The sequence below is a fragment of the Heloderma suspectum genome, chromosome 3, assembly GCF_057233095.1.
Source record: "Heloderma suspectum isolate Gila_16-S chromosome 3, 16-S_ref, whole genome shotgun sequence".
NCBI classification, from domain to species: Eukaryota; Metazoa; Chordata; class Lepidosauria; order Squamata; family Helodermatidae; genus Heloderma; species Heloderma suspectum.
The window spans coordinates 63,151,261-63,419,409 of NC_139460.1; the positions used below are offsets into that span (position 1 = coordinate 63,151,261).

At 42.9% G+C, this 268,149-nt stretch overlaps 2 protein-coding genes across 13 annotated transcripts; one reads left to right on the forward strand and one right to left on the reverse strand.

The window, feature by feature from the left end:
* The first annotated feature begins 2,492 nt into the window (after nucleotides 1-2,492).
* Nucleotides 2,493-80,593, forward strand: CD247 (CD247 molecule). Of its 4 annotated transcripts, none has more exons than XM_084843445.1 (8): nucleotides 2,493-2,674; nucleotides 54,077-54,180; nucleotides 57,714-57,770; nucleotides 59,506-59,592; nucleotides 59,917-59,952; nucleotides 66,777-66,833; nucleotides 67,165-67,200; nucleotides 78,105-80,593. In XM_084843445.1, the coding sequence occupies exons 1-8, from the start codon at nucleotides 2,617-2,619 to the stop codon at nucleotides 78,168-78,170; spliced, it is 501 nt and encodes a 166-aa protein (XP_084699571.1). In that variant the 5' UTR covers nucleotides 2,493-2,616; the 3' UTR covers nucleotides 78,171-80,593. The 4 variants fall into 4 exon arrangements, with proteins under 4 accessions (XP_084699571.1, XP_084699572.1, XP_084699569.1 ...); XM_084843446.1 differs by having other exon boundaries at nucleotides 77,923-80,588; XM_084843443.1 differs by lacking the exon at nucleotides 78,105-80,593 and adding an exon at nucleotides 75,078-75,266.
* Nucleotides 80,594-98,351: 17,758 nt separating this feature from the next.
* On the reverse strand, nucleotides 98,352-236,422 carry POU2F1 (POU class 2 homeobox 1). 9 transcript variants are annotated; one of them, XM_084843437.1, is made up of 18 exons: nucleotides 236,286-236,350; nucleotides 184,924-184,965; nucleotides 160,498-160,566; nucleotides 157,193-157,224; nucleotides 138,846-138,940; nucleotides 134,169-134,222; nucleotides 132,425-132,544; nucleotides 129,822-130,001; nucleotides 124,254-124,380; nucleotides 122,835-122,929; nucleotides 121,436-121,612; nucleotides 114,804-114,945; nucleotides 113,782-113,927; nucleotides 112,828-113,007; nucleotides 111,801-111,906; nucleotides 102,424-102,769; nucleotides 101,868-101,956; nucleotides 98,440-98,893 (listed from the first exon to the last, which is right to left on the reverse strand). In XM_084843437.1, the coding sequence occupies exons 4-18, from the start codon at nucleotides 157,197-157,199 to the stop codon at nucleotides 98,571-98,573; spliced, it is 2,187 nt and encodes a 728-aa protein (XP_084699563.1). In that variant the 5' UTR covers nucleotides 157,200-157,224; nucleotides 160,498-160,566; nucleotides 184,924-184,965; nucleotides 236,286-236,350; the 3' UTR covers nucleotides 98,440-98,570. The 9 variants fall into 9 exon arrangements, with proteins under 9 accessions (XP_084699558.1, XP_084699560.1, XP_084699563.1 ...); XM_084843432.1 differs by lacking the exon at nucleotides 157,193-157,224 and having other exon boundaries at nucleotides 98,352-98,893; nucleotides 121,436-121,609; nucleotides 236,286-236,421; XM_084843430.1 differs by lacking the exon at nucleotides 157,193-157,224 and having other exon boundaries at nucleotides 236,286-236,422.
* Nucleotides 236,423-268,149: the final 31,727 nt, after the last annotated feature.

The following is a 268,149-nucleotide window of genomic DNA, read 5'->3' on the forward strand; positions in this document are numbered from 1 at the left end:
AGCCTCAGCTTCTTATCTGCAATACAAGGATGATCGTACTAGCTTCCCTTGCTTTTGTAAAGACTACTCAAACAAGATAGGTGAGTCGTTTCTGCATTTAAAACAAGTACTGTATAACTGCTGTTAAGTTTGCTATAAGGCTGTGATGTGGCTTAAGATAAGACCTGAATAGGTAGATTCCAATAGTTGAACCTGTTTACAAAACCTCTTTGTTCTTGTGTCCATACATTTAGGCTGCTATCCTAGAAACACTTATTAGTGCTGGGATCTCCAATGTGATGTTCACGGACATCTTTCTTGGTATCCACCAGACTCCCTGCTCCTCCTGGTGTTTATATATACATATAATTAAACAAAAATGTAGTTGGGAGACTGGCATGCTGCAAGCAAAGCACTGATCTTCAGCACCATCTTTATTTCAAATAATACTCTGGGCCCTAGAGGATCTTTAGAAAAGAAAAATGGTGCATGTCTGCAGTCCAGAACTTCATTTTAAAGCATGCCCAGCTGCCCAGAAAAAAAGGTTAGGTGTGGGTTTTGGCGGCAGGGAACATCCTGGGGGGCTAAAGGGAGAGGGGGCAAATATGTGATTTAGGGTTCTCTGAAATGGAAATTGGAGCAGAAAACTGTGAGTTCAAAAGAGTGGCTTTGTGTTTTGGAGCTCAAATCCCACCTATGCATTGTACTTAGGTTCTTGGGCAAGTTACTTTTATTTAGCCTCACCGGTTTGCCTTCTGGGATATGGGTGTTTTGTGACTGGCCATGCCCTCCATGGCAGCCATTTTGTGAATGTGTCAGTCTCACTCCATGACACCCATTTTGTGAGAGTGCTCACAACACTCAACATTCCAAATAAGGACCCCTGTACTAGTAGGTAAGTCCCATTGAACATGTGGGATTTACTTCTGAGTAAGCAGGCATAGAATTGTGCTGCACACAGAGCAATCCCAGGAATGGCAACGAGGATTGGCATGGTCAGGCATCCCCTGAGGCCTATGGCCTGGTAGAGTCCTACTGCTGAGAACCGCTGGGCCTGCTGCTCCTCCTTGTCGTCTCCATTGCTCCACTTGTTCACTTGCCCATCCTCTGGCCCAGAGGCGATGGGTAAGTGAGTGGTGATAGCAGTAGCTGCTGCCTGCTTGCTCACTAGCTTTATCCCTGGCAAGCAAGCAATTGGCAGCAATGGCAGTGAGGAGGATGAAGCCCACTTAGGGTCCACCACAACATGGAGCCAGCACTGGAGAATCCCAAGAAATGTGGTAGGAAGCAACAGCTGGCGCCGCAGACTTTGGGCTGTTGATGTTGGTAGAGGTTGGAATCAGAATGAGGGATAGATGGCAGGTGCTTCCAGATGTAACACAGACAAGGCTTTTATGGCACCATCCCCCTCCCTCATTCATGGAATTTTACTGTGTGTGTGTGTCTGAGGGGGAGGCAATGTCACTTTCTACTTGTAACTCTCACGTTTTCCTGGCCGCTTTTTCCATCATTTTTTCTTACTGCAGAAAATCTGTCAAAGAGAAAAAGATGGAATAGCTGCACGAGGCCTTCTGACTGGTAGCACAAGGCTAGTCTTGAAACACCCCTGGAAACTCGACCTAGTAGAATTCCCTTTTGCACACAATCTGCTGCAGCAGCCAGAAATCATGTCTGGCTTTGATTCTTAATGTAGAGAGAGGGGCATAGAACTTTGAGCCTGGCAGCCACATTTTGCCCTTCTGAGGTCCCAATCCATCCTTCCAGGGTTCCCCTTTCCCGTGCCCACAGATCATGTTGTGGTCTCTCTGTTTTTGTTCAGCTTTTTCCTATTCAAAAAGGTTGACATGCGCCTGCTGTTAAAGTGGGAGCTTTAAGTTAAAATATGCTGTTATTTTTTTATATTTTGGGCCCACCTCTTTTGCCTTCAGCTCTGCCCACCTCTGGAATGCAGCCCCCCCCCCTCGCTCAAGAGGTTCAACATCCCTGGTCTAGAGATATTAAGGCTCTGTAACTAATATTTTAAAGCCACCTATGGGGAACTGCAGGTTTATATCAGGAACATGTTCAACACCTCACTGATTACTTAAAACAGATATGCATACATAGTCTTGTAAAATAAGCAAACAAGTGTTTTTAGCTAAGTGTCTTCACCAGTTGAGCTGCTTGCTATCAGCTGAATTTTTATTTATTTAATTTATTTACTACATTTCTATACTGCCCAATAGCTGGAGCTCTCTGGGCGGTTTACAAAGATTAAAAACCTTAAAAACACAATATACAGAGATTAAATAAATATGCAGAGATTAAACCTCCTTAATTAAAAAGGTAAGGCCCTTCCCCCCATCAGTGCTGGGATGGATGGATGGATGGTTGGAGAGAGAGAGAGAGATAACATACATATATTTTTTAAACCCTGATGCTCTCTAAAGCTTTCTGATTGTGGAGCAAAAGGAGGGAGTGTGTTTCAACCACGTTGCCAGCAGGGGGACTCTGAAAGCTCTTTTGGGCTTTGCACTTCCTGTGGAGGCAGTGAGAAGAACAAAGCCAGCGGAGGTGTCCTTTCTCTTCATTGTTCCAGTATCTGCTAAATTGTAGCCTCCAGCCTCCCCCACTGCCCTTCAACATTGGGGGAGCAAGATGAAGTGGAGAGGAATAGTTATCGTTGCCATTCTGCAGGCAGTACTGCCAATTACAGGTAAAGCTGGATAGCAAACTATTTTAAAACTCTTTTTGAAATGGAGGAAAGAGAATGCCTTTGCTGAATATACTGCACTTTCCTTGTACCAGGAGGGGCGTTTGTGTGTGAGCTTCTACCACGTGTGTCCTTCGAGTTACAGCTAGAAATGCATTTGTTCAAACCCTGCAGTCCTCAAATGAATGTTTTAAATAAAGCCATGCTTTGTAGGCTGGTGAGGAGCAGGGCTGGCAGAGAAGATAGACAACGAGCCCTATGTTTTGAGGCCTCACATCTTTGGCCTGTAAGCCCCGCTTTCAAGCCTACTGGCATTTGCGTTCAAAGTTGGGCCAAAAGGGCATCTCTGCAATTGCTACCCATCTGCCGATGTCCTGCTCTGCCCCTGCAGTCATCTATAGTGGGGTTCTATTCATGACAGCCAGGCTACCAGGGGCCCAAATTGCTCTTCTGATGGGATCTGTTACTGCCTTACTCCAAACTTTATCAGGGAAGAGCTGTTGTGTTCTGAGCCATAACATCTTCTTGTATCCAAGGTGGATACTACCTTCACTTCTCAAAAACGAGCTGGCAATGGTAGCACTCTGTTGAATGTACAACATATTCATTAATTTAGCTCTTGGAAGATAAGGAAACAAAATGGTGTGTCTGTTGCGTTTTAATACGCAGATGGGACAAGCAAGTAACCTTGTAAGTTTAGGCTACAGTTTTATGAACATTTACTTTGGAATGAGGCCCACAGAGCATAGTGGGACTTGCAACCTGATCCTATGCTTACTTACTCAAAAGTAAGTACACGTTCAGCTGCCCCAACAGTTTCTATTTCTGGGACGCAAATATTGGGAAATATCTTGCATACTTAGCATCTCTGCGGTTGCAATCCTATGCACACTTATTTGGGAGTAAGCCCATCAAATACAGCGGGACATGTCTAAGTAAATATGCACAGGATTGTGCTATACATGTTCTAATCGTGTTGAGCCATACAAATCATCATAGACATATTGCCTTTTTTAACAAACACACGAATCAATTAACTTTGGTTTATTTGAATTTCAGTTTACAAAAAGTTACAGTTTTCTTCAGTTATACTTTTATTATTATTTTCTCAATGTTTGGGCTAGAAACTTTAAAAAACACCTCACCAATGGGGTTGGTCTTTATTGCTCTGCTTTCATGATCAAGATAGATTTAAGCACCAGTAAAATATAAAACAAAATGGCCATGTTAAAGGGAATACTCAGTTTAGCATTAAGAGTTTCTCCTGGATTTTGTGCTAAAATTGTGCAGATTGACAACTTTTTAATGGTATTTTGTTGTAATACAACTGATGCCTGATTTGCTTGTGAAATATTGTTTCAACAGCTACATGCTACTGGAGATGTATACAAGGCTACGACGCATTGCCCATGTTATGATTTATTTAATCTTTGTCTTTCCTGACATTGTGTGTCAGGAAAGCCAAAGTGCACATATGTGTGCACATACGTGTGTGTGTGCATGCGCGCACACACACACACACACACACACACTTCAGATGTGAACATGTTAAACCCAGTCAGCTTGGCTTGGCAGTTAACGTTGTGTTACTTATGAAAACTGTACAGTAGAATGCGATGCGATATTGGAAGTGGAAAGCCCTCCAGCCTGCAGGACAAAGTGATATAGAGTTTTATGAAGTGGGCAGCTAATGAGGGACATGGATCGTATTTAGGAGGCTCCAGGGAGGAGGTTGTAATAAGGAAGATCTTAATTTATTTTAATTTGTACATGTATTGGTAATATGATCTTACAACTGTGCAAAATATTTTTAAAGTATCAGAGTTTGATCCTTCCCTCTGCAGCTGTCACAGGATCCCCCATGGGTTTCAGAAAGCCTTGTTTGTACCTTGACCTCAGAAGCACACACACAAGGAGGGTCTGTGCACACCTTTCATATTTGCATTTAGCCCTCCCAATCCATTTGGTCCTATTATGTGGATTTAGATGCTCAAGTGTCTTGACTGAAAGGACTAGGGTGGAATTGGGCTGGATAGTTTATTGGAGGTGCATACAGGCCTCATATTCTCCATAACAGCTTGTCATGCTGCTTATACACACCTGTATACACGTACTGGAATGAGGGGAAAGAGTGCAGGGCTCTGAACTCTATGGGGTTCCCCCTGCATCTGGACTCTGTGGCTGTACATGGAAAGATTATACCCATTGTGTGTAGGTACATTGGATGTAAATATGCATCAAATATGCCCAGTACAAGCTCTTTCTCTTTTATTTTCAGTCTTCCATTCTTTATAGTTTTATTTTTTTAATCATTGTTTAAATAGAAAGCTATTCAATGCAACAGGTAAAATACAAATACTGAAATAAAAAAGAATCATGAATAGAAAATGGTTTCCTGAATCTGTAACATCTATATCATAGTCCAGGATTCATGACAGTTCATAAGAGAAGGAGAAAGCAAGACAAAAACAAAGAACAGTTCCATCAATTAATAATACAGAATAAATTATATTTTGTCAGCCTAATAATTTGGGGATCAGTGCCATGTACTTTAAGTAACAAAAGGGAGCTAGACTTCCATAAGCACTTCTGGATTTCTGAGACCCAAAGCTGCTAGTCTCTCATTAGTTTATTCCTTCATTAAAAACATATCTCCAACTTTTGATACAGATCGGATCTCTGGGAGTAGATCTTTGGTACACCACTTGCTGGCTAATATAGCTTTGGTCACCATCAGTAGATAGGTAATTGAATATATTCAGTTCATTGGTCATCAAAGGCATTTAATAATACTGTCCTTTGGAAGAGAACATAACTTTTTATTTAAAGATGTATTTCTGTGAAAATGTCTCAGTGGTTGGAGAGGAGAGAGAAGAATGTAGTAAAATCTGTACACATTGCTACCTGGTAGGCTTTAAACTGGTCTAATCTTTTGGCTTTGCCAACTCTCGCCCATAGTGCTAATCAGTAAGCAAGTTTAAACTTGCATTTATTAGTAATGAATATACATTTAATATAAGCACATCAATAAGTGCAAATGAACAATATCCATTTTTTATTTTTTGTAAGAAAAAAAGACCATGAAAAGCAGACTATTAAAAACTTCACCTGACAAACAGTCTGCTGGTCAAATTGTAGGTGGTGTCAACCCGAGGGAGAAGTGGCGACCCAACATGAACAATATTAATTTCTCTCTGTGGGGAGAAATGAAAATCACAGGCATTTTTGAGTTCATTTTGAGATGAAAACTATTTAGGAGCAAGATACAACAGGCAACTTTTTCATGCAAACAGCTCCTGATTAAGGTTTGAAAACAATGCAGTGTTGACTTGCATGGCTGTGACAGATATGCTTTTGGGGCATACATTTCACCAGTTCAGTTACAGACTTATGAACTTGGCGGTCTTCGCTAATAGAATAGAAGAAACATTCTTGCAAGGGAGAAGTGTGTTTTTCCCATCCAGTTGTTTAGCAGAGGTGTTCAGTCAATCTTATTGTGTTGATTGACAACACATCCACATAGAGTGATCTTTATGTAAATGTCATATTACACATCTTTTACCGTTAGCAGATGTAACTATAATGATTTTACAATTTTCTTCATTGTAGCAAAGGGCTAGATTTTGCTTCATTTTTTAGGCTTCCCTAAGTCAGGCTATTCAAGAAGGTCCCAGCAAGCTTGCTGGGCTTGTAGATGTGACACATTCATGAGGGAATCGCAGTAAAACAGGGCTGGCCATACCATTAGGCAGAGTGAGGCAGCTACCTCAGGCAGGTGATTTTGAGTGTCATTAAAAGACTGCTATCTAATTTATTATTATTGTATTTTTATTGCCAGGGAGAGAAAGAGGCAGTTGTGGAATTTTCTGCCTTGGTTGCCAATATAACTTGACCACCCTTGGGTACAGTATAGCTTGACATTGGGGCGGGGTGCATTTGCTGCTCCACTTCAGGCAGCAAAACGTCTTCGCCCAGCCCTGGTGGTTAGCAAATTTCAGATACAGTTCGTATGTCTCACAAGACATGTACGAAAGTCTTATATGCCATGAGTGGTTCATGAAGGCAAGTCCAATGCTAGTAAACAACACTGTACCCACAACTACTGCCACCATCCCCATTAGGACATGTTTTCCCACACTGTGTTGTTTGAAGATGTGTCCTTTGATGATAGTTACTCTGTTTGTATGCATAACTGTCTCTGCCACCTGTATGTCATGCCACTGCCCTAGAAAAACTGACTGCAAAAAATAAAATAAAAAAAATCAGCTTTGAAGTTTTGTTGTATTTGTTTCAGGGTAATTCAAACATCAAAGTCCTAAATATTCAGAAATATTCATATTTTGTAAAAGATATCCCAAAGTTGTTCCGAAATGTACTTTTAACTAAGGAATAATAGTCTAAACGTTTCAGTGCTAGTAGTAAAAATAGAAGAAAAAACCTCCTCCTTGCATGTAGGTGAAGTTTGGTCTCATTCCTGTTCCCTGAAAAGTTGTTGGAAAGATTTTACGAAAGTAAGTATGTTCTTGTCCTTGACTGCAGTAGAGCTGGACCAAATCAGGGGCCACGTGTTGTGAATATTTTCATGCTCATCAAAGCTATCCTCTGATTTTGGCTGGAAGGGGAGCTCTAAAGCAAGCAAAAATACTTGTGAAGGATCCCCATTGCTACAGCAACTGGATCAGCACTGCTTATTTTGCCAACACTGTGCAGCTACCTTAACTGGGTATAATTGCTCTCCGGGGGAGAGCAGAGGACAGGAAGGCCTGGCGTGCTATGGTCCATGGGGTCACGAAGAGTCGGACACGACTTAACAACTGAACAACAACAACCCCACATCAATAAGGGCAAAGCAGTGAGCCTGTTAAGAATATGTAGCTGGGATTACCGGGTGAGATAAAGACTGAGACTCAAAACCCAAATGCAATTTCTAGAACACCTTTATTTAGATAGAATGCAATTTAATTCAATCTATTCATACTTCCCACATTCACTCAGATAGTTACCCATGTTGGAGCGACAGAGCCTGGTGGCCAGTCAGGTTGTATACTCCCAAGCAGGAGGTGTGCTGCGAGCATCTGCTTTGTTGGGGTTCCGATCTTCAGAGTTCTGTTGATTTGGGAGTATCTTAAATACTCTTTTCCCCAAGTCTTTGCATGATGTAAAAAAAGATGCCCATTGACTATGTGCCCTGGTTGTAATTGGGCTTTTTTCTGGACACTCTGCTGTTTGATGCTAACTTTCCCTTACAAGCCTCAGCCACCATTTCACAATGCTGGCAACATTCCTGAATTATGCGACTTTTGCCTTAGGTTTTGGGCTTATCTTGGAAGTCTCTTTGTTCAGCGGTTTTCCCAGACTCAGCTAATTGCATGCATCTTGTTCGTTACCAGTTAATATTACAAGTACACACACTCCCCCCCCCCCCGCAGTTCTTTGGCCTTTTCTGCACATTTCCTCTGGTAACTTTTCTTCATTCAGAACTCAGGAACACTTTCACCCAATATGATTTTATGTGACATTACCTCAGAATCTGGAATGTCTCCCCATCCCAATTTAGAATGAAGGCAAAACTGTGCCCTCAGTGACATCATTATGAAGGCAACTCATATTCATTATGTGACACTATGACATCATTACATTTCTTTTGTGATCCCTGATTAGCTAGACCCACTCAGGGAAGATGAAAGTCCTAAAGAAAAACATACTGGTATGGGTTTTTCAGGGAACATCTTGAAACAACCTGTCCCATTAGCCCCCTATCATTTCGAAAAAGTTTGGGGGTGAAAATTCATCACAGTTCTAGAGTAGACAAAAGTAGTTTTTTAAAAAATTACATGCATACCTTCAGCCTGTACTGGCCTGCATTTTGACACACTGGACGAATTCTATGCATTATCCAAGATGAAATAGAATCTAGTGTTATGCATTTTGTGTGTGTGTGTGTGTGTATGGGGGGGGGGAAGAGGTTGATAATGTGTGACTCTTGACCACTCAATAATAAAAGATCCTGCATAATAGTGTATAGATGTAGGGACCTGTGAACATTCATGGGGATATGTTTAGTGTGCCAATGGACAAATTTCTTTTCCCCAAAGAATTCTTCAAATTAACTCAGTTTCCCCTCCCCTTATGATTCTTTGTGTTGTCAAAGGGGCAGCCCAACTTCATCACTGAAGGAATTTGGGGTAGGTGTAGGAATTAGTCTTAGAGGGTCCACACTAGAGGGTGTCCTGTCAGACCAACTCCCTTCCCCCTCCCTTTTCTGCTGTAACAGCAAAAGGCTGGCACCTGCACACTAGCCTCTGCTATGGTGGACTCCAGACAGCTTGAGTGCAGTGGAGGAAGGGAGTGAGGGAGTTCCGAATTGCCACCTCTCTCCCTCCCCTCTCTCTCTCACATATGCATGCGTGTGTATGCATGCGCGCGCGCCCACACACACAGACGTGCGTGCTATATTTCTACCCTCCTTGACTTCAGTCTTGGGTTTCTTCTTAATCCACATGCACATATCCTAAATTGCAAGCAGGCATACAGATATTATGGTACGCTATCCCCGCTCCCGATATCCATTTAATTGTTTCTTTTGCTTGATTTGTTAGGGGACATACTGAAGAGCTTTGTTGATTTTACTAGGTTCTACAGTATCCACACAGCGCTCAGCTGACACAAATCACAAATTTTAAGCAGCCATTACTTCTGTACAATGGAATCCTGTTCTACAATTAAATATGGGATTAAATATGCTAGTGCAGATCTATACCAGAAAGAAAATTATAGCTTACATGTATATTTTGCAAATGCTCACAAGTTCTGCTTTTCAGCGTCAGAGGTTCTGCTTTGATTATTCTCCCTTTCCTATTTGCAAATGTGGGTGCTGACAGAACAATCTGAAGGAGGTTTGCAATGCAATCCTATACACGTCTATTCAGACATAAGCCCCACTGAATTTGGTGGGATTTACTCCCAAGTAAGTGTGTATAGGATTGCAGCCTTATAGTATTTGTGCACTTCTTGCACACAGTGATTTAACTGATAATCCATGACAGACCATAAACCAGGTGTTAACAGATCGAACAAAATGGGGCAAATATAGAACTTTCCATTAAAGTGCCAATCGCCAAGCTTCTATTTGTTTCCCTGTTGGTCAGTGTGACCTAGTAAAAATTTTCTCTTCAGAGATTTGCAACTTCCCAAGGAGTAAAGTAACAGTTTGTTTTCCTTGACTTTATGCAGGCCAGAATATGAGCCAAGTAATGGAAAAAGAGTAACAATATATGCTACATATATAAATGTTAACTGTAGTTTCTATTTGTGTGGCTCTTGCTTGTGTGACCTAAGTTTAGAATTTTAATTTTTTTGCATATATCTATAGTTAAAAGACATACCATTAGGAAAATGAAATTTAAAATTGCCCAACAGTTATGAATTCTGTATGTGGAATTCTAAGAGGCTGAAGTAAAGGGAACGATGTGAGATATTTCTAGCATATACCATATGCTCTTTAGAGTGACATAGCAGAAGAAGATAATATATATATATATACACATATATTTTAAATAGAAAAGGATTGAGCTTAATAAGGCCATTTGGTTTGTGTGTAGACATGCATATGCTGAAGTGCTTTCACTGTTTTATGTATAGGGTTCTCTTAAAAGTTATGTTAGGATGTCACTGTTACTTTCCCACAGTGGTGGTGTTGGCTCTATGTTTCAAAAAGGTCAGTTTTGTTACTTTTTAAATATAGTTTTATTTTAGTTAAATATAGTTCTGTTTTTGTTTGCACACCTTTGCTGCTGTTATCTCAAGAATGGAAATTTACTTGAATTGTGTGTGTCTGTGAGATACAGTTGCGTCGAAGACCAAAGGTTGCTTTATGCCTTGCTTGGTGTCTCGCGGTTGATGTTGCCTCTGAGTTGCGTGTGTGCTCCTTGGATAACACATGAAGCCCACATGATGTGGTTGCACTGATGGTTTACACAACATGCAAGCAGTGCCCACCATGTGGAGGTGTTTCATCTATGACATAATACAGTATGGCTAAGCCACATGAACGAAAGAGGGAGCAGCCTCTCCAAGTGACTGGTAACAGCTTGAAGTGTCAGGGTGGAGAAATACCTCTTACATTTCTGACATACAAAAACAAAGGGATCCCACTATTTCACCAGTGGAGAAAGGAGGTGTAAAAACAAGATGTAAACATTTTAGAAATACATACAAATATTGTGAGAAGTACAGCTATAAAGCCATGTTTTTCATAAGGCATCCCACTCTTTTTTTTCTGCAGGAAGGTATTAATCAGGGATGAGCAAATGAAGAGCCCATAAAGCCGCCACGCCATTGGTCAATGTGTATGTCATGTGGCTGGTGTTTGCAGTTCTAATGTTAGATGTGCTGAAGCTCATGCCTGCCTGGAAGTCCTGCCCATTCTAGTAATCTTAGATATGCAGAACTAGTTATGGTTATGCAATGGAAACTCATCTGGCACATGCTCAAAAGTGCTATATTTAGTACTAAAACACATGGCCAAGGCTGAATCCTGACCTTCAAAAATCTGTTCTAGAATTAAGACAAATTAAGCTATGACTAGTCTGTGACCCATGGCTTCCTCTGGCTTTGTTGTACTGTACATTGATGCTTGCAGTTTCAAGCTTCTGAACTTGAAAACTTGAGGCAACTGGACCAGTACAGCAGAATACCGTAGCGCAGCTTCCCCCAACCTGGTGCCTACCAATGTTTTGGACTACAACTCAAGTCATCCCTGATCATGGGTCATGCTGGCTGGGGCTGATGGGAGGAGTTGTAGTCCAAAACATCTGGAGGGCACCAGGTTGGGGAAAGCTGCCCTGGAACCTACGGAAGCATCAGAATGCTGAAATAAATATTTATTATTTAGTACATATATAGCCCACCTTCCTCCAAGGAGCTCATGGTGGTGTACACAGTTGTTCTCTCCCCCACCTTCCCTTTTATCCCCACAACAACTTTGTAAGGCTAAGAGCTAGCATCAGTATCTGACCCAAGGTCACTCACTGAGCTTCATGGATGACTGGGGGCTTCTTCACATCGAGCTTTTATCCTGCTATTGGGATTGCCCACTCATTGAAGTTTGCGGGTGCTTTAGATGACATCATCAACCTCCAGGGCATCTCCTGCATTAAATGACCTTCATTCCATTTTTAAATAGATTGGAAATAATGGGGTATCAAATTACCCCACTTGTGTTCCTCTTGAGTTCCCTCCATGAAAAAGGAAAAGCCGCAAGAAGTGGAGTGAGATCTATGAAACATATGGAAGACTCAGATGAGAGGGGGAAAGGGGAGTGGGAAAAGGAAGCACGTGTAAAGGGAACCCGTTGTGATCCTGCAATTACAACAGAAGCAGAAAGCCCCCTTTTAAATGCACGATTTTAGGCTGGTGTACAGATGCTCTGGGAATTTGAACTCTGATCTCCCCAGTGCTAGTTTGAAATTATAACTGTGATATCACACTGGGTCTATATAATGCCATAGGATCAAGTTGGTCTCAAACTGGCAAATTTAAGTTTGCATATATTCAATTAAAAGAGTGTCTGCAAATGAGTGACCTCTTCCCTTGGCAGGAGTGGCAACAAACTTACTACCTTATCTCAGTCCCTAAACCCAAAAGAATATAGTGGCTGATAGCATAATACACACTAACTGCGTTATTTACTGTTTAATTTGGGGTGACAAACAGCAAGCACACAGAAATGGTCCTCATAATAGCTCACAAAAGGGATACCATTTCGGTTTTTCTTGTGTGGTCTGTGGCATTATTAGACATATATTTTGCATACTAAAGGTCACTTAATATGAACAAATTACCATTTAGCATACTCCTCATAATCAAGATTGTTAAGGAGCAGAAAAGTATTTACATTTCACAGCTTGTTGTATATGAAGTTGTGATGTTTAAATCTGCACTAGTAACTTTTAATATGTAGGACCAAGTGTTGGTAGCTATTCCAGATGAAGAGCGAAAGCACACATTACAATAATGATCACGCTGACAGTATTTATGGCAGGTGTGCCTCCTCCCCCATCTGGATTGGGACCGCAGTGGAGCCAGGGGAGTGTTAAAGCCCTACCTATGTCCCACACTCGAGTTTCAATCCAGATTGGGCCCCTTGTGCTTACTTTGGAGTCAAAAAGAAAAAAAAGCATACCTGCTAGCTACATCTTTAAAGTAATGTGTGCTTTGGGTCCAGTGTACCTGAAGTATAAGGCTTTGACATTCTGTATGAGTTTACATTGTTCTAGCCTTGTTTTGTTGTGTAAAAGTTAGGCTTAGGCTATAGAGAAAAGCCTTAACTACTCATCGACAGAAACCAGTGATAACCTTTCTTGTTAAGATGCCTATAACTAGCACAGCACTGTTACTTGTCTATTTTTTCCCTAATGTGGTCACTCTTCAAGACTTATGACTTATAGATTTTTGGTAGTGATGAAAATAGTTAAACCAAACATTCCACAGTTCTAGAAAAAATATTTCAACCAGTATCACGGGAGCATTGGGTGATGGGCGATGAAACATTAATTGCAGATGTAGTGGTGCGGAGAGGTAATTTTAGACCCTGGACTAAATTGTCTTATGAGGGACCCCTTTAGGCAGCCCTGAGTATTACTTGTTGTGAAGTATGCAACCAACATCTCTTTTCCTCCTCCCAACTGCCATTTCATGCTATACGACTGCTTCTACATTCCTTCTGTGTTAGAACAACAAAACAGTTTGTCTGATTAAAATACTCTGAACATGTGCAGTTTTGTATTTTAAACTCATTTAAATCATAGCATCATCATGACTACAAGAATAAAATGGAGTTTGCTTCTGCTGCCCTCATCACCTGCCACTCTCTGGATGGTCATTTGGGGGAGCGCTGGACTTTGGTCCCAAGGTCTGGCCCTAGCTGCACAACTGTACAGTGGAATTAACCTGAATGCCCTGTATGGAATTCTTATGGTTTTCAGCTCTTGAATCTGGAACTGTTTTTCAGGCACACTAAACTCTGATGAATTTAGAATACATATTTCTCCAGACCGTCATTGCATTTGTTTGGCACTCCACTTTTCCCACTTTCATCACTGGACAATATACTTTAGGTTGGATCCAGACTAACAGTATAATCCTATGAATGCCTATTCAGAAATAAATTTGATTGAGTTTAGTAGGACTTACTCCATGGTATTTATGCATAGGATTGTAACCCAAATAGCTGAAATCAGTGGGACAAGTTAGGCATGACTTAAGCCTCATTGATTTCAATGGGAATGAACTTATAGTGCAATCCTATGCATCAGAAGTATTTGGTTTCAGTGAGGCTTACTCCCTAGTAAACAAGCTTATGATTGTACCCTTAGTCTGGATCTAACCCTTTGATGTTAATTACAGTTGTATTAGGCTATAGCTTACTATTAACTCTTACATTTCAAAACCATTTTTGCTAATGAATTTTTGTTAAAAGCTTCGATGCAGGTGTTATGGACCATTACTTGCATGAACAGATTAAGATGTAAATTCCTGCAGTTTTTCTTGTTCATCTGCTTTTATTTTCAGCCTTTTCTTTTTTCTTATCTCTTGCTATATCTGGCTGCTTGTTCTTATTGCCTACCACCTGTTAAATGTTTTTTTCCCGCCTATTTCCCTTATTGGGTGAGCTGTGGGTGGGTGGGTTATTGGGCCATCTCTATTGTTGTTTTATTGTTTCTTTTTGTAATAAGACCAAACTTTAATAATCAAAGAAAAGTTGTACATTGAATGTCATACTGTAATAAAGAACAAATGCCCTATAACATAGCTAGCTCTGTGAGGGAGGAGGGCCAGAAAAAATTTATTAAAGTATGTTGTGATGTACAACGGCTGTATGTAGTTCAATTCCTCAAAAATCAAAAAGTCAGTCAAGAAACATGTCAACATCTTTCAGTGTGTGACTATAGTTAAGTGAGCATGCCACAGGGATCAATTCCACAGGAATTATCTGTGGATACCTCAGGGTTGTTGTGATATATATTCCAGAGATGTTCCTTTGATCACTGATGATAGGGATGCAATCCTAAATATATTCACTGGAGTAAACCCCATTGAACATAGTGGGACATACTTCTGAGTAAATATGCATAGGACTGCACTGTACGTTTTTAAAGAAAATGCAGTGTGCAAATAACTAGCCAACCCGGGGTCTACTGCGTTGGAAATTGCTTTTCCTCCTATGTGCTTATATGAAGTTGCCTTAGGGAAGTGTCTTGTGCTCACGAAGAGTCGGACATGACTGAACGACTGAACAACAACAACAATAGGGAAGTGTCATTTTTAGAAAATGCTGAATACGGATGTTTCAAAACCCTTTTAAAGGCACTTCAAGGAACTGAAGAGTTAGGTTTACAATATCAAGTCAGGTTGACCATCAGTTTGACATAGTACGAGGCAGTTCTGTTCTATGAAGCCCCAAGAAAAGGAATGGAGAACCGATGAAAGGCCTTTTAAGAATATAATAATAACCCAATATAATAACTATACTAGAAGATATCAGAGAATAAAATTATTCGTTGTTGAACATCAAAATGTAATTTGCCCTTTGTTTCTCAAGTTCAAAATCTGTGGTTAACGGAGTTGTTATATTCTCCTTGGTCTAATAAGGTCTCTGCTACTGTAACAGAAGAGACATCAGAGCTATTTCTGCATTTATAAAGAAGCTGCCCCTAAGGCTGTATGAAAAATCTTCTCAGTTACTTAATGGGATGTATGCAGATTGGGAGGCTTTATTCTCCAGCTGGTTTCAAGTGGGTCAACCAACTGTTTAATATGGTCACCCTGTTTCAATGTTTATCTGCATTTTTCTGCTACACAATAATCACAGCATAAGCTTTCATGAACTAGACTCCACATCATCAGATGCACCTGCTACAACAGACTGACATGGCTACCCCTCCAGAAGTATTAATACTTGTCAATAATACTTGTAAATCAGTTCATATTGTCTATACTTGGGATTTTAAGTTATTATTTGTAATAGCAATATTTATTTCATTTTTACTGTCCATTTTCATACTATGCCTAGTGGCTTATATTTAGTTATTACTTAAAATCTTTTAAAATAAAATATTGTGAATATGTGTAGGACTTCTGTGAGGGAATTTGTGCAAATTCTCATTAGTGGTAATGCACGTTAATGCAAACTAATGCAAGTAGAACACAATTCTAGTAAAAAAAAATCTGATTCTGTCAATGAGTGGATGATGGAAGGAAAGAGGTCTGACAATCTGCGAAACGCAGACGGGACAGATTTAACAAAATCCATACATCACTAAGCACAGGAGAATCAAAGGGTGACATGGTCATGAAGAGGGAATCCTTAACTACATTAGGGCGCAACCCTGTGCATGTTTAGACAGAAATAAGGCCTACAACTCCCGGCACCCCCCACTGAGCCATGCTAGCTAAGGAACGCTGGGAGTTTTAGGACTTATTTCTGTCTAAACATGCATAGGATTGCATCCTAAAAGACTGAAGGGAAGAAGACGGAGAAGGCTGTGGGTGAGCTGTTTTCAGTTTGGTTTCAAATAACAGCTCGTAGGTGGGCAACTTATGGCCTTCCAGATGTTTTGGCCTAGCCAGGCCCTAAGCCATTTAAGGCTTTAAAAGTTAAAACCAATACCTTGACTTGAGTCTGGTAAGCAACTAGCAACCAGTGCAGGTTTTTGAAATCAGGTGTAACATGGTCCTGATACCATGCATTGGTTAGCAGCCTAGCGGCCATATTTTGCACTAATTGAAGCTTTCAGACACTATTGAAGCTTCCGAACACATATTCTATTAACCCAAAGGATGGGTTCAGTCCTGAGGATCATTCTATGCATCTTGGGATATCCATGGAGTGCAGGGGTATTCGGAGGGGGAAACATAACCATCCCCAATGTGGAGACACAGCACCCTCATCATTTGTACAGACAAAGCTTCTCTCCCACATAGTGAGAGGGGCCATGGCTCAGTGGTATAGCACCTGCTTTGCATGCAGAAGGTCCCAGGTTCAGTTCCTGGCATCTCCAGGTAGGGCTAGGAAAGAATCCTGCCTGAAACCCTAGAGAGCCACTGCCAGTCAATGCCAACAATACTGGGCTAGATGGACCAGTGGTCTGAGTGTAAGGCAGTTGCCTATGTGCCTAACCATTCCATTTGAGGCTAGCCTATTTAGAGAATAAATGCATGTCTATAGAGCAGTCTTCCCCAACTTGGTGCCTGCCAGTTGTTTTGGACCACAGCTCCCCGCATCCCTGACCATTAGCTCACTCACTCCCAGTTACTCAGGTATACAATTGCAGCCTTATTAATATATTTATTATAATATAATTATATATTAATTTTCATGTTTTATATGTTTCCTAGTACAGCTTATATTTATGTATGTATTTAATTTCCTGAGCTGTACTATGTAAACTGAAAATGTGTTTGGAAAAATGACCTAGGGTCACTTGAAACATATGTTGTGCTGTAGGGGAAAATAAGTTTAACCAAGAGACTGATTCATTGTTTTTCACTCAGTACTTTGTTTACAGAGACTTCTTATACCCAGGCCTCTGGCTACTTTCCCCAAGATTCAGCGGAAAATGTTAATGCCAGTAGTCTTCATGACCAAAAATGGATGACAAACTGCACCGTCATTTCAACTGAAGCCACCCACACTTAACTGGTTAATCCAGGGTTAACTCGTTTATTATTGCATGCCAATTTGGTCTGCTCAGGGAAGCTTGTTTTCTTAATCTCATGTAATGACTGCTGCTGAGTGAAGGTGGGACTGACAGCACCTGCTGGTAGAAGTGACAGTTTTATTCTGGCAACCTGGAAATGTGCTGAAAGTGTGTGTGTGGGGGGGTGAAGGTGGGGGAACAACAAGTAGAGACATGAATGCTGGGAATTCTGCTCAGCAGGCTGGAGCGTTCTGTGGAATTAAAGGTTTATTTAGAACAGTTGACATTGCAATGATTGCTCACACTTTGCTTCTCTTCCTATGTGGAATTAGATGTGAGACCAGGTCTTTTGATGCATTTGTTGAAATTATTTAAAATATACATTAAAATGCCAGTGTTATAAATACAGAGAAAAAGAAGCTAGTCCTACCAGATTCATATATACATATTCTAAATTAATTATATATAATTCTGTGCCTGCATAACAAAGTTAGGTGCCAATTATATCTTGTAGCCTGGCACTGTAATTGTGACCATTTGATAGGGCATAAGTTTATCCAAGGTAGTTCTGTCCTGGAACTTTCTTAGCCATTCAGTATTACTTGGTACAATATTTTGGCTGAGACCAAAATCCTCCAATGGATTCCTTCTCATCTCCTTTGTTGGTTTTCTCTGCTTAGGCCTGTCTGTGGCTATAACCATTACAGTTAAGATCTCAGGTTCATTAACAGTGCAAACCTATATATGTCTACTCAGAAGTAAGTCCCACTGAGTTCAATGGGCCTTACTCCCACATAAATGAATATGGGATTGCACTCAAAGGCTGTAATCCTATCCATACTTACTTGGAGGTAAGCCCCACTAAAGTTAATAGGAGTTCTCTTTGAGTAAATACGTATGGGATTGTACTGTAAGTGGCCCTTTGTCAAGCAACTGTATTAATTAATAATTACTGTATTAATTAATGTCCATCCAGTCCAGCTCCTGCTTCCCACAGTGGGAAGCATATTTCTATCTCTGAACCTGAAGCTCTCATAACCAGTAGCCCTTGATATAAGTGCTTACAGGGGGAAAGGCAGGGGTCCCTTGATGAAATCCACAAGGTTAACCTCTGACCCTCCCCCAATTTTAGCCAAATCATATCCTCTCTGTAGCCTTCAGAAAATAGTAGCTAAGGGGGACATCACAGAAGTTGAAGTAGCTGGCTGCCTTCTGTAATCAGAGCACTGCATTATTAGACCTATACTTCATGAAGATTAAAGCCACCTGGGCTGGTAGCTATTACCGCATCTTGTAACAACAAATTCCATAAATTATCTGTTGTGTGAAGAAATGCTATCTTTTATCGGTCCTGATTGCTGCTGATCAATTTTGTCAGATGATCCTGAATTCTAGTATTACAAAAGATGGTGGAAAACCTCTCTCTCTCTCTACATTTCCTTTACACCGTGCATAAATGTATGTTTATAAGCTCAGCCACTGCCCTGTATCTGCATTATGGGGGTAACAATACTGTCCCTACCTTAGAAGGCTATTCTAAGGATTATTGAGATAATGTATATGAAGCACTTGGAACACTCAAAATGTGCTGTATAAATGTTCAGTATTATTATCCCTAGCTTTTGGCCTACAAGTCGCATGAGCCGTAGCCAGTATAGCAAATGCTGAGGGATGATGGGAATTGTAGGCCAAAACATCTGGAGGGCCACAGGTTGCCCAACCCTGCTGTATGGAACTTTGCTTAAAGGTTTTTTAACAATGAAATCCTATGCACGCTGAACTGGGAGCAGGTCCCATTGAACGTATCGGAATATATCTCTGTGTAAACTTGAATAGAATTGTGCTGAAAAGTCCAAAGAAAACTAAAAAAATAACAGCAGAACAAACACCAGTCTCTGCCCATGTCAGTCTAATTCTTCTGCTTCTTGTGTCTTGATGTACCTATCCCTACAATAGCTTTTGTTTCTCAGTATGCCAGCTCTCTATCTCTCAAAGTAATATATTTTCTGTGTGTGTCTTTTTGTCATGGCATGATATTCTGGCTAATTTGTTCCATGGGGCATTTCAAAGAGGCTTATGTTATATGCTGTTAGTTAACTATATATGACTTGAGGATGCTATTATTGTCTCTCAGTATCCCTGGTTACCTGTCAAGTTTGACATACCTTAGCCTTTGTCACACATGTAGAGTTTCTGATAAACTGAGCTCTGGCCATCAGCAGGACAAGTGCTGCTGTGGCTTCCGTGTACTCTTTGGAAGCATAGGTACGTCTCAAATTACTGTGAAATCTAAATGATTTGAATATCCCGAACAACATCAAAAATATCTGGTTACTTTGAAAGAAGTGCTATTTATACAAAAATTTATATTTGCAATTACATAGATGGCAAGAGGACAGTTAGTATGGATAAAAAGGAATTTCAGATAGCCAAGGCTTTGATCATATATTTTTGATCCAATGCTGCATCTGTAAGAACATGTCTGTTTCTGCCCCTGCCTCCATTTATCTAAGAGTCTTGTGAGCACCTTGGTAAATGTCACTGTCAAGTGAATTACTGGCCGATCTGGTATTATGTGAAGATTTTTAATGGCAGGTATTCTCTTTCTCTCCCCCCCCCGCCCCTAAACATGGTTTCATTATGATGTCTGAAAAGAGCCCTGTGCCTATAACTGTATGCATCTTTTCACATATTTGTGGGTTCCAGTTATGGGAAGAGAGTCCTCTGTGTAATTGTTGAATTGCAAATGTAGTCAGGGCTTTCTGCAGCAGTGCTTCATTCCCACATGTGTGTTCATTGAACATGTGAAGAATGACAGTGGGAAGCTAAAAAGAAACTGATCAAGGAAGCCGTTTCTAAAGGAATGAGAAAGAGAGAAGAAATTCTGGATGTCACTTTAAAAGGTTAAACCCTTTACGTCACATATTTTTATAAAGAATTATTGTGGGGCAGTACACACATGTAATGATGGTTACTGAATTATAGGGCTGAATACCAGAATGGAATTAATGATAGACTTACAAGTGTGGTGATGCATTCTTGTTCACTTCTCCTTCTGAGGGAAGGTGCAGGCATAATGTTCCAGTTCTTAACCATGGTTGAGAGGTGAGGAGCAGGCTGGCAGATTGTGCACCTCCTTCCCTCCTGCATTTAGCACCCATTCCCCTGCCTTAACCATGATTATGAATTATATTGGCACCAAGATTTTCCAGGGTTACTGTTAACTAGGATTTGCTTTTAATCAAGATTCGAAATCAGGTTTGGAAGCTCATTAAACCTCAACAGCTTCAGAGATCTGGCCATTAAATAATTGGCTTTGAAAGCACTCATTGTCCCTAACTCTAGAAGTTCAGTAACCTATATTTTAAATTGCCACATCGAACAGGGAATTTTTAGTGTTTGTCTTTTTATTTATTTAATTTATTTTTAATTTTATTATTGCATTTATATCCCGCCTTTTTTCCTCTTGCAAGGAACCCAAGGCAGCTTACATTATCCTCCCCTTCTCTATTTTATCCTCACAACGACAACCCTGTGAGGTAGGTTGGGCTGAGAGTGTGTGATTGGCCCAAAGTCACCCAGTGAGCTTCCATGGCCAAGTGGGGACTAGAACCTGTATCTCCCAGCTCCCAGTCCAACACTCTTGCCACTACACCACACTTTCAGTGTTTGTCATTTTTATATTGCAAGCCTGAAGGCAGGGACTGTCTTATTTCTGATCTTTGTAAACGTCTCTAGGAGCTTATAAATGTAGCTTTGTGACTGAAGAATAGGGTAAATGAATACATAGATAAATATGTAGCTTTTCCCACCCTTGAATGACAAGCTGTACTGGCCACAATTCTCTCTTCTACAGAGCTGTTAAGGTTAAGGAAGCTTTGTCTCCCTTTGCAGCAGGTCACCCTATCGAGAAGCACTATGGCAAGGATGGGGAACGTGCGGCCTTACAGTGTTGTTGGACTGCAGTTCCCATCATTCCTCATTATTGGCCATGCTGGCTAGGGCTGATGGGAGTTTGCAGTCCAACAGTATCTGGTGCAGGGGCGGTCCTAGACTAGCTATCAGCAACTGGTGCCTTAGGTGAACCATGCAATCAGTGCCCACACCCACAAATCCCAAGGGCAGATCTAGGCTGAACTTTTTGGTAAACCGGGAAACATTTTGTCCCTATTTTCCATTTCATGAAGATGCAACCCCCCGCTCCGCTGCATCTTTGGAAGCAGAAATATTATCATTTATAATAAAACACACCCAAAATGTTTTTTTAAAACTAAGCAGTCTATCAGCACAAAGGGTCTGATAAAAAGAAAAAGAGACAAGGGGGCTGTCTTCCCGAGCAGTTTAGTGTGAAGTGAGAACAGTCTGAATTCCTTTGAAACAGATGATGCCGTCACCAATCCGCTGCCAACCAGCCACTTCCGTCTTGAAAAGCTGCATTTTCTCAAACTCCTTTTACTCCGACTTTTTTTAAATAAAAGCAGCTTCCTGGCAGTTTGAGTACTCCCCCACACACACATTAAATCCTTGGTGTGCCTCTGTGACCTGGCAGTGACGTGGTCAAGGGGGTGGGATGCCCCATTCCCTCTTGTTTCCCCAATGGAAGTAGTTTTTCCCATTGAGAAAATCCCCAGGAGCGCAGCAGCGACACCTCACATTACTGTAATAGTGGGGACACTCATTCACCTTAGCTAGCCTGCTTTTAATCTTTAACATATCCTCCCCTTCTGTGAATGTTTACTCAGAAGTAAGAAATAAATCTCGCTCCCCTGCAGTGAAATGGTTAAGGGCTAACTTTAGTAACTCGCCCTAAAGCACTTTTTCGCTTCTCCATGCTCTCTTAAATCGCTATTGCAATGTTGTGCTTCTTTGATGTTCTGTAGTTTCTCTTATGTAAAGTCCTTTCTCCACTTTATCACTTTATTGCAGTAACGATCTTTCACGGTTTTGCAAACAGGTAGACGGAGAAAGGGGGAGTTGGAAGCAAGAGGCAAAAAGTGCACACATGGGGAAAAATGGGGTTGGAGCAATAACTCCGGGGCAGATTGCTGGAATGTGGCAAAATTGGGATCGGGGGCGGGGGGAGCCTTCAGATTCTGCACATCAGAACTGGGGATTTTGGCTTCTTCATGTGTGCAGATTTCCTGCACACATCGGGAAAAATAGTTGCTCTCCATTCATAATAATGTAGCAGTTGGGGGGGGGGGCTGGACAGGGGCAGGAAACAAGCCACTCTCACTGGTTGAGCAGCTCCTTTCAGTTTGATGATGTTCAGTTCTACTCCCCCCACCCCACCGGGAAGTATGTTCCTTTCAAGTGCTGTGCGATCCCTGAAAACTGGATTTTAAAGGTAAGCCACACTCGGCTTGACTTGCTTTGTGTGCCCCTGACGGACCAAAGCCAATTCCATTAAAATTTGGGTAATACTCGAACATGCTTCTCATTCCGTTGTTGTGAAGATCCTGCCAAGCACAGCCACCCGCTCTGCAAAGGAACAGAAGTCCCATCCACAATGCCCAAAGGAGGTCTCTGGAGGAAGGGTCCTGGCTGAATCCTCAGGGCGACATAGCCAACAAGGCGCCACCAGCCCCTAGGCTCAGCCCTCTGAGGGCAAAGGAAGCAGCTACTCTCGGGAGCCTGTCACTCCCTGCCTCCAACTGGGAGCAGCAGCAGAGCAGGAGGATATCCTGCATCGCTTCACTCACCTCCACAGCCTCGGTCATATTCCCTCTGTACACGCATGTATTTTTCCCCCCTCGAATTTGGAGCCCCAGTTAACTTGGCACGCTAGGTGAACACCTAGTTCATCTATATGGATAGGCCGTCTCTGATCTGGTGGGCCACACATTCCCTACCCCTGAGCTATGGAATGGGAAACGAATGCTGTGAGTAATGAGAATAGGGTTACACTTCAGCAAAAAACCCCAAACAAACCCTGTAACGAATACAAGTCTAACTAAAAAGGAGTCCATGGACATCCCAATGTAGTCACTGAGCGTGTGAGGTGGAAACGGGAATATGCTTGCTGGCTACACCTTTAAACCACAATGCACTTGCCTCCCATTTCCCCCAGTGGCTGCACATTCTGTGTTAATGAGAGAGGGCCCTGTGCAAATGTAGGACCCTCTATCATTAACGCTGAACTGATGGCCTCCAGAGATGTGTGAGAAGCAGATGTGTCAGTGTCTGGACTCACTTTAGTAGGTGCTTTCCCACCCACCAGATGTGCCTGTTGCATTTCTCAGCTCTCTAGATGTACACATATGGGTATAATATGTGCACAGAGCCTATGCACATGCAATCCCAATGCATGCAGCTGTGACTCACATTATCATTTTCCCTGCCCACATGACATGGCATGTACGGGGCATGCATGTAAGGGTGGGGAGTGGGATCATGCTCTTTAGCTTTGCTCCTGACCTCCATGCGATCAGTACAATGTCTGAACAGAGCCTCTATGCAGGTATAAAGTGTAGGCATGTAGGCTCTCTCCTTCCAGTTGTGAACCCTGTAAAAGATGATTATGCTTACAAACTCTATCTGTGTACAGTTGTATGCATGTAAGCTCCCAACAGACCTTCCAATGAGTACATGGAAGTTGGGGGATACAATCCTGCTCCCCATCCCTACACACATTCTCTGTATGTGCCATGTTGAAAGAACAGGGCTAATATTCTTCATACCATCTGGGAATTAACCATGTGACTCAGCCCTGAATGCCTTAGATTTTATGCACATAGACTTTATTGCTATGCACAAATTTTACATGCATGTAGATGCCTGGCAGGACAAGAACACCCAGCAGGTGGGGTGGGAAGGTGAGATCTCACTCTCCCACTGTACGCAGAGAGCAGATTGGGTAGAAGATAATTCAAATCAGGAAGACGACAACCCAAACTGGCCCTTTTAACAGATGTTTCTTTCGATCCAGTAAAATTTTATTTCTTTAATCTTTTATAGGTTGTCATATCTGTGTTAAAAAATGAACTCTATCTTTCCCCTTTTCTTTAGTAAAAGGTTAAACTGTGGTTAAACAGTTGGGGTGTGTGTGTGTGTGTGTGTGAGAGAGAGAGAGAGAGAGAGAGAGTTCCTGGCCTTCCTTAGTTCTGGTGCGACTGGGAAAACAGAAGGGAGGGTGGAGAAGAGCAGATCTCCCTTGCATGTTCGTGCATTACAGACTTCATGAACTTATGCTGCCTTTCTCGAACTGCATGAAAATCATGATGGAACATCAGTAGTACAATGTTCTTAAAATAATAATAAAAAATGAACCCCTGCTGTGTGTTGTGGGTGCTGCCATACAGACGGAAGAGAGTTGTGATGCATGTTATTCTCCAGATATTTCCCCCTAAGCACAGGCATGCCCTAGTCTTGTTCCGGGAAGCACCGTGGTTCTTAGCCACTCTTGGAACCAGACATTCTAATGATTTCCCTGCTGGTGTCCCATTTTCAGTTGGAGGCAATTTGTGCTTATCAAAGAGAGAAAATGGGAAAGCCTTTCTGCAGTCTAAAAAAAGATGAAAAGGGTACAGGGAGGAGGAGAAAATGAAAAAAATGTAAGTGAATAAAGGTTGCTTGGAGAAATCAATTAAGCTGTAAAAGGTTGGACTACTTGCAGAGGCAGGCAGAATGGACCCCCACCCCACCCCCCGGAAAAAAGAGGACGAAAAAGGCCCAGTTAGTGGATCAGAAGAAGAGCGAGCAGCAAAGGATTAGATTAAGGGGGAGAATTGTAGAAAGGGTAGCTTGGTAAGGTACCTTCATGTTGTTCCCTTTGTGTTAGATATAATCCTTAGAAGCAAAGCTGTGGATTGCGGGGAAAGTAAAAGTCAGATATGGCTTTAATCATGTCATTTGAGGCAGTGGTAGAATTAGCCTTCCTGGATATTTTCTGCCATGAAAGAAAGAAAAATCCAAAACACTTTAGGATTTATCAGTTATTATCAAGGGTTGCTTTCCTAGGAAATTTTCCTAGACATCTGGGAAGCTCTGTGCTTTTTTCACCTAAGCTACAACTTTAGAAGCGGTGCTAAAATAACACTTGAAACAATCCTCATTTGAAGTGAATGGAATAATTGATAGATTGTCCCTACAAGTTAATAGTTTAGGCAGAAAAAACATGTCTAATGGACAGAAGGCCCAGCACGATAGAGACAAAGTTGTGTGTGTGACAAAGAGACAGAGAGAGATTGATTTATCAAGCCACTATTGTTAAAATAAATCCATGGCTTTCTCATGCTCTTAATGCTTTTCAGCACTATCCAATGCATGCTTACACAAAAGTAAGTTGTCCCACTGAGTTAAATGGGATTTACTCCCAGGTGAGTATACCGTAGTCTTACAGCCTTAGTTGCCTTAAACAAGGTGTAATCAGTTCCAATAATTCTTAAAATTTATTACATTAGGAATCCCTTCTTGAGTTTGTTCTTTGCAGACCATCATAGCCCCTTACCTTATGGCCACCATAGATCTATGGAAGGCTTCTAAATTAAAAGGCAGTTTCTGCACTTGTCCTCTGAGAAAGATATTCAACACAGCCATCTGTATGCATTTAGGGAACCCGCGTACTCCACAAAGGTTTTTTAAAGACCCAGTTCACACAATCAAACAACCCATGATTAGCAAACCATGGGTTGTTTGTGAACATGAGTGCATGGGGGGGAGGGAGCGAGCATTCTGGTTCCCACCTGTTCACCCCCTTCCACTTTCCTAAACAAACCCAGGAAAACCCTGTTCCTGGGTTGTTGTCATGATGTACAAACCCAGCACTCTGGGTTGTTTAGGGTTAACCCGTGGTTTGTTATTGGGTTAAAACTCTGGGTTGTTTAGGAAAGTGGAAGCAACAAGCACATGACAGGCATCGTGCTTGCTTGATGCAGCATGGCCAACACTAATTATGGGTTAAACAACCAAATAGCCATTAAGTGAGAACTGAGTCTATGTTTTATTTTTGAGTATTCTTTTATGATGATGATTTCTGCCTTGTTTTTAGGCCTTCAGACTTATAAAAATACTTTACTAATCTGAAATTGGGTTCAAATACATGCTTTTCAGGCTGCTCTTTAAAATTTAACCTGAATGGTGGGTTATCTCTTCAATATATAGTGGCAAATGGAGAAACCACCAGTTTCCCCCAATTATTTTTACTGTAGCAGCAGGGGGGTGTCTCCATGGGCGATTTGCTGCGAGCTGGCTGCATTTGGAGGTCGTTCGGGGCACGTGCGGGCTGCCATCCTGCAGTCACCCTGGAGTTTTTCATGGAAAAAGTGGATTTCCTGAGACTTCTTGAAGTCCAACTGTTTTCCTTAAGTTGGGTTCTCTGCGCTATAGTTGTTGTGTGCCCCAACCCCCGCATTTACCACAGGTCTGCTAGCCCTGCCCAGGGGTTTGCCTTTCACCATGACCCAGGTCAAGGGGTGTTTCCTGTCCCTGTGTTTCCCATGCCTGTCTTTGCCAGCACAAACATATATGTGTCTACTTAGAAGTAACTCCTATTGTGGTCAGTGAGGCTTGTTCCTGAAATGCTCACTCCCAAAGTTACTGAGATTCCCATGAATTGAAATAACGCATTTAGGAGCCTTAAAGCTATGGCGAAGCTGCATGTCTTTGATGTCTGCTTCGTTGCTTTTCAGAAGTAATTAATTCACAGCTTCACTCTTTTGCAGCATTGGGAGCTTCAGGGGAGGAAGAAGTCTGCAGCTGTGTTTCTTGAATGTTTGCTTAGCTGTAAGGATGGATGGAGAGGCGGGAGGAAGCCTCTCACATTGGAGGGTGGGGGAGGCCTCTTGCATTGATTGATCAGCCCCTGCCAGTCTGATGATGTTCACTCCACCCCCCACCCCTGCCGAAGTATGTTACTGTGAAGTGGCTTAGAACAGTACCATGCACTTGTTTGTGGAGCCCTGTATGGACCAAAGCCGATTCCCGAAAAATCTGGGTAATCCTACATTTGCTTCTCCTCCCATTGCCGTGGAGTTCCTCCCCAGGAGTCCTGGTAGTCCTGGTAAGAACCACTGATCTATTTGATTTGTTGTTTACAACAGATTCCCATCATTTTTTGCATTTTTCATTGTTATCCCTATACCAGGGGTCCCCAACCTTTTTGGACCTGTGGGTACATTTGGGAATTTGAGATACTGCTGTGGGCGCCACCACAAAAGGCCTAATCAGTGGATTGCCACTTTGGCATCTACCTTTCATTGCTATGGATCTTAGGCTGCATCTTATTCAGCAAAGACTTTTGCTTTGTGTCTATTGGACACGGCAACGTCTCTTTAATAAGGGATTGTCTAATTCAGCTAGTTCCTGGCAGTGCAATATAGCAAATGCTTCTTTTTAAACATACAGTTTGGCAATATCCAATAGTTGCTTCTTTTTGCAGGGAGATTATTACACTGAAAAAAATTGTACTGGAACAGTCTTTAATATTCACTGATGTACACTCTCTTTTTAAATTATTTACCTGCTGCATAGAAATTAACAAATGGTCAGCGTAAATGGAGTCTGCGCCCTTTTGACAGCTAAAAGACTAATATTGTAACATTGGAAGGCTAAACACTCATAGGAACATAGGTAGCTGCCTTATACTCAATCAGACCATGGGTCTATCTAGCCCAGTATTGTCGACACTGACTGGCAGGAGCTCTCCAGGGTTTCAGGCATGAGTTTTTCCAACCCTACCTGGAGATGCCAGGGATTGAAATGAAGACCTTTTTGCTGCAAATCAGGTGCTTTGCCACTGAGCTATGGTCCTTTTACTCACCTCCTATAATCCAATGGATTGAGGACCTTACAACACTTTCAACATTTGAATGGGTGGCATATAGATGTCACCTTCAAATGGATACTTATTTGGATATTTGGTCCACTTTTGTTGCAGCCCATGTATAATTGATAGAAAGTTGTATGCATTTCATATGAATCCATGTTATGTATATTAAAAAGCGGGATATATATATATATATACACACACACACACACACATACATATTCAGGTGCCCACAGGCACCACGTTGGGGAGCCCTACCCTATACCATTCATCTCCAAAAAGATCTCTGAAAGCATCTGACAAAATAAAACACATGACAATGATTTAAAACAAATCCTTAATCCTCTTACATGGTGGCGGTAGTGTGGGGTGTCATCAGACTTACATAAAACCTCCCCCCTGATTTGTACCCCTTCACATTCTATGTATTCTCCTACAATAAAGGGGTTAATTGTTATGTGTTACTTTAACCACCTCTCCTGTTTTGTGTGTATTATAAATTTGACAGTTTATAAAAAGGGCAATACAATAAGTTAAACCCTGATTAAGACAAATTGGGGGAAAATGAAAGACCAAATGTTCAAGGTATTTGGTTGGCGGTGTGGTAACTATATGGTAAAACAGCATAAGAGCCAGTGTGGTGTAGTGGTTAGAGTGTTGGACTGGGAATCAGGAAATCTGGATTCTGTTCCCCACTCTGCCATGAATCTCACTCTGTGACTTTGGGCCAGTCACTGACTCAACTCAGCCTAACTTACCTCACAGGGTTGTTGTGAAGATAAAGTGGAGAGAAGGGTCATGTAAGCTGCCTTGGATTACTTGGAGGAAAAAAGGCAGGATATAAATGCAATTTATGTATAGATATAGATAGGCTACTTTGATATTGATGCAGTTAAGATAAGGATGTGTTACCCATTCCATTCCATTTTTGTTGCTAGGAAAACAGTCATGCATAGGATAGCGGATGTCTCTGAGATGCCATAGCAGGGATAGGCAACCTGGTGCCCTCCAGATGTTTTGGACAACTCCCATCAGCCCCAGCCAGCATGGCCAATGGACAGGTATTATGGGAGCTGTAGTCCAAAAGATCTGGAGGGCTCCAGTTTGCCTGTCCCCACCCCACAGGAATTAACTCTGGGGCATTACAGACCAGATATCATTCCCATATAGTTGTATACCTGTACTATAAACAATAATCTTTCATACAATTTAATATTTTTACGTGGACTGGTTTTATTCATAGTTAGTCATACTCTAGAGCAGACCCACTGAAATCAATGGAACTTAAGTTAGTCATGACTAATCCATACCCATTCTTTTTTTCCCCTCCTCAGTGCCATACTTCTTAGCTACTCTGGAATATAGCGAGGTATGTGAAGTAGAACAAAGGAGGGCAATGTCTGCCCCGTCAGCCTAATCTGGCCTGTGCTCAGGTCCAGTCTGGCCTGTGGAAGGTTGAGCACCCTCCGTGGGCCCTGCCCCTTGCCCTGAGAATAAGTCCTGTCTCAATGTAGCTTACTTCTGGGTAGACATGTATCGAATTGCCCTGCATGTCTTATGTCTTAAGAGTGGATAATTGGATTTTATCTGTAAAAATTGTTGGATTTGAATAATGTATATAAAGTATGTTATGTAATATTTATAAACCCTTTAAAAAGTATTAGGTTTTATATTAGAGCTGATTCCAGCAAGACTATAATTGAACTGAATGTGATGGAAAGCATTATAAATTCCGTTTTAACAGACCAGAATTTTATAGCTCAAGAATAAGCCCTCCCTTTCTAAGTAAAGTAGAACATGTATATTTTATTCATCCTGTCACCTGATCAATATTTTGTAGCCCAATATGAGTATTAGAAGAGCCTCGTGTGGTGCAGAGTGGTAGGCGGCAGTATTGCAACTGAAACTCTCCCCACGACCTGAGTTCGATCCCAGAGGAAGCTGGGTCCCAGGTAGCCGGCTCAGGTCGACTCAGCCTTCCATCCTTCCGAGGTCGGTAAAATGAGCACCCAGCTTGCTGGGGGAAAGGTAGTCATGACTGGGGAAGGCAATGGCAAACCACCCCGCTATAGTCTGCCATGAAAATGCCAGCGTAAGCAGGCGTCCCTCTAGGGGTCAGTAATGACTCAGTGCTTGCACAGGAGGAACCTTTCCTTTTCCATGAGTATTAGAAAATGGACTAATGTAAACATGCACAGGATGGCTAAATTAGTAAGTAACTAAACCAAAGAGCAGCATCAATTAAAATTTTTAACATGTAGCTATCTTTTTTGGGAAATTGGTGATGAAAGTTCTTCATTTTTACAAAAGGGGATGAAGAAAGATCTTAGGACAGCTGAAAATACTCAGCCTAGAAAGCCTACAGTTCCAATCCAAAGTATACTTACAGTGCAATCCTATGCATGTCTACTAAGAAATAAATGCCACTGAGTTTGATGGGACTTACATTGGCTATGCTGGTTAGGACTGATGGGTCCTAACCAGCATAGTTAGGATGTTGTTTGACTTGTTTGAGTCAAACTGATGTTGTTTGACTTGTTTGAGTCAAACAACATCTGGAAGGCCACACATTGCCCACCCTTGGTTTATGGGATTGCAGCCTTCATAGAAAGTTTGCAGCCTTCAGTCGGGCTTCAGGCCTGGGCATGGGACAGAAACGGCCTTGGTCGCCTTGGTGGATGATATGAGGAGGGCTCTGGATAGGGGTGAATGCTCCTTCCTTGTTCTCCTCGACCTCTCAGCGGCTTTTGATACCGTTGACCACGGTATCCTCCTGGACCGCCTGGAGGGGTTGGGCATTGGAAACACTGTATTGCGGTGGTTCCAGTCCTTCCTCTCTGGCAGGTACCAGAGGGTAGCACTGGGAGAGGAGGTTTCGGACCCGTGGCCACTTACTTGTGGGGTGCCACAGGGTTCCATCCTCTCCCCGATGCTATTTAACATCTATGTGAAGCCACTGGGGGCTATCATCAGGAGGTTTGGGGTGCAGTGTCATCAATATGCGGATGACACTCAGCTCTACCTCTCATTCAAATCTTCACCAAGGTTGGCCGTAGAATCCCTGTCCAAATGTCTGGAGACGGTGAGTGGCTGGATGGGGAGGAATAAGCTGAAGCTCAACCCTGACAAGACCGAGGTACTTTTGGTGGGAGACAAGAGGAGGCTGGGGGATGTTGACCTGGTGTTGAATGGGGTACAGCTACCCTTGAAAGACCAGGTCCGCAGCCTGGGGGTCATTTTGGACTCCCAGCTGTCCATGGAGGCTCAGGTGTCAGCTGTGAGCCGGACAGCGCTGTATCAACTCCATCTGATACGGCGGCTGCGCCCCTACCTTCCCGACCATCTGCTCCCATCGGTAGTACATGCCTTGGTCTCCTCTCGTTTAGACTACTGTAATGCGCTCTACGTGGGGTTACCCTTGAAGACGGTTCGGAAACTGCAGCTGGTACAGAACGCGGCGGCTCGCCTGATTAAAGGCAGCCGCCGGCGAGATCACGTCACTCCAGTGCTGAAGGAGTTGCACTGGTTACCAGTTGTTTTCCGGGCCAAATTCAAGGTGTTGGTTTTGACCTTTAAAGCCCTATATGGTTCCGGCCCAGCCTATTTTAAGGAGCGCCTCCAGCAACACCAGACAGGCCGCTTAACAAGATCAGCCTCGGATGGCCTTCTCTCTGTCCCATCAGCCAGGACAGCTAGACTGGTGGGGACGAGGGAGAGGGCCTTCTCTGTGGTGGCCCCCACTCTGTGGAACTCCCTCCCTAGGGAACTCCGTCATGCCCCCTCTTTAATGAGCTTCCGTCGTGCATTAAAAACGTGGTTGTTCAGGCAGGCATTTGGGGTGGGTTAGGGTATTATTTTTTAAAAAAATTTATGGTAAAATTTTATTGTTTTAAATTGTTTATGGTGGGTTGTACATCGCCCAGAGTGGCTGGGTGACCAGTCAGATGGGCGATTAATAAATTTAATAAATAAATAAATAAATAATAAAAGTTGGTGCCATGGATCGAAGTGGGAGTTGCTTCTGGGGAAACTTGCTTAAGATGAACAGCACTTCACATAGGACAACATTGCTACACAGAAGGCACCAACCAACATGTATAGAATGACAGATAAACTATGAATAGATTGTCACATTTGGGGACTGCACACACCCCATTCTGAGAATACCTGGCATACATGTGTTGGAAGCCACAGGCAACCGGTTCTTAGTTATAATCGACACAATGTAATATAGTATGTGTTATCATAAAATGTGAGTTTTATGTAAAGTAGCTCTGTGAACCCTCTTTTCTTGCCATACTGCCAATTGCTCCAGAAAGACAGACTGGGTGATAGATGGGAAGCTCGTGCTGTAGTAAATAGTACATGGTTCCAGTCTACTGCCTACTTCAATGTGAGCTTGCCCATAAACTCTCTTCATCTTCAGAGGCTCCCCTCTAAGTGCCCCTGCAACCTGAGGTGACACAGGTGGCAATTGGAGGGAGGGTTTTTTTTCCTTGGGGCGCCCTGTTTATGGAATACACTCCCAGAGAGGCCTGCCTGGTGCCAGCTTTGTTGTTCTTTTGGTGGCAGGTGAAGACCTCTTTGTTATTTTCCTAGGCATAGGATTCTTACATTTAGTTTAATTTGTGATGGAATTGTTTTAACAGCTGTTTTTATTCTGCTGTTTCATTATTGTTATGTTCGTTAGGTCCAGGGATCTTTTGTAAGTGCCCCCCCTGCAGGGAGTTGGCCCTTGGCAGCTGCCCGACTATGCCTAGCCTTGATGTTGGCCCTGCTCATTGTCATTTCTTCATTTCTTCCATTCTGAATTTGTTTAAAATGTTAGCAGTTGTTGTAGAAGTATGCCACGCATGAATAACCACCTCAGATTCCTTCCTATCACCTTTTCCCTGCTAAGCAGATTCCCTCTACTTCAGTGTGTTTCTTCTTCTTCTTCTTCTTCTTCTTCTTCTTCTTCTTCTTCTTCTTCTACATGCTTTACTGTTCTGTCTTAATTGCTCGTTCTGTTTCTCCCCCACCAAGCAGCACTTCAGTCAGCCTAGCTGTGAAACACGCATCAGTCACAAGGTAAGGTTGCGCTGTGTTGAGGAAGTGGCTTTTATGCTACCAACTTTCAATCCAGCAGACAGGGTTGGGGTGGGGGCAGGGAGGGAACCTGGTGAGGATCCTGCAGGAGGAAACCATTTAGGAGGTCTCTCATAACAGCAATTTCAAAGGTGATGTGACCGTGGTTTACCCTGCACTGCAGCTTTAATGTGTTTTCCTGCTGTGGTAGAGGGGGCAGGGTGGGGGTGGCTTCTGCATCAAGAAAGGAGGGTGAAGTGTTGACTTTCGTTTGCTGTTTCAGCCCTGAATGGTTCTTGTATACAAATATGAGATACTGGACTATGTTCAGCTGCTCTTACACAGTGGGGTACCAGAGTCAGGGCTTACAGGGATGCAGCGCCAGCACTTTTTGATTAACAGGGGGGCTGATGTCATCTGCCATCTCCCCCCCCCCCCGCCAAAATTCCTTGTTCCCTCTGAGCTTAGCTGCAATTCTCACACAGCTGGGCAGTGGGGATGGGGTAGGGGTGGGAATGAATTTTCCCAGCGACAATATATTGCTCCCTCTTGTGATGCAAAGTATTCTGGGGTGGCTTGATCCTGAATGGATAATTAAGACCCATTAGCTTTACAAAAGACCTGCTCTGTGGTGGAGATAAAACTGCTAGAACTGGTCTGTTGATATGGATCAACACAGTTGCCTGCATTTTTTTACTCTCCTTGAGGGCTTGTCTCTGGGAATGGTCATGATGAGCGCCTGCACTTCAAAATGTATGAATACACCACTGCTCTTACACCTGTTCAGTGCTGGCTCCATGTTTTTTGAGGGGAGGGAGAGAACATGCTCTCACGGCTGTAGCTCAGTGGGTAGAACACATGCTTTGCATGCAGAAGGTCCCTGGCATGATCCCTGGCATCAGGACAGGCAAAACTCCTGTTTTAAACCCTGGAGAGTCACTGTCAGTCAGTGTCAACAGTATTGGGCTAGATGGACCAAGGGTCGGATTCAGTATAAGGCAGTGTCCTGTGTTCCTGAGATGCCTGCAGTAGGCCCCCTTCTCCTTGCCATTGTCCCTGTTGCCCACTTGCTTGCCCTCTCCCAATCGGAGAGGCCAGGTGGACACTGCAAATTGAGTGGAGGAAGCTGCTCCTTCCCTGCATCCTTGTTGCTGCCTGCATGCTCAGAAGAGTAGACGTGAACAGGCAGCAAAAGGAAAGAGGGGCAGCACTGGACCCATGCCCAGTGCTACTGAACCTTGTGTTTTGCCAAGAGGCAAAGCTTCTTAGGAGGATTCAAAAGCAATGAACACTCAAAGGGGTAGAAGCTAAGGATTTTATTAAATAGCAGGCAAAAGGTGATACAGAGACACGAAAATCCGCTAAGCAAGATACATAGGTTACTGTCCCTTCAGTTGTCAGGAACTTCAAGTGAAATGACAATGGAGAGACCCCAGCCAACGGCCAACAGGTAGCATCTCCGCAGCCCAGGTCTGCATCGAAGTTCAGCTTCAGCAAAACCTCAGGGGACTTGTATGTCTGAGAGCTCTATGTGCTACATGCAGTTTCTGACACCAGCCTCATTAATTACACCGGTGGTGGTTGTGTTCTCAGGTCTTATCAATGTTTATGTATCCTCCATAATACAAGTGATTAATTCTAAAAACAAAGAATTAAGAGCCCAGAAGCCTTAAAGGGACGTAGTTCTTAAGGAGAGTCAGGCATAAAGGAGTAATTGTAACATATCACCCTAACACCTCTGTATACAATGGATCTTCTGGAGAGTTTCCTCTACAGCTTGTTACTGGTGCTGGACCTGTGGATTGAAAATTGTTAGGATTAGCAAAACACATTTTTTACTGAGTAAAAACAATACAGCTATGGAATACTATATACATGTTTCACATACACCTGGATGCTGTCAGGGTAAAGGCATCTCATGTTTTCTTCACTTTGACATCACTAGTGGGAGAATCAGAGAGGTTTGAGCTCGTGGAGTTTCTCTTATTTTCACCCATGAGGTGGGTTCATCTCATTGCCAAACGTGTTTTTTTCTTTTTGAACTGAAAAAGTTAACTTTGGTGCACTTCTTAAAAATTGCACAGCCAAAATGTACACTCCCCGCCCCCATAGTCTAATGTGTGAACATGCACATTTTTTTTTTAAAAAATAGACTTTTAAAAGTTCATATTTTGAAAGTGTGCTTGGGGTTGTGTTTCAGTCCATAATGCCATCTGTTTTATACTATCACTCTTATTAATTCTTGCAAGTCCAGGCATTTTAATGTCTACTGGTGACTTCTCTGTCTCTCTGGTGGTGGGATCCAGTTCCATGCAGTGTAATTCCATGCCACTGGGAAGTGTGTGTGGATTAATGCAACCACATAGGTGGGGCTAATTGCATGGACTCTGTCCATGTGGTTAATTCAAACACAGTACTCAGGGATGTGGGATCACACTTCATGAGTTCCTATCAAGTTCTGTGTGTGAGTGTTTGAAGGGGGTCTGTATGTCTATAAAAATTGCAGTTGGAACATTGAGACCATGGCAGTTGATTGCACATATAATATAAGCCCTGTTCAGGTGTTCTGAACCTGAATAGGGCAAATGCGTGAGGAGAAGGCACTCCAGCCCCACCCTGCCCTCTCCCCTCCCCTCTCCTCTCTTTTCCTTTGTCGCCCTCAACTCACTGAGGGTGACTTGTCTGAAGAGGAGAGCTTCCTGTATATGTGGAGACCCTCCACGCAAGCTAGAACTCTGATTTTCTAGTGTTCTTGCTCATGTGGAGAGCCTCCACAGATACAGAAGGCTTTCCTCTTCAGACAGTCACCCTCCATGAGTTGAGAGCAACAGCAATGTGTGAGGAGGGTGGCAGGGGAAGAGCTCCCCCTCTCTTCACCTGTTGAGTATAACCAGAAATAGAATGCCTGAATAGGGCTAAAGAAGACTCTTATCACATGTACACAGATCAGAGGAATTACTGCACACATGGCCCCATTTATCCTTCCTTATGTACAGGGATCAGATGGGCTGTTGTAAATAGGTTAAGTTTCCGTTGTTGTTGTTGTTGTTCAGTTGTGTCCGACTCTTCGTGACCCCATGGACCATAGCACGCCAGGCCTTCCTGTCCTGCGCTCTCTCCCCGAGTGTGCTCAAGTCCATATTCATTGCATCAGTGATGCTATCTAGCCATCTCACCCTCTGCCGTCCCCTTCTCCTTTTGCCTTCAATCTTTCCCAGCATCAGGGTCTTTTCCAGTGATTTTTCTCTTCTCATTAGGTGGCCAAAATATTTGAGCTTCAGCTTCAGTATCTGTCCTTCCAATGAGCAGTCAGGGTTGATTTCCATTAGGATTGACTGATTTGACCTCCTTGAAGTCCAGGGGACTCATAAGAGTCTTCTCCAGCACCACAGTTCGATAAGTTTCCCTACCACTGCTTAAATCTACCATATTGCTGTCTGACATTTGTTCCTCTAAAATCCATTTCAGATTCATTTGGCTTATGGTTATGTTTATGTAATCCACTATCAACCTGATATCTTCAAGAGGGGTGGACAGGTTCAATCTGTACTGACAGCAGAACTCACACGTGTGGTTGCACTATCCCAACCCTGAATTGTAATAATGAGAAAAGCAAATATAAAAGTTAAATATTATTAAATAAGTGCAATATTTTATATATAAAACCAAAGGATGTAAGTGTTATTAACGCTCAGCACTTTTAACAATTTGATTGCTCTTACTTTGTAGCAACAAATCTGTTCTCTGTATAAGTAAACACAAATATCTTCAGCAAATATCGGATACACAGAACAGCATGAAACAGTCTAAATGAAATATCAGTGGCTCATTTGATGTCCAGATTGCCCTTTGAAGAAGGCAACATTTTTCCTCTTCACAGTTGAGTCCTGCAAATAGTTAAAACACAGCCGCTAAGTCAACAAGCTCTGCAGGCCTTTACAACATTTCTGGAGTGGCTTTTCTCTTACTGGGCCAGGCTCAACTGCAGAATGTTAGTCAGACCACCCTTTGAAATGCTGCTATATACTCATAAAGATACAATTCAAATATATATCTTACTGTATCTAGGTTGGGTGCAGGATCTGCCTTCTGTGAACAGAAGGGATCTGCTCACAGAAGATGCCTCTGCCTGATTTTCAGGGATCTCCCCTCCCGACTGTTGGGAATACTGCAATCTTGTCTGCAAGTTACCGGAAGGGGGCAATGTTGCAGTTCATGGGAATGTAGACCGTAGCTAGCCTTAGGATCTCTATAGCATACAATGTGGTTTCCTGTGGTTACTTCCTTTACTCCTCCCATTCCTCCCCCTCCCCGAACTCCACCATTGCTGGAAGCACATGCATTTGCTCTCTGGCTCCTGCCTGTGTAATGGAACACAAAATAGACTGAACAAACTCTTTTTTTAAACTCTAAGCTGTACCTGCATTTTATATGCAACAACATTTGTAAGTAAAACCATTTTACCTTTTCTTCACCAAAGAAGGGTATGGTCTCCTTTATTGTGCTAAGATAGCCTGTGTGCATGTGGGACTGGTAAACGCTCATTCTGCTTTGCCTTTCATTTTTCTTTGCTAATTGCCTTTCTAACAGGAAGTAACATTACTAAATAATCCCATCACTGAGTCCTCATTGACTCCCATCAATGGGAGGTCCCATCACTGGGACCTCATTCAGCAAGGTCCCGCAGTCCTCTGTATAGCATTTTCAGGGAGCTGAGGGGCTGCCATGGGGAGGAGAGGGTGGGAAAGTCTGCAACCATCAGCTGACTAAATCTGGAACTAACTCCCTATCAGTAACTTTAAATAATTTTAGAGCAATGTGGTTTCACTATTTAGGCCCCTAATAATTCTAACCAAAGCATCTATTCCTAAAAGAAATAATTTTCTTCCATTTTTTAAGAACCCCTAATTAATACTTTGATTACCTGCGTCTATTTAAAAACAGGCCTCCACATTTTTTTTATACTAGACCCATGCATTTTGACGTCCATGTGGTCAAGGCCTTGGCAGGATACTACATGTGTACATCCCAATGCACATAGACTGTACATGGAATCTGTACCTTCCACAATCTTTGCCCAGGGTGACTGAGCTGACTTCAGCAAGGATATTTGTATAAAATTGCTTTAGACAAGGCTTTTCCAACCTGGTGCCCTCCTGATGTTTTGGACTTCAACTCCCATCAGCATCAGCAATCATGGCCAATGGTGAAGAATGCTGGGAGTTGTAGTCCAAAACATCTGGAGGGCTCCAGGTTAGGGAAGGCTGCTTAAGAGTTATGGCACAAAACAATATATTCTCTATTTAGTGCTTAGAGAACACTATATTCTCTTTGGGTATTCTGAAAAATATAGAGCACTGTAGTTCCTTCATCTGTTATGACATAAACGTATATTATGTCGCATTGATATCTGTCTTTAATACTCAGTTTCTTATGTTCTCACAAAGAAGTGTGAAATTTTGAGATAACCCATACCTACATCTCAAAGATTGATTGTTTAACCTTTAGAATGATATATTTAAAAAACCTGGATGCTACAGTTTTTGTGTCTCATATTTTGTGTCTTTCACATATGTTTCTCTAACAAATACACTTGCTGAGAAAGCATGGAGTCTAGATAAATATCTATATTTGAGGAAACCATTGTGACTTACATGAAGCTTCAAAGTGGTTGGTGTGTATGTGTGTATATACATGGGAAGATGAGATAACAAGACTGTTTGGATATAATACCAAGGCTGAATTCATACACAGTGTTCATTGCTCATTAACTGCAACATCAAATGGTTATTTGCATATGTGAAATAGCCATCACAGATTATAAGAATACAAGAAGAGTCCTGCTGGATCACACCATAGGCCTATTTAGTCTAGTATTCTGTTCGCACAGTGGCCAACCAGATGCTCCTTGAGAAGCCCACAAGCAGGACATGAGTGCAACAACCTCTCCTACTCATGTTCCCCAGCAACTGGCATACAGAGGCACATTGCCTCTGATACTGGAAGTAGCATATAGCCATCATGACTAGTAGCCATTGATAATATTATCCTCCATGAATTTGTCCAATCCCCCTTTAAAGCCATCCAAATGGTGGCCATCACTACATCTTGTGATAGGGAATTCCATAGTTTAACTATGTGCTGTGTGAAAAAGTACTTCCTTTTATCTGCCCTGAATCTCCTAACAATCAGCTTCATGGGATGACCCCAGGTTCTAGTATTCTGAGATTGGGAGAAAAATATCTCCCTGCCCACTTTCTCCACACTCTGCCTAATTTTATACACCTCTGTCATGTCCCCCCTTACTCTCCTTCTTTCTAAGCTAAACAGCCTCAAACATTGTCACCTTTCCTCATAGAGGCATTTGTCCAGTCTCTTGGTAATTTTGGTTGCCCTCTTGTGCACCTCATTCAGCTCTACAATATCTATACAAATTGAATACTGTACAGACAGAGCTTTCCTGTCACTTGACATCACCTCAAACTCAATTGTTGTCAGTGAAGGCAGCTTGGTCACCCTTTCACTGCAAGTCACTGAGCAAAAAACCGTTGAGCGATAGGATACTGAGGGATGTATATTTGTATGCAAATAAGCCTTTAAACTCAGTCAACCGCTTTGAGGTTTGGTACTCCATGTGTGAAAAATGCCTCGGTGTTAGTCCTTCCAATAGATTCACCAAATCTTGAGTCTTAGGGCTTCTTCACCAGCTTGGTATTTAATGAAAAATCATGAATAGTGACATTTTATGAGTAAATAGATGTTCATTTTATTCAAACTGTTAAGTTCTCCCCTCCCTTTAGCTGAGGTTTATTGACTTCATATAGGAAAACTAGACTAACAAGAGTGTAATTTCAAAATATATTTAGAACTGAATGTTTTGGCTACATCACAGCTAGTGATGAGGGCAGAAGCGGAAACATTTGGCTGTAAATATATTTTGAAATTAGTCTGTGGTTAGTCTGTCTGTCTTACTTATATATTTTAACTTAAGACTGACAATATGCATGTGTTAATGGAAGTATCTGGTTCAATACTCAGAAAAAATTAAAGATAGGAAGGTCCCCTTTCTCATGCTGTATTGTACTACATTACATCACAGACTTTTAGTTATGTAGGTCATCCCCCCGCCCCCCAGTGTTCCCTAGACATCAGAAAAATATTGGTGGGGGCACAGAAGGGGCAAAATGTATTTGGGGTGTGGGGCAGCTTTGTTCCCATGTAAGATTCCTGAAAGAGAAATCTTTCAGGCTCTCCCACCCTGGAGGCATTCAAGATGAGGCTGGACAGCCATCTGTCAGGGATGCTCTGACTTGGTTTCCTGCATTGAGCAGGGGGTTGGACTCGATTGTCTTATAGACCCCTTCCAACCCTACTATTCTATGATTCTATGAAATAATTATTTCAAGTTAACACTTGCATCCTGAATGTATTGGGCAAGATGCAGACTTGCCCTTCCACAAATGAAAGATCTTCTGTTCACGGAAGGGACTGAGGTTCAACCTCCAACTTCTACTGGAGGGGAGGAGAGGCCATTTTTGCTGATTTCCCCTTGCTCCTGTGGTCCCACCACGATCTCACATGCTGTTCTGGAGGATCCCCTGACCCTCTGGAGAAGCTTTTGAGAGGAGGTGCAGGAGGCTGCAGAGGAAGGAGGAATTGGTGAACATCCCCTACCCCTTCCTCCAATGGGAGGATCCGATGGGCATAACAACACCTGTGAGTACTCTGGACTTCTTTTCTCTGAAATAAGCCCTATTGATTTTGATGAGGTTTAGAGTATTCTTCATATTTCCTATTTTATCACTGACAGATAGGGTGGCCATTTGCACATCACCAAAAAAAGAGGAAATATATCACCAGAAAAGAGGACAAGAGAGGACACCTATTTGCATAAAATTTGCATATGCTAGTTGATATGCATATATGCAAAGATAAGAATAATCACTATAATTTCAGTAGAAATATAATTCATCCCATCCTGTGACCAAGTGACTGGTATGCCTACTCAGTCTGTGGTACAGAGGAAAACTGTTGATTGGCAGCTTCAGGGCCCTCGCTCTCTCTTTCTTATGGTTCTTAAAAATGGAGCAGAAGAGAGCATGAAAACACTAAAAACAGCTCTTGAAATGCCTGGGAGAATAAAAAGGTCTTCACCTGATGCTGGAAGCACCATATAGGCACCAGGTGAGCCTCTCTGGGGAGTTGTTGTCGTTCAGTCGTGTCCGACTCTTTGTGACCCCATGGACCATAGCACGCCAGGCCTTCCTGTCCTGCACTCTCTCCCGGAGTGTGCTCAAGTCCATATTCATTGCATCAGTGACGCTATCTAGCCATCTCATCCTCTGCCGTCCCCTTCTCCTTTTGCCCTCAGTCTTTCCCAGCATCAGGGTCTTTTCCAGAGAGTTTTCTCTTCGCATTAGGTGGCCAAAATATTGGAGCTTCAGCTTCAGCATCTGTCCTTCCAATGAGCACTCAGGGTTGATTTCCTTTAGGATGGATTGATTTGGCCTCCTTGCAGTCCAGGGGACTCGTAAGAGTCTTCTCCAGCACCACAGTTCGAAAGCATTGATTCTTCGGCGCTCAGCCTTCCTTATAGTCCAGCTCTTACAGCCATACGTTACTACTGGGAAAACCATAGCTTTGATTAGATGGACCTTTGTCGGCAAGGTGATGTCTCTGCTTCTTACTATGCTGTCTAGGTTTGCCATAGCTTTCCTCCCAAGGAGCAAGCGTCTTTTAATTTCATGGCTACAGTCACCGTCTGCGGTGATCTTGAAGCCCAAGAAAATACAATCTGTCACTGCTTCCATTTCTTCCCCTTCCATATGCCAGGAAGTGATGGGGCCAGATGCCATGATCTTCGTTTTTTTAATGTTGAGTTTCAGACCAGCTTTTGCACTCTCCACTTTCACCCTCAACAAGAGGCTCTTTAGATCCTCTTCACTTTCTGCCATTAGGGTGGTATCATCTGCGTATCTGAGGTTGTTGATAATTCTCCCGGCAATCTTAATTCCGACCTGTGATTCATCCAGCCCGGCGTTTCTCATGATGTACTCTGCATATAAGTTAAATAAGCAGGGCGAAATATGCAGCCTTGTCATACTCCTTTCCCAATTTTGAACCACTCGGTTGTTCCATGTCTGGTTCTTACTGTTGCTTCTTGACCCTCGTACAGGTTTCTCAGGAGACAGGTAAGGTGGTCTGGTACCCCCATCTCTTTCAGAATTTGCCAGAGTTTGTTGTGATCCACACAATCAAAGGCTTTAGCGTAGTCAATGAAGCAGAAATAGACGTTTGTCTGGAATTCTCTTGCTTTCTCCATGATCCAGCGAAAGTTGGCGATTTGATCTCTAGTTCCTCTGCCTCTTCGAAACCCAGCTTGTACTTCTGTAGTTCTTGGTTCGCATATTGCTGAAGCCTAGCTTGTAGGATTTTGAGCATCACTTTGCTGGCATGTGAAATGAGCGCAATTGTACGGTAGTTTGAACACTCTTTGGCGTTGCCCTTCTTTGGAATTGGAATGTAAACTGACCTTTTCCAGTCTTGTGGCCACTGTTGAGTGTTCCAAATTTGTTGGCATATTGAGTGCAGCACTTTAACAGTATCGTCTTTTAGGATCTTAAATAGCTCAGCTGGAATACTGTCATCTCCGCTAGCTTTGTTGTTAGTAATGCTTCCTAAGGCCCACTTGACTTCACTCTCGAGGATGTCCGGCTCAAGTTGAGTGACCGCGCTATCATGGCTATCAGGGACATTCAGATCTTTCCTGTATAGTTCTTCTGTGTATTCTTTCCACCTCTTCTTAATCTCATCTGCTTCTGTTAGGTCCCTGAGCATTCCACAAATGGGGTGCCACCACTGAAAAAACCCTCTTGTAGCCATTTGCCTTCCCTCATTACCCATTAAAATGCAATTATGTGAAATCATCAGCTGCTGAACCCCTTAAAAACCCCCACCAAAAAGTGACAAAAGGACATCCAGGGTTGCATTACAGAGACGGAAAACACTGCCATTTAGAAATAATGTGAAATCCACACATAGATAGTCCCCTGTGATAATCACTCACATTTCTATTTCATGGCATGAATACAGAGTATATGAGCACTAGGAAGCCACAGTCCAGAACACCTGCCTAGTACATAGATGCATGATGAAATATATCCATTCGCTCTTGTGAAACCTGAAGGTTGCCACTTGTGACATTATTCCTACAGTGAAAAGCCTATGTCAAGCTACTGAAGAGTACTTCTATGTCAGCCATGGAAGCTCACTGGGTGACTTTGGGCCAGTCACAGACTCTCAGCCCAACCCACCTCACAGGGTTGTTGTTGTGAGGATAAAATGGAGAGGAGGAGGAGAATGTAAGCCGCCTTGGGTTCATTCCAAGAGGAAAAAAGGCGGGGTATAAATGCAATAAATAAATAAATAAATAAATAAAACCCAGATGTGATTCTGTTAATTCGTTCATCATAGTGGGTGACATTTAACTGGATAACTGCATAGCATTTTGAAAAGATGGCTAATCGAAAGACTCTGTGAATGAGGTCAGCTGGTGAAGGAATTTGTAGTCTTTTGTTAGCCGCCTTTTGTACAGAATGCCTAAAAATAGTTAAATTTACCATTGTGGAAAGGGATCAAGTTATTGGGTAGGTTTTGAGGCCAGAGTGGGTGCAGCTACTTTTGGTCTATGTTTTATTTATATATATATGTATGTATGTATGTATATATGTATGTATGTTAAAACATAGACCAAAAGTAGCTTCATTCACTCTGGCCTCAACACCTACCCAACAACTTGATCTCCTGCACATATTTTGGGCACATTTTTCACCCTGCATGAGAAGACAGCAGATACAGTACAATTATACAAAACTCTTTTCATTCAGTGGTCAGCAGCCCGTGAGTGAATATAATGGGCCGCTTCACACAACATAACAGCCCACCATGGGTTATTTGACCCAAGGTGAGGCTGCAGCGCATGCAGGGCACATGTAGGGCGCTTGCATCTGCCATTTCGAATATGCAACCTGCGCTTGGGGGTTCTTCTGTTGTGTGAACCTGGCAAGCATGGGTTATGCAAGGGTTAAACAACCCTAAAATAGACCATGGGTTATGCGAGGGTTGTTTAAGCCTCACATAACCCATGCTTTCTGGGTTCGCATGACACGACAACCCCTGAGTGGGGGTTGGACATGTTATGTGGCACTCATGGGCACTGCAACTCATCATGGGCAAAATAGCCCACAACTAGCTGCGGCATGTCATCCAAACCAACTCAGAGTCTGTGTGTGTGAGTCTGTTGGGGGCGGAGGTGGGGAAGGTTTGCTTATAACTTTTTCCCCAGTCTGCTGCCTCAGTCTGCAACAGCTTGTGCCCCTGACAGTGGTGCAGTCAGGGTGGGACTCTGGGCAGAAGTCCAGGCTCTAAGCAGCAGAATGAGCAGGGCTGGCTTAGTGCACTTTGAAGTAAGTGAAGCAGTACAGATTCCCATCTAAAGAGGGGGCCTCCCATAAGACCATTAACTACTCCATAATTTTACAAGTTTGGCTTAGAAAATAATGGCTTATTTTGATGTATGGCACAGATGGCCAGCTTTTAGTTTCTGAAACCTTTGCATTCATTGGAGCTCTTTCATTTAAAAATGAAAAGGAAGAAAAGCAAAAACAAAAATCCTGCTGATTGGTTGTTTTAGAAGGGGAAACACGGGCTGGATTCACTCCCCCATTCTCCCTCCTTTACCAAACATTTGACTGTAGAGGTTTTAGCTTTTATAAACAGAGCTCCATACACACAGCCTCATCTGCTCTGCTTCTGCTTGTGCTGTTTTGCATGAGCCACTTGCTAGGAAGTAAGTTCCATTGAACCAACTGAAATGTATTCCTCAGTAAACACACGTAGGATCAAGGTGTTGAGGACTCTTACACTGTTGCTACCATGATTTGGAACTTGCTCTTCTTCCAAGGAACTTGGGAAAGTTCTGAAAATTTTTAGTCCACAGCCCTGTTTTAAACTCTAATGGAAGGATAGGCAACCTGGCACCCTCCATATGTTTTGGACTAGAACTCCCATGATCCCTGACCATTGGCCATACTGGCTGGGACTAATGGGAATAGTTGTCCAAATCATCTGAAGGGTACCAGGATGCCTGTTCCTTTGTTCAACTGGTACAAACATTTGACATATTCTGTGCTGCTGTCCATATTGGTCCAGGGTTTGTTAGCAGGTTTTATACCAACTGTTTTATCTGTTTGCTTTAAAAAAAAACATTCACAAATACATCTCACCTAGGTTTTCTTTTCAGTGTAGATGTTACAGCTCTATCATAGCTTTGATCACGTTCGGCTCGTCGTTGACTGAACTATAGTAACCTTAGCATGGCAGAGCTGATTTTCAAGTTGTAGAATAGTTTATAATTTAGGGCACAATCCTATACATGTTTAGACAGAAAAAAGTCCTCCAACACCCAGCTATGCTGGCTGGGGAATGCTGGGAGTTGTAGGATTTTTTTCTGTCTAAACATGCATAGGATTGCACCCTTACATGCTTATTCACACTTTTTTCCACACCTGGAAACCTCTGGTTGAAGGGCCTGCTTGGACACTAAGGTCATCACCTGAGGTTCTCCTCCAGGTGCCACCTGCAATTGAGGCAAAGTGGGTGGCTACAAGAGAGAGGGTCTTTTAAGTGGTGGCACCCTGTCTATGGAAATTCCTGTCAAGAGAGACTCATGTGGTGCCTATGTTGTGGTCTTGTCAGTGCCAGGCGACCTCCTTTTTATTCTCCCAGGCATTTTAAGAATCGTTTGGTGCTTTTAGGTCGCTGCACTTTTATTGCAACTGGTTTTACTTAGGTTTTATGTGTTGGAGCACTTTTGCTTTTTGCTGCTGATTTGATCTTGTTTTTAGTACCTGCTGTTGTTATTAATTGTTTTATTGTTCACATTTAATATGTTTTTAAAGTTTGGGCACCACCCAAAGAACTTAGGTTATTGGGTGGTTTAAAAGTATAATAAAAATAAAAAAGGATAGGGAAGAAATATGCAAATAAATAAATAAATAAATAAATGGGGAACAGACCATAATAATATAACCATGTTGAGTCGTGGCCACCTCAGTACAATACTTGCTGCAGCACTAACATCTTCTTTATTTATTCTTTACAATATTTATATATCACTCCACATCAGAAGATTTCGGAGCAGTGAACAACATAGTAAAAGAATAAAACAGCAGGTTAAAAAAGTTAAAACATTTTTAAAAAGACAAACCCCAATAAACTGGAATTTAACAAACCACGGCTGGTCATGCAAGGAAGGCCTCTTGAAATAACAACATCTTCAAGAGGTGCCAGAAAGAACACAATGTTGGCGCCTGCCTGACCTCTAAAGGCAGGGAATTCCACAGGAAGGGGGCCACCGCACTGGCTGTATTCCTGGTGGACTTCAACCGGGCCATAGGTCCATGTGGAATCAGCAGGAACATGCCCTCTGAAGACCTCAGGTACTGGGCAGGTTGGTAAGGAAGGAGGCGCTCTCTCAGGTATTCTGGTACCAAGTTGTTTAGGGCTTTGTACACTAGTCCTAATACCTTAAACCTGGCCTGGTAGCAAATAGGCAGCTAGTGTAGTTCCCTCAGCAGAGGAGTTACATGCTGAAAAGGGGCAGCTCCTGACAGTAGCCGAGCTGCTGCATTCTGCACCAGCTCCTGCTTCTGGACCAGCCTTAAGGGCAGCCCCACATAGAGCGCATTGCAGTAATCCAGTCTTGAGGTTACTAATGCCTGCACCACCATGGTCAAGCTATCCCTGTCCAGGACAGGCTGTAGCTGGCAAACCAGCCGAAGCTGGTAAAAGGCACTCCGAGCCACCGCGACCACTTGGGCCTCCAGCGACAATGATGGATTTAGGAGTACCCCCAGACTATGGACCTGATCTTTTAGAGGGAGTGCAACCCCATCCAGAACCGGCAATGAGCCTGTCTCCTGGACCCGGGAACCACTCACCCTCAGGGCTTCCGTCTTGCCAGGATCCACCTTCAGTTTATTGACCCTCATCCAGCCCATTACTGAGTCTAGGCACTGATTCAGGACTTGCACAGCCTCTCCTGATTCAGATGTCACAGGGAGACAGAGCTGCATGTCATCAGCATACTGATGACATTTAGCTCCAAATCCCCTAATGACCGCTCTCAGCAGCTTCATATAGATGTTAACATTGGGGACAAGATGGTACCCTGCAGCACCCCATAGCTCAATTGCCAAGGGGCCGAGGAATAGTCACCCAATGTTACGCTCTGAAATCAGCCCCGTAGGTAGGACCGGAACCACTGTAACACAGTGCCTCCAATATCCATCCCATGGAATCAGTCCAGGGAGATACCATGGTCGATGGTATCAAAAGCCGATGAGAGATCGAGAAGAATTAACAGGGTTGCACTCCCCCTGTCCCTGTCTCGATAAAGGTCATCCATCAGGGTGACTAAGGCTGATTCAGTCCCATCACCAGGATGAAACCCAGATTGAAATGGGTCTAGATAATCAGTATCCTCCAAGAGTGCCTGCAGTTGCTCCACCACGACCCTCTCAAGTACCTTCCCTAGAAAAGGGATATTTGCGATTGGGCAGTAGTTGTCTAATACCTTTGGGTCCAGAGTGGGCTTCTTCAGAAGTGGTCGCACTACTGCCTCCTTAAGGACAGCAGGGATCACCCATAGGGAGGCATTTATCACTCCCTGGACCCACCCAGTCATATCCCCTCGGCTAGCTTTTATTAGCCAGGAGGGACAGGGATCAAGAGGGCATGGGTTGGTCGCATTATTGCAAGCATCTTGTCCACATGCCCTCATTCACACACACACACACACACACACACACACAGAGATGTGTGTGCGCACAAGTGTAATGACAGATGCAGGACTAAAGGGACCTTTACCAGAGGTGTGGTGCGCACTCAGTAGTTTTATGCACTGTGCTCTAACAAAATGGGGAATGGCTCTTTCTAAATTGGGTAAATTAATTCAAACACTCACTAAAGTCCAAAAGCATAGACTTTATTTTTACAGATTTTGTTCTTAACGCATATATGCAGATGCATTACAAAAGTGAACAATGGCTTGGTTAGCATACCATGCCCCATATTGGTTCTAATGGGCCTAGATTGGGGGAAATAACATTTACCAAATAAGGTGTGGAAGGTGGCACTATGGAAATAAGAAGGCTGGTGACTGGGAGGCTATGTGACCATGGGAGCTTGGCTGCTGGTGACAATGGTGGGCTGCACGGGGTGGAAATGGATAGAATTAGGCGGAAAGGAGAAGAAATAGTGTATAAAACAGGTATAGTTACCTGGCTTCAGAATAAGGGAACCTAAGAGACTTCACTTCCTGGTTGGTTGCAAATAGTTAGAAAAATGCTATGGGTAAAGAATACCCTTGAGTTTCTCTGTTTTTGTTAGGAATTTAAAAACGGGGCAAAAGCCTCATGCCGCTTAGGCACTTTTGAATACCATGTTTTCCAGAAAGAAGCAAAGGATGATATCCAGAGGTGGTTCTAAGACAACTAGTACTCGAAGCGATGATGGGGAGACCAAATGGAGGCTTAGCCACCACAGTTCAGTTTAGAAACAGGATCTGGAGGGAGAGCCTTGAAAACAGGGCTTTGCCTTAGAATTCTTAATATGTTTTTATAAGTAGTTATGCTCAGCTTGAGACCTTTAGTAGCTGCTTCCCAATGCTCAGGGCTTTCCGCTAGACCAGCACCACTTGGACCCAAAATTGACAACCCATGCATAAGTCACAGTCCCCTGCAAGGCACCAAAAATGGATGTATGGAGTTCACAGTTTGTGCTGCATCGTATGTGGAACCCGGTTTTGTGTTCAATAGGGTATTTTTCCTGTAAAGCTTTCTCTCTCTAGATACACTTGACAGATGGATCTCTCTGGGGAAACAAGGCAACAAAAAGGTTCCATTAGGAAAGTGGGGGACTGTGGCCGTGGAAACATGGGACGGGTGCCACAGTAGACCAAGGAAAGAGTCACAAGTAATGATGTTAGAAGCCAACTTGACTTTGAGTTATTCTTACATCTTAGACCCACAAGAGTGAGGAATGCTCAAGCTAAAAGAAAGTACATCTGCCACCCAAACTCTAGGGCAGTTATAGTATATAAAATAGAGTGTATGAAGGACACAGTGGCTCAGAGGCTGGACCCAGGATGGACAAAACAAAGAATAATATTTTATTTAAAGTATTTTTATCCTGCTCCTCAGCCAAAAATTGTTTCTGAAGCAGCCTGCAATCAATCTGTAAACAAAGCAGTTTTTGCCCACAGAGGCAAATCTAAAAAGACACAGCACATAAGGAAAAAGGGATGGGGAAGGAAGAGGAACAAATTAAGTATACTTTCAGCAGGGCTGGTGGAATGGCCCTGCTTACCTTCTCATCTTCCAGATGGTGGGAGGGACAGTCCAACTGGAGCAATCCCTAATGTTCCCCTACACCTGCTTCTGTCTCTCTACTTTGGCTCTGGGGATTGAAAAGAAAGCTCCAGGAGTCTTCTTGCCCCTTGACTGATGTTCATCTAGCTGGTTGATGTACATCTACCACAATACAGTATTCAAAACAAAAGATATCATTAGGATCATCCAGGTGATATCAGAATCAGGTGGTACCTGCTTGGAGGTGGGAACACTTTAGGATTGGGCCAGGTTTCCCACCAAGGCTCTGGGTAGGCCAGTTCAAATGTCCTGCCGTGGTTTTGTCAGCTGGGTGGTGGCATGGCAGCCAAGCAGGCACTTGCATGTTTTTGTAGTTACAGCGGACAAATCCCCCTCACCTAATCAGTGAAAGAAGGACATACAGACTGGCTCCTGCCCCTCAGCAGCTGTCCAGAGCCTTGTCGACATTCTTGGCAGCTTTCCATGCTGCTGCTACTGAAACCAAAATGGATTCTTGAGGCAAGGTGTCAGGATAATGTCAATGAAATACAAATCACACAATACATGTATCCAGAGAGCCCGCACATCTGAGGAACTCTAACAAATGGCAACTTGATGGGGTTACATCTGTTTCCGGATGGAACGTCATTATCGTTTGCTGTCATTGTGAAACTTCATTGGGTACCTTCAGGAAAGCCCTCTGTTCTGACTTCTTGAGCTATCAAGTACTGAAACAGGTGTGAGTGTGTGTGTGTGTGTGTTTGTTTCCTGAGTGTGTGGCTGAGTGTTTTTGATGAGAGCCCCCTCAAGAGATGTACAAGTTAAGAATGGCTGCTGTGGTGTATGGGTGGATTTCAAAGTTCAACCCTTTCCCTAGACTTTCAAGAAGGCACGTGATCACTTCTTTTCGGTCATCTTTAAGAACTCAGATGACTGTGAAGAAACCCTCCTTGCTTGTTTCTGTTTCTACTTGCTAGCAAGACAGTTGGTCTTAATTGTTTCACCCCTTCGTTTTGTACGAAGGCTTCTTACTGTTCTGTGCTCAGTATGTTGTAGAAGTATTTTTACAAGAGGAGGAGAGCAAACTGACTACCTCTCTTCTGCATTTGTTGTTTTCATGCATACCTAGGAGTCCTGTGGCTATCATAGAACTGTGACCGTTGCAATACTGGAATTTTTTAAAAGAAAGCACTTTCTGCAGGGACCATTTGGCATATGCATTGGCATATGCATTGGCATAAATGGAATCCTGCTGGTGAAACCTAGCAGAGGAAACCTTGCAGGCACGAGGCACAGCTGTCAGCCCCAAATGGAGGGGGCTGAAAACATTGAGTAACCACACCAAGTATCACAAGCCACTGAGGGAACTCTTTGCTCTGATGTCAGGAACTGAGCTCCAATGTAATTCTTGCACGCAGGCCATCTCTGCTTCATAGCGATGTCTGAACTCTTCTTTCGCCCCAAACAATCTTGTTAAAATAAAGTAGGCTTTATCCAGTCAAGAAATTACAGTGGTTTTTAAACCAGTCTCTTGCCACTAGGATTTAAAGTGTTTATATTTTGATTGCACGTTTAAGATGTGTCTCTCTATTTAGTAGTTTACTCTGAAAGGATGTTCACATTTAATGGCGTTATTGTCAACCGCCTAAGTAAATCTCTCAGTTTGGACAATAAGTGCAATCCACCGCAGTTAGGGGGACTTCACAGTTAGGTGGACTTCATTGAAATGTAACATAGGAAAAGAGGAAGCAGCCTTTAAACCAGAGGTGGAGAACTTGTGGCCTTCTAGATGTTTGGCCTACAGCTCCCATCAGCCATAGCCAGCATAGCCAATGGTGAAGGCTAATGGGAGTTGTAAGCCACAACATCTAAAGGGCATCTAGAGGGCCACACGTTGCTCACCATGGCTTTATATCATCTAGCTCAATATTGTCTACACCAGGGGTCCCCAACTGTTTTGGACCCATGGGCACATTTGGGGATTTGAGGAACTGCTCTGGGAACCACCACAAAATCCACCCATGGTGGATGTCGCTAGTCGCATAATGGCTACCATGGGGCCCTGGCTAGTCAAAGGTGAGCTAAAGAAGTGGGTGTGTGGGTAGAAATAGTGACACTAGAGGCTGGGAGGGAGGGGGAAATAGCAAGGTAAAGGGGAGAGAAAGAGCAAGGCTAGAAACGGGGGTAGTGAGGAAAGGGGATGTGGGGAGAGAAATAGTGAGGCAAGAGGCTGGAAGTCAGGAGGGAGACAGCAAAGGGGAAAGGTCTGCATGAGCAGAAGATTAGGCAGGGCCAGAAAGTAACTCTTTCCTTCTCTGCCTGCCCACCAACAGCTGATCAGCAGGTGCAGGAACAGGAAGGAGAACCTGGTGTTGTAGTGTTTTTCAAGGTTTGTATTTAGAATAAAATTTTGAAGTGAGCAGGGAGTGGAGAGTTCTGTGGGTGCCGTTGGAGGTGCCGTAGTGCCTGTGGGGGATGTGTTGGGGACCCCTGGTCTACATTGCCTGGCAGGAGCTCTTCAGGGTTTCTGAGGAGGGTCTTTCCCAGCCCTGCTTGGAGATGCCAGGGATCAGACCTGGGATATTTGGCATGCAAAGCAGGCGCTCCACCACTGAGCTACAGTCCTTCCCTAAATGGACGGTGGCCAATGTATTTAGGATAATTTTTGCAAAAATAAAAATCATGACTGCCGTGCTTGGTTAAGATAAATGTTTAATTAAACCTCCTCAGTGTTAGTTGATCAGTATACTTTAATAGCTTGATTCATTTAATTTGATTACTTAATTAAATTGCTAAAAGCAAGATAAATCGCTAAAAATAGTCTGAGAGGCTTACTTATACTAAGCAGCACTATTTAAGATTTCAGTGGGAGGGCTACACATTTAGGAAGGATCCTGCTCTTGCAAATGGGATTGGATTCAGATTTAATCAACTGTAGAGTAATTCATAATAACTGTGAATTATTTAAATAATTAGGACTTAAGTTAGTCATGACTGACTTATTAATATCAATGGGTCTACTCTAAGTATGACTGAATCTGGATCCAACCCATTGTTAATTCAAAAAGCAAAAAGAAATAAAAAAGACCCCCCTACACTGAATATTTTATTTGTTGTGACTATTTTCTCTTGCACTTCACAATAATCATAGTGAGGTAAAGTTGAATTTTTGTTGAGGCAAACCATTTTATATCCTTGACATGATGCTAGCAGGCTGCAGTAGAGGTGATGAGGTGGGAAGCAGGGCCATCCCACCATCCTGCTGAAAGACCACTAACATTTTCCTCCTCCCTCCCCATCCCCTTTTCATTTTGTGTTATCTCTTTTTAGATTGTGAGCCTGCAGGCAGGGACTGTCCTATTTTTATTGATTATATGCAAGCCACTCGACGAGCTTTTATGGCTGAGGAGCAGGATAAACATGCTTACAATTAACAAATAACTAAGATTGCAATCCTATGCATGTTTAGACAGAAAAAAGTCCTACAACTCCCAGCATTCCCCAGCCAGTATTAATCTCGTATGGCTTAATCTAGAAACATGGCCCATTTATTGGTTTATAACAATAGTGACATTGGATCTAGAGTCAGAGAGCTGGTCAGCATTTCTGAAGAATAATCTCATATGCTCTGAAACATGTGTTTGCCTGAATAACCTACTGTCCTCTAAATTGTGCCCTGACTTGACTTTATTCCAGATGAAGAAGGGTACTCTTGAATACTGCAAATATCCTTGGAGAGGTCTTTATTGATATTTCCAATGCATCAGTATTGACAGATATGCAAATGTCTGTAGCTGGATGGTGCTACTGAATGAATGGTGGTCTGGGTAACAATTTTTAGAATAAGATTCTGGCCCAAATCTGAAGCTCATGTTTAAAGCCCATTGAAAACAATAGGACAAACTAGTTGCAACTAATTTATGTTCCATTAATTTTACTGGGACTTTAGCGAGACTAATTTTATTTGGGTTTGGGCCCCTTACTAAATCTCCCTCTAAAACTATTTCTCCTTTTTTCTTTCTGCTGCATCAATGATAGCACTGTAACCTTTCCTTTAGACCAGTATCAGAAAGAGAAGACTGTGTGTCAGTCCATTTCAAATCTTTCAGAAAGAGGAGACTAATCATTGCACTTCTCAGCCCTGCACTACCTCTCATTTCCCTCTCTTATTTCCTCTTCAGCTAATTGTGGTCAAGATGGTAGCAACATCCAGGATGGCATATTACTATTGTGATTCCACAATGAATCACAGAATTAGAAGGTGCCCAATAACCACCGCCCAGTGGTGATGTTGCTTGGGGTGATGGGAGAAATAGTCCAGTGTATCTGGAGAGCAGCAGGTTGGGGAATGCTGCTGTGGACAATACTTATCTAGCTTGACCAGTGATCTGGCTTGGTATAAGGCAGTTTCCTATCATCAACATATGTGTTTTTTTTAATGCAGATGCTGACGGGTTAGGACTGACAGATCCAAAACTATGCTACATTCTGGATGGGATCCTCTTAATTTATGGTATAATCATCACAGCCTGTTTTGTAAAAGCCAAGGTGAGTCTTACGCCTCTTCAAAATGGGGAGTCACTTCTTCTTTATATATACACAAGGGGTGACCTGCAAAACATTTTAAGCTCTATGTCTTCCATCCCCTGGACAAGTGACACTTAGGGTGCCATCCTATGTATGTGTAGACAGAAAGAAGTCCTACAACTCCCAGGATTCCCCAGCCAGCATGGCTGGCTGGGGAATTCTGGGAGTTGTAGGACTTCTTTCTGCCTAAACATACATAGGATGGCACACTTCGTTGCCATTCCCACTGCTTTGTTTTTCAACAGGAGAAGGGGGAATAGAGGATGGCCACTGATGACCTCTTAGGTGGGAGTTGGGCAGTCAGATTAATCCTAGGGGGTGTTTCCACCAGCAATTTGCTCCAAGCCGGCTGTGTGTTGAGGTCATTCGGGATAGATGGCGTTGTGGCCATCCAGTAGCCGCCCTGGAAAACCTGCGGAGAACCTGCTCGTGGTGCACTGCATGGACCAAAGCACAGCAAAGCTGATTCTTTTTTAAAAAAATAAATCCGGTACTCCTCCATTCGTTTCTCCTTCTGTTGTCATGGAAATACGGGCCTAGATAGCCTTTTTTCACCTCTCCCAAGTAGTCATCAATGCTGGTCAAAATCCCCAGTCTTCAAAGGGAGCACTGCATCCCATTGAGCACCAGTTTGTTTTCAAATTGCAGGACAGCATCATCTGGTCCCCCACCCAGAATCAGTTCCGTACCCCTGACATACAGGGTACATAGGCCTCCAGTGACAAAGCAGATCCAGGACTTACCTTGGAGACTGCAGACTTGATCCTTCAGGGTGGAATAAGTCACCGTTTTCAGCCTGCGGGCTGGATTGCTACCTTGGAAACCTCCTGGGGGCTTCATGCCACAGTGGGTATGGCCAACCATTCACAAACATAGCATTCATACACACCCCATTCTCTCTCTCTCTCTCTCACACACACACACACACACACACACACACTACCTTCCTCATCTGGGCAGGGAGCCTTAATCCTTTCCATCCAGCACACTACAATGGTGATGAAAATCAGGCCATTACCCCTTCTGAGCTGATCCGTGCCATTTATCCCCATTGTGGTGTGCTGAGCATGAAAGGTATAAAACTTCCACTCCAGCATGCGATTATGGGGATGGAGATCCTGCTGCGGGAGGGGGTATGGTCTGGGAGAGTGGCGTAGGCCTTCCCCAACGTGGTGCCCACCAAATGTGTTTGACTATAGTTCCCACCTTCCCCAGCCAGCATAGCCCTCAACCATGCTGACTGGGATGATGGGAGTTGTTGTCCAACACATGTGGAGAGCACCAGATTGGGGAAGGTTGCCTTAGGATACAGGTGAACAATTGCACAGTGATTCAAAAGCAGCATGATGTGCACACGTGTAGATCATCATGTGTGAAAGACATAAGCCCTATTCAGGCATTCTGAGCCTGAACAGGCCAAATGCATGAGAAGAAGGATCACTCTAGCCCTGCCTCTCTCTTTTGTCGCATCCATCACCCTCTAGTCTTGGAGGGTGACAGTCTGAAGAAGAGAGCCTCCTCTGTCTGTGGAGGCTCTTCACATGAGCCAGAATGCTGGAAAATCAGTGTTCTCGGTTGCATCAAGAGCCTCCATGGATAGAGGAGGCTCTCCTCTTCAGACCATTGCCCTCCATGAACAAAGGGCAACAAATTCTACAAGGGGGAGGGGTGGAGCTGGACTGCTCCTTCTCTTCACATGTTTGCCCTATTCAGGTTTAAAACACTTGAACAGGGCTACTGTAGCAGCCATATTGGGGGTCAGACTAAGTAGCCTCATGCAGTCTCATGCTTCATGTTCTTGCTGAGCTCTTTCTCCCTTGAATATATTGTTGTAAGCTGACGAGACACAGGAATTCCTTATCTTGTCAAAGGTCATACAATTGTATATCTTGTTCTCTGCTGTTCTCTGCTGTTCTCTTCTGTTCTCTCCTTATCATGGCTACCCTATAACCCAGTTCTTGTACTATAAACAATGGTGCTGGGAAAAGAAATGTTGAGGATTGCAACCCCACGTGGGAGGGGGAGGAGGAGCCGTTTCATATGTGTCACAATGTCTATAAAAACAATGTGCTGATGTATTTCGGGGCTTCTGGCTCTTTGGAAATGATTCCAGCCTTAAGCCCGCGCGTTAAATAAAGAATCTCTTTTTCCTTCACTCCGTGGTCTCTCTGACTCTGGGTTCTGCAACACTACAGATATACACACATGTGTGACCATAGCCCATGATGATCTGCACATAACTTTCTCCTTTTCTTGCACTGAAATTAAATGCAGGAAGGAGGAAAAAGCAGTAGTGGTAAAAATGGGACGGAAGGGGCTGTGAGTCCTGCCTGTAGCTGAAAACAGGTGGTTTAGAATAGGGATGTAAAAGAATTTCATTTCTGTTTGCAAATCAAGCAGACATGTCCTCTTCGCAATCCCCAATGCAAACGCGAGCAGAAGTGCTTTTTTGTCTGCAAATTCCTGAATTTGTGATTATGTTAAAAATGAATAGTTTTTTTTAAAAATGAGGAGCCTGAGTTGGGTGGTGCTGGGAACAGCTGCCCCTCCCAGTACTTATAAAAAAGTAACAGAAAAACAAAAAAACACACACCCGTGATAGGCTACGTGACGATTTACGTAGCCTATCACGGCTAGATTTCCAAAGTCAGCCGTGATAGGCTACGTTAATCGTCACGTAACCTATCACAGGTGACTTTGGGGAAAAAAAAAAGCGCGTACGCAAATGGCGGCGGCCCATGGGCGCCGCCATTTGCGTTCCTTATTTTGGCACGTCTAGTCTACGTAAAGATTTACGTAGACTACGGCGAAAATAAGGGCATGCTATTTGCGTTGCCCTTATTTTCGCCGTAGTCTACGTAAATCTTTACGTAGACTAGATGTGCCAAAATAAGGAACGCAAATGGCGGCACCCATGGGCCGCCGCCATTTGCGTACGCGCTTTTTTTGTTTTTTGTTTTCCAAAGTCACCCGTGATAGGCTACGTGACGATTTACGTAGCCTATCATGGCTGACTTTGGAAATCTAGCCGTGATAGGCTACGTAAATCGTCACGTAGCCTATCACGGGTGTGTGTTTTTTTGTTTTTTTGTTACTTTTTTATTTTGTAATGGCGGCGGTGGCAGCCGGTCAGGAGACCAGCCGCTGCCCCCACCCCCGCCGAACCGCCGCCAGGACCCGCCGGCGAGAGGGACATTCGGCCACAGTAAGTCCCATCCCGGGGGGGGGGGCGGGGGGCCGGCAGAGAATTTCCCCAACACTTTTAGGAGGCCGAATGCCTCGGTGCTCGGCCTCCCGAAGATTCGTGGAGATATTCTCCGCCATCCCTACCCCTCTGTTTTGATTCTGCCCCCACCCCTGACATATCATCACCACTTTATAAATCACTAGCAGAAATTGCCCTCATTTAAAGGCAACCTTTAGGGAGAGAAACTTGCTATTTTCTGAATGAAAGTCCTAATGATTAAGTGACAGCTTCTCTTTGTGTCTTCCAGTTAAGCAAAGCCCCTCCTGAACCCACATCTTCTCCAAACACTGATGACCTCTATAATGTAAGTGGCAAACCTCTTCTGTCTCTCTGTCTCCATCTGTCAGTGAAGACTGGTGACAGGGCAGAGTATGAAATGGGAGGGATTTCAACATCAGATTTCCTGAGGCTGGCCCCAGGGTCCATTTAGCACTGGAGCCATGTCCCTCCAGAGCCTAAATAGATTCTTTGGGTTCACTGCCCTCTTCACTGCCCTCCTCCCTTTTCCAAGTGTACCGAAGGGGAGAGTGAATGGAGGATAGGGCATCTTGCATCAGCGGCATTAGTGGTGGGCTTCAGGATTTAGGTTCTAGATGCTGGCACACACATCTGGGGATGCTGAGAGTTGTAGTCCAACACATCTGGAGGGCACCAGGTTGGGGAAGGCTGGCATAATCAATAAGAAATAAATTTGAAGCGATAGAGTAGATTTAGCAAGGGCTGCTGTGTTTGTCACTAGGGTTGTATGGACTGTGTAAAATCTGCTCTGTCTGTGTTTTGCAGATTATTTATATGCAAATAATTCCGTAAGGAGGTTCACAACAATTGTCATAATTTACCTTGGTACGTAACAGTTAGCATATTGTCCCCTATTCCATTCAATTTTCCCTCGGCAGAAACTTGCATATTTTCCTACGGATAAATATGCATAAGAGTAAAAACAAGATCTGGAAGTCCATGGACTCCATACAGCCTGAGGCAGGGGGCGCTCCGCAGCGGAGTCTGCAGGTTGGATTCTTAGAACTCTGAGCGTATTTGAGCCTGTCTCGAATTTCTCCAGCATCGCATTCGTCACCAATCATGTCACATAGTATACCATTGTATTCACAGCACTTACGCCACCCACGTTCCACACAGCAACCAGAACACTCATGAATGTACTTTATGGGAGAAGAATTAACATTTGTATGGCAGTGTGGTGTATGGTTAGAGTGATGGACAAGGACTGGAGAGACCCAGCTTTAAATTCCTGCGCAGCTACCAGCCTTGCCCGGGCAGCCTTGAATAAGTCACTCTCTCTTAGCCTAACCTACCACACAGGATTGATGTGAGGACAGAATGGAGTGGGAGGGTGGGCAGAGAATCATGCCTGCCACCTTAAGCTCCCTAGAGCAGCCTTCCCCAACCTGGGGCCCTCTGGTGTGTTGGATGACAACTCCTAGCATCCCCCAGCCAGCAGATGGGTTTCCCATCTCTAAAATAGCGCATGCTTGAAATGTAACATTTCTGTAGTAGGTATGATGGGAACTTTCTGCTTTATCGCCACAAAGAGTAGCCCAGTTTCCCCCAACCTGATCCCCTCCAGATGTTTTGGACTACAATTCCCAGCATTCCTGACCATTGGTCTTGCTGGCTGGGGCTGTTGGGAGTTAGAGGCACCAGGTTGGGAAGGCTGGTCTAGACATAAGCAAGGGGGTGTAAAGAGCCCTTTTGTATGAATCCTCAGTTATTAATATTCAACATTACCAGTATCCCACATACATTTCTCCTGGCTTTAATTTAAAAAATCAATTGGGAAATGACTCAATTGACGGTGATTCAAGAAAGGATTAGCAACCTAGGGCTAAGACCAAGTTTTCACTGCACAGTTTTAGCATGGCAGGATGTGGTTTCTTGAACTCAAGTTAGCCTGTTCTTGGAGCCTGTTCTAAAGTACTGCACTGCTCAGCCCACAAGGAGCTCAGAAATTGTTCTTACCATGGCCTGTCATTCTAAGTCTTAGAAACTAAGATGCTGATTTATTTATTTTTTAATTTCAGAAATTGTCTCCTGGACACAGAGATGAATATGATTCGCTGGGAGTCAAAAACAGAGGTGCTGACATTGAAATGGGAGGGAAAAACCAGGTAACCCCACCAGGCCTTCTGTCCTTTGGTTAAATTCAGTCCATTCTTCTGCTGCAGCATCTTTGTGTAGAAGTATGTCAGTGTAGCTCAGGTGGCCATTGGGACGTGATTTCCTACGCTTTGATAAATTGGGACGGTAGCGTTGAACTATGTCATGCCTATGCGAGGCTGAGTGGTTTTGCATGCAAAGCTAGACGTTTTGAGACTGCTGTGAGGCCAGAATCTCTCTAGAAATTCCCACAATGCCTCAGGTATTCCCTCAGAACTGTTTGAAATTTGTTCAAAAGAATGGTTGAGTAATCTTCTTTGTCCTTTGTTTTTCAGCACAGAAGAAAGAAACCTCAGGACAAAGTTTACACAGTGAGTAAAACCAGGAATTGGCAGTTCCAGAAAAGCACTTCGCTTTGTTGCCGGCCATGACATTTTGAAAAAAATAGTAATCTTTGGGTCATCATTCTTCCAAAATGACCAGTCACCTTCATGTACAATCCATCCAAGGGGCCTTTGAAAGAGTGGTAGGCGGCAGTATTGCAACTGAAACTCTCCCCACGACCTGAGTTCGATCCTGTTGGAAGCTGGGTCCCAAGTAGCCGGCTCAGGTCGACTCAGCCTTCCATCCTTCCGAGGTTGGTAAAATGAGTACCCAGCTTGCTGGGGGAAAGGTAGTCATGACTGGGGAAGGCAATGGCCAACCACCCCGCTATAGTCTGCCATGAAAACGCCAGCGTAAGCAAGCGTCCCTCTAGGGGTCAGTAATGACCCGGTGCTTGCACAGGAGGAACCTTTCCTTTCCTTTCCACTGCTGCACATGCATGTGCCACATCAACTTTTCACCTGACTCACACGGGAATGGGAGCCTGTAAACTTTGGCAGTGCATTTGTTTCAGCTCTGTCTTATGAGCCTGTTGGTGCCAAATCCTCTCACACAGAGTTTTCTAATGCTCAGCTGGTTTTCACACCAAGGTGAATGAGCCACCAACCAGAACCTGCTTTGGATTACAAAGATGGATACTCCTTTTATCTTCTGGCCTCATTATCTCGGTATTCACCCATCTGTTTCTTTTCCAAAACATTGATTGCGCCTGCAAGCAACCAAGGTTTGTGTAGGTGTGTGCCACTGCTTCCTACATTCTCTTCTCAGCGGTACGAGACAGTTTTGTGATCTCTGCTGCAGTGCAGGAACAAATAGCGGGCACAAGCCCAGCTTATTTCCTCTGTTGACGGTTGGGAGTGCAAACAAAACCAAAGTCAGTTTCCCCACCTTTCATGTTCACCTTCTGTATTCATGCTCCCTGCTTCCTTTGAGCTGCTGCATCCCTCTCCTTCTGCATTGCTTTCCCCTTTGAGCTGTGCTGCCTGTTGCTGGCATCTCTGCTTCTCAGGCCTTAGCATAGAGTAGGGGTGTCGAACCTCTTCCAGGCCAAGAAGGGCCGAGTTCAGTTTTGGAGAAGCTCTTGGGGGCCGCATTCCAGTGGTGGGTGGGGGTGAAGGCAATGGGGTGGGGCCAAGGCCAGTGGGGTGGGGCCAGAATACAAAAACTACCAGTCTGTTTTAACTTGAAGCTCTTACTGACAGTAATTAAGCCTTGGGAAGCTTTTTTGGCCATTTAAAATGGAGAAAAAAACTGTGCAAAAGCCAAGAAGCCACCAAACCACCAGTGGTTAGGGGAAAGGGGATGGGACAAGGGGCAAGGGGCGTGGCCATCTGAGGAATCCAGAGGGCCTGAGTGGGGACTCAGGCCTGAGGTTCAGCACCACGGCTTAGAGCATGATCATTGCCCATCATACGGCACTAGCGCTTCTCTTACAGCTCAAATGAAGAGCCCATCAATTGGTTCTGCAATTGAGTCCACTGAAATTTAAGAAGGGCAGAGACTTATAATAATCACTTACAAAATGGGTAGTGAATTATTATTATGTACATGTCTATACCGCCGCATAGCTGAAGCTCTCTGGGCAGTTTACAGAGGTTAGTGAATTACCTACCATTAGGAGAGGTGGGAAGTAAAAACTGCAAATAGCAGATGTGTGAGAAAATTATCAAGACTGCAGCAGGCAGGGAGGGGGAGTTTTATCCTTTTTGCCCCTGTTGCAGTCCTGATTAAAATTGCTATTTTGAAGCTGCTCTTTGCATATACTCTGCCAGTTTTTATTGTTTTTATGACATTTCTGTGCTTTATAACTATTCTTCCATTATTTAGAGCTTTATTGATCCTTCAGTGGCTGTAATTACCATCTTATTTTCATTTATCTACCTCCCTAGTTAGTGTCTTGCTTGAGCCAGACTGCAAAAATGCCTGGTCTGTTTTCAAAAACTGAGGATTAATTGGGTGTCCTTTAGCTGCTTTTGGCCCCCCCCTTAAAACATCCGTATATGTCTGGCTGCATGGTTTGTATTTCGAGCCAGACACAGCAGCATGGCACAGGCGCGTGCGCGTGAACTAGACATTTACTCTGATATGTTTTAGGTCTGTAAATGCTACCAGAAGCACTGGTTCCCACTGTCCCTGGGATCAATGATAGCACTTTGTCCCTCCTTCCTGACTATTTTAATTAATCTTTTATTGTGAGTGTTTACAAAACAAACCAAACTGAAAACATTACAAAACCTAAAAAGAAGAAGAATGAAATAAAAATAAAAATACAACAACATGTTCAAAATCCTCAGTTTCTAACATTACAATATTCGAGGAAAAAAAGGGGGAAAAAGGTTACACATAAACTTCAGTGAAAGCAGACCAAATATCTGCATATACATCTATGTGCAAGTTATGTCTATATACCAGTCTTTCAAATGTTGCTAGTGTTAAGTCTTCAGTCCATTGCATTATAGGCGGTGAGCTTGCATCGCTCCAATATCATAGCATCAGCCTTTTAGCAACCAAAAGGGCACGAAAAATCCATTTACACTGACCATGTGTTACGTTCCAAGAAGCAGGCAAGTAATTTAAAAGAACATTTACATCAGTTTCCCCACCTTTTATGTTAAAGAGCTTTCCAATACAAAATTTATCCCTACAGTAACTTCCTCCCAAAAGGAGGTGGCTATTGGGCATTTCCAAAAAATATGAATAAAAGAAGCATTGACTGCATTACACCTCCAACAATTAGCTGAATTTACAAGCCTTTACATTGCAATTCCAAAAAAGGGCAATGCCAAAGAATGTTCAAACTACCGTACAATTGCGCTCATTTCACATGCCAGCAAGGTGATGCTCAAAATCCTACAAGCTAGGCTTCAGCAGCATGTGAACCGAGAACTACCGGAAGTACAAGCTGGGTTTCGAAGAGGCAGAGGAACTAGAGATCAAATCGCCAACATTCGCTGCATCATGGAGAAAGCAAGAGAATTCCAGAAAAATGTCTATTTCTGCTTCATTGACTATGCTAAAGCCTTTGATTGTGTGGATCACAACAAACTGTGGCAAATTCTTAAAGAGATGGGAGTACCAGACCACCTTACCTGTCTCCTGAGAAACCTGTATGAGGGTCAAAAAGCAAAGTAAGAACCAGACATGGAACAATTGGTTCAAAATTGGGAAAGGAGTACAACAAGGCTGTATATTGTCGCCCTGCTTTTTTAATTTATATGCAGAGTACATCATAAGAAATGTCGGGTTGGATGAATCACAGGTCAGAATTAAGATTGCTGGGAGAATTATCAAGAACCTCAGATACGCAGACGATACCACCCTAATGGCAAAAAGCGAAGAGGATCTAAAGAGCCTCAAGTTGAGGGTGAAAGTGGAGAATGCAAAAGCTGGTTTGAAACTCAACATTAAAAAAACGAAGATCATGGCATCTGGCCCCATCACTTCCTGGCATATAGAAGGGGGAGAAATGGAAGCAGTGACAGATTTTATTTTCTTGGGCTCCAGGATCACCACAGACGGTGACTGTAGCCATGAAATTAAAAGAAATTAAAAAAGAAATTAAAAAAGAAATTAAAAGCTCCTTGGGAGGAAAGCTATGGCAAACCTAGACAGCATAGTAAGAAGCAGAGACATCACCTTGCCGACAAAGATTCATATAATCAAAGCTATGATTTTCCCAGTAGCAACATATGGCTGTGAGAGCTGGACTGTAAGGAAGGCTGAGCGCCGAAAAATTGATGCCTTCGAACTGTGGTGCTGGAGAAGACTCTTGCGAGTGCCCTGGACTGCAAGGAGGTCAAATCAGTCCATCCTAAAGGAAATCAACCCTGAGTGCTCATTGGAAGGACAGATACTGAAGCTAGCTGAAGCTCAAATATTTTGGCTACCTAATGCGAAGAGAAAACTCCCTGGAAAAGACCCTGATGCTGGGAAAGATTGAAGGCAAAAGGAGAAGGGGACGGCAGAGGATGAAATGGCTAGATAGCATCACCGATGCAATGAATATAAATTTGAGCACACTCCGGGAGAGAGTGCAGGACAGGAAGGCCTGGCGTGCTATGGTCCATGGGGTCACGAAGAGTCGGACACGACTGAATGACTGAACAACGACAACAACTAAAAAGATGTTGTGGTGTCCAATAGACCCGTAACAAGAGCTTTTGCTGAATAAGGTGTAACCGAAGATCCATTGAAATGTCCCATACAGACACCAAAATGGCAGTCCATTGATTAAGCAAAATAGAACGTTCCAATTCCCTGCTCCATTCCTGCTGTAAACCACTTGTGTCATATTTATTCATTGATAATAAATGTTTATAAACATGAATTGTAGATTGATACGTCTGATCAGCTTCAATAAGTATTTCCAATAGCGAAGGAGACTCTGAGGCAGTAAAAGCAACAGGACCGAATCTAGATACCAAGAAATGTTCCAATTGCAAATACTGCCATTCCACTGAAGCCGGTAGATCAAATTGATCTCGCAAAATAGAAAATACCAAAAACTCATCATCAACCCCCATTAATTGATCCAAAGTAAAGATCATCTTATCTGTCCAGGTCCGCCATAAAAAAGATTTTCTTGCCAATTCTTAATTAATTTATTAATTTATTTATTTTTTCATTTCATTTCATTTCATTTCTATACCGCCCAATATACCAGCCGAAGCTCTCTGGGCGGTTCACAAAAATTAAAACCAAACAGCACACAATAAAACAATTTAAAATATATAGAACATTAAAACCACAATATAACAATACAACCACAATAAAACCTAGCAGCAGTGCAGGAGTTTAAAATACAGATTTAAAACAGCAAAGCTAAAAGTCTAGAAAGCTAAAATGCTAAAATGCCTGGGAAAATAAAAAGGTCTTCACCTGGCACTGAAAGGAATACAATGAAAGGTGCCAGGCGAACTTCACCAGGGAGCTCATTCCACAGCCGGGGTGCCACAGCAGAAAAAGCCCTCCTCCTAGTAGCCACCAGCCTCACTTCCTTTGGCAGGGGCTCACGGAGAAGGGCCGCTGACGATGATCTTAAGGTCCGGGCAGGCACATATGGGAGGAGGTGATCCTTCAGATAACCTGGCCCCAAGCCGTTAAGGGCTTTAAATGTTAATACCAGCACTTTGAATTGGGTCCGGAAATGGACTGGCAGCCAGTGCAGTTGAAAAAGTACTGGCGTAATATGAGCTCACAGGCCAGTCCCTGTTAACAATCTTGCTGCCCTATTTTGGACCAGCTGAAGTTTCCGGATCGTTTTCAAAGGCAGCCCCACGTATAATGCATTGCAGTAATCCAGATGAGAAGTTATCAGAGCATGGATAACTGTAGCTAAGCTATCTCTGTCCAGAGAAGGGCATAGTTGGTATACCAGCCTAAGCTGATAAAAAGTGCTCCGTGCCACTGAGTTCACCTGTGCCTCAAGTGACAGTTCTGGATCCAAGAGCACCCCAAACTACGAACGTGATCCTTTAGAGGGAGTGCAACCCCCTCCAGAACAGGTTGAATCTTAAATCCAGCTTAAATCTGGATTTCCCCATAAAGTCAATTTGTCATGGGAAAATGGATCAAACTGTAATTGACATGACATTATATGCCAGACTTCCCTAATTGCCAAAATTGTGGGAGGAGCTCTGTCTACCTTAATATGCTGAGAAGCTAATGCCATCCATTTAAAGAGAGGCTCCAGACAAGAAGATTCCAATACTGGCCACTCTCCTTCCTGACTATACACAAGGAACCTTGCGGGTGGTAGTTCTTGAGAGAGCATGTCACACAAGGAAGCACAGATCTCTCCCTCTCTCAAGCTACAAGCACACTCTCTCTCTTCTAAAGAAGGGCCTGGGCCGGTTGCTGGAGAACACGGGCAGGAGTGTGCTGTTGCACTCAAGTCCTCCTTGTGGGTTTCCCGTCGACAGCTGGTCATCCACTGTGTGAACAGAATGCTGGACTAGATGGACCCTGGGACTGAAACAGCATGGCTCTTATGTTCTTATGAATTCACTATTCAAAATGTCACCTAGCACTGTTTCTGATTGGCTTCAGCAAAACTCACAAGATCTGAACAATAGATACATACATAGATGCAGGGAAATAGTTTTCATAAATATCCTTAAGCATGAGCTAGAATTTAGTCTCATCCTCCCCCCCCCCTTTATGGTAATGTGGTTGCAGCCTAGGCCAGTCTTCCTGGATTTACCCTACTCCTCCTTGGGCCCTGGTTCTTGAGAAGTGATTTTTGTCAGAACCACAGCAGGGGACAAAAAGATTAAACTCCCCCTCCCCACTGCTGCGATTGCAGTAATGATCAGACCCTTCCTATTTAGCAAAGGGCTGGATGTGCCTGATCTCGTCTGATCTCGGAAGCTAAGCAGGGTCAGCCCTGGTTAGTACTTGGATGGGAGACTGCGTGGGAATCAGGCTTCCTGCATTGAGCAGGGGGTTGGACTCGATGGTCTTGTAGGCCCCTTCCAATCCTATGGTTCTATGATTAATTATTTTTATTTGATAAAATTGCCTGCTAAGCTGCAATTTGTATTTTTATGTGCAAAGTTTTATTTAATGTCAACTTAGTTTGACCTTTAGTTTGTTGAAGGGGCTGGGACCACTCCCAATGGTTGAGCTTAAGGTGGCCCCTGAGGAAATGGCATGGCCAGTAAATTGTTCTGGTAGCAGCAGGGACAAACTGGATGGACACAGAGAAAAGATTCACCAACAAAGTGGGAAAGCATGAAGGAAAGGCACTTCAGAAAACAGAATGTCTTACTTTTACTTACACTGACACTATTTTCTGATTTTCTTTGGCCAGTCTCTACAGAGGGATAAGATGGGTGAAGCATACAGTGAAATTGGGACAAAAGGAGAGGTGAGCAATATTTTCTCCCATTTTTGATACACAGAAGTGCCTTGGGGGCTGCATGCAGCTCTTGATCTGTGCCCTGCCCCATCAAGCCACACAAAACAGAAGTCAAATTTTCCTCATTGTCCAGTCAGTATTATTGTTTCTATGACACTTCAGTGCCTTATACTTATTTATTGGCCCTTCAGCAGTTGTGTCAGACTGTGCAGCACCTCCTTAAGGAGATCAAGAGGGCAGTCAAAGGTGGGATGTGCCGTGGGTGGGTCATTATTTGCACTGAAGAAACAGACCCTTGCGGGAGAGAATGTCTGTCAATCCTGGGCTTTTCTTTTTGCAGAGGCGCCGAGGGAAAGGCAATGATGCTGTTTATCAGGTAAGCAACAGTAGCAGCAGCTTGTCTCCCCATAAATCCCATGACTCTAATTCTGTGGGAGCAATCTGCATGAAGAAGGCCCTGCATTAGTCTCATTCACCTTTGCTCCAGTTCTGTACATACAAAGGGCTGTCTCTGTGTGTGCACTGTCCATCCTGATTGCCTGATCACACTTGGAAAAAAGGTGTGCAAGTGCCCTTTTAATTTTATTATTAATTTTATTATTAATTTATTTATCTTGGTGGTTTTAAAAGTTTTTAGGCCGCTTTTAAGGGCAGAACCCTTTCAAGGTGGTGTATAAAATAAAAACAATACAAAAGTATGCAAAAACAAATAGGAAAGTAATAACCATTCAATAAAATATTATAAAAACAGAAAATGCCAATAAAACCTGCCACCCACAGATTACGGAAATGCCAGAGAAAACAAGTGGGTCTTCAGAGCCTCCCTGAAGACCTGCAAAGAAAGGGCCTGATGGACCCCTGATGAAAGCTGATTCCAAAAGAGGCAGGTTGCTTACCTGTAGCAGTAGTTCCTTGAGTGGCCATCTGTGCAGTCACACATATGGGTTCTGTACCTCCACTAGGGATGTACGAAAGGGACTTACCTTGTCCCGCAGCTTTTTTCGCGGTGGGGGGGAGGTGCTTCGCTTCTCCCCCCGAAGTTCATGCGAGCGGGGGGTGTCTTCCCGCCTCGCCTGGCTGAAATTCAGGCCGGGGGGGGGGAGGCTTCCCACCTTGCCCCCGGCCGAAATTCAGGCCGGGGAGAAGCGCCCCGTCTCCCCGGCCGCGAACTTCAACAGAAAAGTAAAACAAACAAAAAACACCCCGTGATAGGCTACGTAACGATTTACGTAGCCTATCATGGCTAGATCTGCAAAGTCAGCCGTGATAGGCTATGTTAATCGTCACGTAGCCTATCACGGGTGACTTTAAAAAAAAAAAAAAGCGCGTACGCAAATGGCGGCCCCCATAGGGAACCGCCATTCGCATTCCTTATTTGGTCACTGTAGTCTACATAAAGATTTATGTAGACTACGGCGAAAATAAGGGCAACGCAAATAGCATTGCCCTTATTTTCGCCGTAGTCTACGTAATCTTTACGTAGACTACAGCGACCAAATAAGGAACGCGAATGGCGGCTCCCTATGGGGGCCGCCATTAGCCGTACGCACTTTTTTTTTTTTAAAGTCACCCGTGATAGGCTACGTGATGATTTACGTTGCAAATCTAGCCGTGATAGGCTACGTTAATTGTCACGTAGCCTATCACGGGGGCGTTTTCTTTTTTTTTTACTTTTCTTGGAATGGCAGCGGCGGCAGCCGGTCAAAAGACTGGCTGCCGCCCCCGCCCCTGTTGAAGCCCTGCCGAACCGCCGCTGTGACCCGCCACTGGGAGCGACATTCGGGAAAGGTAAGTCCCATCCCGGGGGGGGGCAGGGGGGAGAATTTCTCCCCGAAACTACTTCGGGGGGCCGAATACGTTGGCACTCGGCCCCCCGAAGTTTCGGCGAGAAATTCTCTGACACCCTTAACCTCCACAGAGCCTCTGTCAGAGCTTTCTAGAGCTGAGATTTTTAGGTGAGAAGCTTGCCCTGCCCCCTCCTGGGCATTTATTTATTTATTTATTTATTCCATTTCTATACCGCCCAATAGCCGAAGCTCTCCGGGTGATTCACAAAAATTAAAACCAAACAACACACAATAAAACAATTTAAAATATATAGAACATTAAAACCACAATATAACAATACAACTGCAGTAAAACCTAGCAGCAGTGCAAGAGTTTAAAATACAGATTTAAAATAGCAAAGATAAAAATTTAGAAAGTTAAAATGCTAAAATGCCTGGGAAAATAAAAAGGTCTTCACCTGGCGCCGAAAGGAATACAATGTAGGCGCCAGGCGAACCTCACTAGGGAGCTCATTCCAGAGCCGGGGTGCCACAGCAGAAAAAGCCCTCCTCCTAGTAGCCACCTGCCTCACTTCCTTTGGCAGGGGCTCACGGAGAAGGGCCGCTGATGATGATCTTAAGGTCCGGGCAGGCACATATGGGAGGAGGTGATCCTTCAGGTAACCTGGCCCCAAGCCGTTAAGGGCTTTGAATGTTAACACCAGCACTTTGAATCGGGCCCGGAAATGGACTGGCAGCCAGTGCAGCTGGAAAAGTACTGGCGTAATATGAGCTCGCAGGCCAGTCCCTGTTAACAATCTTGCTGCCCTATTTTGGACCAGCTGAAGTTTCCGGACTGTTTTCAAAGGCAGCCCCACGTATAACGCATTGCAGTAATCCAGACGAGAAGTTATCAGAGCATGGATAACTGTAGCTAGGCTATCTCTGTCCAGATAAGGGCGTAGTTGGTATACCAGCCTAAGCTGATAAAAAGTGCTCCGTGCCACTGAGTTCACCTGTGCCTCAAGTGACAGTTCTGGATCCAACAGCACCCCCAAACTACGAACCTGATCCTTTAGGGGGAGTGCAACCCCCTCCAGAACAGGTTGAATATCACCTAGCCGGGCAGACGAACCACCCACTAACAGTACCTCCGTCTTGTCTGGATTGAGTTTCAGTTTATTAGCCCTCATCCAGTCCATTACCATGCCCAGGCACTGATTCAGAACAGCCACTGCCTCACCTGGTTTTGATGAGAAAGAGAGGTAGAGCTAGGTGTCATCTGCATATTGATGGCACCTCAGCCCACACCTCCGGATAACCTTCCCCAGCGGTTTCATGTAGATGTTAAACAGCATGGGGGATAAAATAGAGCCCTGTGGAACCCCATGGCACAATTGCCATGGCACAGAGCAATAATCCCCCAGTACCACCTTCTGGAATTGGCCATCCAAGTAGGACGGAACCACTGTAGTGCAGTGCCTCCAACTCCTAACCCAGACAACCTATCCAGAAGGATACCATGGTCGATGGTATCGAAAGCCGCTGAGAAGTCCAGGAGAATCAACAGGGTCACACCCCCCTGTCCCTCTCCTGGCAGAGGTCATCCCACAGGGTGACCAAGGCAGTTGCCGTTCCAAAACCAGGCCTGAAGCCCGATTGAAATGGATCTAGATAATCCATTTCATTCAAGAGTGCCTGGAGCTGTCCTACAACCACCCGCTCAAGCACCTTGCCCAGGATGTTGGCCACTGGCCTATAATTATTAACATCCTCTGGGTCCAGGTTAGGCTTTTTCAGGAGTGGTCTAATTACTGCCTCTTTTAAAGTGGCAGGCACCACTCCCTCTCTCAAGGAGGAATTTACAACCTCCTGGACCCAGCCGGACAACCCCTCCTTGTTTGATTTAATAAGCCATGAAGGGCAAGGGTCAAGCACACAAGTGGTCGATCGGACTTGGCCAAGCACCTTGTCCACATCCTCAGGCCTCAGTAACTGAAACTCATCCAATAAAACTGGACCAGACGGTGCTCTGAACGCCTCTACCAATGGAACTGCATTAATGGTGGTGTCCAATTCATGACGAATCTGAGCGACTTTACCCTCAAAGTGCCATGCAAACTTGTCACAGCATGCTACCGAGGGTTCCACCATCTCTCTCCCTGGCCCAGAATGTAACAGGCCGCGAACCACTCAGAAAAGCTCCGTTGGACGACACTGAGAAGATGCAATGCTGGTGGAAAAGAACTGTCTCTTTGCCACCCTCACCGCCACAGAGTAGGCTCGATAGTGGGCTCTTACCTGTGTTCGGTCAGACTGAGCATGAGTTTTCCTCCACCTGCGTTCTAGCCGTCTCCCCTCTTGCTTCATTGCCCTCAGCTCAGGTGTATACCAAGGAGCTGGCCGGGCTCTGCTCAGAGGGAGAGGGTGCTTGGGCACGATCGTGTCAACCGCCCGAGTCATCTCTACATTCCACAGAGCGACCTGGGCTTCGACAGGAGCACCAGCCATACCAGCAGGAAAATCCCCCAGAGCCCTCTGGAATCCATTGGAATCCATTAATCTCCAGGGGCGGACCATTTTAATAGGTCCCCCACCCTTGCAGAGGGGAAAGGCCGCCAGGAGTCTAAACCTCAGCAGGAAGTGATCTGACCATGACAAAGGGACAGATGTTAATTCCTCCACTTTCAGATCACCATCCTCCTGACCAGTCAAGAAAACCAGATCAAGCGTGTGTCCTTTTATATGCATTGGGCCGATGACATGTTGGGACAGCCCCATGGTTGTCATGGCGGCCATGAAGTCCTGAGCCGCCCCGGATACAGCGGCTTCGGCATGGAAGTTGAGATCCCCCAGGACCATCATCCTGGGGGTCCTCAACACCAAGTCCGAGACCACCTCCATCAGCTCAGGCAGGGAGTCTGATGGGCAGCGGGGTGGGCGGTACACCAACAGAATCCCTAATCTGTCCCGGGTACCCAACACAAGGTACAAACACTCAAGATCTGCACTCAAATGAGCAGGAAGCCTGGGGAGGGAGATTGAATTCCTATAGACCATGGCAACCCCCCCTCCCCGACCCTCAAGTTGGTGTTGGTGCTGCACCGAGTACCCAGGAGGGCACAGCTGGGAGAGAGTGACCCCTCCCAGTTCCCCCACCCAGGTCTCAGTAATACATGCCAGGTCAGCCCCCTCATCCACAATCAAATCATGGATGAGGGAGATTTTATTTTGGGCCGACCTGGCATTCAGCAGCAGCACCACCAGACCCGAGGGCAGACTGGTAAGGCTGCCAGGAACCATCAGGTTGGGGGAAGAACCAGAAGAGGGGACAGCTGTAAGGTGTCTAGCCCCTCTTCTCCTCAGCTGGCCTGTTAATCCCCCAATGCCATACCTCCCCCTGCCCGTGACCACAGTTATGGCATGCCTCCTGCCTTTTTCTCAGTATCTCTGAAGATGCCGCAGTGGCATCCCCAGACCAAGAGGAATGGTGAAAAGAAAACCAGAACATCTGTAATGGGGTATGAGAGTGGGTTGTGTGACTGCACATATGATTACTCAAATAACTACAGTTACAGGTAAGCAACCTGTCCTCCTTCGTGGTCTCTGTGCATCACACATATGGGTGACTAACCAGCTGACTTATCCATGAGGAAGGAACTGGTGGTCAAGCCAATTTTGAAGAGAGCACTGTCTGTCCAAATGAAGTATCCTTTCTTACTCAAACTTTGAGGCAATAGTGTTTGATGAATGTCATGGGCTGCAGCCAGGTAGCAGCCCTGCATACCTTGTGAAGAGGGATACCTCTGGACAAAGCCACTGAGAAGGAGACGGCTTGGGTGGAATGAGCCCATATTGATTGTGCAGTCAGGCCAGGGCATAGCAAAGCTTGACCATTTCAGAAACTCAAGTGGATAATCATGGTGTAGATACAGGAGCACCTTTATTCTTGGCCCCATAGCAGAGAGTTACAGCCTTCCAGAACAAGAGGTTCACAGTGAAGGTAAAAGGCAAGAGTCTTCACACATCCAAAGTATGAAGTGAAGATTCCAGAAGAGTGGAAAGCTTCAGAAATATGACAGGAAGAGTGACATCCTGTTTCAGATAGAAAAGTGAGACAACCTTAGGCAGGAAGTTTGGATCCAGTCTCAGAATCACCTTGTCCCTATGGAGGACCATAAATGGAGGGTTGGATTGGAGAGCTGCCAGTTCACCTGCTTGACGACTAGAGGTTATAGCAATGAGAAGGAGAACCTTAAAGGTAAGCAATCTGAGATCAGACATAGCCAGTGGTTCGATGGGCTTAGAAGTTAGGGCAGACAGAACCACAGAGAGGCTCCAGGTGAGAGGTGGGCAGGAAATAAGGGTATACATTTTTCAATCGCTTTAGGAATTTCTTAGTCACTGGGTGCAAAAAAACTGTGTCCCTGAACCTGAAAATGGTACATACAAAGCTGCTCAAAGAGACGACAAAGCCAATCCTCAATCGTAAAGCGCCAGCAAAAAATGGAAAACATGGCAAAATGAAGACTGTACAAGATCAATCAAAGCAGTATTGGCATAGTGCTGGAACACTTTCATTTCTAAAGTGTAAGACCTGTGAGTGCTGGGCTTCCGCTCCAACTCCCACACCCTTTCAACATTTGAAGGGATGAGTGAGGATGCTGAATCTGCCAGGCTGTTCATTGAAGGGTTGCAAGGTCCAGGTGCTGCACTTGGCCATTCTGTTGAGTCAGAAGAGATGGTGAATGGGGGAGCAATCAGATGGCAAGCATGAAGTAAAACTGCATTTCATTGGAACAGAAAAGCATTGCTGAGAGAGCAGCCATCAAAACGCGCTCTGCTGCCAGAAGAGGTGGCATTGGGAGTTTGCGTTGGTAGCGGAAAGGCTGATGTGGGGGGACACTCCACCATTGAAAAAGACTGCACGACTGTCCACTCCAGCATTCATTCTTACAAAGTCCCTTCTGTCTGGCTCAATGCATCAGTCAATGTCTTCCCCATCTCTGCCAGTTGGATGGTGAGCAACTCAATCTGCCAGTCTATATAGCCCATTGTCAAAGGTTCAAGGCAAGCCAAAGCAGAGTCCTTCAATGGGTTCTCCCCTGTTTGTTTATACACCATATAGTGGCTGTGTTGTCCATAGCAATTTGCACGACCAAGTTTTGGACAATCTCCTCAAACACAACTAGAGCTTTCTGGACTGCCAGCAATTCTGGTGCATTTATGTGGTATTGCCTTTCCCTTGGGGGCTAATGGGCATGGACCTGATAAAGGCCGCAGTGTTCCCCCTCCTAACGTGGAGACCTCAGTAGTCACTACACTGGACGGTTGTCTCTGTTGAAAGGGAAACCTTTGACAAAGATGGGATGCAACTGTCCACCATCAGAAGGAGCGATGGACCAAAATGGGTAATAGTAGGCTCTTCCGAGATGAATTCCACTCAGGATGGAAAGCAGTTAGGAAACATACTTGAAGCATCCCAGTGTGTAACTTTGCATACAGGATGACAAAGGTGGTCACCTGCATAAGTCCAAGTCAGCGTTGAACTGCAGAAGCACAAACCAAACCTCTTGATCAAATTTCACCATCAAAAGCAAGGGGTCTGCTCTGTCTGTTAGTAAGAATGCTCTCACTCGTTCTGAGTCCAAGAGAGCTCCAATGTACTAGATCCAAATAGTTGGGACAAGACTGGGTTTGGGGATGTTGACACAGAGACCTAGGTTGGAAAGAAGAAGAGTAGAATGAATGTGGTTCTCCAGAAGGGGATATGATGGGGCCACAATAAGCCAATCATCAATATACAGAAATACGGTGATGCCCCGTAAGCGGAGGTTGGCAGCCACCACAGCCATACACTTTGTGAATACCCTCAAGGTGATAGTGAGATCGAACAGTAGTACACAAAACTGGAAGCATCAGTCACTGACAGTGAACCATAAATATCAACAATGGGAGGGGTGAATGGAAATGTGGAAATAAGAATCCTTAATATCCACAGGAGTGAATCAGTCCTCTTCTTGGAGTAGGGGAAGAATGGAGTTCAGAGTCACCAACTGGAATGTTTTCGATTGAATTAAGAATTTACGGTCCCTTAAGTTTAAGATGGGCCGAAGGACCCCACCCCATCTTTTTTATTAACTGTAAAGTAATGGGAGATGAAACTTGGGGAAGTGTTTTGAGGGTCAATTCTTCAATAACCCCTTTACGTAGCAGTGAAGTGAGCTCCTCTTCCAGGGTGGGGGAGGAAGTGATTACTTGTGAGTAACTCAAGGGGGTGGGGAAAGGAACTTAATTTTATATCTGCACCACACAGTGGCAAGAACCCATTTGTCAGTCATGATGTGACCCTTTTGATCAGTCGGAACCGAATGCAATTTTGAAGATGCCTTGCTACGGCTGGACTCCACGATAATTGGTGCCAGATACTGAAAAAGGAATGTACATCTTTCAGGTTGAATGTGACACAAGTTCTCCATTCTTTTAGATGTTGGAAGGGCTGAGGATTTCTTTCAAGGCTCCCTCACTAAGGAAAGTTGGGAGGACCGATCAGTTGACAGGACAAGTTGCTTCAGACTGGGTGAAATCCATCACAGGATGATCTACAAGTGTATCTGCCCTTTGAATTTCTAAGTCTAGCAACACAGCCATCCAGAATAATTGCTCCATTTATGGACAGTTCTCCTCTGTAGGAGATGGAGGAGATCGGTTACCCACTCCTTGTTCCAGAGAGGAAGCAGAAGGCTGAGCAGATTCCAATTCAGAAGAATCCGATTGATGACCATCCAGATCAGACTCTAGCTGTATTGGTGGTTCAAGTGGTGTTCTGTTTCTAGTCGTGGTCCAAGGGACAAGTGCCAAGACACACTCTTCTGGATCTACTGGTTGTTCCAGTGGATTCATCTTTGTAGTTGTGGTTTGAGGGATTGGCACTGAGACACAGGTAGATGTAGTCTGAGGGACAGATGTTGTTACATCCTGTATTGTGGAGAAAGGAGGAGTTGGGAGGAGTGCTGACAAAATTATGGACAGTCCTGAAGATGGTTAGGCAGACACCACTGTGGCCAAATGCATTGCTGAGGTTAACATGACTAGTGCTGTAGATGCCGCGGTGATCTGTTCCAAGGTCAGCAGCCAGAAGAGCATAATTGTTGCAATGTGTTCTACCTTCATAGCCAATGATCTAAACTCAGGTGGCCTCCTGTATTCAGGCGAGTCTCTTCAGTTTTGAGGAGGGCATAGTTTGAAATACAATGGATGCTCCCTGTAGTGATCAAGTGGGGAAACCCTTCTACGAGGTGATCTATCCCAGGAATGGGGTAACTGGGAGTTTTGACCCCTATACGGTTCCCACCAATATGACCCCCATCCTCTCCTGTCCATGAAGAAATGTTCAGAATACCCAGAGTAATATGAGTTGGGTGAACCTCTCCTGGACTCCAGTGAGTGATGATGCTGAGGAGACACAGCCCAGGTTGCAATGCTCGGTCGTTCAGACCTCACCAGGGGTAATGGTGAAACACCCATTATTAAGTCAACCCTGTAACGTGAGCCTCATCTGAGACCATAAGGGATTTGCGTGATGGTCTTCGCACCATCTGGATGGGCAAGAGTAACAGCAGTGGGAGGAGGAGTTGTGGTTGATCATGTTGGAGGTCAGGTCTATCATGTTGTGTAACAGGAGATGGCATTGGTGTAGACGGATATGAATCCTGCTCTGGCAACTTTGACTTCTTCTTCTTGGGCCCTGTAGCCCGATCTACTGTATAGAAGGACGTTTAGAAGGACACTTCACAATGGATTGGCTGGGCATTGGTGGAGGGTGTGTGTGTCACCTATTTGAGGATGTCACTGTGCTGACGCATCCAACTGTGCTGCAGGAACCCACATTCATGATGGGCCCAACTGAGTTGGAACTGAAGGTTCGGGACGGAACTGCCAAGGCTGATTTAGAGCTAGGTGCTGGGGCCATAGTGCGGGATGGCTTTGAGCAGATTAAGAGTGGACGGGACTCTGACTGTTTCGCTGAGGCAGCCACCTGGAGGGCTTGTTCCCAAAGGACTGCACAAAGGCATGAGGAATGATTTTGTCGTGGCTGCTTGGTGAAATCTTAACAGTGTGAGCATGATTCTATGTCATGGCCCTCGCCCAAACAGAAAAGGTACAGACTGTGTCTGTCAGTTGGTGGTAATTTGCTCCCACCAGCCGCACATTTATGGAAGGGCCCCCAAAGAGCCATAGGCTGATGATGGTAGAGAGGCCCAGGAAGGTGGTAAACACCCTCATGAGATAAAAATAAATGTTTACAGTAGTGATTTAGTACTAAAGACAATGGAATGGAAAGGAAAGGAAATGGAGGAATAAAAATGAAATGATTACTCAGGTCAATTGGCAAAGAAGCGATTTCATACAGAACCTTTCAACAGTGCTGCTGTGGTGGCTGTCGAGGAGAAACTGAGGGGAGCACTGCCCTCTAGGCATGCACAGGAGAATGGTTGGGTGGGCTTAAAACTGGAGCTCTAGAAAGTTCCGGCTGAGACGCTGCGCAGGTGCAGAACCCATGTGTGTGATGCACAGAGACCATGAAGAAGAATGTGTGCTTTTTCTACTTCGAGCCACCTAAGACAGGGTTGGACAGAAAGTAGATCTCCAAATGTTTGTCATGCTTGCAGGGGTTTCTGGGAGCTGAAGTCCCAAACATCTGAAGATCTGCTTCCTGTCCAACCCTGAGAGGAGATCAACTGTTAACCTCTGTCTAGCATTTTCTAGACGAGAGGGTGGGCAACCGTTTTTTTTCTGTCAAGGGCTGCATTCCCCTGTGGGTAATCTTTCGGGGGCCACATGTCAGTGGTGAGCGGGACTGAAGTTACTTGTGGGTATGGCTACAGCCAAAAATGGGGAGGGGTTGTCAGCCCTTTTTTCTTTCTGCCACCCCATTTTCTCATCCCCTTCCATCCAGTGCAAGGGACAGATCGCTCTTGCCCAGCTGTCTGAGCTAATTGCATGCAGAAGGCTTTTGAAATGAGGCTGAGGGCCAAATGAAGTTGAGGGTTGTGTGCAGCCCTAGAGCCATGGGTTGCCCTCCCCCTTTTTAGACTGCTGGTGGCAGGCAGAGACTTATGCGCAGATATCAGACTGGAACTAGGAGACAAAACATACTTTAAAAATAGATTGTTGTACAACTGACCCACAGCACCGTTAACAGAGGACAATAGTACATGCTTTACCCTCGCATGGCAGTATACAGCTTCACATCCCCTTCTGACCCAATTAAGAAATAACATGAACAATGGACAGGGAGCAGTCACATTCTCCTCCTCTTCCTTCCATAGATGGGACTTACACTTTGCTAAGATTGTCAGTCTCAGACTCCGCGTACTCTGGGCATGAACAAAGCCATCAGATATAGTGCCACTGATGAATGACCCTCAATTAATAACCCTCAAGTGCCTCTGTGACAAAGCTATTGTGATGTAAGTTTAACTTTTCTAGTTACAACACTTTTCTTTATCAGGGACTCAGCGCAGCAACAAAGGACACATATGACGCTCTTCAAATGCAGCAAATGCATCCTTACTAGCTGCAGCTGAATCTAAGAAGACAGAGAAGCGGAACTTCTTTCAGGGAGAGCTGGAACTCCTGATCGCTGTTCTAGGTGATGGTTTCTCTACTCAGGAAGCCATTGCCATGTACAATGAATGCCACTTGCATGAGCATAAAACCTAAAGCTCCTTTTCCAGCCAACTTCAAATTGCAGTTTTAAAAATGTACATATCTGTAAAGAGTCTGGCCAATGTATAGTTGCTCAGTTAAATTTGGAGAGCAGAATTGTGACTGCTGTTTCACTGTAATTTTTTCTCAGGAAAAAGTGGGTATTTCAAGCTATATATGCAAAGCATTTTTTGTCCCTGATGTGGAAGATGCTTCGCTCCATAACAGCAGCATTTAGAGCACCAACAGGATAACTATCAGCAGATGGGTTACATCCAGATTACATCCTACTTGAGCAGAATGCATGTTGCGCAAGCTCAGTGACCTTTTTCTCATTGTGTGGTTGTTCCTCTAATGCTAGGATCCTGATCCAGCATACTGGGTTCTGTGAATGCCAGGCTGTTGTGCAATGTTGCACAAAGTATCGCACACTCTTACTTGAAGGCCAAATTTCAATCCATGCATGTTGAGCTTGAGAACTGACCCACCACTTCAACTCTTCTATGAGCGCACATCTGGAACCAATCCTTTGTTTTTGCTGTCGATTTGGCATCATTTTTGTAGAATGTTTTTATTTGTAGCAGTGGTGGTTTTTTGGGGGGTGGTTGAGAACATGCATTATAGCACTGTAACATCATTGCCTTTAGGAAAATTCCACAGGTGAGTCAGGAATAAGTGCCTTACAGCTTTCCCCAACTGGTGCCCTCCAGATGTTTTGCACCACAGTTTCCATCAACCCCACCCAGCACAGCCAATGGTCAGGAATAATGGGAGTTGTATAAAACTTCTGGAGGACATCAGGTTAGGAAAGGTTGGGATTTAACTGCATGCAAGTGATCTTTTTCCCCCATAAGAGGGCAATGCTATAGCTGACACAGCTTGTTCATGCAGTGCTAGGGACATAATTGTTAGAGGTGGAAGAGAAGGAAGGAACATCTGAAGCTGTGAAAACTGTACATACGAACTCCAATGGATGGACTTAGCCTGCTGAATTGCAGGGAAACGGAGAAAGGTAGGCTCCTTCACGCCGAGAATAATTTCTTACACACTTCCTCATTTGTGTCTGTATCCTGAAGCTAACTGCCTTAACAATCAGGGGTTTCAATGAAGGATCCATAAAAATATGCCTTATTTTTCATTTTCACAAAAAAATGAGCACATTTAGAATAATCAAAAATGATCCTCAACTGCAGTCTACACTGCATTGAATGCAGTGAGACTTACTTTTGAGAAAACATACTTCAGATTGCGCTGTGCATCACTTTAGTGCTAATCATGAAAATGGACCTGTGCTGAGACAGTCTGCACCCACAGCTAAGAGAATGGAAGTGAGTCTTGTAATCATCTGTTCCAGCCCTTCTGCTCTTCCATTATGTACATCTGTCCTGGTGGCCTCAACTTACATTGCCACCCATGACCATGGTTAATAGTAACAAGTTGCATCTTAACCAGAGTTTGCTAACCAGCTTCAAATCCTGATTAGCACTGATCAGGCATAATTGTCAGTGCTAATATAACAGTTAACTGTGCTTGATGACAACAGGGAAAGGGCAGGAGAAATTTGCATGTGAGGAGAGGAGATGGAGTGCACAATCCTACAATTAACAGCTTAATCCTACATATACTTATGTTGAAGTAAGTTCCAATGTACCCTTTGGGACTTACTCCCTAGTTATTGTTTAGGACTGCAGCCTAATAGACTGGAAAAGTACATCTGCAACAGCTATAAGAATTATCTTTATTACGCTTCTCCCAAACTTCTATTGTGAGAATTATATTCCATCTATACTTTTCATCTGTTCCCCTTACCTATGAATTGTTACACTGGATATCACTGGAGGATCTTTTATTCTATGTGTCAGGCACTGATGGACACAAAGATTCTCACACAAGATGCAAGGTCATTCCTACAAGATTGTTGAGCTATTACTACCATAAAAAACAAAAACAGAGATGATGGTTCTAGCCTTAGAACTCCTTTAAGAACTCTCCTGATCATGCTTGTGCTTCCTGTTCCTGCTTGTTGGTGGACCACTTTCTTATAAAGGTAGCTGGATGCTGTATATACACTGAAACCAGCCTTGCTTGGAACTACCAAAATGGCAAACAGAGGTTGCTTGCCTGACCTGATGCTTGACTAAATCTGATCTTTCAAAAAATGCTCTTCTGGATCTCTAAAACTGCAGTAACTATGGTTTTAGTTAGAAATGCATTGCTGTTGTTGTTTCCATCTAAAGGGCTGAAACCACATGTTCTGTGTATTTTAAATAAAAGCTTCTTTAAGTGTACCTGACTTGTTTCTGCTTCTGCTCTTATAGTAGATAATCCTGAATTGCCTTTCCAAATTATGTACTGGAAAGCAAAATGTAAATCAAAAAGAAATTTGGTGAGAGGGAGCAGTAAGTCCAGCAAAATGTCAGGATTTTAATTGGACAAAGGTGCATAGAACTCACACCAGTGATTCAGCTAGGACATTATTATTCTATATGTTATTTCAAAACTGGTTATTTAGTACTAACATTACATATGTGCCTGTGGTAATAAATGCAATATTTTGTCAAGGACACAAAAATGTAGAGGCTACTAAATATATATATATATATACACACTGAGCCATTTTAAAGGTGTCCTAGCTGAAATACCCCTTCATGGTTCGCTGCCTTGCTGTGGCGAAGGGGCTTGCGTAACTCAGGGAAGCCATAAGCTATGCCGTGCAGGGCCACCCAAGATGGACAGGTCATGGCAGAGAGTTCTGACAAAATGTGGTCCACTGGAGAAGGAAATGGCAACCCACTCCAGTATTCTTGCCAAGAAAACCCCATGGAACGTATCACAAGGCTAAAAGAGATGATGCCGGAAGATGAGCCCCTCAGGTCGGAAGGTGTCCAAAATACTACTGGGGAAGAGCAGAGGGTATTTCCAAGTAGCGCCAGAAAGAGTGAAGCGGCTGGGCCAAAGCCAAAAGGACACTCAGCTGTGGATGTGTATGGTGGTGAAAAGAAAGTCCGATGCTGTAAAGAACAATATTGTTTAGGAACCTGGAATGTAAGATCAATGAATCAAGGTAAGCTGGAGGTGGTCAAACATGAGATGGCAAGATTTAACATCGACATCTTGGGAATCAGCGAACTAAAATGGACAGGCATGGGCGAATTTAATTCAGGTGACCATCATATCTACTACTGTTGGCAAGAATCCCTTAGAAGAAATGGAGTAGCACTCATAGTCAACAAAAGGGTGGGAAAAGCAGTACTGGGGTACAATCTCAAAAACGATAGAATGATTTCAGAACAAATCCAAGGCAAACCATTCAACATCACAGTAATTCAAATCTATGCCCCAACCACTGAGGCCGAAGAAGCTGAGGTTCTTCAGCTCTATGAAGACCTACAACACCTTCTAGAACTAACACCAAAATAAGATGTCCTTTTCATCATACGGGATTGGAATGCTAAAGTAGGAAGTCAAGAAATCACCAGGATAACAGGCAAGCATGGCCTTGGTGTACAAAATGAAGCAGAACAAAGGCTAATAAGAGTTTTGTCAAGAGTATACGCTGATCATAGCAAACACTCTTTTTCAACAGCACAAGAGGCGACTCTACACATGGACATCACCAGATGGTCAATATCGAAATCAGATTGATTATGTCCTTTGCAGCCAAAGATGGAGAAGCTCTATACAGTCAGTAAAAACAAGACCTGGAGCTGACTGTGGCTCAGATCATGAGCTGCTGCTTGCAAAATTTCGGCTTAAATTGAAGAACGTAGGGAAAACCACTACACCAATCATATCCCTTATGAATATACAGTGGAGGTGATGAATAGATTTAAGGGATTAGACCTGATAGACAGAGTGCCTGAGGAACTATGGACGGAGGTCTGTAACATGGTTCAGGAGGCAGCAACGAAATCCATCCCAAAGAAAAAGAAATGCAAGAAAGCCAAGTGGCTGTCTGATGAGGCTTTACAAGTAGCTGAGGAAAGAAGGGAAGCGGAAAGCAAGGGAGAAAGGGGAAGATATATCCAACTGAATGCAGAGTTCCAGAGAATAGCAAGGAGAGACAAGAAGGCCTTCTGAAATGAACAATGCAAAGAAATCGAGGAAAACAACAGAATGGGAAAGACTAGAGATCTCTCAAGAAAATCGTTTCAAGGGAACGTTTTGTGCAAAGACGGGCATGATAAAGGACAAAGAAGGCAGGGACCTAACAGAAGCAGATGACATTAAGAAGAGGTGGAAAGAATACACAGAAGAACTATACAGGAAAGATCTGAATGTCCCTGATAGCCATGATAGTGCGCTCACTGAACTTGAGCTGGACATCCTCGAGAGTGAAGTCAAGTGGGCCTTAGGAAGCATTACTAACAACAAAGCTAGTGGAGATGACAGTATTCCAGCTGAGCTATTTAAAATCCTAAAAGATGATGCTGTTAAAGTGCTGCACTCAATATGCCAACAAATTTGGAATACTCAACAGTGGCCACAAGACTGGAAAAGGTCAGTTTACATTCCAATTCCAAAGAAGGGCAACGCCAAAGAGTGTTCAAACTACCGTACAATTGCGCTCATTTCACATGCCAACAAGGTTATGCTCAAAATCCTACAAGCTAGGCTTCAGCAGTATGCGAACCGAGAACTACCGGAAGTACAAGCTGGGTTTCGAAGAGGCAGAGGAACTAGAGATCAAATTGCCAACATTCGCTGCATCATGGAGAAAGCAAGAGAATTCCAGAAAAATGTGTATTTCTGCTTCATTGACTACGCTAAAGCCTTTGATTGTGTGGATCACAACAAACTGTGGCAAATTCTTAAAGAGATGGGAGTAGCAGACCACCTTACCTGTCTCCTGAGAAACCTGTACGAGGGTCAAGAAGCAACAGTAAGAACCAGACATGGAACAACCGAGTGGTTCAAAATTGGGAAAGGAGTACGACAAGGCTGCATATTGTCACCCTGCTTATTTAACTTATATGCAGAGTACATCATGAGAAACGCCGGGTTGGATGAATCACAGGTCGGAATTAAGATTGCCGGGAGAATTATCAACAACCTCAGATACGCAGACGATAACACCCTAATGGCAGAAAGTGAAGAGGATCTCAAGAGCCTCTTGTTGAGGGTGAAAGAGGAGAGTGCAAAAGCTGGTTTGAAACTCAACATTAAAAAAACGAAGATCATGGCATCTGGCCCCATCACTTCCTGGCATATAGAAGGGGAAGAAATGGAAGCAGTGACAGATTGTATTTTCTTGGGCTCCAAGATCACCGCAGACGGTGACAGTAGCCATGAAATTAAAAGACGCTTGCTCCTTGGGAGGAAAGCTATGGCAAACCTAGACAGCATAGTAAGAAGCAGAGACATCACCTTGCCGACAAAGGTCCATCTAATCAAAGCTATGGTTTTTCCAGTAGTAACGTGTGGCTGTGAGAGCTGGACTATAAGGAAGGCTGAGCGCCAAAGAATCGATGCTTTCGAACTGTGGTGATGGAGAAGACTCTTACGAGTCCCCTGGACTGCAAGGAGGTCAAATCAATCCATCCTAAAGGAAATCAACCCTGAGTGCTCATTGGAAGGACAGATACTGAAGCTGAAGCTCATATATTTTGGCCACCAAATGCGAAAAGTCACTGGAAAAGACCCTGATGCTGGGAAGGATTGAAGGCAAAAGGAAAAGGGGACGGCAGAGGATGAGATGGCTGGATAGCATCACCGATGCAATGAATATGAACTTGAGCACACTCCGGGAGAGAGCAGAGGACAGGAAGGCCTGGCGTGCTATGGTCCATGGGGTCATGAATAGTCGGACATGACTTAACGACTGAACAACAAAGCTGAAATAACTGGTGTAACAGTATTAATTTTATTTTACTGCAACTCTCCTTCAGTTTGACTTCAAGGGTTCAAAAATGGGAAAAACAACAAAAGGCATTAAGAGATTTTCCTTTATAAGGTGACATAGAAGATTAAGACTGTTGGCATGACAAGACAAGAAGTTAGGAACAGCAGAATTAGTACAGAATTCAGACCAAAGTCAGGAACTCTTTGTGTGTGTGTGCGCGCGCGCGCGTGCGCACGCATGTGCGCACACACACACAGATGCAAAATGCATTTGCACACATTCATTATATATGTTAAAACAACCTTCTCAGGCTGATGCCTTCCAGATGTGTTGGCATACAACTCCCATCATCCCACGCTTGCACAGGATGGAAGTTACAGTCCAACACATCTGGAGGGCACCAGCTTGGGGAAGCCTGCTTTAAAGAAACACTGTGTGTGTGTGAACATGGTGGTAACTGAACTGAAAGAGTTGAATACATTCTGTTCAATGTGGAATTCACAGTCATAATCTACCAGGAATGTATGATTTTAAAAGAAATCAGGTATTAATTTTCTATCTGCAGATCAATCATCTGCAGATCAACAGGACCTTACCTGTTTCTGCTGCCCAATTATGTAAGAATCATGACTTGTAATGTCCTGTAACTTGCATTGGCAGAAATAAGGAAGAACCGCGCTCCAGCCCTAGAGTGTGGATTGAAGGTGGTAGAAAGGGAAGGCTCTACCATTTCCTTTTGTCCATGACTACCATTTGTTTAAAAACCACAAACAAATGCATGCATGTTAAAACACTTGGAAAAATGGTTTAATGATGTTTACAACAGAAATGAACTGTACAGTTACAGTAAGTTTTATATATATAAAAATTACAGCAGACAAATGCATCTACACAAAATCTACCATTTTCATCCTGATTCACTGTAATCTACACAGTCTCTCAGTGCCCACAGCCACCTGCAGGTAGCCACCAGGGGAAAAAAATAGAAGGTTTCTTTAAAGAGACAGCATCCTTTTGCTCTCCTGCTCTCCAAGTTTCAAAATAGGGCCTTATAATTCTCAAATTCAAAGTTACGCAGGAATGCATCTTATGTGAATATATGTACCACAGATGTCAAAGTGAGCAGGTGAATTAACCTCTACAAATGGTCACGTAAGGAGGGTCTGAGCAAGAAAGAAGTGAACTTGATGATCAATGACAGTGAAGCTCTATAATCAACACCCCGATTGCTAAATTAATTTTTGCAACAGAAAGGGCTGAAGAAACTTCTAACTAGTTTTTCCAAATATCTGCTTTGCTGGCAAGATGCCTCCTTTAAAAACAAAGAACAGAAATTCATAGTTAAAGAATACACAGTTTACTTTAGTAAATCGCTACACTTTGCTTCTTGCCTCATCTTTGGATATGAATAGACAATGCTTCTGGGAAGGGCAAAGTGCAATTTCACCCTTACAAGCATGCGGTCTCTTTAAAAGAAAGGAATAAAGGTTTCCCTGTTGGGAATGGCAATCAGAGAAAATGCAATCTAAATTGACAATCTGGTGGAAATTACAGATTATGTACACTTTTTTCTCAATTATGAACACCTAGGCAGTGAAAACTGTTGTGTTAACACATACATAGACACACCCAAAACATACAAAAATACTATTATTTCAAACTACTAAGAATAAGACAATTCAGTTATCTCCATGCTATGACTTTAAGAGCATTACACTGAAACAAACAAGAATTTAAACAACATTTTTTAATATCCCAGAAATATACCAAAATATACATCTAAGCTTTGGAATTACTGAGGTTAGACTAATGCAAGTGCTGGGTAATTGTACTTAATACACAAGTCTAAGGTTCTGCAGGAAAGAAATTATCTTTGGTATCTGCATCAGGCTAATATTATTAACATTTGGATTTTGCTTTGGGATAGAGCTTGTATGACCCTAGAACCAAACACCCCCTAATCAACTGAGATTTAAAAGATCAATGTAAAAAGTTCCTTCATTGGCAACCCCCCTCCCCCAAAGTTTAAAAAGTCATAGGCATCTACCTAGCACAAAAGGTTGAGAAATATAATGCATAGTTGCACAGTGGTGCTGCAAAAATAATTAATGAAAAGAAAGAAAAGAAGAGGAGAAACAAAACATTTTTCAGGTATTTCTCACAACAGGACAGCCTCTTCCAAGCAGTGGCAGGGGGCAAAGCTCAGAAGTGCACCTCAGCATGTATTAATCAATATCACCCAGCTCCCAAAGGGTTAAAAGCACCCATCAGAGCAGCCAATCATGCACCAATGTCTTCAGCTTCACAATCAATCTGTGGAGAACCATCACTTCTCCCCATTCAACTCCTGTCTTCCCAATGGCGGTGTGCCTTGGGATTTGTGGAGTTCAAAGAGAGTTTTGGGTCCCCAATAAGTTAGCACAGGATGAGATGAAAAATTGCCTTGTTGGCCAAATCCACGTGGTCGTGGACCGACCTGCCCGTGTCTGGGGAGGCAGAAGCAGGGCTCGGGTTCATCTCTTCTGCAAACACAACCGCTGGTTTCTCAGATGTGATTGGTGCTGAAGACGTCCCTTTGTCTTTGGTTTGTTTGTTTGTTTGTTTTGAGTTTATACAATCATTAGGAAATCTTTGGTTTTGGCTGGAAATTTTTAAAAATAACAAAACAAAACAAAGAAACCGCCCTCCTCGGCATATAGCAGTGCACCGTGACCTGGCAAAGCTTCTCTTTCCGAAAGGGTGGGGGAAACTACATTCAAAGTAAAACAGTGGAAGGAGCCGGGGTGCAGCTTCCGGTTAGCCTAGGAGGAGGAGCAGGAGGAACAAGATTGTCAAATAATAAAAGGAAGTTAAATACAAGAGGAGCAAGGCAAAAAGAAAAATAGTAGCAATATGCATGCAGCACTTGGCTGAGATGACCCTTCAGGGTCCCTGCCTTGACCATGGAATACATTATAGTCCTGATATCTCAACAGAGGGGATGGGGAGGGAAGGAGGCAGTGAATAGGTTGCATGCACAGATTGGGGGGCAGAGATGGATATTCACAGACTACAAGAGGACCCCCAGTAACCAAAAGAAATAAAAGATTGCAATTTGCCCTCAATTTGCAGTAGCTTTTAAGCAGCGACATTCAGAGGCTTTAGGGGGTCTCTCCCCAAGTTGCAGGTCACGGGATGCTATAGGCCAGAGTACAACGTTAATCAAGGGAGGGAGGGCAGACTTGGCAACTCTGTAGGGTTTGGAGAAAGTTAAAGCAAGTTACTCAGTTACGAGTTAGAAATGAGGTATACGACAGCTCCCGTACCTGTGGCGGATCAACACCCGACACCTACTCACACCTAGCCTTAGATACAACCACAGAAGAAGGAAATGGAACAGCAAGATGGTGGGACCAGGAGAACGGCAGAGTCCCATGATGCTCTCAGATGCATTTGCACCTGACCTCTTACCTCCTGGATTTTAGCGAAAGGCCCAAATCTTCCTCCGAGGAGCTTCGAATAACTGGCACTGGCCTATAAATCAGTATTTGAACATCTGCTATAGTTTCTCCTTTCAATTCAAATTCAGAAACTGGACCGTAAATGCCAATATTCTAACGTGGATTATGTGGGTCAACTGATGGCTTCCTCTGCCCCTCAAGTGCCTTTGCTACGGCGATCGACACAGTAGCTGTGTTTGCTTCATACAAATCTTAATTTGATGCAAATTTGTACTCCTCAATATTTATCAAATTTCCTTTAATACTCATCACTGGCACAACTCACCATATACATGGAAGGCCTTCTGGTTGGCTGAATACATTTCTGCTAGAAATTATTTAGGAAGGCTTTTATTTTGGTGGGTCTACATAGTAAAAGGTTTAGTGAATTTTTGGTGGGAATGAAGAACATGGTGGTGGATCAGAGTCTATAAGCATTTGGAGGAAGAGTCCACAACAGAGCGTTAAGTTGTTCTTTTGGCCTGAGCAAGGCAAAGAGGAGAAATAAGGCAGAAGAGGGGAGACATTCCAGCTCTCCTCACAGCACTAAGAAACTTTCTTTCATGATTCCACCTACCAACTGGTTGTTTCATTTCCTTCCTCAGATTTGTTTTCTTTAAAAGCACACCTTGTTTTCCACATCTTTTGTTCCAAGTGCTCTTATCTTATCTTTGAGAAGTCATTTTCCCTATTACCTACCTATAAATCTACCTAGCTCTTAGAAAAGTCACACAATATTAATACCACTTTACATAATGTCAGAACAACAAATCTATTAGTAAAGCTTTCAGTGAAGTTCTGCAACCCAGCAGATTTCCAGAGGAAGAGTAGCTGGACAACTAACATATATTTACCCTCTCCCTTTCTTCACATATGAGCATGCCAGACTTGACTGATGCAATTCACCAAGCCAACAGCATGTTATAAGACAATGCCCAAAGCTATTCCGGGGAGTAAAGAAAGATGTCTCCAACGTTTCTCACCATGAGAAGTTAAAGACATCGCACAGGACATCCTAAATTATTTGAAACAGATGCCAGTGCTATTTTTATATTTAAGAGCGGAACCCCACTTCCAAGCAGTAGTCTGTGACCTTGGGTGTCGTTCTGAACAGTACTTGCCTCTAATATGTCCTCAATAAAAAAGTATCCAAACCAACCCTGTGCATAAAGAAGGCAGGAAAACCAACACGAGACAAGATCCTCAAAGTAAAGAGGCACCAATGCAAAGCTCTAAGACCACCCAGCTTTTCCTTTTAAGACACGCTGAAAACAGCAGAGCTGACGAAGACTTATCAGTGCCTTTGGTTACCATCAAAGCCATTGGAAATTCTTCCCTCCAGTTGAAACTCTGATCCCTCCTTCCCAGAAATATACCCCCCCACACATGCACACACACAAACACACACACTCTCTAATTTTCCTCTGAAGACTCAGAAGGGATGCTTTAGAGTCAGGATGGAAGCCAATGAAGTCTCCCAGGAATTTCATCCCAAATGCAAACCATGCAACGTGAGAGAAAAATGACCCAACGTCCCACCAAAATGAAAACGACAATAAATCACCTAACAAGATATCCTTCTTTCTCCAGAAGACTGTCTTACAGGATCTTCATCTCTTTTCAGGTACACTATATTCAGGTGCTAGGAGCAGGTTAGTGTTCAGTTTGGTTTCTCTTCTGCAATTTTGGTCTAGACAGGATTAGCATTGCTATTAGAAAAACGAAGTATTTAAAAAAGATTTCCCACCTATTATTATCAAGCACTACATTCAGCAACAAGACAAGTGGCAATAAAAGGAACCATTTCACTTTGTTCTCCCAGTTCAATTGAAATGCAAATATTCTCCCTCTCCAAAATTAAATGACTCGGCCCAACCGCAGCCTTAGTGCAACTACATAGACTGAAATGGGTTGCTAATTCATCTCCTTGTATGCACACCTCCAAGCACACAACCACTGCTCAATATTTACAGCCCTACCAAGGTCCTTATTTGCCAAAAGGAGACAGGAAGGCAGAGTTCGTGCACACCCAGAAGGACTTGGAAGCAATACAGCAACTCAAATCCGTAAGCTGCATGCTATTACGTAGAATGCTGACAATGAATGACAACCAGATTCAGGAGTATAGGTTACTTCCTTTGGCTAAACAATGGGGGAAAAAAGAAGACGTTGTGAGCAACACTTGCCTTCTGGCACAGCCAACTATCTCTGCTTCCTCCCCACCCCCCACCCCTATAAAGTTGTAATCTAAACACAGAATTGCAAATACATATAATCGGGATTTTCAAACAGTTCAACTAAATTCTACAGCTAGAATTACCTCCAATATTTATAAAGTTTCTCTCTCCTGATTTTCCATTCTGCAAACAACACTAAAGCTATGCTGAGGTATTTTTTTTAAAAAGGTGCCAGAAAGCCAGCTGCTACCAAAAAGCATTGTTCCTGCAACTCTACAAGCGTTGCCCGCTTACAGAAGGACAGATGATCAGAAAGGATGGAATGTGATTCCAAATTATTCCAGTGGAGAAGCCTCCATTTTGCTCCTTAGGTTCAAAAAGGGTATGGCATGCTTCTTACCAGCATTCAGCCTAACAACATGTACGCCACAGGTTTGGACAAAGGTCAGAAAAACTTGTTAGGAACAGAGACTTACCAGTAAATCAATGCCTGGCAGCTTGAATATGGCCTTTCCTTCTCTCAAGAATAAAGCTATTTCAGTCCAGTGTGACTCAAGGGTCACTTCACCCACTGCAATTTGCCCTCACAGAGAATCACTGCACATTATGATATAGTATCCTAAATGGAAGATTAGTCGATGTAGGAAAATTGTAATGTATGAAGCGGCCATCATTTCCTCCTGCATACTGTCCCAGGGGGAGGGAAAGCCTAGTATGATCTGTTGACAGTGAAGCTGAATTAAACTCTGTGCAACTGATTCAACAATTGACCTGGGATGGGCAGAGATTGTGAAAACAATCAGTGCTAGGTCCGTCCAATATATCTCAATTTGTTTAGTAACTGATTTAGATGTCTTTCTGTAACATAAAGCCAAAATGGGTTTAGCATTACATTATGAACTTTTGTAATGCCCTCTATATTAGCAGGAGTAGAACGCAGATTTCATTTCTCCATTGAGCTTTAGACTCAAAATGGATTTTGATTAAATTTGTGTAATCTGAAAACATTTGGACATGTAGCAAAAAGAAAGGAGGGGGGAAGATAACGTGTTTCCAAATCATATAGCAAGAGAACTGCAAGCCACAATACAGTGGGCCTGTTCACACTATCACGGAGGGGGAAATAAGCCACGGTGGCTTATTTCCTCCGCTGTCGTGCCAGGGGGGATTTGCATAATTACGCTAACCATCAATAGCATGAATCTTGCCATGTCTTGCAAACCCAGTGAGGGTGACTTGTTGCCGTGGTTAACAAGCCACCCCAGAATCCTACAACAGCCCATGGGTTCTGCGTGATTTGCTAACCATGACAACAAGCCACTCTTGCAGGGTTTGCACAACACAGCAAACCCCACTGACAAGGGTAATTATACAAATTCCCCTGGCATGTGACTGTGGCTTATTTCTCCCTCTGTGATTGTGCGAACTTGGTCAGTAGGGTGAGTGTGGGGAGTAAAGGGATGAATTGCCACTAGCTCAAGGTTGGTTTCTTTCTTTCTTTCTTTCTTTCTTTCTTTCTTTCTTTCTTAACATAAACTGTTAACACAGGATATGGCCTTCACCATCAAGACCATTCAAGACTGTTAATTTCACCATACGCTAATAGAAAGCTTTATATTGACAAGTTAGATTTGGCCCAGTCATTGCATGGAGCAAGAACTATGCAGGAAAAAGTCTCAAAGGGTGTATTGCTTTAAAAACATTAGAATGTGACTTTGTAAAAATTGGCCAACAAGTCCTGAGAAGTTTGGTTAGGGATGGATAACCATAATCAGCCAGCCTGATTTCTCCTTTGGTAGTGTTTCATCTATAACCATTTACATCTATATACATTTATGAACCCTTAGAATGCCTTTAGAATTCATATCCTAAAAAGTGCATGTAGGCACATACAGAATGAGAATAAACATACTCCTAACGTCAGAGATAAAAGGATTAATTGTTCAAGGCAAAAAGAATCTATTAGTACTCCTATGTGAGATTTCATGGCAATTTTTTTAGACCATCAACAGTATGAATCTGATGAAACGATGCATTTGCCCAAATTTACAGTTTCATTATACATCAAATCCAAGCAAATATGTTACTGAAATATACAGTTTCTAAAAGGGATTGTTAATAATTTTACACACTAAAATACTGAGTCATCTGTATGGTTAATAAAAGAAATTTGTATGCTAAATATAGCTGCTACCTTTGCATGGCTCCAAAAACAACAGGCCCATATCCAATGATTTCATTTTACCAAATGCTAACCAAGTCAAGAAGTAAATTTTACATCCTTGTGATGCTAAGTGCCTCCTCTGTGCCTCAAATTATAAGAGTAACTGCTTTGCTCCACAGTGGAACCATTGCTATTTTGCATTTAAACTAGGGAAATGTTCATAAAGCAAGACTTTGGTGGTATTTCCCTAAAGCTCACCACTTACCAGCGAAAACAAATCTAGGCTTTCTGCTCGATGTTCACACTCATGGTTCCCTTCTATTTGGTGCTAACAGGTTCATTTTCTTAATGTGGTCTTGTGAATGCATTCAAGTGAGAAAGTTACTAATTTTCTGCTGTATCCTGCTCATCAATTCCTTGTGCAAAAATCATGTGAACCCCTACTCCAACTACTAAATACTGCATCAGAGCCAGTCTTAGCTTAGAGGTTGGTGCTCAGCCCAACATCCACATATGCAGATAAGACCTTAGTTTAGAATTCTGTGTTGGACTGAAAATCAGAGAACATTTCTGAGAGCATTAAATGTGTTTTATGAGAAAAATTACCTTATTGCCAATAAATCAACATGGCAGTGAATCAAATACAGGCTATATCTTATAACAGGCAGCCTACATTCTTCTTGTTTTTTTTAGAATATCAATGAAAAAGACAGAAATTATTAAGAACCCAGTTAAAGAATGATACTACTATATCAACTAACCTTTCTCCTCATAGCATACAAGTGAAATAGGGAAGGGAAGGATAAGGCAACGATGGACTCTTAAGCCTGGATTTTGGCATTGGAAATTCAGCAATGTGTTTTCCTCTGTTCTTCCTTACAACTTCAGTCAACAGATGCCATCTTTGGTTGAACTGTCCAGTATCTTAGATGAACCTCAAAATAAAATGTAAACTTATTGTAACAAACCTATCCAGTCTGGGCACAAGTGTCTTTGCCTTGGCAAGTGAAGTGCAAGTTTATTTTTTAAAAAGGGAGAGTGGATTCAACATTGAGGACTATTTCATGTCTTACAACAGAGACACGGGGTCTCTTTATTTTCACGGCAGGTCATCTAAGCAACCCATATTCACATGTTTCTAGGCATGTTATTATCTGCCTGTTATCATACATGGTTGTGCATGAGGATTCTGGTAACTATACCATCATAAAGCAGTCCCTGCAATGTTTCAGAGTTGGTACAGATACATTTCCAAGCCCTTAAGCATACTTACAGGATTGGGAATAGGCAGTGGGCCTGGACTCTCTCTAGCCTCCCTGGTAGAAATTCCTCCTGTCAGCTTTAAATATGCTGAAGGTTTAGGCTGGCAGTCACCTCAACCATGGTTAACTTAACATGAACATGGGGATGCCACAGCCCACTCCCTTAATCATGGTTAAGATACTGGGAGTATTATATCAATTCCAATCCTACGTGTGCATCACAGGAAATGACCACTGTGTAAGTATGCCTGTGTATGTAGTAGGTGAGAAAATGGCAAAAACTGCTATAGGCATGTGTAAGTCCACCTGTTTTATGCGAGATTGTATCCATCTCATTGCTGTCACATGTTAGAATCCACTGCAGCGAAACTCCTGTGTGACGTGAGATTAGAGACGGTACATACTTTAGCTATAGTCCTCTCTTTTTTAGAACATACCTAAGTCTGAAGGTCTCAAGTCTCCAAGACCCATAAGCTAAGTCTCAACATCCCAAGGCAAATTGACACTAATTCAGGGTCCAGCCATTTTATACTCTGTGGTACTGGGGCAACTTGCAGGCAGAGTGAACTGCTCACTTGAACTCTGCTGTTCTACCACGTCACAGATACAAATGGCCAGAGCATGTACAGCGGCTTTCAGGTCCAGGTGAATAAGGGGAGCCAGAAAGGTCGAACTTGGCCTTATATCACTGCTGCCTGAGGAGCAATTCCTCAGTCTGAGCAACTTGCCACTCTGTGGCAAGTCCTGCTTGAACCTGCAGAACCGCTGGCAGCACCGACTGACATAGATGTGTGCCAATAAAGGAGCTATAGACATATAGAGCAGTTATTTATTTAGTAACACTACGTAAGCACAAGCCTTGCAAAAGAAGTGGGTCAAAGTAAGCCTGTGTATTGTCTGAAGAGCATAAATGTTCCGTTCTGCAGAATGAACTGTAAATTAAGGGCACGTTCAAACATTGCTTGTTGCACATGTGGATACCATACATGGAATCTGTGATGTGAAAATTGGCAGCACATGGTCATATTGAAAAAGGATGTCTGAAATAGCAAGCCCATTTTGAAATTCTGAAAGTCAATTGTATCTGTTGAATGTTACGAAATTCTGCACTCAGATTACCCATGTATCCATCTGGAAGAAAAACTCCCTTACTAAAGAAAGTGTCCACACTATTGCTAAGCGCATACAATTTATGCTAAAACCAATTGATACTTTAACGCATCTGCCAAGAGATTTATTTGCTCAAGATGTCACCCCTTCTACAACTTTTAAAGAAGTTAATAGTTATTCCTAGTTCAGTTCCATATGCCTCTTTCAAGGTTCTGGCACTCCGCTTCATTAAAATCAATGGAAACCTTCCCATTGGTATGAAAGGAACACGGATTGTACTCAGTATGATTTCCTTAAGTAAGCTGCAACTATGAAGACTTCAGATACAAGGATAAACCTATTTCTTTTCCCTTGGATCTGTAATAAATAAGATTTAGTGTGTAGCGTAATGAAGGATTCACTGAAATCTCTCTTGTCATACAAGGAAATGTTTCGGTCTTTTGGCCTATGAAACCAGTTCTGAGAGAGCACATGAAATGAGCATAACAACTGAATAGCCCATGCACGAAAAGATGGAAATAACATTAATTCAGCGTTTTCTAGAAAGTTGGGATACTGGATCACAATTTGCTCAACTAATGGGAATAAGGAGGAGTGGCCAGTCCTTGACATTAGGACACACACATCATACAGTGTTTTGGATTACAGGAATTGCACTTTGTAGTGACTACCAGAACAATGCAGAACAATGCAATCTTTTATAAAGATCATGACTTCTGCTGCTACTCAAACTTATAACTTTGTGATAACAGAAATTTATTACAACTATCAAGTTCCTGGTCAGATTCTCCAATTGTCCAGATCTGATTTTCTACTGAAATTATAATTAAAACTTAAATACAATCACTATATTAAAGAAGCTGATCGTCCATCTCTCTAGAATATGCAGTAGTGTTTGTGTGTCCATTTGTGTGTGTGCATATTAATGTATACAACTAAATAAATGGCCATGATCAACAAGAAATAGCAACGCTCATTAAGATCCTGATATCTCCATGCTGCTGGCAGGAAGCTATAATCAGTCTCATGAATAGGCATCAAATGTATTAGGTTTGAGCCACATGGGGAATGCAACGTATAAAACATGAATACAATTTGACCAAGGCATTCTAGCTACATGGTTTTTTTGATCTTCCAATTTCTTTCATTAAAGAGTTTGCTATGAAATCTTCCACGATGGTGGTAATCTTTGAACATGACATGGTGACTGGAGAAAAACGTTTTAATGGGGCCCACACCAACATTATGTGAATACCGCAACAGACCAGTAAGCTTTTTATAGCTGTATTGAGCTACGCTAGTGTTCAAGATATCTATTTATTAACCCCTCTAACCACAAACAGTAAGCATTATAATTTTTAGCCAGCCAGTAGAGCACACAACCTCTCTGAATCCTGGATTGATATTTTATGATGATTTAAAAGGTCACGTTCTTTTTATTTTACATAAAGGGCCTCTTCCTCGATATCTGAAATCCACAGATGAGCAAGCACCATGGTTCAGAAGTCACTACCATCTCCTTTGTCTGTCAAACTATGTGTTTGTGTATATGTGCCTGTGTGTTCGTGTGTTGAATAACTCAAGTTAAGATCTCATTTGAATGGACAAAACAAAAAAAATCCATGGGATTGATATTTCCTTTGGTAGAAACTAGTCAACACTATGGCCTCTAGACCAACATAGTGGGTACCTGTCTCTCCTCTGCCATCCTTCATACATTCGACCGCTCCAAGCTGTTGCTATGGGCCTCTTAAAATCTTAAAAACACACAGTATTATTCATAGCCCTATAATTTTACATCGAGACTGAAATCATGGAGACAGTCACACCACAGTATTCAGATTGAGCCGAACTGCTAAAGAGGATGTGGATCAGCTGGATTAGTAACGATCTGCCACTGCCATTCTATTTACACACCAAACCATGGAAATTAGATACAAATCAAGTAAAGAGTTTGTCTGCCCCAAGGATATACAAAAGACCAAACCCATCCTCCCCCAAAAGATTAAAACAAGCAGCAATGTTTATATAAAATAAAAAACAAACGAAAAGAAATTGTCAGTAGCATCTATCACCTCTCTGCATCTGAACTGCACTTATACAAACTAGTCCATTAGTACAGCAGCTTGCTAGAAATTGACTTTGGTTCAAGCTTAGTTTTAAAAAAATAAAACATTAAAAAAAATTAAACACACATGAAAGACGGTGGACAGACATTTGCTCATTTCCCTGCTTGCAGTTCACAAGTTTTTAAACTTTTAGGAAGAATTCATTATTTTTAAATAGCTTGTGAAACAGGAAGTTGGATATCCAGAGATGAACAGAGAGCAAACAGCATGTGGAGAAGAGACAAAGATTTCTGCTAGTTGACAATTAATGCAAAGCCTGTGAATTGGGGTCACCAGCCAGAGAAAGGCATTGGGAATAAGGTTGCTGCCTTTCTGATATCAGGTGGTGAGGAGCTGAAGGATTACCTTCGGCAGGAAATGGATTACAATTACATGAGCTTTTGAACTCACCCCACCCCACCCCACCCCACCAGCCTTAACAGAAGGTAACAGTGGGCAGCTCTACCTCCCTGAAGATATTTTCTAATTCAGCTCAAAAGGATAGGAAATTTCCAAGTTCACTGTAATGATCCAACCTCTTCTTGGGGTTAGATTTAGGGTTCCGACTAATATAACATTTAAGTTAATCTCTGTCTCCTCTGTCTCTCTCACGTCCATTGTCAGCAGCTGTTTGCACATACCACTTGTTATGTTGCTTGGAAACATTTTCCTCCTCTGTAGCAGAGGTGTTTACTGCCATAAATGATCTAGCTAGCAGCAGCAGCAGCTGCCACCAGAATAACATGAAATATTGCAAGATACATGCAACATGCCAGTGTTCACCATGTCCTACAGTAGGCTTGCCGGTTTTCTGATCATTCCTTCCCACCTTTTTCCAGAGCAGCGAACAGTGTCAAAAAACACTACAAACTGTTTAGAATGGAGCAAGAACACAAGGCTGTTTTTTCTTATGGCTGTGTTGGCATAAAACAGTACTTCCTGTTCACATGACCCAGTTTACTTCTAGAACAGAAATGTTTTAAGCTGAAAACATTTTCATTACAATCATACTGGAGACACCAGGAAAAAATGTTCTTAGAGATGAGCCAATGCAGCTTTTAGAAATCCTATGTGAAACAGCCGGTAGGTAGGTTCAGTGGATGCAAATGAGTTATCACCGGTACAGGCAGCCTCCTGAGAACGTAAATAAGAGAAATATTCCCAAAGTTGTAAAGTGGCAATTTCCACGCAATTATGAGATAAGAGAGCCACTAGCACAAGTGTTGAAGACAGACTCTACAGGCCAAATCCTTACCCCCTTGGCATCAGCAGGAGCCAAAGACGTGCAAATGAGAGCTAGATCTGGCCTAAGTATGCTGAGCAAACTGCTGTCCAAACCGAACTCCCACCTCACAAGCATGGACTATCTTTGCACATTACCCTCTGCATGTTCACTTAGCCACCAACACCTCTGAGAGAATCACAACGAGCACACTGCCAAGGAAAAGGAAACGGTAAAGAACATTCGCAATTCACATACTTCCCTCTCTTCTCTCTTCCCTCTGTGTGGCATGGGAACTCACTGAAACAGTTCCAGGAGCAAAGACAAATGTGTCCGAACTATATATATATATATATATATATATAAAAATAATAATAATAATCATAAAGAGATACATCAGTAATACAGGCCTGCCTAAATTGTACCAGTTAAGAAAGGAACCCCCAACACGATTGATAAGATTATAAACACCTTGTATGACATAATGGTCTGTACAACAGACCAATAAATGATAATTAAAAAAAAAGATATTTAGATCAAAAAGAAAGAAGAAATCCCGTTCCTATGTTTGAGTTGATAACCCACCTTAACTTGTCATTGAGACTGCTGGAAATGATAAGTAGTCCTTTTTTGTTTTTGTTTTTTTACATTTTTGGTTAGAAAGTTCTCCAATCAATGAAGCGATCCTGAAAAGACAGTGTTTATTATAAAATTAGGCAAATGCTTGTCCCAGTTTTAAATCCTTCTTCTTGTTTTTCTTTTTTTTGTATTTTTCCTTCTCTCCCTTGTCCCCAGCAATGCAGCAAGAGGAAGCCAATCACATTTTGCAGTTTATAAACCCAGCTGGCAGCCAGTATCACCATGGAGTGAAATAGGCTAGGGGTAGCACAGCTCAGCTCAACTCATCACTGTGCCTTGGAGGCGGTGGTGGTGGTGGTGGTGGTGGAGGCAGCCCCGCTGGCCGAGGCCACTGTGAAGAGAGAGTTCTGAATAGACTCTGCTGAGGTGGAGGTGGCATGAAGGCTGGCGACTGTCGGTCCAGAGGCCCCTGCGGAGGCTGCAGCTGCAGAGACCAAGCTAACTGGGTTGCTGGTGAGCAGTGAAAGGTTCTGAGGGTTCAGGAACAGTGGGGCAGTTACGATGTTAGGCGTACCTCCAGCATTGGCAAATACCAAGTTCCCAGTTGCATCCAGTGATGTTATTGGAAGAGAGCCACCAGATGCAAGAGCTAAAATGAGGAAAGAGAAAATGTCAGCATGTGCACCTCAAAAGCAACTGGGCTTTGCTAGTTTTTGTTGTTGTTAGCAACTGACATTACTTCTCCCCCATCCCAAAACAGAAGCCCTAAAAAGTGTCCTCCCAACACCAGTGGAAGCTGGATTGGATTGAGAAATGAGAAGTGACAGCAACTTAACAGGTCCCCTTAATGATCTGCAAATTGGATTTATTTTCCATGTCAGGAAACACACCATTTTACCACATAGGAAAAGGAAGGTGCTGTGAAGACCCATGAAAGGTATAACAATGGTTCAGCCATAAAATATATAAAGATAGATTTTTAACGAGGCTAAGAATGCCTAAACCACCTGGGGGTGGGGGGTGGGGGTGAGAGAAAAACCAGGAACTGTTCTTAACTTCAAGTCATCCACCTTTAAGTACCTCTGATGTGATCATGCAATCATGGAGTACTTGCTTACTTTGCAGAATCACTTCATACTGAAAACAGTTCTGTTTGCCACTTGGCTTTTTTGTTTTGTCTTGGAAAACCTGACCAGCAGCTAGTTAGTTTTGTAGGGAAAACACACACAAATAAATGAAATCCTTAATTATGAGCATTAATAAAAGGTATTTCTGTACACCTATAAATATTTAACATTTGTATTTATTTCATTTCATTTCTATAGTGCCCAATAGCTGAAGCTCTCTGGGCAGTTCACAAAAATTAAAACCAAAAAGCACACAGTAAAACAATATAAAATATAAAAACATTAAACCCACAATATAACAATACAACCAGAATAAAACCAGAGTAAAACCTAGTGGCAATGCAGAGATTTAAAATACAGATTTAAAACAGCAAAGCTACAAGTCTATAAAGCTCAAATGTTAAAAGTGGATCAGTGTCAGAATATCTACACTAGCTCAAAACAGGGTGTGTTTGGTTACTGGGAGAGATTCATTGAAGTTACTTTGTAGTGGTAGAAACTAGGAGCTGTCACCAGAATTTCTCAAGCAAAATCTTAAGCCAAGCTCTGAGTTGCTCCTTACGCAAAACATATGAAGAATTGAGGGAAATCAAAATCTCTCAGAGGGGTTCCTATATACAGTATATCTATTAGGAACTAGTTTCAAGTCAGATGAAAGGCTCATTATGAACAGTAATTTTACAAAGGTTATTTGTTCCACAATTATTCACCACAATTTGTCCAAAAGTATTTCCACTGTCTTCCTATTTTAAAAATTATATGCAAGCACCTTTTATTCACTTATGGTGGATGTACCTTAAAAATACTGAAAAGATAAGTCAGCTACATAACACTATGAATGTGTTTGCTATTTTTTTTAAAGAAAAAATGTGAAAACATTATATAAAAGATATTTGCATTTTAGACTTGGCAGAAATTTATGTTGACCAGTTAAAATTATGTGCAACTTACCTTAAAGATTCTACAGGACATCAAAGGGCTCTATGAGGCTGACTCTCAGCCTTCTAGAATCATGTCAAAATACCGATGCTAGCACAGAGGTCAGATAATATGGCAGGATATAAAATTCGCCAACTATCCATCAGCCCAAACATCTTCTGAGTATTGGCCTTGGAACAGTTTTGGGATTTCCTACATAATCTCTCCATCTCTGGATGGTTAGTAGAAATTGTGTGACAGCCAGTCCAGGAATACATTGCCAGTTTCCCTATTGGGGTGCCAGACTACTCCAGAATGAAATTCTAGAAGATGCTGTAAAACCATCTTTCTGGATCTGCCAGCCTCCTTTTTTGGAGGGTGTCAGCATGGCAGCGAGACTGTGCTGGTAGCATGGTCAATCTCTCTCAACAGTCACCTCCTAGAAACTGATAGGGGCAAGAGCAATGACACAAGGGACCCTACAGGTTTCATACCAACACATACGGAACTTGCAAACATTTGTGGGACTGCTTTCAAATGTGTCCACCCATTTCTGATAGAAAGGTCCTAGAGGGTGTCGATACACAGTAGTTCACATTTTCCTGGGGCCTTCCCTGCCATATCCTCGCAGAGGTGTTTCATACACTGATTTTACTCTTGTGAAATTTCAGTTTTGAAAAAGTTTATATCCCTTGAGAGAGTGTTATCATCAAAAATTTGTGAACCGCCCAGAGAGCTTTGGCTATTGGGCGGTATAGAAATGAAATGAGATAGACAGACAGACAGACAGATAGATAGATTTGGGTATAAAGAATGCAATCTTTTTCTTTTTCAGATGCCCCCTCCTGCCACCCCTTCTGCTCAATATGTATGAAGCTGCAAAGCAAGATTGTACAGTTGTACATAGGACGCCATCATCTGTACATAGGACACCACACATCCAACTGAGGTCTTGCAGTCTTGGTACTTATTAAGCTTCTAGCACTGGACACAGACAAGCTGAATACAGCCAAAAATGAAGCATAAAGCTGTTAGGTCAAGTTGTCTATTTATGGTTGCTGGGGTTCAACTTCCCCTGGTCACTTGGCCCATAGCCCCAGAATGATTCTAGCTTCACTGGTTTGCCCAGAATCAAAAATGACTGAGGGAGCCATCTTCTATCCATGTACCATGTTCAAACAAAGAAGGATGTGCAGAAAGGAGTCTCTCAGTGCTCACTCCACAGTTATGTAACGGCCTCTTAACTCACTTTAAAGCTCAAGCCTGAGAGCATAAAACGAAACTATTTGAACTAGCTTTCGGAAGACAGGCTAAGTTGACAGAGAGCTGAGATTTTTCAATATATTTTAATGCTTGAATTTTTGTTACAGTGTATATTTTATTATTTGCCTTTCACCTTTGGGATGGATATTTACATGAATGAAGTAAATCTTTACTTTAAAGTAAGTTCCTATTTATTGATTTCGATGGGACTTTTCTGAGTAAGTATGTTTAGAATTTGCAGCTTTTGACTCCTATTTTTGAGGCAAACAGAAAATAAATATAACAGGAATGGGAAGTATGGTGTAATCTACTGACCTTGAATAGTTGCTAGTGTACTGTTGCTCATCAGAGCTGGGCTGAGAGCACCGCCTAGTGTCCCTGGATTGAGACTGAGTAAGGCACCTCTGCAATTGCAAAACAGGAAACAACAACAAGTTGAAGGTGGACTAGTTTAGACACAAAGATGGAGTTTAAGGGCTAAAGGTGTATTTTCTCTGTAGTTTAATCACAAAGATGGTGGCAGATCCTGTCAGCAGCCTATCTAACTAGGTCTATAATATTCACTGGCTGTATTTTTTTTAATCATTGCACAGGACACAATAACATCTTTAAAAAGAAAAAAAAGCGGTAGAAAGGTCTACAGGAGTTGTAAAATCCTGTATTTAAACATTTTTATGGCTGAAAAGTGACAACCTTCTCTTATTAACTTCAATACTGAATAAAGAAGAATTAACAAGATCTCTATCTTCTATCAGCACCTCCTTTAGGTTAACATATGGAAAGTATTGATATGTGATGTCTGAGTAGTGGATTAATTCTCACATGATTTTGATTAGTTCACAAACAGGTTTTTTAAATGCAAGAAGCTTACCCAGCTGCAAACTGTGAGGATGCCATCAAGCCTGGATTAAGTCCTGCTGCAGCTGCCATGGCAGCAAGACTTGCATTTGCAGGCAACTGTGCAGCTCCTTGTAGTGCAGCTGCTGCTGCCGTTTGTAACCCAGAAGCAGTTACCATCACCTGGCTGGTCCCAATTGCTGAGGACAGGGGGGTGGAGGTTGTCTGTGTTGTGCTGGTCTCACTGGCACTGGACGCCTCAGAAGTGGAAGCAGAGGCAGAAGGAGAGGGACTCAGGGAAGGTGATGTCACTGCCGAGGAAGCTGGGGGTGCTGTAGAAATTACAGTTGCTGTGTTGTTGGGAATGGTTTCCGTGGTGCCTGAAACAACGATTTCAATGAGACCAAAAATATTTGATGTACCTGGAAGAGACCTACAGTCAGGACCAGAAATATTGGAACAAGGTAACTGTTTTGGCAGTTGGCCTCTGTACACCACCACACTGAAGTTGAAAGGAAACACACCCAGATGGGAGTGGTCAGGACTTTCAGCTGTAATCCAAGGGGTTTGACAAAAGTAGGGCACTAACCACTCAGGAAGTATAGCCAGTGGCATACACCCCCCCATTGTTGGGGGCTCATAAGTAATGGAACAAACCAACAGCATTTCAAACTTAAGGATCACCTTTAATACCTGGATGAAAATCCTTTGCAGTCAATGACTGCCTCAAATCTGGAACCCATGGACATGACCAAATGCTGAGTTTCCTCCCACAAGATGCTTTGCCAGACCTTTTCTGCAGCTGCCTTCAGCTGCTGCTTGCTTGTGGGTCTTTCTGCCTTCAGTCTTGTCTTCAGTAAATGAGAAGCATGCTCTATTGGGTTGAGATCAGGTGACTGTCTTGGCCATTGAAGAACATCCCACTTCTTTGCCTGGAGAAACTCTTGGGTAGCTTTTGCTGTATGTTTTGGGTCATTCTCCATCTGCAATATGAAGCGGCGTCCTATCAGTTTGGCAGCATTCAGCTGAATCTGAGCAGAAAATATAGCCCTATACACTTCAGAATTCATCCTGCTGCTTTTATCAGCAGTCAGGTCATCAATAAACACCAGTGAACCGCTTCCATTGGCAGCCATACATGCCCATGCCGTAACACTGCCTCTACCATGTTTGACAGAGAATGTGGTATGCTTTGGATCATGAGCTGTTCCTTTCCTTCTCCACACTTTTCTCTTCCCATCATTCTGGTACAAGTTAATCTGGGTTTCATCAGTCCAAAGAATCTTATTCCAGAACTGGGCAGGCTTTTTTAGGTGTTTAGGCAAAGGGTAATCTGGCCTGTCTGTTCTTGAGCGTTACCAGTGGTTTGAACCTTGCTGTGAAGCCTCTGTATTTATATTCATACAGCTGTCTCTTGACTGCAGATGTTGACAATGACATGCCTACCTCTGCAATAGCGTTCTGGACCTGGCTAGATGTTGTGAAAGGGTTCCTCTTCATCATGAGCAGAATTCTGCGGTCATCCACCTTAGTTGTCTTCCGTGGTCTTCCAGGCCTTTTGCTGTGGCTGAGCTTGCCAGTTAATTCCTTCTTTTTCAGGATGTTCCAAACTGTTGTGTTGGCCACTCCCACTGTTTTTGCTATCTCTCTGACGGGTTTATTTTGTTTCCTCAGCCTAATGATGGCCTCCTTCACTCGCATGGACACCTCTTTGGACCTCATTTTGGGAGTTCCAGTGAACAGCTACCAAATGCAAATGCAAACTCAGAACCACCTCCATGCCTTTTATCTGCTTGATTGGTCATGGGGTGCCCAGGAAACAGGCCACACCTGGCCATGCAGCTGCTTGTCAACCATTCGTTCCATTACTTATGAGCCACCAACGATGGGGGTGTGTGCATGCCACTGGCTGCACTTCCTGAATGGTTAGTGCCCCACTTGTCAAACCCCTTGAATTACAGCTGAAAGTCCAGACTTCGCTCCCATCTGGGTGTGTTTCCTTTCAACTTCAGTGTGGTGGTGTACAGAGGCCAACTGCCAAAACAGTTATCCTTATTCCAATATTTCTGGCCCTGACTGTATATACCCATATGAAAGGCAGAAAGCAGAGCACAAGAGAAATGGACATAATTCTGACGGAAGGAAAGGGCAAAGCATGTAAGTTCAAAAAGGAGGAGTGACTAACTCAAAGTAGATCTCAGACTACAGTTAAAGCAGCCAGATAGAAAGAGAGTACATGTTCTGAGTGAGAAAACAGGGACCTTACTACTACATAATCTATATTAGTGGTCCCAGAAGAAAGACCAAACGGCCACAATCTTAAACTTAGGATCACTAAAATAAGGCTGCAATTCTATATACACTTACTTGGGAGTAACTCACATTGAACTCAGTGGGGCTTACTTCCAAAAAGACATTCAAAGGATTGCACTGCACCTGTCTGTTGGATTATCACTAATATTGTTGTTATCCCAGAGTTTACAAGCTACTTATTTTATCCAGTGCACCCCTCTCCCCCTCAATTTACTTTGCCCCTCAGGTGCCTGTGTGTGTGGAAACACCTTTCCTACGTGCTTTTTAGTACCTCATCAACTTCCCTCATGGGTGCCTTCTCCTTAGCCCTTAGGAAATGGTGCCTCTCTTCAGACACATATGCCTCAGGGGCAAAACAAATGGGGATCTTCGGCTGTGTAAGTTACAGGATAACACTTCAACCATCTGACGAAGTGAGCTGTAGTCCATGAAAGCTTAGGTCATAACAAATTTCAAGTCTTTATGGTGCCACAAATCTCTTTCATCCAGGCTAGATATTGTTTGCTAAGCTTCTGAAGCTGTGTGTGTGTGTTTTCACACGTGCACAGAGTATAAGAAAGAGGGTTAGGATTGAAGCCTTATGTCTTTTTTACCACAATAGTTTGAGGTGAGTGAGAGTGACTTTCCCAAGCTACCCAGTGAGCTTCCTGGATGAGCTAAACTGTCAACAAAACTAGGGCAGGGAAGATTTCAGCCTTGCATGGCATACTTTTCTCTTTTTAATAGACTACTGCTATATTTTAAATTTACAATGCAAGAGTGCAGGCTCCGGATCTCTGAAGAGTTCAATGTGCAATGAACCTGTGTGCAATGATCATAAGTCTACACTCTTGCTTATAATTACAAGTGCCTGGCTGGATCAGACCAAAGTGGGTATAGGATTGCAGCCTAAATGTGGTGTATAGTGTATGAGCCACCTGTAGGGAGAAGTGTTACCCTAAATTAATTGTGTGGAGCATGATGATTCCTATTGCTTGCTTTCAGGACAGAGCAGAGAGAGCTCTTTGCTTGTGACAGACCAGATCAGATTAGACTAGACTAGTGACTAGACCACTTTCAAAAAGGATGACTGAAGTTTTTCTGTGGATGAATAGAGTCCTGTACTCCACACTGGAACTCTGTATAAGAGTTGGGAGATTACTTTGGCTTTATAGACATGGACAGCTGCAGGGACAAATCTCCCACCACCTCTTGACAAAGAAACAAAAAATGGAAAATGGTTTTATAGCCATGTTCAAATCTGTCCAAAGCCCTTTTCCTATGGGTCACCCATTTGACTGATTTATGGAAACAGATGCTCAAATACTTGTATACATACACTTGTTCAATAGGATGACTGGCCAATTCCAAGTATCTTTTACTTATTTTCTTGAGAAAATCAATACTTTTGACTTGTTATAATTACCAATTAGTTGCCTTTCCATACAATAATAAGCAAAGCCATCCAATTCTTGTTTCAACCCAAGTCTAATTTGGGATAATAGCACCATATCATCTGAACAATTGCAAGCAATTTTTTTCTCCCCCAAACATGTTGCATGGGAAGTCTTGAATCTGAAGGTAGGATTGGGCTCCTTGGAGAGTACCCTTTATGCTGCTGGATCCGATTATGCTCTAGTGATCTGCTAGCTCTTTAGTCTATTTAACTTTTATAGATTCATTTATTTCCTCTTGGAAAAAAGCTCTCTCAAAAAAATCTCCCTGGGTTTCTCTCTTGTCCAGTTACCAATGATGGATATGGATGTTGCCAAAATACTAATTAAGCAAAGGATCCAGGATATAGATAGTGTTTGATAGCTGCATCTTGGCATGTCTGTTGACTGTTGGCTTGTGGGCTAAGTATCCCTCGCTTGAATAAATGTGCTCCAAATTTGAAGGCTTTAGTGGTCCTGAAATATAGAAGAGCCTTTTCTTGGCAAGATTTAATGTTTACCTTCCAGAGTACTGGAAGATTGGTTCTTAGGTATTCCAATTTCTCATGTGTTGTTTTATTGTAGTTTTTATAAAGGAACTAGGGAATAATTGCTGTATCCTCTTTTAGTGTTGTTTCCTGGATGCTCTGATAGATTTCTGCTTGCCGTTCGTTTCAATGGCTCTAATGCCAAGGTAACATTAACCTTGCTAAGTTTTTGAACATTGCTATTAACACCAGATCTCTAATGGTGGTGCCTAAGCTGTACTCGCATTCTGAATATGGCTCTTTCTGTTTTAATTTTTCTATTATGATCAGCTGACTAATAATTTTTTTTTAATGATGACTAGACCACTTCACTCATTTCTTTTAATGTTAGCCATCTATCTGCACTTTATTAAATAGGCTATCTGTCAATACTGTACTGTGAAATATTTATTTATTTAAAACATTTCTATCCCGCCCTATATCATTAAGATCTCAGGGCAGCATACAGATAAAACCAATGTAAGCAGTAGAAAACAATAAATAATTTACCTAAAAACATATTAAACTATTAACCTAAAAACAGTTAAAATAACGTGCTAGGGAATAGGGATGTCAGAAAATTCTGCCACGGATCTTGGGGAGGCCGAATGCCAGTGCATTCAGCCCCCCGAAATCGGTGGCGGAAAGGCCTGCCCCCCCTGCCCCCCTGGGACAAGACTTACCTGGGGCGGATCTTCCGGGCGGCGGCGGCTCCGGTTCGGCGGCGGCTGGTCTTCCGACCGGCTGCCGCCACCGCCATTTCCAGTTTAAAAAAAAAAAGACGTGGTAGGCTACATAAAGACTTACGTAGCCTATCACGGCTAGGTTAAAAACAAAAAAACCATGGTAGGCTACGTAAATGTTTATGTAGCCTATCACGTCTGACTTTAAAAAAAAACACCACCCGCACGTACGCAAATGGCGGCGGCTACGGCCGCAGCCATTTGTGTTCCTTATTTTGGCACATCTTAGTCTACGTCAAGATTTACGTAGACTAAGACGGCAAAAATAAGGGGAACGCAAATAGCGTAGCGTCCACTAGGCTATTTGCGTTCCCCTTATTTTCGCTGTCTTAGTCTACGTAAATCTTGACGTAGACTAAAACGTGCCAAAATAAGGAACGCAAATGGCAGCGGCCGTGGCCACCGCCATTTGCATATGAGCGTTATTTTTTGTTGTTTTTTTTAAAGTCAGACGTGATAGGCTACGTAAACATTTACGTAGCCTATCACAGCTGACTGCAGGGACGCAAACGGTGGCGGCTACAGTTGCCACCATTTGCGTCCCTGCTAGCCAGCGGCCGGATGTCAGGTTGCTGGCGGAGCCAGCCGGCGGCTCCGCAGAATCCGTGCGGAGCGGAGCCGGCCGGCCAGGATTCCGGAGGGGAGGCGCGGAGGCTCCCCCCCACCATCAACATAATCTGCTAACAGGTAAGTGACTTTCGTACATCCCTACTAGGGAATGCATTTTCCCCTTCATGGATCACTGCCTTGTTGTGGTGAAGGGGCTTGCGTAACTCAGTGAAGCCATAAGCTATGCCGTGCAGGGCCACCCAAGATGGTCAGGTCATGGCAGAGAGTTCTGACAAAATGTGGTCCACTGGAGAAGGAAATGGCAACCCACTCCAGTATTCTTGCCAAGAAAACCCCATGGAATTTATCACAAGGCTAAAAGAGATGACGCTGGAAGATGAGCCCCTCAGGTTGGAAGGTGTCCAATATACTACTGGGGAAGAGCAGAGGGTATCTCCAAGTAGCGCCAGAAAGAGTGAAGCGGCTGGGCCAAAGCCGAAAGGACACTTAGCTGTGGATGTGTATGGTGGTGAAAAGAAAGTCAGATGCTGTAAAGAACAATATTGTTTAGGAACCTGGAATGTCAGATCAATGAATCAAGGTAAGCTGGAGGTGGTCAAACATGAGATGGCAAGATTGAACATCGACATCTTGGGAATCAGCAAACTAAAATGGACAGGCATGGGCGAATTTAATTCAGGTGACCACCATATCTACTACTGTGGGCAAGAATCCCTTAGAAGAAATGGAGTAGTACTCATAGTCAACAAAAGGGTGGGAAAAGCAGTATGGGGTACAATCTCAAAAACGATAGAATGATCTCAGTATGAATCCAAGGCAAACCATTCAACATCACAGTAATTCAAGTCTATGCCCCAACCACTGATGCCGAAGAAGCTGAGGCTGATTGGTTCTATGAAGACCTACAACACCTTCTAGAATTAACACCAAAAAAAGAGGTCCTCTTCATCATAGGGGATTGGAATGCTAAAGGAGGAAGTCAAGAAATCACCGGGATAACAGGCAAGCATGGCCTTGGTGCACAAAATGAAGCAGGACAAAGGCTAATCGAGTTTTGCCAAGAGAACACGCTGATCATAGCAAACACTCTTTTCCAACAGCACAAGAGGCGATTCTACACATGGACATCACCAGATGGCCAGTATCGAAATCAGATTGATCTCCAAGAAAATTGGAGATCTCAAGGGAACGTTTTGTGCAAAGACAGGCAGGATAAAGGACAAAGAAGGCAGGGACCTAACAGAAGCAGATGAGATTAAGAAGAGGTGGAAAGAATACACAGAAGAACTAAACAGGAAAGATCACAATGTCCCTGATAGCCATGATAGCGCGCTCACTGAACTTGAGCCGGACATCCTCGAGAGTGAAGTCAAGTGGGCCTTAGGAAGCATTACTAACAACAAAGCTAGCGGAGATGACAGTATTCCAGCTGAGCTATTTAAAATCCTAAAAGATGATGCTGTTGAAGTGCTGCACTCAATATGCCAACAAATTTGGAACACTCAACAGTGGCCACAAGACTGGAAAAGGTCAGTTTACATTCCAATTCCAAAGAAAGGCAATGCCAAAGAGTGTTCAAACTACCGCAAACTGCGCTCATTTCACATGCCAGCAAGGTGATGCTCAAAATCCTACAAGCTAGGCTTCAGCAGTATGCGAACCGAGAACTACCGGAAGTACAAGCTGGGTTTCGAAGAGGCAGAGGAACTAGAGATCAAATCGCCAACATTCGCTGCATCATGGAGAAAGCAAGACAATTCCAGAAAAACGTGTATTTCTGCTTCATTGACTACGCTAAAGCCTTTGATTGTGTGGATCACAACAAACTGTGGCAAATTCTTAAAGAGATGGGAGTAGCAGACCACCTTACCTGTCTCCTGAGAAACCTGTACGAGGGTCAAGAAGCAACAGTAAGAACCACACATGGAACAACCGAGTGGTTAAAAATTGGGAAAGGAGTACGGCAAGGCTGCATATTGTCACCCTGCTTATTTAACTTATATGCAGAGTACATCATGAGAAACGCCGGGTTGGATGAATCACAGGTCGGAATTAAGATTGCCGGGAGAATTATCAACAACCTCAGATACACAGATGATACCACCCTACTGGCAGAAAGTGAAGAGGATCTAAAGAGCCTCTTGTTGAGGGTGAAAGTGGAGAGTGCAAAAGCTGGTTTGAAACTCAACATTAAAAAAACGAAGATCATGGCATCTGGCCCCATCACTTCCTGGCATATGGAAGGGGAAGAAATGGAAGCAGTGACAGATTGTATTTTCTTGGGCTCCAAGATCACCGCAGACGGTGACTGTAGCCATGAAATTAAAAGACACTTGCTCCTTGGGAGGAAAGCTATGGCAAACCTAGACAGCATAGTAAGAAGCAGAGACATCACCTTGCCAACAAAGGTCCGTCTAATCAAAGCTATGGTTTTCCCAGTAGTAATGTATGGCTGTGAGAGCTGGACTATAAGGAAGGCTGAGCGCCGAACAATCGATGCTTTCGAACTGTAGTGCTGGAGAAGACTCTTACGAGTCCCCTGGACTGCAAGGAGGTCAAATCAGTCCATCCTAAAGGAAATCAACCCTGAGTGCTCATTGGAAGGACAGATACTGAAGCTGAAGCTCAAATATTTTGGCCACCTAATGCGAAGAGAAAACTCCCTGGAAAAGACCCTGATGCTGGGAAAGACTGAAGGCAAAAGGAGAAGGGGACGGCAGAGGATGAGATGGCTTGATAGCATCACTGATGCAATGAATATGGACTTGAGCACGCTCCGGGAGAGAATGCAGGATAGGAAGGCCTGGCGTGCTATGGTCCATGGGGTCACGAAGAGTCGGGCACGACTGAACAACAACAACAGGGAATGCATTTAGCCCTCAAAGGCTTTGGTAAAAAGCCACGTTTTTACTTGGTGCCGAAATGAGACCAATGTCTGCGCCAATTGGGCCTCCAGGGGGAGGGCATTCCACAAGCGGGGTGCCCAAATAACTGATTTGGGGCAGGATATGGGTAGGTAATGAATTGAGGGGAAACGGATTTAGGATAGAGTTATCTAAATTACTAGATAGGATATTAATTTGGGGGAATACATGAATTTAAGATACAGTAGTGACTTGGGGTAATGAACGGGGTAACTGAATTGAATGAGGAACTTCGTAAGGCTGCCTGTTGAGTTTATGGCTAAGCTCTCTATCTTTTTCTCTCCATGGAACCACAGAGGCGCAGCATGTTTCAGCTCAGCACATTACACACTTCTCTGTGCAAACAAGTCAATCCACATGGAAGTCTGCCACAAATGTTCTGAGCTCAGATATAATATATAGAGCCTCTGGCCTTTCTACAAAGTGAGGAAAAGTTAAACATTTTACCTAGCTCAGGTAGCTAGCAGTTTTGCAGAAACTGGTTGGCTGAAAAGAACTGAATGGAGGCCTGCTGCATTTGCCAAGTCTTAGCCAAATCAACACCCTACTATTGTAGCAAAAGTATCTGACACCTAACATTTTGTAGCTGCATATACTATTAGGTGAAAATGAATACATCCGTTCAATGAAGAGGGCATGGGCACTCCTTTCATTCACCAGTCATTCAAGATCTTCCCATAATCTGAATCGATTTGTATATGTATGTAAAGGGGAACAGTTTTCAACAGGATAACCATCTGTATATAAATATATTGAATAGAATCCAGAAGTCACCATTTAGCTTGGACCTGAGCGTATTTAAACTTGGTATCCTTTAAAAAACAACCCTGGACATGAGTAACACAAGTAAGTTAATACTTCAGTGTGCAGTCTTCATAAAACTAAGTATTTCTGTACTGATGCAGCTTGAACAGTCTCTTACCTGTGACTGCCAAACTAGTTACAGCTGCACTGGTTAAAGGGAGCACAGGGTTGACAGTCAGGGTAGTAGCTGCATTGCTTGTCACAAGGCTTGGTGTGGTTGCCACCTACAGGTCAGAATAGAACAGCCAAATTCATTGGAAAAACATCAGATGTCACCAATTTTTTCCCATGTTATCAACAGATATAGAAGGTGCCAAATAAACACTGTTACACAACTTTGGATTTTCACGAGATGCTTAGGACTATTGTTACCGTCACTTGTTGTAGCTAGGAAATCATTAACCTTGTCTCTCACATACTCTATACTAAAGCAAATACACTTCAGAGAGAGATTTGACTACTTTAGCGAGGCATAAATTGTTGCTTGATCAAGCTGGATGCTTAAGGTAAGGGCACAATCCTATATGAGCTGCACTGGGTATTCATAAGCCTCCAAAAACGGAGGCTTACAAGTATCCTATGCAGAGTGGCACGCACAAGGGGCTTGCTGCTCTGCATTTAGGCTAGATGGGAGATTTTGCCCATCTAGCGGCGGCTTGGGGGACAGGGAGGGAAGGAGGCTGGGGCAGCCATAGGATTCCTCGTATGGCCGATGCCCCAGCCCCCTCCCCGCCCCTGGGAATTCCCCCTTCTCTCATCTCCACGCTCTCTTTCTGAGCACAGAGACGTAGCCGGCGTAGAGAGAACTCCAACGGCTCTGAGGGGGAGGGGAGCACGGTTTCTGGGCTCCGAGGTTGGAACCCTATTTCCAACCTTGGAGCCCTATCCCCCCACCCACACACTGTCTGGGGGGCACAGGATTGCTCCCTCTGTGTCTTTTCATTTACCACATACAAAGTAGGAGCAACAAATACTGTACTGAATACACAAGTGACCATTGATGATATTCAATTCATATTATTGATGATAAGCTTCAGATTTTGAAATCTGTACGATAAAATCAGTGTCAAACTCATTATCAAGAGGACATGAGTGATTCTATTCTCTCCTAGTCTAGCATAATTTAAGTGGCTTTTAATTCTTACCAATGAAGTTGGACAAGGGAACATTGCTTTGATGGGCGAGCTGCTGGTTCCACCACTACTGGGTGGGTTGATCCTTTTTTCCTTCTGGCGCCGGTTACAGAACCAAACGCGGATCACCTCTTTCTCCATGTTCAGCTGATCAGCTATCATGGTGATCTCTTCCGAGGTAGGCTTTTGGTTCTGAAAGAGAAATAATTTGAAGATAAAAGCTATTTTCCACTGCATTATATAGTTTGTATATACTGTGGCTTCCCATATTACAAGAAAGCAGCAGCAGGGGAAGAAAGTAACTACACACAAATATTGCAGACGCATTTGGAAATCACATCTCACTAAAGGGGACATGCACAGTTTGCCTTTTCCTTGTTACATGGAAAGCATAAACAGAGGATGTTGGAAGTGATTTCTGCACTGTTATCAAATGATACAGCATTTTATAATGTTATCATGTTCATCCCATTTTATCAATTCATGCTATAGACCCAGTTCACATGATCAAAACTGCTGGTGTATGCTGGTGCATGCCAGGCAGCCATTTTGAATATTCAGTGCTTGGCCACAGCTTGTCATGTTGTGTGAACCTAGGATCCATGGGTTATGCAACCCCCACATAACCCATGGTCTGTTCTTGGGTTATGTCAGGGTTAGCTGCATCAGCACACATCGGCATACACTGCAGATCAGCATGGCTTAAATAAGCTACGGTGGCCTGTTTGATCTTGCAAACCACCCCACACTGTTCTATTACACCACAACAGATGCTAGAGTACTTTTCCCTGACCTGGTGCCCTCCAGATGTTTTGGACTTGAACTCCCGTCAGTGCTAGCCAGCATGTTTAATAGTCAGGAATGCTGGGAAATGTAGTCCAAAACATCTGGAGGGCACCAGTCAGATTATGGAAGGCTATGTTAGAGCAATACATTCTGAAATAACAGTGAAACAGATTTACGGACCTCCAGGAAACTCTTCTCTAAGGCCACACGTATGTTGGTCTCTATGCTGGTGCGTTTCTTCCTCCTGCGGTTCAAGCCCTCAATCCCCAGCCCTGGGGAATTCAGGGCACTTGGGCTGGAGAGAGCTGAATCAGATGAGAGGTTTTCTGAAAAGGAATCAATGCAAATCATGGTAACTAAAATATTATGAACAGGTACCATTCACCACACCATCCTAAACTACTGCACATACATTCCAACATTCTGTGGCTTGGATCCTGAATTCTCATGAGCAGAACTCCACTCACAGGATACTCCCACTGGTGGAATGAAGGGAGGAGGTCATTTCTGCCTTTCTCCCTCCCTCCTGTAGTCCACTGTGCTCCCAAAACTGCTCCAGAGGGTTGAAAATCCTGTCTCACATTCCATCAGCAGGAGCCTCTGCTGGATTGGAAGCACTTCTGCAAATGGAAGGAGCAGATAGGATCCAAACCTATCGGCCCCATCTAGCACGAGTACTGCTACTAATAGTGCTTGCTATTAAAAAGCAATGCTACAGATTTCCCATTCAGGCTTAAACTCACTTCCCACTAAAACCAATGGGAAATCAAGCTTCATCAAACCTAATTGCATGTGGTCATATTTAGAGCAAACCTCTAACTTTTGATGTGTGTCAGCCAATATATTTTGCTTATTTTTCAGCACTGCACAGTCTCAGGAATATAAGGTGTCACAGAGTGCTTATGATTATGAAGTTGAGTCTTGAAAAAGAAATCAACTACTTTTAAAATACACTGTAGGTGTACAATTGTTTTTATACCAGAGCCAGCATTATACAAGATCTCCTTTGAAAAACAGTCAAATTAGTAGTTACAAATGCTTGCCTCACATATTCCCCTTGCATAATAGATTAAACAAATTGAAAATCTTTGTAGGAAATACTGCAAGGCTTAATCCCACCCCCAAAGAGCATGCAAGTAAAGCTTTTCCAGAATTTCAGAGATTTGCTGGGATATTTTGAGAAAATCTAGACAACTCTTCACCTGCATCATTGAGCCACTTTTCCAGAAGTGGTTTTAACTTGCACATGTTCTTAAAGCTGAGGTTCAAGGCTTCAAAGCGGGAGATAGTAGTTTGACTGAAGTCATTTCCATAGAGTTTACCCATAGCGAGCCCAACATCACCCTACATGAATGGAACATAAATCAGTTGTTTAAAAACATATACTTCTAGAGGGCAGCTGCTCTTTTAATTATATATACAATTAATTACATTACCAAGCTATCAACAGATACAAACGAGACACACTCAGATTTCTTCCATCTTGGCAATTCTACAGCTATCTCTTGGCTGAATTAAATTGTCCTCATGAAGAATGTATTTCCAAGATGTATTTTTTAAACTGATTCAGCACAGAGGGCTGAATCAGGTTTAGGAACCTTCCAGTCCAATGGTTGTAAGTGAGAATAAACACTGCCTTGAAACACCGAATGATCTCAGCTGATTTTCTGAGTGCCTCTGCAAGTACATAATTACAAAACTGTCATGATCAGGTACATAAACTCATTTAGTTATTCTAGTACAACTCATGGCAGATCAAAATGACAATAGCTACTGATAATTTAAAACATAAAAACTGGTGTAACATACCATACCATTCAAACTACATATCCCTTGCTTTAGATATTTATTTTAAATACTAACAACCTTTTTTTGACAACAACAACAAACCTTGAAAATTGAAATGTAATAGGCAATTAGTCTTCTATGTAAACTAGAACCTAGTAATTATTTTCAAAAGACAAAACAATACATCTACAAGAGCCTAAAAGTAACATACTGTGCCACTGGCAAATAATTCTCTCTTACACACACATACATGCAATCTCATTATGAGTATTTAATTTTTATTACTTAGGTTTTCTAATTACTACTCTCTTATATAATTAAGCAATCACTATCATTAAAAACTAATTATGTATATAGCTTGTGGAACAAAATGGTTAAGTAAATACTATACTGTTGGGCCTCCTATTGGTGAAATGTTTAGGTATGTAGAAAAAGATGCCCCTTCAAATTGGGAGAGATTATTTTCTGTCCACAACTGAATTTTTTACCCTATCGTGATTAAGGAAAGATTAGGTTTTAATGTAGGGTACTCACTTAACAGAATTTGCAATTATTTTACAAGTGCATGCTTATTAAATAGTTGCAACAGTATGGGCCATCTATATAAGCTTGACATAAATAAGTTGATTCCCACTGCTCAAAGGATTTTGGGTAGGAAAGCTGTATTATTCTGATATAGCTTCTCCATATCTATGGATTTACAAGACCACTTTAAGAAGTCATCATAAGCCTAAAGTGTTGTGTCACTACAGAGAAGATTGAAATCCTCAGTTACTATCTGTCTTATCTCAGAAGGTGGAGGTACCTGAAGAAGTGCATCTCCAGATGACCTCACGAGATGGCCAGGTTCATGCAGAGTCCTTCAGAAAGCCCATAAATGCTTTACAGTTAAGGACCAGAGGACCAAACTTTGAATTGAGTCTGGAAATGCATGGGGAACGAGTAGAATTTTTTTTAGAACTGGTGAGATGTCTCCAACAACCCATTTCAACATTCTAGCTGATGCATCTTTAACCAAGTCCCATGTACAATGTGCTGCAATGAATATAGGAATCTGCCATCTACTGAGTCAGACCATTGGTCCATATAGCCCAGTATTATTGACTGACTGGCAGTGGCTCTCCAGGGATTCAGGCAGGATTTTTTTCCAGTCCTACCTGGAGATGGTGGTGATTGAACCTGGAACCTTCTCTACCACTGAGCCACAACCCCTCCCCAGTGGTTCACTTTGTTACTGCTAGGCTACCTTTGTCTAGGATGGCACACCAGCTTATGCCACTGAGGCTAAAGAGGGCATCCAAAGAGAGAGCCAAATCTGAGGACCTGATCCTTAATCGGACATACAACCCCATCCAGAACAACTCCCACCCCCTTGGTCAGATGAACCACCTACCACAACACCACCTCCACTATATGCATTGTGTTTCAGCTTATTCAGTTTATCCAATCCACTGTACATCCACCTCCTATATATGAAGAAACAGAGCTCAGTGTCATCAGCACTGATGAAGCTCACTACAAATTTCTGCATAATCTCACTCAGTGTTTTCATGTACATCAGGGGTTCAGAACCTCCAGCCCATGGGCTGGATCTGGCCCTCCAGGCACCATAATCCAAACCATTGAGCCTGTGGGGGGTCCTCCAGGAGTGGGACTTAGGCTTTATGGTGGAAATCCCTGAGAGGGCATCTCCTGCTGTTCTCTCCAATCTCAGATTGGAGGTATCAGCGGGGATTCCCCTGCTGGTGCGTGCCAGCAGTGGAATCCCCACTGTTATCTCCAATCTGAGACCGGAGAGAACAGCATGGCGGTGGGACTTGCCTACACCAAGGAGGGCAGCCACTCTCCTTGGCATGGGCCAAGTCCTGATGCACCGCCTTCTTCCCATAATGGGGGAAGGAGGTGGGGCAGGCAAAGCTGGGGCAAAGCTGGGCTAGTCTCCATCGCTCTTCCATCACTTTGCTTCCCTTACAGAGAAAACCCGTGTGCAGAGAAGCCTGGTCCCTGGCCCAAGCACCGGGTGGAAGATCCACCCAACGCTTGGGCCAGGGAACAAATGGTGTCAGGGGACTGGGTGGCGGTGGTTATCCAGTCCCCCACCCAAAATTGGTTCTGCACCCCTGATGTAGCTGTTGAAAAGCATGGCGGACACAACAGAGCCCTGTGGAATTCCACAGCGTAGATGCCATGGTGTCAAGCAATAGTCTCACAATCCCACCTTCTGGAACTGCTCCTGTAGGTATGAACAGAACCAACAAGTGTGATCATGCTCACTCCCATCCCAGCCAGGTCATCCAGAATGATGTCATCGTTGATGGTATCAAAAGCTGTTACAGATCTAGGAGAATTAGCAACAGCACACCCACGTTGTTCTTGTCTTGGCAAAGGTCATCCATTTGGATAACTAAAGCAGTTTCAACCCCAGATCCAGATAAATCAGTGTCAGCCAAGATTACCTGTAGTACTCAAGCACCTCATCCAGGGAAATGAAAAATCCAGTGCTTGGCAGTACTCCCCAACCCAGCCTCACTCCTGCACTTTCAGGTAGCAGGAATGTCCAGAAATATATTTGCCCAGCTAAGGTTGATGTTGTCAACTGTACCGATTTCTGGCGAAGGCAGACCTCATCATGACCACACATGCCTTAGTTATAATGAGATTGTTTTACTTCAACACGTCCTATGTTAGGCTGCCTCCGGAGACCATTTGGAAACTTCAGCTATCACAAAACACAACTAAGATAGCTTTTATCAGAGCCAGGTTTTTTTGGAGCACATTAATCCAGCTTTGTATCAATTTCACTGGAAGATGCTCAGCACAGTTCAAAGTGCTGAGTATTCTCTGTAAAGCCCTAAGCAGCTTGTGACCAGGATACTTAAAGGACCATCTCCTCCTGTATGAACCTCCCCTTCTACTGAGGTCAGTGGAAAGGCTCTTTTTTATGTTTCACTATCACCTGTAGTAGGGCGCAAATGCTTTACATGCTGAAAATTACAGATTCAGTCTCAGACATCTCTAGGTAGGGCTGGAAAGGCTCTTGCCTGAAACTCCAGAGAGTTGCTGCCAGTTGGTGTAGACCAGGCATGGGAAACTTCCAGAGGTCCGTGGCCATTTTCGCCCCACAGGCCGCAGGGGAAAAAAACCCCAAGCTGCTCTGTAGCTCTACAGAGCACTACAATAGTTATATTTAGGTTGTTTTCAAGCTAAATTTAACCCTTTTGGCGCTCTGTAGCATCTACAAATGCCATTTCCCCCCACATTTTTTTTAAAGGAAAGGAATGGGAGGTGGGGGCCACAATGGGGCCAGTATGTAGCCCACAAGCTAACTGGATAATAGTCTGACTTGGTATAAGGCAGCTTTCCTATGTGGCTGGTGGCATTGCAAGTAAGGAAATTATCCGTTAAGGTACCCAAGATGTAGAACTCCAAGCTCCAGGAGATGTGTCCAGCCCCCTCTTTATTGCCCTTTCACTGCCAACTGAAGGCCTGTTTCAGTTGGCTTTTTAATTTTTTGCCAGAAGTTCTGCTCCTTTCAGTATGGAAGTACTTAAATGTCCTGCTTTTTTCTTGTTTTGTATAGTGTGATTTCAAAGTTGTTTTATTGAACTGGTTACTTTTTAACCTATGAAATTAGCCATGATGTTTTGTTTTAAATGGAAAGGCAGGATAGGAGTCTTGAAAATAAATTATGATAATCTTTTGGGTCCAGACAAAGTTTCTTGAGGAGAAGCAGCATGGCCACCTCCCGCTCTTAATGGACTGTCATCTCATCTATCCACTTGGACATCCCTTCTTAAGAGATGCAATTAGTCAAGAGGAATAAGGTTTGAGCCAACAGTTGGTGGATCAGACCCCTTTAAAAATCTCATCTCTTCATCCATATGAGAAGGATTAAATGGTTCACTAGATATATTCTGTGACTGAACTGCTGTTAACTGTGATATCCACGTTGAGGAAGATATGAACAAATCTTGTTCTCAAACTCCTTAGCAAATAAATCACACGTGGCTTCTGATGATTTCCCAGGGAACCAGCTTGAAGATGTCCCCTGGCCACTGGCAGAAAAATACTCCCTCTTTGTCACCATCACTGCTGCAGAGTAGGCTCTAAAATGAGCATTGTACAGCTTGTGTAGAGTTGTATTCTGCTTGAGATTTCCTCCATGTGTTCTAACCAACATCCCAATGAATTGCTTCAAGCTCCTGAGCACACAAAGGAACCAAATGAGCTCTATTCAGTGGGAGAAGACACTTAGGATCAATCACGAACATAAGAAATGTCATGCCGGAGCAGACCAAGAGTCCATCCTGTCCAGCATTCAGGGGTGAACCAGCTGCCTGTTGAAAACCTTCAAGTAAGGCTTGAGTGCAATAGCACCATTCCACTCATGCTCCCCAGCAACTGATACACATAGGCATACTGCTATGATAACCCATGTCTGCAATTATTCCCATTTTTCAGAGAGTTATCAGGGCTTTGAATGGTTTTCAAGCATTTAGAATGTGCAGAAAAATAAATCTCAGCCCTTGAATTCAGCCACAATCAATGTGCCTAAACTCTCAAGATATTGGAATGGATGATTTAACAGTACAGTCTTAAACATCCAACTGTAACTTCTGTTAGTACTTTAGCAAAAACACACAAACACTTTTTTTTTTTAGGAAAGAAAGTTTCCTTTTCCACAAACCTTCAATCTTTGAGATCATATATGTTGATTTCACAGATTCAACATTACGTATGGGGTTGAATAGGAATTCATCCACTGTGTGTGTTCATTTTAATCAGTTCCATTTTAGAGTCTGTGTGCAAGTTGCACATATACTGAAACGGGGCCCAAAAAACTTCCACAGTCCCAATACTGCTTCTAGCAAGGATGGGGCTCTCTCTGCCACAACTCCTCACACCCCTCCAGTAACCAGCACAAAGTGGGGAAAGGGTGCAAAACAGGAGGCTGGTGGCTCTGATATCAATGGGGCAGTGAATCCACTCCTGGTTTCAGTCAGAATCAGTCAGCACCTTGGATAGCTCCTTTAGAGTTCTGACTGGGACAAAAGCCCCATCTTTCTGGGAATGACACCGAGCTTACGGAGACCTTCAATGCTGCTGTGGATATATGAAGCATTTTAAAAACTGCATTGCATTTCATCCTGCTTTTTCAATGAATATTGTCTCCAAAAGCAGCTCACATAACAAAATTAGACAGACAGTGCCATCATGCTTACAAACTAAAAAGACAAAACACACAGAGAAAGGGCAGTGGAGGGGAAAAGGTAAGAGAAAGAAGATCAGTCTGACAATGCCAGAACAAAGTGGTGATTTGTAACCAGGCATTTCTATCTGGGTGGGGCCAGGTGGGTCTTCCCCTGTTAGTGGTCTTATTTGGACAGTGGTGCTGCAAGATACAGCCCTTATTCCTCTGACTGGTGGCAGAGGTTAGAGTGCACTTACCCTTACTTCTGGAGTCCAAAGGCAACTGGCAGTTGGATCTGAGTGTTCTTTCTGAATCCAGGAGGGGAAGCATCTTCCCAGAGTGGCTCTTTCCCTGGCCAATGGGTGGGGTCAGGCTGGTCTTTTCCTGGCTATAACATTCTTCCTGGGAGGCAGGAGGTGCAACCTCCTAGTGACCCTTGGTCCCCTGGCCAATGGCAGAGGCCAGGATGTGCTTTCCTTCTGATCTTCAGCTCCAGGGCACATCTAAAGTGCTTGGGCATTTAGCACAGGAGCGTCATCATTAGGAGTGCCCCCACCCCACCTGGGGACAATCCAGAATGGGTCCTCTTTAAAATGGATGAACTATGAAAACTGAATAGCTACACTTCAAATCCATCCATTATGGATGACCAATTTCAAATTGGATTTGGTGTGTGCGTGTCTGCTCAACACTTATTAAAATATATTATATGTGGATATTTGCAATCCCTTCACAGACAGTAATACAGAGCTATATAGGAAATCATTCCTAATTGGGAAAAGTGATGGAGCTCCTTTTACTTCCAGACCTGGTGATTGTAACCCTTCTAGAGGGATCCTAAGTCTTCAATGTTACCTGAGTGAATCCAAGTTTGATCCGTCTTTGTTTGAAAGTCTTGGCAAACTGCTCAAGCTCCTCAAGATCACTGGGCTCTTCCAAGCTGGGGGTATCAATTCGCTTTGGTGTTGACTGGCTCTGTGGAAGTGGCTGAATAGGGGTTGCTGCTATTGTGCGTGTTGGGGTTGCTGGCTGCTGAGAAATGTGAGGAACAAGAGGAGAGTATGATTACAAATTTACATTTCTATACTGCCCAAGAGCAATGATACTATATTTTATTTTATTTACATTCATTTCTAAAATAACCACCTACAAGAGTACTGTCAAAGAGATTTTACTTAACAGGGCAACTCCTAAAACAACAAATTTCACAGGAGTTTCTTGACTATGATTTTTCTGTTTGAAAACAAAGTGCACTTTCTCCCTGTTTTTCTCACTATGCAGAGAAAGGAATGACTGAATCAAGGAATGTCATGTTCAAACAAACATGGGATCTTCCAGTTTGGATGTTCACTTGCATCTTCAGTGAAGGGGCAGGGAAGGGAGAGGAGAAATGTTCAAACAGCCCAAGAGGAGAGACTTGACCCAGTTCGCACGATCAAAACAGCCCACCACATGGCTTATTTAGGTTGCAGCACATGCTGGGTCAGATTTGCATATTTAATGCCCGGCTGTGGCTTGTTGTGTTGTGTAAACCTGGGGACCACAGGTTATGCTAAGGTGGGCTGTTCAGTTGTGTGAACCAACCCATGATGAAACAGAACATGATGCTAGAACAAACAAGTTTAGGACAGCAGCTGCATCTATCCTCTCTGAATGTGTATAGCTTTCTACTGAAAAACACTGTTTGAGATATTGATGTGGTTCACACATAACGAAAAGCCACCATGGGTGAATTTCCATGTGGTGCTTTTCGCTGAAGCGGTGGATCCCATTCTGAATATTCGCACTGCGGTGGGGATGTGCCATAGCTTATAATTACATGCAAACCTGGTGAGGGTAGGTTGTTGGGGTGGTTAACAAACCACCTGCAACCCTAAAACAGGGTTTTATCAACCACTCCAACTACTCACCCTCGCCAAGTTTGTATGTAACGACAAACTACAGCACACGCCCACTGCAGCTTGAATATTTAAAATGGTGGCTGCCCACCGTAATGACAAGCCCCGCAGGGAAATTTTCCAGGAATTTTATGATCATATAAAATGCAGTCTGACACATGCATGAAATGTGCAAGACTTGCCACAAACGAAGTGCAAATTTATTTAGAAACTGACAATGACCTCTCAAGGGAGAGATGGATACCCACTTATCATCTAGAAGAATGAGATCAGCAACTTTTGGCACACAGTACAGCCTAAATCCTTCCAACCTACTTCAACCAAGTAGGAACAAACCGCAAAGAAAGAAGGCTGACCTGAGAGGTGAAAGTGATGCTTGGCTGAGACTGCAGGAGGTTGGCTTGGCTTTGCTGAGGTAGTTGCGTTAAGAGATTCTGCGCTTGCAGGAGACCTGAAATAGAGAAGATGCAAGTAAACAAATTTACATAAATGCTATTGATCAGCATGATTTACTGCAGCATGGCATCTTGTAGTACAGTATGTACATTTCCTTGGGTGTATTGTACTTACAACCCTTCCCACCGCGGAAGGAAATCTATTTCAGGCATATCATTCCCTCACCCCCACCAAAAACAACTGAACTTGAGCAGGGAAAGGAATATTAGTTTAGCTATGGGCAGTCATTGTGCTCCTGAAGCAGTAGCTGGTGCAAAACATCATAGAACTATGGCATCCATCCTTTTATGCAGTCTCTTCTTTAAGCAGCTTAAAGACTGCATAGAAGGTGGGAAAGAAATTTTAGAGGGGAATGATGATTCATAGCTAGAGTCTTTAGCCCAAATCCAGGCATCAGGGTGGGGGTGGGGGTGTTTGTATCCTCACTGTTGTGAAAATCCCCCCCACCCCCCAAAGATAATGTTGAAGAGGGGAGTACAGTGAGGTTTTCTAGTGAAGGGAGCCATGAATGAAAGCTTACTAGATATCATGATCTTACAGCAAAGTATTTTGGTCTGCCTTATACACTCTGGGCTCTTTTAAATGTAAAGCTAAACTACAGCTTCCCATTATGTCTCAAATCAGGGGGGAACAGTGATTAAACTATGATTAGTCCAAAAAAGCCAAGTTCAAACAATGGTTTATCACCCTGGCTTGTTCGCCAAGTATAATTTAAACTAAATACAATTCTCCAAATTTTTAATGTAATAGGAAACTGTAGCTAGTTCAAAAACTAAAGCGGATGCTTCAAATCTCCTCCTCTCAACTTTACCAGGGGGTTCATCCAAGGCCATTCACATAATGTTAAACCATTGCTATAATTATGTCCGAACTGCCCTCTGTTTCCATTTAGTAAAGAAAATTAGTACAGACCCATGTAAATGTTGCTGGCAAAAGTAGTCACAACCGCTTTTCTCTAGAATGCTCATGGCACACTTGGAAGCAGTAGCATTTGCTGGGGAAATACCCACTTAGTTACTCAGGTGTTAAGGTCAGATGGCCAAAACGTAAGTAGGCAATGCTGCTAAAGAACCCCTGACCACTGCAAAGAAATTTAAACTTTGTACCTTCCTCAAATAGGAGGGCTTCTTGAACTAGACGGTGACCTGCTTATCATCTAATCCCAACAAAATGATCACACTTGTTTCCTAATAAAATCTTTATGTCTGAGTACTGAATACCTGATTGGTGCTTTGCCTACAACAAAATGTCTTTAGAGGACTTCTTGAAAATATCTTTTGATACAAAAATCCCTCTAGGTCCTTTTAGAAATGTCTTACCCTGCTGCCCCTGCGGTGTTTGTGAGATGATGAACTGTGCTGGTTGCAAGTTGGTTGTTGGATGCACCAACACAAACTGTTGCAGGTTGAGATTCTGTTGTTGGAGCTGCTGCAGGTGCTGCAAATCCTTCAAGAAGCAAAATGTGTTATAACATATCCAGAATGAAACATTCACTCCCTTTCCTTCAAAAACAAAATAAAGCCCTTTGAAAAAGTAGAAGGATCCAAAGTTCTTATTTCCTAAACACAGTACATCCATATATTTACTTAAAAGCACATAAGACAATGAACAAAAACTCACTACATGGCCTAGAAAAATGGTATAACCCTGACCGAAAGGAAAGTCTAGATAGAAGGCTATGCGTCTCATCACCACTTCTGTTGTAAACTCTTGAGGTTTTCAGCTATTTGTTTGTTGTTTATTCGGTCAGTTGCTTCCGACTCTTCGTGACTTCATGGACCAGCCCACGCCAGAGCTTCCTGTCGGCCGTCGCCACCCCCAGCTCCCCCAAGGTCGAGTCCGTCACCTCCAGAATATCATCCATCCACCATGCCCTTGGTCGGCCCCTCTTCCTTTTGCCTTCCACTTTCCCTAGCATCAGCATCTTCTCCAGGGTATCCTGTCTTCTCATTATGTGGCCAAAGTACTTCAGTTTTGCCTTTAATATCATTCCCTCATCATATTTATTAACAGGAAAAAAATCCTCAGCATTAGGGCCCCCACTTATTTATATGGGGACTATTTAAAATGGTCTGGTGTGGGGAAGTAAATATGGAACAACATACGGGCAGTCGCCAAACTCTATCTGTCATCATGGTCCTGTTTATCGATTTTACGTATCACAGAATTAACCTTGGGGATCATACTGATGGACTTGATGGCTTATGCAACCCTAGCAGCAAGGGAGCCTTCAGATGCAACAAAATTTGCCCATCACAGCTTCCCTCGTGTCCTCTAGGTACTTTAGGCTAAAACTCCCATAAATCCTGACCACTGGCTGGGCTTTATGGGAGTTGTACTCCAAAACAACTTGAGGGCATCAGGTTGCTTACTCCTACATTGTATCTGTCAGGTTGTTGTATAACTATGTTTATATCAGTTCTATAAACTGTCTCCCCTTCATGGATCACTGCCTTGTTGTGGCGAAGGGGCTTGCGTAACTCAGTGAAGCCATAAGCTATGCCGTGCAGGGCCACCCAAGACGGACAGGTCATGGCAGAGAGTTCTGACAAAATGTGGTCCACTGGAGAAGGAAATGGCAACGCACTCCAGTATCCTTGCCAAGAAAACCCCATGGAACGTATCACAAGGCTAAAAGAGATGACGCCGGAAGATAAGCCCCTCAGGTCGGAAGGTGTCCAATATACTACTGGGGAAGAGCAGAGGGTATTTCCAAGTAGTGCCAGAAAGACTGAAGCGGCTGGGCCAAAGCCGAAAGGACACTCAGCTCTGGATATGTCTGGTGGTGAAAAGAAAGTCAGATGCTGTAAAGAACAATATTGTTTAGGAACCTGGAATGTCAGATCAATGAATCAAGGTAAGCTAGAGGTGGTCAAACATGAGATGGCAAGATTGAACATCGACATCTTGGGAATCAGCGAACTAAAATGGACAGGCATGGGCGAATTTAATTCAGGTGACCATCATATCTACTACTGTGGGCAAGAATCCCTTAGAAGAAATGGAGTAGCACTCATAGTCAACAAAAGGGTGTGAAAAGCAGTACTGGGGTACAATCTCAAAAATGATAGAATGATCTCAGTACGAATCCAAGGCAAACCATTCAATATCACAGTAATTCAAGTCTATGCCCCAACCACTGATGCCGAAGAAGCTGAGGTTGATCGGTTCTATGAAGACCTACAACACCTTCTGGAACTAACACCAAAATAAGATGTCCTCTTCATCATAGGGGATCGGAATGCTAAAGGAGGAAGTCAAGAAATCACCGGGATAACAGGCAGGCATGGCCTTGGTGCACAAAATGAAGCAGGACAAAAGCTAATAGGGTTTTGCCAAGAGAACACGATGATCATAGCAAACACTCTTTTCCAACAGCACAAGAGGTGACTCTACACATGGACATCACCAGATGGTCAATATCGAAATCAGATTGATTATGTCCTTTGCAGCCAAAGATGGAGAAGCTCTATACAGTCAGTCAAAACAAGACCTGGAGCTGACTGTGGCTCAGATCATGAGCTTCTTGTTGCAAAATTTCGGCTTAAATTGAAGAACGTAGGGAAAACCACTAAACCATTCAGGTATAACCTAAATCATATCCCTTATGAATATACAGTGGAGGTGAGGAATAGATTTCAGGGATTAGACCTGATAGACAGAGTGCCTGAGGAACTATGGACGGAGGTCCGTAACATTGTTCAGGAGGCAGCAACGAAATCCATCCCAAAGAAAAAGAAATGCAAGAAAGCCAAGTGGCTGTCTGATGAGGCTTTACAAGTAGCTGAGGAAAGAAGGGAAGTGGAAAGCAAGGGAGAAAGGGGAAGATATATCCAACTGAATGCAGAGTTCCAGAGAATAGCAAGGAGAGACAAGAAGGCCTTCTGAAATGAACAATGCAAAGAAATCGAGGAAAACAACAGAATGGGAAAGACTAGAGATCTCTTCAAGAAAATTGGAGATCTCAAGGGAACATTTTGTGCAAAGACGGGCATGATCAAGGACAAAGAAGGCAGGGACCTAACAGAAGCAGATGAGATTAAGAAGAGGTGGAAAGAATACACAGAAGAACTAAACAGGAAAGATCATAATGTCCCTGATAGCCATGATAGTGCGGCCACTGAACTTGAGCCGGACATCCTAGACAGTGAAGTCAAGTGGGCCTTAGGAAGCATTACTAACAACAAAGCTAGCGGAGATGACAGTATTCCAGCTGAGCTATTTAAAATCCTAAAAGATGATGCTGTTAAAGTGCTGCATTCAATATGCCAACAAATTTGGAACACTCAACAATGGCCGCAAGACTGGAAAAGGTCAGTTTACATTCCAATTCCAAAGAAGGGCAATGCCAAAGAGTGTTCAAACTACCGCACAATTGCGCTCATTTCACATGCCAGCAAGGTGATGCTCAAAATCCTACAAGCTAGGCTTCAGAAGTATGCGAATCGAGAACTACCGGAAGTACAAGCTGGGTTTCGAAGAGGCAGAGGAACTGGAGATCAAATTGCCATGTTCTCTGGATCATGGAGAAAGCAAGAGAATTCCAGAAAAACGTCTATTTCTGCTTCATTGACTATGCTGAAGCCTTTGATTGTGTGGATCACAACAAACTGTGGCAAATTCTTAAAGTGATGGGAGTACCAGACCACCTCACCTGTCTCCTGAGAAACCTGTACGAGGGTCAAGAAGCAACAGTAAGAACCAGACATGGAACAACCGAGTGGTTCAAAATTGGGAAAGGAGTACGACAAGGCTGCATATTGTCACCCTGCTTATTTAACTTATATGCAGAGTACATCATGAGAAACGCCAGGTTGGATGAATCACAGGTCGGAATTAAGATTGCCGGGAGAATTATCAACAACCTCCGATATGCAGACGATACCACCCTAATGGCAGAAAGCGAAGAGGATCTCAAGAGCCTCTTGTTGAGGGTGAAAGAGGAGAGTGCAAAAGCTGGTTTGAAACTCAACATTAAAAAAACGAAGATCATGGCATCTGGCCCCATCACTTCCTGGCATATAGAAGGGGAAGAAATGGAAGCAGTGACAGATTTTACTTTCTTGGGCTCCAAGATCACCGCAGACGGTGACTGTAGCCATGAAATTAAAAGATGCTTCCTCCTTGGGAGGAAAGCTATGGCAAACCTAGACAGCATAGTAAGAAGCAGAGACATCACCTTGCCGACAAAGGTCCATCTAATCAAAGCTATGGTTTTCCCAGTAGTAATGTATGGCTGTGAGAGCTGGACTATAAGGAAGGCTGAGCGCCGAACAATCGATGCTTTCGAACTGTGGTGCTGGAGAAGACTCTTACAAGTCCCCTGGACTGCAAGGAGGTCAAATCAGTCCATCCTAAAGGAAATCAACCCTGAGTGCTCATTGGAAGGACAGATACGGAAGCTGAAGCTGAAATATTTTGGCCACCTAATGCGAAGAGAAAACTCTCTGGAAAAGACCCTGATGCTGGGAAAGACTGAAGGCAAAAGGAGAAGGGAACGACAGAGGATGAGATGGCTAGATAGCATCACCGATGCAATGAATATGAACTTGAGCACACTCCGGGAAAGAGCGCAGGACAGGAAGGCCTAGCGTGCTATGGTCCATGGGGTCACGAAGAGTCGGACACAACTGAGCGACTGAACAACAACAACAAATAAACTGTCTTAACAGAGGGTGAAAAGAAGGCTACAAACACTATTATATAAAGGTTCAAAAACATTCTAGCAACTATTCAGTGGCCCCATTATTTTATCCATAATTCCCATAGCAGATTAATTGGGGTGACTACAGTTCAGGAAAGCTGTCTATGTAAAAAGAGTTAATTAAAATACAGTAAACTCCGGGAGAGAGCGCAGGACAGGAAGGCCTGGCGTGCTATGGTCCATGGGGTCACGAAGACTCGGACACGACTGAACGACTGAACAACAACAACAACAACACCCCTGACACAGAAATCTGCCCAGTTTAATCAATTATTCAAGAACAGTTCTATTAAAACAAACAGTTATTTAGGTAATATCTTCACAGTAGCAGTTCAAATATGCAAAGTGGGGCTCTGTTTAAAGAGCAAGTGAATGATGAAAGCCCTGCAGTGAAACTGTTGCAGGGCTTAAAAAACAAACAAAACCCTTTCTAGATTATTATTTTTTGACACCCTTCTCCAAGGATGACAGAGCAGCAAACATGGTTTCCCCCTCATTTTTATGAACAATCCTATGGAGTTGGTCCACTCATCCAATAAGCAGGGAACTGAACTTAGGTCTCCCTGGTTGAATTCCAACACCATACTAGCTCTTATCTTTCAAATGGCTCCTTGGAATCTGCCGGAAAAGCAAGCCTGGTTCAGTCTTAACAGCCAAATCATGATTTGGTTTTGTTAACAGGCTTCATGCTTGCAGTCTCTCTTTGCACACTCTGATTACCTCTCTGGTTTGCATACACTTCTGGTTGATACCAAACCAGAATTAGAAACCCACTTCAAACCATGGTTTCCAATTGTGGTTTGCAGGCACACAAAGGTATGTGTAAATCATTATTTGCCCAATTTGGATGTTACAGCAAATTGTTATTTGTGCAAGTTAGGAAGTGAGGAAACAAAGTGGACTGCACAAGCAGAAGGGGAGGAAGTGTTCAAACACAAAGCCCATTCAGGAACTATTTTAATCAAGTGTAAGTGTCATGCCTATATTTGATAAAAGGAAAACCATCGCTTTCTGTAAGAGGGACGTGTACTCTTTGAAAGTCTGAGGACCAAGCAGACTGTGTAGCCAAGGTACTCAAAACACAGTGTCTTATGGACCCTCATTTAGCTGCTATGTGGACAGACATGAAGACAACGTGTTTGGCCAGGCCAAAGCTATTAATAGTCTGAAAGGCAATGCTCACCTGTGCAATTTGTATCGGTTGAGATAGAGGGATCTGTGTCATGGGCGTTGCAGCAGAAGCTGAGATGGTGGCGCCTGCAGCATTGTGCTGCTGACTGGCTGAATGCTGCACTGCAGCTGCCAGCAACTGTGCCTGTGCCTGTTGTAGCAATAATTGCTGCTGGGCTGGTGTTAATGTGAGCTAGAAACAAGTTTTAAGACAGTAGTTAATAGCAAGAATAATCCCTTTTGCAAACATCACTGTTTATTCCTGAGAAACTTCCATCAAACAACCCTAAATAAAGAGCAGCTGTCTCCACCAGGTAAGATAGAAATCAACCTATACAGCTAATTTCACATCATCAAAATGGTACTGGCATAAGCATTGTGACCATTGGTACCACTGGGATTACAGAAGCTTCTCTATGGCTCTGCTTCAAGATTAATGTGAAAAAAGTAATTAGCAAGCAAGCAATGGAAAGAAACAGCACTGACAGGAAATAGCAAGCAAAAAGAACAAGCCATCACTGACAGGCTTTGAAAGGAAATTTACACCCACCAGAAGCACAAGCGATTAGCCAGATGAATGAGAAATAGCAATACTGGCTGTGGTTACCAAACAAACTGATAATACTCCAGCTGCTTCACATTAGCATGAATCCCTGCCATGTTCCATCATCTCCATTATGCCTTAAGATATAGCCGAGGAACATGTGCACCATTTGTTCCCCTCCGAGTCACCCCCCTTTCTGTCTGCCTTTTTGTTTTGATAGGATTGAGCTGGTAGGTTGACATTTTTGCCGGTTTCCAAACACACATTATCTCTATGAAACAGGTGGTATCAGACGCCTTCTGATATATGAATATCCTTTCCATTTTCTGTATTGGGAGAGCCCCTAGCTTCAAAGACCTGGATCTAGTCTCAGTGTAGCAAGGAGCAGTTAGGCAAAAAGATACAGAATGTTATTTGGAGAGATTTTTAAAGAACTTCCCCTGTATGCAGATACCCACACACATTTGGTCCAAGTAAAAGCCATGAAGAATGATACTGAGATTACAGTAAAAGCCCACTAAATACGGAAATCAGTAATTTATATAATTTGAATGTGAAGAATCTGCCATTACTTGAGAGGCACGGCCACTCGACACAGTTGCTGGCTGGATCCCAGTTCTAACTTACTACAAGTCAGCTTCCTTTGAATAGGACTAAATTCCAAATAGTGTCATTTAGTTTACAGCTGACATCCTACTTCCATAGATCAAACTATATGGGAAAGCCTCCGATTTCCCCTTTATGTCTCAAACCTTTAAAATGGCAGAGGTGATGCATTAATTTACTCTCCAAGTTGTTCTAGCATACACTTTTGTGACTGAAACAAACACTGACAGCTTACATATAGAGCTCTCCATCATATGTGAACTTTTAAAAAGTGGAAAAGCCCATTTTTGCATATGGAAAAGAGAATTTGAGTAAAACAAGGAGTCCAATGACATTAACAATTACATTTTGATAAAACTATTTAAATAGCTGGTCTAAAATTCATACATATGACCAAGACTTCATCCTCATATCAAAGACACTAAATACTTTCCCCCTCACTCTGAACCTGCAAGTCACAACACTGTTTCTATGACATCATTGACTTCAGAGAAAATGTATCAATACTGAAACTCTGACAGGTTACAGAAGAAAGCAAATATGGAGCAAGACAGACTTGATTTTAATAAAACTAGCATGTAAAAAGAAATTTGTTATAATTTCTTGACAGCTTGGATCAATATGCCCTATTAAAACTGTGTATTTGTAAAGTTATCCTTCTAGAACTGTGCAAAGTAGAGAGCCACTGTCGGACAGGATAGGACATACTTATTTATAAATATATTTATATGTCATCTTTCTTGAGACAAGCTTCCGCTTAAGGCAGGTTACACAGTAATAATCACTATATTTAAAATGAAAACAATAGAACTAAAAAACTAAAAAAAAACTCACCTACAATTAAAACGTATCAAACCAGCTGTCAAGAAATTTAAGAACTGTCCTAAACCATAAAATGTTTTTACCTGACTTCTAAAAGACAGCATTGTCAGGATTAACAGAGCCTTCCTAGACAGAGTTCCCTGAAGCTGAGCTACAGCAGAGAAAGCTGCATCTCTGCCACAGAAGACAACTTTTATCACCGTGTGGGGGTGTAGTGCAAGGCCTTCTGCCACAGATCTCAAGGTATGCGGCAACTCATACAGGGAGAGGCGTTCTCCAAATAGGCTAGACTCAGGCAGTATAGGTTTTTAAAATATCAAATCAGGGCTCCGATTTGGGCATAGAACGCAACAGGATATCATAATCAGCAGCATCAAGCGCCAATGAAAGGACTAGAAAAAGAAACAAGGAAATTTTCCCAGTTCTCTCTCTAGATACAGATCTTTGATCAGGGTAACCAAGGTGGTCTCAGTCCCATGACACAGTTAGGGACTGACAGGTATAAATCAAGAATATTATAGTTTCATCCAGATTTGCCTGAAGTTATGATGCAACAATCCACTTTATTACCTTTTAACTGGTTGATTGGCTAATGCAACAACATGAGATGGTGACTCATTACAATTCACTTGGGCTCATCTTACCCCAGTGATCTGTCCTCCGGCCAGCATGAGCTGGGTTTGGGGTATGGCCGCCTGTACTGAAGGCTGCTGGGAAGGCTGGCTTGGCTGCTGACTGTCCCCCGATTCTTCATTAGATTTAGACTAGGAAAGAAATATACATACCTTTGTAGGGCGAAGCAGATATTAATGGTAAGACAGCCATTTTCCTATTCTGTTGTAAACAGCTTCCCTTCATTTATTGATTAAGTTAAATCAGTAAGTTCAACCCCCCATGCTTGTTTTAACGAATTGTTTCCAAAGGTAACTGCAGATAAAGGAAGGCGTTTTTATTTCCTACTGTATCAAAGAAGCCAATATTACCACTTATCAGAATGAAAGGAAAAAGGCCACAGTCACATTGAATTATTCTCTCAAAATAGTCACTCAGCTGGAGAGAGTTTTTGAACATACAGGACCTCCAGTTCCCCCTCTCCCTCAGACACATACATAGTGGTTTCAAGCTAGCTTCCCATTTAGTGCTGCAGTGAGACGTTTGAAAGTGTTAAAGAAGAATCCACTTCCCAAATCGAAAGCTTCCAAACTTTCCCACTCATCACAATGCTACATATACACCTGTACCGAGTGTGTGGAGCTGCCCACGGGAAAGCCTGTTGTCACCAGGAGCATTGAAACTTTGGATCAGGGAAGTACATTTTCCTTGTATATATCTAGCCAGCATAGGATTTCACCCTAAATGAAGTACCAGCTTGAAAAAGCTTATACACTGAATTGCATCTGGGGGGGGAAAAACAAAACCTCACCGTATCTTGTCTCTTAGGTAACAGAAAGTTGTTATTTATATAGGCAAGCACAATTCATTTATTTAAAACTATTTTTTTAAAAGGAGAAAGTAGAGCCAAGAGGGAGGAAATGCAAGCAAGAAAGCAAATGAAAAGGAAAAAACAAGAAGAGGGGGTTTGTGCTAATTAAAACTGCTTATGCAGAACATTAAAATTCTGCATAGATTTGCATATTTTCCACCACCTGTTTTGGGGACTGCAGAGCAGGCTAATTAACATAGAGGCTCTGATTAATTCTGCCAGTCATTGAGAGATAATTACAGCACAGGACTGTAAACATTCTGCACTGGAGATATAGCCTGTTTGCCAACATCTCTCTCAGGGATTGAAAGTTTACCATGGCAACCAAGGCAATTTTCAGCCTCTCTCTTTTAGAGAGGAAGGTCACTATCTCTCCTCCTTTCAAAATTATCATATGTAACTAGGTGCATCTTCTAGGGGCTTCAAGAATGCTCTATTCTCGTTCCTTAGCACTCATACAGAATGAAGCCACTTCACAATAATGCTATATTCCTTCCCCTTTTTGATGCACTATTTGAATGTTTTAATGAAGGGAAGTAACCAATAGATCATAATGCTACAGGGCATCATGTAGCACACAAAGCTTAAGCAGTCAGCTGTATCTTACAATAAGCAATGAACTGCAATCAGTTTTAGATTTTAACTATGACTATTTACTATTAAATTTTAAAAAACTAAACAAGGGATGAATTATAGCAACGTTGACAATTTTTATTATCTCCCACTCTATGCTGCTTTCACAACAACATTCAACAGGATTTGGCTCTGTAACACAACATGAGGACTACTTTAATAGATCAACAATACCAATGCACTGAACAATATTTGTTAATGTCTGCTGAACCACCACATTAGTATTGCAAATAATTAGTTTGATGCAGATGCAAAGGCATAGTAATCCTTACCTGTACATTTAAGGACTGGGCAACAGCCTGTAAACTTGATCCAGGGAGCTGAACCTATAAAAATGATGTTATTGGGGTTTTTTTAAGGGCCGCAAATAAATAAAATAGCTCCAAGCAAAGTTTCTCTGGTTTTCTAAACACTTAAGACTGCTGAAAGATAATGAGAATTTTAAAAGGTAATTTAAGATAATGGGTTGATTCATACCTAATGCCAAACTATGGTTTGCTCTAACCACAGTTCACACTCCAGACCCTGATTAGTGTTCCAGAGGCACAGGCAAATGATGGTTTGTGGGATTTCCTTCTGCTTTCCCTGAAAGTCACTGGATGATATTCAAAACAGTGGCCTCCAAGGGCAGAGCAACATCCCAAGCCATGATTTGATAGTTCAGCAGCAACAAAAAACTATGGCTTGCCTAAACTGTGGCTTGCAAATCACGTTTGAACTGTGGCTTTAGATCCTGGCTTGATGGCCACTCACAAGCCAGGGTTTGTCAGTTGGGTATTGGTTTAGGCAGCATGACAAACCATGTTTTGGTATTCTGTCTAAACATCTTGCTCTGTATAAGACCTCCAGGTCATACCTTAACTTTGATCAAAGATGGAGTATTTGTTTTTTATGCATAGAAACCTTTTAGTTTAAGGAACAGTCTCAGTTTATCCAGATTGTTAAGAAAGACTTCCACTTTTTATTTACTTTACACAATGGAAATACCATGGAGTTAACTGAATACAGACAGCCCAATGCTTCTTCTCCATACAGGTTTAAGACTACGTATAGCCTCTGCAAATTAGAACAATGGTAAGGCTGTCAACTATGGTTCTCATAGGATGTGCAATAACTAATGAATGCTTGTATCTCATTCACAACTTGTGGTTGCTTCACATGCTACTTTTACTTAACACCTGCTTCTCCAGTACCCGGGAAAAGAGATAGATCCTCACTCCATTATTTACATATTCTGAAGTACACTTTCAGCACTGCTGACTACCCAGACTTATCTATGTGTCAGAAAAAGGAAACCTGTGAAGTGGCCCTAAGTGCTATGCTTCCACAAAACATCAAGGAGAAATTAAAAAAAAAACCTCTAGACCTAACATTGTACTGAAGGAGCATATGAGTCAGAAATGGCAGCGAATCTTTACTACACTAGCTAATTTCCAACAATTAAATATTAAAACCAAAGATGTAGTATAATATTTTAAAACAGCATATAAAACTCAGAATTCTTTCATTGGTCACAGATATACCCTTATCAGGAACTGCATAAGGAACATGTCCTTGCTCAAAACAAGGTAACAGATGAGGATCATGTCAAGTGTGACAAGATGGTAACATATTTTATGAAAAGATACTCCAAAACAGATGCATCATATATTCTGCCCCACATGGGCTGCAACATAGTGCTGAGAAAACAACAATATATCCCATATAGGAACACTAACCTAGGCAGAGATATAAATCAAGGAAATATTCTGTTGCCTCTTCAAATGTTTCCTACATTTCTGGGTTGGACTCTACAAGATTACAAACATGCCATCTGTCACTAAGCAGACAATTTGTCTCCAAAAAAGCTCCTATTTCCAGTGCCAAAATCCAGTTTAATCTGCCTGCCCAGCAGTATTCTGAGATAGCAACCATATTAATTAGAGAAAGGCTTCCAAAGCAGCACCATGCACAGCTGTCTTAGAGAATTGGCTAGGTTAATAAACTACCACTTTTGGCTATTTCAGCTCTTTTTGTAGCATGAGCTTATGAACAAATGTCTCTTAGGTATAGCTTGCAAATACATAAAAGCCCATTTTAACCAAGGCCTGAACTCAATGTGTTCCAAAGCAAAAACTTTTTGATTAGAGAGTTTAAACGATGCCTTGTGGAATTAATCTGGAGTAAAAATGCTGCACATGTATGGCAAGATAAGGTAACTTCAGCTGTTGTTACCATACAGAACTGCCAATTCAAACTAAGCAGGTAAAACACCAGTAGCCACTTCAAAAGTTCAAGAGCAAAGATTTCTTCAGTAGAGATTTTCAAAAAGTGTAGCACGTTCCATTGAACAATGTACACCTGCACTGGAGCCAATCATCACAGCACTACTCAGCATCCCTTTCCCAATCTATATAGCTTTCTGTAACCTTTTAAGGCGGTTACAATAATAACAATTTTCTATTGTTTTAATGAGATCAGCCAGATATCAAATTAAAACATGGAACACTTAGATTTGCAAGAAAATTAAACAGTTTTGCCACCTTACTATTCTATGATTCTATGAATTCATCCTCCAGTTCAAAACAACCTGGGAACAACTTGAGGTAAATGTAGGCTGCTGTCCTTGCAGCTAGTGGCTGTGAGCACTCTGGTTTCAGTTGAAATGATCCTTCCTTGTTCACTGCCTCAGCTGCTGAGGTGTTACAGAACTCTTATGAACAGTTATTAAATGTATATCCTGGCCAGTTGTTTCACTGCCTATGTCCACCCTCAACATCACCACTCACCAACTTGCCTATTGCTGCCTTCTCTCTTTAGCCACATACACACACTCAATATTCGATTGCATTCCAGCATTACAGGACCCAAAGCAGGTGTAGGCAGATGAAAAGATAAAACTATGCAAATATTTTATTTATTAAAATATTTTTATCCTGCACATTCCATCAGGAATCTGCAAGACTGCTAACAGCAATATCAATAAAAACTATGATAAAACCTCCAGTTCATACAGCAGCACAATAAAGAATAAAAAATTATAATAACAGGATGAAAACTTTTGATTACCCAAATGAAAGTACAATGAAATAATATTGGTTTTATAAGCGGTTGAAATGTCATCAAAGGGATTATGCATGCTTCTTGGAGCAAAGAATTCTAGAGTTTGGGTGCTACAATGAAGAAAGCTCTGTCCTATATGCCCACCAATCACACTTCTGCCAGTGGCAGGACAGAGGGGGACCTCCTCTAATGGGCCAGCAGGATCATGCTGAAGAGGAGGTCCTTTAAGCATCCTGGCACCAAACTATTTAAAAAGTGACCACCACTTTCAACTGGTCCAATACTAGAGCCAGCTTGAGCAAGGGGCATGTTTAGGCCCCAGTGATATCCCTAACCTCATACCTTTCCTCTCTCTCATATAATAAATGGCTGCCATTTATTCCTAAAGGAAATAGTAAATACAAAACCCATTTTGAAGCAACCAACCCATGAGAAGGACCTGTAGAAAAGAGCAGTGCCCCTCCTTCTGACAATGCCAAGGTAGTGGTAGATGGGCAATAGGATTCTAATGTTTCCCATCACCCCACCCCATAAAAAAAACACAACCCAGCATTGCTTTTGCTGCTTTCTACATCTCAAATGCAGGGGAGAATGGAAACATTAATCACCTGCTTCTCAGAGCTTGGAGGCTGTGTTTGGCTTGGTGAAAAGGGAAGTGACAGGTCTGAAAAACCTAACCTAGTAATACCCTTGCTTCAACTATGTCAATAGCCTCTATGATAGATTGTAGGGTGGGCAGAGGAGTTGGAGAAAGTATCGAAACTCTCAACTGCTCTCCTTTCTCCTACCCAAATTTGACAGATTTTCTTAGTAAAAATCTAAGAAGGGAAATACACAATCATGGACCCTTCAGACAAGGCTTTTGAGAGGGGACCAGATGACAGAGTAAGAATGAGTACTCTAAAAGAATGGATTGCCCCTCCTGAACAAGGATCTCCATATTTCTCTTCAAATGGGAAGACAGTCAATGCCAGAAAGTGGACAGTGAAATCCAAATCTATTTCCATATTTGTCTACCACAGGTGTTGATACATAACATAGTACATTTGATTCTTTAGAAAAACATTCTAAGATAGTCAACTCGTCCTATATAGTCAAACAATATGTTACAAGTCCATATGAAATGCCCATGTACTGTAAACTATGCTTTAAGTTGTAAAGTGTTGAATGTTCTGTTGTACAATTAGATGGCAGCACTCAACTCCCAAGAATATGAAACTCCTCACCTTAGTTATATTACATTAACTTTCTGACTTTGAGCATACATCATTGTCTAGTTTAAACATGGTGTTAAGAAGGGATGGCACATCTGCCATCCTATTTTGAAAGTGACCATAAAGACAGTCAAGAGACTGTACTGGTCCAACTGATTTCACTAAGGGATGGCTCACATCCTACACAGCAGATTTCTAATTCAGATCGTCATTTTTATATACTAACAGCCTTTTTGCAGGATGTAAAGATGTGGTCAACCAAAGTTATTTCACTTGTTTATTGATTGCCATTTTGACTACATGAGTATTTCAACAGTCTCACAAATTTTCTTGATGTATACTGTCATTTACCTTATGGTGTCACCTCTAAGAGCAAACATTTATGCACACACACATACCTGTACAAGGTGGACCTGCACACAGGGTGATAACTCATCCTTTCTATATTTAAGGACAGAAGACTCTGCTGCTCTCTCCACTGCTTTGGCAGCTTCTATTCTCTTCCCTACACTGGGCTATATAGGATTATAAATACCATTATTTTGAAAACATGGCACATTTTATATACGATATTTGAACAGCACATCAACCTTACACTACTGTGCTTGTTCATGGACTTGCTTTCCTATTATGCAGAGAAAGGATCCTTCTACAGAGTTTCTTATGCAGAGAAAAGTTCAAACACACACTTACCTGATGAAGGTGTCCAAGAAAGGCCTGGGCTGTAGAGATTGCCCCCACGGCAGGCACAGTCTGTTTTTGAAAGTCCAGGCCATTTGTCTGTGTGCCTGGATATGCAAGAAAAGTTACAACCTTATTAAAATTATCCTTAAAACCCAATTCTCAGAAATCTCTAGATTCATTCTCAACTTTGTTGCTGATTCATTAAAGTGATACACAAAGTTCAGAGCCTACAAACAAAACACTACCTTTTCACCTAATGTCGTACCCATCCCCCAGTGCAACAATCAACTGAGAGTATCCTCTTAATCCTATCCATGCATAGGTCAAGATAGGCGGGACACAGGGAGAAGCACTATTTGCCTTTTAAGCCTATGAGTAATTAGACAGAATAGTAACAACTTTGGGGTTGGCATTGCATATAGAAAGAAAGGCAATGGCACAAAAATGCAACACAGTCAAAGCAGTGAGAGTAAAATATAAGACATGCAGCAGTGTTCATTATTTGTTTACAATTTATATTTTGTATACTACACTAAAGCCTTTGATTGTGTGGATCACAACAAACTGTGGCAAATTCTGAAAGAGATGGGGGTACCAGACCCCCTTACCTGTCTCCTGAGAAACCTGTACGAGGGTCAAGAAGCAACAGTAAGAACCACACATGGAACAACCGAGTGGTTCAAAATTGGGAAAGGAGTACGGCAAGGCTGCATATTGTCACCCTGCTTATTTAACTTATATGCAGAGTACATCATGAGAAACGCCGGGTTGGATGAATCACAGGTCGGAATTAAGATTGCCGGGAGAATTATCAACAACCTCAGATACGCAGATGAAACCACCCTACTGGCAGAAAGTGAAGAGGATCTAAAGAGCCTCTTGTTGAGGGTGAAAGTGGAGAGTGCAAAAGCTGGTTTGAAACTCAACATTAAAAAAACGAAGATCATGGCATCTGGCCCCATCACTTCCTGGCATATGGAAGGGGACAAAATGGAAGCAGTGACAGATTTTGTTTTCTTGGGCTCCAAGATCACCGCAGACGGTGACTGTAGCCATGAAATTAAAAGACGCTTGCTCCTTGGCAGGAAAGCTATGGCAAACCTAGACAGCATAGTAAGAAGCAGAGACATCACCTTGCTGACAAAGGTCCGTCTAATCAAAGCTATGGTTTTCCCAGGAGTAATGTATGGCTGTGAGAGCTGGACTATAAGGAAGGCTGAGCGCCAAAGAATCGATGCTTTCGAACTGTGGTGCCGGAGAAGACTCTTACGAGTCCCCTGGACTGCAAGGAGGTCAGATCAGTCAATCCTAAAGGAAATCAACCCTGACTGCTCATTGGAAGGACATCTACTGAAGCTGAAGCTGAAATATTTTGGCCACCTAATGTGAAGAGAAAACTCTCTGGAAAAGACCCTGATGCTGGGAAAGATTGAAGGCAAAAGGAGAAGGGGATGGCAGAGGATGAGATGGCTAGATAGCATCACTGATGCAATGATTATGGACTTGAGCACGCTCCGGGAGAGAGCAGAGGACAGGAAGGCCTGGCGTGCTATGGTCAATGGGGTCACAAAGAATCGAACATGACTGAACGACTGAACAACAACAATACACCTATAAAACAATTTCCCTAAGCGCCATACAACATAGATTAAAACAGTTTAATGCAATAAAAAAATCAAACAATAAATCCTAGAATTCCAAACCAGCTTAAATTACAGAAATACCACCACAATGCAATGCAATACAAACTGCAGGAACTAAAAACCACCAGTAAATACAGAGGTTAATACCACCATCAATGTCAAAGGGGCTAAAATAACAAGTTCTTGAAAAGCCTGGGAGAACAAAAATGTCTTAGGCTGCCATCCTATACCCAATTAGCTGGGAGTAAGCCCTACTGAACTCAATCTGTAGACATGTAGACATGTATAGGATTGTGCTGTAAGCCTGGTGCTGAAAGGGCAGTAGAGTGAATGTCAGGCAGGCTTTCCCAGGGAGAGCATCCCATGACCTGGGGGGAAGGGGGCACCACTGAAAAGGCTCTCTCTCAAGGCTACCCATCAAAGTTGAGATTGAGGGGCTCTCAGAGGAAGGCCTCTAAAAATGACCTTAAGGGACATATAAGTACATACAGTTTTGTCAGGTACTGAGGTCTGTGTAGAGCTTTATAGGTCAAAACCAGCACACTGAATTCATAGCAGAACCAGAGGATGAGAATGAAAGAAAGACATCTCAGTAGAGAAAATATTATAATAAATATAGGTTGCTATCTGTAACTGTAGTTCTTCAAGTGGTCATCTATGTATTCATACATATGGGCTCTGCGCCTGTGCGGAGCCTCGATTTGGGAAGCTTCTATAGCTGAGGAAATTTTGGCAGGAACCCTTCCCCCACCGTCCCAATGCTCATGTCCCTGGCAGGTTCCCGCTTATTCCCTCAGTTCCTTGAGACAGACATAGCAGCCTCATAACAGAGAGAAAATGCAAAGGCATACCTTCAGTACCCAACATCGAACTCAAGTATGACACCGAAGAGGGGACGGTGGGTGGGTTGTGTGAACGCACAGATGATCACTCGAAGAACTACAGTTACAGATAGCAACCTTTCTTCTTCATGGTTTCTATGCATCACACATGTGGTGAGTAGCAGGCTAACTTACAGTGGAGGTGAATCGGTGTCCCACTACAATACAGTAGAGAGGACGGTATGACCAAAAGTACCGTCACCTCTAGCCCAAACGTCCAGGCTGCAATGTTTTACCAAGGTTTTACCTGGTCAATGTGTTGACCAGGCTGCAGCGTGGCACAGTTCAGGGATGGCAACCCTGCTGAGGAATGTGACCAATGTCGCTACTGCACAAGTAGACTGAGCTCAGACTGGGGCAGACAGTTCGAGCAGAGCCAGCTCATACGACAGCTCGACAAGTCTTAACAGCCCACAATGTGAAATGCTAAGTAGAGAGAGGCTGGCCTTTGTGTTTGACACCGTAGCAAACAAAGAGGCGGGGTGACAACCAAAAGTGTTCAGTCCTTGACTTATAAAAGGCCAGGGCACAACAAATGCTGAGCATGTGTAAGGTCGACTCTAGAGGTGTAGATGGAGAAGCAAAGAAAGAAGGCAAAACAATGTCCTGATCTAAATGAAACGCAGACACAACTTTAAGTAAAAAGGCAGGGTCAGGTCTGAGCACCACTTTATCTCAGTGAAAGATGAGATAAGGTTAGTCTACTCTGAGCACACAGAGATCACTGGCACGGCATGCAGATGTAATGCTACCTTCCATGAGAGGAGGCTAGCAGCTCAAAAGGCTTTGATGAAAGTGCCTTAAGCATCATAGAAAGACTTCATATTGGTACTGTAGAGCGGACTGGTGGTGCTAGATTCCTGATCCCTTTCAAGAATCTTTTCATTGTCAGATGTGAGAACATGGAAAATCCCTCAACAGGAGGGTACAATGCAGAAACAGTGGAGAGGTAAACTCTGAGAGACAACAGTTTGTGTCCTTTCTCAAAAAGAGATAGGAGAAAATGGAGAATTTGGTGCAAAGAGCATTGACATGGGTGAAAACCCTGCTCACGAGCAAAAGCAGACAAAGCAGGCCATTTCCTTGAGTAGGAATGCTGCAAAGATGGTTTACAGGCTGCATCAAGGATCATCTGGATTACTGCTAGAGGCAAAGTAGCATCTGTCTAGGTGTCAGATTTGGCCTTTCTGTCTCATGAGGAGAGACTGATACGAAGGGAGCTGTCGGTACCAATGCTTTTCCATTTTGAGTAATGGGGTGAACCAAGGCTGGCGTGGCCACTATGGTGTCATGATGATGCACGTGGTGCTATCTGCAGCAATCTTCGCTAGGAGCCTGATTATCAGCGGAAAGGGAGGAACAGGTAGAACAACACCCCTGTCCACTGAAATACAAAAGCATCGCCCATCGATTCCAGGCTTTGGCCTGCTCTGCTGCAGAATATTGTGCAAACTGCATTCTTCTGTGTGGGAAACATATCAATTGCAGGCATTCCCCACAGCCGGAAGAGGTTGTTCAGAACTGTTCTATCCAACCTCTACTCATGGGAGGTCAGTATGGTCCAGCTGAGCTGATTGGTGGCTGGGACACTGTCGACACCAGCCACATGTATCTCCACAAGTCCAATTCGACAGGCTATGCACAAGTTGAAGACTGTAAGGTTGAGCAACAGGAGAGATCTGGTATCTCCCTGCTTGTTCAAATACTATCATATTGTCTGAAGTGACCTGGACCAGTCTGCCCACCAGGTCCAGTTCGAATGCATGAAGCACTTTGTCCACTGCCCTTAGCTCCAGAAGGTTGATGTGCTGTGTGGCTTCAATGGCCGCCCATCATCCATGGACTGTGAGGTACTGACAGTGAGCCCCCCATCCCAAAAGCAACACACCTGTAGTCAAAACCCCGGATGGAGAGGGCTGAAAGAACGGCATGTTCTAAGTTAGATTGTTTGGTACGGACCACCATTGAAGAGAGTCTCTGATGTCCAGGGCAGACAAAGTCTAGGTTGACATGTGTCCCAATCAGTATCAAAGTTGCGTATGAGCCAGTTCTGGAGTTGTCTTATTCGAAACCAAATGTAGCAAACGATAGCTGTCATCGCAGCCATGAAACCTAGGAGATGTTGGACCCCAAGCGCCATGGCAGAGCTGCAGTTTGCATTTCTGCTTCCATGGAAGTCAGTGCTTTTACCCTGGTGTCAGGTAAGAAGGTGCAGCCCAGCTGCAAGTCCAACAATGCCCCAATGAATTGGATTCACTGTGTCGGTACAAGGTGTGATTTCTCTGCACTGATATGAAAGCCAAGCTCTTGAAGATTGTAGGTCACCTCTACTGACCAAAGGAGCTGATCTTTCGTTGACTCCACCAACAGGCAGTCATCTATGTACAGGTAGAACTCTACACCTTGCAGTTGCAAGTGGGAGCAGATCACCGCCATGCACTAAGTGAATACCCTTGGGGCAGTGGAGAGACCAAAGGGTAGCACCCAGAACTGGTAGGTGTAGGTACCGATGGCAAAGCAGAGGTAGCGTTGCTGTGATTTGTCTATGACAATGTGAAAGTAGGTGTCCTTGAGGTTGACAGAGGTGAACCAATCTCCTCAAGGAGAGGCAGGATAGATGCCAGAGAAACCATATGGAATGTCCTGGGCGGGATGAACAGGTTCAGCTGTTGAAGGTCCATGATCAGCTGAAGCCATCCATCCTTTTTTGGTACTGTGAAGTACCTTGAGTAAAACCTGACCTGAAGTTGAGTTCAAGGGCCTGGCTTGATTGCCCTTTTGTCAAGGAGGGTATGAATTTCAGCATGGAGGACCGGGGATGGCACAGTCACCAGCAGGGGCCTTGTTGGGGTGGGCACCTGGGCATGAGCCCCGGATCTTTTTTGAGCTGTGCCCCAGATCTTTTGAGCTGTCCTAATTGTCATTTTTTTACATTTTCCCATTCACTTGCATTGGAAAACAGAAATGGCCATAACGTTTTTAGTTTGTTATGTTATACACCATATAGTTTGTATGGTAAATACATGACATTTGGAGACCTGGTAACCCCCATGGAGCTGATTAAACCTGCTCAATTTCAGGCAGTTAGGTCCAGTGCCTTTTGTGCTAGCCATGCATAAAGTTTCCTTTTCTCAAAGACTAAAACAAAAAGTAAAAAAACTGTCAAGCCACTGTCAAGGAGATTAGAGATCCTAATCAGAAAGTGTTTAAGGTGACTATTAAGAGGTCACTAGCCCTAATCTCTGGTGTAGGGGTTTTTTTTAGGTGGAAAAAACCTCTCTCCCCCTACATTTCTGCACTTACATGCCCACTGTTGGGAGCTTGCTTGCAATAACATTTTGAAGACGGAGAAGGAAGGGAAGAAAGAGCTCCATGTGAAATACTGGTATTTCACACAGCATCTGATTTTACTGCCCCGAACTGGAACCTTTTGCTTCTGCAGAAGTTTAGTAGCTTCAGTACAGCAAAGGATCCAATCAGCCTCCACAAACTTTTTTCTCCTTCCACTTTAATTTCTCCTAAATAGCTGTAAGACTCAAAATTATTTCAAAAGGAGGGTTAGGACTATGTGGCGTCATGATCAAGGAGGCTTTTAAATAACGGAGGCTTTTAAATAGGTTCTACAATTTTAAAAAAGCTAGAAAAAGCCCTCAGCCACCTCACCTTATAAAGTTAATTTAAGTATGTGCAATCCTTACAAACCCTCCACAGCCTCCTAGATTCCTCTGAAGTATTACCTCTCTGAAAGGAGCCACTTGGCTTAGGGAATTCTCTCTATCCCCACCCCCACGCATTTCCAATCACCATTCTTCTTTTCTTCTTCCTTTCCCTATCCTGTTCTTTCTTTCTCTTCTTTATTTCACCCAGAGCATATCTTGGGGAATTCTTAAAAGAGAATTCTCTTTGGTGTGCAAGAGAAGTTCTGAACTGTATTTGACTTTATACGAACAGACAAGAGGGTTGGTTTTTCTCCTTCTCACTGAAGTCTTTGAGAAAAGTGGGTTCACATAGTTGCAGAGAAACAAATCTGGGGCTGTTTTGTTTGTCAGTTGCCATTATCTAGCAGTAGGAAGGGCTGTAGCTCAGTGGTAGAGCACATGCTTGGCATGCAGAAGGTCCCAGCTTCAAACCCCAGCATCTCCAGGTAGGGCTAAGAAAGAATCTGGCCTGAAACCTTGGAAGACCACTGCTGTCAGTCAGTGTTGACAATACTGGGCTAGATGGACCCAGGGTCTGACTCAGTATAAGGCAGCTTCCTGTGTTCCTATGAACAGAAAGCTTTAATAAAAATAGGAGTTTTTGGTTTGTTTTTTAAGTGGAGGGGGGATAAACACTGCTAATTTATACAATCCTATGTATGCCTACTCAGAAGCCCCATCATGTTTAATGAGGCTTACCCTCAGGAAAGTGTGCATAGGATTCTAGTACAAGTTACTTTTGCAGGGAGGTTTGCACCTTGATGTTCGGCATGTTTACTCAGAAATAAGTCCGGACTTGTGAGCATGGTACTGCAAGTTTAATACAGTGCCTACCCAATTCTGTCTAATGAACTGACTACCCTTTCAGCTCAGTCTTATGCAAGTTTTGTCATTTGTGCGTGTGTGTGTTTTTGCAAAAACTCTAGCTTTAGTGGTGAGGGAAAGGCACTTAGTACATACTCAGAGTTTCTCCATAATTTAGCCCTAGTTTTGAAAACAGATTCATTGGCTAAATCCTGGTGAAGTCTTGGCACAAATGAAATTATGGAGAGGAAGAGACAATGAGAGCTTGTGTATGAGGAAGAAGTAGAGGAGAGCTGCACGAAACAAGACATCTGTTTTTATGAAGAGTTGCTGGAGGATGGTAGGATGAGGAGGGATGGTTGCATGGAGGGGAATATAATTGGTAGGGGGAGAATGTAAGAAAATCATTCTGCATATGCTCAGAGGCACTCTATATTTAAGAACATTAAGAACCATGCTGCATCAGACCAAGGTCCATCTAGTCCAGCGTTCTGTTCACTCAGTGGCCAACCAGATGCCCACAGGAAAACCCACAAGCAGGACATGAGTGCAATAGCACCTTCCCACCCATGTTCCCCTGCTGCTAACATTGGTGAAATGTAAATAAATCCTAGTAATTCTAAATTTGCATGCATGTATATCCTTCAGGAATTTTGCAGGTTTCTTGCCTGGGGGACACCTCTAATGACCTGTGCAGTTTCATACAAACTTACCCAAAAACTATTGGGGAAGTGGTGAAGGGAAGGGAAAGCAAACCCCTCCCACCCCCAAATTGGAGAACTCCCCTCCCACATGAATTGCTGCACCTATCCTTCTGAAACTTTGCTGGTTTCTTACTTAGGGACAACTCTAGGCTGTCTGTAATTTTCAGAACAATTGTCCACAAGGAACATAGGGAGATAAGTATGTCCTCTTTTGGAGACCTCAAAATGTCAAGGCTACCCTTGCACAAAAACCCTTGTGGTTATCATTCTGAAATTTGACAGACATGACATCCTCTGATGGGGCAATGAATCCTGAAATTTTTATCCAATTCTTCCAAGGAATTAAAATGTTATTGGCAGTTCTCCCTTTAAAAGAAAATCAAAATATAAATCCTGCACCTATTTTTCTGACATTGGGCAGGTGTAATCCCCTTCTAGGGGGCTACTATGCCTGAAATTAGCATCCAGTTCTGACCAAGAGAAAAAAAGTTAGTTTTTTTCTCATTTCCCATGGTAGTCAACAGGAAGCATAAAGACTCATTTTTCCAAATCTTGACTCACGTTTGGTGCTGAGCTGAAGTGGAACGACTACAAATTGGCCCAAGCAGAAGCGGGATGTTTTCCAAAACACTGAATCTGGGTCTGAGTTGAAGTGGGGTGGGAGGTCAGTGTACACTTCTTATGTATGTATGTAAATCTATACACACACGCAAGCATACCACATGTGCACACACCACACACACACACACACAGATGTGTGCTTGCGCAACTTTGTGTTATGGGCCTGTGCCCTGGATCTTTTAAGTACCTAGCAACACCCCTGGTCACCAGCACGGTACCTAGAGGAGGGGGGGTATTGAACTTGCACTGGTAGGCCCTCTGGAATATTGCAAGGACCCAGGAGTCCATTGTGATGCTGTGCCACCCTGGATGGCATACTCCAAAAATGGGCGTTTGGGCCACAAGGTGAGGAAGGATGGCAGGAGGTGAGTCAAAGGTGCTACTTACTTCTGATGTTGGATTTCCTGTGATAATTGCAGAATTTTGAAGTAGGAAATGATTTCCCCAACTGACCTGCCTGTGACTGTTGCTGATGTTGTTGTACTGTAGCTTGCTGATGAGGTTGGTACCGAGTGGCAGATGGCTGAAACCAGTGCCACTGCCTGGGAAGTTGCTGTGACGTAAAACCCATACACCATGGTATGGGCCTTCTGTACTGAGTGGAGCACATTATCACTTTTTGTGTTGAACAGCCTTGCCCATTGAGTCTTTGATATGGTTTCTGGTTTCCTGTGCAAGACCAGATAACCTCAACCAGGCATGGTGTCATCAGGCTATGGATTCAAATGGCACCACTGAGTCGCAATCAACTTGGTGGCACAATCTATTTATTTGCTGCCTGGACAGCTTCAGAGCCTCTGACTGGAGGAGACAACCCAGCTCCTTCTTGTCATCAGGAAGATGCTCAAGAAGAAGGCCCACTTTGTCCCACAGCAGTAGCTGGTACCTTGACATTGCCACCTGTAATTTGATATTTTAAGGCCCATTGCTGTGGAGAAATATAGCCTCCTCCTGAGTAAGTCCAGGCATCTGTTCTCCTTGTCAGTTGGAGAAGAATGTGCCCTGTGGGCCCTGCCCTGTGCAGCTTCGACAACCATTGAATTTGGGGCTTGATGTTTGAAGAGGTACTCGCTATTGGCCTCTTGCAAGCAGTACATACCCTCCAGACGCTTAGGTATCGATGGCACAGTGGAGCGGGATTTCTATGATTGTTTAATGGTTTTTTCTAAAGCAGGGAGTAGAGGAATGGCCACAGGTCTGAAAGACTCTGCATTTATGGAGTCAAACACAGGGTCTTTGACAGTGGAAGCCGCTTGCTGAGTTTCTAGGCCCAAAGCCTGCACCATTCTGAGAATTTGGTTGGAGAAGTCTTTTGCTTCTTTTTTGCTTCTGTTTTTTTGAGTGTGAAGACAGACTAGCCTGCTTAGAGACTTCCGCCTTTGTTGTTAGTCTTTTTGCCAGTGTAAGAGTCAAAGATCAGCCTAGAGTACGGGGATCTTGTGTATTTGGGGGAGGACGAGGGGATGATGAACCCAACACTGGAAAAGGCTCTTGCGTGGCAGGTGGGTTGTGTGAGGGCAAGATTGGTGGGTTTGCCATATCTTTTGGCTCCTGTACTGATTCCAGCACCCTTTTCCAAAGTGCAGCTTTTAGCTGATCTATTTCTTCACCCTTGCTTTGAGAAGGCTGCAAGCCTCAACAACATGCCCTTCACCAAGGCAGAACAGGCAGAGAGAGTGCCCATCTGATGGTGGCAGTTTTGCCCTGCAGCGAGTGCACTTTTGAAAGGGGGCCCTGAGGGCCATACATCCATGAGGGCAATCATGAAAGTCGCTAAAACAAAAGAAAAATTAAATAACAAGGAGACAGACAGAAATACTTGACAGAAGAAAGAAAAGAAGGAAAAAACTTCAGCTTTTGACAAAAAGAATGCTTTAAAAAGCAAAATGACAAGAGAGCTTTCCCTACAAGGTACACGCAATGGTGGTCAAAAGAGAACTGAGGGAATAAGCAAGAACGCACCAGGGACATGTGCACTGGAACGGGGGGAGCCAAAACTTCCTCTGCTATAGAAGCTTCCCGAATCAAGGCTCCGCGCAGGTGCAGAGCCCATATGTATGATGCACAGAGATCACGAAGAAGAGTTAAGATATGTGTTGTAATAGCGTAAAGAAAAATGAACATTTTGCCTGATGAGGCCAAACAATGGTTGATTTAAATTATAGTTTATTGAAACAAGCCAAGATTAAACTAGTTTCTGATCTTGGCTTGTTCGAATAAACCACAGTTTAAATTAATCACAGTTCCAGGTTTGGATGTAACAACAAACTGCAGTTAGTTTAAAACAGGATGCTTCCAATCTCTTCCTCTGATATGGACCAGGGGAGAAAAGCAGACTGCTCAAGCTTGTAGCTTCAGCGGGCTCATTCATGTAGTGCTAAACAATGGTTTAGTGATGTTCTAACTGGAATGGTAGCTCCTTCTATTGTTTTCTATGCTTTCTGGCTGAAACATTCAAAAGAAATTATTTTCAATTCATTTGGGAGGGGGGTTCATGTACTAGTAGCTACCATGGGATATTGATTTGCCCCTGAACTGGTAAATTATGATCGAATTTGAAACAGAATAACCCTTACAGGTCCCATACTATTTTCTACAAATGTTACTTGGATTATGTTTTTATGAACTAGGGAAATAGCCAGAATATCCCTGACAAGATTTTTTAAAAAATGTGTTCTCTGTATTATTCCTCTTCATATTAGTTTTGACAAAGAGTCCCCTTCATGGATGTTGTCATGCTTAAACACAGAGTACTGATAACAGACTTTTTAAGAAGATAAACACTGATGCTCCTGAACGGATGCAATTAATTCCTAATATACAACTACTGTCAGGGAATTTCCCATCTGAACAATATGCAGGATATTTTTCCATGAACAACTGAACATAGTCTATAAAACCTGCGATAATTTCAAGTATTAGGATAAGCTAATATTCTATTGGGGGACAGAAGAGATACTAGATAACCTCAAATATTTCTTAGACAGACTATGGATAGATATACACCCTAAAGAAAAAAAAAAGGGGGGGACCAATACCAATAGAATATAACTGTACCTATCATGTTTATGCTATCACCCTAAAATATTGGCACCTCCTAATGCATCCCAACACCAACAAAGCAAAACATTACTCTGTTCCTATGACAAGTTTAAACAGTATGCCTCAGCTTCAGTTTCTCCTTTTCAAAGGTCTGAGTCAATGGGTTTTAGTGAAGGTAGGAATATACATGTTGGTAAATAATGCATTTTATTTTCTGATTTAAAGTGAAACACTAAGTGATCAGATTTATGCCCTGATTTAGAAAGGACAACTGTGCAAATATTCTTTTGAAACAAAGCAGATTCCGGCTGAACATCAGGAAAAACTTCCTGACTGTTAGAGCAATATGACAATGGAACCAATTATGTAGGGAGGCGGTGGGCTCTCCCACACTGGAGGCATTCAAGATGAAGCTGGACAGCCATCTGTCAGAGATGCTTTGACTTAGATACCTGCATTGAGCAGGGGGTTGGACTCGACGGTCTTATAGGCCCCTTCCAACCCTACTATTCTGTGATTCTGTGAAAGCAAGAGGAGAAGTTGAAATGCATCTGGCATTTGAATGAAGTTTGGATTCCAGCATTTGACATGTTAAAAGACACTTTTTTTCCAACAGATCAGATCAGCATCTCAGAACTTAAAGACAAACCTACAGACTATGTACATTTTTATATGGAACAAATGGTGTATGTGTATACTATAATAAATTGTGGTTAAATTATCTTTATTCCATTCAGGTGACATCACAATTTGTTTTAAAAGAGCCAAGGTGTAGGGGCAAGAAGCAACAGATAGTACGAATTGTTTTTCCCCAGGAATCCTACAGGTCCTGACATGTCAGGAATGATGTAGATCAGGGATAGGAAACCTGCCCTCCAGAAGTTTGGGCCTATGACTCCTATAAGACTCAGTCAGCAGCAGAGATTGTGGGAGCTGTACAATTGTATGGAAGGTCTTACTTTCTTTGTAGCTGCTCCTTTTAGGAGATGAAAAGGCTATCCTACTTTGACTGTCTGTGTAATCAAAGCTTTACATAACCAGGCTCTCCTAACTGCAATCGTATAAACACCATGATTGTCTGATTCTACTTGAGAAGCAACTAAATAGATGCTTAAATAGATATAACTCTAATTTTCCATCATGGCTGCCAAAAGAAGATCACAATTTATTGAATCCTCTTTCCTCTTACATTCTTGATAAAATATTTAACTGGTCTAGGATACAGACTGAGATCTGACTCCCACAATACATAGTCATAAAAGCATTCCTACCCTTTTCATAACCTCATTTCTTAGCCACCAATGGCAACTAGGAATTCAGCCTACAGAAGGCTCCTAGTTGCCTTAGAAGTCGTGGTGGTGATGCTCCCATTCCCAGTATCACTGCCACTTCAAATCTGAGTATGGTAGGGGCAACTGTGTAACTTCCCACCCAGCGTCATGCCAGCCAGGCTAGTAAAAGTTAAACTGGAAAGGGAAAGGAAGACGAACCAACATATGAGGTTGCTGAGCAACCAGTCAAGCATCCCATAATGCTTCCAGGACTAATAAGAGAAAGCATTATGGGAGGCTTGCATGGTTTCTCAGCAACCACACATGCATTTCTACTTCCTTTCCATTTTCAGCTTAACTCTTACTAGCCCATTCTGTATAGAAAGCTAGAAAGCGATGTGGCTGCAGACCCTTAAAATAGTGATGGTAACAAGATGGAAATAAGAGCATCAACCAGAAGTCCTCTACCAAACAAGTAATCTCAATGATGGTGATGCTTCCAAGCACTGGTGAGAGGCTGAACATTAGAAGACGCTGTAAATCTTTACACTGCTGATGGTTTTTACTTTGGTTTTATACCGTTGTTTTAAACTTAAAAAAATATATATATTATGTATCTGTGTGCTGTATTTCATGGTTTTAATTGTTGTGGACTGTCCGGAGAGCTCGGCTATTAGGCGGTATAGAAATGTGATAGATAGATAGATAGATAGATAGATAGATAGATAGAGCGAGCTTTCTTGAGACCTCCATAAGGGTAAGTGATAAGCTAGGCCTGTGGCAGGGGATGGATTGTATGACTGCACAAATGACCATATGAAGGACTACAGTTACAGGTAAACAATCTGTCTTTTTCATGCTCTCGGTGCAGTCACATATATGGGAAAGTAGCAAACTGATCACTTAGGGGTGGGAGTAGGCATATCATCCAAAGTTTCTGTGACAGACACTGTAGCCATAAGACTACCATTTTGTGTCCCATGTACATGATAAAAAATTGTACAGGCCCACAGGGGGAGATTATGCTACTGACATACAAGTGACGCAAATACAGCCTTTTAATGAGCGATTGTAGAGGATAAATCAGTGCCAGAGTGAAGCTCCAGAAAGACCAGAGTTGGTGTGATTGTCAAGTGGTAGGTAGCACAGCAATTTAACTAGAGATACCCAGCAAGCAAGGTCTACAAGTAGGCCTTTGGGTGCTGACGTGATCCTAAAGAATGACCTAGCAGGGATCAATAAACATAGGATGTTCCAGGAAGACCTAAAGGAGAGGACTTTCATAAATCAAAGCAATGAAGGGACTTCAAATCTTGAGAACACTGGATACGAAAGGAGACTGCTGGTATCTGAACCCAAAAGGATAACCACCCAACACCAGTAGGGATTAGAAAGCAGACATGTGGTTCTTGATTACAGACAGGTGAAAGCAAACTGTTTTTCTTATTTGGTAGCCAAGCTAATTCATATACGTATATGCATATGTATCTCATTCTGCCTTGAAGATTTGGCAGGTACATGGGTCACTAACAATCCACAATAGGCGGACGCAGAGATGCAAAACTGTAAGATGCATACAACAAAGTGAAGATGAAAGATAGTCTGTAGCTTGACTGAAGTTACAAAAGGTACATCAACAGAAAAAGGGGGTGGTAGCACAGAGGACTTTGGACATGGATCTTAGGAAGTCTCTAAGAGAAGCACATACAGGAAAGGAAGTCATGAAAATGTAGCAGTCATGGCCAATTCTCCCAAGTGGATACTCCTGCAGAGTGCCCTCAGAGATTCAAGAAGATATCACAAAATTAATGAACTAAAATGGTTTGGAATGCAGTAGTGAAGGGGTGAATGCAGCAGTGAAGCAGGCAGCTGCTCCATGACAGCACTGATATAGCTAAGAACTAGAGCTGCCTGTCCTGTCAGTGTATAAGTGTGAGGTTTGTCCCAGCCTATTGGGAGTAGGAGGGGAAACACTATCATAATGAAAGAATGAATGTTTCATCAGGTGCAAGTCTTGAGACGTTCTCCAGCCAAAACAACCATAGGTGATGCTATGAACAAGAGCTGAATAATTCCCTGTTGAAAATTACCACCAAAAGAAGATAATGGAAGTCAAGGTAACAGAGGCTGCAATTAAACACTTTGCTTCCAGTTCCACTCTAGTAAATGACTCACCAACATACACCATATGGACTGGCACCAATAAGGCAGTTACACAAGTTCATCTATACAAGGAAACAAGCAGGGCATACCCCAAGCAGATGGTCATCCCTGGCCATTTGCCATGCTGGCTGGGACTGATGGACATTGTAGTCCAAAATATCTGGAGGGCACCATATTGGGGAAGGCTGGCATAGAGTCTGCCTCTTGTAGGCAGCATGTAGCTCCAGCCCTGAGAGAATCGGGGATAGGGTGTCAAGATAAAAGGTACAGCCCCCAGATCGTATGTGACATATACACATTCCTCAAACTCCTGAGGTGTTGAGAAAACAGAAATATTAAATCTATACATCCTTAAGAATTTGGAGCTAAACACAGAATTTAAAGTACCACTAGAGTAGATATGCCAAGAGTACAAGATCATGATTGAAGTCATAGACAAGGACAGAATGTACCAAAAACTGGAACCAATGCAGATAAAAAATGAAGCCATCTGCATGAGGGCATCAACTGGTGTAAGAAAACAGATGGCAAGGTGCATCATAGGTGGCAAGCATCCATAACTTAAATGGGCATCAAGAGCCCAGCAGCAACAGAGATATCAACTAGATACAGACTTGGAAATGTTTTTAGTGTTAAAGCATCCTTGCCATATATGTTAGGTACTGTGACATCAGCCAGGTACTAAGACTGTCCATATGGACCACCATGCAGTAAAATTGGTTAGGTAGCCAGACTACAGGCCAGATGTAGCACAAACAAGTTCATAGATTGTGTGTATGGTATCAGAACCAAGATTATCTAGATCAGGGTGGAAAAGGTAGATCTGGATCTACCGGTAAATCTCCAGGTGATTTGTGGCAGATAAGCAAGTATTCCTGATTCCCATTTGTTTAACAATAGCAACAACAAAATGACTCTCCTCCATCCTAAATTATTCTTTTGAAATGAAGAAAACTTGGGGAACTAGGAGTGGATTTTTGTGTGGAAGGACTGTGAGCTTGGTTCAGAGCTCTTGTTCAAAACAGATTCCTGGGCTCAGAATTTTTAAAGTGTATTGCACCAGAATCCATTTGGTGGATCTTGTGGTTCTGGTAAAAACAAAATAGATTGCACATGCCGGATGTCTGCCAACTCCTGATCAAGATACCAAGGTTATAAACACAGACACAATATGTACCAAGACAATAGTGTGTCTGTATTGTGAGTGCTTCCTAGTCATATGTGCTACGTAGCATGGTTTGCCAAAGCTGTCAGTACACAGAGCTGAGTACTGGATACTGAGACTTTGGCTGAAACTTCCTGTGCAAAGAACTCGAAGGCATAGGCTGGGTGGAGGCCTTCAGTATCAAACAACACCATGTACAGAGGCATAGGTCAAGAGGTGAATGAACCATGGTCAAGAGCAGTACAGCAACCAGGGCAGGTGGATCAAGGAGACATTTGATGGTGCGGAAGCATGCCCAAGGGAGTTTTGTACTACTGCCTAGGTTGTATGGATGCCCTGGGGCCATACCTTCATAGGCTATTACAGTAGCACAGGGCAGATGGAGGCATCAGTTCAGCAGAGCCATCAGCTTGAAGGTGATTAATGTTCATATCCCAAAAGGCACTTAGCCTGAAGCCCAGTCTTAGCATGGTTGTCTGAGAAGACCCAAGCAGCACGGGCAGACTGATATTAAGAAGCCCAGCAATGAAAGGAGGTAAAAGCAGATGGAAACTGAGGTAAAAATCTCGTGGGGAATATTCACAAGCTAAAAATGTCTGACTCACTCCACCTTTTTCCCTCCTTCACTGTTTTGATGATGAAATAATAGACAGAGAGATGAAACCAGCTGAAATCTGAGATTAAAAATATTTTTAATCTGAGAAGTATTTCTGAGGGTCTAAAGACTTTCCTATTGTGCTGTTCAAGTGGCAGTTGAAAAGAAACTGAAAAGAGAGCCTTGACCCTGCCTACGAGCCATGCAGGTGCACAAGGTTTCCCAGGGCAGGGACCACAGGCTCTTCTGAGCTCTACAAGTTTCCTAAATGCTGTTTTGAACAGCTGCAAATCCCATATGTGGGACTGCAAAGTCCATGAAGAACACATTCTTCAGAGCCGATTGATACATTGATCAATCTAGTTCTTATCCATTACACTAGACACTTCAGAAGTAGTACATACACTAAACACAGGCCATTCAACAAAAATGCTTCAGATGCCCTCAAAATGCCACTATTAACTTGAATGGATGTTATTTTTAGGGGGGGAAATAACCAAGGCATCTGCTTAATTACTGTTGTTTCCACCTGCAACTAGAACACACCTGCAACTATAAAACAACTACAATAATAACAATAATTTGTTATAGTAGTATGCCAATCAAGTACTGCACTTTTACAAACATTATACTCATGCGATATTTTGTAGGCAGTTATAGGTATTTTCAACAGTATGGGTAAATAATATGATAGGATATTCAGGAGTAGGCAACCTGATGCCCTCCAGTTGTTTTTGGACTACAGTTCCCATCAGACCCAGTCAGCACAGCCAATAGTTGAGGGATTCTGGGAACTACAATCCAAAGCTTCTGAAAGGTACCAGGTTGCCTATTCCTGGGTTATATCAACTAACAAGGAATGACAGTTCAACTTGCTACAGAAAACATAAGCAATACAAGAAAGAAGGATGATAAATATGGAAAGTTAATTAGGAAAGTTAAAGGCAGATTAAAAGCAGGGGTTATGCCAGAACTAAAGAAAGATCTGCAGTCAGAATGATACATTTATTATATAATGTGTACGATTTTACAATGCAAGACACAGATATTTGAGCCAACATGACAACACCAAAAGGAAAATCTTTTCAAAGATAGTTGCAGAAACGGAGATGAACAGAGCAGTGAAAGAAAGAAGTGGCAGCACTGAGGGCGGAGCTAAAAACTATAAGGAACATAGGGCTGCTGCCAAAACAGCAGCCCTGGGTCAAACCATTCCTACTGCTCTTTAGAATATAACAATTTCTCTTGTTCTGACATCATTACTATGTGAGTTTCTCCATCCTTGTTCCACAACATTAGCGGATCCTGGCAGGGGGAGGACATGCACAGTGTAATGACATTAGGACAAGAGATAAGCTGCACTAAACCTTAACAGGGGCAGGGGGCACAGCACCCTACAATAGCTCTACCCTAAAACAATTCATTACAGTGTGTGAATCAGAATAGCAATAAACAAAATAGTGAATATTTGCACATTTCAACTTCAGGACTGATCATATCTAGTTAGGCAGCATCTACTCCATGCCCACTTAAATACCTTTTTAAAAGAGGTAAAACCATGGCCATGGTTTAACACCTGGCCAAGATTTTTTCAATCTGATTCATGTGTACACAAGCAAAGAGAGGGTTCTGATGGAGATGACATCCTAGGGTGATTCAGATGCAATTGAAAGTATGGACCATGATTATTTGGACCATCATAAAAGGCTTTCCCCCACGTATTATATAATCGTTATAAAATGTCCAACTTGGCTAATGGGAAAGCCAACCTTGCATTTTCAACCGGCAATATCGAACCCACCTAGGTAACAGAAACAAAAAACAAACAAAAATGCATGTTAGGTTGTCTTAGATGAAGAATGGGGAACCTGTGGCCCTTCAGATGTTGTTGGACAACCATTCCCATAATTCCTGGCCATTGACCATGCTGGCTGGGACTGATGGAAGCTGGAGTCCATCATCATCTGTAGGGCCAGAGTTTCCCCACTCCTGCCTTAGACACATACTCAAAAAACAGCAGAGCATTAGAAGATAGATGGACTACAATTCCCTTTAATTTAAAAAAAATTCCAGAGATGTTTAAACACATTTCTTCTTAACTGGCTGAAGGGGGTGGGGATGGGGTGGGGAGAGAAAAAATAAGAAGACAGAAAACTTGGAGGAATCAATTTCCAGCAACTAACATTTTATGTAAGAATATTTCATCTGCAGCTCAACATATTGTCTATTTCACTTTATTACTAGTAAGACAACCAAATACAGGTTGCAGCTAGACGTTCACACTTCTGAGTATAAAACATAGATAAAATAGAACCTTTCATATACAAAGAATAAAACATACAAAATCTTAAGTCTCAAGGTAGGCCAGATAAGCTTGTCTAATCTGGGCAAACTTCACTGCAAATTTAGCTGTATTAAACATTATAAACTTCTCTGGACTGGACAATAGGAATATTTCACTAATATCAACTGCCACCACTGCCTCATCCTAAATATGTTCAAGCTGCAATCCTAAACGTCCTAACCAGGAAGTACATCCAACTGTATGCAGTGGTACCTACTTCAGAGTAAACAGGTCAGAATGGAGCTGGAAGCTTGCTCCACTAGCTTCTTGTTAATTTTATTCACAATGTGAGCATTAAAATGTTTATAACGGATGAAAGACTAGCACAGTTGTTAACTGCAGACAAAATTACTGAGAAATAGTTGATACAAGGATAGCATTTTCTCAAGGAGAAACAAACTGTAAATCTTGCTTCCCAGTGCATCATAATGAGATTACCCAGTACATATCCTTCTCAGCTAACCTATATTGTTACAAAAAAGATAGATATAAAAATATGGAGACAACCACCTTAGAAAAGAATTACTGTGAAATGAGAAAGTGGCTATCATCCAGCAAAAAATTGAATGTTATATGCACAACAAAAATAGGGAAACACAGTTACAATGTGGAAAAGAATAGGAAAAAATGGAGACACATACAGAACAGATGGCTGTGCAAAAATCAATGAAGGTAACAGATGTGTATGTAAAACCACGGTGCCATCCAAATGCATGGAAGTCAGAGCTCAGATCCTTCCCTTTAAAAACCCATATCATAAACACCATAGCACCTTGTCACTTTCTGTAAAATATTATCAATTTACATTTCAAAGGGCATTGATGTGCTGAAGATAGCAGAAACATTTTAGAATGCACTGATGTCTGTCAGGCTAAGCTCGTAAGTAGCCACGAAACTTCCTATAGCCACACAGCATTTTGGGCCAAGAGGAAAGATATATATTTACCTCCAAGGAAGAAGAGGAAAGCATCCTGCTAGGGAACTGGCTGTCACTGGCTGACTACTACAGTACTATAGGAAATACCTATAGGGCTAGGAAAGAAGAAATGGGGAGGCCCTGGCCCTTAAAATTTTAGCACATCACTGACTGGGTTTAGATGTGACGGTAACCCATAATGGCTTATTTAACCCATTGTGAGTTATGTCATCTGCTGGGAAAAGTTTAACCCACGATGGCTTATTTGACCAAAATAAGCCATGCAGATAACCCACAGTATGCAGTAGGGCTTATTTAACCCACCATGCCTTGTTGTATCATCTGGTGGTCACCATGGGTTATTTTGGTCACCTACTGAGTCACATGGCAAGAACGGTCAAAATTGCTGCTGCTCTGCTCCTCCTGAGCTTTGGGAACACTAAAAGGACTAAGCCAACAGTGTTGTCTTTGCCAGCAATGACTGGGGGGTGGGGCAGAAATGTGCACTTCCATTTTATCACTAAAGCACTATAGCGCTTTAACGATATAGAGAACAGAAGCGTCCTTGCCGTAGCCAGCAATGGCTATGGGGGAGAGGCAGGAATGCACACTTCCATTTTATCGCAAAGACGCTTCTATTCCCAATATCACGAAAGCATTTTAGTGATAAAACCAAAGTGTGCATTTCAAACCGTCCTGACATTGCTGGCTAAGGCAAGGATGCTTCTATTCTTGCTCCTCTAGAGTTTTTTCACTCCTCTGGAGTAAACATGCAGGGATTTGATGGTGGATCAGGTGCTTTCTAAGTAGGAGAGGCTGTGTGTGGAGGTCCCAACCCTGCAAACCCCCAAGGTTTCCTAGCTTCATCCCCCTTTTTGGTGCACTTGGGATTTTTGCTCCTCTGGGGTAATTACACAGGGTTTTGAAGGTGAGGCAGGTGCCTCCTGAGTAGGAGAGGCTCCATTTGGAGTTTGGTCCTGATCCTGCAAACCCCCAAGTTTTCTAGCCTCATCCCCCCTTTTGGTCTACTTGGGATTTTTGCTCCTCTGGATGAACTTGTGCAGGGTTTTGATGGTGGGTTGGGTGCCTCCTGACTGGGGAAGGCTGTGTATGAAGTTTTGTCCGGATCCTGCAAATGTCCAGTGCTTTAGAGGTGAAAAGGGGGGAGGAGTCAAATTACTGCTTGAGGCGGGAGGACTGCAGCAGGAGAGGAGGAAGCAGGGGGAGGAGTCAAATTACACATAGTAGCTTAATGAGCTACTCACAGTAGCTTATTAGCCTGCTCGTGTGGTGAGGCATCACGGACTATTTAAAAAATAAGCTACCGTGAGTAGCTTATTAAACCACCATGGGTTATCGTGACATCCCAACGCAGCCACTGCCTGCCTGTAGCCTGCTGGTATTCCAAAGGAAAGGCTGCTGCTGGTGCTTTCATCAACACCCAGCAACACAAAAGTGCCAGGAAGTGGCTAAGCAGTGTTGCAGGGTGCCAACATTACTTCCTAGATATAATGACATACTCATGCACTAAACAAGGGATAGGCAACTTGGTGCCCTCTAGATGTTTTGGACTACAACTCCCATAATCTCTGACCATTGTTCATGCTGGATGGGGTTATGGGAGTTGGAGTACAAACCATCTGGAGGGCACCAGGTTGTCCACCCCTGCACTAAGCACACATCACTAAAATCCCATCCTTCCAAAGAAGAAAGGTCTTACAACCCTGGACCAATTAAAATAGGAAAATAATTATCCCTTGTAAATCAATGTAATCTCTTTAGGATATCTTATCAAAGCACCATCTTACTCTTACCTGTGTCCCCATCCCCGCTCTCCATTTTTACAGGTTTACTGGTTTCTGACGGAGTGTTCATTCTTGAGTCTGCATTAGAAACAAAAGAAAAGGTGATAATTAGGACAGAAAAATCCTACTGACACCATCTTTTCTACAATGGTAAACATGAAATTTCACACTGATCATTGTACAGTGCACCCTAATTCAGCCAAACTGAACTGTTGGGCATGCACACAGGAAAAATCAAAAGCAATACAGGAAACTAGGGTACAGAAATCTCTATGCAAAAAAGCCTATGTAACAGTTCTATTCAAAGAGCTGGTAGCAAAAAGACTTCCATGAAGGTGCTTCATAAATAGATTTTTTTATTTATTGCAAACAGTCATAGTGATCAAACAAATAGGACTGTACTGAAATTTTATTTGACTGGTATTTCTTATTGAATACAATGTCTTTAATTTAACATTTGTTTTGCTGGAAGACTTATACAATTCTTCCAAGTTCTGTTTGGACTTCCCCTCTGCTTCTCCCAATATGACCCACTGGTGCTGTTAGCTCCTCTTCTGAACAGCGTACAACTATGTCATCGCGACATCTGCATGCTGCCACTGTGTGATTACATCACTATGCTAAGTTAAATATGATGGTGCATTATAGTGTTTAGGAAATAATTCCTTGTATCATACTCAAAACAGCATGGCAACATCATTGACCCGCTTCACATGTCAACAAACCATGAGTTGTTAAAAATGCAGCAGGAGCAAGTGTGTATGCTGGTTCTCATCCACCCACTCCACTGCAATAAACAAGCCAGGGACACCGCCCCCCCCCCCCATTCCTGGGTTATTTATAATGACATCCGGAGCCAGAACTCTGGGTTGTTGGAGGACAAAGGCTCCAGAGTTTGAATCCATTGTTTAATGCAGCAGGAACAGACAGACAGCTGGGAACCAGCACACACACTGGCTCCTGGTCATTCATGGGTAGTCGTGATGTGTAAACCTGGTCATTATGTAATGGCAAATACAAAGACATCACCATGTAATAGCAATATACTATTTACAAGAAGTAGTGCTGGCGAAAGAGGAGGTGCAACATATCTGCGAAGACTTCTGAAGTTTTGGAACAGGATTGAAAAAGGGAAAACATTAATGCGTGCTCACATTAAATGGCAAAGATGATCCAAACCACTGACAACAATTTTGACACAACTCTAACATTGTCATTTATCATGCTCTGGACCTTTGCTGAAGTGATTCAATCAGTTTGTTGTTATAATCGTATCAGGCTTCTTTCTGTAACTGAACTGATGCTTGTTAGTATAGTACTGAAGAATGCCATGGCTGCTGCCAACAGGTTTATTCTCACTACAGAATAGCACCCATTCTTGGTCTTCTCCACCTGTGATAAGTCTCTGAGTTTTTAATTACTGCAACCCATATAGATTCTTCTTGAATAACATGTAAAATAAGGCAGACAAAAATGCTTAACACACTTCCTCTCTTATAGCACTATACTAAATCTCCACAGGGTTCAATTTTTGCTGAGAAAATTGGGGGGGGCACACAAACATGTCTGTGAAAAGTTCAGCCTTCCACTCTTTTGCATCTCTTTTCTGCACCTATTCACAGCAATTGCTCCCCTGAACTGCTGCTGGGGGACAAGGGGTAAGAAGGAAAACATCCCAGTTGCCAAAACAATGGGGGCAACTTGCTCACAATGGGATACACATTCCATCAAAAGTAATGCAGTGCGGAGGAACAACACCTTGCACACTTCCCCAACCTGGTGACTCCCAAATGTTTTGGACTCAATTCCCATCAACCCCAGCCAGCACAGCCAATAGCCAGGAATGCTGGGAGTAATCCAAAACATCTGGAGAGCAGGTTGAGGAAGGCTGCTTACTTGGATTGTTACCAAAGTGGATTTTCCCCATCCTGGATTTTCACTAAGATGATGGCTCCCAGTTATGGCCCATTAGTTAACTATTTGCATCAAACAGCTGGCAAATCTCACAACACACACCCTCCAGCTCATTTGAATAGTCTTCCAGGCTTCTCTAAAAGACTATGGAAGGAAACAAGAAACAGTTAGTTGTATAAAAAGTATAGAAGATGTTGCCATACTAGGAGAACAGATACTCTCAGAAATAAGGTGGCTGGAGACTACATTAGAACTACAGTCAATATTTACTAGCAAGGCAGGCAGATCCAAGTACAAAAAAGTGGCGAGACAGATATTGTGGTGGATGAGCAAAACATCCCATCCTGGGAAGACACTAACCAATACGCAGAGAAAAATTGTGGGCAAAGACAGGATCAAATATATAGAAGCGGAAGTTTGGGATGGAAAAGAAAAGCTGCGGAAAGGAAGTTAAGCTTTAGAAAACTGAATAAATTACATTCAATATACCCAAAGTATTTTCCTCTATTTCGTATATATAATACAGTCAGAATTGAGGCAGGAAAGTATTTCAAGTTCCTAGACAGGTATCATAAACATGGTTATTAGGAAGCTATGATTTGTTCAGCCCTGTCACAGTTAGCAATAAGGAATCCTGGAAGCCAATTGCTTCATTATAGTATGACGAAACCTCTTACCTAGGTACTTCAACTTTACAGAAGTCAGATTCTTACCTGTTAAAACTAAATTACTAGTCTTCATAGACAAAACATTTGGAAATGCAAACTGAAACTGAAGAATACTGTTGTATTTTTAAAAAAATTAGGTAGGGCCAGAGTTAAAGTATAAGGGGCACATGGTTGTCAAAGGTTAGGGTAACCCTAGGAAAGAAATATATCTGTCACATCCTACTTCTGAAAGTCAGTTACACCAATCCACCCTTTGGCATGAAAGAGATGGCTTCAGCAACTACTGCTTTGCCGACAACACAGAATCGGTTCCTAGTGCATCACATACAGAGTTATCTACATAAAAGGGAGTCATATCACTAGGTAATCCCCAATATACAACAATTTGCCCAAAGGTTGGCAAGGCATGCCTCACTTTGTAGGGCTAATTAATTCTTATAAAAGATCAGCTTCTTGATGATTACAATCTTGAAATCAGAAGATCAATACGAGGTTTGGGTTTTTTTTTTTCTTCCTAATATGAATAGATACAGGCCATCAACTTGTACTAAAATTCCTTGCAGTGTAAATACTACGGCTAAAACACACCCAATGCCTTAGCACATAATGTATACTCCGTTTTCAGAAGTCCATCTAATACCTTTTCAAAAATGTATTCTTTCATACCTGCAAAGGTTTAGTACATTTCTACATAATGGCTGTATTCTATGCCTACTCTAAAAAACAAAATGAACTGGCTGTACCAGGCTACACCAAAGCCTTTATTATTTAAAAAGTCTTGAGTATATGTTAGGTATACGCAGAAGTTGAGATAGGTAGTAAAAGTGTGCCCGTAGAAGAGTTTTACTATATGGATTCATTTTTGGAAGCAAGATCAATGTTGATGCATCCTCCATTGTATCTTGAACATTGTCACAAAGAGCTATAGTGTGCTAACATATGCTAACAGCACTTCAAACAGAGGACAAACTTATTTTCTCACATTACCAGGCCTCAGTTGTTAAAAGGACAAATAACCCTTTATACAATATGACAGACTGTTGTAGTAGAATTCACAATCAAGATATAACAGCAGCCAGTAGCTTAAGAGGACTTTTTAAAGAATTAAGCAAATTCATTGAAGACAGACCAATTAACTGCTATGGTAGCCAAATAGAACTGCCATTTATTTATTTATTTATTTATTTATTTATTTATTCCCCGCCTTTTTTCCTCTTGCAAGGAACCCAAGGTGGCTTACATTATCCTCCTCCTCCTCTCCATTTTATCCTCACAACAACAACCCTGTGAGGTGGGTTGGGCTGAGAGTCTGTGACTGGCCCAAAGTGACCCAGTGAGCTTCCATGGCCGAGTGGGGACTAGAACCCGGATTTCCCAGCTCCTAGTCCAACATTCTTGCCACTACACCATACTGGCCATGTACAGAGGCAGTATACCTCTGAATACCATGTGCAAGGGACAAACAACAGGAGAGGCTATTAGCCTCATGATCTGCTTGTGAACACCCAAATACATCTGGCTAACCACTATTGTGAACAAAATGCTGGACTAGCTGGAATCTAATCATATCCAGCAAGGTAATTCCTATGATCTGGACCCACTTAATGGTGAATGCATAACTACTGACACAGGCAAAATTCTCTTTTAAAAATGTAGGGTGTAGCTACAAGGCATATAAATAATCTGGTTAGCAGATATTAAAATAATTTTTGTCCTTTGCATTTTGCGGCGAAGTACATGTCCCTCCCTCCCTCCCTCCTTCCCTCTTTCATAAGCAGCATAAGGTTTAATTTGTAATGGCAACACTAAAACATTGCCATAAACTAAAGTACACATATTAAAATGAAGCAAGGACCGAAAGCACCAGGTGCAGGACTGAAGTCACATTAGGATGAGCTTCTAGATTCATTCTTAGTAGGGCTGTAACAGACTTCCAATGTCCCAAGGCCGGCAAGCCACAGAATCATCAGTATTTCAAAATATATAGGAATGAGGGGAGGAATGGATCTGTTAGAATGGATAAACCTTTAAATCCAGCTACTGTTCCTCACACTGTCAGATGAAGGTGTGGCATTAATTCATCAGATGCGTTAAGATGAATTACTATGGGTAAGATGAGATTCTTCTATACAGCACTGTAACACAACTGGTCATTACAAAACTGAGTCCAAATATGCAAGGAAGAGCTATACATCTTGAAGTAAACATTTTGAAAAATATCCAGTCTGCATCACCTTCATTTAAAAGTAATTGTATTGTCTAAATCCTTTGATTATTATTAAAATTCTAAAAATTAAAAGTTCTGAAGGATACAATCTGAAAAATCTAAAAAACCTATACATTAACTTAAAAACATATTTTAAAAAACAAAAATACAAACACAACTTGCTGTTAATTGAGGCTCAACTAGGTGGAAATAGTAGTAGCCAAAACAAGCACTACTTGTATTGGTATCGAAGCAGTGACTACTAGTAGTGCTTGCGTGCCATTAAACATCGAACAGTGTGGCGTTATATCAGCTACACCCACACAAACATACCAAATATACTACACAGGATGAATTAATCAAGCCATGATGGATGGGACTTGGCCCCCCACCTCCCCAGTGTCGTATGATATAAAAACACACAGGGAGGCAACCCTCAGCTTCTGTCAAAAGTCAAATGCTTTTGAGATTAAAAGCCTGTAAGCTTCCGCATTAAATATCATTGAAGCTGAAGAGCAACTCCATTCCTTCCAAAGCTGAAGAACAAGACTTCCCTGAACACAGAAAAAATGAAGAACGGAGGAGGCACTTGCCACTGAATTGCTGATAGTCCTTAGCCTTTCAAATGCCTCCCTCAGTCCTGCATATGCGATTAAGCTTCTATGCATAGTCAATTTCAACAACCACTATTTCCATATTAAACGCTTGCAAGAGTCAGTTGAACTGGTACCCACCTAGAATGTAGTCACTGCAGTCCAGCATTGCTGTGCAATCCTCTGCAGATTCAGATAGTCCAAGGAAAAAGGGGGGGGGGAAATACTTTCTAAAATAAAAACCTACACTACTATTCTTAACAGAACAAAAAAGGGAGGGGGCGGGGATAGGAGAGAAATACAACTTCAGTTACACCATAGCAATCTTCAACTGAACAGAGAAACTTCCAGTTGCTCTGTGGAGTTTTAGTCTCTCCTACTAGCTGTGTCTGACATTGTCAAGGCGACTGAAGCATGAAAAGTTCCCCTTTTTAAAAAAATAAAATAGAAACAAAGATTGCAGCTGGCAGTTTCCATAATGAAGCTTAATCAGTATGCGCCTGATTAGGGCCTTATGCAAATCTCCCCTCGTTAGCACAGCAGCCAGCACTTTGAAGTCCATGAACAATTCATTTGCAGAGTACACTGAAAGCGCTCCCTGCATAATTTAAATCATGATATAAATATTTATCAGCTCATTTGCATATTAATTGGCAGTGCATGAAGGGAAAAATTATCTCCCAAGTGCCAGCATAATAATTAGGGAACAAAATGAAATTTCTTCCAATAGCTTTGCTTCTCAGACCTAACTTGAGCATAGTACCATGGGGAAGTCGGGAGGGGAAAGAGGCAAGACAAAATTCTGTTAAAATGCCACTGAAATGACATGTACAAATTAGAAACAACTCTACAGACTTAAGCACCTTTAATCTTATTCCTGCTGGCAACAATGACTTCAGTAATAAAAGAGATTTGGAAAAGCTTTCTACACCATCCAAATAATCCCAAGAAAACAATTAGCAAGGTAGGAGCTGCACAGACCTGTCTAACTACTACTTGCACATTTATGTGAAATTTTCCAAATATGTTATATATGATGGGATCCCACAAAAAAAAGAAACAATTTTCATTCAGGGAGAAACAACAAAACTTTAGGTAGTGTAAAGCAGACAATGAATGTTAGTTGGTTTGCAAAGGTAGTCCCACACTGATAGATATAAAAAGTAATATCTGATCATTCTCACTCCCCCAGGTGTTTCAAATAAAGTTTAAATAAAGTTTCAAATAAAGTTGTTATGTAGAATACTGACTTCTCTTTTATATGCATGTGAATAGGTATACAACATTTATTTCTAAATATTCTCAAGGGGACTAACTTTACTTGGAAGACCAGGGCTCCTCAAAAGCTCTTGTACAAAGACTGTATAATATAGTAACTTGAGACCGATCAATTAGAAGGTAACTGACAAAAAGGAAGGTGATGTTCATGTGAAGACCACTCTCTCACAAAAGGGGTTTACAAAATGCTGAAATATATGTCTCCATAAATAGATATTTGCTAAAAAAAATTTTTTAAAGCATGCCAAACAGAAGACAACACTGGACTACATCAAATTTTACATGAACAGACTTTCCCTTGCAATTCTCCTCCCCCCTCACACCCCCTGAATCTACTCTGGAGTAATTTGCGGGTGCGCAGGGGGCTGAAGAGATAAGGAGGAACCCATTCCTCCAGTGGTTTCTGCTCCGCTGGTGGGTGGTCATCATTGGATACAACCCATATTCTACATTCTAGTCACTCTTCAGAAACCAAGAGAGTTGTTGGACTGAGTACTTATGGGTGTGAAGGAAAGTTAAATTTTTAAATGAACCAACTGATTTAGGTGGCCTAAAATTAAGGTGGGGTTTTGGGGGTGGGTTTCCTAAACTACGTTAATGAATCCTTTCATTGAAAAATGAAGTTGCATTAGTTGCATTTTGCTGATTCCCAAATTCATTTTAACCTGAAGCCTAGTTAATTCAAATCAATCTGAAATTGTGCACACAAACCCCACAACTGTTTCTTGACCTTTATTGCTCCCTTATGGCTGCCTGGTCATAATGCTGATCGCAAAAACCGTAACTAGCAGAATCCCACAACTCATGGGAGATACAGCAGCCCTGTCAGAATCTAGATTCAAAAGCTCCCTTGGCTCCCTAACCCACAATCCCCAGGCCAACAAACTTCCCTTATCTTTCTACCAGGGCTGTGGTGTTCAGGTGATTAAATGGGGCCAATTTTTAAATTGGTTAAAAGGTTTTAATCAAAATAAACACCAGACATTTTTAACACAACTATTAACAAAAGCCATGGGTGGCAGGCACCATCTTAGAAGAGAAGAGGCATTGCTGTTCCCCTCTCACACAGGAAGGAATGCATCTTCTAAGATGGTGCCTGCTGCAACAGATGTGCATCACCTGAAAACAAAACAGTTTTCTTTAAAATGTTTTACTCATATGCACATATTTAATCAATTAAAACCCATACAATTATTAAGATTTCTTTAATCAGGTAACATCACTACTTTCCACTTCCCTTCTGTCCCTGAACTGGATGCGAGGATTTCACCCAGCTCTACTTCCTTCATGTCCACTCCCTACACCCTTTCTTTAGAGCCCTATTTTTCAGCCTACTTTGTTCCACTTCTACTCATCCAGCATCTTGGCCAACTTTGGAACCACTCTTGTCTCCTGCTAGCACATAATCTCTCTTGACCTTAAACTTTGTGATGTTTATTCTGAGCTCCCATTCACCTGCATCTGTGACTCACACCCCTCTCTGACATCTCTCATTCAGTTCCTGTTTCCCAGTTCACTGCCTAATCTGCACCCTTCCTTCAGACACCTTGTCTCTGAGCTCTCTGTCACTTAGCTTTTTTACCTCCTGGGATCTCTCCCCAGCCAGCTCATCCTGTCCCTAGGTCTACTTGGAGCTTTAATCCTAGTCAAACAGACAATTTCCTCTTCCTTCAGAGTTAGCTGTATAACTAACTGCAAACTAACTGTACACTGCAAACCACCATTGGAATATTTATAAATATTTTGTGCCCTCATACCTGCTCTGCCAGGTGAGGTTAAAAGTTTTGCTGCCACAAGTGCAATATAATATAGATTCCTGAACTTCCTTCCTTGCAATTCAGTGCCACTTTAACAATATATTTCACTATTTGTATTTTTAAAAGGCATGTTGTACAGTGGACAGAAAATGGAGACACACACATATATTTTCTATGATTCCCTATACACTTTTTGTAAAAATGAGAAAGAAAATGTAATGTCTGAAGTACTCTCATATCTCCTCACACCAATTTTAACAGAAATCTACTTCTGAGCTAACCATCTTCTCATAGATATCGCCTCTAGGGATGTACGAAAGTCACTTACCTTTTCGCAGCTTGGCTTCGCGGTGGGGGGGAGGCGCTTCGCTTCCCCCCCCGAAGTTCAGGCGAAGGGGGGGAGGCTTCCTGCCTCACCCGGCCGAAATTCAGGCCGGGGAGAAGCGCCCCATCTCCCCGGCCACGAAACGAAAAGTAAAAAAATAAAATAAAAAAAGACCCCGTGATAGGCTACATGACGATTTAAGTAGCCTATCACGGCTAGATTTCCAAAGTCAGCCGTGATAGGCTACGTAAATCGTCACGTAGCCTATCACGCGTGACTTTGAAAAAAGAAAGAAGCGTGTATGCAAATGGCGGCGGCCCATGGGCGCCGCCATTTGCGTTCCTTATTTTGGCACGTCTAGTCTACGTAAAGATTTACGTAGACTACGGCGAAAAGAAGGGCAACGCAAATAGCGTGCCCTTATTTTCGCCGTAGTCTACGTAAATCTTTACGTAGACTAGACGTGCCAAAATAAGGAACGCAAATGGCAGCGCCCATGGGCCGCCGCCATTTGCGTACGCGCTTTTTTTCCAAAGTCACCCGTGATAGGCTACGTGATGATTTACGTAGCCTATCACGGCAGACTTTGGAAATCTAGCCGTGGTAGGCTACGTAAATCGTTATGTAGCCTATGCACGGGGGTGTTTTTTTTTTTACTTTATTTTTTTTTTTTGCAATGGCGGTGGTGGCAGCCGGTCAGGAAACCGGCCGCCGCCCCCGCCCGTGCCGAACCGCCGCCGGGAGGGACATTCGCCAAAGGTAAGTCCCGTCCCGGGGGGGGGGCGCGGAGAATTTCACCGCCGATTTCGGGGGGCCAAATGCGTTGGCGCTTGGCCCCCTGAAGATTCAGGGAGAAATTCTCCGCCATCCCTAATCGCCTCTCTCCATTTCCAACAATTCTATTGCTTTCAACTCAGTATCTTCTTAACTAAAGAACCCTTGCTTAAAAACAGATAGAATCCAACAATTTGGGAAATACTTATTAAAACTATAGAACACCTGAAACAAATTCAGGACACAGGTAATCTGATGTCTGAGGGTTTTGTTCAAAATAGTTGTATGTAGCTTTAATATCACATGCAAAATTCCCATTATAAATGGACAGGGGAAAGAGAGAACCATGCATCTCTGCAGCTGATGGAATGCCTCTGAAAATTATGGCTATTTTGTCACAGTGTTGAGGCCACTCTCCACAAGCAACTAGGTGAATCATTATTAAATGCTTTACACAGGTCTGCAAAGAAACAGCACAGTATAAATGATTAGCAGTGGCAGCAATCATTGCCTATTGCTTTTATCCCATTTAGAAAACCAGCCAACATTTTGAAAGGGATATTGCCTGCCATATGCTTCATTACCTATTTGTTTCCACAACTTCAATTATTCTCTTTGGGTTTTGTTTTAGGGCCTTGCCTGCAAGTTAACCTAGCAAGTCTGGAGTTAGTTAGCTAAGGCTCATAAAACTTTCTTTCATCCTCAGATGCACCATCTTCCATATCCAAACTCCAGTTTGTGTTTACCTCCTTCTTTCCTGCCCCAGTTGTTTAGCGCCATCTTTCCAGCAGCATTTTATCCCATTATTTCTCACTTCTTGCCATCAACTAATCAAACACAGAATTTCTTGGATTGGGGAGCAGACTGACAACCTGAAGACATTTATCATCTATCAAGAACAGTTGGGCCCTATTAAAATGGGTGTCTTAACACATAGTGTGCTTTGGAATATTTTGAATATTTTGGGGATTGATATGTTTTTGTTTTTTTTATCTTTAGTCCTGATTATGGTTTTAATTTGCCCTGTGTCTTTATTTTGTAGAATGAAATAGTAACCCGAGCAAATATTAGGCCTAGCCAGCTTAGAAAAGGTATAAAGCAATTGCTATTAAATGTCTGGAGCAGACAAACTGTGTGATATGTCCTTTCTAAGAACTTCAACAAGCAGGAAGTGAAGGGAGAAAAAGCTAGAGGGATGGGGGAAAGAGTTGCAATCTTAAGCATACTTACTTTGGAATAGGGCTTTCTGAATTTAAAGTAAAGATTTATAGACTGGGGGGGAAAGTAAATGCCTACACTGCTCTCTAATCAAGTTACAAACAACATACCTTTCCCCAGAGCTGGCAGCGGGGTCCAGTGGGACTTTGGCACAGAGCTGCCAATGGGCCCGCTGCTGCCATTCACACACACACACACACCTTGCTATACCCTCTGCTGCTGCCAAAGGGTGCCTGCTAGCTGCACCAGCTCCCCACCTATCACCGCCAACACCAAAGCCTGTCCCCTGCCTGCTAAAACCGCCAGCCAACATTCCCTCCATTGTTGTTTTTTACCTTGACAGCAACTCCTCCTCCTCCCTCAGCCGGTCAACTCACTAGCAAAGTGCCATGGGACTCAGCCAGTTTTGTTTACAGGCCCCACAGTGCATGATTTTAAAATATATTTTTTTAAAGTTTCATTATGGGTAGCAGCAATCTGAATCAATCAGATGCTGCCTTAGGAGGGGGGGCATGGCCAATGAGGGCACAAGGTGGATTTACACCATTCCTGTGCCCTCACTGGCTGTGTTCCCACCCCCAGGGCAGCGCCTGATTGGTTCATGTTGCTGCTACCCGAAACGTAACTTAAAATGATTATTTTTTAAATTGTGTGCTGCAAGCCCTGCAGGCTCGGTCAGAGTTTCCTTTTGCCAATGGGGTGGGCAAGCAATGAGGAGAATGGTGGCAGCTGCTAAGGTAGGCTCAGGAGCAGGGATGTCCAGTAAGTCCTCCACCACTGACCCCAGGAAAAGGAAATGGGCATACAACGTAGGGATCTGAAGTTCTGTTTAGATAGGACACAACATTTCAAGCAAGGGGAGTGGCTAGTTTTCCTATAAGAGTTCCCTTCGAGGTAACAACGGAGTAGTACCAAGTTCTTTAGTTGGCTAAACAGTGCGTCCTATTAGCTGACAAAACTCTAGACAGAGGACCCAAAAGGATATTACAACACATCCCTGAGAGAAGCAGCAGCCTTAGCAGCCTTTTTGGGATTTGTAGACCAGCCACATGGGCCTCAGCTCGTATTTGGACCCCTGGTCTTCTACAGATGCTACTCTTGGAAAGTGATCACTGCAGAATATCCTGAGACTGAATTTTTGAGTTTATAGGGAAGAAACATACCACTTGGGATGAACTGCTCTTGAACTGTTCAGATGACTACCCTATGGCCAATGGGAAGAAATGGAAATGTTGCCTTACCCATAAATTTTCTGTTCTTATTGGTGTTTGTAGAGCAGTCTAGTCCATGCTTCTGTAGTATGTCACTCTCTTTTGCCCAATTCATGGATGGAATTAGACTGGTATATCAAGGGATGTCCCTCTGTTCTGTTCTCTCAGTCTTTTCTCGATTCTTAGTTACACATTCAAGTTAACGTGAATACTACCCACCTAATAGGGTTATTGTAGGAATAAAATGGAAAGAAGGGGGAAGAACCATGTATGCTGCCCCGAGCTCCATAGAGAAACATGGGGAAGGAAGGAAGGAAGGAAGGAAGGAAGGAAGGAAGGAAGGATCATACAAACTCATCTCTAGAAATGGGCAGTTAAAAAAAACATCGTTTTCAGAGGTCATCAGAGGTGGGAATGCTAGCTTTGAAGGTCAAAACTTACAAATTATTTATTGTATTTCTGTCCCGCCCTTCAGCCCACAAGGTTCCAAGGCAGCTCACAATAAAAGTAAAATACAAAATGTCATTTAACATAAATCAATAGAAAACAGCAGTTTCATAATTAAAAGTTAAAAATTCACAATATAGCGTTGTATTTGTCATACTGCAAGGCAGCTATTCCCATAAGTAATATTATGTATAACCAAATTCTAACTGGCTCTACTGAAATGGGTCAGTACTTCATGCTACTTCACACATTGGGGCTGTTCGCAAGTAATGGTGACGAATCATGGGTTAATTAACCCACATTTGCCATGACATGTCCCGGGAATGTTCTACAGCACTTTTTAATATACATCCTGCAATTGGGCCAATCGGGGGTTGGTACATGATGTCTGAACCTGGACATTATAAGCTAATTGTGGTTAAACAACCCACAGTTAACCTTACTAATTGTACATTAACTGTGGGCTATTTAACCCACAATTAATCTAGAGCGGCCTTCACATAACAACCCTTGATCAGGGGTTAAATATTCAAAATGGCCATGGTATACACCTAGTACGTGCTGCTGCAAACCATGGGTTAATTAACCCAAATTTGCCACCATTATGTGTGAACCTGGGTCATTATGTTTTTAGGTATACATCTACTTGACTAAAAGAATATAACATGTAGTTTTAAAAAAATTTAAATACACAAACAAACAACTATGTACATATTATACAGGTACATTTAATCAATCATGATTAGCTGCTGCTCTCTCTAAGCATATGCTTAATGGCAAACCTGGAGTTACCGCTGCAAAATGTGTGAAATGTTCCTCAGTAAACAGAGTTAATCACCTGCCTATATCTTCCCAGATAGCCACAGGGCTCACTGGGATTGCCACTCTGTAAGAATGCGGGACTAGATAGACCTTTGGTATGATACAGCATGCCTCTTATGTTCTTATGTACTCTGGTAGATTGGTATTAAATCAAGTTACTTATGATTTTATTTATTCCATTATCTGATCTGCAGAAGCTATGACATCTTTTACTCTTTATTTCTCTTGCAGTTTTAATACTAAACTATTTCCCCCCCAGAAAAACTATTTTTATGTTGTATCCATTTGGTGCCGTAGAATGCGAAGGAGTAATTTTCAGTGATTCCCCACTCCCCCTGCAGACCTCCATGTGCCCTCCAAATCTGCTCTGGAGGCTTTGGGGACCCTTTGGAAAAGCAAAGGGGGCTGTTAGAGGTGGTATGGGGGCTGCAAAGGGGAGGGGGAATTGCTGAAAAATTACCTCCCTGCCCATTCTGCTGGTAGATGCCTTCTGTCAGGGGAGAGACATCAGTTGGATACAACCCATTAGTGGTTTAGTCACTGCTCCTTTCATTACATGGTTTCAAAAGTCACAGAAGAGGGAAAAATGACACGAATACTGTTACCTAAGTTTGTGCCAAGCAGTCATTGGGAGGACAGCAAGCATCCTCTGTGCTTTCCGCATAAACTCTATATCGTACAGTACAACTTAACCACGTAGAACTATGTTTCTAACTGACTGGACTCAGACAACAGTCCTATTCTTTCCCTAGTTCCACAGCAAGATTCAACACAGCTCTTTAATCAGAATTCTTTCCCCGCTCTTCTCCCCTCCTTGCTGCCATGAGTATATGGCTGTCACATCCCAACTCCCCCAAAGCCAGATGAAGAATTTGCATATTATGCAAAACAGCTGTACTAATCATGCAAATAAGGTATGCTAAATTAGCATGCCTAGTTTGCATAATTCCCATCTGGTGCTTTATCTCTGTTTTCACCAAATTCTAGAGGCAGCAAGGGAAGCTGCAATATAAGTCTTCCTACCTGACCATTTGCAGCTGTCAGGAGTGAGGGGCACCTTCTTTCCAATGTCCTATTGCCGCCCTCCCAAGGGCACAGCAGTGCTAAAAGAATGAGACTGTTGCTTCATTGCTTCAACAATGCAGGGACAGCACTTCTTGATGCTTAAGATCCTCCTCTCCTCTCATTAATGTTAAAACTCAATTTGAGGTATCAGCTAGAAGGTTTCCTCCTTTTTCTCAGGAAATAATTTTGCCCTTGGTCAGCAAGTGGTTTTAACAGGAAGACTGCTTTGAGGAAGGCCTGGAGAGTGATGAATCACAGTGACCAGGTTCAGACGATAAGCAGAAGTCAATATGGTTTCTTTTCCCCACCCTGCATGCCTGCCATTTCCTTAATTAACCTCACCATGATACCGGTTGCTGTGTCGTCTGAACCCGGTGAGGTAGGCGGCAGGGATGGCTTCCGAACCACCCCATAACCCCTACAACAACCCATGGGTTGAGAGGTGTTTCAGCAGCCACCCCCGCCACACACCTTGCCGGGTTTGGACAACATGGCAACCCATGCCACAGCAAGGGTAATTCGGGAAATGGGCACACAAGCGGCACACAAGCGGCACACACAGGACAGGGAAAAGAAGCAACCATGGTGTCTTTTCCCTGCTGGTAGTTCAAACCTGGCCAGTGTCACCAGCAACACCCAAAGTGAACAGCTAGCAAACTGCACATGGCGTACTATACACTCTCCTTTTGCCTTTGGGTTGGACTGGGATTTGGCCCAGAAGATGTAAACTGCTGAATCTGAAGGGGATGAAAAACTAAGAATTTTATTAGGCTCAGATTCAGAGGTCCCTTAAAAAAGGAAAACTTGGAGATCAATATACACTCCCAAATTAGTGAAAGTTACATGCTACTGTGTGCCTTGTATTTTGTTTCTCAAAACAGGCTCATCCTTTGGAGATAGTGACTGAGAAAATATCTGCATAAAACAAATATCAAAGTAAGCTCAGGCCTTAGCTTACAGCATACTGTTCCAACTTAAAACAACCACCACCATTCAAAAACAGCAGATAATTATTCGGGGGGGGGGGGGATGATGCTGTTCTGTACATACAGCAACTGAGGCCTGAGTCATCCATTACCAACAGTGGTATGGCTATTCCTAGCAGAATTTGAAGAAAGTTACCAGGATGAGGCTTACAATATAGTCAGCTTCCACATCAGCAGTATGAGCATATGAATTAGATCTGAATCAGCTGCTTATTCTAGAATCTCTCCAGTTAATGCAAAATTCATGGTGAATTCAATAAACTCCAGAATCCACTCATGCCAGGCAGAAGAACACAAAGAAAATGTTTTGTATCTTCTGTATAGATTAAGAAAAAAACACCAAAGTAATATTTAAGTCAAACATTTCCTTGATTTGAGTGGTCTCTTATTGCACTGCAGATCATGAGACCCCATTATCCCTAAGCAACTGTGATGTTGAGATGTACAAGGTTATTGTTAAATGCACATTTGCTACTCAATGATAGCCCTAAACTGGACCCTTGTGCTTCTCAAGCATCTCTCACAACATATTAATTTGTTCCACAGAAGCAATTGCTTACACTGCCTCACAGCTAAAGAAGTGAAGGATCTCAGGTACCTTTTTAAGAAGATAGACCTGCTGCTTGCTAGAGAACTGCAGCACAGTAGCTCAACAGTACGGCTGTCATCTAAAATCTTATAATGGCCCTTTTGAATGGCTTCCTGAGGTTTGAATTGGGGAAAATTACCAAAAGAACATGAAGGAAAAGTCTTAGCAACATATTTAAATGGCTATTTGTCTTGAAAATACTGGAATTGGACTGATCTGAGAAGCCCTTCATCTGAAAGAGGGAAATTGTCAAGGTGGGAGGGATACTACATTTGCCCTTTTCCATGCTGCATCAGTATGGTGGAAGAGCAGATGTAGAACACCTGCTGGAAATTATACAGGTTAAATGCTAATACAATGAACTGCATTTGCATAGTCAGACCATAAGATATGCATAATATACAATTAAACTACTGATATTTCAGAGCCCTGGATATGACAACTCTAGCTATGGAGTTCTGAATTATGGGGTCTGAAATATTTCCTCTTTATAGTTACTCAATATACGGTAGCATCTGTAAAAATATTCTACTGCCCTCCTGCTGAAAATGGCCCTCTTTGGACTATTATATCTCAGCTTATCAAGCTTAGATATGCATGAGCCATTTGCTCATGCATGCAGCCCATTTGCTCCTCCCTTTGCACGAGCTGCAGTTAAACCAGGAACTCTTCAATTAACTACAGTTTCCTGTTTTGTCTGAACTGAGGAACTATGGTTACCAGCTGCAGAACAAGGTAGGATTTTAGATGGTAATGCTTAATTTAAGTTGAAGGCTGTGCCCAGCTTGCAGTGCTGCACAGCTGGGGAATCAGGCTGCCCTGTAGAAAAGCCGCAGGTGATGCTGTGACTCTGGTTGAGTGGCTGCCAACATGCTGGGTAGCCAGGAGATGTGGAAGCTGATAGATGAGGAGGATAGCAGCCACAACCCATTTAGCAAAGCGCTGTGGAGAAACAGAGTGTCCCTTCTTTGGGCCCGAATAACAAACAGGGGGAGGCCCGTAATGAGGCCATATGCTGTAGGTAAAATGAGAGAGCCCTTCTAACATCTAGGGAATGAAGCTTAACTTCCAATAGGAAGGTAAGGTAAGAGGGAAATTTGGGAACACAATGTATTGAGACAAAAGAAATTGTGACACTCTCTTTGGGAGGAAGGAGAACTCTGGTTGCAAGAAAACCTTATCTCTGTGGAAAATCAATAAAGTTGGCCATGGCAAAGAGCGCAAAATTCCCCTGCTCTACAGGCCGAGGTGATGGTGGTAAGGAAAGCCACTTTCAGTGAGGAGACGAAGGTCAGCTGTAGCCATGGGTTCAAAGGGCTTGGCTGTTAACTTTGCTAGAACTACTGACAGGCTCCTGTTGGAATTGGGGAAACAGCTGGCGGATAGAGATTGGCAAGTCTCTTGAGGAAATGTTTAGCATCTGGGTGTGAGTATCATTATTTCATTAAATCATTATTATTTCATTTCTCTGGGCAGTTCACAGCAATTCACAAAAACTACAACATTAAACAACATTACATTATACAACATTATAATAAAACATAGTCTAAAAATTTTACTGTACGAAATTTAAAATAATTTAAACAGCTAAAAACAATTTCAATAATAGATCTGTTCAAGACCAACCAAAATGGCCAAGATGTTAGGGGGCGGCCCTTGCCCTTGCACCCCGCCAAGCAGCTTCCCCCAAAGGGGGGACCCCCCCTTGTTGTCGCCATCCCGCTTTTGGCCTGGCAGATAAAGGCCAGCTGATTCACATTTTCGATCAATCTGGGGAAGTTTTCCTTCTCTGGCCGGCTATGCCAACTTCTTAAGAATAGCAGGAGCAACAAACAGGGTGAGGAGCTGGCAGATGGTAAAAAAAAAAAAAAAAACCACCAGCACACTTTCCCTGTGCAGTGTCCTAGTTTGCTTGGCTCAGCCTTCAGGTTATGATTAGCCCTGCTTCTGGCCCAGCAGATAAAGGCCTTCTCCCAGGGTCAAGTCCAACTGACTTGTGTTTTCAACCAACCTGGGGAGTTTTCCTTCTCATGGTGGCTAGGCCAGCTTCTCCTGATAGCAGGAGCAATAGTCCAGCACATAGCAGGCAACAAACTCGGTGAGGAGCTGGCAGATGGTTAAAAATACAGCTCACCTTCCCTGTAGAGTGTCCCAGTTTGCTTGACTGTGACTAGAAGAGAGGAACAGTCAATCTTGGCATGGTTAGCTGAGAATGCTGCCAAGTATACTCGAAGGGATAACAGTGCCAGCCTCCTGTCCTTGAAAGAGAGGATGAAGTCAAGAACAAGGTCAAGGTTGCAGGACTTCAGCCTCTGCCCAGAAGGGGTGACGAAGGTTGAAAACGCTTTCCAGTTGGCACTATATGAGGTTCAAGAGGGGGGCTTGAAGGAGGCTGTCAGGATGTCCAACACCTCCTTGGAAAACTGGTACTGCTGTGTACCTGCCATGCCATGAGTCAAAGAGTTTCTAAGTCGGGGTGCCTGATGTTCCCCTGATCCATGGTGAGGAGGTCCATGGGAAATGGAGGATGGCACATTCAGAGAGAAGGAGCAATGTCACAAGCCACGGTTGCTGTGGAATGGAACGATCAGGATGCAGGGGTCATTGTCCTCCTCTATCTTGTCCACTACCTGTGTGATGAGTAGAAAGCAGGGAAAAAGCATAATTCAGAGTGTCCCCTCAGTTGAATAGGAAGGCATCTCTAAGACAGTCCATTCCCCAGCCCACTCTGCTGTGGAATGTCCAGCATTTGGAATTCACCTTGGTAGTAAAACAATCCACCGTGGGAATATCCTACATTTTGAAGAGATTCGACGTGATGACTGGGAATAGCTCCCATTCGTGGGGGGTGATCTGGATCAACTGAATCTGCAACAGAATTCATGGTGCTGGCGAGATGGATGGTGACGGGAACAATGTGACTGGCTATGCAGTAGTCCCAAATGTTTCGAATGCGGAATAGAAGAACCAGTGACCTTGTCGCTCCTTGCTAGTTGATGTAAAAGACCACAGTGGTGTTGTCTGTAAAAATTAGGGATGTTTGTCCAATAAGAGTGGATTCAAATGCTCAGAAAGCCTTTGCCACAGCTGTAAATTCTAGCCAGTGCATGAACTGCTCTTGGTGGGACCAGTGAGCTTGAGTGAACTGCAGTAGGCCCCCCGTAGTGGTGACAATTATCAATGGGGGGGGGGCGCAACTCAAGTCACTCCCATAGATTCAATAGAGTGATCCACCAGTAAGGGAGGCTCAGCAGGGGCGCCAGGGTGTGTGTGTCCATTTTTCAGGTCAAAGGTCTGGAGGAACCAGGATTGCAGTGGCATTACATCCATGGTTGTGGCCTTTAGGCCAAAGAGGTGTTTGATGATGGCCACCCGGGATGGAGTATGGGATGCTACTGTGTGTGCCAAGCAGCTCAATGTATCCACCCTGTCAGCAGGCAGGTGGGTGCAGGCCCACTGGAGTCCAGAAGTGCTCCAATGAATTTTTGAGACTGCAACAGTACGAGACAGGATTTCTCCTTGTTGACTTGGAGGCCTAGGGATCTGGGAAGGTGCAGAGCAGTGATGACATTGGCCTGGAGATGGTGGAATGATGGGGAACAAAGAGCAGTAGCCAGGCCAAGAACCTTGAAATGAAAATACCTGTTGCTCAGGGTGAAGCAGAGGAAACAGCAAGATGTTCGATAAATTGTGATGTAAAAATAAATGTCGGAGAAGTCCATTGTGTTGAACCAGTCTCTGGGCCAAAATATGGAAAAGAGGGTAGTCATCTGGAATTTCCTGGGCCCGATATAGCGATTGATGCTTTGGAAGTTGAGAATGGGTCAGAGGCCTCTACCACTTTGGGGGATGATGAAGTATTGGAGAAAAAGCCAGTACACTTGTGAGGAGAGGTGACTGTACCTTTTCCCAAAAGCGTAGCAATCTCTTTCTTGAATGCTTGGTTTGGGCAGGTGGTACAGAAGATTCCCATAGAAGGGATTCTCAAACTCAATGGGCAGTATCCAACAGTGTCATTATGCAAACTCAAATAGCACTAGCAGAGTTCTGCTGAATCTTTCTGTTCTGCAAGCTCATTACACTTGCGCAACTGGTTGTGCAACCAGCTGTGTAACAGGTTGCACAAGCTATGCACCATGGGTTGCACAAGCATAATGGACAACTGCTTGTGCAGCCGTGTGTTTGCAAACTTAACTTTAGTTGGATTCTTCTCTTGTGCATAGTTTAGAACCTAGTTTCCGCTAGCACATCATTTGCACTAACAGAATGACACAGTTGGATACTGCCCACTAGCACAGCCATTTCTGATGACTGAAAGTACCCATGCATCCATCGTGATGGATTCCCATGTCAGTAAAAAAAGGCTGAGTCTGTTAGAGAAGACAGGGCCTGGCCCCCCTCTGAGAATCAAAGATGTTTACTATTGTTGGGGTGTTTGCCCCGAGGTGACTGATGATACTTGTTTTGAAAGGGTTGCCTATGCTGGAAGGAGGTCTGAGATGGTGGTCTGGACATTCTGCTTGATGCTGATTCAGACTGTTGTTTTGTGGCCCCCTCGTGTTGCCAGTATGGACAGGAGTGATTTGTGGAGGAGGACTGAGATCCATTCCCATCTTGCAAGTAGAAGTCTTCATCTTTTGGACATGGTCCAGAGTCTTGTCCACGGAGACACTAAAAAGTCCTTCTCCATCAAATGGGAGGTCTTCCACCCTGGATCTGGCTTCTTGGTTCAGTCCTGCTGTTCTGAGCGAAGCATGGCATCATAATGAGATGGCAGCTGCCATTCCCTTGGAGCCACAATCGGCCATATGACAGGCTGTATTAATTTGTTGGTCTGCTAATCTGTGGACCTCAGCCTGAAAAATGATGGCCAGGTCTTCTGGGAGGCTGTTAAAAAAAGTAGTCATCTTTCCCAAGAGAAACTAGCTTTCTAGACTTTTAGCTTTGCTGTTTTAAATCTGTATTTTACATCTCTGCATTGCTGCTAGGTTTTACTCCGGTTTTATTCTGGTTGTAGTGTTATATTGTGGTTTTAATGTTTTTATATTTTATATTGTTTTACTGTGTGCTTTTTGGTTTTAATTTTGTGACCTGCCCAGATAGCTTCAGCTATTGGGCAGTATAGAAAACAAACAAACAAACAAACAAACAAACAAACAAACCTATCTATCTATCTATCTATCTATCTATCTATCTATCTATCTATCTATCGGTAAGCCATGATACAGACCTCACAGTTGGCCATCCAGAAGGACAGGGCTGTGGAGTAGATCCTATGTCCCATGGAGACCAACCTTCTCCCTTCTGAATTGACTGGAGTGGAATGGGTCTTTTGTTGACTCTTCGACTGAGATGCTTCCAGAATTATGGAATTTGGAGTTGGGTGGTTAAAGGGAAGGAGCGGGCCTCTTCCTGGACCCTATATAGGTTCTCTGTTTTTGTGGACATTGGTGGTATGGGGGAAGGTTTTGTTCACAACTGTTTGATTACGTATGAGAGGATGGGCAGCATGGGTATAGGCTACGTCCAGCTGTACCTTTTTAACCACCAGATCAGTGACCAGCACTGGAGCAGCTTTGATCTTCAGGACTAGAGATTTTGCCTTTCACAGTATTTGCTCCACATAGGGCCTAACATCGTTCAAGGGAGAGAGGAGGTTTTGATCTCCAACGACATGTCTGGACAGAAGGTAGAGGCTATTGCGGAGGAGAGGGAGGATGAATCAGAGCAGTAGTCATCCTGTCCCAATGAGCATTTTTCTGAGCACAGCTTTGGCAGTGGCTTTAGAACTTTGGTAGCAAGTGGAGACAGGATCAGTGGTGGGGCAACCACCTGTGCAAGTTGCAATGCCGTTGGTGTTGGTAGCTGAGTCTCTGTGGTGGTCTCCAGAATTTGGGGGAGGATGAAATTTTGAAAGGCGTTGGTGAGGTGTAGAAGAGGTGGGTGTAAAGCCGATGGAAGGCTGCTTAGCTTAAATACCGGAGCTTTCTGGACCGTGTCCACACTGGGTTTTGACACAGCGTGGGCCAGAGACGGGTGGCTGGGTGATGCCTCAGATCATTCACTATGGTGGGGAGATTAAGATAACTGAAAACGGGAGTGGTATTGTGGGGCATCTCTCTTCCTATAGTCATGGTGCCATCGTGAAGACTGGTGATGCCAATATGGAGGTGACCAGTCATCACAGTAGTAGGATGGAGGCCAAGTGTAATAGGGGTGCTGATGGTCATCCCATGGAAGGTCATAGCAGTGGTGGAGAAAACTTCCAAAAGCAGCTGATGATGCTGGCGAAGCTTCCCAGTATCAGGGAGATCTGGCCCCATGAAAGTGGTACCCACAAGTAGTCAGTGTTGGGGAACAGTCCTGGGAAATGGGCCGATGAGACCCTGGTGGGGATCTTCCCTTGTATTTACCTCCTGATCTCAATTCCATGCACTTGATATCATCAGAGGAATGGCAATACCAGGGGAGATGTAATTTTTCCAAAATAGGAGAAGGCAACCTAAGACTTTGTGAGACCGTCCTTACCAGGGCTGACTGTGTCAGCAACGGTGACACAATAGGCTCATCATCGGACTTGATCCTGCTTGTGGTCTTTTTCTTATTCTTTGATCCCAGAGCCTGAGAATTAGTGAGGTGTTTGTGTCGTAACTTGGCCAGATTGACTTTCTTGGTCTTGGCCATCAGTACTAAAGTCTCAGGGCTGGCTTGGGCTGAGCTGCCAGGACTGATAGTTATCTTGGGGGCAGGGCTGACACTGACGCTGTACTAAAGGTTGATACATCCATTGCCAGGATGATTAATCTGCAGACCCCTCTATTGATGGTGGAACTGTGGCAAGCAGGAGGGAGAAAGTTGGAGCCAGTTTCATACAAATGGAGGATGAGGCAGTACGCAAAGGCTGGTTTTGTGCAGCAGAGACTGCGGCCCTAAGGACTTGCTCCCATAATAGGACACAGAGACTAGCCATCCTGTTTCTTTGGACCTAATTGGTCAACGCCTGGCAATGGGTGCAGGAGTCTACTTTATGTGCCTTTTCCAGACACAGGAAACAGAGAATGGCCATCAGTTGATGGTATTTCCTGCCACATTGGGTGTACTTTTTGAAGAAGGCCTTGGAGGCCATTTGTCCCCATGGGGCAAAACCAAGGAAAATTTAGAAGAAAAAGAGCTCAACAACAGGATTTGAGCAAGAGAGGAAAATGCTGCCCAGAAGGGGACAACTTTATTTGTACTAGTGAAAAAGCTGTAAGATATGGAGAACATTCCAAACACCACCAGTTGCTGTGGCAGACAAAATGGTACTGAGTGGGAGAGGGGAGCCACACCCTGGAGCATGAGCAGAGGGGGTGAGTGGGACTCCCACCTAAAGCTCTGTTCAGCTATAGAATGTTCCAGATTACTGTTCTCCACAGGTGCATAACCTATATGTGTGAGTAACAGAGATTACGAAGAAGAACCTTACTTATTTTATAGCTGACAACCATAGTTTCCAAGTTAGGATGAAACAGGAAATATAGTTAATTGAAGAGCTCCTGGCTTAATAGTGGCTCATACAAAAGGAGAAGAAAAGAGGCTGTGTCTCTGAACAGAACACTCATACATATCTCGGCTTAATAGGCCAAGATATGATTGTCCAAACTGGGCCATTCTCTCATAATCCTCCTATTATATGATTTATAAGGGGTTAAATAGGAAAGTTCTTACTATATCCTCAACCTTTATTTAACGCAACATGAAATTTCTCAAGAACAAAAATCTGGTCAGCATGCTCACTTTGTAGCATCTCAGTTTTAATCAGACAGTGTAGTACTGTATGATTACATTTGCTTGACTTGGGTAATAAGAGGAAACGATGCAGGAAAATGTGAAACAGCATCAAGATTGAACCAACACCCCACCTCCAAAGTATCTACAAAATTCCAAACGACGTGTGGGTCTGCCAAGGAGTCTGATGAATAAGAAAACAGCTTTTGTCATCCAAACTGGCAGCCTCAAAATGACAAGCCTTTTCTGGCTGCCCACTGGCTAATCTAAGCTCCCCTTTTCTTCTTTTGAAATTTCCTCAACTTAAATTGAATGCAAATAAGCCAGGTGTGGTCCTTAGAACAGTAATCAGCAGCTAGTCCCTACTGAGTTCCCATAGCAACATACACAGCTGGCAATGAAGCAGAGGTTGTATTTGCCTCAGATTGGTTAGAAAGTTTAAACACTTAGTGAATGAAATGCCAATTATGGCATCTTACAAGGAAAATTAATTTTTTTGAAATCTGTACTTCTTTGACTTAATATAGAAAATAAAGCAAGGGGCATGCCATTAGACCCACTGCAGTTCAGAGCCTGACAATGAAAGGCAACGATCTACTATTTGTAGAGAGGAAACAGTCTGCTAGCAAGATAGTGCATACTACTTTTTGCAGAAATACAGAGACAAAAGATTGTTGTTTCACACAACAATAACTCAGTGAATAGGTCCAAAAGAAGAAATCAATAAGCAATCAAGTTTTTGATCACCTCTACATATTTCTTCTTTCTTATATTCAATGTTTATTTTTTAACTTTCTGAATCTTATGTTACATACCCAACTTCATAGTGAAATGTGGACATTCAAAAGTCAATGAATCTGAGAATAAGAAATGGAGACAACTTAGACCATTTTTACAAGTGATGATGCTTAAATTGGTTTTGACCAGATATTACATTCTGATTTTAAAATGGCTCTCTGCTGCTTTTTATACTACAGTAACATTCATAAGTGACAGGTGCTAGTCTTAAAGGCATTTGTGAAAATACTTTCAGTCACACTTGTGATCTTATTATAGAGTAACTGTACACAGACCACCAGCAGTGGTTTAACCAGATTCGGAAATGCATACTTTAAAATGTTCCCCAATGACACAGGCAGCGCAAGACTTTCCTACCCTTGTTTTTAAGAGACAACCCTCTTTTTTGTATAGGCAGAACAACCCACAAAGTTAAATGAGCCAACTGTCAGCATATACAGACCACCCAAAATTATTGCAACCTGATTCTATTTACTCAGAGGTAAATCCTATTTTTTCAGTAACATTTACTTCCAAAGTTGGATTGGTTTCAAATTAATGCAATTTAAATCACTAAAAAAAGGGAATGATTTAAACAACTGATTAAAGTAACATTTGGAATTTTGTAATTCATATGTCTTCTGAACGAGCATTCACCCAAATTCATTGCCAACCAAAATTTGGCTATAGCAAATCAATAAAGCTTATTTTAGCATTTGAGAACATAATCCAAAACTCTTGGTCATGCAGCCCTCTTGCCTTTTGCCCTTCAGAGTTATATCTTCTTAAGAGCTGGGAAGATTTTTTCTTTTTTTTTACAGAAGCCCTATTCTAAGAAAAAGGGGTTTTGTGGTGCTTTTGCTCAGCTCCTAGACATTTCAGCAGGATTTCAGCAGGACAACTTCCTGGAAGATTGTGCCCAAGAGGTCAACAGTGAAATTTATGGATTTCTGTTTGACTCTTGATACATTAGTTGTTTATTCGGTCAGTCGCTTCCGACTCTTCGTGACTTCATGGTCCAGCCCACGCCAGAGCTTCCTGTCGGCTGTCGCCACCCCCAGCTCCCCCAAGGTCGAGTCCGTCACCTCCAGAATATCATCCATCCATCTTGCCCTTGGTCAGCCCCTCTTCCTTTTGCCTTCCACTTTCCCTAGCATCAGCATCTTCTCCAGGGTATCCTGTCTTCTCATGATGTGGCCAAAGTACTTCAGTTTTGCCTTTAAGATCATTCCCTCAAGTGAGCAGTCTGGCTTGATTTCTTGGAGTATGGACTGGTTTGATCTTCTTGCAGTCCAAGGCACTCTCAGAATTTTCCTCCAGCACCACAGTTCCAAAGCATCTATCTTCCTTCGCTCAGCCTTCCTTATGGTCCAGCTCTCGCAGCCATAGGTTACTATGGGGAATATCATTGCTTTAACTATGCAGACCTTGGTTGTCAGTGTGATGTCTCTGCTCTTAACTATTTTATCAAGATTTGTCATTGCTGTCCTCCCAAGAAGTAAACGTCTTCTGATTTCCTGGCTGCAGACAAGAAGACAGCTTGAAGAAAACAAGCTCTCTGAATTTTCTGGAAGCAAGGGGCTGGTAGTTACTGAGCAGAAAAGTGTTTATGAGAGAGAAAATAAGTGTCCATACTGGTTGGTTGACAGAATATAAATATTAATAATTTGCCACAATTGATTTCAATGGGACTTCTCTAACTTAACATATATGTTTGTATCAAGTTCACATTTCATGTTAGGCCAAGATATAGTTCCAACATAACAGAAATAAAGAATCTAGAACCAGTGCCTGGATTCAGTAATGGGATGGATGAGGGCCAAGAAACTGAAGCTGAATCCTGACAAGATGGAGGTACTGTGGGAAAATAGTTCTCAGGTCCAGGAAAGTGGTGCTCAACTTGTTTTGGATGGGGTTGCACTCCCCCTGAAAGACTGCAGGTTTGCAGCTTGGGATGCTCCTAGATCCAGCTTTGTCACTAAAAGCTTAAATGGCCTCAGTTGCAGTGTACCTTTTACCAGCTGCAGCTGGTTATGGTGATCCATGCTGCGTGGATTATTGTAATCTATACTATGTCGGGCTGCCCCTGAAGACTGATTTATTCATAACACTCCAATATTAAAATAACTACACTGGTGACTTTATTCATTTCCAAACCCAATTCAAGGTGCTCGTACCTACCTTTAAAACCCTAAACAGCTTGGGATCCAAAATATTTGAAGGAGTGCCTCTTCCCATACCAGCCTGCTCAAGCCATAAAATCTTATTCTGAGGCCCTACTCCAAATGCCTTTCTCATCAGAAGCATGTTATGTAATCACAAGGGCAGCTTTCTCAGTAGTAGCACCTGAGTGCTGAAGTGCTCTCCCTAAAGAAGCATGCCTGGCACCTACTTTACAACCTTTTCAGCACCAGGTTAAGACATTTTAATGTGTGTAATCCCTCAGTCTGCCTTTTAATTTTTATCTGCTATTTTTTATTTCAGCTATTAAGTGTTTCATTATGTTGTTGTGTACTGTGTTTTAAATAATTATATTGTTCTATAGTGCCCTGGAATCCAGTCTGATGAAGGCTGGTACAGAAATGTTTTAAATAAATGAGTAAGCAAGTAAACAAATATAACCCATGTTTTTTCTTTATTCTGGATTTGGAATAGTCCAGAAGTCACAATCGGAATATACAACTTCGTAGAAATTAGTAGGGCTGTGCATGGACCCCCCACTTTGGATGCTGCTTCAGACCCTCCGAATCAGCCCCACTTTGACTCAGACTGATTCAGACCCTCTCCTTGTCGACTTGGTTCTGGATCTGAAGTGAGATTGGGATATCCGGATCACTTGGTTTGGGCATTTTCCCATTGACTTGCATGGGAAAACACAAATGGCCATACCTTTTTCAGTTTTCATGATAAATACATGAAACTTGGGGGTCTCTGTTGACATGGGGGACATCCCACCTGCCAAATTTTGTGCTAGCTGCAGCTGAAATTTGATTTTTTCCACAAAAGCTCTCAAAGCAAAGAGCTATACGTCCCAGCCTCGTGCCGCCCCCGCCTCTTCCTCCTCCTGCCTGCTCAGCTGTCAAGGACTGCTGGCCTTTTCCTGCTCACAAGGACGGGACAGCTACCGAGCAGAGGAGGTATGCACTGCACCTCCTCCTCCTCCTGCCTGGGCTATTCACAGTGCTTTTTGCATATAAGTCTATGTGCACACATAGACTTATACGCAAAAAGTGCTGTGAATCACCCATATACTCCACATTCATGGTGCTTTTTGTGTATAAGTCTATGTGCACATAGACTTCCAATTGCCATATTTTTAAAAAACATGGTGATTGCGGCGGATGGACCGGCAAGCAGAGCAGGGGCGGGGGGGCGTCCAGAGACCCAGACAGGGGTGGGGTCTCACATCCCTAAGTAACACCACCAGAATGATCTGTCTCTGAAATGCACCTGTTTTTCTCCAGTTATTCAGTCTTCTCCCCTCCTCCACCACTATCACTGACTGGAGATTGCTGGGTTATGTTCAGTCTTGATTTGGCAACTAGACTTTCCATTCACCAAAGCTCCCTCCCTTCTTCCCTCCCTCCTCCTCCTCCCTCGCTGAACTTTCTCAAGTTTATACTTTTGGCACCAGGCTCTCTGGGTTGCTCAGAACGAATCACTGAGTTGGACAAGGCACTTCATATACAAGTTCCTTTGCGTTGGGGCATCTCGTTGCTGTTCTGTCCCGCCTCGTATCACGTGGAGGCACCTCCAAAGCAGCCCACTTCGACTCATTATTCGGGCTTCAGAGCGAAGTGGTGCACAGCTCTAGAAATTAGCATGCGTATTGTGGCATTTAACACAGTAACAAGTGAGATCTGTAACAAAATGTTGCACTGTATCCTCAAATGTCTTACACACCCCATTTTCCTTTACCAAGTATCATTCCATGGCTACTGAGCATGCTCAGTCCTTAGTGGGATATTTTGGGTGGGTGGGTTAGTTTGCTTTTTACAAAAAGTTTATTTTTTGTGGTACTGCGGCAAGACTCAGGGTTTCCTGAGCATGCCGGTATCTCCTCCTGTTTCTGTTTTGACTCCAATCTTGGTGGCACTCACCACCTAAGTTTACTGTTACAGGGAGTGAACACAGATTAGTGGGTTATTTTATTGGCTAGTAAAAGTTTTCAGTCTAGAAGCATGAAGGAGCTACAGCTGCCACTGTGCAAGGGGGGACACGGGCCATAGGGAATGAACAGCGGTGGGTGCTATTCTTCCTCATCCCCACTTACGCAGCCAACAGCTTCTAGTGGGGTATATTGTAAGTGAGAAGGGTGGGTGGGTGCTATTTGCAAAGAGTCAAAGAGTCAAGCAAGGAGCTTCAAGTTACTAGAACAGCAAAAACAACAGAGTCCTGTGGCACCTTTAAGATTTACAAACTTATTCTGACATAACCTTTCATGAACACCGTTGCTACATCAGATATATGAAGTGTCAACCTCAAATTGGCAGATTTATATAAATATGCTGGGGAGGAAGATGTAAACTGCATTGTCAGAGGGAAATGAAATGCAGAAAGTACAGGCAGTGATAATTACCTTAACAGTTGCCATTCACAAAACGTTGTTGGGTGATACAGACATAATTGCAATGGTGAGCCAATTAACCAAAAAACACCACCACCACACCCCTTTGTCCTTATTCAAACCAAAGGAAATAGAGTTGAACGAATTGTACTTCAGCAATTTCACATTGATATCTGTCCTTGACATTCCTTTGTTCAAGAATGGCCACCTTAAAGTTATTGACAAGAGTGTCCTGGGAGGTTGAAATGTTCCCCCGCTGGTTTCTGAACACTGCCATTCCTGATGTCAGATTTGTGTCCATTTATTCTTTTGTGTAGAGACGGGCCTGTTTGTCCTGTGTAGAATGACAAATGATCGCATATATCACATTTGAAGATGAGCCAGTGTATGAACCCCTGATGTTGTAGGTGACATTATAAGGTCATGTAATAGTGTTGCCAGAGTAGATAATGAGGACAGAGCTGGCACCAGTCTCTGCCACAGGGTCTGGTTCCTTCATAGTGCAAGAAAAGGCAACCTGATGCCCTCCAGATGTTTTGGCCTACAACTCCCATAAGTCCCAGCCACAATGGCCAATAGTCAGTGTTTATGGGAGCTGTAGTCCAAAACATCTGGAGGGCACCAAGTTGCATGCTCCTAGTGACTCCCATGCTTAGCAATGGTCCTAAAAAAGGAACTGGGACTGAGAAGGGGCAGCTGCTGGTAAAGGGGAGGTGGCAGCATGAACTGCAACTACAACAGCAAATCCTTCTCTGGAATGGTATGCAGTAGCACCTATTCTGGTCCTACCCTGTGTTTGTACAAGGATTCACAGGTCTTTTGCTGGTTGGCAACAAAAACCTGAAGCCAGATCTATTTCTATACAATCTGCTGTAGATAGGTTTTTTACTAATAATCTCAACTTTAATGTCAATGGATGAATACAATCCCCAAACTGATACTGTAAGTGTACTATAGTCCTTAATATAGCCATTCAGGAAGATTTCTTCCAAAGCAGGTGTTGCTATTTGAAGCTACAACACCAAATGATGTTTGGCATGTCCAAGTACCTTCTCTCCTCATTAGCCACCACCCAAAATGTGACTGCAACTTTCAATCAAACCCTGTTTGGAACAGACCAGGTGGAATAAGAGGAAGCCAAATGGAACAAAGATCAGGTGGACCTGAAAGGCCAATAAAGTATTGGGCCAGGGCCTTCAGGCATAATATAGAGTGGAAGTCAGCCAGCAGATAATTAAACAGGGAACTCGCTAACAGAGAAATGAACAGCAGATGGCGAGGGCCTTTGGGCTCAATGCCAGGAGTAGTTGGTACACTCAAGGCCAGACCTGCTATGGATGATAAGCAGCATATGACCAACTGGGGAAGGATAGCCTAGCCAAGAATTCAAGCTAATGGATATCAAAAAATCTAACCATTACAACCGTGAATTGATACAATCCTTTTTAATTTTATTCTTTTCTACTCTTCCTTCTTCACAGATGGGATATATCTGCAAAGAGCCAAATATTGTCATATGGCAAATACTGCAGTACTTCATATTTATACTATTCATATCTTCAAAAATTCCCAGGATGATGAGTGCTCTGAGCAGATGTTAGGTAAAACATTTCAAACCCTTGATGTTTTAGGTTGGGTCACTCACCCTTCAGATTACTGAACTTGTTTCTCTGATCTTGCTCAGCCATAGGCATTCAAAGCTTTCCTAATCTGGAATCTTATAATACCAGCTGTTATTACTTTGGCTTTATAACTCAATATTCTTATTAGGTCCTATCTTATTGTGTTATTGCAAAAATGACTTGATATGTCCCCTCTACCTCATTATATGGTTCAATATTCTGCCGCCTCTATCTCTGCACTTCCTTCAACAGAAAGAGTCTCTTTTAGATGATGTGCATCCTCTCCAAAATATTTTTACATTTCTATACAGATAATTATAGGTGTTCGATTAAAAGCTCTGTACTTTTAACAGCCAGCACTTTTGAACAGAACATACCTTTAACATTCTCAAACCATTCAGCTGCATTTTTATCAGAATATGTCAAATTATCTTAGTACTGCTTAAATTTGCAATTGTTTCTTCTAAATGCTTTTCAGCTTCTGCCCTCTTCATCTTGCTTCTATTCCTCTGGCCGAGATTCCTTTTTGTTAAGGAGAGATACAACATCTTTATAAGACCTACTTTCTTCCAAACACATCTATCATCCCTAAGACTGTCCCATGTAGCCCAGGTCCCTTTATGGATCACCTCAAGAACTGATAATCAATTGCTATGATATGACTGAATCCATTATCTGTTTAGCAACCAATTTGATGCCAACATTTGAAAATCCAATTCAAACATGGAGGTAAGACTAGCCTATCAGAATTTCAAAGAGAACAGGCTGCATATTATTGGTCTGTCTTCACTGCTAGTATATGAAATAGAGTCTCCAGGGTCTATTTATTGCAGCTACTGCAGCACAAAGGAATACATGGGGGCAGATGGCAGCTAAAGCAAAGAGGCTAGAAGAGAGGAGGACACCAGAATGGATGGCTGGAGCAAAAGCAAGAATTAGAACAAGCAAGATACCCATTAATGGGAAGGATACTGAGGACAACAGGGCCTGGGGCAGGTGTGGCATCCCAGTCTTTGGTTTCTATTCATAAATATCCTTTCTTCATACAGGTTTATGGAGTGGCATTTGCTCTATTAAATGTACTGAGGAAGAGTCTGCCATCACGAAAGTCACTGGTGGGAGGGGACACAACTGTAGCCATTGCACTTTCAGATTCAAAGTACTGAAAGCCTATTAGCCAGTCCATCCAAACATCTAACACCATCTAATAACTTTGGGAAAATATAGATGAATAGTAACATTTTATTAATCCCTTATTGAAAAACTCCCAGGCATATAACAATTTTCTATCACGGTGAACGTTACTTGACCTAGCATGAAAGTTAGACTGCCATATATACCAAGATGCAATATATTCGCAATTTTCCAAACAAACTCATTGAGTTTCCTGGAAGATACAATCTTTTCTTTTTTCTTTTTTTAAATGCTGATTTAGTTACTGGTTTAGGGTATACTAGATCTTTGTCTTTTAAAGAAGTAGGCACAACAATATTTTGTTAAATTCCACCACTGTATGCTGGGAAAGGTGTGAGGCTACTGTGTAAAAGGCAAATTCCATATTGGGGAATCATTAGGAAAGGAATCGAAAATAAAGTGTCAATATCATAGTAACTTTATACAAATCTATGGTGCAACCACACTTGAAATATGGTGTACAGATATGGTCACTGCACCTCAAAAAAATATTGTGGAGCTGGAAAAGATGCAGAAAAAGGAAAACAAAATGATCAGGGCACCGGAGCAATTCTCCTACTAGGAGCAATTACAGTGTTTGGGGCCTTTTAGCTTAGAGTAAAGAGATAAGTAAAGAAGAACATGATAGAGATGCATAAAATTATGTATAGTGTAGAGAAAGTGGATAGGGAGATGTTTTTCTCCCTCTTTCCTAATACTAGAACCCAGAGTCATGCTATGAAGCTGCATGGTGAGAGATTCAGGAAAAATAAAACTAAGCACTTCTTCACACAATGCATACTTAAACTACAGAATTGCTATCAGAACATATAGTGATGGCCGCTAGCTTGGACAGCTTTAAGAGAGGATTAGACAAATTCAAGGAGAAGTGGCCACTAGTCATAGTGGCTATGTATTATCTCCTATCAGTATGCCTCTGAATATCACTTGCTAGGGGACACAAGATAGGGGGTGCTACTGCGCTTATATCCTGCTTGCGGACTTCCCATAGGTATCTGGTTGGCAACTGAATGAACAAAATGCTGGGCAAGATTGGTCTAGTACAGCAGGGCTCCTATGTTCTTTTATTTTCATGGAACTTTTCATAAGGCTAAAAAGGAAAGTATCAACATTTCAGGAATACATACAGCAAGCTGGTTTTATCCTGCTGCTGGTTTATTTGTTTTTACTGTTACTGCTTTTTAACTGTTGGTTTTCTGCAGGCTGTTATTGTAAAAATAATTAGGTAACCTGAAAGGGGTGGAAAGGCAGGAGAAAAATATTTTTATGAATCTATTAAGAAGCTAGATTATAAGTGAATTGATAAATTTATACTGGAATGAGCTACTTGCTAAACTCTGTGACATTTACATTTTACATAGGATTCACAAAACAAGGTTATACAGCACTAATGGTTTAGATCAGGGGTCCCCAACCCCTGGGCCATGGACTGGTCCCGGTCCGTGGCCTGTTAGGAACCGGGCCGTACAGCGGGAGGTGAGCGGTGGGCGAGCGAGCGAAGCTTCATATGTATTTACAGCCACTCCCCATCGCTCGCATTACCGCCTGAGCTCCACCTCCTGTCAGATCAGTGGCAGCATTAGATTCTCATGGGAGCGTGAACCCTACTGTAAACTGCACGTGCGAGGGATCTAGGTTGCGCGCTCCTTATGAGAAGTTAGAATCCGACACCTATTTTAGTCAGTGCGTGGCCCGCCCATTATTTTATTTACCACTTCCATCCACACCTCTTTCCCACACTGCGCACTTGTCTCAGTCAGTTTTGGTAAGCCCACAAGCTAACCCTAGCCAAAATGAGTAAAAAACAAACATCACTGGAGAGCTTCTTTGAAAAGGGGAAAAGACCCAATGATGAGACAGCAGAAGACTCTAAGACTGCCAACAAAAAGAAAGCTGCATTTAAAAGAAAATACCAAGAGTCCTACTTAAATTATGGGTTCATTGCAACAGGTGATTCACATTCTCCAAAGCCCGCTTTGTATATTATGTGGCAACTGACTATCCAACGAAGCCATGAAACCTTCAAAATTGCTTCGCCATATGGAGACTGAGCACCCTGCATTAAAAGACAAGCCTTTGGAGTTTTTCAAAAGAAAAAAACGTGAACACGAAGAACAGAAGCAATTACTGAAGGCCACCACTTCATCAAATGTGTCTGCACTGTGAGGATCATTCTTAGTGGCTAACCACATTGCTAAAGTTAAGAAGCCCTTTACTATTGGTGAAGAGTTGATCCTGCCTGCTAAGGACATTTGCCGTGAACTTTCAGGAGAGGCTGCAGTTCGAAAGGTGGCACGTGTTCCTCTTTTGGCTAGCACCATAACTAGACGAATTGATGAAATAGCAGAGGATACTGAGGCACAATTGTTAGAGAGGATTAATGAGTCACCGTGGTAGGCAATCCAGGTTGACGAGTCTACCGAGGCAACAATGCTTGTTTTTGTGCGATATATTTTTCAGGAGGATGTGCATGAGGATATGTTACGGGCATTTTTGTTGCCAACCAACACCACAGCTGCAGAACTACTCAAGTCTTTGAATAATTACATATCAGGAAAACTGAATTGGTCATTTTGTGTCGGTATATGCATGGACGGAGTGGCTGCCATGACTGGACGGCTTTCTAGTTTCACTACTCGAGTCAAGGAGGTCGCTTCTGAATGTGAGTCTACGCACTGTGTCATCCATAGAGAAATGCTGGCTAGCTGAAAAATGTCCCCTGAACTTAACAACGTTTTGCAGGATGTGATTAAAATTATCAACCACATTAAAGCACATGCCCTTAACTCACGTCTGTTCACGCAGCTCTGTGAGAAGATGGACGCAGAGCACACACGTCTTCTCTTATACAGAGAAGTGAGATGGCTTTCTAAAGGTAGATCACTGGCCAGAGTTTTTGAGTTACAAGAGCCACTCCAGATATTTCTTTCAGAAAAACAGTCACCACTGGCAGCACATTTCAGTGACACAGAATGGGTCGCAAAACTTGCTTACTTGTGTGACATATTCAACCTGCTCAACAAACTCAATCTGTCACTTCAGGGGAGAACGACAACGGTGTTCAGGTCGGCAGATAAAGTGGCTGCATTCAAAGCCAAACTGGAAGTATGGGGGCAACGAGTGAACATTGGGGCTTTTGACATGTTTCAAACATTAGCAGAGATTTTGAAAGAGACTGAGCCAGGGCCTTCTTTCTCCCAGCTGGTGCATGATCACATATCTCAGCTTTCAAAAGGGTTTAAGCATTACTTCCCAACCACAAAAGACCCCTGAACTGGGAAGGAATGGATCCACGACCCATTTGTGAATAGGCCAGGTGAATCGACTTTGTCCGTGCTAGAAGAGGCTCAACTGCTTGAGATCGCAAATGACGGTGGCCTTAAAAGTATGACTGAGACAACTTCAAATCTTCATACTTCTGGATTAAAGTCAAAGCGGAATATCCTGAGATTGCCACAAAAGCACTGAAAGGCTCCATTTCCAACATCCTATCTTTGTGAAGCAGGGTTTTCTGCAGTGACAGCAACCAAAATGAGATTACGGAGTAGAATGGACATAAGCAACACACTTTGGGTGTCAGTGTCTCCCATCACCCCCAGATGGGACTGTCTAGTTGCAGGAAAGCAAGCTCAGGGCTCCCACTGATTCTGCATTATGGTGAGTTGTATAATTATTTCATTATATATTACAATGTAATAATAATAGAAATAAAGTGCACAATAAATGTAACGTGCTTGAATCATCCCGAAACCATCCCGCCCGGTCCGTGGAAAAATTGACTTCTACGAAACCGGTCCCTGGTGCCAAAAAGGTTGGGGACCGTTGGTCTAGATAACCCTGGTCTAACTTAGGGATATGCAACCTGGTGCCCTCTGGATGTTTTGAACTACAAGTCCTATCACTCTCAGCCAGCATGGCCAATGGTCAAGGATTATGGAAGGTATCAACCAAAACGTCTGAGGAGAACTGGGTTGCCTACCTCTGATCTAAAGCACTGTCTAATAGTTTTTTTTAATCAACCAATTAATTGCCAGGCATACACCTTTTTTTAAATAAAGAAGTGTTCTGTAGATTTCATTTACAGACAACAGCATATCAAAAAGGAAGTAGGTATGCTGGGAAAAGCATTTACAAATTGGTTGATTATCTTTACAATCTTACATTCAAGCTGGCTTTCAGTGACCACAGGAAGGTCTAGAAGGGGACAATTCCAACAGAGAGGAACTAATGGGCAACTTAAGGTAAGCCAAGGGTTTGAGCATACCCTGTGAGATTTAACTTCCCTAGTCCCCTGTCCCCGCTTTTGAACAGCTAACCTACATGCCCTAGCAAACACTACTTTAGAAGATTCCCTCAGGTTTAAAAGGGGGAGGTGCCGTAAACATTAACCATTAATTTCTTTTTGAACTCACACCTTGTCTCTTATGTAACACATAAGAAGATCTGCCCCCTCTCATATTTCTTTTCCATCCTATAATATACTGGGCATTTATTTCACAGCAGCTGACCTTCAACTTGAAGAGCAGGCCAATGTTTCTGAAATCCAGCTTATTAGCTTCCACAAATGCAGTGTCAATCAAGGTCAGCACAATGAAAAAGAAGTTCTAGGGCTCGAAAGGAAGAACAAAGAGTAAAAACACTTAGCACACTGGCTCAAGTAATATGCACTAGGAGGGTACACTTCAAAGAAACCTACTTATACAACAGAGAAGGAAAAGCAGAAGGGAGAGTACATTCAAAGTCTATTGGGCACCATGATTGACTCTGTGGCCTTTCTGAGCTGAAAAGCAATTTTATTGCTTTGAGAGGGAAAGCTTGGTTTGGAGGTTCAACTTCCATGGCAAAGAATTTTTCACTGTACAGGAGGATAAAACTCAAGAAAAAAATTATCCCTAGGGAGCATTTTTAAAATCACTCTAAACAGGATCATTTACTTGTCTTTTTGGAGAAAACCATCTTTAAACATGAGGCAAAAGTGTCCTGTGGAAAACTGTACTTATGAAGTATCTCCCATTCATAAACCCACCATTTTCTACACCTACAGAGGCTATGAGGTGATAACTCGAAAGTTGCAAGGATTTATCACCAATGATGTTGGAATACTACAATATTTCAGCATCTGCCACAAAACCCACCTTCACTCACCTAATCTGCCCAAAATAGGCAGACCGAGGATAACCTAACTCAGTCCTGAGAAATATCACTCTCAAAGAAAGAGGATGTTCTCTTTTAAAAGTGGGAAGAGAAAAATATTCTAACAGAGGAATCATGACCTCTGAAAAAACAGGATCCTAACTAGACAGATAGACCATTGGTTGAATCGAACATATAAGATCTTGTATATGCATTTTAATGGCTCTTACTGTTGCCTCACATAAACAATTTTATAATACTCAGAATATATCAGGCATGAGTTTTGGAGTACTTCAATAAGTAAGATTTCTTTCTGGTGAGCCTCTAATATCTGAACACCATGAGAAAAAAAGAACACTTAAAATAAAAGTTAGTATGGATCAAACCATAACATGGCAGTAAATGAAAAGTTATCTATCATGATCAAAAACGTTTTATACAATTTCAACTGATTACAAATACAATAAAACAATAATACAAATACAATAAAAATGCAATAAAACATTGCAGAATATCTTCTCTCCTAACACAGCTGCTTCTGTTCATGCTTCCAGCTAGAGATGTAAATTTTTTTGAAATTTTGAAACCATGAAAAAAACCTGGGGTTTTCCCTGCTTTTTTCTGGAAAGAACAAAAATATTGGAGGAAAATAAATAATATGCAATAGTTACTTGTTTCCATGCTCTTTACATATTTAAAGTTACTTTGTTACTTTAGGAACATAAAATGTATTATGTATAACTAGTTTGCTCATAAAAGTATTAAAATTAAAAACATTTAAAATAAACTCAGTCAGTAAATGTGTAATTATTATCTGAATACACTATTGTTTTAAATTTAATATATTAAACCTGATAATTTTATGAGGAAACTAGGTTATACATAATGCATTTTAGGAACTTTAGCAAGTAATCCCTGAAACGTCTGAATTATCCTAGAAACTGGAAGAAGCAGGAAGAGCTGGAGGCAGAGCAAGACTGGTATAAAGCATCTGTTCCTGTTTGTGATGAATTGGTCGTGGTGGAGTTTAGAAAAATCTGCTCTGAAGTAAAAACTATTAAGGGCTTATTTAGCTGGGGAAGACTCTTTTGCCTGTTAGGAGTAGTAACCAAGCATATTTAATTTAAGAACCTTTCAGCAATCTCAACCTATTATTTGAAGAGTGATATTTAATTCCCTTTTGTAAATAATTCCCCTTAATAAACATCTTAATATTTGTTCATTTTGAAAGGTTGTCTCTAGTGATGGTGGGAAGCCCATGCCTATGCCATAAAAGCCAGGCTACTGAGTTTCTTTTAGGTAAAGAAGGTTTCTTTTGGTGGCAGCAGCTAAAGGTTTTATAGCTGAGGCAGCATTTCCTAATGGCAGGGTTGGACAACTTGTGACCCTCCAGATGTTTTGGCCTACAACTCCCATGAACCCCCCCCCCAAATAAAAGATAGTATAGATTTGATCCATAACATGGAAGTAAATGCAATGAAAATGATCTATCAAGATCCTAAGGAAACTCTTTTTCAAGGAATATAGAATTTGGATTACTTATAGCAGTGACAAAGAGACCACAGAACGCTAGAACAACGCATGTGCTGTAATGCAGCTTCTACAAGTCAAACTGTGTGTTAACTATGAAATTTGTTTTTTGAAACAGACCATTCACACAATACTAAAAAAGAGAATTGGAGAAGGCAGGTGGAGAAGGCAGCCACCACTTTCTCTCTCTCCCTCTTTCCCCCCCCATCTCTCTCACATAGTTAAAAACAGCCACAGTTCAGCAAACTGTGCTTTGCTGCAAAGAGTTTCTTTCCTGAAGACAGATGCCACCCAGAGGAACAAAAACAGAAGAACAATCCTACACCTGACTAGAAGACAGATGCCACCCAGAGGAACAAAAACAGAAGAACAATCCTACACCTGACTAGAAGCTAAGCAAGGAAAGATTAGGAATAGCAAGCTTCCTTGCTTCACTCCACCACCACCCCATCTGCCAAGCCTGCATTCCTCAGCCCTTCTCAACAAGCTATATGTAACATAAAAGCAAGAAGCTTTTATTTGTGCTATTCGTGTAGGATGAAAGCTCTTTAGCATTGAACCAAGAAAGCAAATAATGCTCCTCTTGAAGAAAGGGGCAAATTCAGGTATTAAGGTACAATGTCTGTGCAAAATCACAGGGTCAATAAATCCCCAGAAGAATAACCAAGTTTACCTATTGGCTTAGAGTAGAGAAACAAGAGAATCCTCTAGCATCAAGGACATTTATGTGACTAACAAAGGCATGAGCACCATATTCTAAGGATGGTCAAAAGGAGACCCAAGGTCCAAATCTGCCCCCAAAGTCTTTCCATCTGGCCCCTAACAGAGCTTTTGATCCCAAGTACCCACCCCCACCCCACAACCCCCATCCACTTTCTCCCAAACTGACAGAGGACTATAACCCTCTTCCTGAAATGTGAACAGGAAAACTTTGGCAAAGACCTCCCCTTATTATACACCTAGGCTGTTCTCTTCTATGCAGAAAATAAGGACCAAATGAGACAGGCATGTTAACTGCATTCATGCAATTCATGTCACATTTTACAAATATAATTAAAATTCCCAGCCATGGGAAAGGGAAGCAGTGTCACAAAATATGAATGTAACATGTATTGTTGATAAGAATTCGTTGTATTTCATAGGAGTGCTATTCATAGTAATCTGTGTATGTTAACTGTAAGTACAGAGTGATTAGTTATGCATGGTATAAGCTAGCATTAAGTGCAAAAATATGTTCCTGGAACTGGGGCAAAAAAGCGTGCCGCAAGTGGATTGGTTAATTCTTGAAAGTAAAAAGCTCATTACCTCATGAGATGGACCTTGGCAAGGGTGCTTCGGAAGTCAGCTGTAAGCCTGGCTGCATTAGGGAGAGTCCCTCCTGAAGTCAAGAGTAGGAGCTAAGATGGAGTCTTAAAAGTCAAGGTGTATAGATGTGATTAAGATAAAGGAACTACAGCTATTGCTGGGTAGAATGTTATAAATAGTAAGATTTTGATGTGGTTGACCAGACAGATCCAGGGAGAACAAGAAGCCTACCAAAGATGACTACCCAAGCTCTGCCAACCATGCCTGCCAGATAGGTAACTATAAAATCTTAATAAAGATTGCTTTGTTGGTTGAGAAGAATAGAACTTTAATTTTACTAAGAAATCTTCTAGCTACTATTTCTATTGTGCTTATAATCATCCAAATTGCATTGTTTCAGTAATGTGTTTTGCCTGTTTCATCATTGCAAAGTTTGTTATTCCAATATTGTTTGAGCAATAACTATATATTTTGTACTACTACTTTCTGTTATTTCGCTTGAGGGGTGTTTCAGGGACCGCAACCCACATAAATTACTTCTTGCGGCCCAGAACACTCAGCTGGGATTTACACATCTGTTGCTGAGCGGGGTCTGTCCATATAGCTGCTGTTTTGTCTCTTGGTCAGGTGAGTCACATACACACCTGTTCATGGAAGGGAAACCAGCTACTTGAATGGAATGGGACTAGGTCTCCTGTCTCAGCAGGATTGGGACGGGGTGGGGGGATTTAACTCTTATGCACACACATGCGCGCACGTCCCAACAAGAATCCCCACTCCAGGCTGCTATTGGCATCAGAAGGGAAGCCTCCATTAGTGCCAATGGATGCTTTTGTTCCAATGCAAATAGGGGCAGATTTTCAGGACTCTGTCAGGGGTAAAGGTTACACAACACCTCTTCGTGCCCCTGTGGTTCCTATCCTGCTGGTCGCTCTCACTGTTATGTTCATTTTAAAGAACTGCATGTTAATTGCATTCATGCAAATAACTTCACGTTCAGTTTTACCCTAAGATGCAGGGACATGAAGAATGGGTTACAGAGCTGTTTGCCAGTTTTCAGTTTTTAGAAGTCTTCTGTCCTCATGGCTGGAGATACCTTTTAGAACATAAGAACACTGGCTTCGATCCTATGCTTGTTCACATAAGGGGTGGGGGGGACTTCTGCCACCTCCCCACTGCATCTGCAGCCCTCCACACCATATCTCACATCATTCCCAGTGGCCCTCAACTCTCAGGAGCAGATTTTCAGCGAGCAGAGGGGGTTGCAGAGAAGGAAACTTAGGATTCAAATCAATGTGTGTCCCCACAGACCCGGGATGGGGAACCTCTTTCTGCCTGAGGGCCCAATTCAGTGTCAAAGACGTTCTCGGGGGCTGCATTCCAGTGGTGGGTGGGAACAAAGGCAAAGGAGATGATCCAAAAATACAAAAGAAATACTCCAAAGACCAATATATTGTAGCTTAAAGCTCTTACTGCCAGTAACTAAGCCTTAGGAGAGGCATTTCAACCTTTTAGAATGGGGAAAAACTGCACAAAAGCTAGGCAACCACCAAATGATTGGCAGCTGGGGAATGTGGGCATGGACATCTAGAGAACCACAGCGGGCCATACTGGGACTCTAGGAGGGCTGGATTTGACCCCTGGGCCTGAAGTTCCCCATGCATGACAGTCACTAGTACTGTATAGTAGTCTATCTACAATTCTTTCACTAATACACTAAACCAGGGGAGGGTAGAAAATAAATCTCCAGATTTATTTGGCCATGCTGGCAGGGGCTTCTGAGAGTTGAAGTCCGAAACATCTGGAGATCTGCCTTCTGTCTGCCCCTGCTCTAAACTCTGTAGCAAATTAGTGATCACAACGACAAGGTGCAGTGTTTTTATCCTAATGTTACAAGATACCTGAAGGCCCGGATCCTTTGCTGGTTTGTTACTGCCACCCAATATCAGAATTATTTCCCTTCCTCGTTAAATAAAGAGGAAAAGCTTTCCTTGAGCAATGAAGGGCAGTAAGCACTCCTAGGCAGTGAGTAGACAGTTCCCCTCATCTTTTGGAAGGTCAATATAATGGGAAACGATATTGCTTGCTTAATAGCAATATTCATCAAGATTAATCAGATTGTTGCTGCATTTGGGTTTTGTTTTTTAACCTATAAATAACATGTGAGCAAAACAGCATTAAGCAAGTGTTCTTTTCTGGCGGAACAGAAACAGCAGAAATACTAAAAGGGAAGATTATGGCTTGACAATCTGTACATACTGAAGGTGAGAGAACCTGCATAAAATGCAAAACTGCCATATACATGGCTAGCTTTCATCCAAATAAGACAGCAATCCTCTGGCCACTAGACACTGTCTAGAGGGCCATGGGATTTTTTGGTTTACTCGCTCTGAGCTTGTAGACTGTGCTCCGAGCTCGGAGCCAGGAAACTGTGCTCCCCACCCCCTCATAGCTTGTGTGGGGAGAACCGCGGCGGCTGCCTCTCCATGATCATAAAACAGAGGGTGAAAAGGGGGCATTCCTGGGGGTGGGGAGGGAACCACTGAATCCCCTTTACGTTGCTTCCTATGGGTTCTCCAGAGCCATTCTCGTCCCCTCTCTGAAGCCCCAGCTAGATGCATGGATTTGCATTTCTAGCCAAGAATGCAGGGCGGGCAGAGTGTGGAGGATCTCGTGTGCTCCACCCAACCTGCACTGGATAAGCATCAACCTCTGAGTTGGGACGCTGATGTCTATCTCAACAAGACTGCGCTCTAAGTGTATTCCCTGCTCTTTAGAATATGACTGCCTTAGATTCCATTAACTTCTATGAACATATTGCATGTGTAAGGAAAATCTAGCAAGGTAATGTTTGTAATGTATAGTACATCTAATAAAATACATTAAGCTTCATCTGTTAAGTTTGTATTTCTCTGAGCTAAAAGGTAGTTATAGCAGGCTGTCTCATCTCCGTTCTTTACCTCCAATGACTATGTCAATGAGAATGTTCATTCAAAGCCAGGGTCCCTAGTAAGAATGGATTCTTCAATTAATTCCCTCAGATGCTGATGTCTTGATTTTTAAGGAGAAGCTGCCTGGCCAGCAACCTAATGTTGCTTTGCTCCCCAACCAAAAAAGGCCCCCAAAGCTGTAAGTATGAAGCTATTTTTGTTGAATTTATGCCTGACAACATGTACTACAGCAGTGGTGAAGCTGTGGGCCTCTAAATGTCATTGGACTCCAACTTCCATCAGCCCCAGCCAGCATGGCCAATAATCAGGGATGATGGGAGCTAGAGTCCAACTGTATCTGGAAGGTTACATGCTCCCAACAACTGATGTATTGCAAGAATATTGCTGTCTATATTTCTTCATCTATCAACTAATATTAATGCTCATTAAGTAAGCTCTACTCATCATTTACACGAGGCTAGGGTTGATGCAAGACTACCTGGAATCTGAAGTCATTCTTCCCCAGCAATAAGATTCCGCCACCAAAAAGAGGGCTTGTCCTAGTGCTCTCTAGCGCTATTTGGGAAGTTGCTTGTTCCTATATCACTGGTAGGACAAGCTCTCTGGTCTGAACGGCCATTTGGTCAATCTAACAACGGGTGTCAGAGGCTTGCTGCATTTGAAACTAACTCCCCACCTCTAAACTCTTTGGCCTCCCTCAACATTGATAACTACTCCAGCATTCTCACTGGCACACTTCTCCCTTATCAATTCATCCAGTATCCATTATGTTGCCTCTGATCTGTCCAAGGCTTAGAGCAGACATCGGGAACTTATAGTCATCCAGATGTTATTGGATTACAACTCCATCATCCCTAACCAATCCCCATGCTGGCTGGCGCTCAGGAAGTTGGAGTCCAACATCATCTGGAGGGCCATAAGTTTCCCCACTCCTGGCTTAGAGCAAACGACAAATTCCTGCCAGACTGTAAAAACAAGTACGAAAACTTTGCCTCGCACTTTCCCAACTCCCACTGGTGAAGGACCAGCTGAAAATTAGACAGATTCGGTATGCTAATGTAACAACTCTCCTACATAATTAGCTCTTCCAATTTGCATAATATGTGAATTAGGCCACCCACATTTGGGCATCATGGATATGGCACACTTCTTAGCAGGTAAAGAAGAGTGAGAAACTTGAACTTGATTTTTCCTACCTTGCAATTTAAGGGCTTTTGAGGTAACATTTTCTGCCATAATACACAATACATGCACCAGGTGTCATGACATAATGGGCCTGTTTGCATGTCATGACAGCCCACTCTGGCTTTACTCACCGGGGCAGTCATGTTGTGCCAGGTGCCCATGGGCATCATTTTTGCATAGCACCTGTGGGTGCCAAGCTTGCCGTGTTGGACGAACCCGAGCGGCAGGGTTTGTTTGAAGGTTAGACATCCCTCAAATAACCTTAAAACAAGCCATGAGGTTTTTGAGGGTTGTCTTAACCTCAAACAACCCCTGCTGCCTGGGTTTACATGACACGGGGAAGCCACGACAAGCAAGGCACCCACATGCAAAAATGGCTCCTGCGGGCGCCTGCCATGACAAGACTCATGGGTACATTAAGCCATGGTGGGCCATCATATCTTGTGAACCAGGTCGTTGCCTGCATCTGGGATATGAAATATACTCACTAAGAACATAAAGCATTCTACAATTAATACATAAGCATTAATGGGATTTCTAGAATTGAAATAGAAATCATGGAAAAAACTAACCATGTTTAAGCTGCAAAGAATCCATTACTCCCCCCCTCGCCCCCCCTTGACAATATTTATTTCTGGAAAATTGATCTTGGGGCATGACTTTCAATCCCAGATTTATTCCTGGTCAGTTGTTTTTGTTGCTGTTGCTCAAATATGAAGGAAACAGTTTTGCCAAATCGAAATAAAGAAGGAAGAAGCAGTCAATCTTCTATCACAGCTGTCCATCTTGAGGCAGCAATCTCCAAAGCTATCCTATACAGAAACTGCAATTTTCCCAATGATTAAAATTCCCTGTTTTAACACAGCTTTGCACAAAAATGCACAGAAGGAAGCAATAAGGAAAACACTGCATACTATTGTTCAGACAGCAATAGAATCCATGCACAAAGTTTTTTGGCCAGATTCAGAAGAAAAACGTGCACAGCAGACTAATTGGGGGTGGAGGAGCCTTTGTTCATAAAATGGTGTCCTTTTTTCCATAGTTTGAACTACTTGACCTTGATAGACTGGAAAAAAAGAATAAGACAAAGAGAAAAGAACAGAGAATTTTCTCTGAAAATTCATTTGTGCTACATGCTCTGCTGGCTCTTCGAGGTGCCAAAATAGGCTCAAAATCCACTTGATCCTACAGTAGAGTTGCATAAATTGTTCTGGCTTACATTAGATAAGACAGTGGTCAGAGATGAAACCCAAATGATAGACTACCTCGAGAAGTTGATTTTTCTGGTATTACATTCGTTCATTTTTAATCCTACTCCAAAACGCAAAATGTCTAGTTCTTTTAATATTGCCAGGAAAGTATCTGGCTTCTAATATCTGTCTGCAATAACTGCATTTTAGGCACATTCATTTGGAACCAGATGTAATCATGTTTACATTAAACCCAATAAAACACATGCAACAAGATAGGCATAAGTACCATTGATTTCAGTGGGCTTACTCAAAGCATGACTATGCCTGAATCTAACCCACTCCATTTAATTAATCTCACAGAAAATGTTCACTTAAATGGTGTTTACTGGAAAATAAGGAAAAAATATAGTGCCATCTGGAGGACAAACATACAACACGAGCAAAGTTGAAAGATTTGACTACAGTGAATTTGACTTTTATTTACACATATTTAATTAAGAAAAAGCTGCATCACATTGTCCCCTAAAGCAATTAAAAGTGATGTTCACGGAATCCTCCTATTCTCCCCTCCCAAGGTATAGCAATACTGTTATAGAATTATGCCAAATTGTATTGGGGAGAGGAGGAACCCACAAATTCCACTGTAGTGTGAAGTACAACCAATCTAATTAACTAAACACAGCCAACATTAAATAGCTGCAGTGACTGTTTTTTCTTATATTTTTCCTCTGACTCAAAATATGTTAAATCAATAGTTTACAGAACAATTTGAAACCTCTATAAAGGAAACAAAGCAGAGAATAAAGTTAAACAAACACATGTGGTTTTAATAAATCTTCAGTAAGAAAACTGTGGCTGATCTGAGATTTATCTTTTTCTATCAGTACCAAAGTATGTATTACCCCTGGTGCTATTAGCTTAAAAAAAGCTACTGCATGTCTTTCTGAAGTTTACTTATCTGCTTATCCCAACTGAACCATCTGGTTGTGGATGAACAAAATGAAACTTAATCCAAATCAGACAGAAGTACTGTTGGCTGAAGGATCACTGATGTGGAAATGGCGATACCATGGAGTGGATTCACACTACCCCATGAAGACCCATATTTGCAATACAAAGGTACCTTGATCAGACACTGCATTTGGATGCTCATGTGGTAGAAACAACTAGGAGTGCCTTTTAACAGCTTTGACTGGTGCACCAGTTGTGCCCTTTCTTGAAGAAGGCAGACTTAGCCAGACTTGTGCATGTTTTGGTAACCTTCAGAGTGGATTATTTATTTATGTAAGTATTTACAACATTTATATGCCACTCCACATCTAAACAGATTCTGGAGTGGTGAACAATAAAAGATAAAACGTTTTTTTTAAAAAAAAAACACCACTCTATAAGTATGTTTTCAGGAGGCACCAAAAACAACACAATGTCAGTGCCTGCCTAACCTCCAGAGGCGCGGAATTCCACAGAAAGGGAGTCACCACACTGAAGGCTCTTCTCTGGGTGGATTCCAATTGGGGCATAGGTCCATGCGGAACCACCAGGAGAAGTATGCCATCTGATGACCTCAGTGACCAGGCAGGCTGATAAGGGAGAAGGTGCTCTCTCAAGTCCCTGTCCCAAATTATTTAGGGCTTTATAGACTAGTACCAAAACCTTAAACCTGGCCAGTAGCAAATAGGCAGCCAGTGCAGTTACCTCAGCAAAGGATTTGCATGCTGAAAAGGGGCAGCTCCTGACAACAGCCAAGCTGCTGCATTCTGCACTAGCTCAACTTCCAGAGCAGCCTTAAGGGCAGCCTCACATAGAGTGTGCTGCACTAATCCAGTCTTGAGGTTATGGCGCCTGTACCACTGTGGCCAAGCTATCCCTGTCCAGGAGAGGCTGTAGCTGGCGAACCAGTCAAAGCTGGTAAAAGACACTCCAAGACGCCATGACCACTTGGGCCTCTAGCAACAACGATGGATCTAGAAGTACCCCCAGACCATGAACCTGATCTTTCAAAGGGAGTGCAACCCATCCAGAACAGGCAATGAGCCTATCTCTTGGACTTGGGAACTACTCACCAACAGGGCTTCCATCTTGCCAGGACTCAGTTTCAGTTCACTGGTGTTCATCCAGCCCATCACTGAATCTAGACACTGAGCCAGGACTTGCACAGCCTCACTTGATTCAGATGTCACAGGGAGATAGAGCTGTGTGTCATCAGCATACTGATGGTACTTGGCTCCAAATTCCCTAATGACAGCTCCCGGTGGCTTCATATAGATGTTGAACAAGGGGATAAGATAGTACCCTGAGGAACCCCATAGCTCAATTGACAAGGGGCCGAAGAAAGGTCACCCAATATTACTCTCTGAAATCAACCCTGCAGGTAGATTTCATTGTAATACAGTGCCGGAACTGCTAACGCAGTGCCTCCAATGCTCAACCCAAGGTGTTGATCCAGAATACCATTGTCAATGGTATCAAAAACCAAGGAGAGATCAAGCAGAACAGGGTTACACTCCCCGTCTCTCTTGCGATAAAAGTCAGGGCGACCAAGAATGATTTGGTCCTGTAACCAGGTCAAAACCCAGACTGGAATGGGTCTAGATCACCAGTATCCTCCAAGAGTGCCTGCAGTTGCTCAGCTATGACCCTCTCAAGTACCTTCCCTAACAAAGGATTATTTGCAACTGGGCAGTTGTCAAATACCATTGGGTTCAGAGTGGGTTTCTTCAGGAGTGGTCACCCTTCACTCAAGAATACGTTTATTACTCCCTGGACCCACCTGTACATACCCCCTCGGCTAGCTTTTATTAGCCAGAAAGGGCAAGGATCAAGAGGGCACGTCGTCGGCCACATTGCTGCAAACACGTTGTCCATGTCATCAGGCCATAGAAACTGATCCCACAAAATCAGGCAGACAGTGGCATCAGACACCTCGACTGGAGCACTAACAGCATCAAGTTTGCTGCACAGACAAGGCAATTTTGTCCTCAAAGTACGACTCAAAAAGGCAGCGGGTCCTTTTTACATCACATCGAGTGTTTGTTAATGTGCTCTATGTGGAAGTGCTCCTAAAAAGTGTCTGAATATTTCAATTGGTGCGAAATACCATCAGCAGTCTGTTGGCTAGAGTGAGATTGTCAGAATGTATCAACCCAGTGCTATTCAATCTCCCTGGTTACCTGCTCATTTCCACACCCAAATGAATGGGCTGGTTCTCACATTTAAAACCACAAACTAGGGGTAGGCAACATGGTGCCCATAGCCACCAATACGCTTTTGGATACCTTTCTTGGCACCTGCCAAGATGCCCTATCCCTCCCACTTTTAAAGAAAACTAACACATTTTCTTACTGGCAGTTGGGATTGCTGTGAAATAAGTTTCTGTTCGTTCTGAAAACTGTCAATTCAGAGGAGTTGTTTAGTGTCTTGGGGCTCCGACCCCACCTCTGTCTTGTACTCCATCTTTTGTCCTTTACAGGTTACTTGTCCATTACCACACCTCTCCTGGAAGCCATCTTGTACTGATACCCAGGACAGTTTCTCAAATTGCCAAATGTGCTCACGGGCCCAAAAGGTTGCCTACACCTGCCCTAAACAGTTTGAGCCCTGGGCACCTTAAGAACTGCCTTCCTCCTATGTTCTCCCCCCAGCCCTAAACCTGGTGCTTCGTAAAACTTAGTTCTAATTCAGATTCCCCCACTGGCCGAGGTATGGCAGGAATTTATGAAGAGCTGGGCATTTTTGGTTGTGGCACCAATCTTGTGGAATGCCCTCTCTAAGAAAATCCAACAATGAATGCTTTTGGGGCTGAGGGCTGATTTGTTTTTTGTTCTGTTGCTGCATTACAGCTTTGCTTTCCATGTTTTGATTTGCTATTGAAATTGTGGTTTATTTTGCTGCTGTTTTTGATATTGTTGTTTTGTTAGAGATATGATTTTGTTCTTGCAAGCCATTCTGGTTTCTTTTTAAAAAGAGCAGGAATTATTTTTAAAACAGAAATAAATACTTGACTGGGAACAATTCAACTTAAAGTAAACTTATTCTACACAGAGTAGGGTCCAGGCCAGAACATTCCCCAACTAAAGCTCCAGCCCTATCAATATGCCCAGGATTTAGCTGGGGATAGAAACTCCCCAATGTTCACAGAGCTATATGCACAGTTACTGTCAAGCAGACTGCTGCTAAAGGACAACAATTTGTGGGTTGCCTGATAGAGCTTATCTGCATTTGTTGGTGCTCTTTCCTGTCTTTCTTAATAGGGAGATACGCACTTTAACAGGCCAAGAAAAGCACTTTAATGAGGTATTTGGGTCAGACACAAATAAAAGGTTGTTGTTTTCTTAAAAGTGAGATGCATTTGACATTGAAACCAGTTTAATATAAAAATATTTATTATAGGCTACTGTTTATAGAACAGGTGTACAAATATACACGGAAGGTACCTATGGTCAATAATGGCCACAGTTAATAAGCGTACTACATACCAAAGGTATTCTAGGTCAAAGTGACCCTATATTCCAGCAAGAGAGAAATTAAGATGATACAACACAATATTGCAACAAAAGTATCAAAATGTTAATTGTATACTGATAAACTCTAGCAGATAAATCATAATTTAAATTAGTTATACAGTACGTTCACAAGTCCTTTTCATACTAATCTCCTGGAGGGGTTACTTTCCTGATCTTCCCAAACCATCATCCTCCCTATTTTGATCAAATTGCCTATATGTTTACTTTTTGACTTTTCTTTAAATAGTATTCTCCAGGAGATTTTAATGACCTTGCTTTGGTCACATGCTCTTGGAGACGTGACCTTCATATGACTAAAAAAATATCAGTACTGAAGGACTAATACCACTTTTTCTGAAATGCTCCACACACATAGTATAGCTATTGTGTTAAGTGTGCATTTATATCATATATATATATATATATATTTGGAATCATTTAGATCACTGGTGGATCAGAACCCAACTGATTTAGAACCTCAGTACTTTGGCCATGCAGTGCTTTCCCCTGTTCCCATTCACTGCTGGTCTCTCAATACAGCCTTTTTATTCAAAGATTCCACCAAAAGTTTATTAGAATCAGATATTGCCCAATAGCCATTTACTGAAATCCTCAAATAATATTTGATCATTTTTTAAAAATGGCAGAGGAGGTTGTAATACCACAAAACCAAACACCTCCTTATTGTTAGACAATATTTGGAATGGGAAACAGCACCAATTAGGCAAGAACATTTTACATATTTTTCTACTCGTTTGGAATTAGGGCTCCTTCACACTGAGCTTTTATCCTGCGATTGAGATTGCTCCTTCACAGAAGTTTGTGGGCTCTTTACATGATGCAGTGACCCTGCTGTGACCCTCCTGCACTAAATGCCCTTTGTTCCGTTTTTAAATAGATCACAGATAATGAGCTATCAAATTACCAGTTGTGTTCCGCTTCAGTTTCCTCTGTGAAAAGAGTAAAAGCGGCAAGAAGAAGAGCGAGATCAGTGAAAGATAATGGACGACTCAGATATGGGGAGAAGGAGGGGGAAGGGGGTGGGGGGAAAAGGAAGTAAGTGAAAAAGGGAGTTGTGATCCTGCATTTAAAAGAGGAGCAGAAAGCCACGTTTGAAATGCAAGATTTTAGGCTGGTGTAGAGATGCCCTAAGTTATGACCCCAAAAAGCACAGGGAGAATTAAGTGCGTATCACTAGGAAAATGGTCCCTCCAGCTTTCCCTGCTTTATGATGTTTTAGAATAAGGAGAGTATGTGATCTCATCTTTTCATTGATGCTGTTAAATGCAAGATTGGAGGTAAACAAAACTTCAAATTATACTTTATTTAATTCAGGATGAGATCACCTGCATGAGACACTAAGCCTTCAGCTTGCATTTGCTCAGATGGTTCTGGCAGATACTCTGTAAGATTAGCCAAGGAGAAAGAGAGACTGACCTGCTCATACATCACAGAGGAAAATCCTGGGTTAACACAGGAATTGCCAGGGATTAGCAAAGAGACAAGGACACTGCCTCCAGCATGCTTGTCATTTCCACTTTCAATTAACAACCCAGGAATAACCCATTTCTGGGTTATTTCATGATGTCCGAACCCAGAAACTCTAGGTTGTTTAGAGATTAAACAACCCAGAGTTTCACTCGTCCTCAGCAATTCCTGGGTTATACAAACTAGGAATTGCCACCATGATGTGTGAACTGGGCTGAGAGAATGAGGCGGTTCACAGGATCGCCATGGTGGGTTGCAGCGTGTGCCAGCAGCTGTTTTGAATATTCAACCCCCAGCAGGGGGTTGCCATGGTTTGTCATGTCGTCTGAACCTGGGCAGCAGGGGTTGTTTGAGGGTTAAACAACCCTCAAATAACACATGGTCTGTTGTAAGGTTGTACCCGCTGTGCTTGTTTTTCTTTGAAATCCTCAAACAACCCCTGCTGCCAGGTTTGAATGACGTGACAAACCATGGCAACCCCATGCTAGGCTTGAATATTCAAAATAGCTGCCAGCAATGCTGCAACCTACTGTGGCTTAAATAAGGTATCGTGGGCTGTGGTGATTGTAAAAACCCAATCAGGGAGTTGCATGTGTGCATGCGCATGCAATTATGCCTATCCTTTTCAACATGTGCTTCTGGGTTGAAACCGATGGTTTAGAATAAACTGGAAATTCTGCTCATTTGCCAGCCATATCATTCTGCACAGTCTCAAAGAGCTGGACTCTCCTAGATTTCTTGTTGTAGGTAACTTCAACACATACTACGGATGGCTTCTCAGGGCAGACTCAGATTCTTCTGGCCGCTTGACAGTCATGAACTGCATAAATACATCAGGAGGAGGAAATCAGCATGAAAAGCAGGACTGCCAGATGACAAAGGTATGCAAGAATTACTGAAGGAAATCTAGGCAATTATGGCTAACTTCAGTTTTAACTGCAAAAAATATCTGAGATATCTACACCTAAACCACTTGTCACTTCAAGAAGGGCACTGGAAAAACTGACAGACTGGTGACAAGTTATGAGATTTTAGATGTAATTGAGTAGTTGAATGACAGTGGCCCTGCATGGTATTTACTTGAGATACCTTAAGAGAACCCAAAGGTAAAACTCTTGTTCTTAACTAAATCTGTAGCTTCTGGCTAAAATCAACAGCAGCTGTTTCATTAGAGTACTAGAATGCAACACCAATTTTAAGATTTCCAAGGTAGATTTAGAAAAGTAGCAACAGCCTACCTTCTGTCCCAGGTAATTTGGTACAGGACATTATTAAGGCTACAGAGGCTAAACATATCAAAGAATAAGCCTTGCTAGAGAAGAATAAGCATTATGTCTGCAAAGGAAAGCATTTCCTTACCAGCCTTTTAGAATTCTTTGAGGTTTTTGATAAACATGTACACAAGGTGATCTGGTAGACAGCAGATTCTTGGCCATCAAGTTATTTGAGGTGGTGAAATCTACAAGCACACTGTGAAGAGCTCCAAACTATGTGAAGATTGCTAATAGGTTTATTAGTAGCTGTGACAGCTAAAAGGAGACCATATTCAGAGAAGGGTTGGAGGAAAGTGTGTTCATCTTATTTGCACTTTTGAATTAATACATGAAATGAAACTCAAATATCCTTACAAATGTGCACTTCTCTGCATTTTGCAGAGTTCTGCATTTTGCATTTCGTATTTATTTGGGGTTCTCAAATAAATACATGCATACAAAAATGTGCATTTTAGGGAAATGTGCACACAAAATTCATATATTAGTGAAAATAGCATTAAAATGCATTATATTAGGGAAATTACTTGCAAAACTGTTTACATTAGGCAAAATTATGTACAAACTGCATGTATTAGGAGAAATGCATACAAAAATACATAGGAACTTTTTAAAAAATCTCAAGAGTTCAGGACAAACTGAACTTGAGATTGGGAAAAATCTCAAAGGTTGGGAGGAACCAAACTTAAAGAGTGGAAAAATGAGAAACTGAGGGAAACTGACAGATTCATTCATCCCTAATTCAGAGGTATTACTACACTATGGAGATGAACACATCCTGGCTATCAGGATGCCATCCTAGCAATAGGTTTCCATCCTGCTTGGAAGCTTCTGAGACATCTGGCTGGCCAGTGCTGATGACTGAAAGCTTCAGTGGATGGACTTTGATCTGATCCAGCAATTCCAGCAAATAGGCCTTCACATCTGAAGGAAACCTGTCATGTTCTGGAAGCTCAGTCATTTGAATTCCAGAAAACTCTGGATATAACACACTCAGTTTTTATGGTCTCTGTCCTCGCTGGTTTATAAACAGCAAGTTGACTACAGTCAGGTATACAAGACCCCCCAGGCCTCATCACCTGATATTTTGCCATTACATAAATGGACTCCCATTTATTGGAAAACTGATGAAATACATGAACATAACTAAGACATTTTTGATGTATTGCCCCACAACAGTTGCAAAGGTTCAGAATAATTTTTTTACTGCAGTTTCTATTACCTATGAACTACTATCTGGAAAAGCTATTCTATGTGAACTGTCTGGGGCTCAAGGTGCCAAGTAATCACTTCCAGTGGGGTCAGGCTTGGCATTTATCCTGTACATAAAAATTACTTGCAATAAGGCTCAGAGTTGTACTGGGAGATTTCAGAAGCTCAGTTTCATCTACTATTTATCAATTTCATCGCTCCGCAAAAGAGCATAGAGCTAAGCATGGACTACTTAAGAAAAACACCCATTCTGATTAGTGAAGTCTATGTGGGAGAACTTGTGCTTTGCTTACTGGGAACACCAATGCATCTCTGATGGAGAACAGAGTCCTCCTCAGACATAACACAGCCTTCCCTTCTGGTGAAGGCTGTTCAAGCACAACTAGATATCATCGGGCCTTTTATAGCCTGCCTTGTGGTCTTGATCAACTCACTCTACTGAGAGCCACTGATCGTATTAATTCTTCTGTGGTCCATGATGTTGTCAATCAGGAGGTGCTGAGAACAAATGTGGAGAATCCATATGCTTTCAAGGTTATCTGTTGGCTTTTTGATTAGGCTTTATTACCACCCATCTAGAGCCTTCTGATTGGTGGGCTAAAAATGAATCACTCTCCTTACTTAGTGAAGGTATATTATTTCTTCCTCATATTCCGCCACTCTTTATTCGATAAAATAAATAAATCTGAGTTTTTGCCAATTTTCTGTCAGTAAGAACAATTTAGGCCTCCATGGATAAGCTTGCTCTGGACAGGATTCCAAATCTTGAAGTCTTATCTGCTAGGAAATTTCTGTTGGGAGAGGAACTGCACATAAAGCACATTATGATGCCTTCTGCTATACTATAGCACTGCCATCTTAGTCTCATTCCTACTTCTAACAGGCATGTTAATAGCAAGCACCATAACGGCAAACTAGAACTTTCACTACTTCAAAATGCTAATATCGTTGCCATTTGCTAGTTGGAACTGGCTAGTTCTAATGGAATGCCTTGTGAAGTCATATGTACTGCAAGGACTGCATACAATGTCAGGTGGTAGGTTGGGGGCCACACACACACGTTCATATACCCACACATTGTTCCCCAACACCCACATCCCAGAACACAGAAATAGAGAGGTTTAAACCTCCCTTCCCACTGAGTTCAGGGGATGGGTTTACTGGAAGGAGGGCAAAATTGAAGACTCCCCTTCCCTTCCACCAATCCTGATTGCTGTTTCCCCACTGCTATTAGCAGTAAGGGAAGAGAAATCACGAGTGCACTGGGATTGCTGGGAGGGGATAAGGTTTAAGTCCCCAACCCTAGAAATCAAGTTTGCTGTGCCAGCACTGCTAATAGCTTTTCCCTGCTGCCCAGCTGATGGCAGATCAGCTGGTATGCAGGGATAAGTGAGTGGAGCTCCCTGGGGTTCTGGATGTTCACCTATAGAGCGGCTACAGATTACCCACCTGTGATATAACACAGATAAACTGTCTGTATGAGAAGAAGATGAAATCATATGTCAAGGAGTCCTGTGCAACTCTGAAGAATAGAACTGTTCTAACAGGGAGTACATACCAGGACCACTGAATCTGACCTACACTGGCTCTTTACCATGAACTTTCCAAATTCATCTCCAGCTTGCTACTATATAATGAAAGGGATCCAAAGAATGACTTTTTAATTTATGTTTGTGTTTTTAATCTGGAAGCTGGGAAGCTTGAGGCCCCTTTTAGGGCCCCAAAAGCAGGATAGAAGTTCCTAAAAATAAAATTGTATAGGTATGCTTGAGGACTTAGTCATACCCTATGGATTTTTTTTAAAAAAACCCACAAGACCTCAGCTCATGCCACATCAGAACTGACTTTGGAAGATGCTTTTAATTTCAAAGGTTGCTTACAATGAGATATAGGGGAAACCGAAGCATAAATACTTCTTGGGATCATGGCCCTAGTTATGTTCTTCTTTGCAGCCACTGATTGCCTTACTTTATGTGTTATCTGTCTTGATCCCTGTGAAGCCAACAACAGTTCTGTGCAACCTGAAAGCTTGCTTTTACCATTGTAACATATATTGTCCTACTAAAGATATCCTCTCATTTGTCCTGAACAACTTGGTTCATTGCAACCTCTTTTTTTAGCGATAAACTACATGACAAGGGCATATTTTCAAAAGGAAAAAAATAAAGCTTTATGTTGAATGGCAGGATTAAGAATGTGAATGTTCTAAATAACACTGTGAAGGCCAAATATTTAAACAAAATGAAAATGAAATAAAACTTCTCTTTGAAAAATTAACATTTTACAATTAAAGGAAGCACAGTAAACTGAACTGGAGGATGGTCTTCAACACTCCCATCAAGCAAGTGCTTTCTAGACAGTTATTCTATTAGATAGGCCAATGTACTGAATTCCATTTACATAGTTGGTGCACCTTATCTGCTTAATATCCAAATTATGTTGCCCAGATTTAGGGGCCTTGGAAATGGCAACTTTAGATATGCCTGGTAAAAGTCTGTAATAACTGTTGCAATGTTCTGATCTTGCTCTTCCACATCCCTACCTCCAAATATTTTGAAATGCTTATGTATAAAGGGCAGCAGTCATTGTCCATACGTGTTCTCACTAATCAGTATAAATAAAATTTGACCCACTCTACTCTTACAACTGATTCAAGATGTGAGGTTGAGTTAGAAAAGGTTTTTAATTTGCAATTATAGCATTATATAAATGCAGTGAACTAGATATCATGCCACAGAAGCATTTCATATTATATGCTGAAGTTTCTAGATAAAGAAAATGTGCATTTCGTGAGCAAAATTAGCCCCTTTTCTATTGCCATATAGAAATCCATTATGTAGTGCTGTTTTATCCTTAAAATAAATACTTCTGTTTGTATTAAGCTGAAGCAATTTTCTACTAGTAGCTAATGCTATAACATTTTTGATCACCCATTACAGTTTCATACAACTGCAGAACAGCAGACAGCAACAGCCAAAATGGTTTCCATGCAGTTCTCACACATAATACGTGACAGAGGTATAAAGGGGAATAAAAGCAGTATGCTACCGTACAACCCATTAAACAGCCAAGGTGAGAACATATTTATTATACATGAAAATTAAGGAAACTGAAGTCAACTGTTTGATTTTCCAAACCAGAGAAGCTATTTTCATATTAAAATACCAACAGCTGTAAGAGTGTAAATCCTATAATTTTCCTTTTTAAAATTAAACAAAACACAATTTGGTCTCCTGAAAACCTTCCCTTAATAAAAGAAGAAGGCGAGTACCTTGTAGCCAGGACCCAAAGAACTAGCGTAGACATACCTAAGGACTTTGGCATGTGGGACTTTTGGCTTTTTCATCTTAGAACATCAGATTCCCCCACTCCAATACCATTTCAAAAAACCACCTCAGTTTTAAAAGAGGTCTGCTATGTTACTGTCCAGGAAACAGAAGCCCAAAGCCACCTTGGGTGCACAGCGCTAGTTATGCAGTTCCTTGGATCCCAGCCTAGGTTTCTAAAGTTTGTTTCTCTGATCCAGCTCTAGCTTCATGTAAAGAGATGGTTATGCATGACTACTTGCACCAGTAAGTAGGTGGGAATGTGCAAGCACAATGCAGCACAGACAGACAGCATCCACATTCGAATACTCAATCCAAAGTGTATTAGATGCACATCCAATTGATACCTATGGTTCTGCATCCAGGAAGTTATATGCGCATGTTCTTTCCCTGAGGTGGACTGGAGAATAAGAATTCAGTTTACAAAAATTATGCCTGGGGAAGGGAAGAGAAAAATATTCACTTTTCATTTCAAGATAAAGTTGACTTGAAATGGAAAATGATCATCTCCAAAGCAATTGTTGAGCAAGGGCTAGTTTAGAAGACAATATTTATTTTTTTAAAATAAGTTAATGTGTTTTAGCGTCGTATTCTTCATTCACTCCATTCATGAGCTAGCACGTGGCAGTGAATGGAAAGTATGGATTGCATGTGGGGGGCCCAAATTCAAATCCCTGCTCAATCAAATTGCTATCTCTCTGGCTAGCCAAACCAGTAGAGTGGTTGCAAGAATACAATGAGACTTGGATAGCACATGAAAAATTATTTTAATGTAGTTTTTAAAACACAGGGAATGATCCATCCCTGCCACTCCCCAAGCAATGAAGTAAAGCAGTACCAGGATCCCCTCATGCACAAAACTCTGCACATAAAATAGGATATATCATCCCCAAACTCGGTAATTCTACTTCCAGATTCCATAAAGGAATCTAACTCAGACAGGTGCTCATCTCAACTTTGATGTAATACAGGTAAATCTAGCAGTTTTCAGGATCTTCTTTCATTTCCAAGAAGTTACATGTGACACAACACATCATCACAGACTATTATTTTTAATTATAACCTGATGTGTGAGAACACTTTGGATGTAAAAAGCATATTTCCTAAAAATCACAGCAGTGAAAAAGCCTCTTAAATGCATTTACAAATGTTAACACCACAAGTTACTCTGATGTAGAAAACAGTTTCTTGAATACAGTTAACTCAACTGCTTACCAAATAGAACAAAAATGACTGAGTCTTGTGAATCAAATGCACATCTAAGCTCATTTAGGACAATGGCTATGGCCCTCTTTTCAGATCTGTCAATACGTGTTTCCATTTTCTTCCCCAATGGAAGTGCCACATGAAGTACTAAAGAGGACAATTCTAACATGTTTTAAATTGTAGGGGTTAAAAGGAAAGTAGTACAGAGAGTGCAAACAGACCTGTTACCTGCCACTTTTCAAATATCTTTCGGGTAGCCTACATGCTTTCACAGGCAAGTGCTGCCATACATGAATCACTGTCACCAGAAGGGTTTTGTGTACACTGAGTTTACATGTGCTCTTACTAAAAAATATTGTTCTGTTTCTTCTTCACCTTTTATGCCTACTCCTTTTTTATCAATTTAAATCAGAAATAGCCCAAATATGAGATTACTATGACTCCCTGGAGAAAAATCAGTTTTAGGTACCAAATATGGTACACACCATCTCATTACCTCAGTATTTATACAGAGCAAATGATCCTGTAATTAAGTGTGATTTTGATTCATTTTTAAGATACCTGTATAGACACAATTATACTGAACATGTTTACTAGAGACAGATGTTTACAACGGACAAAGCTGGTTGTGACTTTAGTTGCTCCTTATATTGTTGACATCTTACTACACAAAATAAGCACATCTATTTAGTGGAAACTATATCAAAAACGTGCCACTATATCTAAAGATAGACATATCTTGTGATATGCCAAGTATCACAGCCTAGAAAAAAAAATCTGCAGTGCATCCTCCCACATAAATAGAAGAAATCAGAGTGATGAAACACCACAAACTGGTTCCAGATCCCTGCAGACACTCTATTTACATGGAAGTTCCTGGAGAGTGTGAGCGTCTCGTTCCACTGCTACACCAGAGTAGTTCCATTAGACACACGTGTGCATAACTGTCCTCAACAGGAAAGTAAATGGGAGGATGTGATACACCTGCATGTGCAGGAGCTCCATGCAATTTGGCCTGAAATAAGAACTTAAAGTACAATTCCATGCATATTTACTCCAAAATATGATCTTAATGGAGCTTACTCCCAGGTAAGTCTGCACAGGATTACGGCCATGAATTGCTCTTAATACGTGCCATTTCCTTCCAATAGGATACTTCATTCACTAAGGGCACAATCCTATCAAGATAGGCGGCTGCCTCCAAACTTGGAGGCGACCGCCTATCCAAAGCAAGGCAGGAGAGGCACAGTGGGAATGTTCCCTCTGCACCTCTCCTGCCTTGCTATTTCCCACTAGACAGCAGTTTTCAGCTGTCTAGCCGCAGGGGGGCCGACCGGGAGAGGAGGCTGCTGTATGACACATAGGATGTGTTGTACATGCAGCTCCACTATCCCTGCCCCAGAACGCTCCCAGCTCTGCACCTTTTCAGTCACTCCCCGCTCTTCTTACAAGCATGGCGGATGGGCAGAGCGGATGCGGGGGGAGGTTGGTTTTCCAGGAACCAACCTGGGACTGCGGGCTCCAAGGTCAGTTCCCGGAAAAGAGCATATCCTATAGCCCTCTAGACAGTGACTAGTGGCTACAGGATTGCTCCCTCCATGCGTTACAAGTTTATTCAGTTCAGCTTCATGCCTTTTATTGTACATTGTTGAAGTGCACTTTTCAAAATGTGCACTTGAAGCAACAGAGTGAATTCCAGTGACAGTTTCCTATTAGATACATGCCTAAACTGGCTTTAAGACGAGGCCACCTTTAGGAATCAAAGGCAAGATCTTCTAGAAAAACCTCTTAAACGCTTGGATATTTCAACATACTACAGTACGCGAAAGTTAAAATTTTCTACAAAGCAACACCAAATATGGCATATTTTATATTTGGAGCAAACAACATTCTCTTTTCCTGTAAATACTCCCACAGTGGCTTATTTTGATTGTGTGAACCAGGTCAGTTAGGAACAAAATACTCAGATATTATTGAAACCATGGTGGCTTATTTAAATCATGGCATGTACCAGGGAAATTTCCATAATTACTGCCCAGATGTGGCTTGTCATGTCATCCATACCCAGGCAGCATAGCTTGTTGGAGAGGGAAACAAACAGGGTTACTGGAGGGTTGTTTCCCCCTCCAACAAGTCATGCTGTCCAGGTTCGGACGACACGACAAGCCCAGGCGGTGATTATGGAAAGCACACCCCACATGGGCCATGATTTAAATAAGACACCATGGCTTAAATATTTTGCTCATGTGAACCAGCCCAGCATCTTCACGGATGTCTATTTCAGACATGTCTTAAGGTACAAATGCAAAACCTATCTTAAAATAAACTAACTTCGAACTGGGAGGGAATCTATGCATCTATTTACCAGCAAATATGTGCTTTCAGCAAAATTCAAAGAACTATTCCATTAAGTGTATGCTGTTGCTGGGAAAAGTTGCACATTACCTTTTCTGCACCAAAAAAGTGATCCTGAGCTTCAAATAATTTTAAATTTCAAACAACTGTCAACTATGTGGACATGTATCATATTCTAATCACAGGAGGAATTGTTTTGAATTTGACTATCTTGTTACGTCTACTAGCCCCTCCCCCCTGCCCCCTCCACCCCATGTGACTCCTTAGCTTTGTACCTTAATATTCAACAGGCTTCCTATGCAGCATATCAACTTTTTCCCTTGCAAGCCATAAACTTAAAATGATATTTCTGCAAGCAAAGGCACTGAAAGAGTTTTGCTACTGCCTACAATATCAATAAGAAAGGCTTTAAGGTGCTACACACTAACGTAACTGCTCTTCTGAAAATGAAATAGGTTTACATTGTTAAACACACATATGGGAAATGGCTACTTTAAAGGGGTGAGGAAAGCAATAACTTAGAAGGAATTACACAGAACAGATGATCACCAAAAGAGGAGTGAGGTAGTAGGATCTGGGATACCAAAGGAATGAGATGCAGTAAAAAGACTGAAATGTGCAACATAGGTAGATTTCACCATGTCTTCACAGTATGTGGATACAGACTAACATCCCAAATCTCCTAACTGATTAAGGGTTTGGGAGCACACTGAAGACGCAGGTGCTCCTCCCTCTTGGTTCTCATTCAAATTCCCCCTTTCTTACCCTTTTTGGAGTTGATGCAGCATATTTTACAGGCAATCGATTGGCTCAAACCAGAGTTTGCAAACCTTCTAACCAACTCTGGCCGCAAAATGTAATTTGAAACCAGCCACAATTAGTGTTTGTAGTGGGCCAGGGCCTCAAGCAGTTCTCTCTACAACAGAGGTGGGGAACTGTTTGGGGTCGAGATTCCCCCCTGTTCATGTCAGACAATGTCAGGGGGTAGGGGCAGGACACTACTTAGAAGCAAAGTATGTGCCTCAAGACCCAAAACAATCAGGCTCCTCGAGAGTAAAGGTCTACTCAAGAGCAAGAGTCCCCTCAGAAGGAAGGAGGCTCTGAAGCTTAAATGAATGGCTGGGACCCCTGGCTATATAGGCCTTCAGTTCAGACCCGCTTCCTTGACCTTGATACTTCTTGGAGTGATCTCTTGTGCTGCTGACTAATGGACCCCTGATAAGACCCTACTTTGGACTGCCCTTTTGCTGGACTGATAAAGCTGTGCATTGACCTTTTGCCTCCCTGCTGACTTTGTTAAACTGATTTGCCCCATAGTTGGCCCCAGAGCAGAGCCTGACCCAACCATGACAGTACAGGATGGTGCTTTCCCCCTAGTGGAACTGTCTACTAGAACACCAAAAGGAAATTTATATGACTCACACCTATTTGTCCTAACTGCCTAGGATGTTGGCAGGGGTTAATCACTTATTTAACACAGGCTTCCTGCCTATGTGATGACGGGCATGCCTCAAATTTACCATCCCAAATCCTGCCCCACATTAAGAACTAAACTCACCTGATTAGCTAATCCTTGTCCCTGTCAGCTCCTCCAACTATTGAGTACACAGAGATAAAGATGTTGCTGTTTGCCTATGATTTTGTTGACCCTCGGACATTTGGTGGGACACTTGCAAGTAAGTTTGCTGATCCTATGTAAGTTTTCTAGTGTAGGGTTATTTAAAATTGTTTTATTTCTTTTTGTGCTACTTACTTCTCCCACTACCTTATCTTAAACCTTAATAATCCATTTTAATTGGAACCTGGAGTAGACAAAACAGTTTGCATACCTGAGGATCTGTCCACCTGTGTGACCAATCACCTTAGTAGTTATATAGAGAAATTGTTCCTGTAATTCAGTGTAACTTTCATTTCTTTTAAAGTTCTCTGTATAGAGATTCTCACTTATAAGAGTGAATAGTGGCAGGTACCCATAAGGAAGTCAATGAAGTATGTTCCAGCCTGGACGTCTCACAAGACAGGTGGAGAGGCTTCCTCCACACTAATGTTTGGCAAATTAACACATTTTGGCTATTAAGTCATTTAATGACTTAATTAAAGTATAACTCAAGTTAGGACTAACTACTATAGTATGGGAGCACCTCACTACTTGAAATGTATTGCAGTCTTCAGAATCAGAAAAACTGCATCTTACAGTACTACAAGCATGTGGGTATAATCTCAGAGCCTCAGTCTATAATCTTTGGAAAATAATTGAAGTACCATGACAGTGGAGGCAGGAAAATGTTGTCCCCATCTTCAAAAAGTGGGAAAGAGAGGATCTAAGTAACTACTGACCACAGTCAGCTTGACGTAGATATCTGGAAAAGTTCTTTAAGAAGTCAAGTCTGTGAGCATTTAGGGAAAAAACATGGATTTCTCAATTACAAGTCATGCCAGACTAACTTTATCTCCTTTTTTTTTATAGAGTTATTAGCTTGCTAGATCAGGAGAATGCTGTGGATGTAGCAAATCTTGATTTTAGCAAGGCTTCCAACAAGGTTCCCCATGATATTCTTGATGGCAAGCTAGTAAAAGGTGGGCTAGAAGATGCTACTGTTAGGTGAATTTGTATCTGGCTGATGGACCATACCAAAACAGTCTCATCAATTGTTTTTCATCAACATGGAGAGAAGTGATAAGTGGGGTGCTGCAGGATTCTGTCCTAGGCTCTGTATTTTAAGCATCTTTATAAGGAGTAGAGGGATGCTCATGAAATTTGTAAATGACACCAAACTGGGTGGATAGCTAGCACCTTAGAAGACAGAAACAGGATTCAAGATTACCTTGAAAGGATGGAGAAAAGGCCCAAAACTGAATTTCAACCATGATAAATGTAAAGTTCTGCATTTAAGTAGGAAGAATCAGTTGCACAATACAGGATGGATGACACCTGGCTTGACAGCAGTACATGTGAAAAAGGTGTAAGAGTTTTAGTAAGACCACAAACTAAATCTGAGTTAAAAGTGGGATGTAGAATCATAGAATCGTAGGGTTGGAAGGGGCCTACAAGGCCATCGAGTCCAACCCTCTGCTCAATGCAGGAATCCAAGTCAGAGCATCCCTGACAAATGGCTGTCCAGCCTTGTCTTGAACGCAGTTGGCTACAGAATCGGACTCGAAGAGTGCTTATCAATGGGACCTTCTCAAACTGGGGAGAGGTAATGAGTGGGGTACCGCAGGGCTCAGTCCTGGGCCCAGCGCTCTTCAACATTTTTATTAATGACTTGGAGGAGGAGGTGCAGGGAATGCTGATCAAATTTGCAGATGACACAAAATTGGGAGAGATAGCTAATACTTTGGAAGACAGAAACAAAATTCAAAGTGATCTGGATAGACTGGAGCGCTGGGCAGAAAACAACAGAATGACATTGAATAGGGATAAATGCCAAGTTCTGCACCGAGGAAAAAGAAACCAAATGCACAGTTACAAGATGGGGGATACGTGGCTCAACCACACTACAAGCGAGAAGGATCTTGGAATTGTTGTCCATCACAAGCTGAATATGAGCCAACAATGTGATGTGGCTGCAAAAAAGGCAAATGCTCTTTTGGGCTGCATTCATAGAAGCATCGCTTCCAAATCCCGGGAAGTACTAGTTCCCCTCTACTCAGCACTGGTTAGGCCTCATCTGGAGTACTGTGTCCAGCTCTGGGCACCACACTTTAAGAGGATGCAGACAAACTGGAGAGGGTTCAGAGGAGGGCAACAAAGATGATCAGGGGACTGGAAACAAAGCCCTATGAAGAGAGACTGAAAGAACTGGGCATGTTTAGCCTTGAGAAGAGAAGATTGAGGGGAGATATGATAGCACTCTTCAAGTACTTGAAAGGTTGTCACAGAGAAGAAGGCCAGGATCTCTTCTTGATCATCCCAGAGTGCAGGATACGGAATAATGGGCTAAAGTGACAGGAAGCCAGATTCCAGCTGAACATCAGGAAAAACTTCCTGACTGTAAGAGCAAAACGACAATGGAACCAATTACCTGGGGAGGTGGTGGGCTCTCCCACACTGGAGGCCTTCAAGACGAGGCTGGACAGCCATTTGTCAGGGATGCTCTGACTTGGATTCCTGCATTGAGCAGGGGGTTGGACTCGATGGCCTTGTAGGCCCCTTCCAACCCTACGATTCTATGATTCTATGAATTGCATTTCTGTGCACCTTACATATTATCGCTCTTCTCTCACTCCTCCACTCATGCCTCCCCTTTAGACAGAGGCTTAAACCTGCTCTTTTAAATTGGATACACTAAGAAACATATAGGAATACATTATTCACAAGATAGACAATATTCATACAACTGCTCCAGGACCATGTTAGTCTATGCATGCAATGGCTTGGCTAATGGAAGTGGGGACAAATCTGCTTTAACTTACAGTAAAAAGTCTACTTCTGAGTCACTACAATTTGTACATCTCAGACTCCCACAGCAAGACACCAGAAGACAAAAGGATTAACCTACCTAACACAAACCCATGCTTGTATATCACTGGCTGAGATCAATGTCCGTGACTAATGAAGCAAGATAACAAAATATAATCACTTACAAAAGCTATCATAAAAGATACTGGAAAGAACAGAACAGTACCACAATATAAAATCCACTAGGAAGTAGTAATGAAGTTAGCAGGAGAACCACAGATCTCAGCACAGATAGCCTTGTTAACCATCACTTGCCTGGTCACCTATGACAAGCGAAGACTGCAACCAGGCAGGAAAGCAGTATAAACTTGATTTACAAACCACAAAGGAATTGCAGAGATTCAGTAAAGTATAGCAGAGTGAAACTTTGAGGGCAACCTTTGTGAATTTATTTACAAGGATCTAGTAGCAAGACCACCAGAAAAGGTCAGCTCTCAACAAATTAAGAGTTAGTGACCACAAACTGGCAGTTGGAGTGAACAATGCACCTTCCAATTTCAAAACAAGAAAGAGCCAATGCAACACAAAAGTAGACACATTTGTTCCACACCCAATATGGGAAAAGGTGTGGAACACATTGTTCCTAAGTTGGGACAACAACCACCTATCCTGTTCTTCATGATTCAGGAAGAGAAATGTAAGGGAGGAATGAATGTTTGGGAAGAGAAATTGGGGCTTTCCAATAAAATTTAAACATACATTATTACTTTAAGAGCATAAAATATACTGAGCCAGATCATATGACACAACTGCCCATTATGGGTTAATTAACCCTTGGGGCACTGCAGTGCATGCTGGGCACTGTTGTGAATGTGCAAGCTCCAGCCGGAGGTTGTCGAGGCTTGCCATGTCATCTGAACCGAGGCGGCTGGGGTTGAGGGTTAATTAACACTCACATAACCTAAAACAGACTGTGAGTTATGTGAGGGTTGACAAACCCTCAAATAACCACCACCACCCAGGTTCGGACGACACAACAAGCGATGACAACCACAGCCGGAGCTCGCATATTCTTAATGCATGGCCCTGTGGTGGGGAAGAAGAAGGAGACAGGGAGCAGGCAAAGGGAACGTCAGGGCCTGCTCCAGTTGGACTCCCCCTGCCCCACAGCGCTAACTGCCATCCATGGCCCTGTGGGGAAGAAGAGCAAAGGGAACATCAGAGCCTGCTCCAGTTGGACTGCTCCTCCTTTGGGAGATGAGAGGGGGGAACAGGGCCATCCCATCAGCCCTGCTGACAGTCTACCTAATTATTTTTTCTCCCCTCCCCATTGCCTTTTCCTTGTGTGTTGTGTCTTTTTTAGATTGTAAGCCTGCAGGCAGCGACTGTCGTCTTTGTTCATTGATTGTAAGCTGCTCCAGGAGCCTTTTTTGGCTGAGGAGCAGGATAAAAATACAGTAAATAAATAAATAAAGGCAGACGAATGAGTTGCTGTGCTCTGCCGGTTAATTAACCCATGGTGGGCTGTCATGTCATCTGAACCAGGTCACTATGTAAAACCAGGTGTGAATATAGGATTATAGCCAAACTCATACTATCTATCTATCTATCTATCTATATTATTTGCAAGTATTTATAAACTGTTTACATCTAAAGATGTCAAAGCAGTATATTTTGTTGAAACAAGAATGACAAATGCATTCTGTGCTAGAAATGAAGCTATAATCTACTACACCCTAAGACAGGGGTCCCCAACCCCTGGGTCGTGGACCGCTACCAGTCTGTGGCCTGTTAGGGATCAGGCCATAGGGGTGTGTGAAACCTCCTTACCTTGGGTCCGCGGGGGTCCGCAGAGGGGGGAGGCGATCCGTCCCGCCCCCCCCGAATCCTCGCCTGCCCCGGCAGGCTCTGCAGCGAGTCTGTGGAGCTGCCAGCCGACTCCGGCCGCTGGCGGACTTCTGGCCGCTGGGACGCAAATGGCGTCCGCATAGTGGACACCATTTGCGTCCCTGTTCTTCAAGTAATAGGCTATGTAAATCTTTATGTAGCCTATTACTGCAAAGAATAGACACCATTTGCATCCCGGCAGCCGGAAGTCCGCCAGCAAAACCATCCCCCCCCCCCCCCCCCCCGTCCATGGAAAAATTGTCTTCCACGAAACCGGTCCCTAGTGCCAAAAAGGTTGGGGACTGCTGCCCTAAGATACCTAATACATTAGTTTCTTTCCAGATGGAAAAATAGGAATGAAAAACTGAGAAAAAATCCAGAGAACCATCCAACTAGTTCCCATTACCAAGGAAGCTTTTGGCTTGGTTTTCTTGAACAGCACTCTTCTGACCCTAAGGCAAACCTCTTTTGAAACTCAAGGGAGTTTTAAAAGCAGTTTGTGATATGGCATTGGGTTCTACCTTCAGAATTTTAAAAAATATCACTGGGCCCTGGGCACACCTAAAGTAGCTTTTGGGATCCTGGCCAGTAGATAAACCTCAGTGTTATTACACATGAGCAGAAGAAACTCATTTTAAAAGAAAAAGGCTCAGAAAATAAACATTCATAAGAAAGTGAGTAACAAAAACACTGGATATTTAAACTTCATATAAAAACATCAGAATTCTTCAATGTCATACCTTATTATTTTGACATTTAAAAAGATACAAAGGATGACAGACAGATATAAAAGTAGCTAAGATATATTATACAAAAACGAAACAAGATAAATATTTCCAAATAATAAGTTGCATTCCAAAATCATTAGCTAAGCTTGGAAAACAAACAAAACCCTCTGATAATTACAATAAGAATTTTACTGTAAGAAAATCTGTATTATATTTGTACTTGTATTATATAATTTGTATTATATATACACAATCGATCATACACTACAAGGGCTCAAACCTATGCACACTTACCTGACAGTATGCCCCACTGAATATCCCACCCTACACTAGTTTTCCCAGTTTCTTTCCAGGCCTTCATGCGTCTTCACAGAGATGTGTTTTGCCATATACAGGATGTGCTAAAACAAATGACTATAGAACCATTACAAGGAAACTGAATTGACAACAGTTACGTATACATTAGTTTTAGGGGGCACACTGAAGTGGCTTAACAAGGAAGGGAGCACTTCTGCCAGAGCTACAGGGTTAAACACAAATATGGGAATGCCACAGGGAATGGGATCAGTGAGGACACTAGACATGAAAAAAATGGTTACAATGAAATGAGAAAGACATGGGAAATGAATATAAGAACTGTCATAGAAAAGACATCCGCAGAGGGAAGTAACTGTCCCCACAGTGAAGTTCAAGTGAGATGGGTGGAAGAGCAATGAGCTGATTGTCACTGTACTCTTCATGAAATGCCCATGGGATAATCCTATGCTATTTTACACTGGACAATGTCAGTCTTCTGTGGGAGACTGTCATTCCACTCTGTACTTTGTCATTTTACCTTCTGCACTTTGATCATGCTGTTATTGTATTCCAGGCACCATTCTGATACCATTTCAAAAACGCACACCATCATCTTACTGATTTTCATTCTAGGCATGCTGTGTGCCCATCTATTTTGGGGTTGTCATTTTATTCTTCATACGATCACTCCATTGCTACTCCCCTCCTTTGTCATTACACTCCGGGGGCAATTATTCTGCTCCGAATATTTCAGCCTAGCCTGGACCAGGCAGCATCCCTCATTCGCCACTACCCCAATGTTGCCACCTTCTATCCCCCCTGCCCTCCAAGCCTAAACATGACCTCCATCTCTAGCCAAGCTACCCCTACATCATGTGATTTCTTCCTATCTCCCACTTTTATACCACTGTCTTCTCCCACTAGCAGCAGCACCTGCTGAAAACCAAGTGAGGTGGACCAGAGTTTGATGCAATACAAGTGGTATATCAGTGGGTACTCTGGAGATACTGGACTTTAGAGAAACACCTCTTCCTCTTAAGTGTTTATGTTACTACAGAGATGGGTGACTTATTCAGCACTGGGAACTACATTAGAAAGATACTGTGAGCTGGAAGGTCAGAGCAAGCTGTATATTTAGTTTTTTTCTATCTATACCATTTTCATAAACACTGCAACTTCTAAATTGCTGCTGGTTGCATAGTTTTACTGTTCTAAAATTATTACCTCTAATGTGAAACACTTTAGCCACCAATTTCAGATGATTAAGCTTTTTACTTGGTTCCTTGTTTGAGGGCTAGAAACTTACAATTTAGAAAAGCACAAGACAATAAGGGCCAGTTACATGTTCAACTGCCCCTTCATATACTAAAGGTGCAATCCTATGCACATTTAGACAGAAATAAGTCCTACAACTTCCAGCATGCTCCAGCTGGCATTGCCAACTGAAGAATGCTGGGAGTTGTAGGACTTTTTTTCTGGTCTAAACATGCATAGGACTGTGCCTCAGGATAGTAAAACTGGCTGATCAATAGATGGGCTACATGAAAATACAGATGCATTCTAGTACAACTCTCCAGCTCTTGTTAAAACTGTTAAGAAAAGGGCATCTCTAATGTTTCTGGTTGCAGATTTTTTTTCAAACCCACAGCTGTTTGGGAATTACCATTAAGGAAGCATCAACTGGAGAGATAGTACTTGAAGCAGTTACTCCAATATGTAGCTAAATCTGGAGAAAAATTGTATGAACAGAGCCAATAACAACGTGCTTTTTGTTATGCTTTGAATGTATATTTTGCCCCTTCTTGGCCTTATTAATATGCAGTTTCTTTCCCTGTGCCCTATTTAATTGCTTGTAGCATAAAATGGCAACATTTGAACTGTGGTCCAGAACAAGAATTTCAAAAAATAGCAACATTATATTTGTTAATTTATTATATGACTTTTCCATGGGACTTCCAAGATTCACATCACTTTTCATAGAAAGTTGTAGTACCTGACAAGCTTACAACTCTCGTATATCAATATTAAGAACCAATCCATCTAAACGGGAAAAATAGCTGTGTCAAATTTAACTCAAAGGAAGAAAAGGGGGTGGGGAGAAAGACATTTGATAACATTTGCTCAAAATGCTACTTAAAGTGCAAGCTTAGTCTAATTAGGATGGAATAAAGTTCTCCCTGAACCCCACCCACTCACTACACATGCATCACCGAATTTGTGCCATGCCATATACATGGCACATCATACATATTATCATGCAGACCTATGCACAAAATTAAGCCAGTATGCTTCAACCTCAGCTCTAATTTTTATTGGACCCAAATTGTAGTTCCTACTCACTGCAACCTAAAAGCTTCTAGTGACTCAGACCAGCACTGTATTACAGTATTATTCAAGACTCCACTGTTCAACTGACAGTATCAAAAAGGTTTACATCTCTCTTTGGTGTGCTTATAGATCAAGGGTGGGGAACAGTTTTGGGGTGGGGCCAAATGACCCCCCCCCCATCACCATACTACTTCACCCTGATGTCATCCAGTCCCCAGCCAAAACGGCAGCTGGAGACTGGCTTCACTGCACGCACTTTCCCCACCTGAGTTGGCAGTTGGTCTTCCCCAATGGAGGAACACACTATATGGGCAAAGCCACCATGACCGCATCTGTGCCTTGCCATGACTGAGTGTGCGGCTGGAGTGCTCCAGCCTTTGGCTCAGGCCAGGGGAGACTTCACCTGCTCAGGGGGATGCTTCACCTTGGAGCAGCTTTTCCTAGTGCTAGACAAATCCCCCATTGCCACCATCCCCATTGTTATTTCTGATCAGAGATATAACAGTGGTACCAGTGGAGAGTCCCCTGCACATTGCTCATGTGCAGGGGAATCCCTACTGTTATCTCCAATCACAGATTCCTCCAGGAAGTGGCAGCCCTGAAGGAATCAAAGGAGGCTCCATGACATGGATGTGAAACTGTCACAGGCCAGAGGTTCCCCATCTCTGTTATGAACAGATATTTACAGTGCAATCCTAAACATACCTAGTCAGAAGTAAACTCAGGTTCAATTGGTCTTACTCCCAGGTTAGTGGATACAAGATTACAAACTCAATTACCAGAACAACGCATGATGTTTCCTGTGCTCAAAACATGGTTCTCAGTACTTGCTTCTTCTTTTTTGCTTTCTTTGACAAGATAAACACAATTCTCAACATTGCAAAATAGCACTGAAAAAAAGCTGAAGTGGCAAGGCTTCCTTAACTGTGGGTCATAATCTAAACTAGAAGAAAGCCCATCGCTATACAAAATGATACAGTGGCTGCTGTTACTACACCAGTACTAAATTTCAACTACACTTGGACTATTGCAAATTAAGGGATCCTCAGTGTATCCTGACTGCTACACATCTGTAGGCCAGATGGCATTGCTTTGCTCTGTGAATTCTGCAGTCTTCCCCAATATGGTGCCTCCTAATGTTTTGGACAACAACTCCCAGAATTCCTGATCATTGGCCATGCTGGCTGGGGCTGCTGGGAATTGTTATTATTTTCGTTTCTATACTGCCCAATAGCTGAAGCTCTCTGAAAGGTTTCATAATAATTCACAAAATCACAAACCAGATACAAGATAATAAAATACAGCATAAAAAATTCAATATAGAAAATTTAAAACAATTTAAACAACTAAAAATACTTTCAATAAAAGTCCCGAACATCTGGAGGGTATTAGTTTGGGGAAGACCAGCAGTCTTCGTGGGTATTTGGCTGCCTCAAAATTCCCTGGCATGAAAGAGCCAGAATAAACTCAGAGCCAGCCAGATATCCCCTCTGCAAAGAGGAACGCTACAACATCTGGGCTACAGTCCCCCAGCAGTCAAATAGGAAAAGATGGAGGCCACTACTAGGCCAGACACTGCCATCCTCTGTAACTCCCCATGGGTTTTACTGCAAGAAATGCTCCTACCTCAGCTTCAACTGTATTTTTTAAAGTATTCTCAGGTGAATTTTAAATTACTCCAGAAAGTTTCAGCAGAGGCTTAAAAAGCTCTAGGCCAGTCTTCTTCAACCTGTAGCCCTCTAATGTTCAATTACAACTCCCATCATTCTTACTACTGGCCACAGCCAAAGGGAGTTAGAGTCCAACATCAGCTGGAGGGCACCGGATTGAGGAAAGCTGCTCTAGGCAAAGCTATGCATGGCAGTGCACGTACTTATTTTGACCAATAATTTTTAAAAACTAGGATGAAGCTGGGCCATCATAGCTTGACTGTTCTCCCACACTGCATAATGGGCTACATCCAACACCACACAAGTGGACTTCTGCTCAGACAACTAGACTTTATCCTTCCTCTCCTCCCTCTGGACCTCCACACTTCCCCAAATCTGCTCCAGAGGATCCCCCTACCTCCAAAGTAGACTTGGGGGCACACGTGAGGCTGTAAGGAGGAGCGGGAATCCATTCCACTAGTGGTGTAATTGTCATGGGCAGGATTTGTTACCCAATTACATAATATAATGTGGGAGCATAGTAAAGCTAGCATAGTCCACCTTCACCTTTCAAAAAAAATTGGTCAGAATTCTAACATGTTGCACAACTGTTATGAGACTCTTGCCGTATACATATGGCTTCTCTCCAGAATACCATGCATAGGACAAAAGCCCTTTAAAATTAATACAGAACTCTAACCAGGGGTTAGACGGCACAGGTAGCCAACCTGGTACTGTCCAGATACTGTGGATTACAATTCCCATCAGACTCAGCCAGGTGGGTTTTCTTCTACCAGCCAAGTACAATTAAAAAGCTCCACTGCTAATATCACAAGCCCTATCAAGAGCCCTATTAATGTCTCAAACTAAGCAATAGTAGTGTGAGCCAGGAAAACTTTTGATACATTTTAAATTAAAGACCAGGGGAAATTGCAATAGCAAAGAATATTCAAGTTTCTTTCAAGCAGCCTAGGGGCCATGAGAGAGGACAGAATAATAAATGTACCACTTTGGATTGAGGTAGAGACCAAGTGGGTTTTTTTTTTCTTCCCACAAGCTACATACAAGCAATCTAATGGAACTTCAGTTTAGTCGGATACCAGAGTCAATGGCCGATGAGAAATAAAACTTGCACCCTGTCTGGAGAAAGCATCCTGGTAAAATGGCAATATTAAATCGAATCTATTCCTGATAAATTATGGTTATGGGCATGGGCATGATAAAGTTAACCAAAACCACGCACACTAAAATTATAAGATTTGGTATGAAAACAGAGAAGCTAGACTGCTGGGTTTATACAACCTCAGCTCTTTCCATAACAGACCCAAATCAGCATCTAGCAACCCAGCCTTGAAAAATTATTACATTGTCAGTTACACTGACATTTTGTTTGCAAGATGTGATGTGCATTTTTATCATCTGGGACAAAGTATCTACAGCCTCAGCAGTGGTTAAATTGCAGCTATAAAGGAAATTGTCCTCAGATAAATGGTTTCCCTATGAGAAGCCTTCACCACTACACCTAACTCCAGGTCAATAAATCAAATTAACTGCACCTTGTCCTCTAGTCAGTGACATCATCAGCTTGACCACATCTTAAGAAGTGGGTGCAGGAACATATGCTTTTCAAGCTTAAAATCATATTACTTTTTTGTCCAGCCAATATCATACTGAAGGGGCCAACTGAATTGTCTTGGTTACAGCTTGTACTGTACCTCTTGGGATGTTCCAGCCTTCTATTTTCTGAGACCAAGAGAGGACATAAGGCAAATTACTTTAAAATTTTAATGAAATTTACAAAGAGACTGATCATTATTGTATATACAATTCGTAGTCATGCTTCAAGGAGTGTTTAATATTAATCAGACAAAATATCCCGCTGTCAGGCTATTTTTCTGCACAGATTGAAGACAATGGTCACTAATGAGAACTACATAAATCTGTCATGTGAGCTAACAATATATTAAAAAAACCCACCTTTAAAATAATTTCTAAAAGAACCACCATTATTTACTAGGTACTGCACCCTATTAAAGTGTCCTTGGCTCTAAACAAAAACCTTGAGTGTTTCTAATTTCTTCAGCTATAACAAATTTAAGATTAATTATTTTTCTGTTTGCTGGATTTTTCACTACTCTTTATCATTTCAGCTTTAATGCATACCCATTAGCTTCAAAGAAAAAGTAACAGCAATGATTAAATATAAAACAATGCTGTCCACATCATTTAGGACCTAAATATCGAGATGAAAGTTATTTTTGATACCATCTCTGGCTACTGCACAGAATGTGTAGTGTGGGCTAAAACTGTCACCCATTCAAACACTGCATCACAAAATATTCTGTATTTAACTCATTACAGTAAATTGAATTGTTAATTTTAAGTGTACTGCAGATTTCACTGCCCCAATAAATGACATAAGTGAGAAAATGTTCTTTTCTCCATAAAAAAGTCAATCAGGACAAAGGGAGAAGAAAGGCCCTCCACACACTGATCTGGAACAAGTCCTTTAGAAAGTCCTGTTGTTGCCTATAAATTAAAAATAAGCCCCTTATTTGAGGCATATGAGAGAGAAAAGGCGAAGCTGTGAGCAGATTTGATGCTGCTCATGGCCCAGGAGGGTTTTCTTTTTGCCGTTGTAGGGAGGGGGGCATTTTGGTTATTAGTAAATAAATCAAGCAACAGAAAGTGAGGCCTAAGCGTCTGCCAAAGGAGTTCAGGCCTAGCTTTCCTTCCTCCCCTCCATACAGCCTGGGTTTTATCTCAGGGCCCTGCTTGTTGCCAAGAAAATGTAAAAAGGCAAGAGAGCGAGAAAGAAGAATCATATTGAACCACAAAAGCACATGGGGCGAATGTAAAATATAAACACGGCATTGGGCTCTGAGTGGCTGTTATTAAAGGCCCGAATTACTAAACATGAGAGGCGGGGAAAGCCGGGCGGCCATTTCAATAATATAAACCTCCCCGAATTAGACATTATTCAAATGAGAGGAAGAGAGTAGGAGAGAGGGGTGAAGGGAAGAGAATTAGAAAGCAGCTACTCTCCACTTGTGGGCGGCCAGCCACCCCAGAACCCTGACCTTGCCATCCAGTATAGGGAAGGGGGTCAAGTATTGTTAAGCGCCCTCTCCCTCCTCTTTCTCCTGCGCCGCCACCCCCCCACCCCCACTATGACCCGGCACAAACCATTGTCAGAAACCTCCCTCTACCTCACAGAGGAAAAAGGGAAGATTTGGCAGGGCAAGCCCAAACTCTCTCAAGAGTGGCGGGCCATCCGCCCCATCAGATTTCCTATTAGGCACCCCACAGCCTCCAAGGAAGAGAATATGTATCCCCCCCCCCCCGACACACGCTCCCGCACGCCTTACGGGGAAAGCAAATCTCTTTAGAGGAGCCTGCGCCCCCGTCCCTTCCCTCAGGCCAGAGATCCCCACCCTGAGTGTAACCCCGAACACCCCTTGGCGCGCAGGCCTCGGCCTCTGGGGAAATAAGGCTGCCGAGGTGAGGTGGTGCGAGGTGGGGTGGGGGGACACTGCCGAAGGGCGGCTGCTGAGAATCTAAAAAATGCATTTCTCTTCGCCCCCTCCCCCGTCCAATGCGACACCAGAGGGGCTGGGGGTGCGGTTCCACTCCGGGACCAAAGGACAGGCTATGTGGGGGACGTTGTGCGCCCGCCAGTTGGCCCGTCTTCTTCACAAGCGCCCCCCACCTTGCCGTTGCTGCGCCCCCCCCTTTTTCTGCGACTGTTATTATAGAGCATATGAATATGTAAAGCAGCTTCATGGTGGCGGCGGCGGCGGCGGCGCTCGGCCTAGTTGCCCGAGCCGGGCTCTGAGGGCGCGGGTGGGGGATCCTGCCCGTCGCCCCCCGTCGCCCCCGTGCCCGCGCGTGTGTGTGTCTGCGTGCCTCTCGCTTCTCCCCGCACGGCGGCCACCCCCCAGCTCCCTCCTGTGCCGTTAATTATAATAATCCTGAGTACTAATAAATTATGCTAAGCGGGGAAGGCGGGCGGCGGGGGGGGCGCGTGTGCGAGTATGAATATGAATATGTAAAATGCAGTAATGATTACCTGCCGCCACCGCCGCCGCCGAACTCTCATCTTGACTCGCTGCTCCTCCGTCCGCCATTTTGAATATTTTAATCAAAATCGGCCGCCCGATAAACCCTCCCTTGGCCGCCCCCTCCCCGCGCGCGCGGCTCCGTGCGCAGGCGCCAGCTTGACGGCTCACTCCCTCTCCCTTGCAGCCTGACGCGGCCGGTGCGCATGAGCGCCTTGTCCCCGCCTCCGCTTGCTGGCCGAGAGGCCTCCGCTCTGCGGGCGAGAGCGAGCGGGGTGGGACGTGGGGCCGCCTTGGCTGCCAAGCCAGCTCGCAGGCAGCTACAAAGCGGCCTTCCCGCTCTTCCCCGCCTGCGTTGGGAACGAAGTCGAGCGAGCGACCGGGCTGCCGCCACCGGGGGAGAAGCGAGCAGGCTGCGCGGTTAGGCGGTGTCTCCAAAGGCTTTATCCAAATGAAAAGCGCCGCTTCGCACTGGCGTTGCGCCTCTTGTCTGTCCCAAGTACCCCACCCCGCCCTTGAGAACTGAGTGCCCGACTGTAGAGACATCTGAGCGAAGGGGGTGCGCTTATTCACACTTGGCTGCTCCTTCTTTTTGTCTCCCTGCGAGTTATCCTGTACCCCTCTCTTCTTCCGCATTTGAACACGCGCAGCGCAATCCTGTACGGGTTTATTCGGGGTGTGATCCCTATGTTTGTTATACTATACCCATTGCATTCCATAGAGCTTACTATTCAACTATTTCTGCTGATATATGTATAAAAATATTTGTATTCATCAGTCCCTAGGATAGCTTACAAAGAAGACGGAATAAAAGATCCCACCTTTCCAACCACAAGGATCCACCAGGCTGTAAGGGAAAACCATATAAACAGCAATAAAAGCAGAGCTTTAAAAAGTTACAACACAACAAATAACCAGCAACATTATACAACATAGTACCTAGTCACCCCAGATACCATCTGAAAAAGCAATCTTTTACTTGTCAATTAAAGGCAAGCAATGGTGCCCTGTAGTCAATCTCCCCACTCCAGGTAGTGCTGGGGAATATGGTTTCCAATGATTACCCGAGTGCATGGGTAAGTTCATGTGGGAGGAGATGGTCATTAAGACAACCTTCCCCAACATGGTGATCTCTGGATTTTTGGACTTCAACTCCCAGCATTCCTGACTACCTGCCATGTTGGCTGGGGCTTATGGGAGTTGAAGTCCAAAATATCTGGAGGGCACCAGGTTGGGGAAAGCTGCCTTAAGAACTCTGTCCCACCACACTCTACTTGTAAAGTGGGAATAACAATGCTGGTCTAAAATACAAGGTTGTTGTAAGTCTGTCTCAGCCTCAACTTTCATCCAAAATGTGTAAATGATAATACAGGGTCGCAGTATCAGCCTCAATATTATCTTAATTTATTACAGATATTTTTGGATCACCCCCCCACACACACACACACACACTCAATGAGTGCTCAAGGTGATGTACAAATAAACATAATAAAATACAAAATACAATAAAAACAGGGATTAATAATAAAAACAGTACCTATCTGTGCTGTACACACACACACACACACACACACACACCTGTAATATGGGAATAATAATGCTGGAGTACATTACAAGGGCCTTGCAATCTATTGCAATCCTTGCAATCACCCACAGTCAACCTCCTGGCCCCCATCTATAATATGGGGGTGATTATAATGCTGGACTACAGCACAAGGGTGATATAGGATGCAGTCTCTAAGCTTCAACCTGCCTCTAAAATGTGACGCTAATAATATAAGGTTGCCAGTTCATAAACCACCTTCACATGCACACAATGTCTGTAATACAGGGACAATGAGGGACAATAATACTGGACAATTTATTTCTCCCCTTATAACCAAGGAAGCATTTGCAGAGCCATTTTTAGAAAATCTAGTATGGCATAGGCTTTTCCTGCAGGAGGACTTGGGTTGGAATCTGAGTGAACTTCTGCTAATGTGTCCTGGGGGAGGGGGTGATGATGTCAAACTACTGCTGTGGTAAATCATTGCATCGCCTCTTGTGTACAGCTGTCACTGTTGCCACTGTAACAGGAGACATCCAAGGATTAAACAATATCCTGGAAATTGTGTCTGAGAAGCAAAAGAACCCTCCCCACTTGGTTTTCCCCTAAAGGGGTGGGTGAGTTCATATTTAGTGATATCATACAGAGAAATCCCTGAGTTGCTCTTGGCTGTACTTCCTTGAGATTAAATAGCCCCACAAATTAGGTGGACATGAAGGAGAAAAGCAGGTCCTATTCCCCTGATGGAGGGTTGTGTCATCAGTGGAGTCCTCCAAGGATCTAAATTGGAATCGCTGCTGTTTAACTTCTTCATAAATGACCTGGAGTCGGCGGGGAGCAGTGAGGTGGCCATGTTTGTGAAGGACAGCAAAATATTCAGGATGGGTAAAGCCCAAGCACACTGAAGAGCTCCAAAAGGATCTCTTGAGACTGAGTAAATGAGCAGGAATATGCCCAGTGAGATTCAGTGTACGTTTCTGTAAAGTGATGCACACTGAGACAAAGTATCTTAATGTCACATACACACTGATAGGATCTGAACTGGCAGTGTGTGAAGATCGTTTGTCTCACAAGGCTTTCTGTGAGTAAGCCTTACTATATCTGTGTTGACTCTGATTCTGTTTTTAAAATCTTCTGCTGATGTATTCTCTGATGCAACCTTCCTCAACCTGGTGCCCTCCAGATGTTTTGGACTTCTTACTCTCATCAGCTCCAGCCAGCATGACCAACGGTCAGAAATTTTCTTTTAATAGTCCTTTACTGTTGTTCTATTAATCATATTGTAAGCTGTCTTGGAAAGATTTTATCTTGAAAGGAGTAGTATAAATTAATAAAGTAAATACATAGACCTTTGGGTTATGTTGAATAACTCAATTAAAAAAAAAAAAAACGTAGTTTAGTGCGCAGCTAGGAAAGAGTTTGAAAAGATGGCCAGTACTGTAATGCATAAATCCATGGTGTGGAAACATTTAGAATACTGTCTACAGAATACTGGCTGCCCCATATCAAAAATTATATTGTAAAGCTTGAAAAGGTGCAGGAAAGGGCAACAAAAATGATCAAGGAGTTGGAAGAACTATGAGGGCTTTTTAGTTTAGAAAAAAAAGTAAACTCAGGAGCAGGCAAAATGATAAAGGTTTATAACTGTCTCCTTCATAATACTAGAATCTGGGGTCATCTAATGAAACTGATTGGCAGAAGATTTAGGACAGACCCCCCCCCCCAAGTATATCTTCATATAAAGCATACGGAGGGAGCAGGCCTATGGCCACTAGACACTGTCATAGGATATGACCATAGGATATGCTCTTTTCCAGGAACTGACCTAGGAGCCCAGAAAACCGGCCTCCCCCCATGCCCACACTGCCTTGGAGGCAGTGTGGAGAAGCCCCATCCTCCACGCTCAGAAGAGGAGCGCGGAGCAACTGAAAAGGGGCGGGGCTCGGGGCGTTCCGGGGCGGGGAGAGCGGAGCTGCATGTATGACACAGCCTCCTATCCCGGTTGCCCCCCCCCCCCGCGACTAGACGGCTGAAAACAACTGTCTAGTGGAAAATAGCAGGGCAGGAGAGGCACGGAGGGAACAGTCCCCCCCTCGCCCCTGTGCCTCTCCTGCCTTGCTTTGGATAGGCAGTCACCTCCGAGTTCGGAGGCAGCCGCCTATCTTGATAGGATTGCGGCCTTAGTTTAGTTACCACACAAGATGTGGCCATTAGCTTAGATGGTTGTAAATGGGGATTAAACAAATTCATGGGGGATATGTCTGTCAAAACACCTTAGCTATTGTTGTTAAATAGCTTCTCCGTATTTGGAGGCAAAATGTCTTGTGTCTACCAGTAGCTGTGGGGGCAACAGTGTGGGAGAACTACTGCCTTCATGCCTGCTTAGGGGCTTGCTAGATCCATCTTGCTGGCCACTGTGGGAAACTGGTTGCTAAACTGGACGGCCCTTTTATATGATCCTGTGACGTTCTTTTTGTGTTCTTAATGTTCACTCAAACAAATGCAGGACTTAGGACAGTATGCCTCTTTAAATAATCTGTATTCCTGATCCTTCCTCCCCTTTAATTCCTCATTCAGTATGAATTGTATGGGAGTTAAAGAGTATTAAGGACATAACATGTCTATTTGTTACATAAGTGTTTATACAGGGAACATCCTCTGTAACGGCATTCTTTGAGGTGGGTGGGTGGGGAACCTGTGCCCTTGCTAACTGCCTGCCCTGTTTCCAAACCAAAATATTGGTGCAGTATTGTGCATCATGCTCCAAGATCACCGCAGACGGTGACTGTAGCCATGAAATTAAAAGACGCTTGCTCCTTGGCAGGAAAGCTATGGCAAACCTAGACGGCATAGTAAGAAGCAGAGACACCACCTTGCCGACAAAGGTCTGTATAATCAAAGCTATGGTTTTCCCAGTACTAATGTATGGCTGTGAGAGCTGGACTATAAGGAAGGCTGAGCGCCGAAGAATCGATGCTTTCGAACTGTGGTGCTGGAGAAGACTCTTACGAGTCCCCTGGACTGCAAGGAGGTCAAATCAGTCCATCCTAAAGGAAATCAACCCTGACTGCTCATTGGAAGGACACATACTGAAGCTGAAGCTCCAATATTTTGGCCACATAATGTGAAGAGAAAAGTCACTGGAAAAGACCCTGATGCTGGGAAAGATTGAAGGCAAAAGGAGAAGGGGACGGCAGAGGATGAGATCGCTAGATAGCATCACCGATGCAATGAATATGGACTTGAGCACACTCGGGAAGAGAGCGCAGGACAGGAAGGCCTGGCGTGCTATGGTCCATGGGGTCACGAAGAGTCAGACACGACTGAACGACTGACCAAATTGTGCATCATAAGACTTTGGGTGCAATCATATACATTTACCTGGGAGTAAGCTCCATGGAAATAGGCTACTAAACTGTATATGGTATCAGGACGATATTATACCTGTCTTGAGTGACCTGGACTGGTTGACAGTTGCTTTCTGGGCTCAATTCATGGTGTTGGTTTCAAACATTAAAACCCTGAATGGCTTAGGACCTGGCTATCTAAGGGACAGCTTGTCTTGGGAATCTGCTCAGTTATTAAGATCTGCAGGAGAGGCCCTCCTGAGGACACCATTACCTGCAGAGGCCTAATTGTTGGGCACATGTGAAAGGACTTTCTCCTGTGTCACTCCCAAACCGTGGGATGCACTTCTTCAAGAACTACAATTGACCCCCAGCATCTTGGGTTTCAGAAAGGGTGGGAAGACACATCCTTTTAAATTATGTAGTTTTAGTGCTTTATTGTTCTTAATGTTCTTTAATGTTTTTATTTTTTAACAGTTTTATTATTTAAAATTGTTGTAGGGCTTTTCTACATGAGGCTTTTAACCCACCACTTTACCAAGGCTTCTGCTTCCCGATTCTTTGTGGGATTATAATCAGATACTTTACACATGTTTTTTTCCAGGAATTTTCTTTCTCTGCCTTTCTTTAAGTTGCATTACATAATCACTAGGAGGCGCTGTCGTATATCAGAATTGCTCAACCACACTAGGGTTTCATTCTGCCAGTTCCAGATAATACTGGACCTTCCTCGATCAAAACAAAAGCCGAGGAAATGGTTTCAAAGAACGGGAGAAGCCCTGGAGGAGGAAGATTGTAAAGCACCAGCAAACTACCATGAGTGAGGATTCATGACCACACAATAAATGCCTCATGTAGAAAGGCTTGTACACCACCCTGATAGCTTTTTAGCGAATAAAGTGGTATAGAAATGTTATCATCATCATGAAGTAAATATCCAATGGTAGGATTATACTGTTCAGCATGGATTCTAACAGCCACAAACAGAGTTCCATTTGTGGAATATTGCTTTCCTATCCCCTTTCAACTGGAACCTCCTGTACCCCTTGAAAATTGGGGCATCCTTTAGAATACAGTAGGATACGGCACAGCGGGCTGCATCTGGAGGGGTAACCCATAGAAATTGAGAACCTCCATTGTGTGAATGGAAGTCCTTAACAATGTTGCTAATGCACCATTAGATCAAAGTCTTAGCATTTAGATAAGGTGCAGGAACATTTTAGAGTGGCTTTCACATACATGATTTCAGTAATCCTTGCAATGATCCTCAAGATAAATTTAGTATTGTTCCCATACTGAAAATAGGAGACTGAGGTTGAGAGATGGTGGACTTACACCTGCTTATTTCATGGCAGAAGTGAAAGTAACTAATGAAAGGATTGATTAATAAACCTATACATGGTGAGCCTAAAGTCTCTTATAGCGGCTTACATCATAATGAAATAAAAGCAATTAAAAAATACTATCCAGTTAAAATTTAACTTTGGCAGCAAACTGTAGGGTTTTTTGTTTTACTTTTAAGGAGCTTCCCCCCCCCCTCATCGCCACTGAATTTCGGTGGCGTAACAGCAGTGGCAGGGCACTACAGGGGGCTTGCGGGCTGCCTATCCCTCAGTTAAACAGTGAACAATGAAGAGGGAGCCAGTCCATAAAACATTTTTAAAATGCAGATGACTGCATTTCACACCAGCAACCCAAAGGCCTTCCTAAGGGAAGGTCATGGCTGATCAAGATGTCATCCCAGGGACTTCCTGGTCAACAGCCCAGCTAGACACTACACTCCAGAAGGTACTATATCGGCAAAACTCCCACTACCTCCAGCGTCAGTGCACTTTGTTCTGCACTGGTCTTAATGCACTGCATCAGCCACCAACACTCCCCATATGCCTGCCAGCACAGGTTTTGATGGAATTCCTAGACGGTAACAAAATTCAGTCTATCAGGCATTTCTATCTTTGCTTATGTGTGGCATTTGCCCAGCCCACTCCTTCTTTGTGTAGCTACTGCATTTCCATCTTACTTATTTACATATGTGCTGTGTGGGAATACAGAGGTTTATATGACACTATGGGCACATTATCATGGGGGGAAGGTGGGTTAGGGAACTACGCTGTGAGGAGGGGTAGGAAAACCATGAAATGCACGCCCCTCACATGACTGGTAACTACGCGGTGCGCCATGGCTTACTTACCCATCCCTGCAGCGTAGTTCCCGCGTTGTCCTCCTGCCGATGCAACCGTGTATCCCAGCGGCTGCCACAGCAGGAACCACATTGCACTGGCCACTCCCGCCACTGCTATGCAGCAGTGACCATAGAGTTCGACCGTGCCAGCTAGAGAGTTGCTGGAAGTTCTGGACACTCTAGTCAGCCATCTCTATGGTCTCTGGACTTTATCTACCTGGAGGCCACTTTTATCTACACATTACCCACCACATGATACGGCAAGCCATCCCGGGGCCCTTTACCCCCACTGCAGAGGTGGCTGTCTGGGGTGGGTAATTTACTGATTGTGTGTGGGCATTTCACAGACATCGACACGCTAACCCATCGTAGGTCACTCCAGAACACAAGCCACAATGGGTTAGCATTACATGTGAACCCAGCCTATGTGAGGATGGTGAGATTAGTTACTTTATTAGTTCCAGGGAAAAGAGGAAAGCTACCTACCCCTTTCCAATTATCACTATGTTCTGTTAAATACTATATACTAACAAATACTGGGGCTGTTCAGACAACACACTCAGTGGTTGAGTGTGGGTTGTTGTTGAACTGTGGGTTGTTTGTTGAACCGTGGGTTAGTGTGTTGTCTGAACATCAGAAGGGTGGCTTGATAACCATCCTGAACAACACAACAACAAACCATGGGTTCTCAAGGTGGCTTGTTGGAGAAAATAAGGTGGCTTGTTCAGACAGCATGCTAACCTACAGTTCAACAAACAGCCCACACTCAACCAGTGAGTGTTGGTGAACAATGTTGTCTGAACAGCCACTGACAGCAAATTCATATCCATCTGCCAATCCTTATGAAGCCAAAGCAGCAGCACCTACACATAAGAGGGAAGTATTCACAGGCTTGTGAGGTCCCCAAAGCTTGCAGAAGTTCAAAAAGCGTTGGGGGGGGGGGAAATCCCTAAGGAGTGGGGGACTCTAAAAAAAAATCTCACTGAGGATGGAGCATGCTCATTGGCCACAGTATGCTGTCTGTTGGCTGGGGGAGGACTGAAAACTGGGAAGGAATAGAATATCCTGGGAAAGGACATGGCACCCTGAATAGGAGCACTCCATACTGGAACATTTTGTTGGAGTTTTCACGTGTTATTTATAATTTATATTCTGCCTTTGCTCCAAGGGGCCCAGAGCAGCATTTTATCCATACTCAACATTGTTATAGCCACTGTACCACACTGGCTATAAATGTCTGCATGTAAGCATCTTTACATAGAGCATTAAAATGCATCTTTAAATACAATTGTCAACCAGAAATAGCTTTTCAAAAAGCAGCAGCTGATAAGGCTGGCATGTAAAAATACAAACCATAATAATATGTGCAAGACAAGAACTCCCTGAGTACAATGTGAAATTAATCCCCTATGAATAGAAAAGGAATAGGAAAGTGAAATAATAGAACACTCAATACTGTGTGGAGGTGATAGCATGAATGGTTGGCCTATTATATCTTTAGAGAAAAACTCTTACCCGAAATAAATTATCTCTTCTTTAAAGATACTCATCATAGTGTATCTACACTCTAGGGATGTTTGCATCAAATATATATTCTCCTTTCCCATACTGCAAGTTAAACTTGACTGACATAAAATAAAAAAGGAATAAATTAGATGGGCATCCCAGCTCATAAATCAGTGAGGCTAACAGACTATATTCAATTCAATTCAAGTACAACTGAAGTCAGTGGGAATGCATGAGTTTAAATCCTGGGTTTTCACTGGGTAAGTAAATCAGGCTATTAATGGCATATCAACCCAAAAGGAACAACACTCCTGCCATAAACAAATGATGGTGCACTTGCAATGAAACAATTACCAAGTAATGTATTTAGATCAAGGATGCCATCTTTTATGATGAGAGGAGGTCTACAAATAATTTTAATAAATGAATACATATATTTGAATCTGTCTTTTAAAATGTGGCAGCACCCAAGGTATGATTGGAACAAATCAGGTGGCAACTTATTGCTTGCCACTGGAAGCTCAGCACGTATAGCTTTTACTAAGCAGCCCTATGCTCCAAATTTACTGAGGGAGAGAGATGTCGCCACTGTACTGGTGGGTACGATATGCTGGGGCATTGAACCTCTTTCAGCCCAAGGGCCAAATTCCATTTCAGAGAAGCTCTGGGGGCTGTGTTCCATTGGCCTGCAGGACCAAAGGAAAAAGAGGTGGGGCCAAAGGCAAGAGAGGCAGGGCCATAAATACTAAAAATGCCAGCATATTTTCGCTTAAAGCTCTTACTGCCAGTAACTCAACCTTAGGAGAGGTATTTAAATATTTTAGAATGGGGAAAAATGTACAAAAGCCAGGAAATCACCCAATTATTGGTGGCTGGAGCAAAGGGGTGTGGTTGCCTGGGGAACAAGAGGGCTAGATTTGTCCTCAGCACCTGGGGTTTTGCACCACTGTTCTTTGTCATATTCTACATGTGCCCAGCCCAGGAGCGGGGGAAATCATAACTCAGAAAATCCCCAAACAGTGCAAAAGTGGCAGCCACACCCATGGCATCCATGGAAACAGTACCACCGGGCACGAATTGGGCACTGTGGTGACAATGATGGTGACATTTTGCCCACACAGGGAGGGAGCCAATGAAGTCAGGTTGATGGGGACACATCCAGGACCCATCCCTGAATTATCACACACACAATGCACTAAAGAACACCACAATGCTCCCCCCCCCCGACTCCATGAGCCCAGTGGCACAGCCAGCAACAACCCCAGTGCTACCAGTTTCCAGGCAAGGGTTCAGGTCCCCTTATGCTGTTCACAAGCACTCTTTTGGAACCCAACACACAAAGGGAAGGAAGGAGAGACCACACAACACAGCATCCACATAGGTCTGCAGAGACAACTCATAGCCCTCTCTGGGAGAAGGTTTTGGGATCAATCTAAGAAGGCTTTTGTGAAACAGTCAAGGGGAGGGGCCAGGACCGGTGGTGCAGCTAGATAATTTTAGAACCTGGACTTAATGGTCTTACATGGGCTGCCCTTTAGGTGGCCATCTGTATGGCTTAAGTTGTGAAGCACACAACTAACATTTCTCCCCACCCTGTCCCTCAACTGCCATTCCATGCTTTAAAACTGCTTCTGCATTCCTTATATGTTAGAACAACAACAAAACTGTTTGCCAACTCTTTTTTTTAAAATAATACTCTGAGCAGTGCAGTTTTGCATTTTAAGTGCACTTAAATCATAGCACCATCATGATTACAGGAATAAAATGGATTCTGCTGCTGAACCTGCTGTTTTCTGGGTGGTCATTCGGGTGCCCCTGGGATGTGTGGCTGGTCCCCAGTTCCAGCCCTAGCTGCACCATTGGCCAAGTCATACTATAAGGGAAGCCACGGCCACACCCTGACAGCAGCAGCCCCAGTGGTTCATTGCAAAGGGCAGCCTTCCCCAGCCTGGTGCCTTCCAGATGGTTTGGACTCAAACTCCCAGCATTCCTGAGCACTGGCCATGCTGGCTGGGGCTGATATGGACTGAAGCCCACAACATTTGGAGGGCACCAAGCAGTGGATAGCTTTGCATCTTGTATAGCTCCTTTAGAGTTCTGACTGGTTCTGTCTGAAACCTGGAGCCGATTGACTAGCCCACTGACATTGGAGCCACCAGCCTCCATTGGCACCAAGTTGAGGAAGGCTGGCATAGGTTTGGGAAGCAGGAAATGTGACTTCAAGCCCCACCACTGGGTGAACTGTAAAAGCACTTTTAAATAACCAACCCAAAACAACCTGTGCAGGTAAGCCCTAAGGCCCTTTTCCCTCAAAAAGTATTTTGCCGATCCAGTAAACAGTCTTGTTTGTCATCAGTAATCCCTGTTTAATATTGCTACTGTAAAAGTTTAGCTGTTGCTGTATGTGACTGATTATTCTTACAAGAGTTCCCAATAAAGCCATCTATACTAACCTATCATGGAACAGGAAAATTAAAGCAAACACTTGGAAGGGGGATGAATGGCTTTTCCAGTCTATTTTCCTTTGAGGGGGTTAGCTCCTTGGCCTTTCCCCTATAGTTTCATTTCAGATTCACTTCAAAGTTCCTCCTTTCTTACTACCATCTCTTCTCTGCCTGTTATCACACTTCCTACAGTCTTCCCATTTGGTCTCCAACTTGGCACCTCCCATAGAATCTTATGGCTCTGACATTCTGTCATAATTAATATTCTGTTACAACAGCAGAAAATTGGATGCACATTCTCATATATTTCTCTAGGGTAGATGGAATGCAATCAATTTGAATAGCCACAAAAAGACTGATTTAAATCACATTTGCCATTTGTAATCCACATCTTTCCTGAACATATCACTTGGTTGCTATAAGAGTTGAAGTGTGTTGGTTTGCAACTTATTTCAAAACCTTAGCTTATGTAGCCCACACGCCTTTCACACTATAGAATTATTATCTGCTTAGAGAAAAGTGGGGGAGCAATTGTGAAATTAACAGATTTCTATTTGTCCTCTGTGCACACATGCAAGGACTCTAAGCTAGATCACTTACTTGAAGAGTAAAAAAGTGCCCAGAATTAGCCAGAAGGAAAGATTAATACTCACCAGATATTAATAAAAGTAATATGGGCCCCTCATAATTTTGGAAGGCTCTGTACTCAGGTTCTGTAAATGATTTGGTCTTATCTACATCTGTAAACCAAATTATTTTAGAACTGACTAGGGACACACAAATCACTTTCCTAAAATAAGAGTGGATTGTGAAACAAAAACGCAACTGGATTTGGGGTGCCTTTCAAAACATTACCTTTATTCTCTTTCTCCGCTTCTATTCCAGTTCAGGTTCTTTGCATTTCTGGCACACAGCCTAGCCTGGGTGGAGATTAAGGATTCTCTTTGCCCCTTCATCCTTGAATATTTCTTTTTAATTTCACAGTTTAGATTCCAATTGGGTAATTACATTCTTCCTTTTTCAAATTCCTCTGTAATTTCAATTGGATACGGTATCCTTCACCCTTTAGCCTCAACTCCTGGAGTGGAGCTGGGTATTGTTCAAAGTCTACTATGTTCCATTCCAGTCCCATTTCATGTCTCTTTAAAAGAGGATGGGCACAAAAGCCATCACTCATCAGAGAGCTGGATATGGGTTGCTTTTGAGTTACAAGACCACCTTATCCTTTTGTCTCAAAATGATTAATTTTGTCATGTCCTTTCCTCTGCAGACCTTTGGAGGGACACTCCTACTATAGACCCTTTTCTGTCCTTTGCCAAAGTACACAAAGTCTTCTCATATCAAAGAAAACCACGCAGAGGTTAAGGCTTCGATCCTCAACATACTAACTTGAGAGTAAGTCCCACTGAATACAGTGGGACTCACTTCTAAGTAAAGAGGGATGGCATTGCCTTGTAAGAGGCTATATTCCAGGTAGTATATATATATTGTGGAAAAGCAAAGGAAATCATACATTCTGTGCCAAAGAAAGCAAAGCAAATTCTACAATGGGAATATTTTTTTAAAGTATCTAAATATGTGTGAATTTTATGGTTTATATAATTTAGGCTGCAATCCTGTACACGCTTACCTAAGAGGAAGTCCCGTTGAACACTATGTGACTTATTTTGGGGTAGGCATGCATAGGAGTATCTCAATGCACACTTTCAAAGAATGTAGTTGTGTGTGTGCGCGCACGTGTGCATGCAAAGAATGGAGTTAACAGCAATAAAGCAGGGAAGGAAGACCATAGAGACTAGAATTAAGCAGAAAATGGGCTGGATAGGAGGGGAAATAGTAGCCAAGGAAAGTTAGAGAAATGTGCAGAAAAATGAAGGTCCACTCCTGACCCACCTCTTCTTACCATGCCACCTACACACAAACACACTTTTTTGGTGGGGTGGCTAAGTGGGCACCAGTGGGAGAGATGGTAGACATGGGCTAAATCCAGCATTATGTGAATGGACGGCTGCTCATGCAATGGGAATTCCCCTTTCCCTCCTTCCCCTGCAGCCCCCATGCCCCCAAAATCTGGAGGGTCCCTCAGCCCTTTGAAGAGGATCTGGAATATGCACAGGGGCTCCAGCAGGGAGGGGAATTTCAATCCACCCATAGTGTCCAATCTGCTCCCAGGAGGACACCACAGGACGCAACCCATTTTCATTGAGGATATATATATTAGGAGATAAATGGCACACATTAGCAAAATTATTACCAATCTGGAGAAAATAAATTCGGAGGAACCATTCTTTGTCAAAACACTAGACTTCAGGGTGATCTATTTAATTCAACTGGTGGTAAGTATGGGCCAAATAAAACGACATACTTGCTCAAGCAATGGCTCATCCATTTATGACATTCACTCTGACAAATTGTGATGGGCAGCATTAGCATTGGTGGCTTTTAAAACATATTAGACAAATTAATTGGGAGGATGATGGAATCTATTCATTCAGAACAGAATATCTCTCATTACCAGATGCAGGACTGGCTCTCCTATGAGGCTGGGTGAATCCCCCACCTCAGGCAGTGGATCAGGAAGGGTGGCAGATCCCACATGCCTGCTGCCAGGAGTCCCGATGTCACCACCGCATGCCTCTCAAAGTGAGGCAGAGGGCAGACAGGTGCTCCATTGAGCCCAGCTGGCCACTCTGTGGCAAATGCTGCAGCAGGAAAGCAGTCATTGCAGCTCTTCAGAGCAGCCAAATGCCTTCCTCTGAGGGGTCCTTTTTCAGAGTGAGGCATTGAGGGAGAAGATGGGAGGAGTTGGCAGCAGTAGCAGCTCACACTCTGCACCCCCTGGCAGCAGCACACAGTAGCGGCTTGTGCTCTCCCCACTCCTGGCATTAGCACATGGCAGCTGAAGCTCCACACACACCCAGCAGTGGCGTGTGGTGGATTATGCTCCCCACCCCAACTCCTGGCAGCAGTGGCAGCAGGAGATCTTGTGCCAGCCCCTGACCAGATGGTTAGAAAAACAAGCAACTGCCATTGTTCCATGCTTGCCAGCCTCCTGCAGACATCTCACTACATAGTAATGGAGACAGCATGCTGGACGTCAGTGGTCCCTTGATCTAACCCAGGAAAGCATTTCTTACATTCTTTTGTTTTTCTATGAATGTGGTGCAAAACTTGGCAAAACCCTTGAATTTGTTTTGTGAAATGACCACAACAGCACACTCTTATTGTCTTTCTGTCTTTTGCCCCTTGAAATGCTCTTCTTTTTCTCAGCCAGCTAAATTAGGCTTCCTGGCTCACCACAGTGTTTTCCTCCCTGGCTGAAACAAAATTTCAATAACTAGGTTTTAAAATTATGTTTAAAATCAGTCTGAGCTAGAAAGATTTAACTTTGTGGCACCCATGACAAAAAGATGTGTAAGGAATTACATCTGTATGAATTGCTAATAGACGTTTAGCTGGCATCCAGTTCTGAAGTTCCCTTCCTGGTGTTCCCTCTTTCTCCACTTCAGCCATTTGAAGGCTAGCCAGAGGAGCACAGTCTAAGCAGATTAGTGAAACAGTGGATGTCAAACAATCCTTAACAACAGCACCCCACTCTTCAATATCAAAATGGGGCATGTTACTGAAAAGGAGTACCTTATGCTTGCTTCATAGTTTTGTCTAATCTTTTTCATTTTACTCATAAATCCACAAGAAAGGGGTGGGAGTGGGAAAGAAAGGAATGATAACCAATCATGTTTATTCCCAAGTTTGCCATAGAGTCAGCAAGTGGTATCATTAAGAAAATGAGAATTCTGAGTGTACAAGTGCCGACAGGAGGGGAAGTCACTGTTGCTTATTGTCTGTTTTGGTGCCACATGGAAAGTTCAGCTAATCCTCTTAGTTACAGAGAGGAAAGATTGTTATCTCAAGCAATTTGCTAGCTCTGCTCCTTTTATTCCCTTCAGTTTTCTTCTCACCTAATTGAACACCATTTTCTCTGCCCTGGATCTGGTTTTTAATAATCCTGGGGCCACATCAGGGAAGCAATTCAAAAAAAATAAAACAAGGTAGTGATTCTTAAATGGTAGGCATGTTTTTAGGTAATCTGCCAAACCACAGCAAAAATGATGGAAAAAAATGCTAAATGCCTTTTCCACAGTAAACATTAACTCACACCTAGGGATGGGTGAGAATTTCATTCTGGTTATTTTTTAAATAAGAATTTACACAAATTCACCAATTTCTTCATACTTGTAATGGAAAGAAATAGAAAATTTTAAAAAATCAAACGTGGAGAAACCAAAACTGATAGATTCGACCATCCTGGCGCAGGGCTTTGAGTGCTTTGCCGTAAAAATTCTGGATTTGAATTCAACCATGTGCTGAATTAGGGTTGCCACCTACTTTTTCTGACAGCTTCTCATCTTTAACCTCTACATGGCAGGCAGGTACAACATGGTCCTTTCCATGTTGGGAATAGCTCTATCTATTGAATTTGGCTGGTGCTGACCGGTGACAATGTTGTTTTGGTTTGTTTTTGATAAGAATTTACTAAAATTCACACATTTCTTTGTATGTGGGATGGAAAGAATTTGAGATTTAAATAAACCAAATGTGGGGGGGGGGAAGCAAAACTGGCAGATTCATCCATCCTTCACACACCAAATTTAAACTCTGTTCCTTCTGTACTCCAATGCATCTGTACTGAACACATGGTTTTGGGGGTATTCTCTGTATTACCGTGATGTCTGTCATGCAGGACACTACTGCCTAGCTTTTACACAACAGCTGCCACCAATGACATGGGGTATATGAAAACATAGCAATGCATACCTGCTATCTTGGCATTTTTCCTGTTTCTCTTCACTCCAAACATTAATCCATTTTTTCAGGTAGAGTAGACAGTAGTGCTGCACCAGCATGCAGTAGGAGTTAATTCAGCAAAGAACAAGAAAATGAGGAGTGTGTGTTCTTCCTCAGTACGAGAAGGTTTAAGGATCAGTACAAGTGGCAAATATGCTTGTGAGCTAGAAATTGCTCTCTAACACCTCAACGTTTTACATGGAAGTAGGTTGGGCCCCTGTTTGCATGTATTTTAAAGTGAAATGTTGTGAAAAATTCATGTATCTGCCTTCACACTTGACAGGCAGCACAACTATCTAGAGTTGAGTACACAGAATCTCATGAGACTTGATCCTGTATAATTTAGTGATTGCAGTGTATTATAATTATAGACCAGCCACCCAAAATCTGCCAGTTTGACAATGTAGAATAAGAAATGCGGAACACATCCATAATGTGTTGTTTTCACTTTCACTATTTAATGGAACTTAAAGTCATTCCATTTCAAAAGGAAAAGCAGAAGTGAATTTTGAATTGCAGGAGGAATGGGGAGGGAAATAAAATTGCATTTATTTCTGTCACCCATCTCTGACTGCTGGGGTATTTTCTAAATGTTGTATGATGTTTAAATTATAATCCAATCATCCTTGGAAGCCTTTGAATAGATGCTGTGGTGCGGGGTGTCATATTGGCTATTGACTAAACTTAGTGATCATCTGGTCTGACTTGCATAAATGGAAAATATGTTGCTGCCACCATAAGTTATGAATGCAGCATCAGACTGTTACATCTGTGTTTGACCTGGTATTTGCAACAGATTGTATGCTGGGCAAAACAATGGTTTCAGCCCAGTATCAAGTGTGAACTTTATAGGAATATCCCTCATGGTACTGAATGGAATCCCATGCCCAATGGAGCTAGCATTTTGCCCACCTGGTGACATTGCAGCTATGAAAAAGGATTATTCACACCCTACTTTGCCATGAAGATAGAGGCATAATCATTTAATTTTCCAAGTTATTTTCTATGTCCATTGGCCATGCTGGCTGGAAATTATAGGAGTTGCAGTAGAATACATCTGGAGAGCACAAGGTTGGGGAAGGCTGGTCTGAACAGGGACCAATATTGTTCTGATGCTCCTGTCACCGGGCTTTGCTTATTGTGCCCGGAGTGCTCTTCTGTGGTTGGGTCTGCAGAAACCTGTCATCGTGTGGGTGTGACTCATCCACGAGTTCAGTCTGTACTCGTGTGACTTCAGAAGCATTGATATCAGTTGCTTTCGGCAACTCAACTCAGGTTTCCTTAGCAATTACTCGTTTAGCTCTTGATCACAGTCACACTGAATACAATGTTCTTCCTGAGCATATCATCTTCAGTGTCCACAAACCCACTTTTGTTTTTGCTTTCTGCCTCAGCACTATGACAGGTTTGTCAACATGGCTTTCTGCTAAATGAAGATGTGTCATCACCTTGACCCTGAGAAGCAGCAAGGACTCTGGAACAGAGAGGGAGGAGCCAGGCAGACCAGAAGCGCAAGCCACAGGCGTGCTGAACCTGGACCCAAGCTTGGACATGGAGCCTGTCAGCCAGGAGCCCTTCAAGACAGAGTCACACCTCCCCCCAAACTGGGACTCTGGAGATAGCACCCCACAGCCAGATTCCCCTGAGAAACTACCCCCCTTTACACCAGGGGCCTCACACTTCTTAGTGCCTGCTCACCAGTACAGGCAACACACAAGGTGGGAGCTGATGGGAGAGGTGACAGGGTACTAGAGAACTAGCTCTTAAACCTCTCCACTCTTCAGGAAGGGGGTGGAGGCTGCAAGGGGTAGTCTGGCCCCAAGTGGGATACTAGTTGAGCTCCAGGTGTCATCCGAGCAAGTTGTCTGCAAGGAGCTATCCAAGGTCCTGCAACTGCACCATGACCCTTTCTGCTACCAAACACGACACCTTCAGGAGTCCATAGTGCCCTGGGATCTCATGTGTGGTCAAGTCAAGACAGGATGAGATCAAAACTGGTATATCAAACAAACAAACAAACAAACAAACAAGTAAATAATTTCAACATTGTATTCTAAGCTTACAGTATTTCCAAAGCACTGCTGTATAACAGAGATAGGCAACCTGTGGCCCTCCAGATGTTTTGGACAACAACTTCTATAATCCCTGATTACTAGACATGCTGGCAAAGGTTTATGGGAATTATATTCCAAAACACCTTCAGAGATTGCCTTGTTGTTTATTCATTCAGTCGCTTCCGACTCTTCGTGACTTCATGGACCAGCCCACGCCAGAGCTTCCTGGCAGCCATCGCCACCCCCAGCTCCCCCAAGGTCGAGTCCATCTATATAACCTTACAAATTCCAGGTCTTGCTGCCTTAGTGGCAAGGTGTCAGATATGAGACCATGAGATGATCACAGTACTGGCTTAGTGGCTTCCATAACAGAAGCTTACTGTCTCTATACTCCCAAAGCCACAACGCATTTTGTACAGCACTTTAGGGGCAACTATGAACCTGGTGTAGTTGTAGTTGTAGTTAGACAAGTATCCTGACTAGCTCAGCTCAAGGGAAGGGCTGTAGCTGAGTGGTAGAGCACATGCTTTGCATGCAAAGGTCTCAGCTTCAATCTGTGGCATCTCAGGTAGGGCTGGAAAAGCTCCTGCCTGAAACCCTGGAGAGCTTCTGCCAGTCAGTGTCAATAATACTGGCCTAGATGGACCAGTGGTCTGACTCCATATAAGGCAACTTCCTATTTTCCTAAGTAAGGTTCCTAGGGGAGACAAGCTGAAGCAGTTTCACTTACTAGAAGGATGAAGTAGAGTCAAGTCCAATGAAGCAGAGTCAAGTCCAGTTATGCAGGATGGCAAGGTCAGACCAGGCAGGGTCTCTCAACACCCTGGACAGATCTGCTATCTGGAACTTTACTCAGGAAAATTGTTGTTTCAGCAACATGCAGAGGTCTTCTGAGGTTTTATGAAGACTGGCTGATGTAGGCCTGCTGTTAACCCCATTCCCTCTGAGGAGCTGTCTGGCTCTTAAAGGGCCATTGCCTGATCTTGCAGCTGGTGGCTTCTCTGGCATGGGGGTGATGAGGACTGCATCAAGGGGATGCCCTCTGAGTCTGATAAAACCACATCCTCTGGCCTGTAAAGTCCCAGGGTGACCAAGGCCAAAGAATATAACAAGGATCTAGTTCCCTCATCTACTCCAAAGTGAATGAGCAGCTTCAGTTTTTGTTTGACAAATTGATTCTTTTTGGATAGATAATAAACAAAATAAACAAACAAGTAGAAGTAAATGCAACAAATATATTATGAATTAAAGCAGTTATATTATTCTTCACAATTAAGCTGTATGGGCATGTGAGGTATTTCTGCAGCTTCTGACAACTGAATGGATTCAGCAGTGGAATTACGTTTGTCTGTGATTTCCTGCCATGGTAATTCCATTTAACAATATGGAATGCCGAATCACCTTCTAGATCTCCAATTAATTTGCAGTTTGCTTTTATGGGAGGGGGCTATTTATTTATTTATTTATTTATTTATTATATACCACCCTTCAATCATATTCCCAGGATTTAGAAAAAGGCCAGAGCAAGCAATGGGCAGGGCCAGACCCCCATGCATCCATTCTCTCTCTCTCTCTCTCTCTCTCAATCTCAAACAAACACACACTCACACACACACACACACACACTACTGTCTCTTCCTGCTCAAGCAGAGAGACATTTTAAAGGGCAGATCCAATGTTATCAAAGAGGTCTATCTGGGCCTCAAGTGGCAATGGTGGATCAAGTAAGACTCCCAAGCCATGCAATGCCATCCAGAACAGGTTGAACACCAATTTCCCAGACCTGATAATTACCTACCCACAGAGCCTCCATCTTGTGAGGATGCAGCTCCAGTTTATTGGTCCCCATCCAGCCCAATACTAAATCTAGGCATTGGTTCAGCTCCTGCATAGCCTCACATGACTCAGCTGGCAGAGAGAAATAAAGCTGGGTGCCATGAGGACACTGACAACACCTCACTCCAGACTCACGCTGATGACCTCACCCATTTGCCATTGATTTATCCTTCTTCTGTAGACCTCCAATAATCCAGCACACTGGACCCCATGATTGGGGTTATGGTGAAAGGCACACCCCCTGGGCAGGGCTGGCAGACCTGAGCTAAATGAGGGGGTTGGGGCATAAAACAACTATACTGGGGAGAACCCAACTTAAGGAGAAGAATCAGACTTTAAGCAGTCTCAGGAAATCTGGTTTTTCCCTAATAAGCTCCAGGATGGCTGCTGGGTGGCTACTACACCATGTATCCCTAACTACCTCAATATACAGCCAGCTCAGAGTAAATCGCTGGTGGAAACACCCCCTTGGACTTCCTGGTCCCAGATCTGGTTGTGAATACTCTACTATCACTGGGTAAATAGTTCAGTCATTACAGTCATGTTTTGACTTCTGCTTTTCAAAAGATCTGTGCCATAACTTGAACTGAATGTTTTTGGCACATAGCTGTGTGTATATCTGATAAGTGTTTTGAGGCCACAGTGTCAGGTTTATCTCTTGATAACATTTCTGAAACATGTTCCTGTAACTTTAGTGTATTTTGATCTCCAATGTCAAAGTCATGAGGTCTGCAAATAAAGGCCAGGTCATATACCTTCCTGTGAAACATGCCCCAAATATTGAACAGTTGGAACTTGCACTTAGGAAGTTACCACTTTAACCTCGTTAAACATCCTGGTTTTAACAGACTAGGGCAAAACCTGTTTGCATCTTGTCTGTTCCACATCCTTTCTTAGGAACTCTAATAATAATGAGATATCTCAAATAAGGAACTTCTTGCCCACCTACACCTATTATCAGTACTTCATTTGGATATAATTCTGTATATTTTAAATGTTTCCTGTAAAATGTTTCAGTTATGTAGGTAATTTGGGTGCCTATATGTATTTGTCTTGATTTTCCTCATCAAAATGTCCACCACTTCCTGCTTCTATAGTATGACACAAACTGTTAGGTTGTATGTGGTTTTCCAAATATCTTAATTCTCTTCCTCATACTGTCAAATTTTATAGAACCAGCCGTGTGAATTTATTTATTACATTTATATCCCACCTTTTTTCCTCCTGAAGGAACCCAAGGTGGCATACATAGTCCTCCTCCTCCTCTTTCATTTTATCCTCACAACAACAACCCTGTGAGTTGGGTTGGGATGAGAGTCTGTGACTGGACCAAAGTCACCCAGTGAGCTTCCATGACCGAGTGGGGACTAGAATCAGGGTCTCCTGACTCCCAGGCCAATGCTCTAGCCACTACACCACACTGGCTCTGAATATGATTATTATTTTATTTATTACATTTATATCCCATCTTTCTTCCATCATGGAACTCAAGATGGCTACATGTGGTTCCCAGGTGGTCTCCCCTGCAAGCACTGACCAGACCCAAACCTGCTTAGCTTCAGCAAGGTGGCTGTCTCACGTGCCTTCAGACTATGCCCTGGGACATAGGATATCATAATATGATGTCCTAGAAGTAGTAGATGTAGCTGCACAATCATCCTAACTTCCATGAATAAATTGCTGGATCAGCTGTACATCAGAATTTGCTGGCACCCAACACAGGAAGACAGGAAGCTGCCTAATACTGAGTCAGACCATTGGTTCATCTAGCCCAGTATTATCAACACTGACTGGCAGCAGCTCTCCAGGGTTTCAGGCAGGATTTTTTCTAGCCCTACCTGGGGATCAAACCTGGGACCTTCTTCATTCAAAGCATGTGCTCTAACAGTGAACTATAGCCCCATACTTAGTTTTCTATCACCTTCTCCATCAGCTGTTTAATCTCCTCAGATTCTCACTGGGTTTTCCATGGATTTTGGAAATGTCTGTAGAAACTGGACATTATTGTTCATCACCTCTGGAAACAGAGCCATAGGCCTTTCCCAGTTCTGACAAACATTGTACTGCGGTAACATTTCCCTGCATTGGAGGCTACATATAAACCTGGAGGGGAAAGGCTTTCTATTAATTTCCCTTTTCTTCTTATTGATGCTAATTCTGAATCTTCCAGTAGCTGTTCTGTTTGCAGCTTCCAGGTTTCAAAATCCACCTCACTGCTGGGAATTGGGGAATGACATGAAAACCATTCAGTCTGAAGGATGTGTGATGTTAAGTGGCAGTTTCTTTATTAGATTTTGCAGCACGTTCTACTAGTGCCTTTTGCACTCCTGCTTCAGAGTAAAAAAAAAGAGGTGTAGAATATACGTACATGGTGATCAGGAATGGCAAAAAGTATACCAGCCTGACAGAATACTTGGTACAGCATTACTAGTCTGCTCCTCAGGGTTGTCATCAGAACTGTCAGGAGACATCTTGCCTAGTCCAATAGTTTAGCTACTTTGCACTTCTTTTAGCACCGACGCAAATTGTCCTGCTGCCTGAGATGAGAAAGCATATCCACTGCTATCATTGCTGCTGCCCCCTTGCTCTCCCCTGCCCTCCATATGTGTCTCCCCCCCGCCGCCTGCTGTGTCTGTCTCCCTCTCCCACCCACCACTTCTGTCTCCCTCCACTCCTCCTGCCCACTTGGTCTCCCTCCCTCCTCCCCACTACCCACCTATCACATTACCACTGCCCACTCTGCAGGGCAGCTGAGCTATCTGAAGAGCCATGCTGGCCAGAAAAGCAACTCTTCAGACACGCAGCCACACCCAAATGCCTCGCTCTGAGGAGACGTTCCTTAGAGCCTGGCATTGCAAGAGGGGATGTGCCTGGAGATCACCTGTACTCTGGGCAACCTCCAGGGACACCCCGCCTCCCACATTGCCTGGCTTCCCCAGAGCCAGGCATTTGGGCATGGCTGACTCTCTGAAGTGCTGTCCTGGCTGCTTTTCTGGTGGATGCAGCTCTTCAGAGAGCTGGGCCACCTGCTGGCTTGCTCTGAGAGGATCCGCGGAGTGGGGTGTTGGAAGTGGCGATACGGTGGGAGGGAGGGCATCGGAGACATGGCAGTGGTGGCAGTGGCAGCAACAGAGGGAGAGAGCATAGAGGCAGCAGATTCTCCTGGTAGCAGGGGGTGGAGGGAATGAGTGTGCAATTTGGTGCTTCCTCTACTCCACCGCCTGAGGCAGGGGCTTTGCCCCACTTCATGGGAGGGTCAGTCCTGACTCCTTTCTTTATACTTTAGCTGAACACTACTTGGTATATTCACAAGTGACAGTGCTTTCTTTTGTAGCCTGTATTCTTTTAAACCGTATTATAGACTCAAAGTACATATCAGATCCTCAGCAATAACAGCAGGGAAGCCCCCACTCAATCTAATTTAGTGTTCTGCATCTAGGTTATAATTCAGGGATGGGGAAACCAGGCCTGGGGTCCCAATCCTACCCTCCAGGGTTTCCTAGATGGCCATGCCTTTTCCCCTGACCCCACCTCCTTTCCCCCAGCCATTATTGTTTGTTGGTTTCTTGGCTTTTGTGCAATTTCCCCCCCCCCATTCTAAAAGGCTAAAAGGCCTCTCCTAAGGCTTAGTTTCTGCAGTAAGCGCTTTATGCTTAAAATATGCCAGTATTTGTTGTATTTTGGCCCCATCCACCCCTAGGATGTGGCTCCTGAGAGCTTTTCTGAAATTGAATTTAACCCTTGGGCTGAAAGAAGTTCCCTACTCCTAATGCTTCCAAAATTCCATTCTAGGAACAGATACACAATTTTTAAAAGGTTAATCTCAAAACAGGAGGGGGGAAAATATATTGTCTTCCCCAACCACCAGGCGGAGCTGTCCCTATTTGGGTGCAGACAAGTCTTCTGTAACCCCTCACGTTATACAGTTGTGATTAGCCATGTATCAAGCAACAAAATCACTGCAAAGAGGGTGAGGTTCATTCTCTGTTTGACAGCTTGATTCCTCCTGGTGCAAAAATAGATCATAAATACAAACAAATGCAATAAATATGCTTTGTGACTAATTAACCCAGAATGTCAGTTAACATATATTATTGTTCACAATAAGGTTGTGTAACTTCCAAATAATATGTCATTGCCTAGCATTACATGGGAGCACTGCTGTTGCCCCCACCCGGTGCCTCTGCCTAATAATCCCACCAGGGCTCATGGGAGGGCCCATTGAGATAGGAAGAGGCGCACAAGAGGGCCCTCAAATCTGGAACTGACCCTACATATACCATTACAATAGCCCAGCCTTCCCCAACCTGGCACCTTCCAGATGTCTTGGACTACAACTCCCACACATCTGGAAGGCACCAAGTTGGGGAAGGGTGCAGTCTCCATTGCCAGTGAAATAACTGTACAACAGAGCTATTCTCAACAGGTTTTAGTATATAATTTCTTTTACTGAAACTAATTAATTTCCCCCTCGCTCAGGGTCCTGAAAGGAAGATCACAAATCTTAGAAAATCAAATGCCAGTTAGGCTCTGCAGATTTCTGAGTTACTTTTGCAGCTTCCATCAGGTGACTGGTTTTGTCAGTTCTCCAAGGGGGTGGGGGACTTATCTTCTTCGCGGAATTCCCACCTTTTCTTCCATATATGGTAATTCCATATAACTCTGTGGAATGCCAGTCTTGCCACCTAGTGGAGAAACTCTAGGCTCCAGTTAAGGCTGGAATCCTATACTCTCTTTCCTGCTTTCTTACTTCCTTCTAAGTAGACATGTATAGGATTGCACTGTAGTTTGCAGTTTGTTTTGAAAGCAGTGTTTATCCACCAAGGTGCAAAGGGCAAAGTATACTGCTGTAGCTGCTGTAGTACATGTCAGCGCTTTTATCCTCTGCAGTGTTGCAGATTTATAGGATTGGAGTGTAAATACTTAACAATAAGTGGGAATCATCATCATCATCATCTGGTTCCCTAGATGCTGAGACATGGGATTTCCAATTCCATCTTTCTGGCCAGAAATGATAAGGAAAGGAGAAAAATCAATTATTATGAAAATAAAGTACAACAGGTACACCAAAACAGATTGTAGCAATACTCTTATGGCACATAGAGTTATCACAATGTAGTTAAATATCTCTGTTTCCCATCAGTCATGGAACAATGTGCTGAAACTACTGGAAAAACAGGATGGAATTGACTGTTTTGTATAATGAACAAAGAATATTCGATGGCAGCTTCATGTCTCCCTGCAATGTTTCTCACATACACAAATGGCAGCTGTTTGTCATGGAATGGGTATGTGTCATGGAATACAGTATCCTTCCCCATCCTCTAGCCTTATGAAAATTACACAAGATACAGACGAAGGTTAGTGAAAGGGAACCTGAAGGTCCATCCTTCTATGCTGCCAAAAGGGAAGTTATTGATAATGGAGACAACCGTTACAATGGAGAAAAAAAAGCGGGGTGTGTGTGTGTGAGAGAAATGGGTTCTTCCTGACTTTTTTTTGATGGGGAGGGACAGAAATACCAGAAATGAAAACACATTTCCCTGGAGAGGAAGGAAATTAGGATTGGGATGAAATAATTTAGGAATGTCATTACGATGAAAGAACTCAGTCCTACAATTCTGCAAGGAGAACAACAAAAAGGAGTGCTGGGGAGGCAACACTAAAAGTCAAACAACTGAAAAGGCTCTCTGAGAATAATAGTGCTAGTAAATGAGACAAGTGCTAATTACATACCTATCTTAGGGAAAAGCCAAAGGAAATAATAGCCTCACTGAGTTCAGGTAAATGTGTGCCGGATTGCAGCCTAGGTTGCAAGAAAGGTAGCACAGTTGTTTCCGTTTTAGGCCAGAGGAGATGGTGCATTCAAAAAATGGAGGTGGTCATGACAGAGAAATGGGAGAGAATGTTTCGAGGGGAAAATGGCCAGATTGTCAACTGGTATAAATGATCACTGTTTCTTTGATGTGAAGTTAGCCAAGCAGATTTCTGTCTATTAGCCAAGCAGTACATCAACAAGGGCATCCATGACTTCAGCATTGGATTGTCTCAAAATTTTTCTTGTTTTCATTCTCACACTGCATACCTGAACAAAGGGCAGCATTCTCTGGACCAGTTGATTGACCTGGATGTAGTGACAAACACCATAAAGCAGCCTTCCCCAACCTTGTGCACTCTGGATGTGTTGGGCTACAACTCCCCCAGCTTTCCTTGTCCACAAATTCAGATGTGTGAACAGCAGCATTTTTGGTTTTCAAAAAGATTGGACACTTGTTAATGTACGAGAGAAATGACAGTGGACTGTATCCAATGTCAGTCTAACTTAAGTTCCATTCATTTCAACAGGTCTACTCCAAGTAGACTAAGGGTTCTACCCTTAAAGGTGGCCTAAAAATAATCTGAAATACATAAATGAAAATAACATCAGAAATCACCTGTTTTTCCTTTCTTCAATGCATGAAGATGTAGCAATCTCAGACAACAAATCCAAGCCAAAAATCATTATTATTGTAAGACTAAAGGTGGTATGTGACTAGATGGTCGACATGTGACTAGATGGTCGACATATACCTCCAAACATTTTTATTTATTAATGTCATTTGTAAACCATGTCACCACAGAATTTTTTTGGAGCTACTTACAGTAAATATAAAAAGAAAGAGTTGCCAATGGTGTTTTTTCCCAAATGTAATGGACACTGCCTGTTTAAATGCGTATATTTTTTGGAAGCTGAACAACCCATGATGGTGTGAACATCCCAAAAGGTGTCTCTTCCTAGCCGAGCTGGGTCAGTTAATCAACACCTGGTTTGATTCTAGGGACATAGCCAGCTTGCCTGAGATGTCAAGAAAGGCAGCCTCAGAACTGATAGGTCCTGCCACTGGTGACATAAAGAGAAGGAACAGGTGTTATCTTTGTGGTTGATGCAATGGCAGAACGCTGCAGCAATTATGTGCTTCCTGTAACCATTTCATCTGTCCTACTCATGTAGTTGTGAAATGTGGTGATTGTGCATAGGCTTTTCAGATAACATGTACTATGGTTGCAAGGTCTGTGACATTTGTTGTTGATACTGTTATTTCACAACTCATGATTACTGCATTGCTATACCTGTATAACTGTTTTAATTTTATTATATGTATGTTATGGGACAATAAATTGGGACAATAAATTGGGACAATAAATTGTTTTAGGTTTAAAAACTGTGGAGTGAATTAGACCCCTCATTATATGTAATACCTACATTGTGGGGTATTGACCCTGATGACTTATGTGCAACTATATTGTTTTGCTGGGAAATGGAAGGTCTCAATATGTGTATGATTTTTAAAAATTTTTTGCAAATCATGTCATGCTCAATCATTTCCACCAGGTATTTTATTTATATGGCTTTCTTGGGGTCCATTCAACCCCAATACTGCACTGGTAGAATCAATGTTTCTTTTCTATCGATGGAGGGTAAAAGGCTCAGACTAACACTTGAATATATTACAGAATGTATTTATTTATTCAAATATTTATAACCTGTCTTTCTGGATCAATTCCACCCATGTAAAGGCACTCTAAGCAAATGGTAATTTAAAAACAGACATAAAACAAAGTTGTGACCTCATGGAGGATGGGGGAAGTGCCAGATGACTGGAGTTCTCCCTATCTTCAAAAAGGGTAAAAAGGAGGAACCTGGGAACTACAGACCAGTCAGTCTGACATCAATCCCTGGGAAAGTTCTGGAGCAGATGATAAAGCAATCCATCTGTATGCACCTTGAAAACAATGCAGTGATTACTCGAAGCCAACATGGATTTGTCAAAAACAAGTTCTGCCAGATGACTCTGATCTCATTTTTTGATCAAGTATCCTCCCTTGTGGACCGTGGGAATGCTGTAGACATCATATACCTCGACTTCAGCAAAGCTTTCGACAAAGTGCCCCATGATATCCTGATGAGCAAACTAGCTCAAAGTGGGTTAGATGAAACAACGATCAGGTGGATCCACAGTTGGCTACAGAATTGGACTGAAGGAGTGCTTATCAATGGGACCTTCTCAAACTGCTAACGAGCAGGGTACCGCAGGGCTCAGTCCTGGGCCCAGTGCTCTTCAACATTTGTATTAATGACTTGGAGGAGGAGGTGCAGGGAATGCTGATCAGATTTGCAGATGACACAAAATTGGGTGGGATAGCTAATACTTTGGAAGACAGAAACAAAATTCAAAGTGATCTGGATAGACTGGAGTGCTGGGCAGAAAAACAACAGAATGACATTAAATAGGGATAAATGCCAAGTTCTGCACCGAGGAAAAAGAAACCAAATGCAGAGTGACAAGATGGGGGATACGTGGCTCAACAACACTACAAGCGAGAAGGATCTTGGAATTGTTGTCCATCACAAGCTGAATATGAGCCAACTGTGTGATGTGGCTGCAAAAAAGGCAAATGCTCTTTTGGGCTGCATTAATAGAAGCATAGCTTCCAAATCCCGGGAAGTACTAGTTCCCCTCTACTCAGCACTGGTTAGGCCTCATCTGGAGTACTGTGTCCAGCTCTGGGCACCACACTTTAAGAAGGATGCAGACAAACTGGAGAGGGTTCAGAGGAGGGCAACAAAGATGATCAGGGGACTGGAAACAAAGCCCTGTGAAGAGAGACTGAAAAAACTTTAGCCTTGAGAAGAGAAGACTGAGGGGAGATATGATAGCGCTCTTCAAGTACTTGAAAGGTTGTCACAGAGAGGAAGGCCAAGATCTCTTCTTGATGATCCCAGAGTGCAGGACACGGAATAATGGGCTCAAGTTACAGGAAGCCAGATTCTGGCTGAACATCAGGAAAAACTTCCTGAGTGTTAGAGCAATACGACAATGGAACCAATTACCTAGGGAGGTGGTGGGCTCTCCCACACTGGAGGCGTTCAAGACAAGGCTGGACAGCCATCTGTCAGGGATGCTCTGACTTGGATTTCTGCATTGAGCAGGGGGTTGGACTCGATGGCCTTGTAGGCCCCTTCCAACCCTACTATTCTATGATTCTATTCTATGATTCTATGTGTGTAGAGCCATTAATGCCGTGGCAGGCTTTTATCTTTTCCCATATTATTTTATAGCTACAAGAATGAAAATTTAATTCGTATGTATCCATAGAACAGAAGAACAAAATTCTCTAGGTTGTATAGGTACTGGTATGTTGTATTTGTAGAGTTTAGCAGCCAGCAGTTTCATGTGAGACAGGCTGTGATTACGATCAGCTGTAAATTTAGTTGGAAATTGAAGACAGTTGCCCATTAAAAATGTGACTCACACAGTGTTAAAATTTGATTGGCAGGAACACATTCCATGCCAATCACCATCACAGAAAATCTAGCACTTGCTAGCCCTGTGAAATTTCCAACAGCGGTATTCAAAACACGACATAGGAATTTTTAAAACATGCATTTTTTAAAAGGTAAGCGTCTCATCGTTTCATGATTGCATTCTAGACAAAATAAGATACCTAAGCCAAATGACATGACATTCAGCAGGAGTGAATGTGTCTTAGCAAGAGCAATGTCACAATTGCTCTTTAAATCTAAAATGGGCCAGTTTAGTTAAGAGTGTCTTAATACCATTCTAGCAACGTGGCAGCAGAAAGTGCTAGTAAACCCTAATTTCAAGACGGGTTATGCTTTGCAGTATGTTCAGAGTTCAGGTATCCTGAAAACAAACGAAGTTTACTGTTATCCACCACATGGTATAAGTATGTATGTACTGGAATAGAATAGGTTTCCTGGTTTCATTCTTATAGTCTTTCATTATAGAAAAACGGTAACACAAGCTCTTGTCTTGGGTTTGTGTACTGTCTCTATACCTATGTTAATTAAATTGTTGTGTGCTGCAGCCCCAGCACCTGCCCTAGAGGCATCATCAATGCCATGTTGATAGCCACCACCTTCTGCCTTGGTATTCATTTTTCTTATTGTATGGCATACGCATAGCAACACGAGAAAAAAGTGTGGCTGAGGAGACAATAACAAAGGTAATGGGGAAAAGAAGGTTGAAGGGGTTATATATATATAGGTTGAAGGGCCTTCTCAGCTGTGGCACCTGGTTGTGGAATACCCTCCCCACATTATTTAGGGTGATTAAAACAAAAAGGGATTGTGAGGAGCTCCAAAAGGATCTCTCCAAACTGGGAGAATGGGCATCTAAATAGCAAATGCGGTTCAATGTAAGCAAGTGTAAAGTGATACACATCGGGGCAAAAAATCCCAACTTCAAGTATAACCTGATGGGATCTGACCTAGCAGTAACTGACCGGGAAAGAGATCTTGGGGTTGTGGTGAACAGCTCAATGAAGATGTCAACCCAGGGTGCAGCCATTGTAAAAGAGTCAAACTCCATATTAGGCATAATTAGAAAAGGAATTGAGAATAAAACCACCAACACCATACTGCCTCTATACAAATCTATGGTGTGACCAGACTTGGAATACTACGTCCAGTTCTGGACACCACACCTAAAAAAAAATATTGTAGAGCTGGAAAAAGTGCAGAAAAGGGCAACTAAAATGATGAAGGGGCTGGAGCATCTCCGCTATGAGAGAAGGTTACAACAGCTGGGATTGTTTAGCTTGGGAAAAAGGCGAGTAAGGGAAGACATGACAGAGGTGTACAAAATGATGCATAGTGTGGAGAAAGTGGGCAGGGAGACATTTTTCTCCCTCTCTCATAATACTAGAAACTGGGGTCATCCCATGAAGCTGATTGGTGGGAGATTCTGGACAGAGAAAAGGAAGTATACAGTCAAACTATATGGAATTCACAACCACAAAATGTAGTGATGGCCATCAATGTGGATGGCTTTAAAAGGGGGTCAAACAAATTCCTGGAGGAGATGGCTATCAATGGCTATGTGCTACCTCCAGTATCAGAGGCAGTAAATGTATGTACACCAGTTGCTGGGGAACATGGGCAGGAGCATGCTGTTGCACTCATGTCCTGCTTGTGGGTTCTTGGTCAACAGCTGGTTGGCCACTGTGTGAACAGAATGCTGAACTAGATGGACCCTTGGTCTGATCCAGCATGGCTCTTCTTATGTTCTTACAAGAGCTCTAACAATGTTAGGGCGCAATCTTATGCGTGTTTAGACAGAAAAAATCGTATAACTCCCAACATTCCTCAATGCTTCTTCTTTCTAAACATACATAGGACTGAACCCTTAGGGTGTAATCCTATGCATGTTTAGACAGAAAAAAGTCCTACAACTCACAGCATTCCCTAGCCAGTCATGCTGGCTGGGAAATGCTGGGAATTTTAGGACTTGTTTCTGTCTAAACATACATAGGATTGTGCCTTTAAGGACGTATGTTTGTAGTTTTATTTTGCTTTCAAGAGCATCTCTACACCATCTTAAAATCCCGCATTTGAAAAGGGGCTTTCTGCTTCTGTTTTAAATGCAGGATCACAACGGACTCCCTTTGCACGTGCTTCCTTTCCCCCCTCCCCTTTCCCCCTCCTTCTCCCCCTTATCTGAGTCTTCCATATGTTTAATTGATCTAGCTCCTCTTCTTGCAGCTTTTCCTTTTTCATGGAGGGAAGTTTCATGGCCACAAGTTGCCACAAGGAACATTGCTAAAAACAGTAGATTCCCAAGCTACATGGAAGAAATAAACTTTTGATTGAGTTCAAAGTACAGTCAGATTAGAGATGAGAAGCCAGATGGCCAAATGTCACATCCTTCTCTCTTTGAGGACTCCTCCATGGAAAATAGATAAAATGCCGTATTAAAAAAAATAAGTCATAACATTTTCTCTCCACTTGTTAAGCCTTTTGTGGCACTACTGTACTAAGGGTGCACATGATCACAGACTCTGGATAAGCAGGCTGTATTGTCCTATTTTGCTGGAGTTTTATAACTCTAATAGGAAAATCCACAGTTACATCTAAGAAAAACCAAAAGAAAAGTGCACAAGTACTTTCTTCTTCAGTGTAAATGCCAGTGTGACAGTGCCCCAGCTGAGACCTACTTCTTACAGATGAAGTGGTAAACTTATGTTTTGAATGTGACACTTGGATTGCAGGTTTGAATGCCCCTCTATACTAATCATTCCCCAAACACAGAAAACTAGATGTCTCCCTGGCCTG

Coding starts and splice junctions, on each gene's coding strand:
- POU2F1 (XM_084843430.1), bottom strand. CDS start 236,343: ATGGCGGACGGAGGAGCAGCGAGTCAAGATGAGAGTTCGGCGGCGGCG. Junction 113,928..114,803: donor AAAGTGGCTCAATGATGCAG/GTGAAGAGTTGT, acceptor ATTCCTTTTCAG/AAAACCTCTCATCTGATTCA. Junction 111,907..112,827: donor TCCCTTGTCCAACTTCATTG/GTAAGAATTAAA, acceptor TCTGACCTGTAG/GTGGCAACCACACCAAGCCT.
- CD247 (XM_084843443.1), top strand. CDS start 2,617: ATGAAGTGGAGAGGAATAGTTATCGTTGCCATTCTGCAGGCAGTACTG. Junction 54,181..57,713: donor CCTGTTTTGTAAAAGCCAAG/GTGAGTCTTACG, acceptor TGTGTCTTCCAG/TTAAGCAAAGCCCCTCCTGA. Junction 59,593..59,916: donor AAATGGGAGGGAAAAACCAG/GTAACCCCACCA, acceptor TTTGTTTTTCAG/CACAGAAGAAAGAAACCTCA.